Source organism: Neovison vison, chromosome 6, assembly GCF_020171115.1.
Source record: "Neovison vison isolate M4711 chromosome 6, ASM_NN_V1, whole genome shotgun sequence".
In the NCBI taxonomy this organism is placed as follows: domain Eukaryota; kingdom Metazoa; phylum Chordata; class Mammalia; order Carnivora; family Mustelidae; genus Neogale; species Neogale vison.
The window spans coordinates 211,845,108-212,127,779 of NC_058096.1; the positions used below are offsets into that span (position 1 = coordinate 211,845,108).

The following is a 282,672-nucleotide window of genomic DNA, read 5'->3' on the forward strand; positions in this document are numbered from 1 at the left end:
AATTTTATAGTATGTTATTTTGAAAACTAAGAAAAAAAAATGTTTAAATGGGAAAAAGATCTGAACACATACTTCACCAAAGATGATGAGTCTCAAATAAGCACATGAAGCGATGCACTCGTTTCCAAATTAGACACAAATAAAAAGCACAGTGAAGTACCACTATATCACCGGAAGAGCTGACATTAGGAAAACTGACAATAGCAAGGGTTAACAAAGATGTAGAGTCACTGGCACGCTCATGCATCGCCAGTGGGAAAACAAAATGATACAGCCGCTTGAGAAAACAGCTGGACGGTTTCTTGAAGGTGGACAAGCACCATAAAACCTAGCCGTCTCACGCCTCAGGAAACATACCTAAGAGAAATGCAAACGTGTCCACATGACGAATGTTTATAGCAAATTCATTCATAACACCCAGAATTGAAAAGTACCAAAATGTCCCTCAAGTGACAAATGGATAAGCCAATCTCTGCGTATCTGTAACACACATCATGCATACTGTTGTCAGCAATAAAAAAAAAAAAGCACAAAGCACATGACACTCATAAGGACTGATGTATCTTATAACATGCATGAGTCGCAAAAGCATTAATGGCGAGTTTTGAAAGCCAGATTCAAAACGCAACACACTGCATAATTCCATTTGTATGAAATTCTAGAAAAGGCAAAACTATAGGGAGGACAGCAAACCCATGACTGTTATAGCCAGAGGTGTGGGAGAATATTGACTACACAAGAGTGTGAGGAAACATGATGTGGTAGTAGTTTTGTGACTATGCATTAGTCCAAACTCATCATGTTTTACACTTAAAACTGATTAACTTTATGTTAGTGGGGCACCTGGGTGACTCAGTTGGTTAAGGATCTGCCTTCAGCTTCGGTCATGATCCCAGGGTCCTGGCATCGAGCCCCTCACTGAGCACCCTGCTCAGCAAAGAGTCTGCTTCTCCCTCTGCCCCTCAACCTGCTCGTGAATTCTCTCTCTCTCTCTCTCTCAAATGTAAATAAATAAAAATCTTTTTTAAAAAAAACTTTATTATATGTTAGTTATACCTCATAAAGCTGAACAAAAATAAATGAATAGGTAAATGATGGAAGGAAAGAAGGAAGGAAGGAAGGAAGGAAGGAAGGAAGGAAGGAAGGAAGGGAGAGAGAGAGAAAGAAAGAGGAAAGGAAAGGAGGAAGGAAGGAAGAAAGAAAGAAAGAAATGGAGAAAACATCCTCCCTTCCTTCTTCTGGGAGAAAGGAAAGAACGAAAGAAAGGAAGAAAGGGCAGGATATAGGCAAGTTCTGGGACTGGACTTTGGAACTTGCAATGATAGAGAGACTTTACCACTCCTAGACCAGAAGGGCTAAGGAGAGGGAGAGAGAATAAATACTCAGACTCACAGAGGGCAGCTAGGAGAGCACCACAGCTACCCTGCAGGAGAAGAACCAGGAAAATAAGTGCATTCTATTTTCTCTTCTTCCATCTCATTGGCCAAACCCAAATGGAAGCCAGAGGACAGAGGAGCCCAATGACACCATCTGCTTGCGTCATCCTCCCAAGCACAGAACAGAGTGGAGAAGGGTGAGGGTAGGTCTGGAAGGGCGAACAGTGGACACACAGCTGTTTTAGAATTATCTTTTCAGTCAAGAAGTCTCTGCCCCTCGCCCACACACAGACATGCTCTCTCTCTCTCCCTAGAATAAATAAATAAATCTTTTTAAAAAATCAACTAGGATAATGAACCTAAATGTCTCTGAAACTTGTGTCTGCTAGTAAAGTCACATGCGCGTGAATCTTTGAATCTCACTAGCTCATTGAGGAAGTGAACAGACTTCCTATTCTCCCACGAGACACCCCTCTCCCAACCATTCCAGGGAGCCCCCAGAACAGAGAAGTCTCACATGTACTTACAAAAAGCTGGCTCCACCAGACATGAAAATAGGTTCCACCTTGTGGAACAAGCATCTCCAATTTATTTTTTTATTATTTTATTTATTTATTTGACAGAGGGAGAGAGAGAGAGCACAAGCAGGGGGAGCAGCAGAGGGAGAGGGAGAAGCAGACTCCCCACTGAGCAGGGTGCCCGACGTGGGACTCAATTCCAGGACCCTGGGATCATGACCTGAGCCAAAGGCAGAGACGCTTAATGGCTGAGCCACCCAGGCGCCCCTCCAATGCCCTGTTTATATAAAGTCAGGGTTGCAGGATAAAGTAAGCAAAGTGGGTAGAAAGAATGACTTTCTCTTCCTTTGAGTAGCACTCAGGAAGAAGATCCCCAAATGTTTTGGTTTCTCCCCTGAGTCACTTCACACACACAGCTAAGGTGGCTCTCTCTGGAGCCAAGGATTCAAATGCAAAGACTTTATCTGAAAAATTATTCCAGAAATCCAGTATGAACACTCCAAAAAGGAATATCCCACAAAGTCCTAGGGAAGGGACTCCCAGGAAAGTTAGTTGCTGCCATGGGCAATGGACTCGATCCCAGTGGACATCCTCTGAGTCTGTGGGACGCATCTCTGAATTTCCCCCACAGAGGAGCAAGGAGACTGGGGTATTTACCCATCAACTCCTATCTACCTCTCAATATTGAGGGCAATTCCTGCCCCACACAAGAGAAAGTCCCCAGGTAGAGAGTTTTTGGGGTTCTGAGACTCTGCCAACATCTGGAATGGTAAGATCCAAAGGGACACAATGGCAGGCCCACTATCCATCCCCTAACTTGCCTGAAATACCATAAGAGCAGAGAATAGGCCATATAATTCCTCATTCTACTCCCAACTAGTCCAGAATTTGGCATGCAGTAAGTGCCCAACAAGCAACCAGAGGCTAGATGAACATGCATAAAATAAACTTAAGACAATGATAAAAGAGATTGTTCCATCTCCAAAGATTTATCCAGAGGTGGGGAGAGAGAGGGGACATGTATTAGTTGTTTCCACAGAAAGCCTACTTCTGCAAACCTGATTGTCCCTAAGTTTAACAAACACACAAATACACACACATACACACACCCCTCCAGTTTCAGAGCAGAGACCTCTTGCTTTAAGAAATCAGCACATCCCACATCCCATTGCCACAGTAACTGGTTGAGCAGTGGTGTTGAAGAGAAACTCCCCACACTCCCGGGTACCAACTGGCCATGTCTGGAGACATTTTCCATTGTTGCAATGGAAGGGGGGGTGTTGCTGCAAGCATCTAGTGGGTGGAGGCCAGGGATGCTGTTAAACATTTTACAATGCACAGGATCAGCCCTCAGAGCGAAGAATGATCTGGCCCCAAATGTTGATACGGTCAATGTTGAGAAAACCTAAGTCAGAGGACAGATACATGATCCAGTTGGGGCCAATACAAAATCAACCTCAAAACTAGAAGCTTCTGAAGGCATCTGGTGGCTCAGTCGGTTGAGCATCTGCCTTTGGTTCAGATCATGATCTTGGGGTCCTGGGATAGAGCCCCATGTCATGTTCCCTGCTCAGAGGGGAGCCTGCTTCTCCCTCTCCCTCTGCCGCTCCCGCCCCTCAGTTGTGCTCTCTCGCTCTCTCTCTCTCTCAAATAAATAAAAATCTAAAAATAAAAAAAAAAAACTAGAAGCTTCTCAATTCTCTGGAAAGTGCAATATGGCCTATGCCCTTTGCCCTGATTTTGCTAACAGAGAAGGAGGGTTAGAGCTGTGTGGGGTGGGAAGAGAGATTAGCTTGGGTCCTAGTGCAGCCTGAGGGGGACACTGATGCCCGGAGAAAAATCTATAGAGATAAAGAGAAATTCAGCCCTTGCTCACCTCATCTGAGCCACTAGATCAAATCTCCCCTGAAGCTGGTCCTCTTTAGTTAAATGAGCTGTTAAATTCCTTTCCTGTTTAAGCCAGTTGAGTCGGCTTTTTTGTCACTTGCAACCAAGGGCACTCCAAATGGATAGGGTAGGCAGTCAGCGAGATGTGAGTGGGGGACAAATGCTTTCCAACTGACCAAAAGGACGACACCGAGTTCCACGCAGCAGAGACAGACCCATGGGGGCGCGGAGAGGACGGGAGTGTGTTCTCCCCTCCAACCACTGCCCTCCAGTCACCTCTAGCTTCATAATAATACATTTACCTTGCGGTTCTGACACCCCCTTCGGGGAGGGCTGCCAGGACAGTTCCACGAGGACCTTGGGGTGGGTGGGGGAGGGGGGCCAACCCCCCACCAAGCCAACCAGTAGGAGGAGTCCCTCAGATGATGGGAGGCAGCCCCAGGCAGACACCACCCAAGCTGTGTGCCGTGTTTTGGCCTTACAAAATTGAGGAAAGCAAAAGGGAAAGAAACCTCTCAGAAAGCAGGTAAGCAGAGACGCTTCTTTTTTTTTTTTTTAAAGATTTTATTTATTTATTTGACAGAGAGAGATCACAAGTAGGCAGAGAGGCAGGCAGAGAGAGAGAGAGGGAAGCAGGCTCCCCGCTGAGCAGGGAGCCCGATGCGGGACTCGATCCCAGGACCCTGAGATCATGACCTGAGCCGAAGGCAGCGGCTTAACCCACTGAGCCACCCAGACGCCCCCAGAGACGCTTCTTTTGAATCCCAGGCTTGTCTTCCTCAACCAACCCAGCTGCGACGCAGTTTCGATTTGCAGAGCCCCTGCTTCCGGGATGACGGTCTCCAAATGGCTCCAAATGATTTTGTACTGCAAAATAAAACCAAACTCCTGAAACCAGAGAGAGAGAGGTAGAGAGAGATGGCCCTCGCTATGACCTGGGACCCATGCAAGTGTAAAAGCAAGACAACCCTGACCGCTCGTAGAGTTGCCACTTCCGGACCTGCTTACTCTCCCTTCCTGGGAGTACACTTTATCTTTTACTGTATCAAACTCTTGCTGGAGAATTTAGCTCTCAATTCTTTCTCAGCCAAACTCAAGAACCAAGAACCGAGATCAGCGGAGAGGCAGAGAAGGGACCCGGCCAATGACAAAATGACAGGATGGACGATTATCCCATCCTCCTTTCCAGGAGGGTCCCCGGTATAAACACCACGTCGTTTGGGGGCAGAGCTGGTTGCAAGACACAGAAACCCATTCAAGGTGGTATGTGGAAGGGAGGATCCATTCCACAGTGCAACACTGTCTCCAGAACCCAAGGGAGGATGAGGGAGAGGGGAGATTCCTGCAGAACCGGCGTTGGGCACTTACGGAAGCAATGAATAAGGACCTGTTGAAGTCACTGGGTTGCATGCTCAAGTCACGGGAACGGACGCTCCATCTGGAACTAAGAGACGCCTCCAATGCTCCGGAGACATCTGCGCTCTCAGCTCTGCTTCCGTCAGCCCCATTCTTCTGCTCTGTGTGCTCAGCTGCCCTCACCACCCCAGAGTGGCCACCCATATTTCTCCATCTGCCTTTGGCCTTAGAAGTTCCGGCAACTGACCGCTTTCTTAGCATCTCAGTAAAAACCTTCCGGGGCAGGGGACTCTGATGGGCTCACCTCGAGTCAGGTGACCACCTCTGAGCCACAGTGGAGTCAGCTGTCAAAAGCGGAAGCAAGGGCCGGAGGACAAGCTAAAGGGCTTCACTCCAAGATGGCAGCTCACACACTGGCCCCGGAGATACGGAAGACCCACCGGTACCACCAACCGCGCCCCCCCAGACACAGACCAGTGACACGGAGTGTTAACTATTCCTTTATTAGGTGGTGAGGGGAGTGGGAGCTGTACAACACAAGGCCTGGGAACTTAGCTACACATGGATTGTGGCCAGAAGCCACATTACAAAAATAGCCTAAAAATATTTCTATTCTGCCCCCGGGGCTGGGCCAGGGGAGTACCAGGAGGAGGGGGTGCCACGCCGGTGGTTCCTTCCCTTCCTAGAGTCCCATATTTACAGGGAGACAAAGTGAAACGCACACATCTCCCCCGGTCGTCCTGTTCTCACCAGCCACCCTCACCCGGTTCTCCAAGGGAGTAGCCCAGGCTCTAGGGTAGGGGGGACCTGGGGCGGGCTCTGTGGGCCAGAAGGGTCCTTCCCCGGCAAAGCTATAGAACAAGTTCCATATGGAATGCAGTGAAGTGAGGGAGGCGGGATAGGAAAGAGGCTCCCAAGTCTCACCCAAGCCCTGCCCCGGAGGGTACGTCCAAGGGTGCCTACGTGGTACACACCAGGGTTGTGTACTCGGTACACAGGATCCCGGTCATGCCTGTGTACTCGGTACACAGAATCCAGCTTGGCCGAATGGGCCCACAGACTCAGCCCCACGGGGGCACTGGGGGGTTCGCAGGGGCAGGGAGTGTCTCCATATATATATTTTGTAAAAAATAATAATAATAATAAGTTTGTTTAAATGAATTTGTTTCTATACAAAATGTAAAAAAAAAAAAGAAAAAAAAAACCATAATAATAATCCACTCGTGTCAGAGTGTGTAAGGACAGAGACCAGAGAGGGCGGGAAGGGACGGCGGGGAGGAAGAATGTGGGAATGGGGGATACAGGAGGAGGTCCCAGGCTCTTCACAAGGCCCAGAGGGCGGGGGTCAGCACGCACCCCCTATAAATAAAGGAGGACTGAAAAAGCCTAGGCTGGTGACCCATCTCAGTCAGCTTCAGGGGGGTGGAGAGGTTTCAGGAGGGGAGGGGGAGAGAGAAGAGAATGGAAAGGTCTAAAAAGAAAGAAAGAGAGAGTCAGGATGGGACATCTGTTCGGCCCCCCAAAATCCAGGAACTGAAGAGCCTCAGGCCAACACCTGCCTCTTGGGGGTGACTTCTGGCTGGGGCCCCAGCTGGGTCTGGGCCTGAGCTAGGGGGCCTGGGACAGAAAGGGGGAGCGGCTGGGCAGGCAGTGCCCCAGCAGCTGTGGCCGTAGGCCCCGTGGCAGTGGCTGGGCTGGGCGTGGAGTCCGACCAGTCCGAGAGCGAGGGAGGCGAGGGGCTGGCCCAGTGCTCAGGGGACTCGGGGGATGGGGTCAGGTAAGGGTGCTCGCTCGGGACCCTCAGGAAGCGGGCCTTGGGGGGGCTGCCATGGGTGCCAGCTGCCGGGTACTCTTCGCCATGTCCCGCAGCCGCCAGATATGGCGGGGGCCGTTCCTGGGGGGACACGGGGGTCCCAGGATTCAGCAGCTGGGGCCCCGGGGCCAGCGGCAGCAGGAACGAGGGGCCTGGCGGGGCAGGTGGAGGCAGCCGGGCCCAGTCGAGGGGAACGGCCACGGGGTTCAGTAGACCCAAGCTGAGCACGCATCCCCCAGGAGGCTGGCGCCCTAGACCTGCCCGGCCCGCACCACCAAGCTGAGCCAGGGACACGGCCGTGGCAGTGGCTGCTGCATAGGGCCCCTCAAGGGAGAAGCCACCAGGGGATGCAGGGGGCCCACCGAAGGGCCGCGGGGAGTCCAGCGAGTCCACGGGCGACAGTGTGACCGAGCTCTCGGCCAGGGGACCCGGGCAGGCCAGCGTCAGCTTCTTGCCCCGTCCCCGGGTGCCCTGTGGCCCCAGCCCCGCCTTCCCCGGTGGCCTCCGGCTCTTCTTGCCCCCTGACTGTGCCACCTTGAGGCCAGGAAGGAAGGCCCCTGGGGGACAGAGGAGGGGCCCCAGGCCATGTGGGCCATGAGGGCTACGGGGCCCACTGGGCTGGTCCAGCAGGCGCACGATGTCCTGGTGCAGCCGCTCCTGGGCCACATCCCGCGGCAGCCTGTCCAGGTGGTCCGTGATCTCACGGTTGGCAAAGTGGTCCAGCAGCAGCTTGGCAGCCTCGTAGCTGCCCTCCCGGGCGGCCAGAAACAATGGAGTTTCCTCCTGAGGGGGAGTGGGGCACAGAACCCACCAGAGGTCAGCGTCACGAGAGCCAGGACTAACTCCTGGCCAAGGTCTCATAGGCCCCTGGTGGACATTGAGAGCCAAGAATTCACACTCTCCAGCCCAACAGACTTGGCTAGAATCCCAGCTCTGCTAACAGAAACTGGGCAAGTGATCTTAAAACACTTTCATCCAGGACCTACTAAGCACCACGCCTCAAAGCCAGGACTAGAGTAAGGAGAGTAAGGTACTCTCTTTAGGCACAACATTTAAGGGGTGTCAAAAAACAATCATCAAAATAAATGATATTTTAATGTATTACTTTTTAAATTAAGAGTATTGCAAAAGATACATAATGAATAAAATATCAAAACGTCAGATAAGGACAGAATCCACCCTGTGCCCCTCTAGGCCTGACTCTTCCCATTTATAAAGTGAGGAGAGTAATTCCCCCTTGCTAGGGTTTTAAAACAAAGATCATAACACTTACGTTTTACTGAGGATCTGCTAAGCATTTTACAAATGTTTGATTTCACTGAATCCTCAGGAGACAAAAGTGTGGTGGGTACTAGTGCTTCCCCACTTCAAGATGAGGACAGTAAAGCTCAGAGATGTTAAGCAATTTACCCAAGTTCACACAGCTTTTTCCTCTGACCCTGGTGGAGCCTGTTAGGTCCAAATCCTACACTGAAACCTGGCTGCAGGCAAGATAAATGCCCCCACTAACTTACCCCACCCTGCTCTTTGCCACATTTAGGGAATTGTACCAGGGCTGACTGCCTGGTGGGTCAAGGGCTGGGGCTCACCTTGCTATCCTGCATGTCCTTGTTGGCTCCATTTTTGAGCAGGGCCAAGGTGGCCTCCACATTGTTGACCGCTGCTGCCCAGTGTAAGGCTGATTTCCCTGGGGGGTGCAGGAAGAGAGGTCAGGTTAGGACTGGGTTCATTTGCTAGGATCCCATGGCAGAGGGAGGGGAGTATCCAGAATATGGCCTTTTAGGGGGGTGGGCTGGCGGGGGGGATCTGCCATGAGTATCTGACCATGTGTTTGGATCCATGTATGTGCAGACCTGTGGAGTGACTCTCTCTGTCCAGGGAACCTACAGTGTGTGACTGTCCATAAGCAGGGGTACTATGTGGGGCGCTGGTTGTAGCTAGAGCTGGGCTTGTCCAGTGCAGTAACCACCAGGCACATACTGCTCTTCAGATTTAAACTAATTACAACTAAACAACATAGGTGCTCGACGGGGAAAGGACAGTCTTCTCAACGAACACTGTTGGAACAATTGGCTCTCCACATGCGAAAGAATAAAGTTGGGTCCCGACCTCACACCAAATACAAAAATTCACTCAAAATGAACCAGAGACCTAAACATAAGAGCTCAAACTATAAAATATTTACAGGAAAACATAGGACTAAAACTTCATGACCTTGAATTAGGCAAAGGATTCTTAGATATGATACCAAAAAACAAGCAACAATAACAAGAGAAATAGATATATTGTACTTCACCAAAATTAAAATGTTTGTGCTTCTGCGTGAAAAGAAACCCTATAAACGGGAGAAATAGTTATAAACCATATGTCTACTAAGAGACCTAAACCTGGAACATATAAAAAACTCAAAACTCAATAATAAAAAGACAAAAACCCACTATGTTAACTATCCTGGAATTAAAAGAATTTTTTTAAGTGATCTTCCCTTTTTTTTTTTTTTAAAGATTTTATCCATTTATTTGACAGAGAGAGCACAACCAGGGAGAGCAGCAGGCAGAGGGAGAGGGAAAAGCAGGCTCCCTGCAGAGCAGGGAACCCCATGCGGGACTCGATCCCAGAACCCCGGGATCATGACCCAAGCTTGAGGCAGTTGCTTAACCCAGGCACCCGGCACCTGGAATTAAATTTTTTCTTAAAGATTTTATCTGTTTATTTGATAGAGAGAAAGAGTTCACAAGTAGGCAGAGATGCAGGCAGAGAGAGAGGAGGAAGCAGGCTCCCCGCCGAGCAGAGAGCCCGAAGCAGGGCTCGATCCCAGGACTCTGAGATCGTGACCTGAGCCGAAGGCAGAGGTTTAACCCACTGAGCCACAAAAGCACCCCTAAAATCTTTTAAAAAACAAAAAAGACCCCTAAGATGACAAAAAAAAATTTAAAAATGGGCCAAGGATCAGAATAGACATTTCTCCAAAGAAGATCTACAAATGGGCAATAAGCACAGGGAAACACGCTCAATATATTATCCAGCAGGGAAATAAAAATCAAAACCACAGTGAGATGCCCATGCACACCCACTAGGAAGGCACAAACGACAGACAGTAACAACTGTTTGGGAGGATATGGAGAAACTGGAACTGGAACCCTCGTGCTCCACTGGCAGGGGCATCAAACCGGGGCGGGGACTGTGGTAAACAGTCTGGCCACTCCCCACGAGGTCCAACACAGAGTGATCACATGACCACACGACCCACCCAGCAATGCCACTCCTGGATTTGTACCCAAGAGAAATGAAAACATACATCCACACCAAAACATGAACACGAACGTTCACAGTAGTGGTAGCCAAAAAGCAGAAACAACCCTAATATCCATCAACGGATAAACCGATTAACAAAATGTATATCCATACAACCGAATATTATTTGATCATTAAAAAATTAAAAACAGGGGCGCCTGGGTGGCTCAGTGGGTTAAAGCTTCTGCCTTTGGCTCGGGTCATGGTCCCAGAGTCCTGGGATGGAGCCCCACATAGGGCTCTCTGCCCAGCAGGGAGCCTGCTTCCCCCTCTCTCTCTGCCTGTCTCTCTGCCTATTTGTGATCTCTGTCTGTCAAATAAATAAATAAAATCTTTTTTAAAATTTTAAAAACAAGTTAAAAGTACTGATCCATGCTATCACACTTCATAAACCTTAAAAACATTACCCTGAGTGAAAGAAGCCAATCAAAAAAGACCACATATTATTTGATACCCCTTATAGGAAATATTCAGAGTAGGCAAATCCATAGATAGAGAAAGTACATTAATTAGTGGTTGCCCAGGGCTAGGAAGACAAGATTGGAGGGGGTCAGTAACAGTGAGAGCTTGTGTTCCAGGTGATGAAAATGTTCTAAATTGTATTGTGATGACAGTGGCACAACCATGTGATTATATGAAAAGCCACTGGATGTTATACTTCCAATGGCTAAATTGTATGGTATGTGAATTATATCTAAATAAAGCTTTGAAGGGCGCCTGGGTGGCTCAGTGGGTTAAGCCGCTGCCTTCGGCTCAGGTCATGATCTCAGGGTCCTGGGATCGAGGCCCGCATCGGGCTCTCTGCTCGGCAAGGAACCTGCTTCCTCCTCTCTCTCTCTGCCTGCCTCTCTGCCTGCTTGTGATCTCTCTCTGTCAAATAAATAAATAAAACCTTTAAAAAAATAAAAAAATAAAGCTTTGAAAAAAAAAAAAAAGGCAAGGACAACAAAGGTTAAAAAATTAAATAAGGGTGCCTGGGTGGCTCCGTCAGTTAAGCATCTGCCTTCAGCTCAGGTCATGATCCTGGGATCCTGCGATCAAGCCTGGTGTTGGGTTCTCTGCTCAGTGGGGAGTCTGCTTCTCCCTCTCCCTCTGCCTCTCCCCCCACCAACTCATGCTTACTCTCTCGCTCTCTCTCTCTGTGAAATAAATAAATAAAACCTTTAAAAATTTTTAAATGAAATAAGACATTTAGCCCTTCATTCACCCTAGCCACATTTCAAGAGCTCCAAAGCCACCAAGTGTGGCCGGCGGCCACCACAATGGATGGCACAGACCAGGAATATCTCCATCATCATGGCAAGTTCTATTGGACAGCGGACTTCCAGAGCCACAGTTCTCAACTGGGGTGATGTCCCCACCCAGGGACATTTGCCAATGTCTGAAGACATTCTGGGCTGTCACAGCTAGGGAGTGGAGTGCTGCTGGCATCTAGTGGGTCAAGGCCAGGGATGCCACTTAATATTCTACATTGCAAGGACAGCCCTCCTCAAAAAGAATCATTCAATCCCAAGTGTAAATGGTGCAGAGGTTGAGAACAGCAGCTCCCAGGGATGTTTATGAGCATCTGAGTGTGTCTGCAGCTGTGTGAGATCCTCCGGCTATGAGGGCAGGTTGCTGTGAATCCACTCCGGCCAGGACCTGGGCCATCAAGCCATCTCCACAGAGGTAGGTAACAAACACCACGTGTGGATTTGGCTAATTCACATAGTATGCCAACTGTCCAGCAGAGGGCAGCAGAGTAGGTTCTTCTAACAAAACAGAGGGAAATGACGTGCCTTGGGGAAAGCAGCCTTTTTCTAAGTCACTGAGGTGTCCTATGGGCTAGGGGACGCCGTGAAAAAAGAAAAAAAAAGCATGTGAGTTGAAGTCCATGTCAAAGCCCTCATATGTGAGTTTCAGTGATTGGGTCTCAAAGTAATTCACCTAATTCACATAACATACATGACAGTCAGGGCCCAAGGGACACCCTCTAAATCCTCCACCCATTGCTACTCCCCACAGCTTACCAAGCTCATCCACGGCATTGACATCAGCATGGCTGGCAATGAGCTCTTCCACCATGCCCTCCACCGCCAGGCGGGCTGCCAGGATCAGTGCCGTGGAGCCATCTGCCATGCGGGCATCCAGGTCTGTGGAGCGGTTCCGGATGAGAATCTAGAAGAGAAGGCATGCAGAAGGGAGGGTCATGGCATTAACAGAGGGACCAGGAGCATCCCTAAGTCCCCTGAATTCCCCAATCCCCACAGCCCCTAGACTCCACAAAGTTCAGGAAGCAGCTACCTGCCAGCCTCGGTATATTGCCACTTCCCAAATGAGAAAAACAGAGCTGTATTTTGTAGGACGAGGGCTCAAACCCAGGTCTGATGCGTGTGCCAGCTCCAGAGTCCAAAGGGGTTGGTGCATCTCACCTGGAACACACCCTGGGCATCCGCGGTGACAGCAGTGTGCAAAGGAGTGCGCCCTGAGTGGTCCTGGGCATTGGTGTCTGCCCCTGCATCCAGCAGCCGCTTGGCTGCATCAGCCCGGGCATAGCGGGCAGCCAGGTGCAGGGCCGTCTCGCCTGTGCGGTCAGTCCGTGCCCCAAGCTGGGCTCCCTGACAGATCAAGTCTGAGATGATGCTGGCTGATGTGTCTTCTGCCTCATCCTCCTCGGTGGGCATTGGCTCCAGGGCCCCCCCACAGAAGGAAGCCAGCATCAGTGGGGTGAAGCCATCTGTGGGGACCAGGAGTCTGTCACAAGGGAGGTGGGCACAGGGACCTTTCCAGGGAATACCACTGAGGACACTGCATTAGCAGGAAATGGGACACATGGGAGCACAAAAGGGAATGGCGTGTGCACACACACACCTGTGTCAGGTACCCCAGAAGCCAGCCCAGATGAGGATTCACAGGCAGCCCTTCCGTGATTTGTCACAAGAGGGGATCCAGGAAGCAGGAGGGGATCCAAGAGGGAGGGAGGAGCAAGCCTTCAGCCTCAGGCAAATTCCCAGGAGGTTAGGTCAGCCTGATCCTGAAGGGGGACTCTGGGGGCTGAGCTGTACCTCAAACTGCTCGAGGCGAAAGAGCTGTGCCTTTCCCACGCCCCCACCCACTGGGTAAGAGCCACTCCAGGGACATAAGATCCCAGGCAGCTCAGACCCTGGTAGCTTGAGGAATTTCAAAAGAGAGCCACAGGAGCAGGCCGTTTGGAAAAGCAAAATGAGCTGGGGGAGAACTACCCTGAAATGTGGCAAAGACGGATCCAAGAGGATCCAAATACTGTGATCTACTACATTCCGCGTGAGCATTTACCCTCGCTAGGGGAGCCACGCGCACCCCATTCCCCACCCTCCAGCCTTGGATAGCGCTAAACCCAGTCCCTGGCTCAAAGAGAGCCTTTAGCTCCGCCCCCTGAATTCATCTGCATATTCCAACTCCCGAGCACACTGATTAGCTGAGGGCTGAGCACGTGACTCTAGCCCATCCAATCAGAGGTCATTCTGGAAGTTCTGCCTTTGCCGCGGGTAATACAGGTTTTATAAGGCTGGTGAGGCTTGCGTCTACCGCGCAGCCAGGGGAACGCCTCCGCAGGCTGGAGCCGGGCGGCCGTGCGTCCTGGACCCAAAAATCCATGACGCTTCTGGTTACAAGAGCCAGTAAATCCCTTGTTTTACTTCACCTAGTTTGAGCTGGGCTATTATCACTCACAACCAAGAGTCCTGATTAAACACAACCCCACAGATGCACGCTGGACACAGCCAACTCTCCCCCAGAACGCAGACCTAGATGCAACTTTTCACAGCAGGACGGGGAAGGGGCATCCTTGGCGGGGAGGCCCCGTCACTGACCTGGGCCTCGCACATTGACATCCATGCCATCGGCATCCACATCGCCCTGCGGGGGTGTCAACGCCATGGCCGGCGCCACACGGATGTCTGCAGCAACCAGGTGGTGTTGGGTCCACTGGCGGCAATCCACAGTATCCTCGGCCCCCACACCGGGCTCCTCTACCTGGAGGCACAAGGACCAAGGCTCTCACAAGGGTTTGAGAGAGATACAGTTAGAGGGACAGTCTGAGCACCCTCACAGGTTCCTCTCATGGAAATGCACTCACAGTCCCAAGATACCATGAATATCCTCCTTCTCTTATACCTACGGAAACAGGAAATTGACATGCCGGAGCTCAGAACTCCTCAAAGGAAGAACGGGGATTTTTTTTTTTTTTTTAAGATTTTATTTATTTACTTGAGAGAGAGAGAGAGCACGAGAGGGAAGAGAGTCAGAGGGAGAAGCAGACTCCAAGCTGAGCAGGGAGCCCAGTGCAGAACTGGATCCCAGAACTCCAGGATCATGACGCCAGCCCAAGGCAGTTGCTTAACCAACTGGGCCACCTAGATACCCCAGAAGAAGAGGGATTTTACTCTGGGTTGGAAGTGGGGAGGGCCAGAAACCCAAGATGGGTGATCAAGGAAGAGACAGAGAGCATAGCACCTGTCAGAACACACCTCTCTATACACGAGACATAACATACCAAAAATGAAATTAGGGAAACAATATCATGACAACAGCATCAAGAAGAATATAATATTTAAAAGTAAATTTAACAGAAGAAATGCAAAACTTGCATTCTGGAAGCTATAAATCACTGGTAAAAGAAATGCAGGGGTGGGGCTGGGTGGTCCCTCACGGATCAATTTTAATCTGAGAAAAGGGTGATTGGGTGGGAGAGAAAGAGAAAATCAAGAGAGATGCTCTGGGTACCAAGTGGGACTCCTACTCAGTACCATTAACATGAACATAAGGTATCAGGACCGAACAGTCATACACAAATGTACTGATTTCCCTTCACAAGCATAGCACCTGGGCCCCTGGCAGGAGCTTGATAAACTTCAGACTCAGGGTCCAAAAGGCATAGTGATGTTATGGAAACAGGACGGAGTATTCTTAACTAGCCTGCCAAGACATTTAAGAGCCTTCAGGAACCAAACACAGCCTGATCAAGTCAGACCCGCGCTTAAGGACTGAGGTAGAGAGTTGAATTTCATGGAGGGGAAAGCCAGATGATGGACAGTTGTCTCATCCTCCGTGACCCTTTCTGGTTCGCTGTCCCTCAGCTGGCAAATCACACTAGAGCTCTGAGCATCTCATTAGCAAAGTCAGGATAATGCTGTCATTCTGCAATGCAAAAATGCCATCAAAAACATATTGTAGGGGCACCTGGGTGGCTCAGTGGGTTAAAGCCTCTGCCTTTGACTCTGGTCATGATCTCAGGATCCTGGGATGGAGCCCCACATCAGGCTCTTTGCTCGGTGGGGAGCCTGCTTCCCTCTTCTCTCTGCCTGCCTCTCTGCCTACTTGTGATCTCTCTGTCAAATAAATAAATAAAATCTTTAAAAAATATATATATTGTGGGGGTGCCTGGGTGGCTCAGTGGGTTAAAGCCTCTGCCTTCGGCTCCGGTCATGACCCCAGGGTCCTGGGATGAAGCCCCGCTTCAGGCTCTCTGCTCAACAGGGAGCCTGCTTCCCCCCCACCACCTGCTTCTTTGCCTACTGGTGATCTCTGTCCATCCAATAAATAAATAAAATCTTTGGGACGCCTGGGTGGCTCAGTTGGTTAAGCAGCTGCCTTTGGCTCAGGTCATGATCCCAGCGTCCTGGGATCGAGTCCCACATCGGGCTCCTTGCTCGGCAGGGAGCCTGCTTCTCCCTCTGCCTCTGCCTGCCTCTCTGTCTGCCTGTGCTCGCTCTCTCTCCCTCTCTCTCTGACAAATAGATAAGTGGAATCTTTAAAAAAATATATTTAAAAAAATAAATAAATAAATAAATAAAATCTTTAAAAAATCTTTTAAAAATCTGGGGCGCCTGGGTGGCTCAGTGGGTTAAGGCCGCTGCCTTCAGCTCGGGTCGTGATCCCGGGGTCCTGGGATCGAGCCCCGCGTCGGGCTCTCTGCTCGGCAGGGAGCCTGCTTCCTCCTCTCTCTCTGCCTGCCTCTCTGCCCCCCTTGTGATTTCTGTCTGTCAAATAAATAAATAAATCTTTTTAAAAAAATCTTTTAAAAATCTTTAAAAAAAACATATTTTGGGGCGCCTGGGTGGCTCAGTGGGTTAAGGCCTCTGCCTTCGGCTCAGGTCATGATCCCAGGGTCCTGGGATCGAGCCCCGCGTTGGGCTCTCTGCTCGGTAGGGAGCCTGCTTCCTCCTCTCTCTCTCTGCCTGTCTCTCTGCCTCCTTGTGATCTCTGTCTGTGAAGTAAATAAATAAAATCTTTAAAAAAAATAAAATAAATTAAATTAAAAAAACATATTTTGCTTAAAAAAATATATTGCACTATCTACTTAATATCCACTTTGGGATAAGAACGAAAAAGAAAAGCCTGAGGTGAACAGATTTCTTCAGGTGTCAATTGTAATATATGTCTCCATTTCATGAACATTAAAATCTAGGCTGAGAGTGCCCGTGTGGCTCAGTCACTTAAGCAATAGACTCTTGGTTTTGGCTCAGGTCACAGTCTCAGGGTGGAGAGACTGAACCCCAGGACGGGCTCCACGCTCAGCCCGGTCTGCCTGAGATTCTCTCCTCCTTGTCCTCTGCCCCTCCCCCACTTGTGTGTGCGCTCTCGCTCTCTCGCCCGCTCTCTCTCATAAATAAAGGGAAGAGGCAGGCTGAGAACTGCCTCTAGGCAGGGAGAGGCAGCTGAGAACTGAGGTGTATATTAATAGCTGCTTTATAGGATCCTCATAAAGATGAAATAAGATGCTTGTGTGTGTTCAAGACATGCAGCAAGTAGAAGGAAATGCTAGCAGGAACCTGTTACAGACAGAACTGTGCTCCCCCAAAAGTCCTATGTGGAAGCCCTAACCTCCAACATGACTATATTTGGATGTGGGACCTTTAAGGAGATAATTAAGGTGACACAAGAGCATAAGAGTGGAGCCCTAATGCAATAGGATTGATATCTTTGTGAGAAAAGGAAGAAGCACCAGGGCTCTCCCCTTCTAGGCCCACAGAAGAATGCGTGCGTTCATGCGGACACATGAGAAGGCAACTGTCAAAGAGCCCAGAAGAGAGCTCGCCAAGAACCAACCCTGCCGGCACCTTGACCTTGGGACTTCCAGCCCGCAGAACTGTGAGAAAATAAGGATCTGCTGATAAGACCCCCAGTCTGTGGTATTTCATAACGGCAGCCCAAACTAACAAAGACCCCACGGGTGTGGCCCCAGCAGAGGACATGGTGTTTAAAACCCTCTAGGAGCACTTTCGGCCTGCACACGCTGGACAGAGTTGGACCCAGCAGAGAGAAAGCAGAGTTTCTCTCTGGGCCAGGGGCTCCCCTCCAGGAAGATCCCACCTTGGCCTGGGAGCAGAGGCCTGGTTAGAGAGGGGCAGGATGGGACAGGTGCCGTGACTGCTCCCCGGAGCTGGGGAGAGCAGAGATTCCCCCTGACTCTCCCCCTGGCCATCGGGACCTCCACCCAGGACCCTGAGGGCAGGAATCAGAGAAAGGGGCACCACCTTCAGTCGCTTAGCCTCTGGGCACTCCGTATCCATCCAGTCTGTGGCCACCTCCCCCATCAGACTCTCGCTCTTGGCCATGTTCCTGTGGGGACAGTTGAAAGGCGGTAGGAGAGAGGAGACAATGGGGACATGTACCCTGATAGGAGGATCGGGGGCGGGGTCAGAGAAGAGCTCCCAGAGGCCAGGTCTGGGTCTGGGTCTGGGGTCCTGGGTCAGTAGGCACAGGAGACAGGGTCAAGATACAGGGTCCAAAGAGGGGATGTAGGATGAAATCAAGGTCACAGTGGGGGACAGTCAGAAGTTACAATGGGTGGCAGCCAGGATCTTAAGGTAGAATTGGGCAAGAAGTGGGGTCAGGGTCAGGACAGTGGGCTATGGGATAGACGAAGGTCACAGGCATGCAGCAGGGATTACAGAAGATGACATCAGGAGTCATGAGGATGGAGTTATCCTCACCACAGGTGAGAGATGAAGCCAGGATCAAGGAGGTTGTAGTGAGGAGTCAGGAGGTCATGAAGTCACAGGAGAGGGGTCAATTCAGGGGTTAGGTCAGGGTGGGGTTGGAGGTCTTGAGGGACACATCAGGGAGTTGGAGGCGAGACCCAGTGCCAAGGTCAGAATGAAGTCAAAGGTCAGGGTGAGTTAGAGCCAGAGGTGGTACTTGGGGGCCATAGAGGATAGGGCCACAGGTCAGTAAGAGACTGAGGTACAGACAGGGATCATGAGGCCCACAAATTTGAGTATCACGGTGAAGTTCGGGAGGCCAGGATCAGGGCAGGGTCATGGTGGGGTCAGAGTAGGGTTGGGGTCAAGGAAACTGAGATACAGGAAAAGAAGTCAGAGGGTCATGAGTCCAGGGTGGCCCCCAGGGATCACCGGGTCAGTCAGTTGTTAAGGGGATGAGCCCTGAGGTCCTGGCTGGAATCTGAAGTTAGGGTCTGCTCGGGATGAGAGGTTAGAGTCCGGCCACAGGGGGCTCAAGGGCTCCCAAGCGGCCCCACGGTCAGGCACGGGGAGCAGCCAGGGTCCTTACTTCATGCCCAGTGCGTCTTGGCCCACAGGCTCCCGCCGGCCCTTGTGGCCAGCAGCCACATCCTTGTGGAGCGCGAAGCCCTCGGGGAACCAGAGGGTGCTGTGCTCACGCTTGCGGCGGGCCACCATGACCCCCAGGACGAGGATGACCAGCAGGAAGACCGCGCTCGCAGCCAGCAGGGGAAGCAACGGCACGCTTGGCTCCGGCAGCTCCAGCGGCTCCCCTGGGGGCGGGAAGCAGGGGGGCTCGAGCACAGGCCCGGCCCCCTCCAGCCCCGCAGAGCCCCAACGCCACCCTCCTCACCCCCCAGGCCGGGCCTCACCCCGCACGGCCCGCAGCGGGTACGGGAAGTCCAGGCGCTCCACGGCCGACAGCGCTCCCAGGTAGTCGGCCGCGCTCTGGGCATCGGGGAAGCAGTGGTCATTCTCGGGCGACTGCAGGCACAGCCGGTTGTCGATCTCCAGCATCACCACGGAGCTGCAGGGATGCGAGGGAAGGACAGGCAGGTTCCATGGCGCACCTGCCGTCAGCCAGGCCCGGAGCCCCGACCCCGGGGGCTCAGAAGAGCCCCCTCCTCTCACCATGTTGTCAGGGCCCACATGCCCCCAGTCTGGCACCGAACCCCACTAACGCCCCAAAACCAGTCTTGTTGTGGCCACCAGGGTCCCCTGACCATAAATCCAGTGGGCACTGTTTTCACGTCAACATCTCTAGTGGATGCCATCGGCGCACACCCAAGTCTCCAGCTTCTAACAGCGGACAGCCGCCTCTACTCCAGGAAATGGACCTCAGCAAAGTGGCGACCTCTTCACCTGGGAGGTGACAGTCCTCAGGGCAGTCCTCAGCCCAGGACTGGCTGATACAGGGTGTACACAGTGGCCCTCCGGTCTCAAGGGGGCGACTGACTCGGGGTGTTATTTGTGCTCTAGAGCTCCCTGAGGAATTGCACTGAGGCCAGACGGAGACCCCTTCCTGCCTCATCCCGCTTCCCTCCTTCCCTCTCTCCTGAGAGCACCCTTCCTTGCGGCACAGACGTCGGAATCCCCATCTCAGACTCTCCAAACTCCCTCTCACCTTGAGATGCCATCCTAGCTCTCCGGCTGCTCCCTCTCCTCTTTTGTGAGCTGATTTCCCTCAACCAATCCCTGGGTCTCTGTGTCCCCAAGTCATTCTTTTGTCTCCACTTCTGTGAGTCCCTCCCATGGCTTCAACACCCTTTTGTCTTTCTCATCTGTGCCTTCAGCCTTGCCTGTCTCCTGGAGGGGGGACCTCTACAATACCCTAGACTCCTCAGACTCTGCAAGCCTATGATCCCTGTTTATCACCCTGTGTCCTTTTCTGGGTGAGACACACACCCCTGCCCCCGCTGCCCAGAGAGCCTATCACCACACCCAGGGAGCATCCAGGGACCGGTAAGTCAGCCAGACTCCATCCACTCCCCCACGCCAACTGTCCCTATCAGAGCCCCTACCCTCCATCTCTAGAATCCAGCCCTCTTTGGCCAAGGGCCCCTTGCCTGCTCAGAGGCCACACCTCCCTTCTGGCCTCCCTCCCAGGCCACCCACAGGAAAATTCTGTTTTCCATTTCTAAAAAAAAAAAAAAAGCAAAAACTACACATGCCCTTAACCACTCTGCTCTCCAGAGGACCCCTTCTGGTACCCAGAGGCACTTTTGTCACATCTTGGGGGGGGGGGCACCTGCACATAGTGGGTGGAGGCCAAGCCCGCTCCCAAGACAACCCCCTCCCCAAGCAAACAATGACCCGGCCCCAGATGACAGAGGTGCAGAAGGTGGGACATGCAGGTCACATCACCAAGAAAGCTCCCCAAGATGTTAAGGGAAGTGAAACCCATAAGCCCTGAGGAGCGGGGACCCTCCCCTCCCAGACCAGCACCCTCAAGGACCCCCGAGGCTCCTCCAGTGCAGCACGCACCCGATCACCTCCGGGGCCAGCTCGCGCCGGTTCCGGGACTCGGAGCCAGGACCCGGCCTATGGTAAGGGAAGACCATGGCCTGGCCGTTCTCGTCCAGGCGGAAGCGCAGCGAGGTGCGCAGGATGGCGCTGAGCCGCTGCAGGAAGTCGGCGCTGGAGCGCAGCAGCTCCTCCGGCGGCAGCAGCACGGTGAGCACCAGCACGCCGCGGGCCAGCAGGGCGGGCACCTCACCCGCACAGTCCAGCCCGTCCCAGCCACACTCCTCCGTGTTGCAGCCCTGGTCACAGCGGCCATCAGCAAAGTGGTCAGCACAGTACTTCTCGTACACGGGGCTGGGGGAGGAGAGGAGTGCGGTCAGAATCGTCCAACACCCCCGCACACGCCCAGAGAGGACCCAGACTCCAGAGACACAAGGGGTACAGACGGTGAGAGCAGAGAGGGCTCGAATGTATCCGACAGGTGTCAGGCCTTCTGCAAACCCAGCCGTTCCTTCAGTAACTAGTAGCAAATAACTATGGACAGATGCCTGCTGTAGGCATCCAGAAATATGCCCGCCCAGGGACAGCAGGCATTCCAGTGGGCAGAGACAGACATTGAAAGAGATGAATGAGCAGCAGAATACAGAGCATTTCAATTACACATCAGAAAAAGCTGAATATAAACACACACATATGCAGGATACTATGGGAATTAAAGGCTAAGGAGGAAAATAAAGCAGGGGAAGTATTGGAGGTGGCCAGGGAGGAACTCACTGAGAAGGGACTGCTGTTGGAGTGAAGGCTTGAAGGAGGTGAGGAAGGAGCCATGTGGCTTCCTGAGGGCAGAGGATTCCCAGCAGAGGGAACAGCCAGTGCAGTGCAAAGACCCTGAGGTGCAACCAAGCCTAAGGTATCTGAGAAATGGCAGAGGCCAGGGTGTCTGGGGCACAGTGAGTGAGGAGGAAAGTTGGGGTAATAAAGACAGGGAGATAAAAGTGAGGGAAGTGTTCTAGGCAGACAGAGGGACAAAAGAGGCAGAGCAGAGGGAAGGACAGATGAGGTCCAAGAATGGACCAGAAGAGGTGTAGACAGGGACACCTGGGTGGCTCAGTCAGTCAAGCATCTGCCTTCAGCTCAGGTCATGATCTCAGGGGCCTGGGATCAAGTCCCCCATCAGGCTCCCGGCTCATCAGGGAGTCTGCTTCTCCCTCTGTCCCTCCCCTCACCCAGCTTCTGGGCATGCTCTCCCTTCTCTCAAATGAATGGATAAAATCTAAAAAAAATCTTAAAAAAAAAAAAAAAAAGAAGTAGACAGACATTTGGGTGTGCTGAGGGACGAAAGGAATTCACGGATGGACGGAACAAAGTCCAAAGATGGACAAACAGGACATGGGGAGAGGCGGATGGAGTGCACAGGTAGAAAGAAAGACACAACATGGACAGGTCATGTCGTGTGTGGTGGGAGGGACAGAGGGCAGTGGTACATGGGTGGGCAGATGAGCCGCACAGACAGACCAAGAGCACTCAGACGGGCAGACAGGGTCCACGAGGAAACTGAGGGCGAAGGAGTGGACATCCTACGGACAGTCTAAAGATGGACTGACATTAAGCCAGCGAAGCAGCAGAGAGAGAGGCGGGGCCCACAGATGCGCAGGTGGGGCCCACGGACGGAGAAGACACAAACGGCGAGCGGTCGAACCGACCGGTCCGAGGGACGACGGACAGACAGACAGACAGACGGAGGGGCTCACTTGCAGGTGCGCTCGCGGCCGCCAGCGCGGCAATCGAAGTTGTCGTAGAGGCAGGCGGGCGAGCTGCAGGCGGGGTCGCAGCGGCTGTTGTTGAAGAGGCGCCAGCACTGCAGCGCCGCGCACTGCCGCCAGGGGTCGCCCACGCTCAGCGAGCAGTCTCCGCCGTCCCAGCCGCAGCCCGGGCTGTTGCACTCGCGGTCGCAGCGCTTGTCCCCGCTCTTGGCCTCGCAGGCGGCGCTGGGGCACAGGGGCTCCTCCGGGGCCTCGGGCGCCGCCGCGGGCGCCTCGCACCTTGGTCCGGCCCAGCCCGGCGCGCAAGCGCAGCGGAAGAAGGGTGCGAGCGGCGCGGGGCGGCAGGAGCCCCCGTGGAGGCACGGGGAGGCCACGCAGCTGGCGTTCGCGGCCCCCGGAGGCGACCCCCGCGCGCCCCGGCAGGCGGGTCCCGATAGTCCTGGGGGACAGGCGCAGCGCGGCCCACGGACCGTCTGCTGGCACGGGACGCCCGCCGGGCACTGCAGCTCCCGACAGGTGCGCGCCACCCGCTCGCAACGCGGGCCCCAAAACGGCTGGGGACAGAGAGGGGAGCGAGGGATTTGGTAAGGTGGAGAAGAGAGAAAGGACGATAGGGGGTCAAGGCTTCGGAAGGTTGAGCCTCCGATCTCCCCAGGTCCCGCCCAACCTCACCCCTAGCAGAGAAGCCCCTCCTTCCCCCGGAGGCCATGCCTCCAAACCTGTGCCTCCCCGCAACACACACACACACACACACACACACACACACACACATTCTCTCTCTTCTCTCTCCAGGTATTTTCAGTATTTCTCAGGAACCCCCTTCCCTTCCACTTCTCCTCCCCTAAAGCCACGCCCTCCAAAAAGGCTATGCTCCCACTCCTCTCCCAGAGACACTGATGTGACCTACCGGAATGCAGTGACAGGTAAATGTCAGCACACCCCCCGGGCCTGGGCTGGGACGGCACTGGCCTCCATGCTGGCAGGGCTGGGACTCACAGGGAGACAGGGCAGTCTGACATCGGGGACCTAGACAAGCAGGAGCTGGCAGGTCAGCCACAGGGTAGGAACACAGGCAGAGTCCCAGGGCAGCCGCCTGGGATGCTTACCTGTGAAGCCTGGACGGCAAATGCAGCGGAAGCCCCCACCTGGGTCCTGCAGACAATCCCGAGTGTGTGCATCGTGGCAGGCACCCGGGTGACACTCATTGATGTCCGCCTCACAGCGCAAACCAGTGTACCCGGGGGGGCAGGTGCAGCGGAAGCCCCCCACCAGGTCCACGCAGGTACCATTGTGCAGGCACCGGGGGCCCTGGTCCAGGGGTGGGCCTGGGCCACAGTCGTCCTCATTAATCTCACAGAGCACACCTTGGGGAGGGGAGGATAGGGGGGGAGTCAGGAGGGGACAAAGACCTAGCCTCCCATCCTGTCCCCCAACCCTGGCCCTGGCATACCCAGTGTTCCTGGGGGGCAGGAGCAAAGATAACGGGCCACAAGGTCGATGCAGAAGCCCCCGTGCTGGCAGGGCTGGGAGGCACACTCATCCACATCATCCTCACAGCTGTCCCCTGTGTAGCCAGCTGGACACTGCAACGATGTGAGACAGGGACCTCTAAGCCCAGAGGGAACAGATACTCCCCAGGAGGATCTCCCACAGAGATCACAGAACAAGAAGACCTACAGTCTCATCCAACACAGAGAGGCATGCCCCGTGTACAGAAACACACACACACACACACACACAGTACAAGGAAACACACCCAGTCACAGAGGGTTAGAGACACAGCCAGTGCAGAAGGACACACACACACAAATGCACAGGATAGACACACAGGAGAAACATCCAGATGTAACCAAGACACATACAACCAGAGATGCACTGGGACACCAGCACGTGCATTCACACCCAAAGGGCAGGGTACATGGAGGAATACAGAGATACATCTAGAAAACAACTGAATACATCTAGAAAACACACCCAGACAGACAGAAAGTCTCTCAGATCAACCAAGAAATACACCCACAAGATTATACCCAAAGACACAAAAGCAAAAACCAGACATGCAACACACCCACACCAGGTCACAGACACATAGCATGACTAGCTCCCCTCTCCCCAAGTCTGGGTGCCCCTTACCTCACACACATAACCCCCCATGTAGCCTCGGCAGGTGCCCCCATGCTGGCAGGGCTGGCCCGAGCAGGGGTCCACCTCCTGCTCACAGTGGCTGCCCGTGCGGCCTTTTGGGCACACGCAGTAGTGGGAATTGTCCTTGTCCACGCACTGCCCACCTGTCTGACACAGCTCTTCCAGCCGCACCCCTGCGCAGAGGAGAGCAGGGTCAATCATATATTTGCTCCGTCCTGCCTGCATCGCTCACAGCATCACCAAACACCCCGGCTGGCATCAGTCACCAGGGTCTCACACACACCCCACTGGGTTGTCAGCCCTCCAAACTGGCACGGTCTCAGACACCGTCACACAAACACATATCCACACCTTTGCTGTCCACCCTAGCTCAGTCACACACAGCTACCTCATCCCTGCTACGATGTCATCCCAGCTGCCTCATGGTGACAGAGGCATCCACCATCCTGGCACTGGCCAGCTGCCCCACATTACACATCCACAAAAACTCAGCCACACACCCCATCCCGCCCATACGCTCTGCCATAGCTTTGCTGGGCTCTCGTTAGTAAGAAGTATGCACACACACCCTCTGGAGCCCCACACCCCGCCTCTGTGCTCCCCCTCACCCATCTGGGCTGCGGCCTCCCTGCAGGGCAGACTCCGGATGTCACAGAGGCGGCCGCTCCACCCCGGGGGGCAAAGGCAGTAGAAGGTGGCCCCGGTCCGGGCACAGCGACCCCCGTTCTGACAGGGCGCGCGGCTGCACCAGTCTACCAGCGTCTGGAGGGGAAGCTGTCAGCGTCAGCGCTCAAGGACCCCCGAGGAGCCGCACCCCAGCTTCTCCAGGGTCCCCGGCAGGCCCCTACCCTAGACCAGCCCTCCAAATTCGTCCCGCAGGCCCCCGGTGACGCCGCCCACCTGGCACTGCGCGCCAGTGAAGCCCTCTGGGCAGGTGCAGCGGAAGCCAGGGTGGGCAGCACTGCAGACGCCCCCATGCAGACAGGGCCGAGAGAGGCAGGGGTCAGCCTCGTGCTGGCAGTGTGCGCCCGTGTAGCCCGGACGGCACTGGCAGCTGAACGAGTTCACGCCGTCCACGCAGGTCCCACCGTGGAAGCAGGAGCTGGAGGGCAGGTGAGGAATGGGTCAGGCTCCGCCCCCATGCAGGCCCCGCCTTCCTGGCCTCTCCCTGCGCCAAAAGGGCACTCTTCTGTGACCCCCCTACCCACAAGAAGCTGCAGCCCTAGCAGAAGTCCTGCCCCTTCCTGTCCCTTAGCCCCAACTTACCAAGTACTTCAGAGCCACGGTGGGAGCCATGTGGAGGCCCCGCCCTGACCTGGCCTCGCTCCTTTCCTGACCAGAGTCCCTAAGGTGACCTCCAAACAGACGCCCTATACCTAACCCTTCCCGGACACTGCTCATCACAGATCAGAGCTGTGAGGTGCGTGCCAAGCCAAGAACCCTCTTCTTGTCCCCACCCCTTCTCATGTTCCAAACCCCATCCCATGCTAGGGTCCCCAAGCTCCTAGTAGGGACCCCACGCACCTGGGGCTGCAGTCTGGTAGATCCTGCTCGCAGTGGAAACCTCCATAACCAGGTGGACAGGTGCAGGTAAAGGAGGCCACGTGGTCAGTGCATGTGCCTGGACCACAGGGGCTGCTCAGACACTCGTCCACATCTCGGGCACAGCGGGGACCAGCGAAACCAGGAAGGCAGGAGCACGAAAAGGAGCCCAGGCCATCCTGACAGGAGCCACCATTCAGGCAGGGGTCTACGGTCCAAAGAGAGAAGCCCTGGTCATACACTTCACCCTCCATCAGCTCAACCTGACCCAGCCATGCCTTTCATAGAGGGAACTCAAGAGGAAACCAGGCTTAACTGGGAGGGGCACATTTGGTCAGAGGGATCAAATTCTGTCCCCTCTGTGGCCTCATCCCCTCCCTTACCTGGAAGCCTCACCTATGTGCAAGGAAGAGAGAGATGGGGGAGCCAAAAGGTCGCTTTGAGCTGCCAAGCTCATGCTGCTAGATGGGTCTATTCAATTCCTGGGCACAGCACAGAAGCCTCCAGACCTGTGCTAGCCAGTAGAGTGGTCATTGGCCTTGTGTATCTAGTAAGCCCTTGATATGTGGCTGGCCCAAATTGGGATGCGCTATAAGAGTCAAATAAACACTAGATTTCTGATTTTGAAGACTTCATATGAAAACAAAAATGAATGTAAAAGAGCTCAATAATTTGATATTATGTGTTGAAATAACATTTTAAATATAAGTTTAAATAAAATATATTATTAAATTTAACATCTTTTTTTTTTTTTTACTTTTTCAATGTGGCGACTAGAAAAATTTTATGTGTATATGTGGCTTACGTCACTGGCCTCTCAGACGGTGCTCCTGGAGCACTCACTCGGGGTCTATCCTATCATAATTTCCACATAACGTTAATTTGCTTGTTGCCAGAGGCAGCCTACGGGCTTCAGACAGACCTGTGCTCAGATCCCACCTCATCCCTCTCCCTTCGTGACCTTGGGCAAGCCACCTAACCTCTTTGGGACCTCGGTTTTCAAGAATAAAATGGGGAAAGTGAGAGAAGAGTGAACAAGGAAGCTCAGTGCTGAGCACATAGTATGGGCTTGAGGAATGTGCTCTCTAGAGCAGCTCCTCCCCCACCTCCCCAGGGTCTTCCCTGAACTCACTGGGGTTACAGTCATCGATGTCCTGGTCACAGGAAGGCCCACTATACCCCCTGTGGCAGGTACAGCTGAAACTCCCCTCCAAGTTGGTGCAGGTACCATGGGAGCCACAGGGGGAGGGCCCAGCACACTCATCCACATCCTGCTGGCATCGTGGGCCTAGGGATGAGGAGCAAGGTAACATCCAGGGTTAGAGGGTGCAGGGCAGGGCCTGAGAGTACCTGGCCCTCAGGAAGAACGGGAAGGCTGAGGGGGTGAATACAAGAACAAGCTGTGTGGTCATTTGCCTCTGGGTGTTTTGCACATGCTGTTCCTAAACTGCCTTTGCCTTATTTCAGTGGGTAGTGAAGGCTTTCTGATTGAGGTCTGCCCCTCCAGGGAGCTGTCTCCAAACCCTCCGCCTGAATCCTAGCTTCCCCACTCCCGTATCCCTTCATCTTTTCCAGGACCAACCACACAGTTGCAAGTGTCTGTGTTCAGCTTGGTCCCTTCCTAAAAAGAAGACCCCTCAAAAAACAGGGCCAGGGACATGTTTCCCTCTGGGTCCCCAGCACCACCCACTATGCAGCAGGGTGCAGAGGAGGTGAAGGAAAAGAGGAGGAGAAAAAAGCAGGTGGTGTACCTTGCCAGCCAGGGGGGCAGGAGCAGACAGGCAGCTGGCCAGGGACAGACTCGCAGTGGCCCCCGTGCTCACAAGGGTTCGGGGCACAGGGGGACAGCAGCTCACACTGATGACCTGTGGTGGGCAGGCAGAGTGAGATAGTCTTGACAGATTCCTTTTCCCCAATCTCCTTCCAGGGTCCCCACCTTGTTACCCACCTCCAAATCTCCCGGGGAGGATAGGGGAGGAAAAGGGGAAAAAAGCCAAATGTAGACGAGGGGGAGTGGAGCAGAAAGGAAATGAGCAGGAAGAAGTGGGGAGGGCGAGCCTGGGGTGGGAATGTGGGGACACACACCCTGTACACCAGGGGGACAGGTACAGTGGAAACCCATTCCATCACTGGTGCAGGTGCCACCAGACCGGCAGGGCTGGGATTCACAGGCATCTCGAGCCAGGCTCTGGCTGCATCGGGGACCACTCCAGCCAGGCTCACACACACAGCGGAACCTGGAGGGGAAGGCAGTCAGGGCATACCCATGGGCAGGGACACAGCAAGGGTTCAGGAGTTGGGGAGAGTCCTCACCCTCCGGGCGCATCATGGCAGACACCATGACTGCAAGGATCCTGGGCACAGGGATGGCTGGCAGGAAGGCAGAGCGGGGGCAGGGAGCCAGGAGGGCAGAGGCAGCGGAAGCCATTTTCCCCATCCACACAGGAGCCTCCGTCACCGCACGGACTGGACGCACACTCGTTGATCTCCACGTTGCAAAGGGGCCCTGGAGAGCACGAAGGCAACCTCATCCCAGGACAAGGACGATGGTGCCAACAGGGAAAGGCAACCTTGCCTCATTCAGCATGGCCACACCCTTGAGCAAGAACAATCTCACCTTCATAACACATCAGCTCTTGTACAGATTAAGACAGCCAGCTCAACCCAGAGCTGCCCCCAGATCATACTTGTCCCCAGACTTGCATGAAATCATCTTCATTTTCACCAAGGATTACTTTGGCCCTATGCAGAAACACGAAACCTGAGACTGGACCCTCATCTGTGTTCCAGGATAACCTTGAGCTGATATGGGGACAACCTCAGTCCAGTGGGAGAGAGCACAACCTCAGGGCTAAGTGTGGACAATCTCATTGGACAAGCAAATGCAAAGAGAGGGGCAAACTCAACTAAGAATAAAGTACTTTCATCCTCACCCTCTCAGCCTATAAAGACCCTGTTCCCATGGCAGCCACCTGCCCACCTGTAAAGCCAGGCTGGCAGACACAGTCATAGCGGTTGATGCCATCGCGGCAGACTCCAAAGGTGCAGGGGTTGCTGGCACAATCATCAATGTTCACCTCGCAGTTCACTCCTGGGGAGGGGGAACACGGCAGGGGTAGCCACCACTGAGTCCCGCCAGGGGAACCATTCCCAAAGCCTCTGTGCCCTTCCTGCCCCAACCCGGCCTCCAGCCCCACCTGTGGTGCCAGGAGGGCAGCGGCAGAGATATTTGTCCACCAAGTCTAGACATTTGCCTCCGTGGCGGCAGGGCTGGCTGCGGCACTCGTCCACCTGGCTCTCACAGCGTGTGCCTGTGTATCCCGGGGCACAGGCGCACGAGAAGCTGGCAATGCCGTCCACACAACGCCCATGGTGGCACGGGTCCGGGGAGCAGTCATCCACGTTGCGCTCACACAGCGTGCCCTCAAAGCCTGGAGGACCAGAGGGTCAGGCTCCACCCATCTGCCAAGGTTCTGCCCGCAGCCGTGGCCTCGGACCAATCCTCGCCCAGCTCTACCTCAGGCCCTGCCCATCTAGCCAACAGGAGGTGGGCTCTATTCAGGCCCCGCCCCTTAACTCCCTCTAGCCACAAGCTCCAGGACTCGCCCGCCCCTGGCCAAGACACTTGCACAGATAAATCCCATCCCCAACCGCAACCTCTCCTCCAGTCTTTTTACCCTATCAGCCCTGTTCCGCCTCACTTCCCACTCTGGACTGGAAATAGGGACACATGGGAAGTGCCTGGGTGTAGAGGGATTTGGACACTCCCCCTCTACCAAAGTGCACCCCTTCTCTGCCAGACCCATTGGCCCCACTCCTAGCCTTACCACTGCTTACACCCATCATTGGCTCTCTCGAGTCCTGCCTTGCTGTAGCCCTGCCCCCAAATTGTCCCCAAGGCTGTTATTTGCCTTCCCCCCCCCTCCTTGTCCCGCCCCCAGACTCTTGCTGGCCTGTCATTGGCCTCTCTCACCCTCTGCGCAGCGGCATTCATAGCCATCAGGCTGGTCCACACACTTGGCTCCATTCCGGCAAGGTGTGCTCGCGCACTCATCCACATCCAGCTGACACATGGCCCCACTGAAGCCTTAGGGTGGGAAGTGGGATGGGCAGAGGGTCAGAGAAGTAACCCTTGCCAGCCCTGCCTTGTTTGGGTGGGATGAGTGGGGTGATCATTTACTTAGTTTTAATGTGTGTGTGTTTTGTCTGTTTTTTAAATAGGCTCCATACCGAGCGTGCAGCCCAACGGAGGGCTTGAACTCAACCCTGAGACCAAGACCTGAGCTGAGATCAAGAATCAGATTTATACCGAGGGAGTCACCCAGACACCCCAACTTGGTTTTAAATTAATTTCAAGGTTTTTCATAGCACGTGGTTTCTGTTATGATAGTTATCCACTAACATGGTCTTACAGGGCTCCCCTAGAGCCTTTGCCTCTGCAGGGACCTGTCTTCTTCAGGCTCCCTGGCCCAGGGTCCTCACCCGAGGGGCAGGTGCAGCTGAAGCCGTTGACTCTGTCCTTGCAGACCCCACCATTGACACACGGGCTGCTCTGACACTCATCCATGTCCACTTCACAATAGGTGCCTGTAAAGCCTGGGGAGTGAGGAGGGGGATTAGGGCAGTGTGGGTTATCCTCTGGTCTAAAGGGAGAGCACGTGGGAAGGTACTCCCTTTCCTACCCAAAGACGGTTCCTCTGAGCTTGCTTGGCCTTGCCCATCCCCACCCGCCAAGGCCAATCCCAGATTCAGCTTTTGACCTCTTGATGGACCTCACCCAACTGTGGATCCAAACGGCCAAAGCTTATGAGCCTCCCTATGGGCCTTCCCTTCAGACCACCCTCTTCCCTCTGCAGTCCTCACACTCTACCGGGTGCTCGGGTACCAGGCCCAGCACCCGTGTAACCTTGGGCCCAGCCTCCATCCCATCCCAGGGTTAGTGCAAGACTGTCTGCAGGCTCCACCTTGACCCACTCCAGCTCCGGGTCCAGCCCTCGTATCATGTCCCGCCCCCCAGTGGGTCCTAAGGCACAGACTCCAGTCCCAGCCCATCTGAGGTTCTACAGACTCCCTTTGACCGTGGCCCCAGCCATGCACAAAGCTGCTACTCAGGCCCAGCCTCCACCCCATCTCAGGGTTCCGTTCCAGACAGTTTCACCAGGAAAGGGGGAGGGAGGTGTCGTGACCTGCAGGCTTCCCTTGCCACGCCCTCCAGCCTCAGGCTCCGCCCTGGCCACACCCACCACGCACCTGCCATGCAGATGCAGGTGAACTGGCCTATGCGATCGAGGCATGTGGCCTGGTTGCGGCAGGGCCCGGATAGGCACTCGTTGACATCAGTCTCACAGCGCGGGCCAGTGTAGCCGCGGCCACACTGGCACAGGAAGGAGCCCTGTGTGTTCACGCACCGGCCGAGGTGTTCACATGGGTTGGCGCCTGCAGGAGGAAGCAAGGCCAGTGTGAGTGTGGGTGGCTAAGGACCCGCCTCTCCCCTCCCTCCCAACCCTCAGACAACACACCCCCCCTCACCAATAGAGCACTCATCCACATCCTGGTCACACGCCCCGCCGGTGAAGCCTGGTGGACAGGTGCAGATGGCCCGGCCATTCACGGGGTTCGTGTCGCAGATAGCATCCTCGTGACAGGGGTTGCTGACGCAGGCGTCATCCAGGTGACATAGAAGCCCTGGAAGACGTTAGGCAGAGTTCGGGGGGGACCCTCCAGCTCTGCCCAAAGGTCTCACATCCGCCACATACTGTTTTGTGTTTTGTTTCTATCAACGTGCAGTGTATTTAGGAGCTATTTTCCCCAATTGTTTATTATAAAAATTTTCAAATGTACAGCAAAGTTGATTCACACGCCCACCACCTAGATTCAACTCTCATAAGCTTTATGTTGTTGTTGTTGTATTTCGGAACCACTCGAAAATGAGTTGAAAACATCCACACACTGTTTTAAAATATGTTGACTCCTTTTCTAATTACATACTCTCAAGTCTTTGCCTCTGCGGTATCTTCTGCCTGACTCGCCCTGTCCTCCATATCCAAGTCCCCCTCCCAAACACCTTCCCTGACCCTGGCCGCTTGCAAAGGTCCCACCTCTTTCTCAGTCACAGGTAGCTCTCTATTCCCATGGCTCCTTCCCTGGACTGTGGGCCAGCGTCTCCTTAGACCCCTCCCAGGTTCACCCTGCACCCCAAATCATTCTAACACTCAAGTCAGACTCCATCCCTGCTCCCACTATAGAACCATCAATGGCTCCCTGCTCCCTGTAAGGAAAACAGCCACTCACCAGTCTTGCCCATGGGACAGGCACAGTAGAACGAGGCCACACGGTCATGGCAGGTGGCCCCATGGAAGCACACAGCCGTGGCACAGTCATCGATATTCTGACTGCAGCTCTCGCCGGTCCAGCCATTGACACACACACAGCTGTGGCCACCCAGAGTGTTGAAGCAGGTGCCCCCATTGTGGCAAGCGTTGGGCTGCAGCTGACATTCATCCACATCCTCCGTGCAGAATTGGCCTGTGGCACACAGACACAGCAGTCCACACCCGCTGCATACCCACCCAAGGTCTGCCACCTGGCTCTCTTCAGCCCTGCTGCTCACCTGTCCATTCAGGAGGGCACTGGCAGTTGTAGGTGTTCACGCCATCCACACATGTCCCCCCATTTAGACATCGGTGCCCTGGACAGTCGTCCACATTGACTTCACAGTTCTGGCCCTCGAACCCTAGCAGGGGAGGAAAGCAAAGACTGTCACTGCCAGGCGGCCCGCTGTCCCTGCACTCCTGCCGCCTCCCCAAGGCACAGCTTCCTCACCAGGAAGGCAGGCACAGTCATAGGTGAGATCGCCACTCTGTCTGCATGTGCCCCCGTTACGGCACGGCGAGGGGGCACAGGGCACGGCAGCGTTCTCACACAGTGGCCCCGTGTAGCCAGCTGGGCACTGGCAGCGGAAAGAACCAGGCGTGTTGAGGCAGGTGCCACCATGGCGGCAGGGCCCTCCCACCCGGCACTCATCCACATCGCTTCGGCAGCTGCGGCCCTGGTAGCCAGGCGGGCAGGAGCAGATGTACCGGCCATCGGGCCCCACTGAGCAACGGGCACCATGGGTACAGGGGCTGCTGAGGCAGGGGTCCGGTAGGGAACAGTCAGGACCTAGAGGGACCAGAAGAGGGTGAGCTTGGGCTGTTCACATGCTTGACTGGCTTGGGCTTCCCTCCAGACCATCCCTTACCTCGGAAGCCACGGGGGCAGCGGCAGGAGAACCGAGCGGTGCCTGCCACCACGGAGCTCTGGCAGACGCCCCGACCAGCACAGGGACCCGAATGGCAGGGGTCTTCCAGCTGGCATCGCTCACCCACCCAACCTGGCGGGCACCTGTAGGCAGAGATAGCTTAGTATAGGGAAGTACTAGGGTGATACCAGGCAGAAGCATCCCAGACACAGAGATACACACACGTGACAGCAAGAAATACACATGCAAGTAGCCCAACAATCAGGCACGCCCGTTTGTTCATGCAACCAACATTCACTGACTAACTACTGTGTTCTTAACAATAGGAATACAGTCGCAAACACATTAAAAGTCATCCCCACCTTCTTTATGCTCACAACCAAGCTGGGCAAAGAGAAGATACACAAATAATGAATGAGATAACATGCCAGCATGGGGTGGTAAGGGCCATGAAGAGTTCAGCGGGTTGTTGTTTTGTTTTTTAATTATTTATTTTTTATTTGACAGACAGAGATCAAAAGTAGGCAGAGAGGCAGGCAGATAGAGAGAGGTTTGGGAAGCAGACTCCCCGCTGAGCAAAGAGCCCAACGTGGGGCTCGATCCCAGGATCCTGAGATCAAGACCTGAGACGAAGGTAGAGGCTTAACCCACTGAGCCACCCAGGCACCCCAGTTCAGTGGGTTTTGAGTCATGGCCCCAGGAAAGAAATGCCCATGACCCAGAACCTGTGATTCTGACCTTATTGCGGAGGTAACTAAGTGACAGATAACAAGATGAGATCAGCCTGGATTTTCCAAATGGGCCCCCAAATCCATTGGCCGAGGGAGATATGGGAGAAAGAAGAGAAGGCCAAGTGGAAGACAGAAGTAGACACAGGGTGTTGCACCCATAAGCCAAGGAGCTCCTGGAGCTGCCAGGAGGTGGAAGAGGACAGGAAGGACTCTCTTGGAAAGGCACTGCAAACGGCACTGCCAGCACCTGGAATTCAGACTTCTGACCCCCAGAACTGTGAGAATAAATTTCTCTTTTTTAAACCACCCAGTGTTTCGTGGTTTGTTATGGTAGCCAGGAAACTAGGACACAGGAGAGGGAGATGAGTAAGGAAGGAAGGCAAACATGGTATTTTTGGACTGAAGAAAGTAAGGGAGAGGGGCATGGGGTTGTGTAAGGAAGAGCCTTCCAGGCAGAGGGAATAGCAAATGCAAAGTCTCAGACTCCAGAAGACAACCACTCTGGCACAGAGAGACTCAGAAACATACACAGATAACACAGCAGGACAGCCAATTCCACATACTGGCCTGGCAAACATTCAGACCCAAATCCACAGCTCAGTTCACAGATGGGTAGCTCGCATGTGGAGAGGGAGTGTAACTCAGACATCCCTTCCTGCCACTGGGAGGAGGAGGTGGACACCAGTGCTGGTGCCCTCTGACTGGGAGAGAGTCCTCCAGCCTGCAGCCCCTTCCCCAAACTCCCCAAGAAAACCTTGAGTAGGAAGGAAATAAGGCGGTTGGCCTTAAGACTGGAAACCTCCGGAGGCAGAGGAGGGACGGAGGGACACTGGCGGGGTGGGAGGGAAGGGTTTAGACTGGCAAGAGGGTCCAAGGTCCCGCCCCGACGCTGCCCACCCCTGGCGCGTTCCCTCCCTCTGGCTCATCCCAGCCGCTTGGGGCTAACCTCAGGCAGCTGACTCAGTTCCTAGCGTCACCCACAAGATCCCCCACCCCGGCCCCCAGCGAAACAGGCCGGGGCACGGCAGGACAGGGGTGCCAATGGTGTTGAGAAGGGAGGGCCAGGCTCCCAGCCCCCTTCCCAAAGCCCCGCAGGGTGAGGATGTCCGTCACTACTGCGCGCCGAGAGAGGGCGCGCTGCGCCGGGCGCGGGGGACTGCCGGTCCCACCGCCAGGCTGGGCGCGGCCGCGCGGCCCCCTCCCGACGCCCCGGGCGGGTTCCCACGCTCTGCGCCCCGCTCTCCCGCCGACCGGTCGGGCCGGTTCCAGCCTCCGCCCGCGCCCCGCCTCGCAGCCAGGGCTTTGGGGGAGCCAAGAGGGGGAAGAACACACTTGGTTGGGGGTCGGTGGGAGGGGAGGAGAGGGGAGGGCAGGGAAGGGGAGGGGAGGGGTGCGGCGAGGACTGGGAGACAGAGACGTTGGCTTGGAAGGCTACTTTGAGGAAGAGGCTAAGGGGGGATTCGTGGAGAAGTGACATATTGGGGCGTTCCTGAAAAGACACGAGTATTTGGAACCTTGAAGGAGATTGGGGGCCCGTGGGGAGTGGTTCTCACGGCCCAGCTCGGGGAACAGCCCGCTCCACTCCGGGGAATCCGGGCTCCGGGCCGCCGCGCGCGCTGGTGATTCACCTGTTGAGGGGCGGAGCAGCCGCGGCAGCATTCACCTGTCGGCTGTATTCCAGGTGCTGAGCTCCACTGCGCAGGCGCCAGGCCCCGCGGCTCCGCCTCCCAGGTGAGTGGTTCCAGATAAGGTCACACTTTCCCCCACCCCCACCAACGCAGACTCCCAACCCGAGGAACCCGCTTGGCAAGGCTAAATCCCCACCCGGGTGAGCCCCAGTGGGCTCCAGTCAAAGCGCGTGTGTAACTTCAAAGGGGGCTCTCCGGGATCAAAAGTCACCCCAGACCCGCCCAGCTTGGCACACACATTCAACTTGTTGTTGAATAAACGAATACATTAATGAATCAATCAATGGCTACTATTACTAACGACAGATATTATAAAAGGACCTACCCATTTCCCCAAAACCTTGAGACATTCACCTTTATGGCACGTATTTCCTGTGCCCCTACTAATCTTCATCATCATCATCTTCTTCCGTATTTATAGAGCACTTACTGCTCGCTGAGCATTACACTGAGTTCATCCCATGAAGGGTCTCTTAATCTTTACAGTCAACCCCATTAAAGAGGGACTATGATTGCCCCATTTTCCAGATGCAAAAACTGAGGTTCAGAGAGCTCAAAGCACTTGCTCAAGGTATCCCAGAGCCCAGAATTCAAATTGAGTTCTGTCTCCCTCTGCTCAGTTCTTTCCCAGCCTCTGCTCAGCAACTTCAACCCTCTGCCTTTCCCTATATTATCTAACAACTGAATTCTTAGCCCCTTCATGGTCACAAGCCAGGGGAAAGTGCCCCTATTTCTGAGAGCCAGAGAGAAGTGACTAACCCAAGGTCACACAACAAGAAAGTGACATTGCACAGCTGTATTACAGCCCCCCATACGCCCACCACTAAAGGTCTAGACATGGGAAGATGCAATTGGTGTGCCCACTACTGCCAAGCCATTGGTCCCTGAAGATCTGTTGATTGAATAATAACTACCTCCATCAGAGGCTTTACACATTACCTCAGGCAGCCAAGAACTCTGTGAAGTGGGGTTTAATGTGCCTGTTTTCCAGACCAGGACACCAAAGCTTAAAGGGTTTAGGTCCCAGGCAGTCAGCAACACGATGTGGGATCTGAACCCCAGCCAGGCAAATTGCAGAGCCCCTGCTCTTAACCTTCCTCACTTCTTAACCCTGCTCAATTCCAATGGGGAACAAGAGGTTACCCAAGCCATACACATGTAGGAAGTGGTAGAGGCGTTGGTGGTGGACACAGAGGCAAGGGAAGAAGACAGACTACCTCCCCACACAGGACCCACTGATGGCACAGAGCCAGGCACTCACAGGCAGGCAGCCTCCCGGGAGGGCAGCTGGGTGCAGCGACCTCCATTCATACACGGGCTTCCGTCCAGGCAAGGAGGTGCTGTGTGAGGGCAAAGGAAAGTTGGGGGGGGTCAGTCAGGCACCCAGGAACCCCAGCTCAGAGTGACAAAGCCCATCCTTCCCTCCCCCAGGCAACAGCTGCAACGGGCTGGGGGTGTCTCTGTGGGTGCATGGAGCTCCCGCATCCCCAGTTCCCACGGCCCCCCGCCCCGGCCCCAGCTGTTGGGGCTGCAGCTGTCCCTGCCAGCTCAAGCCCTGGGAACCACAAGGCAGGGGCGGGCAGGAGGAGGTGCTGACTTGTGCCAGATGTGGGGACTCAGGAAGCTGCCAGAATGGGGGGTGCAGAGGCAGGAAGTGAGGGTGCTGAGCATTGAAGGGAGGTCCGGGGCTATGTGCCCAGATCCCAGGGTAATGGAGAGGGCAGGGGCGAGGAGGCCTGGGCCCCTGGGTCTTTGTTGGCCTGATGTTGGGCATCTGCTCCAGCTGGGCAGAGCTGTGTGGTGCTCTGGTGAGAAGGGCTAAGGCCTGTACCCCACGCCCAGCCAGCACTGGATGCTGCAGGGATAGAGTGTGGGTTGAAGGGAGGGGCAGCTGGCAGTAGGCATGTGCTGCCCGGTCCAGCGTCCCCATCCCTGAGGGCTGTGTCCCTCTGGGGCGTGGCAGTCTAACTGTCCTGCCAGACTGGTCTTTGCCAGATGCGGCTGGGTGTGAGCTAGTGGAGAACTGTGTATGTCGGCAGGTGTGGGACCTGTGTGTGTGTGTGTGTGTGTGTGTGTGTGTCACAGATGGAGAGATGGAAAGAGATGGAGGGAGATAGAGAAAAACAGAGACAGACACAAGGAAACTAGAAGCAGGCCGACACAGAGAGAAGGCAGAGAAGTACAGAGAGAGAGAGGGAGAGACACATAAGTTGAGCTGGACAAGCTAAGAGGACAACATGGCATGTGTCCCCTTCCTCAGGGGACAGGGAGAGACAGGACACTACCGCCCAGACAAGGGCCTGTGGGTGTTTGGGAACTCACAGTAGGAGCCATGTGACACAGATTGCTGGCCTCAACGAACAGCAGGCCATGTGAGCCATGTTGCGTGTGCTCGAAGTACATGCGTGTACAAATGCCTGCGCTATCTATGTGTGCACTGGGTCTGTCACGGGTGCCCATGCACGGGAACCCCGTTCATATGGTACACAGCTGTGTGTCTCTGCGTCCAGTGTATTCTCAGGTGTGTCTGTGTATGGGTTGGGTGTGCCTCTCTGCATGTGTTACACTGGGTGCAGGCATGCCTTGATCTGTGTGTGTCTGAATGTACGCAGGCAGCGAGTACAAGGCTCTGGGCTGCTGATCCTTGGTGTGTATGAACATGTGTAATTGTATGTGCAAGTATGTTGGTGTGCGGGCTGCATATCCACTGGGCGGGTGTAGTGCGTGTGCGTGTGTGTGTGCACGTCTCTAGCTGCCTGTGTGACCCCGGGCTGTGTGTCCCACAGATTGTGTGACAGGCCATGTGTGTGTGCGCTGGCCCCGCGGGGGCGGTAGCTCCTGCCCCATCCTGCCCCGTCGGGCACCGGGCTGGGCGGTGCAGGCCCTTCCTTCCCAGCGCCGTGCCCCACAGCGGCTCCCCGGGACCCAGGGCCAGGGGCTTTCGGCCAGTGTCCCTCTTCCGCCGGCCAGGCCTCCCTTGGGGGTGTGCGCCCCCGCAGCCCCCGCCCAGGCCCCGCCGCCCGGTCCCGCTTTGTCTGGCAAAGAAAGCGCGAGGCCGGCCCGGGGGGGAGGGGGTGTCTAGACGGCGCGGCCATTGTCCCAAGCGGGGGAAGGGAGAGCGGGGAGGGGGAGGGGCGGGGGGCCCCGGCCGGCTGGGGAGGGGCTCGGGCTGCGGAGACGGGGCGCTGGAGCTGGAGAGGAGCACGTGGGCTCGCGCCCCCCGCCCTCCCTTTCCTCCCCTCGCGGGGGCGGGGTCCCTTGGCCTCCCGGTCGCTGCGGCCAGGGGAGGGAGCGGGGCCGCGGGCGGGGAAAGGGGCGCGGGCGCCGATGTGCCTCCAGCTCTGACTCCGGCTCCGGGTCTTGCCGCGCTCCGGCCTGAGAAGTTTTTCCCCGAGTTCGGAGCTCCGAGAACTTCGCGCCCCCTCCCCGTCCCCCGCCCGACCAGGCCAGCCCTGGGTGTGTATGGGGGGCTTTTGTGCGAGGGGTCCCCTACCTGGGGGTATTGGGCTTCAATCGTGACTTTCCCAAGACTGCAGACCGACGTGCATTGGGAGCAAGCCCCAGACTCTTCGTCCCCCTATCTTGCGTCCCTGATCCCCGCACCTCAAGCTCCCAGTCCCTCATTCCTGGGTCCCTTCATCCGCAACTCTGATCGTTCCGGGACCCCTATTCTTCGGACCTCTGGGGACCTGCCCCCTCCCCCTACTGAGCCCCTGTCCCCCCGGGACTGGCACGTAGCTCCGACCTCCTGCTCCCTGCCTCCGCTCTAGTCCTTGTCTTCTAGACCAGCTCCCCAGTCCCAGACTCGGGGGTCCTTAAACTCCGCTCTTACCCTCCCCCAACCCACCCACCCAGTCCCGCCCGCTAGGTCCCAGCCCCTCACCTGCAGCCCCGGGCCCCGCTAGCAGTAGCAACAGGGGCAGTGCCCACACGGGCGGCAGTGGTGGCGGCGACGACATCGGGCGACGGCGGCGGCGGCGGCCCCGGGTCCCCGGCCCCATGGCGGCAGGCCGCGACCCTCCCTCCTCCCTCCTCCCTCCTTCCCTGGGCTCCGGGCGCGTCCCGGGCCAGCCTCCGCGCCGCCAACTTCGCCAAAGTGAGGCTGCCGGGCCGCCCCGCCCCCAGCCTTGGGCGGCTCGCCCCGCCCCGGGGCCGGCCCTGAGCTCCCCCGCACCCCCCACCCCTACCCCCTACCCGGCCTCCCGGGGGTCCCTGCCCACCCTCCTCCACCCACACAGCCTGGGACCCGCAGACCCTAGGAAATTCAGTCCGGCCATGCGGTGAAGCGTGGGTTGAATCCGCAGTGACAGACACACCGGCTTCGTGAACACCCTGGCTCCCAGCGCACACTCAGAGCCCGGGACACACACAGAGCCAGGGCGCAAACACAGACCTCCAGATACCCCAAAACGGAGGCCAAGCACGTCCTGAGAAGCTCATGCACACACAGCTACCACGCACAAATGCACATGCATGCCCAGAGCTTCATGCTGACTTAGAAGCACAGGCCCAGCCAGGCCTTGAGCCCCGGGGGGGGGGGGGGGGGGGGGGCAGCGTCTGCAGCCTCAGACCTCAGACACACATTAGGAAGGAGCCTCCCGCATGTGGGCAGACACACACACACACACACACACACCTTCTTACTCTCAGCTCTCCTAGAAAGCTCCTTACTACCCTGTGTGAACTCGAAAGGTCCATCCAGCCCCCAGCCCCACCCAAACCCTACACAGCTTTGCTGCTCAGCCTGGCAGTTCCATCAACCGCCTTTTCCAAAAACCAGTCCTGCTGATTTTGGATCAACTGCCTTTTCCAAAATCAGTCCTGCTGCAAAGCCACGGAGCAGCCCATTCTGTCCCTGTGGCGATAATGGGGACTCCAAAAGACCCCAAGCCCAGCCCTGGAGGAGCCCTCAGTCTGCGAAAGAAAAAGTTGGACAGAGAACGCCACCCCCACCCCCCAGCACTGGGGGTTCAGAGCTGGGCCAGAGGGACAGCTTCTGGGAGGGCAGAGTCTGGGAAGGATACATAGAGGGGCTGGTGAGGGCTCTGCCCGAGAGTAGTTACTTACTTGTTTATTCATTGATTCAATGAGTAGGTATAAAACTCCAGTCCTACACCTGACTTTGTTCCAGGGGCTGGAGGTACACTTTGCTCCTCCAGAGAGGGCTTCCCAGAGGGGGGCCCAATGGAGCTCAGCCAGGACAGATGAATTAGAGGGAAACCATCCCAGCAGAGACACAGGAGTGGACAGGCCAGGGTCACACTGGCCTGGAGGAAGAGGAGAAGGAGACCAGACTGCCTCCCTGGTATTTGGCTTGCTGGTAAGGCTGCAGGGGGAGGAATGGTCTGGGGGGTGAGGTGCTGAATCCGTGGACCCTGGAGGTCACCTATGTGCAGCTGAACACTGGGCTGAGCACAGGGAAGCCAATGGTGGGAGATAGTCACAAAGGCACCCCGAGACCTTCAGGCAACTTTTAACCTTTTTATTTTAAAATAATTTCAAATGTTGGGGCACCTGGGTGGCTCAGTGGGTTAAGCCTCTGCCTTCAGCTCAGGTCATGATCTCAGGGTCCTGGGATCGAGCCCCGCATCGGGCTCTCTGCTTGGCGGTGAGCCTGCTTCCTCCTCTCTCTGCCTGCCTCTCTGCCTGCTTGTGATCTCTCTCTCTCTGTCAAATAAATAAATAAAATCTTAAAAAAAAATAATTTCAAATGTTGAATAACACAATTTCCATATTCCCTTTGTCTAGATTCACCAACTCTTTCCACACTTGGCCACATTTGCTTTTTAGATCTATATGGACACACACACATATCTATCTATGCCTTTTTTATTTTTTTGAATTTTTATTTGTTTTGAGAAAGTGAAAGAGCCTGCACAAGCAGGGGGAGGGGCAGAGGGAGAGGGAGAAAATCCCAAGGAGACTCCCCTCTGAGCACCTCTCCACCCAGAGATCAGACCAGAGAGCAGAAACCAAGAGTCCAGATGCTGGATGCTCAACCAGCTGAGATCCAGATGCCCAGTTGTGTTTTCAGTTTTGAGAGCAGATCGCAGATGTGATATTCCTTGACCCCCTAATACACCACTGTGTGTTTTCAGAGCATGAGCGCATTCTCTTACCCACACAGCTGTCACCCTTAGTCTGTGTTCCAAGTTTTCTGTTGCCCCAGTAAGCATCTTTGATAGCATGTTTCTTTGCTGGCCCAGGATCCAATCCCTGACCATGTGTTTCATGAACTGGTCACGTCTCTTCGTACCTGTAATCTGAATCACTTCCTCAGCTTTCCCCCATCTTCTGTGATATTAATATTTTCAGAGTGGAGATCACCTATTTCACAGAAAGTCCCCAGTGAGCCAGCCTGCTGTTTCCTCCTGACCCGGTTCAGGTGTGTGTCTTTGTCTGTCTCTGTCTTCATCACAGAGGTGATGCTGGCCACCCCCCACCCCCAATGCCTCATACCGGGAGGTACCTGACATCAGTTCCCAACATCGGTGACATTAGAATTTTATCACTTGAGTGAAGTTGGCCAGGTTTCCCAGGTTTTCCTACTCTTGAGGTACCATTTTTTCCCATTCTTCCTCCCATAAAAAATTGATATCAATATCATGTGGGGAGATACTTTGAGACGATGTGAATATCCTGGTGCCCATCAAAATTTCCCCCTGCTGGTTCTGGCATGGACTGATTTCCTCCGAGGAGGTTTTTTTTTACACTGAGATAAAATTCACATACTATATAATTAACCACTTACCATTTTATTTTTTTAATATTTTATTTATTTATTTGACAGACAGAGATCACAACAAGTATGCAGAGAGACAGGCAGAGAGAGTGGAGGAAGCAGGCTCCCCACTGACCAGAGAGCCTGATGCGGGGCTCGATCCCAGGACCCCCTGAGATCATGACCTGAGCTGAAGACAGAGGCTTACCCCATGAGCCACCCAGGCGCCCCGACCACTTACCATTTTGGAGTGTAAAGTTCAGAGACCTTTAGTTCAAGCATCACCTCTGTCTACTTCCAGGACACTTTCATCACCCCTAAAGGAAGCCCCTTCCCCAAAGGCAGGCACTCCCAAGCCTCCTCTCCCAGCCCCTGGCAGCCACCGGTCTGCCTTCTGCCTCTAAGGATTTGCCTGTTCTAAATATTTTGTGTACATGGAATCAGTGTGGGGCCTTCTGTGTCTGGCTTTTGTTTCACTCAGCCTCATGTTTTAGGGGTTCTCCATGTAGCATCATTCTTTCTCGTGGCCCACTAATACCACATTGAATGGCTATACCATATTTTGCTTATCCATTCACCCATTAATACGTGTGATGATTTTTTTAAATATTTTATTTATTTGTTTGACAGAGAGATAGAGAGTACAAGTAGGCAGAGTGGCAGGCAGAGGGAGAAGCAGGGCCCCCGCCGAGCAGAGAGCCCAATGCAGGGCTCCATCCCAGGACCCCGGGAACATGACTCCATGACCTGAGCTGAAGGCAGCTGCTCAACAGACTGAGCCACCCAGGAGACCCGAGGTGGGGTTTTTTTTTTTACGATTTTTAAAAAATTTATTTATTTGAGAGAGAGAATGGGACAGAGAGAGAGCACAACAAAGGAAGGGTCAGAGGGAGAAGCAGACGCCCTGCTAAGCAGATAGCCTTGGTGTGAGACTCAACCCCAGAACCCCAGGATCACTACGTGAGCAGAAGGCAGTCACTTAACCAACTGAGCCACCCAGGCATCCCCCCCACCAGGTGAATTTTTTTTTAAGGTTTTATTTATTTGACAGAGAGAGAAGGAGCACAAGCAGGGGGAGTGGAGAGGGAGAAGCAGGCCTCCTGCCGAGCAGGGAGCCCGATGCAGGCCTGATCCCAGGACCCCAGAATCATGACGTGAGCCAGAGGCAGACACCCAGTGACTCAGCCACCCAGGCGCCCCATGAAATGATTTTTAAATGCCCGACGAGGAAGAGGGGAAGGAGGCAGAGAAGTGCTGTTGGAGAGAACGAAGAAGCATGAAGGGCCAAGGGTGCAATTGGAATGATTGGCTGGAGCCGGCCTGGCCTAACGGGTATAGACAGGCCAGCCCCTGGGGACAGGAACTGAAGATGCTCTGCCCCTCCCCCAGGGCCTGGCTGCCACTCCCACGGAGAGGAAGTATCTGCCCATCTTCTGGTGACTTGCTGGAGGCTTTCTAGAGGAAGAACTGACATTCAAACCCAGGGCTGAGTGACTCCAGGCCACACGGAGTGTGAGGGGTGGGGTGGGGTGAGGCTGGGGATTGGGCTGCGAAACGGACAAAAGTTGCACAAGAAGGAGTGCAACCTGGTTCACAGGGAGTATGCTGCGTCCACAGGTCCTAGGGCAGGTGTGGCTTCGGGTCCTTCCCCCGTGCCCATCATCCCAGGAGGAAGTCCAAGCTCCCCTCCCCCTTCCCTGGTTTTGCCTTCAGAGCCCTTAGCCCATCCGAGCCCTGTGCCCTCTCCAGCCCTCCCCCCCATCACACTGAGTCAAACTGCCTCCTCACCCAGCAGGCCTTGCGCCCTCATGGCCTTTGCCCAGGTTCTCCCCTCGACTGAGACACCCAAGGAGCTAAAAGGACCCTTTGCTTCCTTCCCCAGCAGGAACTCACAACAAATGTGTTCTCTTCAAAAATGCCTTTTCTGGGGCGCCTGGGTGGCTCAGTGGGTTAAAGCCTCTGCCTTCGGCTCAGGTCATGATCCCGGGGTCCTGGGATCGAGTCCCGCATCGGGCTGTCTGCTCCGCGGAGAGCCTGCTTCCTCCTCTCTCTCTCTCTGCCTGCCTCTCTGCCTACTTGTAATCTCTGTCAAATAAATAAATAAAATCTTAAAAAAAAAATGCCTTTTCTTCTAGTTATAGGGAATACTCTGTTATTTCCCACACATGACACCGCTTTACCCCTGCAGGTCCCTCTTTCTGGCTTGCCTTCCAACTCCCCATTCCTATATCTGGGGAGCTCCCGTGTATTCCTCAAGAGTCCGACTCCAGGGGTGCCTGGGTGGCTCAGTCAGTTAAGCGTCTGCCTGTGGCTCAGGTCATGATCCCAGGGTCCTAGGATCCAGCCACACAGGATCCCTGCTCAGCAGGAAGTCTGCTTCTCCCTCTGACACCACCCCCCCCCATGCTCTATCTCTCTGAAATAAATAAATAAAATCTTTAAAAAGGAAAGAAAGAAGGAAGTAGGTTCCTGTTCCAGGAAGGCCTCTCTTCCCCTGCAGGCAGAGCCCCCCTGGGCTTTCTCAGCATCCTCCTGTCTCTCTCTGCCTTATCCATAAATAGCTGGGATATCTGTATCCTTCTCTGTATCCCCACCTAAATTAGGAGCTTCCCAGGAACCAGGCATCAGACAGTATGCTGTGGACACAGAAGGGATGACATGGGAAGGTTTGGTGACTCAGGAATTGGCTGAAGGAGTTGGGATGCCCACCCCAGAAGGGCTGCCACAGGGGGACCACTCTCTTCAGTACCCTTCTAGAGGTTGGGGCTCCAGGGGCAAAGGTAGGGGCTTCAGGAGGGAGGCTAGCTCCAACCCTGACCCATCTGAGAAAGGACTTTTTGCTGGAATGGATGGCCTATGAGATGCTGAGCTCCCCATCAGAAGGAGCAACCAAGGAACCTGGACCCACATTTTGCTAGACAGGAAGTCTAGAGTCTATGACTCTGCTGATCTGGTGGACTCTGATCTGTGACAAACACAGACAGAGAGGGAGCAATAATAGTGAAAACATAGGTGAGGCCAGCATGGTGGGGCGGGGTGGCGGGGGGTGGAGAGTGGGCACAGAAGAAAGAAAGTCTACGGAGCGCCTATTGTGTGTCAACCCCTTTCTGAAGTCTCCATGACTCAGCCAGCAGAACGTGGATTCCTGGCTCCAGATTCCTGCCACCCTTGAACCACAGTGGCAGAACCACTTCAAGGTGTCAGGATCCTTAGGGGACAGGATAGTCTGGAGCAACCATTCCCATAGCCTTGCAGTGGGCTGCCACACAACTCCCAATGTGGTGGGGGTAGGGGTGAGCTCGAGCCCTCTCCCCTGTCCCTGCCGGCAGCCTTGGCCCAGGACTGCATTTCTCCTCAATGAGCTCAGTCCCCAGGGACACAAGACCTGGGGCCAGGCCAAGACGCAGCTGCTGGGCCCAGGGCCGATGACCGGGAACCTGAGAACGTGCCCTCAGCTTCTCCTCCCGGGACCACAGTCCTGCCCTCGTCACCAAAGCTGGGGCCAGGCCCTCGTGCCCAGTGGGCCATGGGAGTCCAAGAAGGACCAGCAGGGGTGAGGGCTGCTGGCTGTGGGCCCTGGGCGAGAGTGGGAAGGCTGGACTCCAGGGGCCATTGGCTATAGACCCAACCAGTTCTTTCGGACACTGCCTCCCTAGGGCCCTCTCCTGCTCCAACCCTCTATGGCTCCCACTGCCCAGAGTGACACCGCCCTCACCTTACCAGCTTCTCTTGTCTCCCAGCCTTCCCAGTCGTGGCACGCACTTGAAGTGAGTACTCCTGTACCCACCACAGGAGCAAACTTCTCATACCCCGAAGGCTCCTTTCACCTGGCAAATCACTAGGACCCTCCAGCTCTTCTCACTTTCATTCATTCAACAAACCTTGCTGACTACCTACTTGGTGCTAGGCCCTATTAAGGCAGAGGTGACAAAGCCAGAGAGCTGTTTCCTGTTCTGATGGAGGAGACAGGCCAGAAACAAGAGGGCGCACAAATAACCATTGAGTGTGACTCAGGGGAAGGAGAGATTTCCGTGTTGGGAGGCAGGACAGTCCTCGCTGAATTAGAGGACGTAACAACTCCGACCTGAAAGAGGAGAAGAAGCCAAGCAGGAGCAAACAGCCAGAAGAAGGGGGTGCCAGGTAGAGGGATTGGCATGTGCAAAGGCCCGGCCAGAGGAAGAAGGGGCAAGTGGATAAGAGAGGAACAGGGACGAAGCCAGGGTGCTAGGCACAGAGGGAGTGAGGGGTGGGAGATTGAGGGAGATGATTCAGGCCAGGTCTCAAGGGGCTACAGGGTCTGGGATTTTATCACAAGCATAGAGGGTTTTGCAGGGAGAAGCTGATTTGACGGAAGTTGTAGAAGACCACCCTGGAAGATCTGCCTTCTCCTCTCCCAGGGAGTTGTCCCCGAGGCTCCCCAGTCTCCTCTGGCCTCCCGTGGCCTCTTCACTCCTCGTGATCCTTCCTGGCTCCCCATCGCATTCTGAGCTCTGTGGGCATCTGTCTGGCTTGCTGCTGAATCCGCAGTGTCTAGCAGTGAGTCTGTTTCACAGTAGGTTGAATGAATGGATACACCAAGCACCTCTCAGTGCAGAGCAATACCCAGGAGCTGCGACCTGAATGTGCCCAGTGCCAGCCCTTGAGATGTCCCCATTGAATCAGGGCTCGGTCACAGGTACGGATGGGGGCTGGTAGGGCTTGTCAGAGGAGGAGAGGGGGTGAAAATTGAATATGGAAGAGAGTGAAGAGAAGGGAACTCACTTCAAGTGAGAAGCTACAGGCCCTGCAGTTCTGGACAAGCGAAAGAGGAGGGCACCTCCCATGCCTTACAGAGATAGACGGTGGTTTCCTTGTCTTAGGACCCTCTATTGGGTGGGACACTACTGGATGTCTTGGCCTCATGGACCCTGGGCTCAGACCACTCTCATCTTCCAGACCCCATCTCCTCTTGCTTAGGTCTGAACCATGATGCTCTGATGTCCCCTGCCTGTCCTTGGCCCCCTAGCCCTTGAAGCCTATCCTTCCTGTAAGTGTGGCACTTGTCCTCCTGTTTCAGAAAAGGGGAATGCCTCCCCCAGGGCTTTTCGTTACCTCTTCCCTTGGCCATAGGTTGAGGTCTCTTCCATGATAAAGTGAAGTTTGCAGGAATCCATAGCAAATGCTTGTCTCACCGTCTCACATTCCCCACCCCCTCACTCTCTGCCCTGCTTCTCTGCACATGCCTGGCTTCATTCTTCCCCTTCTCCCCTCCACTCCGTGCCCCCAGAGGCTGACCTCTACAGACTGCATCAATGGACAGCCTTGTCCTCTGGCTGCCAGGTGGGTTTGGCCAACAGAAGGCACTGGCAGAAGATGAAGCCGAAGGAGAGAATGGGATATTAATCCTCTTGCATCCCTTCCCATAGGGTCACCTCAGGGGTTGTATCCCTTGACCGAGGCCCTGTGCACATAAATCTACCCCTTGGTTCTAACCTTCTTTCTCCTTGTCTGGTCAGGGAGAACCGGGAGATGGTAAAGGCTCTCCATGGGTGCTCACCCCTTTGGCTTCCCCAAACCCTGCCCACTGTATATAGCCCCTATAGCAAACCTGCCTCAAATTACCCCACTGGAATGTGCCACTTATCTTCCCTAGGCTCCCAGCTGGGGTCCCCATGCTTCCCTCCTCACTCCTGCTTAAGGGTGCTCAGAACATACAAGTCCTGTATCCTCAGCCTCCACTCTCAGAACCCCCCCCCCAAGATGTGCAGGGCTCAGTCCTCTCAATCTGTCAGCAGCTTGTGACACCATGGGCTGTGCGCTCCTCCTTGACGCCCCCCCCCCCAACCGCTGCGGGGGCACCATGCTTGCCTGCTTTGCCTCCTAACTCTGTGGTTTCTCTGCTCTGCCTGTCCCTTAGATGTCGGGGCCCCAAGGGCTCTGTCTCCAGTTTTGTTGTCTGCTCGGCTCTGGGGAGACTTAATTTTTACCCAGCTTCGGCATCTCTCTGCCCCACCACACAGACAGGGTCGCTTGGCCGTCTTTTGTCTTTAACCCACAGATGTGTCTAGGTCCTTGGCCCAGGGATTCAGGCTCCTTAGACTGAGCACGACCTAAGCCTGCTTCTGGTCTTCCCTTTGGATCTGCTCCTCACCCAGAACCTAGATTTGCACCTCACCCTTTATTGTCTGAACCATGCCCATCCTCTTTCCAAGCCTCCTGACCCTCAGTCTTCCCCCTCTGGTCCTTCTCCCTCACCATCCCCCAAGTAAGATTCCAAACACGCAAATCTGTCCGGAACCCTCCCCTGTTGGCGCCCAGCCTACTGGGGATCAAGCTCCCCGCCCGCCCGATGTTTGAAGTCCTTTGCAACCTACATCTTCCCATCCCAAACTCCCCCCGCCCCCGACCCCAGTCTCGCGGAGGTTGGATTGGAGGGTGGGTTGGCGCACACCCTTTTAGAGTTTAGCTCCAAGGCTGCCTCCTCCAGGGAGCCTTCCCTCCCACTCCTCACGTAAGCGCCCCGTGCCTTATTCTGCTCAGTCCGGCTCCGGCTCCCCCGCCCCTCTGGTGCGCGGCCAGAGGCTTAGAGCTGTTAGTACGGACAGATGAACGGGTGACTGACTGGTGAAAGGTGATTCGGAGGCGGGAGCAAGGAGAGGGAGCTGCCGGGCCTGGGAGCGGTCTCAGCCGGAGCCGCTCCCCCCGCCCCCTCTCGCAGACCCCTCCGGATCCCTTCTCCCGCTCGAAGGGGTTGCGCGCGCCGAGCCCCTCGGCCTGGAGAAAAGCGCGCCAGGATTGGCTCAGGATGGGAGAGGAGGGCTTTGGCCGAGCCACGAGCCTCCATTGGCTCACTCGCCAGGACTCTATCCAATCAGCGCGATTAATCTTCGCCCTCCCCCCGACTCTGACTCCCTCCCGCCTGCTGCAGGGGCGGTGGAAGACGGCGCCTTCTAGTTGCCCTGGCAACCGTCAGCGGACCCGTCGCCCCGGCAACTGTCCGAGGCCTCCCGTCAGCCTTCGCCTGGGCCCCTTCAATCACCCAGACAACCGCTACCCGTTCCGGTCAACCATCAGCCCTTTCCCCGTCCCCCTGGCAACCGTCGCCAGACCCACCGCCCCCTGGACACACCGTCCTCATCCTGCCCGCAGGCCTCCTCGCCCCAGGCTCCGAGATCGCGGGGTCCCCTTCCCCTCCCGCCCATCTCCTCGCTCCTAGGGGGCGCTGCTCCCACCCAGGCAGGGGGTGGGGGGCCCCCGGCTCCCGTCGGGCCAAACGGGCTGCCTCGTGCTGTGGCTGTGCATAGCCCCCTGCCTGTTTCCCCGCTCGCTCTCTTGCGTGGGACGGCCCAGCCACAACAGGGAGCTTTTCAAAATGCAAGCCATGTCCCTCCCCTGCTGAAAACCCTCCCCTGACTCCCCTTGAGAATCAATCCAAACTCCTCGCAGCCCCTGGCGGTGTGGCTGTGTGGCCTCTTCTCTTCCCTGGCCCTGCCCTAGCAGCCGCTAATCCCCACGTTGTTCCTCCAGTAGCCAGCCTAAGCTTGTTTCTGTCTCCGACCTTCCAATTTACCGCTTAGAAGTGCGTTCCCCAGCTAGGGAAGCCCTTCCAGAGACGTCCTACTCTCACATAACTCTCTATGCCTGTTCTCTGCTAACTCCACCACCGAGGCCTAGATCAGTGCCTGGCACACATGACGGATGAGAGGCAGGATGTTATGGTGGAGACAAGAGAGGACAGAGGGGGGTGACCAGCAGGCAGGCGTTAGCCAGGCTGGGCCATCCCATGGATAAAAGAATGTATTTCTGAGGGTGCTGGTCTCCAGAGAGGTTCATCACACGGCAGGTCAGGACACTGTCCCTACAGGCCAGGCAAAAGCTGGGGAGACCGAAGTGCTGTCATCAGCCTGGTGCTGGATGGTTCACCCTCTACTTGTACCTCCCTCACCCAGAGGCTGGAGCAGGAGGACCCCAGAGAAAATCAGGAGAAACTGTGGTTCATTTGGAGAAGATTCCCGGAGCTGGAGAGGCAGTTCTCAGACCTCAGATGATCATTTAAAGAGCTGGTCCCTTCCTGGGCCAGTCCAGAATCTCACACATCCAACCTAATGGAGCCTAGAGCCATTTTTCCATGGATCTGAGACAGGGGTCCCAGGGATCTTTCCCAGGCTGCAGCAAGAGAACTTGAGCTTACAAGGCCTGGAGTCACGGCTGGGCGGAAGGTCGTGGGAACTGCTCAGGGTCCAGCTAGACCACAGTCTAGACACCCAGCTGCTGGCACATGAGGGTTCTCCCTCAGGGAAGCTGGTCAGGAGCGCGGTGTGGATACCCCTGTTCTAGGAGCACGCCCCTCGGCACTGTCCGGCAGAATCCCTTATACCGCTGTGGCAACTGAGCCCTTGAAGTATGGCCGGCGTGACTGGGGAACTGAATTTTTAATTGATTTTCTTTTAGTTACTTTGCATGTGAACCGAAGCAGCCAGATGTGGCTGCCAGCATCCTATCGCACACAGCAGCATTTAGCTGAAGACTCAGACTGCAGGGGAAAGCCAGGGACAGGAAGGTCAGAGTCTGTGTCTGGTGCTGCTCCGATGGCCGACGCTGGGGAGAACAGTGAGGCCCTGGGGTTGGGGAGAGATAGGACGCTCCACATCTAGCTCCACGAGGAGAGCTGCCCCTGGTTCTCCAGGATCGAGGCGCTTGTTCACCTGTGCACACACGCACACCTGTGTGCGAGCCCATGGGCTGGTGTGCCTGAGGGCCTCCGCAGACACCCTTGGGTGCAACCTCAAGTTCCACGCCCGTGCACAATCCAGGAGTCCACCCATGTACACGCACTGTGGGGTCTCCTAGGTGCACACAGGCCAGTGAGCGAGAGCCACTAGTCCAGCAGGTCTTGCAAGAAGGCCCACATGTACTCATGCATCTCCCCAGGGTTGCTCTGTGGGATCCAGTGCCCCACGCCTGGCAGGATATGGGCCTCCAGCCGGCCGGGCACAAAGCGACTGCTGATGGCTCCCACCAGCCCCTGCTCGAAGTAGGTGTCCTTCTCTCCCCACAGCAGCAGAGTGGGGGTGGCAAGCTCCTGGGGCTCCAGGGGGAAGTTCCTGTGGCCAAGACAGGGAGAGACAGAAGAATGACCACCCCAACTCCCTGCCCCCACAACTCTCCTGAGCTTCCTGCCTTGGGTCTGTTCTCACCTGAAGAGGTTTCGGTAATAGTTGAGGGGCCCAGTGAGACCACCGGGCTGTGAGAAGTCATAAAGGAAGGCCTCAAGCTCGTTGGGGGTTAAGTGTGGGATGCCTCTCTTGCGGTGTGTGAGGGTGGCCTTCAGGATCTGGGTACACAACAGGACTGTGGTTTCAGTGCCCCACCTGCCCAGGCCCAACCCCCTACCCTCCACCTACCACCGGCCTTTGCCCCACTGCACCTGGAAGTCAGACATGGACAGTAATTTCTCAGGCAGCCAGGGAAGCTGGAACAGGAAAATGTAGTTGGAACGGAAGAACTGGCCGATGTGGTGTATAGAGTAGTCTGGGGGCAGGGGAAAGGCAGATGTGAGGCCTAGGCCTGGGCCCAGGGTGGCCCCACACCCCTGCGCTCCTACAGGCACCCAGGTCAGGCACACAGATGTGCCAACACTCAGGAATGTCATCACTGCTTGCCTGAGGCCCTGAGGATGCTCGACACTCCTCCTGGCCTGGGTACCAGCTTCCCTCCCTGCCCAGTTGTCACTGTGCCCACAAAACGGGGGCCCCTCCCTCCACAGCTCCCAGGAGCCCCCAGAGCCACTGGTGTGCTTCGCCTGCCGAGGCCTGGATGCATTTCAATATTTACTGAGCACCCAGGACCTGTTTAAAACCCTGGAGACACAGCAGTAAAAGGAACAGACAAAACTCCCCGGCCCCTGGGAGCTGACAGTCTAAAGACAGAGAGAGATGAGAAAAGTCAACAAAAAGGGATGGGAAGAGAGAGAGAAAGGGAGAAAGAGAGAGAGAGAAAAAAGATGAGAGGCCATGTCACTACGTCACTTCGACTGCAATACTGGTGAAAAGAATTAGGTGAGGTGACAGGCATCTCATGCTATGGTAGTTGCTTCATTATCTACACCTTCCTCGTCAGAAGAAAGGCATTTAACCTTTCTTGCCTTAGTTTCCCTCAACTGGACCACGAAGATGATACCACTTTCATCTGCTCAGAAGGCTTGTGCAGGTTACTGTATGCGAGCTCCCTGTCAGAGCAATGGTTACCTGCAGGCGCTCCAGACAGGGAGTCACTCCTATGTGTGCTGTCACTGACTGCAGGTGGGGAGTGGTATGTGTGTCCCCAGCCCCTGGGGAAGCATAGACACAGACACAGGCACATCCCAGCACCCTGGACTCCCCAACACACCTTGGTACACGGACATGGGGGCAGCACTGACAATTACCATCCGCTCGACCAGGGATGGGTAGTAGATGGAGAAATTCCAGGCGATGAGTGCACCCCAGTCATGGGCCACCAGGATACACCTAGAATAACCTGGGGGGCCAGAGGAACTGGTGTCAGCGAGATGCCAAGGAGAGGTGAGGCAGGGGGAGGGAGGCCAGGCCTCGGAGGGGGTATCCCCACCCAGGCCCAGGATGATATCCTGGATGTCTGTCATCAGCAGGTCCATGGTGTAGCAGTCTACATCCCGAGGGGCATCTGAGGGGCCGTATCCCCGTAGGTCCACAGCCACCACGTGGAAGCGGCTCTGGAATTCCCAAAGCTGGTAGCGCCAGGAGAACCTGTCAGGCAGGTGGGGAGGGAGGCTGTCAGGGTCCCCAGGCTGCATCTCCACCTCCACCCTATGCCCAGCAGGGGCCTTCACCTCCCCCGCCTTCCTGCCCTGGGCTTCCCAGAAACGAAGATGGGGGAACCCCATGCAGAGGGCAAGGTCAGCTGCACACTGGATCCAAGACCTCTTTGTCCCATCTCTTCAGGGCGTCTTCCTGTAGACAGATCTCTGTCCTCGAGCACCCCATCTGGATGTTCTGTGCCCCCAGTCTACCCAGCCTGCGAGCCCACCTTCTGGATGCCCTGGTGCTGCGAGCTCCATCTCCAGCCCCACCTCCGGGCTTGTGTGCCCCACGAGCCTGGGCTTCAGACCTACCAGTTCTCTGGGAAGCCGTGCAGAAACAGCATGAGGGGCCCATTGCCACGTCCGGCGGAGACATAGTGCAGGCGCAGGCCCGAGCTCTGGGGGACAGCACAGTCTGAGACCGGGGAAACCCTTCCTCGCTAGGCTTGAACACCCCAGCCCCAGATTTGGATTCAACCATTTGCTGTCTGCTCACCCCGCCCCCCTAGCCCCACAGGGCCCGACTTCCGGGGCGCTTGACCTCCCCCCACCCCAGCCCCTAAGGCCTCGCACACAATCCCAGCCCCGCCCGCCCCGGGGAGCGCGAGCGCTCACCTTGAGGGTCAGGAAGCAGTGTTCGCCCAGCGTGGGGTCGCTCACACAGGCGGGTGGGGCGCTCCGGGGGCGCCCGCAGCAGCCGCGTCGGGGCCGGCACAGCACGTGTGTGAACGCGATGCAGCCATAGACCGCGGCGGCCACCAGCGCCGCGGAGAACACGAGGCTCCACATGAAGGCGCGCAGCAGCTTCAGACTGAGGCGCGACGGCGCCAGTAGCGCTGTCACCACCAGCTCGGGCATGTCGCCGCGACCCGGGACCACTTCGGCGCTGCCTTCGGGGGTGTGGGCGGGGGGCGCGAGCAGCCTCACCGAGGCGGGACCCGGGCTGGGGAGCCCACCGCCTTTGGTCTGGGGCCCCTCCGTGTCTTCCGGGCTTGAGGAACCCTCCCGGAGAAGAGGCGGGAGGCTTAGACCGAAACCGCCAGGGCACACGACTCACCTAGGGCCAGGTAAACACCTGGGTGCGACGGCGACAGGGAACTGGATGGGGTGCAGGGATGTGAGGACCGGGCTTCGGTGGCTGGGGAGGGGCCTTGGCAAGATGGGATGCGAATTGCGGGCGGGGCCTAGGCAGGCTTGGGCGGGGCTTAAGAAGGGGGCGGGTCTAGTAGGACTCCCCGCGCCGGTGGGTGGGGATCTGAAGTGTAGGGGGAGATTGACATGGGGACTAACGAGCGGGGTACGGCGGAGTACCTGGGTGAAATGGGCGGAGCCTAGAGCGAAGGGGCGGAGCAATGCGGCCTACGAGCCCGAAACTTGGACCCAATTTGGCCTAGAAGCGTTGCACGACCGGGGCGTGGCTTAAAGGGTGGGCGGGGAGAGGGTGGAGCCCAGACGAGGAGGGACCTGAAGCTAGCCGGGAGAAGGCCCTAGGCTGGGTGGGTTGGGTTTGGGTGCGAGGGCTGGACCAATAAGCTGGAGGTGGGCCTGAGTCCGGGCCAATGAGACGGGGGGCGGGGCCGGAACCTAATATGGCGGGGCCGGTGGTCCCGGAAGCGGAAGGAGGAGGCAGGTAGTGTCTTGGCTGGGGTTGGGCGCGGGCGGTCTCCGCAAACCGAGGAGGCCTGGGGGGCCCCTTCCGCCGCCCTCCGAGAGCTCCCCCTCCTGGAGCGTGCGACCCTGTCCTTGGCCTGGCTGGGAGAGAACTAGCAGCACCCTCACCCAGGCCTGATTCCAACGGCGGGTCCAGTGGCCTCGACCCTGCGCCGGCCTCCAGTTAGTCCGGCGGGTCCGTCGTCGGCCCGCCCCTCCGCGGCTGTGATTGGAGGGCGGTGGTTATTGACGTGCAGGCCACAGGTCTCGCCCCGTAGCCAATTGGCAGGTGTTGAGGCCGGGGGCTCTGCGGGGGCGGACCAATGAAGACTGGGAGACTCTGACTTCTAGAAGGCAGGCCCGGCCCGGGAGCGGGAGGACCGGGCCGGTTGAGCCAGTAGGACTGTCTGAAAGAGGAAGTGGGGCAAGGTCGGGCAAGAGGCCCGATAGGGCCAGCTTCCTCCTCCTGTTTTGCAATCTTCCCCCAAGATCCTGAACATTTCAAGGGTCACTCATGGCTTAACCCGTATAACACCCCTATTAAGTTTAGGTACTATTATCACATCTCTGTATTACAGACCACGAACCTGAAATTCCGGGCTTAAGTCATTTGCCTAAAGCCACACAGCTTGCTGAACAGGACTTACAGAAAAAGCAACAGTGTCAGGCTCCACCTCTACTTCAGCCAAGAGGGAGCCATCGGAATGCTTATAGCTTTCTTCTGGTGATTATCCAGGTACCTCGCAATCCGCTTGTGTGGCTATTTCTTGATGACCAATTTGGGGCATTAAGCATTGCATCGACTCGGTCATCACCACCGGACAGGCCTTACCCGTTTTTAGTCTTCCTATTGGTTTCCTTTAATTTTCAGCACTCTACTCCGTTTCTGTCACCTCCCACTTCTAACCTTACCTTTGTATTGTTCTGGCTGCTAAACATTACACTGTCCTGGGACCATAATTAAGTCTGTGGGTTCCTACATAAAGGGGAATGGTGGTTTATGTGGTTCCACCTCAGTAAACAATGTATCTCAGCCTCAGGTAGACGGCTATGATTACACAGCCAGTATTGTACAAAGATTTATTCTCCCTGTACTTAGTACCTTTCTTGCACGATTAGGCTGTATCATAGCTTTGGTTTCTTTTACACTTTCCATCAAATCAATTTTCCAACCACTGGATGATCCCGGAATCCCTCCCAAGTCCTCTAATCTGGCTGGACGGCTAGTGAGTGTCTGGGGATCGTCCTTCTTGCTCTGCTACACAAAACTGACACCACCCCCCTACCCCCAGTTCTACCCTCAAACAAAAAGACAGCGGTAGTCACAGGATGGTAATTTTATATTCAGTACAAATGTTTATTTTTGCAATGAGAACTGCACAAAAAAAAAAAAACCTTTAGTATATAAGTGAAAAGTCTACGAATTCCCTTCTACAAATGTCTAAAGTGTTTAATACAAGTCTCAGATTCACTGACATAATTATTGGCCAAGCGATCCGTGCATACAGTACAGTGGGGGCTTGTACACACCTCTTACTCTTGTATAGGACTAAGATTTCTTGTACTGTGGGAGGGAGTGGGAAATGGCCAGAGAAATTAAATAGTAGACCCAAGTTCTAAAATATAACCCAGTTAGAGAAACACCCATCATCAGGAAGGTGTGGAGAGGGCCATGGCAGAGTTAGATCTTTAGGAGGAAGGTGCAGACAAAACCATTTCTCCAGCTAAACAGTCGGACCTGGCTGGGGAAGTTAACCAACAAAACACAGAACAGAAATGAGGGGGCGGGAAGAGACGAAGAAACCCCAAAGAACCAAAATCTAAGTCCCACTTGAACCAGCACAGGGGCACACAAGGAAGTGCCTGCTGGGGGGTGGGGGCAGGGAGGCAACTGGGGGCCTCTGGCTGGATGTCTGAACCACACCCTTGCCAGGTTTTGTAGATCCCAAACACAAGATACAAGGGCTTTTCTGGTTGATAAACAAAGGGGGATAGGGGTTAATAAACAGTGCTAGAAATGTTTCAGTTTGTGTTTCTGCACACATAAATGACAGACTTTCATCTTACATCCTAGGGGCCACTCTTAAGGGCTGCCCTTGCCTTGTGGCATGCTGGTGGGCACAGCAGCAGCCACACGGCGGGCTCTCTTGGGTGGGAATGTGTGCGTGCGTGTCTACATGCGTGGGAGGAAAGGATCCTGGTTGGGGGGGCGGGCAGTGTACACTTATCTAAGAACACCTGGTTAACCCTGAGCTTAAATGAAAGGAGTAGTTAAGGTAGAGGCAGGTGAGATGGGAGAAGCGGCCCAAGTCCTCTGGTGACTGGGGGACCAGGATGCAGGAGGGCAAGGGGGAAGAATACTGTCTGGAGTTTGGCCAGGTTCTGCTGCAGCATGTTACCCACCTAGAAGGCCAGGGTCCACAGGAAGAATGGGTACCTGGGCTCCCTGTCACAGCTTCAGCTTGGTCATAGGAGATGGGCTAGTTGGCCCTATGGTAGTTCTTGTACAAAGGTGGCTGGAGATTTCGGGGGCCCCTGGGCCTAGCCTAGGCAACAGGTGGTTCACAAAGAAATGTCAGGAAGACGCCAGCATTAAAAAAGAGAGATGTGTTTATTCCATGATCAGTACAGACCAAATGCATATTCACCGTATGAAAGTCAAACCAGTCAGTGACTCCAGAGTTTGGCCAACACTGAGGCACCAGCGTCGTGGTGTAGAGTGGGTTCTCATGGCACACGTAACCTCACCAAGGGCTCCAATTATAAAATTAAAAAAAAAAAAAAAAAAAAAAGTGGGGGAAGGGGCAGCTGGCTAGTCAGGCTGGGTGGGGAGCCTCTACCTCGGGGGTCTGTGGCCCCCCAGCCCCCGGTGCCTGCCTTGTCCCCTGGCCCTTACTTTCCTGGTAAAAAAAAAACCAACTCAAACAGATCTGACATTAAAAACAAATGGGGGGGGGAGGAGAGGGAAAAGAAAACATGGCTTTATAATTAAAAATAGACTAATAAAGTTTGAAACTGAGTAAAATATAGGCAGTTTTTTTTTGTGTTTTGTGTGTTTTGTTTTGTTTTTTGTGGGGTTTTTTTTTTTTTTTTTCGAGTTTTTTACACCAGTTTGGTGGAGTCACCAACAAACTTCAAACAAAGATATGCCAACTATGTTCACTACACAGTACAGCCACGGTCACACACTACCCACAGCGCGGTGGCAGCCGCCGCTCAATGAGGAGACGATCACACCATTTCAGAGATAAGCAGTGCCATTGTGTCTGGAGGAGAAGAGAGAATTAAAAATAAAATAGAATCCAACAAAAAATATATATATAGAAAACAAAAAACAAAAAACAAAAACAAAAACAAAAAAAAAAAACAAAACCCAGAAACACAGGTGGGAAGGAACTGACTTTGGTTGGTGGCCTCACTCACTGGACGAGGCCGGCCCACACACGCGCGTGTGACAGTCACCTCGCTCCAAATTGCCATGGACACACACACACCTCCACGGCACTATTCCCTTTTGCACAAGCGAACACTTACAGAGAGCGGCTCTCGATTAAAGGCTTGTGGGGGGAGGGGAGGGATGGGGTCTGTTCAAGGCAAAGTCAGTGCCAGCAAAGGGGTGGGCCGGCGCCCTCGCCCGCCTCCAGCTCACTCGGGCCTGCCCTGGCCTCCTGGGAGCGGGCGGTGGTGGCTGGGGTGTGGGGGAAGGACTCCTGGTGGGCAGGACGTCACGAAGTCACGTTCTTGGGGACAGAAAACCAGTCACGGCGGCGGCAGCAACAATGTCCTGTGTATACTGTGTAGACATTTGGCGGAGAGCAGGACCTCTGCCCCGCACGCGGGGACCCGCGGCTGGGGTCTGGCCAGCACTTGCTCGTGGAGAGGCGTGCTCCGAGCTGACGTCCTGTGCGGGGTGGTGGGTGGCGGGACGTCCGGCTGGCTGTAAGGCAGACAGGCTCTGCGATCCTCAGCTGCCCGTCAGGCCCTGCCCCGGGCATAGCATGCAGGAGGGCCAGGCCCGGAGACACCCCCTTGCCACTGCTACCGCCTCCACTGCCGCCCCTAACACTATGGAGAGTCAACGTTTTGCCAGAAAATCAAAGTCAGAAGTCACCTAGGTGCTCTCAGAAAAGATTTTCTTCAAATATTGACAATAGATCACTCTGGAAATTCATGTCAATGGTAGCTGCCATCTGGAGGGGAGAGGAGGGAGGGAGTGAGACGAGGTGCCCTACCCTTACTTCACCTTCCAACCCCACCCGCCCCCCGACCTCCAGTAGTGACCAGGCCCTCAGGGCCCACACCCAGAAACCTCCCGACCCTGGGCCTGACCTGAGCCTGAGCCACCCGTGAGACCCCGAGGCCAGCAGCACTGAGTGACCGAGCAGGAGCTCTGTCCTGAGCACCCACCCCGTGAGCTCCCTGCTCACCCCACATGTCAGAGAGTAACTGCCTTCACCCCAACGTTCCTGGTCCCCTTCCCAAGCCCCTCCAAGGGTGGACAACTACCCAGAGGTCCCCTACTCACAGCTTCCCGGCGCCTTCGCTCCTGCTCCCGCTTTCGGGCCAACTCCCTTTGTTGGTCCAGCATGGACTGGGGCTGGGAGCTCTGGGCCTGGGGGGCTGCGGCGGCGGCCACGGCGGCGGCCTGCTGCTGCTGCTGCTGCTGCTGCTCCTGCCGTTGCTGCTGCTGCTGCTCCTGGCGCCGGCGGGCCTCCTCATGGGCTCGCCGGGCCTGCTCCAGCGCATCCTCATCCTCTCGGCTCCTGAGCAGAGCAGAGCAGAGCTGCCGGTCAGCACAGGGGCAGCGCCAGCCCCGGAGGCCCTAGGCTGCCTGCGACCCCAGCCCACCTCATGCGCTCCTGCCGAAGCCGCTCCTTCTCCTTCTCTGCGTGCTCAGCTTGCGCCTTCAAGGCCTTCTCGCGCTCCTCCTTCTCCCTGGCAGCACGGCGGAACTGCTCGAAGCTGTCACTCGAGGACTTGGCAGTAGAGGACGGGGTGGTGGGATGCTTCTGCACCAAGCTAGCCCAAGAACCCATGTTCTTGATTTTCAAGTCCTGCCAGACAGAGAAACCACAGGGTGGGTGAGGGGTCCTGCCGCACCTGGACTCCTCCCAAGAGGCCCAAAGCCTGGAGGCACAACGCCCGCCCTCAAGGTGCCTCCCTGGTAATGGGAACACTTGTGGACTCACTGTTCCTACCTTTTTGGGTGCAACTGGCGTCTTCGGCTCCTGTTTCTGTTTGTCCTTGTCAGAGGTCCCTGGTGGGGGCGCATTCTGCTCAGGGGGCCGGATCACAGGCCTCCCGACATCCACAGGCTTCATCTCAGGCCCTGGAACACAAAGAACTTGTAGGCCAAGGCCAGGGCCCAGAAGGGCAGAGTCAACCAGACCACAGAAAGCTTCCATCCATCCAGTGAGGGTCGGGGGCAGAGGGCACTCACGTTGGGGCAGGTGAACGGGCGCCTTGATGCTCTCTGGGTGTTTAGGGGGCTCTGGCCGCAGTGAGGGACTGAAAGGCTCGCTGCGAATGATGGGTGAGTGGATCTTCTCCTCCTTTACCACGACCAGGGGCTGGGGCTGGACCACAGAGGCTGCACGCAGCTCCTGGGAAGGCACAGGCACAGTGGCCATTGAGGCAGGTGGGTGCCTCTGGCACTGGCCCGCACCTGGCCCCTGGGGCTGTGGCCCAGTCCTGCCCTTTACCTGCTTCTTAGGCTGAACGTTTTGCTGGGGTGGGGACTGGTGGGTTAGGCTCTGGAACGGTGGCATCTGGGGGGAATGTATCATAAGCGGGGAGGGGGCTTCGCGGAGGTGACCTAGGAGAGGGGATAAGAAGCATGTCAGCAGAACTCATGTCGATGCCACTGGCCTGGCCCCAGCCAGGTGCCTCCCTAACCTGGGGGAGACCCACACTGCCTGAGCCCCAAGCACATCAGGCCCCTGGCTCAGTGTACAGCAGGGCTCTGTGGAGCCATGAGCTCAGACCTGGTGTCTGATGCCCCTGTGTGTCAGAATCATCAGGAATCTCAGAAGTGCAGATCCTGATGTAGTTGGTCACAGGTAAGGTGACAGGTCTGGGCCTGAGTACTTTTTAAAAGTTCTCCAGATGGCTCCATGCATAGCCTGGGTTAAATACAAAAGACATCAACAGGACACCTGGGTGGCTCAGTCAGTTAAGTGTCTGTCTTTGACTCTGGTCATGATCCCACAGTTCTGGGATGGAGCCCCAAATCGGGCTCCCTGCTCAGCAGGAAGCCTGCTTCTCCCTCTCCCTGCCGCTCCCCTTCGTGCACACATGTTCTCTCTGACAAATAAATAAAATCTTTAAAAAAAAAAAAAAAAAAAAGGACAGCAGTAACCTTACAAAGACAGCCTGGGCTCCCAACTGTCTGTGTGCATGGCTTAACCTGCCTGCATGGACAAATGCTTTGGACCTTGGACTGGATCCCCAGGAGACCTTCCCCACACAACTCAGCCTGTAAGCTGTTCATAAGAGGGATGCCTGGAACTGGCCCGCACCACAGGAGAGCTGGTAGATCAGGTCCTCCGCCTGTGGTTCTTACAAGAATTGGGCCAGCCCACCCACCTTCCTCAAACCACAGGTGGGGTGGGTGGGAGAGTGGAGATCCAGGCAGCCACAAGGTCCAAGTTAACCTGGCACAAAGCAGAAGCCTGGAAAGCGCCATCGAAGCAATTAGGTCTGACACCTCAGCTTCACTGGTGAGAAAACAGCCCTAGGTCACAGTCGCTAAGTCCTTCCTTTGACTCTTCTACCTACTCTAGCATGGAAACACTCTCTTGCTTCAATACCTGACATGTCTTGGCCAGCTCCAGCATGGGACAAGCCACACTCGTCCACAAAACAAACCCACCTCGCTCCTAGTCCTGCCATGTGCCTCACACTGAACAAACTAACCCAAGCTCTGCATGCAGGCCCTCCCACTGACTTTCTGCAGGCAGATGTCAGCTGCTATCTGCCAGCAGAGACAGCAACACTCTTGGCCCTCCCCCAGACCCCCCGGGCCTGGCACAGACCCCAATGCCTCAGGTATGGTGGGCCCTCCCTGCCCATCTCTCTAAAGCCAGAACTTGCTTCTAACCCCAAAAAGGCAGAACAGCTGCTCAAGGACAACATGGCAGTGAAGACCAGCACACACCTGCAGCCTGGTCCCCAGCCCCATGTGGCTGGTTTCTCCAGCCTTGGTGTCTGGGGCCCCAGTCCAGGCCTCAGGATCTGCAGGCATATGGTGGTGACACTCTCTGGTCTGGTCTGGCTCCCTCAGCAGTACCTGCTGAGGCCTGACTGGGTGACGGTAGGCAGATGCTTGCATCTATGATTGGTAGGTTATCACCCGCCTACCAGTGGCTTCATCCAACAGCAGCTAGAGGGGAGCCCAGTGGCTCAGGGGTGGTGCCTGCGAGCTGGCCAGGTGCCCAGGGATGTACCTCCCTGGGACTCCCAACGTGGCCTTTGGCCCAAAGTCCCCAGCTGCGCTCCAAGCCACAATGGCTCCCTGTGACCCACCCCAAGCTACCGCAGGCCACAGGAGCTCAGGGTAGGTGGGCCTGGAGACTCACAGCATAGGTCCTCAGAGGGAACTTGCCCCATCGAGAGAACTAGCTCTACTGAAGGCATCTCATCTGCTCATCACTGCCCCCACCAGGGAAGCCTGGCCTTCCTTAAGGGTGGAAACAGGCACAGCTGCACAGGTGCTGGGACCAGGACCAGCACCAGCCTTTCCCAGGGAGGACAGCCAGCTGTTCTTGGCTCGGGGCGTCCAATAATCCACTTGGCACCTGGCAGCTTTTGCTAGGTTTCAGAGCAGTCACAGCCTAAGATCAACAGCCTTGTTGTTCAATTTGCAGGTGGCACCTGCACTCCCTAGCCAGGCTACATGGTCTGAACTGCCAAGTCCAGGAGCCTCAACCCTGACCCTCACGTGTCACCACACCATGAGGCACTGACTGGAACAATTCCCTTGCTGAGGCTGGGACAGTTTGGTCACAGCCACTTAGAAAATAAGAGCCAGGAAAGGCAAGCAGGTGTGGCCTGATTAAGACAGAAAAAGGACAGCCTGGATCAGTGTGGAGGCAGGGAATGGGAAATGGCTGCCGATTACAACCCAAGCTACCTTTCAGCTTTAGCCCAATTCTCTCCCATGAGGTCCTGACTCCCACCAGGTAAGCCTCGGTAAGAGCAGAGCACCTGCTCCTACAAGATCCCCAACAACCCCCTGCTGCCCAGGCCTGCCCCAGCTCTGCCTGGACGTCACTCCCCACCCTGTTTGTTAAATTAGCTCTGGCTCACCCTCTGTTCACCTCCTCCAGGAAGTGTGCCCTGACTTCCCCACCTAGGATCACGATGTACTGTAATGCTCCTGTGAGTTCCAAGAGAAGGACGAGTGGGGACCTTGTTCCCAGTCATGAAGCTACAAGTCAAGACAAACCCCAGTAACAATGCTATGTGAAGCACCGACACCCCCTTCAGCAACCTCTGCAACTAACCCAGAGCCTTTAAGGGGCGGCTCTGAATCCACCTCAGCCTAAAGTATGAGCTGACCAGTCTGACTTCTTAAAGACAAAATTCTGGGCCCGCATTAGCCTCCCCAGAGCCCAGGGGCAAAAGCCAACTTACCAGTTGAATAGGGGTCCGACTTGTGGTGCCGGGGAGAAGGGTGATGCTGGATGACCTGCTGAGGCTTGGCGGGCTGTGGCGGTGGCGGCTGCTGGCCCGGGGGCGGATGTGGGGGCTGCTGGCCCGGGGGCGGGGGGGGCTGCTGGATGTGGGTAGGGAACTGCATGGGCTGCATGTGCACGGGCCGTGGGGGGGGCTGGTGCTGCTGCTGGGGCGGAGGCTGTGGCTGGGGGGGTGGTGGCGGTGGCTGCTGCTGTAGCTGCTGCTGCACTGAGGGGTGAGGTGGGGGGGGCAAAGGGGGTGGGGGCTGGGACTGCACCTTCACGGAAGGAAGTAGTGGTGTGGGCGGCTGCACCTTCTGCAGCTGCTGCAGGTAGAGCTGCATCTGCATGGAGGTGAGGGGTGGGGCGGGTGGCTCTTCGTCCTCCTGCAATAGCACTTGGGGGGGCTGAGCCATGGGGGGCTGTGGGAGAAGGGGTGGCTGGGCCAGGGCAGGCGACACGGCCGGGGGCCGGGCAGGCTTGGGGGGTAGGGCGGCGGCTCGGTTGCTGGGCCGCGATGGCTGCTGGGGCAGCGCGTTGTGCAAAGCTGGAAGGACAGGATGGCGTGGCGGTGAGGCTCACAGCTTCTGCACCCCGTGACCCCAGCCCAGCATTCCTGCTCCATCATGACCTCCTGCCGGTTTCCCTCCAACTAGTCATCTCACTCGGCCCTCTTCTGCTTCTCACAAATTGCAGAATAAGAACAGTTCCAGAGAAGTCTACAGGATTGGGCTCCTGATCGCTGCCATTCTGCCCTGCGCTCTGCACCCAACCTTCCTCCCTTCCCTTCAGCTGCTCCCTATTTTCACACTTGCCCTTCAGGTCTCAGGTGTAGGCCTTCCCTGAATCCCCCCGGGGTAGGTGGGTGGGTGTGTGCGTGTGTGTCTGTCTGTGTGTGTGTGTGTGTCTGTGTATGTCTTTGTGTGTCTGTTTCCCAGCATCTCCATCCTCAACGTGGAGCTGGGGTGCTGGCGGGAAGGGGGCGCACCCATCTTTTTTTCCATATCACACAATGCTTGGCCCAGAAAAAACGAGTCAATACCTTCAGTATCGAGACACTAAATAGCAGAGCCTGTGCCTCGGTGGCTCACAGTGTCCTTAACAGCTCAGGGAAGCCACTGAACCTCCCCTTGGGAGGCAAGACAACTACAGCCGAGGTGGGGGCTCCACAGGTTGCCCAGAGAGCCTAATCACAGGGAAAGAGCAGGATGGAAGGGGCGTCCCCACCCCTCAGCAGGTGTGGCTGCAGCTCACCTGGAGGAGAGACCACCGAGTGCTGGTTGAGATGAGGTGGAGTGCTGTGCTCGGGCGGCTGGGGCAGGTGGGGGGGCAGCTCGGGCTGCGGCAGGTGCAGGATGGGCTGGGTGAAGTGGCCGATGGGGTCGAAGACGCTGCCTGGGAGCTGGGGCTCCAGGACTGGCACCTGGGCGGCGATGAAGGGCGGAGGCGAGGACTTCATCGTGGGGGCTGCCTGCGGCGGCATGGAAGGTGGGGGCGGCGGGGGCGGGGGCTGCTGCTGCTGCTGCTGTGGAGGTGGAGGCGGCGGGGGCTGCTGGGGCGGCGGCGGGGGCTGCTGGGGCACAGGGGCCGGGGCCTGCTGCATCTGCTGATGGTGGTGGTGATGGTGCTGCAGACAGACAGGCTGGTGTCAGGCAGGCGACACACACCTGGGTACCCTCAGGGCCCATGAGGGCAGGTGGCCACTGCTCACCTGCTGGAGGACACCCCTGAGACCACGTACCTTCTTCTGCTCCCTCCCGGGGTGCCCCTTCTTTTTTGACTTCGGAGCCATCTCTGCAGAGGGAAAGAGAAGGTGGTGAGGCTATGGGGGAGAGGACTGTAAGCTGGCCTCGGAGGCAGAGCAAGGAGAAAACATAGGGTAAGTTCAGGAGAAGGGTCGGTGATGGTGACTGGGCGGGTAGCTGGGTTCTGTCTGGGATGGGAGCCAGCCTCAGGAAAAGGGAAAACGTGTGGTGTGTCACCTACACATTTGCCTGCCGCTTTTCCCAGTGGGGGACATAATGGAAAGATCCCTGCCAATTTCCAGACCACCAGCTGGTTCCATGCAAGGACGACACCCGGGTACACTGGGAGCTGAGCTACAGACCCCTCCTTGCCCAGCGTCTCCCCCTACTTGCTGGTCAGACGCCACTATGGTGACCCAAGTGTCTGCACCCCGGCCCACTTTGCTGTGCAGCAATCTTGACATTAGAAATCATCACATCCATTTGATGGATTAGCCAAGTGAGACTCAAAGAGAAATGAAGGCACTTGCCCCCATCACACAGCTACAGAGTAACAGCATGGTAGCCTCCAACTGCACTGCCCTCTATGCGGGCTCCTTCCCATCCTCCCAGGGAAAGCCAAGATGCACAACTGGGGGTGAGAGCGTGCAGCGGGACTGACCCACGCCAAGAGGCCTGGCTGCAGAGCGAGCACTGTGGGGAGAGCGGGACGGAAGGAAACAGGCTGGTCTCCCAGGAATGACCAACAGGAAATAGGGAAGGTGCTCACTACCACACCACTGGCAGCAAAAGGCGGCCACCAACCAGTATGCCCGTCCTTGTGGGAGACCAGCCTCCGGTAAGTCCCCGTGTTGGGACACAGCCGCTGCAGGGACCCTCCCTGCCGTGTGTGCCCTGGTCCCTCAGGGGCTGACGGTTGGTTGCTGCCATCGCGTGGACGCATCCAGGGTGGGCCTGCCCTGCAGAGAATGTGCAGGAGCCAGCACAAGCCCACCTCGGCACCCGCTCCACAGATCTGTGCTAACCATCTCTCGCCAGGTGTTTGCCCCTCACCAATACCAGCTGGTGTGCAAACCCCAGAGAGGGAAAGGAGAACCAGCCAGTAGTACTTGTGGGCTAGGAAATGATGAAGTCACCAACCAGGTGGGAGGTGCGACCCATGGTGCCTTCCGAATTCCTGTCACCAAGAGACACCTCGTGGCTTTGCCTGGTATTCCCTAAGCTCCTTGCCAAGGCGCCGGCTCTTGCTGGTGTTGGGAGGACATGTTTTGCTACCTCCACTTGCAGCTGCTTCACTGAGGGCCGGGCTAAGCTTCTGTGAGGTGCAGAGCCACAGCGTACAGTGCACTACCAAAAGGGATGAGAAGGGACCTCGTGCCCTGCGAGAACTCACCACTCCATGCAAGAGACAAGACAGTGTGACACAGACCTCAGAAGCTACAGACACACGTCCTCATACAAATGGCAGCAAGTGAGGACGTCTGGGACACGCGAACCATATGCCCAGCCTCAAACCTGGGCACTGAAGATGCCAGGATACAGGGTTCAGGGCACTTTCGGTCACAGCAGGAAACCAGGTAAGAGGAACACTCTTGTGGGTGGGACATATAAAAGGGGACAGTTTGCAGTGACTTGCAGGATTAGGGCCATGGGGCTGGCAGCTGGGGGGTAAAGGAGGCATACTGAACTAGAGAGGTGGGAAGCCCAGGACCAAAAGGACCCTGTATGCGCTGGGGGAAAGCATGGTATACAGAGGCCACTGAGCTGACGGGAGCAAGAGGAAGGGGCCAAGGGTCCCTCCAGGATGGGTACCTCTCCCGGCAGATTCCAGGATGGGTACCTCTCCCGGCAGATTCCAGTAACATACACTGAAGCTCGAGGCAGGCTGAACAGCTGCTCACACACTGGACAGGCCTTTGGGAGACTGGGTGATTGGAAACTGGATTAAGAAAGGGGCCAATGGGTAAAGTCTGACCAGGAGAAGACACTGTGTTGTGGGGAGACAGCTGGGGTGGCCTGTCCTCTCATGGCCCCAGGGAAAGCACTGTTTTATCCACCATAAAGGAGGGATGGTGGCTCTGAGCCTTCCCTATCTCCCCGCAGTGGGGAACAGAGAGGCCCACATGAACACTCATCGGGACAAAATGCAGCAGGGTCCCAGCAGCTCCAGAGAGCGGCTGCCTTGGAAAGTGTCCCAGATCCAGGTCTCCATGAGGAAGTGCTGGTTAGGGGGCAGGCACAGGCTGGGAGAACCAGTGGGAGGTGTGTAACAGACTTCTAGGACCAGAGGACACTACAGCGGCCGGCAGTGGGGACCAACGGGTGCTGGAGCCTGTCTGGGACAGCTGCATCTGGCTCACACGGCCCGAGCCTCCTGTCGGAGTTACTGGGAGGAAGACAAGACAGGAAGTGCACAGCTTCACAACACACCAGCCCCAAGACACCCCACACAAAACTCTCTGGAAAGGGTTACATGAAGATGGCCTCAAGTACTGTGTGATCTTTATTCCATGAAAATCTTGAACTCAACACAAATTTAATCTTTACATAGGATGATAATTGTACAAAGAATTAAAACGTTTTTTTTTGTAAAATCTGATTAAAACACTGATTCCTCCCGCCCCTCCCCCACCCCCACTCAAGGGAAGGAGACAGGATTGAGAGAGTAAGGGCAGGGTAGAGCAGAGGCACAGGCCACCCACCCCTCCTAGACAGCAACTCCCCAGGCCCCTGCAGGCTGGCTGGTGTGTCAAGGCCCAGTGGGCATGTCCCCCTGCCCGCCCACAGGAGGCTGCCAATAAGGAATGGGTACTGCTCTCTCTGCTCTATTACTGGGGCACTGGGCACAGGTGCCGGCTCAAGTCTACAGATCAAGTTCTCTGACAGATGGAAACCCCATGGGCAAGGAGGCCAGGATCCACAGACAGAAAGGGCGCAAAGACCCTGCAGAAGAGCTGGCCTGTGGCTATATAGCTGGTATGCACGAGTGTGGGAAGGGCTGGGGCAGCACACAGCCCGACACTGTGGGAATCCAGGCTGCCATTTGTTCCAAGACAGCAGAATCTTCCCAGAAAGACAATGCCAACAGCTTCCCAACTGTCCTGTGGGAATCTCCGGGCATGAAGCCCCCTGGCTCCAGCCAGGCCGAGCTGCACTGGGAACACATCAGGCACAGGCCAAAGGGCAGCTCAAAATAGTCTGTTTGGCAAATGGAGCTTGACTGGAAATCAACTGGCCAGAGGAACTTGCAAACATCACTGCAGGGCCCTGGAGGTTCTGGATCTAGAACACAGAGCCCAGAAGAAGGGTCCCAGGGTTTTTGCACTGGAGGTGGCCAGTGCCCGAGGGCCTGCTGATGGTGAACTACACGTCCTCAAACTTGCTTCCAGCTCCGGAAGGCAGGCTCCAAGATGCCAGGAAATTGCTACAGGCCTTGAAGAAATACACACAAACTATACTTTAAAAAGGGGGGGGGCGGAGCACTCCCTGAAACACAGATGCTGTTCCTTAGGGGACTTTTCGTCAGACAGTTTTCTGCTGAAATGCTGGATTCATGACCAAAAAAGGGCCGTTATTTATTTTTAGAGCAAAAAATCCTATTCAGCGCCTCTCAGAGGGCTTGGATGATGTGGCCACCCCGGCCTGCCCTAGCCCCTCAGGCTGTCATTATTCTAGGGCACTGAAGTACGGGAGGGAGCAACTGGCAACACCCCTCAGAGATGTGCACGGAGCAGGCCCGAGGGCTTGGATGGCCTCACTACAGACTGGTCCAGTGCTCTGGGTTTGAGAGCCCTTTCTTGACCACTAGCCCAGCACCCCACCCCGTTGGGGACAGGACTCATGGACTCAAGGGCTAGGTCAGCTGGCTGTATAGTTGTTTCTCAAGTGCCCCTCAGCAGGGACCCTCCTGAAAGCGGCTCTTGACCACTGCAGCCTGCTTCCGATTACTTGGGAGGGACAGGGAGGCAGCCCAAGAGGTACTTTCCCCTCTGTGACTTTAGGTAAAGAGGCCAAAAAAGCTGGGAAAATGCCCAACAGGCAACAATGGGAACAATGAAAACAGAAGGAAGACTCCAGGGGCCTGGGAGTCAGCTGTAGCTGGTGACAGCCTCCAGGTGATGGAGCCTCATAAGCCACCAGAGAGAGGGCATGCTGAGGGACAGCCCTGTGAGCTTCCAGGCCCAACCACGCTTGCCCCGAAGGCCCCTGTTCCTCACTGGGGAAAACTCTAGATGTTAAGAGTATTATTCTTCCTTAGGCTGAATGAGACCTTCCCTGGCCTAACGCCATTTTAAGGTCCAGGAGAAAAGTGGCCAGGATTCAGACAAAGAGGGAGGGATGAAGAGAGAAAACATACTTGTGATGGGGCCTTGCACACGGAGCAGCACCACATGTATGTGTGTACAGGGAGGATTGTCATCATCCGCTGGGAGATGCCACCCACCCAGAAGACCCCAGACGACCAGGGAGGCTGGGCAGGACAGCCAGGCAGTCTTTACACAGGAGGCCCGGGTGGCCAGCCAAGCAGGCAGCCTTCCCGGAGGCGGGACTAGGCGTGTACTGCTGGACATGACTAATCCACCCCGGGGGACAGGCCCAGGGCTCTGAGGAATTCCATAACTTGATGGAGTCCTGTCCCTTTCACAGAAGAAAATGGACTTAAGCTATAGCTTGCTGGGAAGGAATCTGGAACTGAAGACCGTTTTATTAAGAGTCCGTGTCCAATGATTAGGCAGGACCTACATAGAGGGAGAGAGAAACCAGTGTGAGAGAAATGGTGTGGAATGTACCGTTCAAGTCACAAGAACAGAAGAACCACAGACCGAGCCAGCCTCCTGTGCCCTGCCTGCTGACAGGGCACGAGAGAACAGCGCTGGAGCCTAGGAGCCCTACCCCCTGCCTGGCTAGCCACAGGTGGCAACAGACCCACCTTCCTTTTACAATGGGCACAGTTCCAGCATAGGTCTCCAAAACCACCCAGGGCCCTGATTATGCTTCTATACAGAACAGCGGCTTCCAGTAACAAGTTCCATGAGCTCCCTGAGCGCAGGCTGGCATTTCCTTTCCTAAAGGTCTTTCAGTGTGAAAGGTGCCCTTGCCTGCCCTAATTGCCATCACGCCTGAAGACTAGCCAGGTGAGCCACCCATCAGGCACCCCTGACTCTAAACCTATCCCCACTAGATCTGCTTTTCTGCACACTGTCCACCTCATACAGGTGATGCCAGCCCTTCCTCAGGGCCTAGACAGAGGTACGAAAATCCCCCAGAAAGGGGCTTTGGAGTACAGGACCTCCAGCAAACAGTCTCATTTCTGCATTCCTACAAACCCCAAGAAACCACCACCACCACACACAAAAAAACAAAAAACCACCGAAACAACCCCTCCAAAACAAAAACAATACACTCAAATTATAAAAAAAGAGTAAGAAATTATACACACTGTGTATAACTGGGGAATTACCACCGGGGGAAAAAATAAAATGAAGACAGGCGGAGGAGCAAAGCTGTCCGCCTTTTCCCAGGGCATCGAGTGTGTCTCCTCTTGGCCGGGGAGGGGCATGGGGCCCATTCCCACCCACACAGCAGAGCGGATGCCTCTATTAGAGCCACGGATGCAACCAACACTGCACTCCCATGGTCTTCAAGTGTGTGCGTGGGAAAAACCCACCCACCAGCGGCCTACTGTTCCACATTCCACAAGGCTCACCCTTGCCCACGAAGATCCCAGAGTCCCTCCAGCTGCGACCCCTGCTGCATGTGAGCGTATGAGGGGTCACTTGACCGTGCAGACAGACCAGCTCTAGTCCCACCCTCCAGGTCTCCTCCTATCTCCACTCCACCCCCACTCCTACCGGGACCTCTCCCTTTTCCCAAGAGTTAAGTGTCACGCCCTTGGAGCAGACAGTAGCAGGCCCCAAGATGGCACTGGAACCCAGTCCCTCAAAGACCCCAGGGGCCGGAAGCTGAGGCTGGTTGTCTGGGAAGAACGCCCCATGGCCTCTGCCTGCACTTTCCGGCTCAAATCTTTCCAAAACATCAAGCATTCCTTTTTCCCCTAGAGCTATTAAGAAACACCCACGCGCTCCAATCCTGGGAAAAGGAAACAAGGAGACTAAAATAGCAGGAGTGTGCTCCCACTGCAACTAGAAGACCAGGCCCAAATCCAAGAGCAATGCCCATACCTCCCCGAACCTGTCCGAGCCCAGGTAGCTGGGGTAGGAGGGTGTCCTCCTAAGAGGGACATGAGCTGTGTCCACCCTGCCCAGAAGACCTGTGGACGGCACATGGAAAGAGTCCATCATCAGCAATGTGATGGAGTGGAAGGCTGGACAAAGAGGCCAAGGACATCCTTCTTGGCCCCACGAGCCAGCCAGACACGATCCGAGCATGGGTGATGCAGGGGAGGCCACAACTCTGCCCACAGCCCACCTGGGATGGCCATGAAAAAGTGGCATTTGTATCCCCCATCCTATCTGAGTACTAAACTGTGAAGAAGCAGACTCAGTCATCAGCCAGAACTGAAGCTCAACAAAAGACCACAACCCAAGCAATAGCTGGGCTCGGATGACATGCCAGGACCGGCCAACAGCGTGCTTCTGGGCATGCGGGCGGGCAGGACAGGATACGTGGTGGCCTGGGAACACAGCTAGAAGTCCAACCCACCTCCCCATCCCCCAATCCCCAACTGTGGGAGCATCGCCTCCCTGAACTACAGCTTGGCCCCACAGACCAGGCCTGTGCCCTGAGGAGCCCAGAGGCATCCTTATCTATGAAGAGAAGCCAGGAAGGGTCTATGCAACCCCCATCCCCATCAAGCCCCAATTTCATGCCTCTGTTTGGTTTCTTTGGGTGATTCATGTCTCTGGGCCCTGTCAGGAGAAATGACCCTTACTACAAGTGACAAAAATAGGCTCTTTCAGGAATTTCGGCTCCGGTCCAAATGGAAACACAAGAACGAGGAGGGCAAAACAATTAAGTCTCAAAAGACCAAAGGAAATACCTTCAGTGCCCCCCACCCTGCTCTATGCCCACTAACTGGTCACAGAAATCAGGGCTGCCTAGCTCCAGGGACCTAGCGCAAGCAGCTGCTGGAGGAGCTGCCCTAGAAGTGAGTGCGGTTTCCTGTGTGGGATAGGGTGGGGGATGGTTGCATTCAGTGGTGCAGAGGTACAGGGCAGAAGCACTCAGGTGACCTACACCAAAGCTCTCCAGGGCACATAGATGGAAAAGGAAAAGCCAGGACCTTGAAAACAAATGGGGGGGGGTGTCCCAAGACACAAGGTGGGGAGGGTGCCTGGAAAGAGGGATGAGCCGGAAGCAACGGAGCAAGCCACTGGGGCCGAATCACTGGAGCCTGGGAGCCTAAAGGCTGGCGGCTCGGAGACTGTAAATCTCACCCTCCTTCCCGCCCAGACAGCTGTTCCCAGGACTCTCAGATTACTTGTTGCACAATCTTTCCATTTCTTTCAAAGGGGGGACAAAAAGGGAAAAATAATCTCAGCAGTCCAGAGCTGCCGAAGAGGCCGTCACAGCCATCCCACAGCACAAGGCAGGAGGTGGGTGCAGGGCACTTAGGAGCCCGGGAGAATTCCCTCCTCAAGCCAACATGACCCCAAAGAAGAGCTTGGGGATCAGGAACAAAGGCCAAAGTCACAGACTTGCCATCAGGACCTGATGGTCGGGTGCCACCATGGGGCAAAAAGTCTGCCCTGGGCCAAACCGCACTGTTTTTAACATTCAGGTCCCCTGCCAATTCCAACCTTTGGGGTTTTCTTTTGGCCACACAGATCCTTAGGAGCCACACAGATCCTTAGGAGAAAACGCTATGAAACCCCTAGTAGGAGCAGCCAGCTAGGGACCACAGGAGGTGCAAAAGCCCACGGCAATGGCATACCCGAGGCGTGGCTGGTACCGAAAGTGAGAAGTCAGTGGCCACCCAGCATGCTAATTGGGCCCAAGAATATGGCCATTCATCCTACTGAGGGCAATGGGCCCTGGCTTGGGGCCAACCCTCCCTGGCAGGCATGGGCTGTGGCGCCCCCTGCTGGTCGACAGATTAAAAAGCCATAGTATGGGGGGGGGGGTTGGTTAGGAAAAAAAGGACGAAGGATGGAGATAGGAGGCCGCAAACTGCCCACAGCTGTCTGCATACAACAGAGCTCAATAAATACAGAATACAGCTTAATGAGTCTCAGTTGAACCCCCTGGAAATGAGGTGGTATACAGAATTTGGAGTCCTGGAGAAGCCCTTAGCCTACCCCAAGGCAGCCCTCCAACCCACTAGGGAAGTTTGGTACTCTACCATAAAAGTGACAAGGAAGAATGAGAAGACCCAGAAGCCCTCCCATCCTCTGCTTCCCCGAAACAGACGCAGGGTGAGCAATCCTCACACTTCCTTGGCATGATCAGATCACGTTATTTACATGAACTGATGAAGTGGGGCTTACTGTTTATCTCCAGTAAGAATACAATGCCAGAGAGGGGGTAGATCTATGAAAGAAAACACCAGGGGTCTTTGTTGCCGAAACAGGTTTCCCACTGTGGATACTCATACTACAACCTGCCTGGAGGGGCGTGCCTAAGGCCCCAGAGCTGGCTCTCCAGTGGTCTGCAGACTGTCTGCTCAGCTGATGGAGTAGACGGCCCAGGGGCAACCACGCTCACCAGGCACACGTGGCCAGCTCCACCTCACAACACAAGCTGGGCGCCAGGTTTCTTCTCTAGCCTCTCCTCCGGGCCCGTGTGAGCACCTGCCTGCTCCCGAGAATAATCAGGGAAGTACACATCTAGAGGAAAAGCTCCTCTCCCTACCACCGTGCAGCTCTCAGCATCTCTGCCTGCCCTTACTCGCTCCCACCCCCCACACCGAAGCTGCTGCTCAGGCTTGGGGGCGGGGGATATGTGGCGCTCTCCTAGGGCACCAGGGGGCACACGTGCAGGCCCATGAAACATGGAGAGAGGAACCGTTAGAGGCTGCAAGACACGGTGGTCCCAGTGCATGCACAGTCAGGAGCAGCCAGTGCAGCTGTGAGCACCCTCTGGGGAGGAAGGGAATGCCCCGAGCGCGGCTGACAGCAGAGGCCATAGCGGACTGGGCCACACCTGCAAAAGCACATCACCTGAAACAGCCATGCTGCATGCGACTGAGACATCAGGAAGACAGTAAGACTGAGCAAGGTCACACAAAGGTCAATGCCACCACCTGGGCCCCAATACCCAAAGTCCTCAAAAGCAAGCCCCCAAGCTCCCCAGGACTATGCAGTCAATACTTTCAGCAACTCCTCCTCAGGGTGCAGGGTCACCCACTGCCCCAGGGAGAGGGTCACCATGGCGGCCCAGAAAGTTCTTAGGACCACCATCTCTGGTCTCTAGCAGCCCGAACACAAGACTAAGCCTGACACAGGTAGGAATGCGACGAGTCACGAAGGAAGTACACCTAACCTGTTTCGGAGTCTTCGCTGTCAGAGGAGCTGGACTCGCTGGTGCTCTCTGACTCCGAGGATGAGAAACCCTTCATCTTGGAGGAGCCAGCAATCACGTCAACTTTCTCAGCTGTAATAAAGCAACAGGGACTGAGTCAGGCAGGGCCCGGATCAAGGAGGCTGCCGCTGGCCACAGACACACCCCAACAGCCTGCAAGAAGGGCCAGCAGCGTAGTCGGTGGCTTGTGAGCCAGAGGGGGCTGCTACCAGTCCCGTATCTCCCCGTGCTAAACTGCTAGCCTACTGCACATCAGCCAGAAAAATCTGAGTACCAGAATTTTAAAGCGACCCCACAGAATACCTTGTGCTGGGTTCCTCAGAGTCCAAAAAAGGCAGGAGGGGATTCCCTAACATGAGCAACTGCTGGGGCTCCCTCGGCTACTTCTCAGGCAGTAGGTGAAGGCGACCCAAAGGAGACATGACAGCAAAGACAAAGTAAGACATGAAAGAGTCCCAGGAGTCCCCAGCACCTCGGGAGGTAGACCGAGGGCAGAACGTCATTGGGAGGCACCCCATGGAGGGGCCCGAGAACCCCAGGAAGCAGTCCAGGCTGAGAGAGGCTGTGCATCACATTCTGATGTGGATCCTAAGTCCTACTGGTCTCAAGACAAAAGCTGTGAGCTAAGACAAGGCATTTCTAACAGGAAAGAGCGGCCTGGCAGAATGCTGTGGAGGAGACAGCAGGCAGGACAATGCTGACCTACACCATCCTTTCTCCTGACCTCCCCCACCCCCGTGCCTACTGCAAAGAGGCGGCAGCGGGGGCGAGTGGCTGGCGCTGAGGGAGGCTCAGTGGCAAGAGTAAGAGCAGGGCTGCTCCGGGAAGGGGCTGCTCAGGTGCAGGGGGAGGTGGAGACCCAGGTCGGTACCAGTCAGGAGGCCAAGAACAGCACCCACAGTCCAGGGTCCAGGGCAATGTCACCACCCCCCAGAGATTTCTTTGCTAAGGATGCAGCTTTTATAATTGGAAAAACAGCCTGCAAAGAGAGAGGGCCACGTGTGGAAGGCAAAGTGAACTGTGGCGAGCCTCCTCCCTCTTGGCTGGGATGGCTAGAACACACCCTGCTCCCCCACCCTGGGGAGCCCAAGAGCACCTTGAGGTTTCCTTTTCTTGCGCAAACAAGAGGTCACATAGCGCTCCAGTTCTCGCAGGGTGGACGGCTTCAGAGTCTCGAAGTCAATCTCGATCTCATCAGGGTTGGAGTTCTTGAGAGAGGGCTCCCGCGACTGGATGATATGCACCACTCGGCCCAGCTTCTCACCAGGGAGCTTGTTGATGTCCAGGCTGAGCTGCCGCTTCTCCTCATAGGACATGGGCTTGCACTTGTCCTCCTCCTCCGACTCGTACGCCGGCGGGGGCTTGCTTTTCATGGGCACTGGCTCCTTCTTGCTACGAACGGACAATGCAGGAATGTGAGGTACGGGTGTCCTGGGAAAGCCAGGCACCCATTCCTCCACCTGGGGCTTGGTGGACAGCTTCCACACCCCCACCCAGAAGCCTTCAAGGAAAACAGGGGAGGCTGTTATCAGGAGCACCTGTTGGTGACAGACCGTAAACCATGCCCTGGTTCTCGCCTTCCACTCCATGCTACTTACTATCCTCCTCCCTCCTTTCCCAAACACAGTGGGTGCCAAAGATCCATCCCAGAGGAAAGGGCAGAGAGGCGGCCTCCCTACCCATCATGGCAGGCAGGGGTCCCCACCCAAGGTAAACTGGGGAGGCACAGACCTCGCATTGCTGTTGCTGCTGTTATTTTTCTTGGTCTTTTTAGGAGGAAGTTCCTTGGCTTTACTCTTCTTATTCTCCTCTACTTCCTCTTTCTTTTTGTGCTTTTCCTTTTTCTTTTCTTTTTTGTCTTTCTCCTTTTTCTTTGGTTTGTTCTGCTGGGGCTGGGAGAGGGCTGCAAGCTGCTCGTGCACGGCTTTGAGCTGTGGAACAGACAAGCAAGACACACACACCCATCATCCTGGTCTCTGTGTGTAGCCCCAGGTGTAAGGGAGCGGGGGGGGAGCACAGGGAGAGTGCTTGGCCCTCAGCCTTGTGACCTGCTGCCTCACCAAATTTTCAAACTGCCCATGCCCACCCAGGCCACAGATTCCAAGGGTGGCCACTGTCCTTCTCTGCCAGGGGAGCTGGCATCTATGCCCATCTATGACCATCTGGAAGGAGGGTGCCTAGAAGGGTGGCCCTGATCTCTGGCCTGTAGGCCCCAGGAGAGATGGATATCCTGGCTCTGGCTCCTCCTTCCAGATACTAGAAGGGTCTAGAAGCCTCACCTCTACCCAGAGAACAGCCACATCTCCCCAACAAACACCTATGTATGTACAACTGACTCCTGAAAAACCTAGGTTTGAACTATGCAAGTCAACTTATATGTAGTTTGTTTGTTTTTTACAATCAATACAATACTGTAAGCGTATCCTCTACTGCTTACATTTTTTTCACTTTATTAACAGCTTACTTTATTGTTAAGAATACAGTACGTAATGAGTGTAACCTATAAAGCATAAGCTCATCGACTACATTACAGGTAAGGCTTCTGGTCAAGAGCAGACTACTGCTTAAGTTTTCTGGGGGAGTTAAAAATTATACACTGATTTCTGAAGCACAGATGCTTTCACACTGCTCAAAGGTTAACTGTGTGTTTAGAATGCATGTGCACCCGGCACAGGGGGACCAGTGGGAATCCTGCTCCTGTTGGAACTCCCCATGTCATGGAGACCTGTGGGGAGAGACTGACTGCCCAGGCCATGGATTCTGGGGGACTGTGAATGGGACCGCCTGCATCCTCACCTGCTCCTGGAGCTCTGCCAGCCGCTGGGCTCGCTCCTCTTCAGAGTCATCAGTGGAGCTGTCACTATCTGAGGAGCTATCACTGCTGCTGTCGCTGGATGAGGGTGGGGCCACCACTTTGGTAGGGGGTGGCACTGCCGGGGAGGACACAGCCACCACAGGCTCCTCTGGCTCATCTGGCATCTTGGCAAAGCGCATCTCGAACACATCCTGGTGGGGGAGAAGCCATGCCCATGAGGGCTCCCAGGTGCCCAGGCATGTGTGGCAGGGGGCTGCCTGGGATGTGGCTCAGCATCACCACAGCGTCCTTGGCTGCTAGGGTTGACTCAAGAAGAAGCAAGCAGGAGGGTCAAAGAGGGCTGGGCTGATGATGACCACCCCCTACCCTGCCCACTAAGGCAAGGGGTGAGGCAAGGGGTGGGCCAAGGCCCCTTGCCAGCTCTTCCAACGCTCCTCACAAACTTCACTTTTAAATGAAATATGCTCCTGCCATGGCCTGGCCCCCATTCCCCAGGAGAGACAGCCCAGGTATGTACATGTGACCCAGGTCACAGGAGGCAGCTGGCCCACTGAGGGTGGCTGCTTGGGAACTGGAGATAGATGACGGGTCAAAGGAGGGACCCACAAAGAGTGCCCTAAGGCTCTCATCAGGTCGGTGCTTACTCAGCACTTCCTGAGGGAGCCTTCTGGATGCCAGGGCCAGGCACCAAGCAACAGCAGTGAACAGAAAAGGAGCTTCTACACACCTCGGAGTCATCCTCCTGCAGGAAGTGGGTGTGTTCTATAGTTCTGGACACCATTCCAGGCGAAAGAAACAGAACATGCAATGGCCCAGCCCTGCAGTAAACGTGCCTGGTACGGAGCCAATGTCCAGTGAGGCGACTGAACCTCTGCTACAGTGGGCACATCTGCGTCCGCCTCCCTATTCCTCAAATTACCTGTAGGGCATGTAACTGAGCACAGCCATGCCACTGGCTGAGGTGTCTCCAGGGCATGCCCGGCCAAGGTGGGAAAGTATAGGAGAATGGCTATGGGGGTTCTGGAGGATGGGCTGCAGGAGGGAGTTAAGTCTTGTGAGATGCCAGTGACCCAAGCAAAGGTCCCAGGGCTATTAAGACAGGATCCCTTGATGGGAGACTGAGACCTTCAAATTCTAAGACCCAAGAATCTGATGGTACTCCACGTGGGGTCACAAAGCCTGGGGGCAACAGCTCCGCCTGGGCACATGGGTCCTTCTGTGCTGCCTCATCAGCCAGCTGGTGGGTCCCTTCCTACCCTGAGGGCTCTGGGACCATAAATCCAATAATGACTCAGGACAGAGGACAGCAGTGAAGGGAACACAGCTACCTTCCCAGCAGGATGTTAGGACCTGCCTTAAGCCTGGAAAACGTTTGTCAACATGTCATCTCCTGTAAGAAGGAGGCCTTCCTCAAGTGTGAGTCGATACTTCGGAGCAGCACGGCCCAAGAGGGCCGCGGGAGCAAGCTCCAGAGCTGCTGTATCAAACAAACTAGGGTCCACTTGACAAAGCTGGCCCTAGAAACCTCTCCCTTATATCTCTGGAAACACAACTTCAGGTTTCCCCGCCCCAAGGCAGCTGGGAATGGTGACCCCAGCAACAGAGTAGGTTTGTCCCCAACTGCAGTGCTGTCCCCTCCACCCACCTCAGCCTCCTTCAAGGGAGCTCCTCCTCCTAGTAAGGTGAGAACCTAGACTGCTGTCTAAATGGTTCTGCTACCAGACTAAGTGATGAAAGGGTAATGCCTTTATAATTCACACAGAAATAAATTCTGAAGCAGGTCTGAGGGCAATGGAGAATTACACACCCAGGGGATGCGCAGAGACTGTCACTGCCCAGGCTGCTGAAGAGACGTGCCTCACAGTGCCCTGGATATGGGCAAAGCGCAGGATAAAGGAGTGTGCCTGAAGTGTCAGGACCCCACCAGGAAGGAGAGTGGGAAGCACGGCCAAGTACTCGGTGCTGCTGGGAGATGAGCCTTGACTAGGTGGGAGCTGCCTCATGCCACTTATCCACGTACACCCAGCCTCTCCTGCCAGCTGCCAGACAACACGACCCTTGCCACAAGGACATCCTGCTGCTCCCCAACACGTTGTGGCTGTTGTGGAAAGGGGGGGGAGGAAGAGAACTCATCCCGAGGCCTCCTTCCACTTCAAGGATACTCTAGGGCCCTGCCATTCCAAGACCATAAACAGAGAAGAGCACAAGACAGGAGGCCAGGTGGGCTGGCTGGGAAAGCACTGCAGGGCCTGCAAGCTGGGGCTTCTGGCTTCCTGGACACGCCCAGCTACAAGACCTGTCCTCCTCCCATCTGCTCTGGCTCCAGTGGGGGACATCCTGGGACATGTACTTTGGCCTGACTGCCAGTGAGCTGAAGGCTACTGCAGAAGAACCTTCCCAAGTCTCTGAGATAGGCTAGCACTTGCCGGGGACTGCTGAATGGTAAACACAAACGATGTGCTCCTTGCCCTCAAGGAGTGAACGTAAAAATTGTAAAGTGCTCTAAGGTGCTTAAGGTGGAAACAGAAAGGGGGTGGCGGAAAGCCTGTGAGAAACCTGAAAGCTCAGGAGGAGTGGGAGACAAGATGCCAACAGCTACAAAGATCTAGCAAGGATGGCTCTAAGGAGAGAAAGGTGTGACTCATGAATCCGGGTGCTCATCCCAGTGGCCAGCTGGAGAATGGGTGGAAAGGGTGTGCAGCCAGGCAAGAGGATGCCAAAACCAAATGAAACGCACCTCGGCCGAAGGTCTTGTGAGGGAGGACAGTGCTGATGCGGGGCAGTGAATACCAACAAGCAGCATTCTCTAGGGAATAGGGGCTCAGCCTCCCACACTAGGACTGGGAAGGTCTCCAGGTGGAGCCAGCTCTCCCACCTATGCCATCGCCTCCACCCACACCAAGACTCTAAGCATCAATCAGCAAAGCATGCTGGTTTCAGAGCATGCCTCTCCTCTTGGCAGAAGGTTCACTGGGTCACCTACTCTGGGCTGCATCAGATTCATGGGGAAGCACACCCCACGACCCCCTCTAATTAAGACAGCTGCTGGAGTGCCCAAAGGTCAAGGGAGGCCAAGTCTGGATGTGGCTGTGGGGCGTGGCCACACCTGGGCATACCAAGGCCCAGAGGATGGGGATGGGGGTGGTGGTGGGGAGAATGCAGGCAGTGGCAGGCCACTAGGTGCCAGATGCTGGAGATGCAGCCATGAGTGGACATCCAGACACATACATTTATGCACACCTCAAAAGCTTCCTGCCTCTGAGATCTAATGCAGGATATCCCAATGCAATTTTCATTTTTCCTTGCTGTAAAAATAATTGTATACCACCTTGAATTTTCACTTTTTCTTGAAATGTAAGTCTGGTGATCTACATGAGTACCAAAATATCCTAAGTGACTCCTCACTTCATGACAAGCAGTGGAGAGTACCACCAGCAGCTCTGGGCCTACCAGGTAGGCTGGCAGGCCTTAGCCCAAGCCACCCTTGGGCCGAAGCAACCCTGAGTCCAGACACTACTGGCTATCTCTGTGACCGTGGCTGCCAGGTGGTGGGATGTGAATTTTTTCTAAAGGCCTGGACTTTAGAAACCAGAAGAAGAAAACACAGTGGACTGTTTTCCATATAACTTCTCAGGTAAATCTCAGTCCCTGGACACAGCCTACTTAAGAGAAGGCAGGTCTAACACCTCTTAAAGAGGCAAACAAGGACAGGGACTTTGTTGCTCCTCCTCCCTTCTGGACAATCTAGCCATCTAAAGCATGCTGATCCAGGAAAGCTTTAAAAAGCAGAGGAAAAAGCCTAAAATGACACAGGCACAGCAACTCCCTTCCAGACAAGAAGCCCTTCACAGCAACTCTGCACTTGAAGCAGATACCTCCACCTGCCTTGTGGCAATGGAGAAGTGACATTACTTCCGGTAACACTGCAACCCACCCTGAGGTGGGCAAAGCAGGCTAGGGGCAGAGGCAGCCCCATACCGAATGGCTCCCAGGCACTGCCCCTGCTTGAAATGCACCCTCTTCCAGGGAAAGGACCTCATCTAGTCCAGCCTGGTGTCTGGAACAAAAAGTGTCCAGAAAAAGGGTACTGTATGGAAAACAGCTCAGCGCTCTTGCTATGGGTAAACCGCATGTTTAGGCCATGTTCATGCCACTCCCAGGAGAAAAATGAAGAAAAACCAAAACCAAAACACTTGAAACAGGCACAGAAATTGGAGAGCACACTAGAATATACTAGAGGATTCGCTTTTCTGTTATTTTTAAAGTAAAGTAGCTCAGAATAGCAATCTTGGTGCTTAGAGAGAACTTGTTTTGGTTTAGCTGTTTGTAAGAGGGCAAATAAAGGGTATGGGTTTCCCCAGTCCTCACAAGAGGAAGTTGAAGACAGATCTGAGGGCACCACTGCCACCTGGTGGCCACACAGGAGAATTGACATAAAATTATAAAGTCTGAGCTCCTTTAAGGATGAGAAATGCAGAAGTAAACAAAGGGCAGCTTTGTGAAGAAACCAGAGAGCACCAAATTAAAAGCCACCCCCCATCTGAAAAAAAAAAAAAAAAAAAAAAAAACACAAAAAAACAAACAAAAAACCTCAGCAAAAATAAGACCGAAACGGGACGCCTGGGTGGCTCAGTTGGTTAAGCAGCTGCCTTCGGCTCAGGTCATGATCCCGGCGTCCTGGGATCAAGTCCCACATCGGGCTCCTTGCTCAGCAGGGAGCCTGCTTCTCCCTCTGCCTCTGCCTGCCATTCTGTCTGCCTGTGCTCGCTCTCTCATAAATGAATAAAATCTTTAAAAAAAAAAAAAAAAAAGACCGAAAAACAAACAGTAGAAACTGTAAGAACATTTGAGGCTGGGTGTGCCATTAAAATAACAACAGCCAGGTTCATACTAGTAATAAGTTTTTTTAATCTACCATAAGAACTTCGGGACACACCCTTCGAACCAAAGGTGGCCCAAGACCCAGACCACGGGCCAAGTGAAGGAACAGGAAAGACCACGCCTTGGATACAGTGTGTGGAGGTAGGAGACACTATGATGGTGAGTCTGCGACAACATGTGGAGCTAACGGCATTAGGAGACAGGTGAGCAAAAGGGCTCAGGCAGCCTCTGAGCAGAACAGATCCACAAACTGCCAAAGGCTAGTACTCACTTCTGCCCTGGAAGCACTCCACAGATGGCCAGGAAACCCAGGTGTGAGGAACCACCGTTCACCCAGCCTTTAGGTAGGAGTAGGACAGGAGATGTGCAAACTGGCACTGGGCTCCGACCAAACTGCCTGCCCCCTCGTGATGGCAGGTAACGCAGCCCAGGGCCGGTCCTGACTGAGAGCAGGAGTAACCCAGGGTCTTGGGGAGAAAAGGCCGGAAATGTTTGTTTACATGTGTAATTTTAAAGAATTTTTTAAAAAGTTATATAAAAGTACTAAATATAGATTTATTCTCATATGCTATTTAAAAGACTTTATTTATTTATTTGACACAGAGAGAGAGCACAAGTAGGCAGAGAAACAGGGAAGCAGACTCCCTGCTGAGCAGAGAGCCCAATGGGGGGCTCGATCCCAGGACCCTGAGATCACGACCTGAGCCAAAGGCAGAGGCTTAACCCACTGAGTCACCCAGGCACCCCTATTCTCCGTATTTTTAAGAGATTTTTTTTTCCCTTTGGTAATCTCCACACCCAGTATAGGGTTTAAACTCATGACCCTAAGATCAACAGTGGCAGACTCCACTGAGTGAGCCAGCCGGGTGCTCACTTGAGCCGGGTGCTCAATTCTCCGTAATTCTTAACCCCTGATCTCTCTACCCTAAGATAAGCACTGTTGAAATCTGGGTATGCTTTTCCTTTTTTATTTTTTATTTTTATTTTTATTTATTTTTTTTTTTTTAAGATTTCATCTATTTATTTGACAGAGAAAGACCACAAGTAGGCAGAGAGGCAGGCAGAGAGGGAGAGGAGGAAGCAGGCTCCCCGCTGAGCAGAGAGCCCGATGCGGGGCTCGATCCCAGGACCCTGAGATCATGACCCGAGCCGAAGGCAGCGGCTTAACCCACTGAGCCACCCAGGCGCCCCACACTTTTCCTTTTTTAAATGGAGCAAAATGAAGTTAGTTCATACATTATGTGGTCATCTGTCCCCCTCCGTTCCACCTATACTTGCTTGACCGTGTGCACCGCCTGGCTCAACCTAAAGGTGCCACAATCCCCACTGACAACCCTAAGGGAAATGTGGCCTCCCAGAATGCCAACAAGCAGCTATAGGGCAAAAAACTTCAAGGCTTCAGTGAAGAAGCGCCCATAGGAAAACAGTTACTTCAGCTCACAACTCTGTCAACATGACTACTTTTTAAGAGTGTCATCCACCAATGTGAGACAGGTCTGTTTTGTGGAGACACACTGGGCCATTCACAGCATGTGCCTTCTTCTTGGCCAAGGGCAGCAAAATGCAGTTACTGGGCAGGGGACTTTCAGTGGGACACCCCAGAACAAAACCCCAAGTACCCAAGACCCAAACTAACCACCCTGCTTTAATTACAATGAAATAATCTCAATGTAAAATGACATGTCATCCTGACTTGAGCTCATCTTCAAAACAACACAGCGTCATACCAAAGCAAAAGAAAGATGTAAAACATACAAAGGCCCATGGAGATCTGGCCTACCCAGGACTCCAGCCTGCCTACCACAGGATGTTGTGCTCAGAGCTTCCCCAGAACCTTACCTGGAGCTTGCGAGCCATGGCCACCACCTCATGGTCAGGAGGGTTGTACTTGTAGCAGTTGGAGAACATCAATCGGACATCAGCACCAAATTCCTGAGCATCACGGTACTCACGGGCCTCCAGTTTAGACTGAAAAGACAAGACAGGTCTTGTTATGTCTGCCCCTGCTCCAATGGGGATGTGATGCCAGAAGAGCTGTCCGTAGGAGCAAGTTGACTTCTCAGTGGAGCAGAGGAGAGGTCATCAACACCTTGGTTCTTCTCTATGTCAAGTGGACAAGGAGACACTCAAGAGCAAATCTCGGGACTGGGAAAGGCCCTGCTACCACGTCAACCCCACCCACCCTGGTCACTGTGATGGGCTATGGGGAAAGAGGACACAGAATAAATGGAGGCAGAGCTTAAGCCAGACTGTAAGGGGAGGACTAGGACAAGTTCTGACCTGACATACACTTATCTTTTTTTTTTTTTTTTTTGGACATACACTTATCTTGATGACACAGGACAGGACACTGAGAAGGAACACAACCAGAGGCCCCTGGGTGGAGTAGATGGTTAAGTGTCCGACTCTTGGATTCACCTCGGGTCATGAAATCAAGCCCCAAGTCGGGCTCCACGCTCGGCTAGAAGACTACTGAAGTTTCTCGCTCCCTCTCCTCGTTCTCCTTCAACCCCTCCCCACACGCTTACGTGCTCTAAGATGAATAAATCTTTAAAAAAAAAAGTGGGAGGGGACCACAAGTACTGTGCCCCACCCCCGCCTGTCCCATGTTTGGCAGGCTTATTCCACTCCCAAATAAAAACGCAAAACAGGGGCGCCTGGGTGGCTCAGTGGGTTAAGCCGCTGCCTTCGGCTCAGGTCATGATCTCGGGGTCCTGGGATCGAGTCCCACATCGGGCTCTCTGCTCGGCAGGGAGCCTGCTTCCTCCTCTCTCTCTCTGCCTGCCTCTCTGTCTACTTGTGATCTCTCTCTGTCAAATAAATAAATAAAATCTTTAAAAAAAAAAAAAAACAAAAACAAACGCAAAACAGGGGGCGCCTGGGTGGCTCAGTGGGTTAAGCCGCTGCCTTCGGCTCAGGTCGTGATCTCAGGGTCCTGGGATCGAGGCCCGCATCGGGCTCTCTGCTCGGCAGGAAGCCTGCTTCCTTCTCTCTCTGCCTGCCTCTCTGTCTACTTGTGATTTCTCTCTGTCAAATAAATAAATAAAATCTTAAAAAAAAAAAAAAAACGCAAAACAGTTTAAAATAAACAAACATGGGGCGCCTGGGTGGCTCAGTCGGTTGGGTGTATACCTTCGGCTCAGGTCATGATATCAGGGTCGTGGGCTTGAGCCCCACGTCCGGCTCTCTACTTATCAAGGAGCTTGCTTTCTTCTCTCTCTCTGCCTGCTGCTCTGCCTACCTGTGATCTCTCTCTTGGTCAAATAAATAAAATCTTAAAAAAATTACAAATAAAAAATAAACAAACATAATCAAAACGGTCTCAAGATAATACTACAATGAAAATGCCAGCACTGTGTGCCTCTTACAGAGAGGTGACAACAAGGCCCCCTGCATAACACAGCCTGGCAAAGTCACCAACCCTCAACGAGTCCTGGAGCATCTCCTGTGCAAGCTGCCTATGGACAGTGGGCTTGTCCCTAGACAAGGGGGCAGCAGTGCTGTCTGAGAAGAAAATGCCCAAGCACGCGGTCTTGGAGGTTGACTCCACAATTCCCAGCAGGGGGCGCAGGGCTTCTTTGAGCTGAGGAGGAGAGACGCTACTAGGGCACAGTTCAGCAGAGCCCAAGGCCAGGGCCCTCCTCTTGGACTAGCCTGGGAGGTTCTGCCCTTCTCTGTCCCAGGAAGCCCCGCCCCCAGCTCTGGGAGGGGCATCTGCTTACCTTGATCGTGCTCATATCCATGGGGTGCTTGATGATGTCGCAGTAGTCGTGCAGACCCAGAGCCTCTACATCCACAGGCTTGTAGAACGGCCAGGCATAGGCTGCGTGCTTCTTGGCAAACATCTCCTTGAGGATGCCACTGCAGCACTTCAGCTGCTCCGAGACCTTGCTACTCTTCTCTGGCACTGGGTGCTGCTGTGAGTCGGGTACATCCTTTTTGGGGGGCTTCACTGGCCGGCTACTCTCCCGCCGGGGGCCCAGCTTGGTGGTCTTAGGCTCTGGCGGTAGTGATGGTGGTTCATGAATGGGGTCGATGGTGGTGGGGGTGGTGGTATCCGCTTTCCTCTTAACTCCCTTCTTTGTCTGCCAAGAGCACACGTGCAACAAGCGTCGTCACAGGTGGCAGCTGGCACAGGTGGCCCTCAGGTCACTTCTGAAGCCAGGTCCTTTCTAGGGTTCCAACATTCTTGGGGGATAGGGCTCAAAAGTAACTCCATGGGTGAAGGACCAAGGCAAGAACAGACCCTGTCCCACCATTCTGCTCTGCAGCTGGGACAGGACCCCGGCCAGGGGCACGAGGAAGCACACACCCAAGTGCAGAATCTGCTCACTGGAGCCCAAAGAAAGCTACAGAAGCAGCTTCCTACTTAACGCCAGGGAAGTCACTCAGAGCCAAGCCTCGTCACACTAACCCCTACCCCCACAGGAGGCATGTTGTAGAGACTATTTAGGCAACATCTGCAAATATGCACAGTCTACATGAGAAATACGGGAGAGGAGGTCGGCAAGGCCCTGGGAGGTGGTTCTCAACTCTGGAATCTGTGGGCCAGCAGGGCAGCAGCTTCGAGGTTGTGACTTAATAAAGACTATACAATCCCCCCAGAAAATACCCGCAAGTGCCTGGAGAACCAGGCCAGGTTCCGCAAGAAGCACTGGCAGGGACAAGCGATTGTCTCCTGCCAGCCTCACTGTTACGGAGAAGGCGCGCTAGCTGAGGTGGTAGGAGCCTGCCAACGACCGGGCTGGGCCACACACACGCACAGGATGCTCACCTTCACAGGCTGTGGGGTGGCCGCGATGATGGGCGGGTGGCTCTGCACAGGCTGGGGGTTTGGCGCGGGTGGGGGTGGTGGCTGAGGGGGTACCGGTGGGGGTGTCTGCAGTGGCTGGGGAGGCACCACTGTCATGACGGGGGTCTGGACGATGAGGTCTGGGGTGACCGCAGGGAAGGGGTGAGGTGTAGCCTGCACGGGCGGAGGGTTCTGCTGGGGGGTCTGGGTCTGCGGAGGAGTCGATGCCTGCGTTGTGTTTGGTACCGTAGACACGCCAGGTTTTGCTGTCCCTATCAACCATAAAAGGGACAGGTGGTTAGAAGCCGAGCCCGACACACGCTGGCTGACCTTATGGGAACACTGTCACATGTGGAGAACACACATCTGCATGCGCATGGCACACACTGTCACGGTGACTATTAGTCTTAGAGACAGAACAACTCGAACACTCCAGACCTCAGCCAAACTGGTCCACCTGCCCTTAGGTTCTCTGAGAGCAGTGGCACACTGCATTCCACAGTTCCTAAGGCATCCTGGCTTCAAGCCCCGAATCAGGCACAAAGACGCCTTCATAAGCACGGAGGCCTGGGCCAAAGGAGCAGGAAACACATGCTGAGAGTTAGCACCAGGACGGTAGATGGAGAGCGGAAAAATGTTCCTTGGCGCTTTTGGACAGAGCTGTCCTCATTCCCAGAAGCGCTGCCTTCTGAGTAAGCAATTCTGGCAAGGGGCCAACACAGGGAGCCCTGGCCAAGGTTTCTGGAAACTGGCAAGCTTCCACCTCCCTGAGCCGCAGGAGGAGGCTGGACGGCTGCTGCCCTTTGTGACCGGCTCAGACTGCCTCCTTGCAGCTGTGCGCGTGAGCCCAAACACACAATGCCCCGCGTCTGTCCCATGTGCAGACCAAACTCCTGGTCCCAGGCCACAAGGGCAGGACTCCTGGATGTTAAGGATACAGGACACCTCTTAGCCGGATCCACAGCTAGGGGTGACCCTCAGGACCACCTCTCCTTGGCTACGCCTCAGCACTGCCTGGGATCCAGCCAAGCCCTTTTGCTCCCATGAAGCCACCACTTCTGAGCAGGGTGGGAAGCCAGGTGAAAGCCCTCTGTGGAGAGAAGCAAATGACTCACAGCATGGGCCACCTCAGCACAGAGTGGAGGATGGCAAGATGCAAAAGGCAGCTGGTAGAGCTTTTCCTAGACAGAAACATTTCATTGTCTCCCCGCCAGCTGGCCTTTAGAATCCCGTGTCAGGCTAAGAGACAGGGGCAAAGAGTGGAGGGCTTCACGTCGACTTCAGCAGCATCATAAGGCAGGCCTGGCTCTGACAGAAGCATCTTAAAAATAATTCAAATAACCAACCTTGAGGTTCCAAGATAGGGATTAGGAATTAAAATTGCCCTTGGCCAAATTTTCTCTTCTCTAAAATGGAGTGAAGAATTAAAAAAACTTAAAAATGCTTTGCAAAATTTACACTTTCTTTTTAACCAAAGTCAATCAAAAGGCAGGGCCCAATTACTTCTACTTTGTGGGGGGTCACCCAGTCAAGTGACCCTCTGGGGCGTGTCCAACACTAAGAGTACCCTCCCCTCCTGCCCCCTCCGAACCTGAAGAAGGACCAAAGACTGGGGCACAGGAAAGCCAATGTCCCTGCTGTTTCAGTGTGAGGCCAACAGTGCTCGGTGCACCGGAGGTACCCTACCTGCTTCTTTCCTCCCACGTCCTCTTCCTTTTGCCTGGACTATCATGATCTCAGTTTCTTCAGTGGGCAGTTCATTGATTTTCTGCAAGAAGAGCTTCTCCAGAGCTTCTGCCATTAAGACTATGTCATCTCCAGGCTGGAAAAGGAGACACAGGGGTGAGCATCAGAAAGCCCTCACCACCTCTCCAGACGGAGCAAGAGCTCCCCACCCTGTGCCACCCACTCCCTGCTCCAAAGCATCAAGTATCATAGTCGGGCTCCTTCCCGATCTGAACCCTCAAGGGCCACAACAGTTACACCACCAGATATCACGAAGGCTCATGTGCCTGTACCAGCACCCATCCACCTGCACCTCCCTCTCCTCTTTTAAGCTCTGGCCTGAGAAGCCATCTTAATGCCTTAAGTATCTAACAAGCCCTGCCAATCACTGACAGAAGCCCTCCTCTGACACAATTCAACTTCACTATAAATACTTGCATTACACAGGATTTCTTGCCACAGATACATTAGCAGGGCTCTGATAACGCTCCCCAGTGTACCCTCAAGGCAGCTCATCGGGGCTCAGGGCCATGCCTATCTTGAACTGCATTATGGGTCCCCACTTGTTGCCTCATCTACGACATGCTATTCCCACTCAGCTCTAACCCGAGAACCTTTTCTGTGCACATGTCACTTAAACTTAGTGGTGGGAGCTAAGACTTTAAAAAAACACAGTAAACTTCAAGAAACTCACCTACCCATCTCTTCTGGGCAATTTTACCCACTACACCAGCAGAGGCCAAAAGCTGAGTTCTGTATAGGGTCTCCCTCCAGAGCCGTTCTATATGAAAGGGTTGGTTTTAATCACATCTGTGGTCTGAACTGTAAACAAATGATCTGGCTTCATGGCACAGCCGAGCCAAAAGGTTTGGCTAACGGGGTTAAGGAGTGACTTTCAGGTCTACATGTGAGATCAGGGGACATTCAATTCTATGGCCACCAGTTGTCAGTGGTCATGTCCACAGTTTCAGATGCAGTGGGCCCCAGCACACCCTCTCTCACATTGAAATTTGAGCACACCTTTGCACAACTACATTTTAGTAGGCTCCTTCCTGACCATTTACATCACCCAAATGGACTTTTTAATGAGTCATCACTGTCCTCCTCACACCTTCTCTAGACATGCTCAAGAACTGAAATCCCAAGGGCACCGGAAGCACATGCTTCAAGCTAACAAGGACGGCTTGGAAGTCAAACAAGGCCAGCACCCTCCTCCCCGAAAAAGAAACACCCAGTCACCCAGTCACAGGCAAAACCACGGGTCCCATTATTTCTCTCCAAATGATATCCCATTAGACTAATCCCACCTGCTCCCAAGCACCCCTGCCCACAGACTCCAGATATGCCAGCCTTCTTCTTCACCCCTCCCCTCCCCTCAGGGTAGCTGGACATCTTCCACCACATCTCACCTTGTTGTAGATGTAACAATTTGTAAACATAGTGTTGAAGTCCTGGATACATTCCTGAGCATTCCAGTAATAGTTGTTTTCCAAGCGCTTCTTTATTGTTCCCATATCCATAGGTGTTTTAATGATTTTATAGTAATCCTGAAGAGCAAAGAGAGCAAAAGGCCAGTGTCACCTCCCCGGCCATGCAGCACTCATAGTGGGCCTGTGGATCTCACTCAAGGAGCACAGATGAGAGCCACAGCACAGACCGAAGCTCTTCCATGGTCTCAGCAAGCAATCTCAAGGGGAACCCCAAGATAAAGTGAATCAGGAAAGAATTCTTAAATGTTGGGTGGCAATCTGGAGGGGAAATGTGCAAGTCTATCAACTGCCTGGTCTGGGAACAGGTTCTATTTACAGAGGATCTATGCTTTTTTTCTATTTTTGTTGTTGCTGTTGGTGGTGGTGATGGTAAATCCTTTAGTTTTTAATAAATAATGGGGAAAGCATACAGCCTTCCTAAAAGCACTTCTTACCTAAAGAAACAACCCATGGCAAGTTCTACTTTTCCTCTACCATTTGAAATGTTATTGGTCCATAAAACACAAAATCCTATGGAACCAGCGGTAAAGTCCACCTGGCACAAGGACTCCCTGCTTCTGGGTATACTGAAGAACCACGGAGCAGAAGCCTCCACCTTCACTCAAGTCCATCGCACTTCCATTTCTTTTACTAGCACACAGTCTTTCTAAGGATCTATTAGTGGTACCTGGATATATCTGAACAACTACCCAGGTTAATGAGGAATCTGGACAATCTGTACAATCCTCAGTTTAAAAAAATCCACAGACCCCACCCCTCAAAGCTTCAGATCTTACTCTACAAGTGCCCAACAGAAGGAGCTGAATGGCAGGTATAGATGTCCTAAAGCCCTTCAAATCAGACTCTACTACTGTCAGCTTTTCTCTAAATCTAAACCTATACTAAATGTTTATTTTTAAAAACCGCCACAGGAGGTATCTTCGGGGCAGAAGAGGCAACACACCAGTTTTCCAGATAGAAGGATCAAACAGAGCCAAGGCAGGGGGACCTGTGTCATCTGGCCCACTCCACAGCCCGCTATCTCAGAGGCTCCGGTAACTGGGTATGACTGGGATATCAGAACAAGTCCAAGTGGGAACCGATGGCAGAAAAGACAGGTCTATCCTTTAGCAAGTACCAAGCTCTTGCCTAGAAATGGTGGACAGTACTGAAAAGGTGAACACAGCATGTGAGGTTTTAGGTTGCTCTGACACCCATGAGAAAGGAACAAAAACAACTAGCTTACATATGACGAGTGGCAGAGATCATGTCCCTGACCTGACGAGGGCTGCACAAGCATGCCTGGGTACCCTGGCCAGGAGACCAGGAAGACAGACTGCACCAGACTTTCTATGCTATACTATGGCTCTGACCACCTTTCCCAAGAGACCTACCAAAGCCAAACATATGTGCCCCAGTGCATACTTTATTCTATGGCCCACAGTGGCGTCAAGTGCTTGAACTGCCCATAGTCTGTCAAGTGGCTCAAGGCCAGACAGGACAGTGCTTGAGGGCAGAGTGCACTGACAAGGGGGCGGTGGGTTTAGGGGCTTAACAATCCAACTATACACATTTACTGAACAAGAGAGGCAGGCATTCTAGCGAGAAGTCCAGCAAAGATCAGAGGCCAAAACTCAGGTCAAGATTCCTGGAAGGTGTCAGAAAAGAGAAAAAGAAGGAACCCTTCTTTTGGTGGCTATATTAACATTTCCTCAAGGAGGGGGAGAGGTCCCCGGAAAACCAGGCTTTAAGCATGACGTGGCTCTCAGCTGACCAGCCCTGCCCTGCTTCTCTGGGCCAGCTTCTTGCTCTCCCACCTTCCTGAAGACACCAGACCAGTGGCACCTTCCAAAGGCCTCTTCTTCCTAGTCAGAGCTGCTGAGGGTGATGGTGATGTCCAACAGTCACAGAGACAGAGATTCACCCTGTGACCTCTGGGGAGCCTGACCTCCATGTTGGAATGACCTCTAACTCCCCAACCACTGGGCCTTACAGACCACCCACACCCATGTCTGTACCGCTGGCTGGGACACTGCCTCCTCGGGATCTCAGGTCCCCCAGTACCGCCCCCTTCTCCTCTGTCTTCACCCTCTAAGCCCTCTGTATCTTCCTGTAACAAACCAACCCCTCCTCCACTCTCGCCTTGCCGCGCTTTCCCTTCAAAGCCAAATTTCTTGAAATGATGGCTTCGCATCCTCACCTTCTCATTCACACCGTCGGGAATCTGGTTTTTACTTCTGCGTCACATCTTCCTAAGGTCACCAATGCCCTCCTAAAGGCCAACAGGAGGGTCAGGTCGGAATCCTCATCTCTTTGACCTCCCTGTAGCCTCTGATGTGGGAACGGGGCGGGGGTGGGGGGACTGCTCTCTGCTGGTGTTTCCCCTGGCTCTTCTGTAGGCCTCCCACCACCCTCTGGTGCTGTCAAAGCTTCACGCCCCCTGCATTCCACCCCCCCCCCACTCCTTCTGTCCCCATCCTTTGCATTTACTCTGAGATCACCCTCACCTGTGGACACTGCGTGGCTTGGCCTTGGCCCAGTCTAGCCCACTAGCCCAGACCGAGGTTATGCCATCGTAGCAAGCTCTCCCAAGAACCTCCCCCAGTGACAGGTTGTCTGCCTCTACTCCTTCTCATGGTCAACAGAAAAGAGTGGCCTCTGAAGCCCAGATCTTGAAAGGACCCTCTTTTGTCTCCATCCCCTCTCTTGAGCCGATTCATGATCCAGACCTGAAGTGCATCCTCCTGACTTGGCTCTTCCCAAATGCATGACGCCTATTCAGCAGACAGAAATAACTGGACAGTTGCCACAGACACTTTCTGTCTGTGAGGAGGGTCACACTACTGTATTCATCTTTCTTGAAACTGGATGCCGGTCAGACACTAAGGCTCCTACACTGGTGCAGCTCTAACACTCACAGACCGCTGCTGCCTGGGGCTAAGGCAGTAATCACATAATTCCTCATCTGGGAGTGTGTCGGATGTAGCAAACAGCAGGGGTTAACGTTTTTCTCTTTTCCGATTGATTTATTTGACAGAGAGAGCACGCGCACATATGTGTGCGCACAAGTGGGGGAACATCAGGCAGTGGAGAAGCAGGCTCTCCACTGAGCAGGGAGCCAGATGCAGGGCTCAATCCTAGGAACCTGGGATCATGACCTGAGCCAAAGGCAGGTCACTCGTAACCGAATGAACCACCCAGGTGCCCCAGCAGGGGTTAACTTAAAGACAATCAATCCCTGATGCTCTGAAGAAAAGAAAAGGAAAAAAAGCATCTATCCTGTTTCTTCCCTGAGATACGAACTGATTTCCAGAACCATTTGCTAGGAAAACTCTCCAAGGAAGAGAAGAGGAGGGGTACAAAAGAACAGGAAGAAGTGTGCTGTGGCTATGGCACAGCAGGTGGAGGGCGGGCACAGAGGCCTCTGAGGGCACAGCTGCATCCGTACCTCCGCTCTCCAACCAGCCCTTGCATGCGCTTACTCCCTGGGAACTATTCCACTACCTTTTCCTGCCCTGTGCTCTGGGTGATGACAATGATGATGATGCCGGTACCAACCAAAGAAGACACTGCAGCAAACCAGTCCCACTTCCACAGTGTGACCAACCACCTCCACTTACACTGGGCCAGCCAACCATGTCTGAGAAGTAGGGGACCTGGACTATGCTTGCTCCCACTTCAGCTCCCCTATGGAATCGGAAGGAAAGCTGCAAGCACACCTTCACCCCTATTTCAATATCTCTACATAGTATCGCCTGGATCCTAACATCTAAGAGCCAGTTATTATGTGAGTCAGCATGTTCTCTTCCCCTTTCCTATTTCCAACCATCAGGACAACTGAAGCCACTCACTCAAGGGCCTTGTGAGTATTGGGGTTTCAGAGCTGGGCCCCAAAGGTATCTCTGCCCACAACACCCTCTGCCCTGACCTTGAGCCCACCCTCACCAGGAGCAACATGGGAAGAGACCTGGAAGACAGCAGCCCTGGGCCCTGCCCAGGTTACTCACAGGGAGGTTTAGCTTGACGGCGTCCACAGGCTGCTGGAAAGGCCACGCAAACTGGTGTTTCCATAGTGTCTTGAGCACCACTTTGAGCAGATATTGCAGTTGGTTCGTCTGCCTCTTGGGCTTGTTGGGGTTGGAGGTCTCTGGGGGCGGGGGATTGGTGCTGGCTGCGTTGGCTTGCTGGGGTTGGGCCTGGGCCTGCGTTGTAGACATTTGGGTAGTTTCTAGTCCATCCCCCATTACTGGCAGATTTCTCAATCTCGTCCCAGGGCCGCTCTCCGCAGACATGCTACTGATCCCATCACATTCTTCACTGGGCACTCTACAAGGGAAGAGAAAAGCCTTCATCAGAAACCAGGCATTCAGATGGGCACCACTCAGAGTAACACATGGCTGTGGGCTCCAAGGGCTGAGCTCCTCTGGTGGAAAGCTGTCAGGCTGACCAGAGAGCCACTCCATGCACCGACCAAAAGGGCCCCGTATCTGCTTCCCTCAAAGATGTATCCGACAGCAGGGAAGAGGGATCAAGCACCAACGGGGAGGGGCATGAGGGACACAGGGTTCAGAGAAAGGAACTGACCAGGTGCAGGCAAGGGCCGTGGACACATACTGAATCCACGTAAAAAGGGGCAGAATAAGCAACAAACCAGGTTTTCATGACAAATGAGAATTTTTAAGGGACCCCGCCAATGTGGGAGAGAGGATGATTTGCAAGCCCCCAAATATATCCTTTACATTAGAATTCTTTGCACCTGTAGCTCATGAAATATCAAGAAAAGTCAGTAATTCTGTTTGGTGATTGGGGACAGGAAGGGAGAGTAGCCCACCTAGTCCACTGCTAAGTCCACAGGGTGAAGCCTCACACTCACTGAGAACACCTCCTTGGTAACTGAAAATAATGCATATTTGCTGATTCAAGAAATCCTACAGGGTAACTGCTGATAACCTAAAAATGAATCCACACTCAACCTACCACTTTATTAACTGTTTTCAAAGCTTATTTAGAGAGCTATAAAAAAGGGCACCTCTGTGACCGGCACAACGGGTGCAAGACCCTCAGCTCAATGCCTGTGTCAGCACCCCATCCTGTGCCCTCCCCTCACACAAACGACCCCTGCTTCAGGACATGCCAACAACACAAATCTTGTCACGAGCATCCTCGCAACGGCAACTCTGTGCACCTGGTCCAGTTACTCTAACAAAACCACACATCCCGAGTCCATGTTGTTACTGCCAAACTGCCCTCCAGAAACACACTAACCCACCCCTTACTTGCAGTGCTGAGAGTTCCCACACTCTATTAATGAGAAGAAACATCTGTTCAAACATGTACTATTTGGCATTCTTTCTGTCCACTGTTTTTCTGACACTTTTCTACTGGCAAGAAAAAGGAAGTTTCACCTTTAAACCCGGTCCCTGACATAAGAACTCTGTAATCTAGGAACTGCCTGTATGTAATGAGCATCTCTAGTAATAAACCCAGGAGTTCAGTGGGGTAAGAAAACCTCTCTGGCTGGGAAGTCAGACAGATTTTACAACCACACTCTGGTAGGCAAAGGGGACAAAAAAAGATAGGATAAGTTCACTGGCTCTGTCATGGTTTTCTTTCTGGAACATACGACACACCAGGCACTCTGGCTGCTCATGAATTCTTTTATAATTCAAACCAAGTGTAATTTTTTTAAAAAAGATTTTATTTAGGGGCACCTGGGTAGCTCAGTGGGTTAAGCCTCTGCCTTTGGCTCAGGTCATGATCTCAGGGCCCTGGGATTGAGTCCCACGTCAGGCTCTCTCCTTGGCAGGGAGCCTGCTTCCTTCTCTCTCTCTCTCTGCCTAATTATGATCTCTGTCAAATAAATAAATAAATAAAATCTTTATTTTTTTTTTTTTAAGATTTTATTTATTTATTTGACAGAGATCACAAGGAGGCGGAGGGAGCCCAATGTGGGGCTCAATCCCAGGACCCTGAGATCGAGGCTTAACCCACTGAGCCACCCAGGTGCCCCCAAACCAAGTGTATTTTATTTTTAATTTTTATTTATTTATTTGACAGAAAGAGAGATCACAAGTAGGCAGAGAAGCAGGCAGAGAGAGAGGAGGAAGCAGGCTCCCTGCCGAGCAGAGAGCCCGATCGGAGCTTGATCCCAGGACCCTGAGATGGTTACCTGAGCCAAAGGCAGAGGCTTTAACCCACTGAGCCACCCAGGCGCCCCAAACCAAGTGTAATTTATACGAAAGTCCCCACAAAGGTTTTTGTAAGTTCAGTTCTGGCAAGTTACCAAATTTGAAAAGCACGAGGGGAAAGCTTACTGTGTAAATACAACTCAGTGCTGAGTATGTCCTAGGAGGCTGTGGCAAGCTGGAACTCCTGGCCTGAGGCTGACCACCCCCCACACCCACGTCCCAGTTGCAGTGTGAGCCCAAGAACTGACAAAACTGACCTGGTCAAGGAGACAGCATTCCTTCCGGGGTGCTCTGGCTGACTGCAGGTCTAGCTATCAACTGGCTAGTAACCACGTGGAGAGGACACTGCTACAAGGAGAAGGCTGCTGCAGAGAGGGGACCCAGGCAGAAACAGGCAAAGGCCATCACATGCAAGACCCTGAATCTTACAGACTCAGTCTGAGAACTGAATCCATGTTTGCTTTAAGAGGAAAGACTGTTCTTTATTCTTTTTCACCGAACAAGTAAAAGATCGATGAATGCCTTTTGGTTTTTCACAGATGGGATGACAAACACTCAAAACCCAAAACTAGATAATTCACTAATCCTTTATATCCCACAGGAGGGAAGACACTGTGGAGAAACACTAGGGCTATTACCCAAGGCCCTGGAGGAGGGTATGTTTTAGCAGGGCAATGTAAAGGAGTCTAGGTGTGGCCTTTAGTATCCGAAGCTAAACTTAAGTATTAATGAGGCCCAACTGTGTCCAAGACACCAGGTGAATATTTTAGTCTGTGCCCTCTCAGGGTCCTCCAGAGATTTGAGAAGGGGAGGGAGGCTCCTATGGCAACCTCTATGATGGGTATACTCTACAGGGAGAATACTAGCCCAGGAAGAACACTTACAGAAGAGTAGGGGGGCTTTGCAGATATGAAGCCATTTCCTGGTACCTCTCGCATGGTGCTAAAGATGGGGAAGGAGCACCCAGAGCTGAAACCAGTCATCTGGCATCAAAGCCTGAGGGGGCACTGGAGGTGGGGAACTGGGCAGCAGCCTGCAGAGCACCTCATAAGAGTGGTGCTCCAGGAACTCGTAGTACAAGAGAGGGGCATTTCCCCAAATGAACTTCATTTGAAAATGGAGAATACTGTTAAAAAAAAAAAAAGAAGAAGAAGAAAATGGGGAATACTGTGCACTATAATAGTTTCCAAAGGCAGATGTAACTGGATAGGCCTGCTTCAGACTTTGGGGACTTTGGCCAGAACTAACGGCCATGTGGTTCTGGAAAGAAGTGCTTGGGCATGAATCAAGGCAAGACAGCTGGGACAGAGGCACATAAGGGGTGCATAAGGTGAGCCCAGCTGGCAGCTAAGAAAGGACAGGATGGGAGCCAGAGGCCAGTGAGCTGAGTAAAGGCACCCCAATGGGAGCAGGAAGAAGGCCACATACAGATCGAGGGAAGGGAAGCACCCAAAGGATGGGATAAGGTGTGGAGCCATCAGAAAGAGCCTTCTCAGAGGCAAGAACAGAGGGAGAGAAACCTAGGGGCCAGGGTGAATCTCACACATCATTGAGTAGGACATGGAAGAAGGGAGGAAGCATCCCAGAAGCTGCATTCGGCCATGCATGGAAGCCTTCAAAAAGTGTGCCTTCATTGCTGAGGTGAGCAGCAAGAAAGACAGAAGAGGGTTTTGCCAACCTCTGAGCTTTAATCAATAAAAAGGGCACCTCAATCCCAGAGAGGCAAATGTCGCTCCCAGAGAGCGACATGCAGGGGCTCCCGTGGGGCTGTGGGAGGGTTCACAGGGCAGGCTTTAGGTGGATGGCATTTAATCACCTGGTGTGTGTTCCCCGGTTTTCATTTCACTCATTCCAGGGCTGACAAGGAGAGTCCCCATCTGATGCCAGTGTAAAAGGCTGTGCACAAGGTGCACCATATGATCATCCACATAGACTTTAACAATGCTGTTTTGTTCTCACGATATTTAATTTTACTGAAACCCATGTGTGGCTTCTGATTTAGTTTCCTTTCAAAATAAAAGTACTATAAACAAAATAGTAAACAGATTAAAAACAAAACAAACAAAAAAAAACCCCAAATACTTTCTCTCTGGAGCGGAGCAGCCAAGACCGACTGCAGGCTCCAGGTGAAGCCAGTGGATCAGGAAGGTTTGCAGGAAAGTGCAGGGAGGGAGGACGGGAACCCATGCACAGGACTTTGGAGCACTCCCTCAAAAATCCTCAACAGGTAGGTGGATGGGAGTAATCATTTACTGGGCAACTACAGAAACTGGAGTGGGGCCAGTGAGGCAGGAAGGGGAAACAGAAGAATGACATGGACAATGTGCCAGCTGGCAAGGATCCTTTGTATGGTGGCCATGGACCAGGCACAGAGAGATACAGGACTTGAGTGCTTGGATAACAAGTTATCAACAGGGAGGCAGCATCACAGAGAAGAAAATATGCTGGTGGGGTTTTTAAGGAGTCCTGGAGTCAGCTAGGAGAGAGTTTCCACGCAGTAGGACCAAAATGTCCTAAAAGGGAACAAGTGTAAATGTGGCCCCATCATGAAGGGAGGCCGGATGCACTGACGTGAGCCCTGGAGGGAGGGTGGCATTAAGTGAGGATAAAGAATGATATGCAGTTTGGTTTCCGCTCTTCAATTTCTCCTAGAAAGCAATGCAGAATTACCCAGACAAGCACATGCCAGGTAAGCTGCAGCAGGCAAGGGGCAGCAGTGGCACCATCCTAGGGGAGACATTCTGGACCCAGGGCAGTGGAGGAACCCTGTCAGCCACAAGGACACATGTCAGGGAGCCAAGCATATCCCACTGGGAGGAAGCAGTCCCACACATTTTTCCATTAAGCAGTGACATTCTGGAAATCTTCGGGCAATGTCCTGGAGGCAAGATGAAATCAAGGTTAACTGATTTCTGGAACTTGTGGGCTGCGCTGTTGCCTTTTTTTCTTTCCAAACAGACTCTCAGTGAGGCCAGGGGATAGAGGGCTCTGTACATAACCACTTTACTTCACCTTCAAGCCAGGCCCAGATGGGCCCCTGAGCCAAGCGAAGCTGTGTTTTTTTGTTCACCAGATGAACAGAGCTTTTGCTACAGAAAGTCTGACGCTAAACTTTGCCTCATCTCTGTGGTTTAAACTACTACCTTCACCACAAAAGCCAAAACATCCTTCCGAGCCAGTGTTCTCACGTTTGATATACAGTAGTATTTAAATCTTCAAAACAACTCTGAGATTGCTTCTGGTCTTATCTCCATTTTAAAGATGATGAAACTGAGGTACAGAAAATAACTTATCCAGGAAGCAGAAAGATCAGGCCTAAGCAGCCACGGTGGCCCTGAAGTTTCAGTTGGACTTGGAAACAAGAAGTCCCCATTTACGAGATGAACATTCAACCCCAGAAGGGTCCAGTGCAAATGGTCGCCCATCTTAAGTAATGTGAACATTAAGCACAAGATCCACACACTTTCAACAACCCAGGTCAATTTCATAAGGAAAGAAGTTCAAATGGAAGGCATGATATAGTTTAACAGATCAGATAGACCTGGGAGACACAAGTACCTGAAAGTTTGAGGAGGCTGTGAAGACAATGACAGGTAACATCCATGGCCCCAATGTGAGGGATCACATGAAATCCCTGGGATGTCCTGTTTCGCAGTCAGAGGCCTCAAGAGCACCCACACATTGAGAGGCCATGCCCAGACAACCTGCATCTTACAGCTCAGCCCTCAGAACTGCAGGAAAGTAAAATCCTTATGAAACTTCCAGAAGCCACTCACCTGCAACAGAGCAAAGAACACGAGGGAAACCAAAAAGACACTCTGGTCTGTTGTGGGCCAAGAACTACAGGCACCAGCAAGCAGCTCTACGTGAGAGCCAGGGTGACTTCTCTGACATAAATATCCAACAAGGTTGCCACCTTAAATTCTTCCCACAGCAGTCACTTCCACCCTACACTGCCCCCAGACCACAGCATCAACACTCAGCACAGAGGCCATAGTGGGCCCCCTTCCCTGTGACCTTCAGGCCTTTCATTTGCTGCACCTGGTGCTTCCCTGATCTGTTTAAAGTGGCTTTCCCTGACGGCCCCATGAGCGCACACAGGGGAGCCTGAGGGCAGGGCCATCTTTATGTCATTCTTCTTCTCCTGATACCCACCAAGTGTTCAGTGCATGATTTGGGTACAGAAAACACCCTACACTGACCACACATGAATGTCACCCTGCGGATTCTGTTCTAGATCAATCTTGAAACTTTGGAAAAGGAAAGCAGCTCATGCTCTCACACAGAAAAATGTGGTGATTGCCAGACTCTCATTTTGCTCAGCCAAGGCATCCCGTGTCAACTACGTGCCACGCCCAGGACTCTGCGGTCAACACGACATTCTTCCAGTGATTAAGCAATACTCGGGCAACTATGGTAAGGAAAAGGGCTGGGGTGCTCTGGCCAAGGACAGGGAGGGTGTGCGCTCACGTGGTAGATGAGGCAGAGACGGGCAGAAAGGGACCAGGCTTGTAAAAGAAAGTAGGACCAATGTAGGAACACAGGCACAGGTCTGGAGGCAGGAGAGATACCAGCACATTTGAGGAGCCGACTTGGTGGTGAGGGTGGGAGGTGCAGGAGGCAAAGCACAGGGACCATGTAACCACACTGGGCTTTTATATTTCATGTTCAAGCCAGGCCCAGATGGGGTAGAGAACATAGTGGAGGACCAAAGTTGGGGTTGTGCTTGGATGGAGCATGGGGGACAGATTCCAAGGTCATTCAGAACATGTAGATAATATAGGAATCCCCTGACTGGTATTTCTTTTCTTTTCTTTTTTTTTTTTTTTAAGATTTTATTCATTTATTTGACAGACAGAGATCACAAGTAGGTAGAGAGGCAGGCAGAGAAAGAGGAAGGGAAGCAGGCTCCCTGCTGAGCAGAGAGCCCGACGCAGGGCTCGATCCCAGGACTCGGGGATCACGACCTGAGCCGAAGGCAGAGGCCCAACCCACTGAGCCACCCAGGTGCCCCTCTTTTTTTAAAAAAATTTTTTAAAAGATTTTATTTATTTGAGAGAGAGCATGAGAGCGGAGAAGATCAGTGGGAGAAGCAGACTCCCTGAGGAGCTGGGAGCCCAATGCAGGACTCGATCCTGGTACTCCAGGATCATGACCTGAGCCAAGGGCAGTTGCTTGACCAACTGAGCCACCCAGGTGCCCCTGCTATTTCATTTTTAACTACACCTACACCAATGCAGTTTACAGATGCAAAAGATAGAGAACCCAAGAGGGGATTGCATGCACAGGGACAGGGTAAATCAATAGCTCAGCACCAAGGCTAAATCAGGGGGAAACAAATTGAATGCTCAGAAACTCATAAACAGACATTTAAGTAAGTAGACATCATCTTCAAGCAAAGTTCTGAGCCTAAAAGATCTTAAAATGCTGTCTGTTTAAATACTGACCTGTGGCCAAGCAGCAGGAGCCACCATTCACTGTGTTGAGTTAGATGAAGAACAAGGGACAGGAAGAGAATTTCACCTATTGTTTCCAACCCAAAGAAGGCTGTATGATTCAACTGGGTGTCCTATTCCTGGATCTATTCCCAACTAATATCCTATAACAATTTCCCAATTTAAGGAAAAAGAAAAAGATGAAAAGAGATTAGACAGTAAGTGCCCTGGTCCCCAAACTGAGTGCCAAGGGTGTCATGGTACCTCAGAGGGGTACTATAGGAACTACAGGTAGAAGGCAATCGATAATTTCAACATTAGATTGCATTATATGCCTTCTGACAATGTCACATCGTGCAAAACTTGGCATTCAGCAAACGCTGAAATGAAAAGCAAATACCACAGGTGTGCCTGGGTGATGCAATCAGTTAAGCATCCAACTCTTGATTTAGGCTCAGGTCGTGATCTCAGAGTTGTGGGACTGAGCTCCAGATTGGGCTCTGTGCTCAGCGCAGAGTCTGCTTAAGACTCTCTCTCTCTCTTTCTTACTGCTCTCTCTAAAAGTAAATAATATCTTTTTAAAAAAGCAAATACCAGGGCGCCTGGGTGGCTCAGTGGGTTGTGCCTCTGCCTTCGGCTCAGGTCATGATCTCAGGGTCCTGGGATTGAGTCCTGCTTCGGGCTCTCTGCTCATCGGGGAGCCTACCTCCTTCCCTCTCTCTCTGCCTACCTCTCTACTTGTGATCTCTCTTGTCAAATAAATAAGTAAAATCTTAAAAAAAAGAAAGAAAGAAAATGTAATTAATAAAAAATGTTTTTTAAAAAAAGTAAATACCACATAAACCCGGTATGGAACAGGAAATGCAGGGGGCAGGTATTGGAGCTGGTTCTAAGGTGTGAGCAGTTAAGCAGTACCCAACAGGCACGCACATTCCATTAGGGAGTAACTGTGATTATGAAAGGTTGTAATATTTTCCCTTTCAATTTACCTGTTTTATTTCTTCAAACAGCTGTACAGCTGTTGGGACATTAGTACTTATTCAGTTGTCTGTATCTAAACTGCCTAATAAACAAAACTGTTCAGTATTTCCTTCGGCCTAGGAACATCACGAAAATCAGAGATGCTAAGGATGCTGTGAACCAGAAAGTTTAGGAACTTCTGAGTTAATGAAAATAAAAATGCAAATTCTTTTCCTAAGCAGACCCCTGATTAAACATTCCTGCTTTCAGAAATACTATTTGCTAACATCCCAATTCCTCTAAATGATCTCAGAAAATTTTAAGGAGAGACAGCATTTAGCAGACAACACAATTATAATGCTTTTCAAATTAACAGCAAGTTTTGTTTCCTGGAGATTAGAAGGTTAAGACAGAAAGAAATAGACATCGGTAGGCTTGGTTCTGGGACACTGAGGACATGCAAGAGAAAGGCCATATACAACTGCCCAGAAAGAGGCTAATTTGAGCGTATTTCTATCCATCACAAGAGGCTGAGTTAACCTAATGGGCTGTGGACAACAGATTTTGTACTTGTAGTTCCAAATGAAGTCCTAGACTCCCAAGGGCCCACAAAGCCGAAGGATCCCACATCCACTTTGTCATGTTCACCCCGATGTGACACAGCACCTGGGCAGCAAGACACCAGGGAAAACGAGAGCAGTGCAGGTTAACTGGAAGCCTTAAGAATTCTCTAATGAAATACTGTGACCAGCTTTGTGCAAGCCATCAACACACTCACCCACACCAGGGCCTAGGCAAGTTGTCAGTATGTACCTGCCACATCCTGGGCTGGTGCTCTCTGCTGGGCACTAGAGCTGTACCTGCTTAGCTAATCCTCACAATAGCCCAACAAGGCAAGTGCCAATATCATCTTCATCCCTGTGGTAACACAGGAGAGTGGATGGTGGCCTGGTCAGTCAGCTGGAGGTCACCTGGGGCTGCGAAGATCTCAAGTACTCTGCTCCACAGCTGCCCCTGCTCACCAACCATGGGGCAGAGGCCCAGTCAACCAGCACCGCTGGGCCTGCCCGGACTGGTTCGCCACAGGGGCACCCCACTTCCACACTCTGGCAGGTATTAATCAGCAGGCCAACACTGCCCTCTCTGCAGAAGCAGCCGAACGCCATGTGACCCTCAGGTTGGGTCTCAAGTCAGATTTCCAGAAGTGGTTTTTCCAAAGAATTTCACCCCCGAAACAAATCAGAGCCAAGATAACTCTCTCAGCACCTGGCCATCTGTTTGTCAGTTTATAGTGTCACTCAGCCCACATCCTAGGTGAACTCTGAAACATACTTTCCTGCTGATGCCATGGGGACAGAGCTGAGAGGAAGTTGTTATTTATGCTTCTGACACAGTAATGGCCACTAGGAGCTCTGCCTTGAACCTGTTTCCTGCCAAGCAAAATGCTAGCCAATGCCAGCTGACCACAGCCCCTCAAGAAATTACAAATGCACAGTTACACATATCCTTCAGAGGAAGGCACCTCCCCACCACTGCAAGGTTCTCCTATAAAGAATCACTTGGGGGGCACATGGGTGGCTCAGTGGGTTAAGGCCTCTGCCTTCGGCTCAGGTCATGAACTCCGGGTCCTGGGATGGAGCCCTGAATCGAGCTCTCTCCTCAGCAGGGAGCCTGCTTCCCACCCCCCTGTCTGCCTCTCTGACTACTTGTGATCTCTCCCTCTCTCTCTGCCAAATAAATAAATAAAATCTTAAAAAAAAAAAAATCACTTGGAGTAAATGCAAGATTCTACCCAGAGATAAAAAGAAGGAGTTGGAGAATCCCGACTTTGGTAAAAATCTGGCAATTTCTCAGTACCAGTCAATTTGCAGAAAACCTTATCCTGTCCTAGCAACCTCTTTCTTGAATGGTTATGCTAGTTATGGAACACTAATATCACAAGGTCCACTCCCTCCTGGTCCCAGAGCAGAAGCTATTTCCATTCATGGCTACGGTCCATTTCAATGCGTATGTGTGTCAGTGGGGAAGCACAAACAGGATTACTTTTCCATCTAACCGGCTCAGGCAGCTGGTGAGAACAGCACTGGTGGCATCAGCCAGACCACATCAGCCAGACTGCACTGTCTGGCGCCTGGCCAGTGGCTGTGCGCTGCGGCAGCTCTCAGAAGACTTAATCCTCCTTCGTGCAGCTTGTTAAGAGTCCTAACTCCTGCCCCTCAGACCTGCCAAGCAGGGACCCATTACCTCAGACTTGGTCCTTCAGCCTGCCTCGAGCCAGGCGACCCAAGGTGGAGATGAGCTACCTTCCTGGTAGGACACACTGAAGCTCTGTTCCACAATGGGGGGGGGGGGGGGGGCGGCACCAGGCCCATATAGACCTTGTAGCCAGGATGGGGAGCCAGGCCCAGAAGATCACAACACCGCCAATCAGAATTCCTGTCCTTTTGCTTTAGAAACCAAACAGGAGGCCCATTAAATCAGTGGCACTGAGAATTTTGCACCATCTTTTGCTACAAAAGCAGCCAGAAGCTGGAGGGATGACCAACTCAGGCACAGTATAAAGTTCCACTGTTACATACGGTTTACATCATGGTTAGAAGTGGGTGGATGGACTTGTGAATTTGGAATGTTCCTGTGGGGGTGCCCGGGCGGCTCAGTCGGTTGGCATCCCATCTCTTGATTTCAGCTTGGATCATGACCTCAGGGTCATGAGATCAAACCCCACACTGGGCTCTGCACTGATCATGGAGCCTGCTTAAGATTCTCTCTCTCCCTCTGTCCCTAATCCTTTCCCAAATAAAAAAATAAAATATTTTTTAAAAATTAAAATGTTCCTATGAGGGGTGCCTGGGTGGCTCAGTTGGTTAAGCAGCTGCCTTTGTCTTGGGTCATGATCCCAGGGTCCTGGAATCGAGTTCCGCATCTGGCTCCTTGCTTCTCCCTCTCTCTCTGCCTGCTGCTCCCCCTGCTTGAGATCCCTGTCAAATAAATGAATGAAATATTAAAAAAAAAAAAAATTCCTCTGATAGGCATGCAGTAAAAAAACAAAAACAAAAACTCTGATGTGGACAAGATCAAAACTGCTAGACTAAAACATTCCAGCAGGGGCAGGCTGATTTTTCTTATAAAGGCTGAGAGAGTAATAAATACAGTCAGCAGTACAAGACATACGGTTTATCGTAATACTCCATTCCGCTGCTGCTGTATTGTGAAAGCAGCTCACCGACAATCCTTAGACAAATGAGAGTGGCTGTGTGCCAATAAAATTCAGACTGACCCACACAGGCTGTAGTTTTGTTCCAGAGATTTCTAGGCTTTAACTCAAGGGAAGGGAAATATATGTGACAAAATGTTATGTTAGAAAACGTTATGTTCAGAGGGACACCTGGATGGCTCAGTCCATTAAGCATCTGTCTCCTTTGGGTCGGGTCATGATCTCAGGGTCCTGGGATCGAGCCCCATGTCAGGCTCCCTGCTCAGTGGAAAGCCCGCTTCTTCCTCTCTGCCTCTCTCCCTGCCCCCAACTGATGTTGTCTCTCATGCCTGCACACACTCTCAAAACCTTTACAATAAAAAAAAAAAAAAAAGGAAAAACAATACAAAATTATAGATGAAATTAGGCAAATGAGTGGCTACATGGAACTGTAAGATAAAGTGGGACACGGGTGGTGGGTCTGCAGATGACTCTTACTAGTAACTTTGAAAACCAAGCCAATACATATGTAAAAATAGCCTGGCCTCTTGTTTCGGAAGTCCCCACTGACCTCCGTTGGTGTGGTGCATCACTCTGTCTATCTGCCTTTCCACCTGGTGAGCTGGCCTCCAGGCACTGCTTCCCAAAGCTGCCTTGACCTGGGCCAACACTCCAAATTAGAGGCTGGAAGGTTATGACAGAAATATGATACCATTAATACAAACGATGCATTCCCACTGACCTGGGGATGTGACCTTAGGGCTGTGCCTTTCATAGGTAAGGGTAAGTGACATTTTCCTCAGGTTGTCTCTCTTTTTTTTTTTTTTAAGATTTTATTTATTTATTTGACAGAGAGAGATCACAAGTAGGCAGAGAGGCAGGCAGAGAGAGAGAGGGAAGCAGGCTCCCCGCTGAGCAGAGAGCCCGATGCGGGACTCGATCCCAGGACCCTGAGATCATGACCTGAGCCGAAGGCAGCGGCCTAACCCACTGAGCCACCCAGGCGCCCCAGGTTGTCTCTTTTTAAAGCTATTACCCAGGGGCTCCCAGGTGGCTCAGTTAAGTGTCAGTTAAGTGTCTGCCTAGGCCTCTTGGTCATGATCCCAGGCTCCTGGGGTTGAGCCCCCGCTTTGGGCTCCCTGCTCCTTGGGGAGCCTGTTTCTCCCTCTCCCTCTGCTTGCTGCTCCCCCTGCTTGTTTTCTCTGTTAAATAAATAAAATCTTTAAAAATAAATAAAGTCATTACTCCAACTTCTTTACCTGACTTCACTTTCACACCTTTCCCCCCCAGTTATTTACTTAACCAAAAAAGCTGACGTGGTATATGTGGCACTGAGCTTAATCTACACTGTAATATGGAAAGCAAAAGGACCGTTAATTCATGTGGAGAAGTCCTGCTTTGAAAGATGAACTTTGAGATGGCCACAAAGCCATGCGGACTGCAAAGCCAAAGTAGAAAGCAAGGCTGGGTACTTCTTCCTTCACTTAGATGAGAGTTTTCCAGTAGGAAGGACACACAGACACTGGGAAAAAAGAAGAATCTGCAAGGCACCAGGAGTGGGAGTCAAGGGGTGCCTAGATGGCTCACAGTTGTTAAGCGTTTGCCTCTGGCTCAGGTCATAATCCCAAGGTCCTGGGCTCAAGTCCCTCATCGGGATCCCTGCTCTGTGGGAAGCCTGCTTCTCCCTCTCCCACTCCCTGTGTTTGTGCTCCCTCTCTCGTGGTCTCTCTGTCAAATAAATAAAATCTTTAAAAAAAAAAAAGACTGGGAGTCGATGTTCACCTCTCACAGGACTGTGAAACTACTGAAATGAGGTAAAAGTTCAAGAGTGAGAAACTAGATGAGTCCCAACTAGGCTGATAATACAGTCTTGGGCAGCCCTGCTGTAGACTAGAAAGCTTCCGAGGATGACATCACATGGTATCCTTTGGAACCCTCTCAATTCCAACAAAAGGATAAAAATCAAGTTCAGGATCTTCATTAACAAAACTTAAAACTATTTAAAAAAAAAAAAAAAAAAAAAAGACAATTACCTATGGTGTTTCCAGCACATGAAATACCGGGAAATAGATTAATGTCAACCTCCAGTGATCAATGTCAAGTTCTTTCTAAATTTGGGAGGCCAAGAAGCAGAAGGTGAAGTGCAGGTGATAAACCACCTGCACAGCCAGTGGCTAGCTCCACACAGGGGAGAGGCAGTCCACTGCCTGTGGCTGAAATGTTCCAAAACATGCCAGCTCAGCACACAGTTAGCTCTGCTGTACGTAAGTGAAAACAACATTCAATGCATGAACAGATCCACAAGTGGGAAACACAACATTCCAATCAACCTTCCTACAATTTCATATCCTGGGAAGCAGAGGTAACAGGGTGGGGCAGGATAGATTTACCAACAGCACATCCTGCCTCTAAGCTTCTCTTCAAGTCTGGTGGCTGAGGGCAAGACTCAAGGTGTCCCAGGGACCCACCTATGCTCCTTGGGGACATAAGGGGATCAGGAACAGGGCCAGCAAAAGTGTTTCCAGAGATGCGATGACCACTGAGAGCCTTCATGGAGAGGAAAGGCCAAGTCAGGCCTTCAATGACCAAGAGGACACACAGAGACATGAAGACGTTGCAAGGAGCCAGGAACAGTGAACCCATGAAGGACAAGGGCACATGCGGACTGTCGGTTTAGAGCTGCAGGAGCTCAGTCACACTGATGAAGAGCTGATACTTAGTGGGTAGCCTTTACCTCAACAGCATTACCCTCTGACACTCACTGAGAAGCTGAATTAAAAAAAAAAAAAAAAAAAAAGAATCTGTGGAAAAGATTACATCTGTCAGTATCAGGCACTCTCAGGATATGACTCTAGGAGAGAAAACTTTTCTTCTCAGCATGCCTCAGTTTTTATCAGGTGTAGAACCCAAATAATATGGGTGGGAGTGGGAGAGACTATCACTTTTCCCAAAGGAGGTGACAAAATTAGCATCAGAACTAGAAAGACTCCCCAAGTCCCCAGCTGGAACTGGGGGACTGAAAGGAACTGAAAAGACTGACCCAAGGCCTAAAGACAATCAGTCATGAGAGCCGACAGCATCAAAACTAGAGATATTACCAAAGGCCGGTCCTGAGAGTCAAGCAACACCAGAGAAAACAGGCCAAGGGGCCCACCCACCACATGGTCTTGACTTCCTGCCAGGCACCTCTTCTATCAGGTAAAGGGTAAGCTTGCCAATCCTTTGTCTGCTGGGAGGCCTCAGCCCTCACCAAACACTCAGGGTCTACTTCTGCCCTGACAATCTGTGTCCGTTTGAGGTGGATTTAAATAAACCAACCTTCTCTAGATCTCAATAACTTTCAGAGTGCAAAGGAGCTGAGCAGGGACAAAACTCACATCATTTCAGAAGAGAACAACTAAAGAAGCAAAAGAACTTGAAGTGATCTGTTGTTTTTTAACAATTAGTGCTCTTATTGCCATTAATTCCACTTAATTTCCACTGAAGTAAATGACCCAGAGAGGTTAAATACCCCAACTCTGAACACTGACAGGAACGGGGATGCAGGTACCACGGAGAAAAAGGACACATGACACAAAGCAAATGTGATATCCTTGCAGGACCCACCCGCCGTCCCCCACAGCCCCCACCCCCACTTCACCTATCTCCAGCCCACTACTTCCCTGGGCAGCATGGGCCATGACGAAAGGCACTGATCCCTGCCCCAGGAGAGCCTCGGCTGCAGCCAAGTGAGCATCTCAGACTCAGATTGTCACATAATCCAAGTTTACTCCCTGGCAGGCACAGTCAGCTTCTCCTTAGTGTCCACTTAGGAATAAGAGCCGCTCACTTGGTGAGGAGCTTTCAACTGGTCAAAAACTGAACAGCTGCCCCCATGCACACTCATTCAATGAACTTGCAACATTCCCCACAACTCCTCACTACCTTTGTATTAAAACTGAAAAAAAATTAAGGAAGTGGAACTAACATTCGTCACGTCTGAAGTTTCTAACTAGGGTCTAGCATAATGACTAAGTAAACAAAAATGTGCACATATGCATGTTCCTCAGTGAAAATGGCCTTGCACTGGGTTTAGTAAGTGGTTTTCAGGCTGTGCGCAGGAGAAGCTGGGGAGACCCACATCATGGGCTGCTTCAGGCCCAGGCCTTTCCCAGCTCTCCATCCTGGGCCCATGTCACCTGGAGTAGAGCTGAGCTGACCAAGTACCTCCTCTGTCCACTCTGGGGTCCCAATGCCCTCCCATCAGTGATTCCCACATCTCTGCTGAGGACATGGGGCAAAGAGCTAGACCGAGGAGGAACAGAGGGGTTGTCTCCCATGTAGCCAGGAACACAGATCAGACCGCATGTTCCTCCTGCTCCCAGCAAACCCTGCACAGGTGAGAGATGTAGCAGAGCCCTTCCACTAAACCTAACGCTTAGTATAGGAGCACAGGTGTGCCTAAGGCTCATATACTCACAGGCCTGAGGCCTTGTCAAGACAGAAGGACCAAGCAAGTGGCAGAGACTCCAGTGAGAACTCACCAAAAGCCAACAGGGCCTAAAATCTTCAGTAGCCCGGAAAGGGAAGGAAGAGGACCTGGAGGAGGGTGGCACTGGGAGCTGCTGCACAGAGAAAGCAGATACTGTATACCTGCACCATATCTATGTATCTGACAGAAATAAAATATGGCCAACTCAATTCAAAATTTTCTAGTAGCCGCATTAATTTAAAAAGGTGAAGTTATCCATATATTTCATTCAATGAACAGTATTATTTTCACAGAACCCAATATACCATCCCAAGTACCATCTCAATTATAATAACTAGAAAAAGCTGGGAGGAGTGCCTGGGTGGTATGGTCAGTTAAGCACCTGCCTTCTCGGGGGTCCTGGGATCTGCCTGTGCCTCTGTTGGCTCCCTGCTCAGCAGGGAGTTGCCCTCTTCCTCTCCCTCCATCCTTCCCTCCGTCCCTCCACCCAGCTTGTGCAGTCTCTATCACACGCACTCCCTCTTCTCAAATAAATAAAATCGTTTAAAAAACACACACACACACCAAAAAACCTGGACATTTTACATTTCTTTTCGTACTAAATGTCTGAGATCCAAGTGCATGCTCCATCCTTACAGCACATCTCAATGCAGGACTAAACTTTCATAAAGTACTTTAAAAATGTTTTTATCTGCATTTAGATTCTATAAAATTTACAGGTGAACAAGCAGCTTCGGGTCACCTGGGTGGCTCAGTAGGTTAAAACCTCTGCCTTTGGCTCAGGTCATGATCCCAGGGTCCTGGGATCGAGCCCCGCATCGGGCTCTCTGCTCAGCAGGGAGCCTGCTTCCTCCTCTCTCTCTGCCTGCCTCTCTGCCTACTTGTGATGTCAAATAAATAATAAATCTTTTTAAAAAAAAAAAGAAAGAAAGAAAGGAAAAGAAAAAGTAGCTTCACATGCCCAAAGTATTCAAAACATTTTTTAAAGTTCTCCAACAATTAAGCAACAATAAAATTTTAAAGTTCAGTTCCTCAGTCACACAAGCCACATTCTGATGCTCAAGAGCTCTAAGAAGTTAGTGCTGATTTTACCATAAACATCTGGAAGATTCCCTCTTCTAGAAAGGAAGCCAGGAACTTGGCTGTAGGGCCACAGGGACCTACACCATTACACATTCAGGGTTGGCTGGACCTTAGTCCACACCTACCAACTTCATCACCCAAATATCCATGTGTGCTTCAAATCAATTTGCTTTTGGGGCACCTGCGTGGTTCAGTTAGTTGAGCATGTGGCTCTGATTTTGGCTCAAGTTGTGATCTAGGAGTGTGGTATCAGGCTCCACCTCCAGCTCTGCACTCAGTACAGAGTCGGCTTATCCCTCTCCCTCTAGTCCTCCCCCCACTCTTGTGCGCACTCTCTCTCTCTCTCTCAAATAAAGAAATAAATAAAATCTGGGGCACCTGGGTGGTTCAACTGGTTAAGTGTCTCATCAGCCTTCAGCTCAAGTCATGATCTCAAGGTCCTGGGATTCAGCCCAACACCTGCCTCTCTGCTCAGCAGGGGAGTCGGCTTCCCCATCTCCCTCTCCTTCTGTGCTCTCCCTCCCTCAAATAAATAAATAAAAACTTAAAAAAAAAATAGTAAGTAAAAAATACATAAAATCTTTTTAAAAGTCAAATTGCTTCTTACAAACTTCTATTTATTTAAAAGAAAACATTAAGGGGCACTCCTGGATGGCTCAGTGGGTTAAAGCCTCTGCCTTCAGCTCAGGTCGTGATCCCAGGGTCCTAGGATCGAGCCCCGAATCGGGCTCTCTGCTCAGCAGGGAGCCTGCTTCCCTTCCTCTCTCTCTGCCTGCCTCTCTGCCTGCTTGTGATCTCTGTCTGTCAAATAAATAAATAAAATCTTTAAAAAAAAGGAAAATATTTAAAAAATTAACGTATTCCATGTGAAGTGTGAATCTATTTGAACTAGACAGGCATTACGAGAGACAAAAGGACAATCTTAACATGGGTTGCAATTATTGATTTTCTCATATTTAACCACGTTTACTGTAGTTCTATAGGACAATGTCCTTATTTAAAAAAAAAAAGAATAAAAACTTTAATAATCTGGGACATCTGGGTGGCTCAATTGGTTAAGTGTCTGCATTCAACTAGGGTCATGATCCCAGGGTCCTGGGATATAGTCACATCAGGCTCCTTGCTTGGCAGGGAGCCTGCTTCTCCCTCTCCCACCATGTGCCCTCTCTCTCTGACAAACACATAAAATCTTAAAAAATAATAACCTTATGGGCGCCTGGGTGGCTCAGTGGGTTAAGCCGCTGCCTTCGGCTCAGGTCATGATCTCAGGGTCCTGGGATCGAGTCCCGCATCGGGCTCTCTGCTCAGCAGGGAGCCTGCTTCCCTCTCTCTCTATCTGCCTGCCTCTCCGTCTACTTGTGATTTCTCTCTGTCAAATAAATAAATAAAATCTTTAAAAAATAATAATAATAACCTTAATATCTTAAAAACCTTTTCATTATAGTAAAATAGCCTTCATAAATTTATCATTTCATTCGTTTTTAAATGTACACCTCAGTGACACTAAGTACATTCACACTAGTGTGCAACCATCACCATCTCCAGAATTTTGTCTTGCAAAACCAGTTTTATTTTTTTTAAAGATTTTATTTATTTATTTGACAGAGAGAAATCACAAGTAGGCAGAGAGGCAGGCAGAGACAGAGAGAGGGAAGCAGGCTCCCTGCTGAGCAGAGAGCCCGATGCGGGACTCGATCCCAGGACTCTGAGATACCCACTGAGCCACCCAGGCGCCCTTGTCTTGCAAAACCAAAACTGTTACATTAAACACCAAATCTCCATTCCCTCCTTCCACCTGGCACCCACCACTCTACTGTGCTTCCATGAATCAGACTAAGTACCTCATGTAAGTGGAATCATTCAGTCTATCCTTTTTTTTTTTTTTAAAGATTTTATTTATTTATTTGACAGAGAGAGATTACAAGTAGGCAGAGAGGCAGGCAGAGAGAGAGAGAGGAGGAAGCAGGCTCCCTGCAGAGCAGAGAGCCCGATGCGGGACCCGATCCCAGGACCCTGAGATCATGACCTGAGCCGAAGGCAGCGGCTTAACCCACTGAGCCACCCAGGCACCCAGTCTATCCTTTTTTTGACTGGCTTCTCTCACTTTGCAAAATGTCCTCAAAGCTCATCCATGTTGGGGCGCCTGGGTGGCTCAGTGGGTTAAGCCGCTGCCTTTGGCTCAGGTCATGATCTCAGGGTCCTGGGATCGAGTCCCACATCGGGCTCCCTGCCGAGCAGAGAGCCTGCTTCCCTCTCTCCCTTTCTCTCTGCCTGCCTCTCCGTCTACTTGTGGTCTCTCTCTCTGTCAAATAAATAAATAAAATGTTAAAAAAAAAAAAAAAAAAGCTCATCCATGTTGTAAACCATGTGAGAATTTCCTTCCTTTTTAAGGTTGAATAAAATATTCCATTATATGGCTAAGGCCACATTTGTTCATCTATCCATGGACAGTTGGGTGACTTCTACTGTTTTGGCCATTTGCTGCTATAAACATGGACATACACAGTCCCTGCTTTCCAAGAAAATGCCCTTATTCTTATAGGGATGTCTGCCAAAGTACATGTGGTAAACTCACATGTGAAATTTACTTTCAAAAGATTTACCAAAACAAAAAAACCTGTGCATTGATAAACATATGAAATTAAAAGGAAAGTCATTAACTTAAAAACCAGTACCAGAGGCGCCTGGGTGGCTCAGGGGGTTAAAGCCTCTGTCTTCAGCTCAGGTCATGTTCTCAGGGTCCTGGGATGGAGCTCGGCATGGGGCTCTCTGCTCGGCAGGGAGCCTGCTTCCTCCTCTTTCTCTGCCTGCCTCTCTGCCTGCTTGTGATCTCTGTCAAATAAATAAATAAAATCTTAAAAAAAAAACAAAACCCAGCACCAGCTGCATTGACGAGAAAGCCAGTGTAAAAATAAGTACGATGAAAACAACATCACTGGAGTGTCTGCTGGCCCAAGTCTGAGCATACTAAATTTGCATCAAGGGAGATCAGCTCCCAGTGAGACTTTCTCCTCAATATGAGCAGGACTGCAAGAAACTGAAGGGAGAAGTGTGCCCTCCTCCCATGGGGAATGCCAGTCTCTGGTCTAGCTAGAGTCACCTAACTTAGGCATCCCACAACTTGGGAACATTACGGGGGGGGGGGGGGGGGCAGAGCAAATTTAAATGGAGGCTATTTATTGTAGGAACAAAACAAGACCCAAAAAAGGGCAGAGAATGGGGCCAGACTCAAAGACAATTTAAGAGGCTAAATCCTAATTGTTGAGGTCAAGAGGAGTGTTCAGGATTAACCTCAACTGCTGAACCATCACAAGACAAATTGGTAAAAAGCTGATTACCAGGGAATAGAAGGAGAGCAGCAGCTGAGTATCAGGCCTGGGTGAGACCACGCAGGAAATTTTGTGTCCAGAGAGTAGAGTACCCAGAAGGTCAAGTGAAGTCCCTTCTTGGGGGGAGGGGGTGGTACTCTGTGTTTGTCCTCTGAAAAGTTGAATAGCAACATGAAAGAGAAGTGGAAACCATCCTAGAAAAAAACACCATATCCTAAAGCAGAGTTTTAGACCAAGGTAAACACACACAAAAAGGGACAGGCGAGATGTCAAAGTAATGGCCAAAGGTTTCAGAGCCTGGGCCCCAGGCTCCTCATAACTAGGAGGGGAATGGCATGCAGGATCCAGCCATAAACTTAGCTCCTTCCCAGAAGCTGTTCTGTGACACACAGAATCTAGCCCAGACCACTGACACTGCCTTGAGCAACACCCCCCCACCTGCCCCCGCCACAAACTCAGGTGGCTTCTCTCCCTGGAGTAGAAGCACAGAGAGGCTCTGCATTTCCCTTTTTCAGATTTGGCCACTAAGCACCTGATGCTACCCAGGAGAGTGCCCAGCATCCGGCTGTTAGGATGTCAACACAAGAGGGCAGTGTCCAAGCTGGGTGGCGGTTCGTCCCTAGCAGATGGGGGAGGGCAGAGCTCTGAGTCCACCCTCAGTGAATGGCATGAATGAGCTCTTTCACTGGTGAGGAAGAACATGCAACAGTACCATCTGCTGAGGGGAGAGAAAGGTCAGAGGAACAGGCACCAAGTCCCCAGTCCTCCACACTCTGGCAAAACAACTGCCCAGGTCCCTATCAAGGTGTCTAGAACAGACAAACTTAACACAAGAACAGAAGCTATAGTTTCTCTGTCTTCAACTGGAGGAAACCAAAGTGCAGAAGCACACCAAAATTTCTCCCTGTCTTTCTTCTACCTCTGGCTGCCCTTGTCCAGCTCCCCACATCCCTACCCAATCCTCCCACCCTGCTTCCAGGTTCAGACACAAGCACCTAGAGTCAGCAAGAACTGAGATCCTTCACCCCAAGTGTCTCCAAACCACTCCCGTGGAAAGCTTAGGCTTCTTACGGAGTTAAAAATCAGAAAATAGGTTATCATTTCCCCAACCCGAAACCAGTATCAGGAACTCAATCTGATGAAACCAAGAGCTTGGAAGCAAAGAAAGGTGTGGCTCACAAGCAATGGGAGCTAAATGTGCTCCTTGGGGTATTGGACCACCTCCTCCCAATGGGAGGCCACCCACTACTAGCTCCTTGCCCTCACAGACAGAAGGTACAGGACACTACCTCCCAGGGGCCAGGGGCACCTCAGCAAAGAGCTCAGGTCAGAGAAAGATTCCTGAGGAAGTGATCTTTCTCAGGTCCACAGGAGAGGAGTTCACTTTTTTATTTTGTCTCTCGGTGAGGTCTGGTTTGAAGGCAGGAGAGACGGGGCGGGGGGGGGGGGCTGACTTGCAGGCTCACGTGGGGGGAGGATGTCACACACTCAAACACAAGGTGCATGAACAAGGTGCTTCTGAAACCTTCAGAACAGAGCTCCGTAAAACTTTACTGAGGACCCATTTGGGATTAAAAATCAGCTCCCAACAATCCCCTCCCAACCCTCAGAGACAAAGCTGAGTGACATGCAGATTATTACAAGTGTATTCAAATGGAGTCAATGTTCAAAATTTAGTACAGGACCATTTCAATTCTCCTCAAAATGCAGCACTGACTTAGAATGGAATTTTCAATGTGCCTTCACTAATCCTGTTACCATGTTAAGAGCACAAAAATAGAATTTGTTCCCTTGGAGTTCACCAGTTGCCATAGAAATGGCATCAAAATGCATTATACTTTTGGGTAAAAAAATGCACCATGGGTGAAGAAAAATCCCCATCAAATCCAATTCAAACTCAAATCCCTTTAATAATACATGGGGGCAAGCACCTCAAGCATCCCTAGACCACCATCCAAACAGATGTGCCACAGACCTAGCAGAGAAAGGAATTTCACTCACTCACACAACACAAACATATAAACATGAGCCCTAAGGAAGATCCTGGAGGCAAACACAACTGACCTGGCCAAGCTACCCTCCCACAGAGACTCAAGCATAACTCCGCCTCCACCCTAGCACACCCCAGAAGTGATCAAGCTCAAAGCACACATGCCTCCTTCCTGCTCCAGGTCCACAGCTGTCAACATTTCTCATTTGTTCCGTTTTCATAATGACCCATATTTATGAAAATGTAAGCTCCACTCCCCCTCAACAGACACAAGGTCCCTCGTGAAATTGGTTCACTATCTCTAGTAAGTAAAGACAGATACAAAGGCCACTGCAGATATGATTTCAACCCAAGGTACGATCTGAGAGATTTTTTTTTTTTTTTTTAAGATTTTATTTATTGGGAATGCCTGGGTGGCTCAGTCAGTTAAGCATCTGCCTTTGGCTCAGGTCACGATCCCAGGGTCTTGGGATCAAGTCCTGCATCTTGCTTCTGCATCAGCTTCTGCTCTGCCTGCTGTTCTCCCTGCTTGTGCTCACTCTCCTGCTCCGTCTCTCTGGCAAATAAATAAAATCTTAAAAAAAAAAAAAATTTGTATTTATTTGACAGAGAGAGAGACAGTGAGAGAGGGAACACAAGCAGGGGGAGTGGAAGAGGGAGAAGCAGGCTTCTCGCCAAGCACGGAGCCCAATGCAGGGGCTCGATCCCAGGACCCTGGGATCATGACCTGAGCCGAAGGCAGACACATAATGACTGAGACACCCACGCACCCCTGATCTGAGAGGTTTTAAAAAGCGTTCTTTATTTAAAAAAAAAAAAAAGTCTTACTGCATCCAGAAATAATGGTCCTACAGCAGGACCCAGATGGAAAGACGTAGGTGTAATGGCACTTTGAACCCTGCAAAACCCCTAATTAAGGGGTTCTGGTAAGGACTTCTCTTACCTTTGCTCCCGTAATCTGAATATCGTTCCTCCCCTCCTAAACAGTATCAACTTGGCCGGCTCTGCTTCTGACTTTTGCTGCCCACCTTTGCTGATACATGTGAACATGTATCTGTTATGCGCTAGTATGTATTTTTTGGCATGGCTCTATAAGGAGATGGGGGTTGAGGTGAAGAACAGGCTGAGAACCAACTCCTGGCTGGCCAAGAAAGATTGGCCCTGGGAATGAGTGGATATACACCATCATTTGTGGCTCAGGTTAAAAACTCTGGATTTCTGGGCGCCTGGGTGGCTCAGTGGGTTAAGCCGCTGCCTTCGGCTCAGGTCATGATCTCAGGGTCCTGGGATTGAGTCCCACATCAGGCTCTCTGCTCAGCAAGGGGCCTACTCCCTTCCTCTCTCTCTGCCTGCCTCTCTGCCTACTTGTGATCTCTCTGTGTCAAATAAATAAATAAAATCTTAAAAAAAAAAAAAACAACCTCTGGATTTCTGATTCAGACAGTCAACAAACTATGTATCTTGCAACACTGTAGTCTCTTGGGATTGGGCACAAAGACACCTGCAAGTCATGCATGGGTCCACATTTCAGCCCACGGATGGGGGCATGGGGACAATCAAGAATGAAAAGACAACTAAAATTGTGGTATACTATAGGAAAAAAAAAGAAAGAAAGAAAGAAATTAAGAGCAGGGACACATGAGATTGGTGCTTTTTAAGTTTTTTTCATCTTTTTTAAAAGGAATCCCTTGTGACTTTCATAAACAAGGTTCTGTGGTTCCTGATCTCATTTCCTCTGTATTATGCATTAAACAGAAAGCAAACTTAAGAAAAAATAGAAAACAAACTTAAGGGGGAAAAACCTACTTATTTATTTTTACAGATTTTAATTTATTAGGGAAGGAGAGGGCACCCACGGAGGAGCACGAGCAGGTGAGGGGTAGACTTCCCGCTGAGAAGGAAGTGGGACATGGGGCTTGGTCCCAGCATCTCAGGACCATGACCTGAGCTGAAGGCAGACACCTAACCGACTGAGCCACTCAGGTGCCCAGAAAACCAACCTTCTCCACAAAAGCCTCTTTCATGTGTAAAACAGAGCAGAGTCCCCAGATACATCTATCTCCTGTATATACAGGGGCTTGTGGCTTACTTAAAATTGCAGCTTCCATTCAGTGATACCATCTTTACACTACCACCCTTGAAGACAACTAAAGGACAGAATTTATTGAGCTCTGATCATTTACATACAAGACAACACAGCTCATTAAGCCAGTTCTGTATCACAACTTTCCTTTTAGCCTAGACATTGATTTTAACCAGCAGAGACACATCCTGTTGCAGAGTCCAGGGTCAGTCAGGTGGTCCTTAGACTTTACCCCTCAGGCAGGTTGCAGTGACAGCAAACCCTAGGTTTACATTGTTACAGTCAGAAAGATGCTAATTCCTTTCAGCACACCAGTTATTTTGCTGGTAGTTACTAAATGATTCCCTAAATAAATGCCACAACATAAGCTGAATGACAGCTAGTCAGCTGACCAAATCCTGATTTTTCACTTCACAAGTATGCTCCATCTTTTTAACTTAGGAAAGTGAGCCAAAAAAGAGTCCCCCTGAGTTTTTTTTTCCTTTTCTTTTCTTTTTTTAAGATTTTATTTATTTATTTGACAGAGAGAGAGATCACAAGTAGGCGGGGGGGGGGGGCGCTCCCTGCTGAGCAGAGAGCCCGATGCAGGGCTCAATCCCAGGACCCTGAGATCATGACCTGGGCCAAAAGCGGCGGCTTAATCCACTGAGCCACCCAGGGGCGCCTTTTTTTAAAAAAAAAAAAAAAAAAAAAAGATTAAGTGCACAAGCAGGGGGAGTGGCAGGCAGAGGGAAAGAGAGCAGGCTCTCTGCTGAGCAGGGAGTTCAACGCTGGGCTCAATCCCGGGATCATGACCTGAGCCGAAGGCAGACGCCTAACCAACTGAGAGCCACCAAAGCACCCCAAAAGTTCCTTAGTTATGAAAACAAGCCACTTAACGACCTGGTCTTCTCTCTATCGCAGAAGAATCCTCAGAGGTTTCACGGTTCCTAAGTGCTGAAGGCAAAAGAGTTTCACATCACAACCATCTGGGGAGATGCCTTCATGACCCTTACCCTTCACTGCAGACTCTGGTGACTCCCCTACACCCCAAGGATCTCTCTCTGCTGCTGGAAACCCTGGCCCCAGAAGCCCTTGGCATTATTTGGATTACACAATGGACTGTGTGCAAAGCTGTTTGCCTAATAAGGCACCGTGAGCACATGAGAAAACATCTACAGATGTTTTCTGAAAAGCCCAAACACCCCAAGCTGAAAGCATCCTAAATCCTGGTTTCACAATTTCAGGCCCAAGCAGATTCCAGCAAAGGAAGAGAGGAGCTCTCTGCTAGCACTGGGCAGACAGGAGGATGAGCACCTCCTCCAGATGTTCAATGCCCTTGGAAGGCTGCCTCATGTCAGACCACTACACCAAGTGCACACCCAGGCATGCTCCCATCAGCCATCTACAACTGATGCCAACAGCTTAAGGAGGCCAATAGAAGCACCATTCAAAACAGTAACTTTGGGGGGCGGGGGGTAACAGTGACTTTGAGACAGAAAAAAACAATGAAAAACTCTTTAACTCAAAACAAGATTAGCTGAACCTTGGATACCAATGTCAAAACCGAACCTAAAAAACCTGAAACTCAGTATTTTAACTCTACAAGAGTGGTTGACGAGAGGGGTTCTTAGACATTTGAAGTCCTAGGAGGGTGGCTCTGGGTAGGGCCACCACAAAGCCTCACACCACTGGGAAGCCAGGCTTATCTCTGTCCCCAGAACACCAGATTAGAGGCAACCCACTGAAAGGGAAGTGGAGCAGCTGAAGGCACAAGAGCAGGAAGCAATGGCTGGCAATGCGATAGCAGGCGAGACAACTATGCTGTTTTACATCTTACCAAAAGAAAAACAGTGAACAATTTAACTGCCATGGCAGAGGCAACAGCCTTAGGCAACCTGCGCAGGCCCACTCATTATTCTGTGGTGAATAAGATCAAAACGCAGTGAGGGGGGCACCTGGGTGGCTCGGTGGGTTAAGCCGCTGCCTTCGGCTCAGGTCATGATCTCAGGGTCCTGGGATCGAGTCCCATATCGGGCTCTCTGCTCAGCAGGGAGCCTGCTTCCTCCTCTCTCTCTCTGCCTGCCTCTATGCCTACTTGTGATCTCTCTCTGTCAAATAAATAAATAAAATCTTTAAAAAAAAAAAAAAGAAAGAAATTTCTTAGTAATATCAAGTTTAAAAAAAAAAAAAAAACGCAGTGAGAGGGCCCCCAGCCATCTACCTGGAAGAGGCAAGACACACTCATTTTTTAAAAATTGTGTGTGTGTTGGGGCGCCTGGGTGGCTCAGTGTGTTAAGCCGCTGCCTTCGGCTCAGGTCGTGATCTCGGGGTCCTGGGATCGAGTCCCGCATCAGGCTCTCTGCTCAGCGGGGAGCCTGCTTCCCTTCCTCTCTCTCTGCCTGCCTCTCTGCCTACTTGTGATCTCTGTCATGTAAATAAATAAATAAATCTTTTTAAAAAAAAAATGTGTGTGTGTTTATGGTTAAATATATACAACATGAAGCTTACCATTTTAACTATTTTTAAGTGTACAGCTTAGTAGCTTTAAGTACATTCATACTGTTGTGCAACCACCAACGCTACCCTCCACAATTTTTCATCATCCCAAACCAAAACTCTGCCTTAAATAACTCCCACTCCACCTCCTGCTGCACCCCTGCCACCACCATTCCATTTTCTTTTTCTTTCTTCCTTCCTCCCTTTCTTTCAACCATTCATTCATTCACTCATTCATTTGACAGAAAGAAATTATGTGCAGGCACAGGCAGGAGGAATGGCAGGCAGGGGAGAAGCAGGTTCCCCCATCAGCAAGAAGCCTGATGTGGGACTCAATTTGAAGGCAGCCGCCCAACCAACTGAGCCACCCAGGCAATCTCCCCCCCATTTTCTTTCTCTAGGAATTTGACTATGTTGTAAGGAATCCCATATAAGTGGGATCATACAGTATTTGTCCTTTTGTACCAGGTTTATTTCACTTGCCATGATGTCTTCAAGGTTCATCCATTTTGTGGCATGTGCCAGAATCTTCTTCCTTTTTCAGGTGAGTAATATACCATTACACAGCTATGCCATACTTTGTTTATCCATTTGTCTGTCAGTAGACATTTGGGTTGCTTCTACCTTTTGGCTTTTGTGAAAAGTGCTGTTAGGAACATTGCTGATGGCACACTTCTTTTTATCCCAGTCAAAGATTCATTTCAGAAAGTTTTCCATCTCAAATGAACAGCAGAAATAGCTTCGGCACTTAAGTCAAGGCCTCATTTCCCAGATTTCAGCAGGGCCCAAATGTACGTAGCCAAGACAGTCAACCGGGTCTTAACCAGACGACCATTCCCTCAAGTCCCCAAACTAAGAAGATAGTACTCAGCAGTGAAGTTAGCAAAGGAAAAATCCAGGGGTGGAAATTAAAAAAAACAAAACAAACACTTCAGCCAAGCATTTCCCAGCAGTACCTGCAACTTGCCCAGTATTATGTCTCTCCTCATGACACTGTGCCCCTTCTGCATGCTCTACGTCCAGCACCTGACCAGGGTAAAATCGGGTACAAAGAGCAGTTTAAAGAAGTCTACAGCTGGCAGCTTTCAGGAAACCTTAAAATATACTGACTCCTGGGCTCCTTCCCACAGAGCTGTGCCAATGAAAACGATCCTGGGTGGGGGCCAAGTATTAGGATTTTCATAAACTCCCCAGGTGATTCTAATATCCAAGCCAAGACTTTGAACCACTGTACAATCAAGATCAAGAAATGGGGTACCATGCTAGAACATACCAGGAGTCCGTAAGTTTTCACAAATGTAATTTGTGACAATTTGCTCATAATCTGAAGCTAAACATTCTTGTTTTGAGTAAAACACAAATGAAAACACCAAAATGGAATGTTTTCCTTCGCAGCTGTAACTGGTATTGGTCTGGACGTGCATTTCACAGGGGCGGGGACACCCTGACCTCTATATACACCCGACAGAGAAGGCACCAGGCACTCCACTGTGATCTCCACCAGCTTAGATGGAAACACCCTCATGTTGGGATTTCCTGGGTCCATTCACTTCCTCTTCAGTCCAGAAGCCAAGAGGATGGAAAGAGGGATGGTGGAACAGGATTCTGCCACTAGCACTGAATATGACTAAAAGCTGGCTATAATTCCAGGGCTAATTTTTGGGTGTGGAAATTTCACTTTTCTTACTGTTCTTGCAGAAAAGTCTTCTTAACGTACCATGGGCAACCAGCAACCTAAAGCAGGCTCATGTTCCAAAGGTACATCAAGCCAGTTCCTGGGACTTTTCTCTGCTGCATTCCCAAGGAAGAATGTTGTAAATGATGGCTGGGTGCCAGGGCTAATCCAAGATGAACGGAATCGCTGATCTCCTCAGAGCCTGGAGCTCTAGGGCCTGGCTGACATCCAAGATTCCTAGGATGCAGAGAGCCAGTGTAGGGCAAGGCCTGGAGTTTGGGGCTCTGTGTGGTAAAGTGGCAAAGCAGTCAAGGAGAGTGAACAGTGTGGGGCAGGCTATCCTAGACCCCAGAGGCCATTAGAGAACAAAGAATTAAGATGTCTACCTTCAAAAAGAGAAGAGATAAAACTATTCTTCAGCTATGATTGTTTCCACAACTGCCTCAACATTCAACACCGTAACACTACCTAGGCTGTGTAGACTTTCCGAGTCAGCCACCAGTCACAGGGGCCATGAAGGGGGGCACTGGCCTAAGGAACACGCAATACAGCTGAAGCTCAACCCTGGTAGACCCTGGCACCCCAAAGAGCCAGCCTGCTAAAGGAAGCTGTGCCACGTCTGAACTCGAACTGCAGCCTCGGAGTGGTCTGGTACCTACTGTCCCTGCCACCTCAGGGTACCTGGCACATGACAGAAGCTCAAGAATTCTAGACAGGTATGTTCATTCTCTCTCACAGATATGTTCATTGTTGCTTGCATATGTACCATTCTAACACTTTTTAAAAAAAGATTTTATTGGGGCACCAGGGTGGCTCAGTGGGTTGGAGCCTCTACCTTCAGCTCAAGTCATGATCTTGGGGTCCTGGGATCAAGCCCCGCATCGGGGCTCTCTGCTCAGCCAGGAGCCTGCTTCCGCACACCCCCCCACCCTCTCTGTGATCTCTGTCAAATAAATAAATAAAATCTTTTAAAAAAAAAAACAAAACAGATTTTATTTATTGAGAGAGAGCAAGCCTGCAAACACAGAAGAAGGGGTGGGAGCCGGGAGAGTAGCAGAGGGAGAGGGACAAATGGACCCCAGGCTGAGTTCAGAGCCCAATGCAGGGCTCAAATCTTGCAACCCTGGTATCATGACCTGAGCCAAAATCAAGAGTCAGACACTTTACTAACTGAAGCTCCCAGGCACCCCCGACACTCTTGATTTCTTTGAATATACTATACCTTCCCTGTCTGGAATATCAATCAACCCTGTTCCCCACAGTACTTCATCCTGTCAAACCCCTCTCCTTCAAAAAGCCTTCCCTGAATCCCTACCCCAACACACATACACCAAGTCTGCCTTTCATGGTCTTCTCAAGGATTCCTGTGGCCAGATTTTGTCTCATCACAATCACAGGATCCACTCAATGCTGAGAAACTCAATGTTTTCCCCCAAAGATCTGGACTGAGGCAAGAGTATCCCTTCTTACCACCCCTTTTCACCTTTGTCCTGGAAGTCCTAATGAATTAAGAAAAAGAAATTAAAGAGATACAGACTAGAAAGGAAGGAATAAAACTTTTTATGTGCAGATGACAGGACTGTCTATGTAGAGAATCCCAAAGAATCAAAAATCGCCTGGAACTAAGAAGCAATTATAGCAAGGCAGCAAGATACAAGATACAAGGCCCTATCCACCAGCAATGAAAAATTGGAATTTGAAACTGGGAGCAACCACAGCATCCACCAAACTATGATGGTGTGTGCTCCTTTTCTTCCAAGTTCATACTGTTATGACTATCATCAAGTCAGCACCTGGCAGGTTGAAAGGTCCCAATAAATGTTTAAAGAAAGCCAGAAACCAACCACAAATGCCAGTCACACAAAGCTGTAAGTCTACAACAGAGACCCACTAACCCCAGAAAGAGGGCAGGACATCTGCAGATGAGCCAATGTGTCTTTAGACAGCAGTAATGTAGAGTATGTCATGGCTGCTAAAGTCAACAGGGAGCCCAGGGAATCGGCACAGGAGGGAAGTGGCACCCCAGTGGTCTCCTGACCTTTCAACTGCACAAGCTCTGGCTCCTGGAGCAGCAGCACTCTGCTCAACCTCAGGCTTTTAAATTTAAGATTTAAAATTCCAAGGGACTAAAGGAAGACTAACTTATTCTCAAATCCTCTGAAAATCTACTTAACAAAGGAGGTATACTGACAGAGGCTTCTCTAATCTGGAGAACAACTCCTTTCTCTCTGGTTCTCTAAACACATGACCCCTTTTGCCTCCCTTTCACGGGGAGAAGCCTTTGATGGTGGTGACACTTCCCCTCTGTAAATCGTGTACTTCAGATCCAGCAAGACCGTGGTTCAGATCATGTCCAGATGACCCTGGGCAAGCACCTCAGCCCAAGGCCCTTCTTCTTGTAAGGTATCTACCTTGTGTTTTTGTAAGGACTGAAAAAAAAAGAAAAAAGAAAAAGGCAGTTGGCAAAGCTTCTAGCAGATGACTTCTTAAAAAAGTAAAGAAAAATCAGCTCCTTCCCTTCCCACACACAAATAGGTAATGACAAGACTTAAAACAGTAACAGCCCCTGGTTACATTCTCACAATCTTGACAAAGGACACAGGGTGGCAACCAGTATGGCACTTTGACAGGTCAGAAAGACCAAGGAAACCTGTCACTCTCCTGTAATGAGGCCGCAAAGGCTGTGAGGCCTTCCCAAGTTGTTGATTAAGCAGTTCTAAGCACTGAGAGCATTATTACCCTTTTCTGTTGTTAAACATAGATCAGGTAGAATATATTACTCCCTCATCTTCATGCACACACAACACAGAGAAGAATGTACAGCCCCTCAACTATGCCTTCACAAAATCTGTAAACAGCTTTGTGGGGGGCTTCCTTTGCTTAAGTTTTTTACTCATCAAAACCTAACACACTCCCACACCTTCCTTTGCTTTGTCTGCCCAACAAGTACAGGAAACTTTCTATTTGGATACTCAGTAGGCCTCTTTTAGAGCATATTGACTTTTCATCTACTTTTTGATCTCTGCCTTTGCACGTGGCTCAGGTCTAGTGGGAAATGCCCCACCTGCTCACAAGGGGAATACAGATGTGGGCTCCCACTAGGAGTGTCTTTATTTCCTGTCTGAGGCTTGCCCTTATCATAGGGGATGATGTAAGAGGCAGAAAGCAGCATTTCAACTGGAAATCAAAGATGGAATGTTAACAGGAGAACAGAAGGGCCCAGCTCAACCCAAACACCTTGGACTCCCCCAAGGACCAACAGCAGAGAGAAAGGGGGGCTGTTTGCGTGTCTCCATCCCCAATCCCATTCACGCCTTTCTGCAATCTCATCTTTAAGATGAAGGTGAAGCACAACAGGGACTTTGTTACAACCAGTGTTATTAGTTGGGAGAGAATCACTATGAGCTGCAACAGGACAGGAGGCACCTGGTTACTCGACAGCCAACAACTATAGTAAAGGTTTCTTTATGCTTGCCCTATGCAGGCAGCAGAGCACAGGTACCCCCAGGCAGGCCAACATACTCGCAACCCAGTCAATCTGAACTTCATTATTAAGCCCTGGTTATTGATGGGCTCTGCAAAACACACAAACATGGGATACAGGTACAAGTCCACAACAGAAATACATACTGTAAGGACTGCTGAAGTATTTGGTTCATTTCTGCCTGAATCCTGGCTAAGTTTATAAGAAGACTGTGGATAATTCAAAGGGCTATCCAAAACAAACAAACAAAAACAAACCTGCAAAATGTTTTCCTGGCATTCTTAGCGTAAAAGCCTGTGGTCATTATTCCTCTCCCTACTTCCACCTCTCACCAACGCCTCCCCCCCAGAAAAAGGAATGAAAGTACACTTCTATACAGCTTCCCTAACAGCTGTGAACTAAACCAAAATTACAACAATCTAATTCCTACAAGAGAATCAGCTTAAAAGAACAAAGGCCACATCAGTCACCCCTAGTTAAATATACAATCCACACGAGGTCTTACCAAAGAAAACGGGTCCCACCCTGCTAAGAGATCCCAAGCAGTCCAGGCTAATGTCCTAGAATGCCAGCACCTGGGTGACTGCTGGCACATCATCACTACGTCGCCTTTATGGGTGGTGCCCTATGCAGTGTAGCAACAGCCGCCTTCTGCCGGCACGGAGCTGTTCCTTGTCTCAGGGAACAACAAACACTTGCAGACAGACATCTGGGGAGCAAATGTGCTCAGCTACCACAGCTACCTGCATGAATACCTGAGGCTCTAGCCTGACACTGCTCACTAGTGATCCACATGCCTGTTTTACAGCATCTTAGTAGAAGGTGATTATGCAGGCCCCTGAGTGGCTCGGTCATTAAGCATCTGCCTTCAGGTCCTCAGATGAAGCCCCATATCAGGCTCCCTGCTCAGCAGGAAGCCTGCTTCTCCCTCTCCCACTCCCCTGCTTGTGTTCTCTCTCTCATTCTCTCGCTGTGTCTCTGTCAAATAAATAAAATCTTTTAAAAAAATTACGCATGAATGAGCAGTGTCCCCCCGTATTTTTAAAAGAATCTTCCCCTCAGAGAGTTCTGCAACTTTCACTAAGCCACACAACTCTTTTGCAGTGATATATGTGTTCAGTTAGCAATCAACTCAGAGTCCCTTAGCAGAAGTGGGGGATGGGAGGGTGAGAGACACCTGGGGTATCCAGGTTTGGCCAATCCCAGGTAAAAAAAGCAATTTGGGGATTACCTGTAAAAGATGCGCTAACCTCAGAATTCCCAATATGGACAGATGTAAAGAAGCAAATGGGACAGGGACACATTTCCAGGACTCCTTTGGTGGCCCAACATGAGTGCACTCCATGGCACACCATCAATGTTTTCTCCTTCCTGCAGCAACTCAGAAACAGGACCCAACATTCTGGTGCTATCTGTGCTTATGGCAAGTGGCCACCCACTTCTGCATCTCATCCACCAAGGATCATAAGCAAAAAAACGACCTGACTGCTGCTCTGCAAAGAGCTTGTAAAGTGGAGGCTCTCATTTCTGGCTGCAAAGAGAATTTTGGGGGGAGCTTGTTTTAAAAACGCATGTGTGGAGCTGGGAGTGGGAAGAGGAGCTGACTACCAAGAGGCACAAGGAGAATTTGGGGGGATGCTAGAAATGCTGTTTCTTACTGTGGTAGTGCATTTGTCAGATTGAGTTTTACAGCGAAGTTAAGAGAATGAATAAACAAACATACCACAGCTGGGCCCCACCCACTCAGACCTGCGGCCCTCAGAGGAGGGCAGACACAGACCTGCAAGTGCTGAACAAGAAAAGGAAGAGCCTGGTCTGAACACCAAGCACCAGAGCTGAGCTGGGAGACACAGGCCACCCTTAGGCTCTGACTCCTCATCTGTGAACCAGTGCTTCACAGGGGATACCCTCAGGGCTGCCCCATGGATTAGCAGGCTTAAAAAGGGTGCCTGACATAAGTGAAGTGCTCGGTGTTGTTCAATCAGTTATCAAAGGACAAGGGGGAAAGAACCCAAATAGTCTATTTTCTGAAACAGAAACTCACCTGTATAGACTGAGCCTCCTACAAAATCAGAGCTCCTCGAACACTGCTGAACAGCTAAGTGTTTAAAAGTACTTTTCTGAAAGGAAAACTCTAGTTGAAGGTAAAGAATGGGTTCTGTGACTTGTGGTTTATACTTAAGACAGAAAAGCAGCAAGATTAACAATCTTAAGAGTAACCAAAATCCTTGTGGGCTGTACAACCACAGCATTTCCTGCACTCGCATCAACGGAGGAAAAAGACTACTCCTAACTCAGAGCAGGGGGAAAATTGGTAACTCAGCTCTTCCAGAGAGTTTAAAGTACAGTTCATTAATCTTTTGAGACAACTAACTTATGGTGATACACAAAGCTACAGGGTAGAATAATTTTTCAAACTAAATGCTTCCTAGAAGGCCTTGGCTCAATTTTAAAGTTTTGGTTGAATCTCAAAACTAAAAAGGGAGGGGCAGGAGCAGGTGAGGCAGCCCCTAGACAATGAAGTGTCAGAGAAGCAAGCAATTCTCTCCTGGCCAAGAGCAGAACATCTTCAGGTTCAGAGGGGAAAAGCAGCAGGACATTTTTACCTGCAGAATGAGGTCTTCTGATTAAAACATTTCACTGTTCTTACAATAAAATGCAACAAAGTCACAAGTAGGGAAAAGGTCACCCCATATCGTAACACCTACTTCTGGCCACCTGAGTGGCTCAGTCAATTAAGTGCCTGCCTTCAGCTCAGGTTATGATCTCAGAGTCCTGGGATCAAGTTCCACATCAGGCCCCCTGCACAGTGGGGAGTCTGCTTCTTCCTCTATCCTTCCCCCATGCTCATGAACTCTAATAAATAAATAAAATCTTGGGGGGAAAAAAAAAGTAGTAACACGTATTTTCGTGTGTAGAAGCACACAGGATTACCCACAATTAATATTCTCCTCACATCCTGTGTTCTTGTGTTGATGGGATCTGTATACAGACCCGTCATCACCTTTAACAGTGAAGCGACAGCCACTGCTACGCATCACAAGGCCAAAGCTCATGAACCACACCCAGCTGTTTTAAATTGAGATTATTTCCAGTTTTCCAATGTGGATAGTACAGAGTTGAAAGGGATCAAGAAACATTTGATGGTTTATTATTACATGCCGTCAGTGGCCCCCTCCGTAGGTGTATGATAAAGCCCCTGGTCAAAATGCCAGTGAGAACACCAGCAGAGCCTAACTGGAAAAGGCTCACAGACAGAACAGTAACTACTGCACAAATTCCATAAGCAGGCGTTAGAATCAATGCTTTTCGGTCTCCCAAAGCCCTCATTTTGACATCTGACCTCCCAGAACATACGAAGGCATGCCCACGTCTGAACACTCCTGCACACTCAATGTCAGTCACTAAACAAGCTCCACTCAAGGCCCAAATCTCCTGGTTAGGAAAGTATCTTGGACCCAGGCTTGTGACTGCAATAGGGACCTAGGAAACAGTCATTTCTAGAATGCATCAGATATCACACCAATTAGCTCTGATACTGACGAGCACCTGCCTGAATCAGCCAAGCTTTGCATACAGCTGAACATTCTCCAAGCTAGCCAGTGCCCTGCCAGAGATTTGCTGAGCAGCCAAACCCAGGCTGGCCACAATGCTTGTAGCGGCTGGCAGGCGATGTATAAGAAACAACTTTCCCAGTTAAGTGCCAACTTTCCCTGAGTGTCCACATGCTTAGGGAATGCAGCTGGACTGAGACCAATGAGCAATTACTGAATGCTCACTGTGGCTCAGGCCCAGTGTGCTAGTATGCTGTATCCCACACACCATGAGAACCTTGCACAGGTAAGGACCAAGATCTCACAGAAGAGGATGCTAAGGCTAGAAATGTCATTCATTCATCTGTGGTCACAAAGCCTGCACAACTTCTCACCCTGTACCCAGAAATCATTTCCTGATGAATTAAGGGCATACATTTGAAAATAAAAACCTTACAACTTTTATAAAAACAATACAGAGTATTTTTCAGGTAGTGTTCTTTCCACTAATTGTAAAAACAAAGATTTATATATTCACCCATGTTAATATTAACATCTCCTGTTTGTCCAAAGACTACGAGGCGGGGGGGGAGGGTCTAAACTAGGGAAAAATATTTGCAAAAAAATCTATCCACAGAGATCCAGTACTCATACTCTATAAACAACTTCTGCAAATCAATTTAAAAAAATAAATATGCTAGGGGCATCTGGTGGCTCAGTTGGTTAAGCATGGGACTCTTGATCTCGGCTCCAGTGAGAATCTCACCGTGCTGAGATCCAGCCCCATGTCCAGCTCTGCACTGGGCACAGAGCCTGCTTAGGATTCACACTCACCCTCCCTCTGCCCCTCCCCCACCCACTTGGCTAGTGCAGGCACATACTTGCTCAAATAAATAAATAAATAAAGAAGCTAACAGAAAATGAGCAAAAATCAGAAACAGACATTTTCAACAACATTGAATACACACAAGAAAATGCTCAGTCTTAAAATTAACAAGACATGGGCGCCTGGGTGGCTCAGTTGGTTAAGCAACTGCCTTCGGCTCAGGTCACGGTCCCGGAGTCCCAGGATCGAGTCCCACATCTGGCTCCCAGCTCCATGGGGAGTCTGCTTCTCCCTCTGACCTTCTCGCCTCTCATGCTCTCTCTGTCTCTCAAATAAATAAATAAAATCTTTAAAAAATAAATAAATAAAATAAAATTAACAAGTCAGGAAACAATAAATGTTGACGAGGATGTGGAGAAAGGTGAACCCTTTTACACTGCTGGTGGGAATGCAAGCTGGTCCACCCACTCTGGGAAACAGTAGAGAGACTCCTCAAAAAGTTAAAAATAGGGATGCCTGGATGGCTCAGTCGGTTAAGCCACTGCCTTCAGCTCACATCATGATCCCAGGGTCCTGGGATTGAATTTCGCATTGGGCTCCTTGCTGGGCAGGGAGCCTGCTTCTCTCTCAGCCTCTACCTGCCACTCTGCCTACTTGAGTGCACACATGTGCACTCTCTCTCTCTTCCCCCCTGACAGATAACTTTAAAAAATTAAAAAAAAAATTTTTTTTAAAGTTAAAAATAGAGCTATTCCAGGACCCAGCAATTACATTACCAAGTATTTACCCAAAGGATACAAACATAGTAATCCCAAGGGCCACCTGCCCCCCCCCCAATGTTTACAGCAGAAATGACCACAATAGCCAAACTATGGAGAGGCCAGATGTCATTGGACAGATATTCGAACAGATAAAGATGTGGTGTACATACACACACAAAGGAATACTATTTATCATAAAGAATGAAACCTTGCCATTGGCAATGATGTGGAACTAGAGGATATTATGCTAAGCAAAATAAGTCAATCAGATAAAGAATTATCATGTGATTTCACTCATATATGGAAAGTAAGAAAACAGGATCATAGGAGAAGAGAGGGAAAATAACATGAAATCAGAGACAGAGACAATCCTTGAGACTCTTAACTACAGGAAACAAACAGCGTTGCTGGAGGGGAGGTGGGGGGAATAGGTGAACGAGGTGCTGGGCATTAAGGAAGGCATGTGATGTGATAAGCACTGGGTGTCATATGCAACTGATAATCACTGAACTCTACCTCTGAAACTAGTAATACACTACATGTTAATTAATTTAAATAAAGTTAAATTTTTAAAAAAGATGCCCAGCCTCATTAATCTTCATTTCCCTGATAACTGAAGCCACAATGACATTTTTGTACCCATCAAGACTGGTAAACTATAGAAGTCCATTAATGCCAATGTTTGTGAAAATGTAGTTCAACATTTTAGGATGTAGCCAGGTAAACTGATGGAACCGTTTCCAAAAATCATTTGGTATTAAGGTATCCCTGATGATCCAGTAATTCCACTCCTGGCACTTACTGAAACACTTGTACACAGGTCTCAGGTGCATGTCTGTATGCAGAACACTCAGAGCAACAATGCTTTCTAATGACACCAATTCCACCCTCCCTTCCCCCTTCAATACAAATAAATCTAAAGGGAGCACCTGCCTGGCTCAGTTGGTTGAGCTCTTGATCATGGGGCTGGGAATCTTAAACCCTTGTCGGGGGTAGAACTTGCTTAAAAACAAAATCTTAAAATCAATCAATCAATCTGAGCACCCAAATGTCCACCAATATGAGAACCAATCATGATACATTCACACTCTGGTGAAAATGAATGAGATATAGCTACCACAAATGCACGAACTTAAATGAGGAAGTGACAGAACCCTGCAAATAATGTGTTGGCATGGGTAATAAAAGCTGATAAACAGTAAGACAAAGCCATGTACTCTTTAGAGGTAATATGCAACTGAGACCACAGTGAAAAAGGATGGTGACTTCAAAATTCAGGATGGGAAGGAAATGAGGTAGGGAGGGAAAGCATACACAAAGCAAACTCAACTGAACTGGTCAAGCTGGAAGACAGCAATTAGAATTACTCCGGTTTCAAGTACAAATCACTGCACCTTTAATCATGTATGACTGAATCCACAGCACCTTCTCCATCAGAGCATGTTCCCTCTGCTGTGCCTCACAGCAGGAGCTTTTTACTAACACTAGAGCTACCTGATCCCAGAGAGATCTTCACAAACTTGAGGGAGGTGGGATTTTTGTCCCCCTTTTACTGACTGTAGGGAAACAGAGGCTCAAAGGTTAAGCAGACTGTCCAAGATCGCTACCCATTTCTCCAAATGCCAGTGAGTGTACATTTTCAGTTTTAACACCACTAGTTACCGCTCATCTATTTACCTCCTTACGTGGTTCATTCCATTTTCAGCATGCTCTACTGGCTAACATAAAACACAACAGAGATAAACAGAACATCTGTTAAGCACGAAATAAAACGCTGAGTGACTAGCTCATTCTGGTACCAGGACAAGAGAATGCCAATTGCTGTTAAATAGTAAAAAGAGTGACTTCAAGGCTATGGCTGGTTTCAAAACCTGGGAGGCCCAGTCTGCTTAAGATTCCTGATGAATCAAGCCTTCATCCTCTGCCCTGGACCAGAAGCTCATCTTACAGAGAGTGAGATGGGTTCTGAGATAAATCTTTAGCCTCAGGTACACATGCACACCTGTGAGTAAAAAACTGGAAGGGAGAATGTGGACCAGAACCCTTACCTGAAGACATCAACACTCTATTACCTAAAAGATCAATTAAGGTTATCACTAGAAAAAAAGTTCACAGAAATAAGTTCCACAACATAACTTAAAATTCAACCTCTTAACAATACCATGCATTCAGATCTGCATACAGCGTCTTGTTACTGGCATGTCACATGGTAAGACTCATCTGGGCAGAAATATCCTGCAAGAACACCAGAAAACAATTCCTTATCCTGCAACTGCTGCTTATCCAGAAGATCAAAACGAAGAGAGTCAGAGGTAAAAGCTGAAACTTCTTCAATTCTGCTGGGTTGAAAGGAATTTGTTACAATCGGAAAGACAGATAACAACAAGTGTTGACAAAGATGTAGGGAAACTGGAACCTTCATACACTGATGACAGGAATGTTAAAATAGGGCAGTGACTTTGGAAAGCAGTCCGCAGTTCCTGGGAAGATTAAACAGTTACCATAGAAGGAGGAAGTTTCACCCTTAGCTATATAATCAAAGGGAAGGAAAACAGGTCTACACAAAATCTTGCATGTGAAACTTCATAGCAGCGTTTTTCATAAGAATCAAAAAGCAGAAATGGACATATACATGAACTGATGAATGGATGGTCCCATTTGTAAAAATGGGACCAGATTTTCCGAGAAAGGAAAAATCAAAATCTCAGCTGCTTCCTTTTGGGGAAGCAGGCTGTCTAGTTCATCTATCCTGAGGCTCTGTGCTCGCATTCCAAGGACAGGTGGCATGTGGTGCTTCTTGCACTGGGCAGGAGGGAGGATGAAGCAATCCAAGTTGTCCAGGAATAAGTCACAGGACACTGAATGCACGGAAAAGCAGAGCCTGCCAAGACTGGACACTGGAAACACTTCTCACCTCTGCTACATCTATGTGATCATGAGTTGGTAAGGGCCACCCCATTTAAAGGATTTCAAAAGTTAGGCTGCTCTAGTCACATTCTGAGGCAATGTGTAGAGAAATGTTAAGCTACAGTGAGTCTGTGAGCCTTTTCAGGATTAGACTGGCTGAAATGAGAATATGAGGCAAACTACTTGCCATGGAAAATGTCATTAGTGGGTTGGGCTGAGAAGCCATGGCCGTGGGATAACTGACAGGATAAGACCCTAAAAAGGGGTAGAGTCCACTGCATTTGCAACCAGTCACATGTTTTCTTTTAGGGTGCCCTGAAAGATAACTTGCTGGACAGGTGACCCCAGCTGCATGCACCATCTCCCTTCTTGTACCTTTGTGTCTACTTTTCACAGCGCCAAATAAAAACCCTCCAATCCAAGATCAGTTTCAGCATGCAAACAGGACATGGCAATTTTGTAGCGGGTTTCTGTATCCAACTTCTAAATTGAAACCCGCGTTCAGGGACACCTCAGTGGCTCAGTCAGTTAAGCCTCCCCCTTCGGATCACGTCAAGATCCCAGGGTCCTGGGTCCTTGGGCTCCTTGCCCAGCAGGGAGCCTGCCTCTACCCCTGCTTGTGTGCTTGCTCTCTCTCTGACAAAAAAATGAAATCTTAAAAAAAAGAAAGAAATCTGTGTTTAAAAGTATCCAAGTGGCTATTTGTAAACCCAGGTGCATTCAGGTTCATTTCATTGCAGCACTATCCCTAATAGCCAAGAAGGGGAAGCAATCCTAATGTCCATTAACATATGACTAGATTAAGAAAATGTGTAAGTATGTACAATAGGATATTTTCTGCCTTAAAAAAGGAAATCCTCTCATATGTGACAACATGGGAGACATTTGCTAAGTGAAGCAAGCTTGTGACAGAAAGACAAATAGCATGATTCCACTTCTGTGAGGTATCTAAAATAGTCGAACTCTTAGAAACAGAAAAGTAGCATATGTGGTTGCCAAGGGGCTGGAGGGAAGTTGGAAAGAGAGTTTTTAAATGGATATAGTTTCAGTTTTGCAAGATGAAAAAAGTTCTAGAGATCTACTGCACAATAACATGTATATACTTAAAAACATTAAGATGATACTTTTTTCAAAAAACTATTTATTTGACAGACAGAGATCACAAGTAGGCAGAGAAGCAGGCAGAGGGAGAGGAGGAAGCAGGCTCCCTGCTGAGCAGAAAGCCTGATGCGATGCGGGGCTCGATCCCAGGACCCTGCCATCATGACCTGAGCCGAAGGCAGAGGCTTTAACCCACTGAGCCACCAAGCGCCCCAAAATGACACTTTTATATGTTTTTGACTAATGGGGGCCGATGGCTTCACCAGATTCCTGAACTCAGAAATGGAGATCAGACTGTCTCTCACAGGACTGGTGAAGTGTCAAATGGTATGCAACAGAAAATATGTGCTCAATAAACTCTATTAATCATACTATTAATAAAAGTGAATGTTATGATTTGGTATTAACTTTGCACATCTCACAGAATAAACCCAATAGGCCTTGAGGTCTAGTCTGCAGGATACTAGCACAAACTCTGTGGGCAGGCTTGATCCACCTGGTTCAGTTGATTCAATCCAGGCAGACCACCACTGACACTTTCTATAACCACAGCTCAGACTTCAGTCACTGCTTCAGCCTTTGTTCACATTCTCCACATCCAAAGATAATGGGTCAAATGCACCAGCCCTCCCCAAAATCTCTGCTCACAAAATGGGGAAGGAGGGAATGAAATGAAAGATGTCAGATAAAGCAAATTCCAAGGAGGAGTAAGAAATTTTCTAAGGCCATAAAAACAGAAGGCCAGAGACTGAAGAATACCATACTTAACCTAAGTAATTGGCATTCACTCCACAATGGATAGTTAAAAAAAACAAAACAAAAGAACTTTTCCTAAGCCGATGAAGCTTAATTCTCCATATGAGTTCTAAGGCTATACAGGCTTGGCTTTCTCTAGCCTGGGACCTTGCTGGGACTCCATTTCCAACCTCCTGTGGGAATGGGAGCAAGGTATTTGCCATTTCCCACAAATCAGGATCCAGTTCCTGACTGTCCTCTCCCTCTAAATGTAGCCCCAGGCCCCTCCTCTTCTCTCTCCACACAGCCCCAAGAAGACCTCGCCCACCCTCCCAGCAATATCCAAAGTCACTTCTGGCCTAGGCCTGCCCCGGCATTCCAGAACCACAATTCACCTGCCTACAAGGCAGTTTCAACCACAAGCACCAGTGAACTAAAATAAGCCTATCTTCTCTAAAACCTGTCAAATCAGGCACACTTGCCATGGGGTGAGAGTGGCTACCATGCTGGATGGTAACTCAGAAAGCAGATTTTCCATTACTGCAGGAAGTTCCAAGGATACCACTGCTTTACAAACTAGGTAGGTCAGAGCACCTGGCTGGCTCAGTCGGAAGAGCATGAGACTTTTGATCTTAGGGTTGTGAGTTCAAGCCCCCACGCTGGATGTGGAGCAAGCTTTTTAAAAAACAAACAAACAAACAAAAACCAACTAGGTAGGTCACTGTAAAATAAAATCCAAACTGGACCCTGAAAGATGGAGAGTAAGGGGGGAGTCTAGAAAAAGCAAAGAACCAAAGACATGGGACAAGAATCCGTCACTGAAGCTAGGGCCTGGAGTACCACAGGATGGGAGTCTGGGTTTTAGAGCAACAGGAGAATTTTGCTGCAATAAATCTATTACATTCTGATCATATTCCAACCAGCTTACTAGTCTAGTTTTTTAGTTTTGCATGAAGCCTGTTTAACCACTTCTATCACTTTCTCTTGACTGGATTTTTCTCACAGCTACTCAGAGCCAAACTCTTACTCAATGAGATCATTTGTGATCTTACAAAGTAAAAGACAGGTCTTAAAAGTAAAATGATCGATTTCTTCAAGACACTCTTATTAAATAAATTACACCTTTCTAGCACTGAGCCACTGCCCACCACTGGACATATTAGGACCCCTTAAACACTGGCCTCACTCTGCCCCTCAGACATGCTTTAATTGTACATGGCATACAGACATAGAATATACCTTTATTAACCAATGAATCTTCACTACACACACAGAATACAGCAGAGCGACTGATTACCTTGTAAGTCCTACACACACCCTGGCAGAATTTGGCCTGTTTGCTTCAGGCAGGAAATTCCCTTTAAACAAGAGTCCCTAAGTGGGAAATAAGCACCCATGAGCAGGAACTCAACTGCACGCCTATAATAAGCAGCACTTTGAGACAGACTCACCAGAATCCTAAGAGATCATCCAGATCACACCCCTGCTTTAACAAGCCTGGTGCACATAGGCTAAAAATGAAGTTTATTCCAGCCCAAACTCCCTTTTTTTGTATTCAGACTTTCTCTAGAGTAACAAGGAAAAAATGGAGGTGAAGGGGCGCCTGGGTGGCTCAGTAGGCTAAGGCCTCTGCCTTCGGCTCAGGTCGTGATCTCAAGGTCCTGGAATGGAGCCCCACATCGGGCTCTCTGCTGGGCAGGGAGCCTGCTTCCTCCTCTCTCTCTGCCTGCCTCTCTGCCTACTTGTGATCTGTCAAATAAATAAATAAAATCTAAAAAAAAAAAAAAATACACACACGCACACACATACTGGAAAAAAAAAAAGGGAGGTGAAACCAAATCAAGACAGGTGAAGTTTAATTCCACTCATGTGAATTTCTTCCAGACTCCTCAGTAGAGTGACATAGCATTTAGTGACCAGATGCCCAGATGAAAAGGAGATCTGCCCAGAGTAAAAAAAACCCCCCTCTGACTATTCCCCACCCTGATGAGTGCCTCCAAGATACAGATGCTTGCTTGCAAAACAGTCCAGATCTCCATCCAAGCCTCAGCTGTCCTCAGATGGACCAGCCAAAATGCCAGCTTCTTTCCTATGCTCACAGCTGGAAGATCTCTCTTCCTTCAGAGTGGCTGGGCCATACTTCTCAGAAAGCACTCCCGCAGTCTACCTTGTGCCCACTGTGTACCATCCCAACCATCTACACATGACAGATTGCCTCCTTCCACAGCTTGTAAAATAGAAATCAAGAGCATGTAGGAGATGCCTGGCTGGCTCAGTCAGTGGAACATGCAACTCTTGATCTCCAAGTTAGAAGTTCAAGCCTCATGCTGGGTGTAGAGATTATTTAAAAATAAAATCTTGGGGGGGGGGGAGGCAGGGAGCGAGCAAGCACGTGCATGGGCTCTGGAGCCAGGCGCTGCCACTTGCCAGCTCCATGCCCTTGCATCTCTGCTCAAGGGATGAGCTCTCTGGGCGTCATCTTCCTTTTACAAAACAGAGAGAATACTAGCACCCAGTTAGTAAGGTTGTTTTGTGAAGACTTAAGGAAAACATAGGAGGCTTTCTTAGAAATCTAGCACCTGGGCCACAGTAACCATTCAACTACTCACTAAAACAGAGTGCTCATAAACATATGCTCAAGCTTCCCAACTGGGCAAACAGTGAGAAAGAAGAGACCCACACTGCAGCTCCATATATTAAGGCTGACAGCCAGCCAGGTGACTCATGTTTGACTTCACCATTTCAAAAAAGGCAAGCAGTACTAGAGGGAGGGAAAAGAAACAAAACAAAACAAAACAAAAACAACAAAACAAAACAAAACACACCAAAAAAAACTTAGTTCAGAAAATATAGTTCTACCCTTAAGAAAAAACCTTTTCACAAACAGGTATGGATCAAAGACAAGCACTGCCTCAAGGTGAACAGAGGGAATGTGGGAGTCTGGAAATCAAGCAGAAAGAGCCACAGACCAGGAAGGACATTCAGCCCTCACAAGTACAAGAGAAGGATGCTCACACAGGGTTCCCAACGCAAAGAGGCCTGCAGATGTCCTGAGAGAGGACCCTGAGGATAGGCCAACTGAATTACAGGCTGCATGTGCTTCAACTCCAAAGGGCTCCAACACTGGTAACTCAAAACTGCATTGCTGGGATTACAAAGATGCGTGTTACGATTCTGAAATAGATGAACACAAAGGTGGTGGTATTTCCAGACAGCTAATCGGTCAGCTCCATTGTTTCCAAGTGTCAAAAGGAAAACAAATGAAGACACATACCATGACTTTCTTACTTAGCAGCTTTTTAGAACTGAAAGCACTTGAGCACCAAGTAATTTTCAACCAAGATTATAAATGAAAACAACCTAGGGGCGCCTGGGTGGCTCAGTGGGTTAAGCCGCTGCCTTCGGCTCAGGTCATGATCTCGGGGTCCTGGGATCGAGTCCCGCATCGGGCTCTCTGCTCAGCAGGGAGCCTGCTTCCTCCTCTCTCTCTCTCTCTCTGCCTGCCTCTCTGCCTACTTGTGATCTCTCTCTGTCAAATAAATAAATAAAATCTTAAAAAAAAAAAAGAAAACAACCTACACACGGATGGCTCCACCTTTTACAAAACTCTTCCAGGGTAGGCGCCTGGGTGGCTCAATGGGTTGAGCCTCTGCCTTCGGCTCAGGTCACGATCTTAGGGTCCTGGGATCGAGTCCCGCATCGGGCTCTCTGCTAGGCAGGGAGCCTGCTCCGCCCCCCCCCACCGCCTGCCTCTCTATGCCTATTTGTAATCTCGGTCAAATAAATAAAATCTTAAAAACAAAACAAAAAAACCCTTAAAACTCTTCCAGGTGCCCTATCTTGCTTCTCTTAATTAGAGAACAGAATGCGGAAACTGCTCAAGCGACAAAAATCATGCCCATACAATAAGACTGTAATTCAACTGAGCAGAGCAATGGGATTAATTAGAGCCAACACCAACAGTAAATGAAAAGGTAAACTATCCATCAGCACCTAATAAGTTTAATCTTTGAATTTTAGAGATTAAGGAGTAACAGAGTTTTTAATATGCACTATTCTTAGAAGTAAGAGGAGTTCTTTTCCATCCTCCAACAACTCTGCCCCAATTACAGAAGTATGAATTATTCAAGTTTATGGTATTGTGTTTCCTACTCCTTCCACCACACAGGGATGTGGCGAGAGACAGCGGCGTGCACCGTGCTCCACACCTGGAGGAACATGTTCATATTCCTGAACTAAACATTATGCTGAAGAATACTTTGCCGTCCCACAAGTTTTATCTCCCTCCGCGTGTAGTTCTAGAGCATGCATGAAGAGGAGACACTAAGTCACAAGAGGGACTCACAGCCGTTATTCTAAGTCTACCCACATCCAACACCACCAAATGACAGGCTAACTAATGGCCTGCTGGGTTACCTTCTGGAGCAAAAGCTCCAGGCCAACACCCAACCCTGGAGACAGTTTTACCAACAGTGGCAACTGCACTGAACAAAAACCCCTCTTCTTCTGCAGTCGTGGACAGGCCCATTCTGACATTCCTCAACCCCGGAAAAGAAAAACAAGCTGGGAAAGAGAGGTACAGAGGGGTCCTGGGTAGGTTTGTACCACTGCTAACTCTCATGCTAACAGCTCTAGAACACCCTCTGGAGCATTTTACAAGGACAGACCAAAATGGGCGCTTCACACCATTTCCATATCATATTATTTGTAAATGTCTCCAAAAGCAGGCTGCATGTAAAAAGCAAAGTCTTCAAAACCACCAAGAGCCTTTTAATTAACATAATAATAAATTCATTCTCAAATTAAAGCTCAGGAAATTCATTTTAGTACATGCTTCTTGGATTGGCTCTGGTTCATGAGAACCATCTCCACAACTGTACAATGTTCACGCATAAGCATTTTTTCCAAGAGAAAGGACCCACAGCCTTCGTCACTTTTTTAAAAGATTTTATTTATTTATTTGATAGAGAGAAACAGCGAGAGAGGGAGCACAAGCAGGGGAGTGGGAGAGGGAGAAGCAGGCTTCCTGCCAAGCAGGGAGCCCCATGAGGGGCTCAAACCCAGGACCCTGGGATCATGACCTGAGCCGAAGGCAGATGGTTAACAACTGAGCCACCCAGGCACCCCAGCATTCGTTACATTCTTAAGATGACCTCTGACCTCCCCTCAAGTTAAGAACTGAAGCTTTGGTGCACCTGGGTGGCTGAGTCAGTTGGGTAGCTGCCTTTGGTTTGGTGATGCCAGGGTCTTGGGATCAAGCCCCACGCTGGGCTCCTAGCTCAGTGGAAAGCCTGGTTCTCCCTCTCCCTCTGCCTGCCAGCGGCTCCCCTGCTGTACTCTGTCAGCTAAATATATAAAATCTTTAAAAATATATTTTAAAAAAAGAAAGAACTGAGGATCTAGGGAGAAGCAGGGCTGGTCTCATCCTTGGCCACTGGATCCTCAATTATTCCAAGGCTCTTAAAGGACTGAATAAATCCAACAGCAAGAACTGTAGGAAAATGATTACTCTAGCAATGCTTAACACTTGTTTTTGATTATGGAAATCTGAGCAGGCATTCTGTAATACTAGAGGAATGCCAAGAAGCAGACTTTACAAAAACTCAAGTACAGAAACAGCTTAGCAAATGGCAAAATTACAACTGTACTCTTCACAGGCATGGATGAAAGATGAACCCAGTCTACTGAAATGCTCTCCATTACAATTTCATTCATATAAGTGTTTACTGAAACTTATGTACCTGGTCTCTTTTCCAACTCTTGCCCTGTGCTCCCTCCGTGTACAACCCCATCTCACTCCTGTGCTTCCTGAGGGCTTTTTCTCTGGCCAAACTGGACCCTATCATCACTGGTGACCTGAGTCATCTCACTCTTCTCAAAGAGACCTTGAGACTTGGCTTAACGCCTCTCACAGCTCCCCAGAGTGGCTCCCTCTGTACCCAGCACCTAGCAAAATAAACCATTTCATCCTCTACAAAAGGATTTGAAATACATGATCCTTAACCACTTTCTCTTTACCCTTTTCTTGAGTTACGAGACTCACTCTAAGCGGATCTGAGTTCTGATTTATGACTTAGTATGGAAAATTAGCTTCCCTCTCAGCCATTCAAAATTTCCTGCTTCCAGTTAAGGGGCACACCACTTCTAGTGAAAAGACAGACTGCTCAACCTAAGTATTTCACCTAGCATGCCTCATAATGATGAGCAAGGTGCTGCTGGGGTGAGCAAGCAGAGGGAAGAGATGGGTACAGGTCCCATGTCTGAGGCACGGTCGTTTGGCATTCCCATTCTGCATACAGTCAGTGATGGGCAATGATCCAAGTCAGAGTCTTCTGCCATCACACAGCACTACTGGGGAAGACTCAATCTTGACCCTGAGATCAGAATATCAGAGATAGGTAACAAGCTCTGATGTCCCTGTTTGAGACCCACTCGACTTCTTGTCACATCAGCCAACAAATTTCCCTTTTAGTAGTTTTACATTAGTTACTTATACCAAAAATACCTAACCAATAAAACTATATCCAAAGACTGGGGCGCCTGGGTGGCTCAGTGGTTTAGGCCTCTGCCTTCGGCTCGGGTCATATCTCAGGGTCCTGGGATCGAGCCCCGCATCAGGCTCTCTGCTTAGCGGGGAGCCTGCTTCCCCCTCTCTCTCTGCCTGCCTCTCTGCCTACTTGTGATCTCTCTCTATCAAATAAATAAATAAAAATCTTAAAAAAAAAAAACAAACCCTATATCCAAAGACAGAGAGAGAGAGAGAGAGATAATTAGAAAGTTGGAAGGAGAGTTTCTGAGAATAAAGGACAGGTAGTCTGCCTCACACACCTGAAGTGATAAAAGGCCCCAAATGGAATCACTTGCGCTAAGCTCCACAGTCACCAAACTGAGACTTAATAACTAATTATGGTTTCAACTTCTCCCAGGAGTGGAATTTTAAACCAGTCAATCTGGAATTACTTGGTCAGCACTAGTGAGGTAATCTGCCCAACTGACCCCAGCCCCTAAAGGAAGGTGACCTTGCCTAAAACAATCTGCTCTTCACTGTCTGTAACTTCCTCATCCTGCCCCCTTCTGCCTATAAAAACCTTTCACTAACACAGCTCTTTAGAGCTCTTGTATTTACTAGGTGAGATGATGCTCAATTCATGAATCATCAAATAAAGTTAACTAAGATCTTTAAAATTAACTCTGTTGATTTTTTTTTAACATACACGCACTCTCTTTATATACCTGTTTTGCCTGTTGCAGACTACTGACAACCTTAACCAGTACATGCTTCCTCAACTCCCCCACCCACTCCAGCCCCTACAGAGAGGGCTCAGGAAACAGTGGGTACAAGGAAGAAAGACACTGAAGAGCAATGCAATTCACCTGCTACTAGAAGGCATACGCAGGGTTCAACCTCAGACAAGTGGGGAAGAAACAGACTGCAATACGGTTAAGAGGAAAAACTACCATCGAGGTACCTACAGTTACAAGTGAATGGTATCTAAAACAATGTTATTTAACACTGTTCTGACAGGACCCACAATAAGATACTCGTTTTATCATGTACACAACATTACATATAGTCCAAGTAAAGATTTTATGAAATACTCTTCAATGTGTGACACCCTTTGACATTTCATTTTTCCCCCTAAATAATGTCTGCAACCCTTAAGTTCGGGGGGGTGGATAAAAAACAAGAATGACTTTCTTTTAAAATCTAAATTCTGGGGGCACCTGGGTGGCTCAGTGGGTTAAGCCGCTGCCTTCGGCTCAGGTCATGATCTCAGGGTCCTGGGATCGAGTCCCGCATCGGGCTCTCTGCTCAGCAGGGAGCTTGCTTCCCTCTCTCTCTCTCTGCCTGCCTCTCTGCCTACTTGTGATTTCTCTCTGTCAAATAAATAAATAAAATCTTTTAAAAAAATAAAAAATAAAAAATAAATAAATAAAATAAAATCTAAATTCTGGCCGAAGTTGTCTGGAGCCCAAATCTATTACCCTGTTTTACATGAGAAACCAGACTTAAGAGTGTAGGGGACTGGTCCAATGCAAGTAGAGTGTGCCCCTGTACCTGGTTCTCATGCATGCACATACACACACGGACAGACAGACACACACACTGTGCTGGCAGGTTCCATACTCCATGCAATTCTGTTTACACCCTCACATTAACAATCTGCTCCCGCCAAATATAGGTTTCCTCAAAAACAGTAGAAAACGTTTCAGCTGTAAAATCCCTAAACTGATCTCACTCTCTTCCTTTCTCTTTATTCTTAAAACACAAAACAATCTCAAAGGCCAATTTGCCCACAGATGTATATGTGTTATGGCCTGGGGTAGGACAAATGCGTACATCAGCCACTTACAAAGACACAGGAATTACTAATTCCTGTTCCTGGAAACTGCACAATACCAAGCCCAACACCTCTCCCCTGGCACTGCTTTCACAGTGCGTCAGTGCCTCCTAACTTGACAGCAACAAGGAACAAATAAGGACTTTGAGCCTTAGAGAGAACCAAGACAAGGAAGGTGACCACTTTCAAAGTAGAGTATGGACAGACAGCTTTTCTCAAAGTCCTTAAGGCAGAGCAAAGCAAGCACTCCCTTCAGACCCCACTCAAACCGAATACAATACAGACCCCTCCCCTCCTCTGTACCTTCTGGCCAACTGCCAATGCTCAGGTATACAGATTCCATCTTACAAATAAGGAAACTGAGGTTTAGAGAGATTATGTAAATCACCTGAGGACAAGACCAAAAGGGTACAGGGCTGGGACCGAACCTTGACAGTGGTCTCCACAGTTCTCCCTCTCCAGTGATACAGCTCCAACAAGCCTGCTCTCCACAGCCCAAAGACCTAGAAGTTCCTACACTGGGCAGAACAGGCCAATACTTGTCAAGAAAAAGATCACAGAATAGCCTATACTTAGGATGAACTAAAAAAAGTCTTTGTAAGTATGTCACAGATCAAAACAAACAGCATATTCATTCAAGCATTCTTAATCTGCAGTTAAATGCTCAGATTTGCCTGATCTCTGAAAGTTATTTTCCAAATGGGTTTAACACAAAAAACACCCCCATATGTCACTGGTCCTCACGGTCCCTAGTAATGGTGACTGACGTCAACTGGTTCATTGGGTCAACAAGGCCCAAAATCCCTTAGTAGGACTTCAGCCTCGCAACCAGAAACTCCACTTTCCTGGCCCATCCAGCTGCCTGTTTCTCTTCCAGGGAGAGACTGATTTGTGACACAAACCTTCTTGGAGATCGGAATCCTTCTATCACCCAAGATATCAACACAATTCAGATTACAGCCAAAGATGGTAGGGAAAGATGCTGTGCTTGTGCTCTGGAAAAACTTTAGTCCACCAACGACTTCTAGCACCATGGCCATTGCCTTTATTCATATAACCAAGTTTTAATGAAATAGGAAAGTACATTTCAGGCCTGAAAATACACCAGGCTACATTTCCCTGCTACATCACTTCCCTAAACTCTGCAGCCAACATCCCAGAATGGATGCCCCCAAACCACTAAATTTCCCTTAATCCCATTAGCATCTCTTTTAATCTCAATATGAGATAAAAACAAATCCTCACGTTAAAAACAAAACAAAACAACAACAACAACAAAACCCAAATCCCCACTTTAAATCACCTCCTCCGCTGTTCTCCATGCACCGTTTACTTGGGAGAAATGCACAACACCAAGGGGATTCTTCTTAAAAGGCACCTGGCAGACCTTGGTGTCACCTGGTGACATGATTTCTAGGATTACCAGCTGGTGTACTTTCCTAGCCTTGAATAGCTCTACTCTCATACCTGGCTATCTCTTCCCACTTTCATTTTTCACCCTGGGCAATAATAGGAAGTAAGCAGCTAACCTTGAAAGGGAATCACCTCATTTTACCCTCAGATGAAAAAAGTGAAATTTGTGGGAGGTAGAGAGACAAGCTGAAGGCCACGCAGGTGGCAGCAGGGCCAGGACTCAAACCAGGGTCTGTCTCATACTGGTGGTATCAGTCTTTGGAGCAGGCTAGCAAATATGAGACAGATCAGATGTCAAGAGGCTACACAAACCCTCCCCAGTACCCTTCCCCAGAGCATTCAGATAACACTGGGTTCCTATCACAGTATCATGAATTCTGAGACTTGATTTCAAGAAACAAAGTCCAACTCTGGCAGGATGGAGTAGAAAGGTCAATCAGCAAGATGTGGAGACATAACTGCCTCTCAGAAGCCTTCAGAACACACTCAAGAGGACATTTTGTTTTGATCCAATTGCTTTTTATGGGAAAAAAAATGTTAAAAACCTCACCGTTATAAACAAGACACTATCAAGCTGTAATTGTGTAGAAATGGACATTCATGGAACTTTTCAGGAAAACTAATTTGTATCAAGGTTTAAAAAATGCACAGCCTTTGATCTAGTGATTTCCTCCCTAGACATGAAAAAAGACAACTTGAAAATCATCTCCAAAGATAGCAGAATTAAGTTATGGTACATTCATATGGTAGAATATTAGACAACTATTTAAAAAGGGCATCTTGGAAGTGTTCACAATTCAATATTTAAAAAATATTTGAAATCTAATTTAATTTTAATATTTGAAAATTTAAGAGTATAATCTAATTTTGCTACTCATAAATAGAAAAAAATTGGAATACAAATGAGATCAAGGGATAGTTTGACACTTCACACTGTTAATATTGCTATTTTTCAAATTATTTCAAATGACCACAAACGACTTTTAAGAAAGGAAGGAAAAAAAACCAACCTTACAATCTCATTTTCAAATGATGGTGGATCAATCTGTGCTATTCCCCTTCAGGGTTCAGTCAAGAATGGGACAAATGGGGCGCCTGGGTGGCTCAGTGGGTTAAGCCGCTGCCTTCGGCTCAGGTCATGATCTCAGGGTCCTGGGATCGAGTCCCGCATCGGGCTCTCTGCTCAGCAGGGAGCCTGCTTCCTCCTCTCTCTCTCTGCCTGCCTCTCTGCCTACTTGTAATCTCTCTGTGTCAAATAAATAAATAAAATATTTAAAAAAAATTAAAAAAAAAAAGAATGGGACAAATGGCTGTTTGCCCTAAATTTGACACTGGACTCCATCTATTTCTTTTGAGTGGAATATATCCCATGATTTAACGTGGGATTTACAGATGCAGCTTAATGAGTTGTAGCCTGTTAAGACTGAAAAAGGAAATTAAGGGTTTTAACAATTACTCTTTACAACACTAGAAGTCTGGAGTGCGTCTTCCAGAAGGGTTTCTGTGCCTTACCAGCATTTCAAACTGTTCTCTAGGAATGTACAATTTTTAAAAACTAAGTTGGGATCAAACCACTCAGACTGTACTACATGCAACATGCTGACATCCTTGCACTTCCATTTCCTCATTTTTTTTAATGGGTACACCCACAACTCAGCAAGCTTTTCTTTTAACCCCTTGTGAATACATTACAAAATCAAGGCAGTTAAAGTCATTGCACATCGTCAAATAGATACCATGATCCAGCAATTCCACTCTTAAATATCTAAGAAAATGTCTGCACAAAAACTTGTACATAAATGTTCACAGAGGCCAAAGTGGAAACAACCCAAATATCCACCAACTAATGAATGGATAAATAAAATGTGGCATGGATTCACATAATGGAATATCATTCAGTTATAAAAAGAATGAAGTACTGGGGTGCCTAGGTGGCTCAGTCATGAGGCATTTGCCCCAGATGCAGGTCATGATGCCAGGGTCCTGGGATAGAGCCCGGCAGAGGGCATCCTGCTCAGCATGAAGCCTGGTTCTCCCTCTCCCACTCCCCCTGCTTGTGTTCTCTCTCTTGCTGTCTCTCTGTCAAATAAATAAATCATATCTTTTAAAAATAACCAAAAAATTAAAAAATAAATTAAAAAAAGAATGAAGTACTGATTCATACTATAGTACAAACCTTGAAAACATTATGCTGAATGAAAGAAATCAGACACAAATAGCTATATTGTCTGATTCCTGAAATAACCATAAGAGACAAATTTATAGAGACAGAGAATAGATTAGTGGTTGCCAGGCACTGGTGGGCAGGGTGGGTATGGAGAGCCACAACTAACGTATAGGGATTTCTTTTTGGAGATGTAAATGTCTTCACATTTGTTATGGCGATGGCTGCACAATTTTGAATATACTGAAAACCACTGAATTGTCCACTTTAAATTGGTGAACTGCACTGTATGTGTGAACTGTATCTCGATAAAGCTATTATTTCTTTAAAGATTATTTATTTATTTATTTATTTGACAGAGAGATCACAAGTAGGCAGAGAGGCAGGCAGAGAGAGAGAGAGGAGGAAGCAGGCTCCCTGCTGAGCAGAGAGCCCGATGCGGGACTCGATCCCAGGACCCTGAGATCATGACCCGAGCCGAAGGCAGCGGCTTAACCCACTGAGCCACCCAGGCACCCAAGCTATTATTTCTTTAAAGAAGGATATTTGGTGGGATTTTATCACAGTAAGTGTAATGCTCAAGTTATACACAATTTACATTCAGTAAATGTTTGGCAATAAATACCCTAATAAAGCAACCCGCCAAAGAAAACTCATGTGCAAATATCTTTTTGTTTTCTTTGCACATAGTAAGAGCTCAGGAACTAATCGCTGAAATTAACTGGGCAATCACATCCACATGAAATCCGAATATTAAAAAGAAAGTGCTCAATGTTAAAAAAAAAAAAATCAAACTTTAACTGACAACATGAGAGTCACATTAAGAAATGCTACCCATACATGTTTATTACCCACTTCATCTCCCTCTTAAAATACTTTTCCCAGGCCACTGTTGAACCACAGCCCAAACCCACTTACCACATTTCAAACTAAGTGGGAAATGTACAGTAGACAGTGCACAAAAGCAACTGCATGCCACATTGCTCAGACTATAAATAAGTTCACTGCAATTTCTGGACCTTACCATCCTAGTTGAAAGTCACATTACTTATAAATCACTACTAACCAATTATGTCCCCTCCTAATATTAATTTAAGAGGAATTACTTGCATTTGATATGCCAAATTCTTGCTTAATTATCTCTCCAGTTTGTTCACTCAAAAAATATTTTAAGTGCTCTTCTAGGTGCTGGGGATACAACAGAGAATTAAAATAGGCAAAACCAAGCAAACATAAACCTGCCTGCATGGAACTTACATTCCAGTAAAACAAAAAGAAAAATGTAAAATTTTATTTTTTACAAACTCATGTCTTATTAATTAAAAATGAACTGTCAGCATTCACAAAGAATCCCATTTCTCACCTTGCAAACATGCAGTCCTTGCTAAACACAAAAAATCACAAAGACTTACAAAATATCAGTAGCAGTTTCCAACAACAAGCTTTTCTTTCCTTTTTATATATTTGCCGGGCACATAAAAGACAAACACGATCTACTCTACAAGTTTATTCAAAATCAGAAATCGAAATACTTTACAATACAATTGTGACAGAGGACAGTGGGTTGTCAAAAGACTTAACAGCCCCTAGTCTTCAAATCATAGAAGTACCAAGTAATTTTGCTTTCAATTAAGAACAAGGATTCCAATCTCCTTCTAGATCTATAAATCTCAGGTCATTCAATAACCTGAATTGTGTAACAGAAAAATATCACACACCCCCAACCTCCAAAAACAAAAGTGCAATTTAGTACAAAGATCACAACTTGCTCAAAAGGGTAACTTTTGGAAACAAAGTCTAAATTCCTTTAAACAATTCAATAATTTAGTGGAAGTTTTACAAAGTGGCCAGACTTTTTTTTTTCTCATCACCATCCTAAACTAGGAAGCTTGTCAGATGGGCACCCTGGAACAGTCAAACTATCTTGAAAATGTAGCCACTTTCAAGTTCCAACTTTAATCTGCAGGCAGAGCTCTTTATCTTCAGCAAATTGGCTGAGGCCAAACTCTAGCTAGATATACACAGGTGGGCTCATCTCCTTCCAATTACAACCAACTAAAATGATCTTATTAGATTTACTCCACAGCTTGAGCCCTTAGATATTATGCTCTCTACTAAGGAAAGGGGTATGGTGGATAACTAGGAAACAATGCCTTTTTTTTTTTTTTAAAGATTTTATTTATTTATTTGACAGAGATCACAAGTAGGCAGAGAGGCAGGCGGGGGTGGGGTGGGGGGAGCAGGCTCCGCGCCGAGCAGAGAGCTGGATGAGGGGGCTCGATCCCAGGACTCTGGGATCACGACCCCAGCCTAAGGCAGAGGCTCCAACCCACTGAGCCACCCAGGCGTCCCTTTTGTTTTGTTTTTTAAACAAATCATGCTTTTCCTTCTAGAGTTAGTCACTGGAAACCATCTGAGAGGTTTATCCTCCCCAGAATGAAGTTCTGGGGGAGAAGGGCTTGGTTACCTATACACCTTGAAGAAAAGATAATGCCCAACTAAACTAAACCAAAAGGAAGGTTTTATTAAATTACGGGCAAGGTCATAAAAACAGATTTTACCATCCAAAACCTAGTTGGAATTGAAAACACATTCATAAATCCTGTTGAGTATAGCTTTCTTTACCGCTTCCAGACTACAAATTCTAAGGACTAACAAGTTAAGGAACTTGACGGCCCCATTCATAAAAATCTCCCCTTATTAGAGCGCCAAAGAGCCACTGGCTTAGAGCTACACTGGGACTTCGTTTTTGTAAACAGGGACAGATAGAGCCCTCTCAAAGGGCAGCAAAGGCACTTCAAGTCTCACGAAACAGGCTCGAAGAGGTCACTTCTTGCATCCAACACATTAAAAATGAACCCAAAGACCAATACCATAAACCGCACCAGGTTGCTGAAAACATTAAATGAGTAAACAAATAAAAATAACATTTCAAAAAACAATGCGTGGTCTTAAGTAAATGGGAGGTCAGCCACTGAGCAAAAAGCACATGACTCATCCACAGACCTGAATATAAAAGTATTTACACTGTCCACCACACCAAAGTGGGATTTCCCATTTTCATCCAAGGCCACCGCAGGCCTTGGGGGCAGCTCAGTCGGGTAAAGTTGTGCTGCTTCCGTAGGGGCGGGGGGAGTGTCATTTTATTTCGCTGAATCACAACTCCCCCACATCCCCACCCCAAACCACCACCCCGCACAACACCGCAAACAGACGAGGCCATAGCAAGGACGCCAGCGAGCACCGACCGAGCAAAACAAAGCGTCCAGCGCAGGGCTGCCGGACTGGGAGTGGGTGGGTAAAGGGGGTCAGGTTCGCCCGACACAGCACCGCTCCCACCCACGAGGGTGTCTTCCGGCAGGCGTGCAGCAGCAGCCTCCTCCCTCCACCTGGGGACCAGCTCCATTCTCCGCAGAGATACGGAGACAGCCGGGAAGCCAAGGAAATGGGGGCGGGGGCGCGCTGCCCCAGTCCGGGTAGGAGGACCCAGGCGCCGAGAGAGCGCGCGCTGAGGCCGGCCCACGTGAGCGCCGGGGCCAAGGCCGCCTCGGGGACCGCGGTCGGGGACAGCGGCGCCCGTGGCCACCACGCCGGGCCCGGACTTACCGGGGCCGGGCGCGCCGCGGCCCCGCGGCGGCGCTTCCTCCTCCTCCTCCTCCTCACTTGACAAAATGGCGGCGGCAGGAAGTGCCGGGCGCCTCGGCCCGCCCCCCGCCCGCCCCCGGCCACCCGCCCCGCCGCGGCGCCCGCGCCCCCCGCCCGCGCCCCTGCCCCGCCGGCCGGCCCAAGCCGGAGGCCGGCGGCGCCAACGGCCGGGGAGCCGCGAGCTGCCCAGCCACTCCGACGCCAACGGCGCAGGCCACCCGGCCCGGCGCAAGCGGCACCGCGCGCGGACGCGGGAGGCCCGCAGGCCCGAGCCCGCGTCGCCCCGGCCTCCCCGCCCCCGCGCCGCGCCGATGGCGTAGGTGCTGGCGCACCGGCCCCATTACGCAATGCAGGTTACGCGGGCCGCGCCGCGGGTCCCCGCCGGCCGCCCCGCGCCGCCCGCCACCCCGAAGGGCACCGGTCCTCACCTGAGACGCTAGGCCGCACGCCGCCCCCGCCGGCCGCCCGCCGCCGCCCCCTCCTCTTCGGGCTGCCTGCGCGGCGCCGGGGCCCGCCCGCCACGCCCGCCGCTCCGCCGCGCTCACAGGCCCCGCTCGCCTGCGGGCACTGCCGGCAGCCGCCGCCGCCGCAGCCACCGCTTCGGCTCCTCGGCTGCGGGAGAGCAGAACAAACAGCCCTGCCGCTGCCGCCGCCGCCGCCGCCGCCGCCAGCGCACTGACGTCACCACGTACGCTGCGCGCGCGGCCCCGCGCCGCCACCCGGCGTGCGCGTCCCGCGACCGCGCCCGGCGCCGGCAAGCTCGGAAGAGCTAGCAGGCGCTAGGTGAGTGGGGGAGGAGGGCGCGCGGGTTTGGGGGAACCCCTCGGCTGGAGGGCGCAGGGATCTGGCGGATCCAGGGAAGACACCCCCGCAGACGGCGGGGCGTGATCCTGCGGACCAAGGGAGAGAACGGGGCGCGGGGGGGGGAGATCTAACAGACTGAAGGCTGGGATTGAGAAGGGAGATGTCCAAAATTGTAAGAAGATGAGACCCTCAGCGACAGGGAGGAAGGTGAGGAGAGACCCCAGAGGCTGCCGGCAGAGGCCGAGGAGGGGCCCCTGGGCGCCAGGGCGGAAGGGTGTTGGAGGGAGGCTGGGTCGCTTCGGCCCGCGAGTGGCGACTGGGCGCCGGGCGCAGTGGGAGGGCGAAGGCAACTGTGCGCTGGGCAGCGGCGGCGTCGGTCCCGGCCGGCTGCTGCGGGGTGCGCGGGCTGGAAGTGCTGGGCCGGGCCGCGTCGCCGTCCCTCCAGCTGTGCCCCGGCCGTTCCTCAGCCTCGAGCCTCCCAGACAAGTCAGCTCCACAGAACGAATGGGTTAAGGCTTAGGTCGCTTGGATTTTGAAATGAAGATTCTGGGGGCTCCTGGCTGGCTCAGTGGGAAGATCCGACTAGTCTTGATCGCGAGGTCGTGAGTTCGAGCTCCACGTTGAACGGAGAGCTTACTTAAAAACATTAAAATAAAAAATAATGATGATTCTGTTAAATTACTCAAATGGGAAAGCAAAAACTTCCTTCCCGTTTGCTCTTCACTCTTTTAGCACTTTTATTTTTAGAAGATTTTATTTTTTTTGAGACAGAGCATTAGCAGGGGAGGGGGCAGAGGGAGAGACAGAGAGAGAATCCCAAGCAGACGCCCCACCGAGCCCAGAGCCCCATTTAGGGCTCCATCTCACAACCCTGAGATCATGACCTGAGCAGAAATCAGAAGTCCCACGCTTAACCAACTGAACCACCCAGGTGCCCCACCTTTAGTACTTTTAGTTCCATCTTTTAGAAATCGCAGATGCGGGGCGCCTGGGTGGCTCAGTGGGTTAAGACGCTGCCTTCGGCTCAGGTCATGATCTCAGAGTCCTGGGATGGAGTCCCGAGTCCCGCATCGGGCTCTCTGCTCAGCAGGGAGCCTGCTTCCCTCTTTCTCTCTGCCTGCCTCTCCATCTACTTGTGATTTCTCTCTGTCAAATAAATAAATAAAATCTTTAAGAAAAAAAAAAAAAAGAAATCGCCGTTCCTGTAAAAAGTCTAGGTAATTGGGGCGCCTGGGTGGCTCAGTGGGTTAAAGCCTCTGCCTTTGGCTCAGGTCATGATGCCAGGGTTCTGGGATCGAGCCCCGCAAGGGGCTCTCTGCTCAGTGCAGAACCTGCTTCTCTCTCTCTCTCTGCCTGCCTCTCTGCCTACTTGTGTTCTATGACTGTCAAATAAATGAATAAAATCTTTAAAAAAGGGGCGCCTGGGTGGCTCAGTGGCTTGAGCCGCTGCCTTCGGCTCAGGTCATGATCTCAGGGTCCTGGGATCGAGTCCCACATCAGGCTCTCTGCTCGGCGGGGAGCCTGCTTCCCTCCCTCTCTCTGCCTGCCTCTCTATCTACTTGTGATTTCTCTCTGTCAAATAAATACACAAAATCTTTAAAAAAAAAAAAAAATCTTTAAAAAAAAAAGTGTAGGTAATTAAAAAATTCTCTGATGGCCCCTTCTTCCAAAATATACCAGTACACTAGCATAACAGTCAAACAGTGATGTCTATGTCATGCTGTTTGCTCAGGCTTCAAGGGTGATCGGTCTTAAGGAAAGCAAAGACTTAAATTTATCAGTATTTTAGCAAACCATGAGATAACAAATAAGTGCAAGAAATAAAGGAAGTGATTGTAACCAGATTATTAGTCAACTTCCTTTAATCATATATTAAAGAATATTGAAATTTTGTGAATATCTTCTGGCTCCTTGTTTTGCATGCTCAGCAGTTTGTGGAAGATGATCAGAAGTGGAAAAAGAATAGGAAAGTACCCAGGGCTATGCGAATGTGGAGTAACAACTTTTTTTTCTTTTTAAGGAAACCAGAATGTATCCATTTGAAGCTGTCCTTTCCATGGTTGTCTTCTTGTATTATCTACTTAATTTATTGTTGTTGCTGATCATGTTTTTGGAAGTAATTTGAAGCTGCCAGTTTGCAAGTCAGGTAATAGAATCTTACACTTAATACTTGAGTCACACTTCATTTAAACAAAACTGTAACATTTAGCTTGTTCTACTGAACCAAACTGGAGGACTTTGGGCTGTTGCTAGAAGTCATTTCCAGCCTGAAGAGAATATGCAAACTGTAGAGGCAGTTCCAAAAGCTGTTTCCAACGTCCCATTCTTCTTGTCTTCCATAGTGCAGACCCTAACTCCTTACAGCTTAAACTCAGAAAATGTTTATCCGGTTGAATCAGTTTCATAAAAAGTTTTGCTTTTTAATGGTTCTCATAATAAGCGCCTTTTCTCTTGTTATTACTGTGTTTGCAATACTGAAAACCAGAAGAGATTAATAAAAATATTAAGGAATGAGACATGAAGTACATACTATAATTCTGATTGGTTTTAAATATGCATTATTCATTTTAAATAAAATAATACATGAAACCATTTTAACTGAACAATGAAAAAGAATCTAGAGAAAAAAATAAAGTACCCTCTTATCTCTTCCCCTCCCTCACCAGAGTAACCACTGTTATCTCTTCTATGTGTTTTAGACCTGTGCTTTCTGATAGGACCACACATGGCTATTGAGTACTTGAAATGTAGATGACCCAAATTGAGATGTGCTGTAAGTGTAAAAAACACATTACAGTTCAAAGATTTGGTAGAAAAAAAACACGTAAAATATCTTATTTTTTGTATTGATTATATGTTGGAATAATGTTTTGTATATTGGATTAAATAAAATAGTTATTAAATTTAATTTTCCCTGTTTCTTTTTACTCTTTTATTTATTTATTTAAGATTTTATCTATTTATTTGTCAGAGAAAGAAAGAGAGAGCACCAGCAGGGGGAGTGGCAGGCAGAGGGAGAAGCAGCCTCCCTGCTTGAGCAAGAAACCCAATGCAGGACTGCATCCCAGGTCCCTAGGATCATGACCTGACCTGAAGGCAGATGAGCCACCAACCAGCCCAGCCACCCAGGCGTTCCTGTTTTTACTCTTTTAATGTGGGCCAGTAGATAAGATAAAATTACATATACAGCTCGCAGCGTATTTCTATTGAGCAATACTGGTCTAGACTTTTTTAAAAATTTGTGACAGCGTGTTATTTATTCTTTTAAGTAAGCTATAGCCCAACATAGGGCTGGAACTCACAACCACAAGATCAAGAATTGTATGCTCTACCACTGAGCCAGCCAGGAGTTCCCTGGTCTTTTTTTGTTGTTCTTAAAGTATAGTTGACACACAACGTTACATTAGTTTCAGGTGTACAATATAGTAATTCCACAAATCTATACACTGTCTAGACTTTTCTATGCATCAATATGTATCCATAGAAATAGTTGTATTGTTCTAAAACAAAAGGGAGCCTTCTGTACTTGTTAATTTGTAACATGCTTTTTTCATTTACTGTATCTTAAAAGCCATTCCACATGAGTTCTGACTAATTGGGAGATAACTCCAAAATGACATATGGTATGTTATCTGGAAGGGATAGATCATAACTTATTTAATTGTTCCACCATTTTGAACATTTAATTCAGTTCTAGTTTTTCCATCATACTAGCATTACAATAAACATCCTATACATTTACTGTTTTCCTTTCATACTTGCCAGCATTTTCCCAGATTAAAAAAATCTGGGATTACTCTGATGGCTCAGTTGGTGGAACATGCAACTCTTGATTTCAGGGTTGTGGGTTCAAGCCTACATTGGGTGTAGAAATCACTTAAAATTTTTTTTAAATCTTAAAAAATATATTAGTGTTTTCTTAAAAGCAAGGATAAGGGGTGCTTGGGTGGCTCAGTGGGTTAAAGCCTCTGCCTTCAGCTCAGGTCATGATCCCAGGGTACTGGGATGGAGCCCTGCCTAGAGAGCCTGCTTCCTTCTTTCTCTGCCTGCTTCTCTGCCTACTTGTGATCTCTTTCTGTCAAATAAATAAATAAAATCTTTAAAAATAAAAAAATAATTTAAAAAAACAAGGATAAATTTATAAACCAGTTTTGGAAGAGTTGGAGGTGATTGATTTGTTTGTTGTTGTTTTAAGATTTTATTTATCTATTTGTCAGAGAAAAAGAAAGCACAAGCAGGGGAAGCAAAAGGCAGAGGGAAAAGCAGACTCCCTGCTGAGCAGGGAACCCAATGTGAGACTCCGTCCCAGGACCCTGGGATCACAACCGGAGCCAAAGGCAGACACTTACCTGACTGAGCCACCCAAGCATCCTGGAGATGTTTGATTTGTTATGGCCTGAATCCATATCCACTTTCGAATAAGAACTTGACCATGGAGTTACATACTGGAATTAGGGCCTAGAGATAGTGAGTGATTCACCCAAGATCACACATTTACACATTTACACATTATACATTTACAAATCTCCAGACTCCATGAAGCCTGTCTGGTTCTTTTCACTAGCTCCAGAGTTGACAGTTTTTTTCAATATTTGAAAAAAAAAGTATCAATATTTTGTTGTGTGCCATATGATCTATAACATTTCCAGTCTTTGTAGCTCTGCCATTGTGGTACAAAAAAGCAGCCGTAATTAATATGTAAGTGAATGGGTGTGGCTATGTCCCAATAAAATGTTGTGTACTAAAATTAGAATTTCATACCAACTTCAGGAATCACAAAATATTCTTTTGATTTTTTTCTTTTTTAAAGATTTTATTTGTATATATTTATATAAGTTATTATGTATATATTATATATAACTGTATAATCCTATAGGCCATATATATCATTCTTTGCTGGAAGACTGTACATATACAGACAGCAGTCCAGATTTATCCCAAAGATGGTAGTTTGCTGCTCCCTAGAAGCAGCTCCCTGAAGCCTAGAAAATGGAAATTTCTTTACCATTCTACAGAATGGTACATGCAACTCTTGAATGATGAATGGTACATGCAAGCTATTCTGCTTGCATTTTTTTGCTAATTCATTTGTTTTTAGCTGTTTTAGATTTATGTTAAAATTGAGTGGAAAGTACAGAGTTCCCATATACCCCCTTACTTCCCCTCTCCACTTCCCCCATTATTATTATGCACAGTGTGGTACATTTGTTAGAGTTGATGACCCAATATGGATAGTGATTATTATCTGAAGTACATAGTTTACAGTAGGAGTCACTCTTTGTATTTTATGTTCTATGAGTTGTTGCTGGGGTTTTTTGTTTTGTTTTTTAAAGATTTTATTTATTTATTTGACAGAGATCACAAGTAGGCAGAGAGGCAGGTAGAAAGTGGGGGAGGGGGAAGCAGGCTCCCTGCTGAGCAGAGAGCCCAATGTGGGGCTAGATCCCAGGACCCTGGGATCAAGACCTGAGCTGAAGGCTGACTTTAACCCACTAAGCCACCCAGGTGCCCCCTGTTGCTGTTTTTAAAAAGATTTTATTTATTTGAGAGAGAAAGAGCAAGCACAAGTGGGTGGGCTGAGAGAGAGGGAGAGAAACAGAAACAGACTCCTCAGAGCAGGGAGCCAATGGTGGGGCTCAATCCCAGGACTCTGAGATCATGACCTGAGCCAAAGGCAGACACTTAACCATATCCAGGCACCCCTATTCTATGTATTACGACAAATGTGTAATGACATGTATGCACCTTTAATGCTTGCCAGTTTTTAACTCATAAATTAGCTAGGAACAAAAGTAAGCTTCAGAGTAGAACACTGCATTCTGTCAGCCACAAACAGGTGCATGATAGCCCGAAGGGTAATTTTTAGTCTCCGCTACTTAGTTATTTTATTTTGTATTTTGTCATGGTTTTGCTTAGTTTTGAAGTGTTTGACAAACATCATTCACTGCCACACTCAAAATAATGAGATACTGGAAGACCTAGTATGGAGAGTCATATAATTGCAATTAAAAAAAAAAAAGTGGGGGCGCCTGGGTGGCTCAGTGGGTTAAAGCCTTTGCCTTCAGCGCAGGTCATGATCCCAGGGTCCTGGGATCGAGCCCCACATCAGGCTCTCTCCTCCATGGGGAGCCTGCTTCCTCCTCTCTCTCTTTCTGCCTGCCTCTCTGCCTACTTGTGATCTCTGTCTGTCAAATAAATAAATAAAATCTTTTTTAAAAATATAAAAAAAATAAAATTTAAAAAAAAGGAAGTGATTAAAAAAAAAGTTTGAACGTGGAAAGAAAATGCAGATGTTGCACAAGGAATGAAACTGAAGGAGGAATCTGGAGGTCAATGAATGGTAGTAGGAGCACTCATATATTGTTCATCATTTGGTCTAGAAGCAAGGCCCATGTGCCTATGTGATGATTCCATTCCTATGTTGATTTTTATTTTTTATTTTTTAAGGTTTTTTATTCATTTATTTGACAGAGAGACTCAGCAAGAAAGAGAACACAAGCAGGCTTTCCACTGAGCAGGGAGCCTGATGCAGGGCTGGATCCCAGGACCCAGGGATCATGACCTCAGCCAAAGGCAGAGGCTTAACCAATCAAGCCACCCAGGTGTCCCACTATGTTGATTTTTAAAACAGGAAAATAGACTGAAGTTTTTAGGGAAATAAAGCTGTAAAGAAAAGCAGTCACCAGTGGTTGTCTGAGAGGGTGGCCAGGAAGGGATGAGGGGATGGGTGGGCATAGCCAATATTTTAATGCGCTTAAAAAAAAGTGTGAGATCTATACCTTCTTAGTTTTTTTAATCTATGGTATAGAGAACTATAAGTACAATGTTGTAGAGCAGGTCTCTAGAGCTTTTTCATCTTACGTGAATGAACAATGTTCCACTTCTTGACTGCATTAGCTTTGTAATTCCACTATACCTATGCTTTATGCATATTTTGTGTTTCAATTTTTATTTTATTTTATTTTGGAGAAAGAAAGCGTGCATGTGCACTAGTAAGGGAAAGGGCAGAGGGAGAGAGAGAATCTTTTTTTTTTTTTTAAGATTTTATTTATTTATTTGACTGACAGAGATCACAAGTAGGCAGAGAGGCAGGCAGAGAGAGAGGGGGAAGCAGGCTTGGTGCCGAGCAGAGGGCCTGATGTGGGGCTCGATCCCAGGACCCTGAGAGCATGACCTGAGCCAAAGGCAGAAGCTTAACCCACTGAGCCACCCAGACACCCCCAAGAGAGAGAATCTTAAGCAGACTGCATTGAGCACGGACCCCACACAGCGCTCCTTCCCACAACCCTGAGATCATGACCTGAGCTGAAACCAAGTGTCAGACACTCAACCGACTGAGCCACCCAGGTGCCCCTGTGTTTCCATTTTTAAAGAAAGAATGCCATATGTAAAGAAAACTGCCTGAGCAAGAAAAGTAAATAGAAAACGCAAATGATGCAGTCACAATGTACAAATTTCTTTTTTTTTTTTCTTAAAGATTCTATTTATTTATTTGACAGAGAGAGAGACAATGAGAGAGGGAACACAAGCAGGGGAAGTGGGAGAAGGAGAAGCAGTCTCTCCGCTGAGCAGGGAGCCCAATGTAGGGCTTGATCCCAGAGCCCGAGACCATGACCCGAGCTGAAGGCAGATGCTTAACGACTGAACCACCCAAGTGCCCTGCAATGTACAACTTCTGAATGTCTGGCCAGGAAGTGAGCCGCATTGTAAGATACCTTCTCGTTTAAGACTCACACAGGAGGCTGGTGATTCCGATAAAATTCTGGTCATGAGCCCCTGACATCCCATGAGTTCAAGGCCCTGTGGAGTCATGGCATCAGAACGAGTGGCAGTGAGCCAAGTGAACCTGCTCCAGCTGCTAAAAACATTCTCTTTGGCATTTGCTGAGTAAGGAATGCTTCTTGTCTTGACTGATTCGCACCATTGTTGAAAACAGGCTATTGTGGGGAGGGATGCCAAGATAAAACTTATTTTAGCAGGGATTCCATGAGTAGGTCTGTTTTTAAAGCTTTGTACGAATAGCCTGCTCTCATCAGTGTAAGTACATGTCAAGACTGAAAGCCTGCATCTTTTTTGTTCCTTTAATCTTAAAAAAAAAAAAAAAAAAAAAAAGGGTTGACGAAGCAGGCACTTGGAATCTAATAGAAGAAGAACGTCTAGGGGCACCTGGGTGGCTCAGTGGGTTAAAGCCTCTGCCTTCGGCTCAGGTCATGATCCCAGGATCCTGGGATTGAGCCCCACATCGGGCTCTCTGCTCGGCGGGGAGCCTGCTCCTCCTCTCTCTCTGCCTGCCTCTCTGCCTACTTGTGGTCTCTGTCTGTCAAATAAATAAATAAAATCTTTAAAAAAAAAAAAGAAGAAGAACATCTATAGGGGCATTTGGGTGACTCAGTTGGTTAAGCATCTCCCTTCAGCTCAGGTCATGATCTCAGGGTCCTGGGATTTAGTCCACATCGGGCTCCTTGCTCAGCGGGGAGCCTGCTTCTCCCTCTCCCTCTGCCTGCCTGCCACTTCCCCTGCTTGTGCTCTGTCTCTCACGATCTTTCTCTGTGTGTCAAATAAATAAAATCTTTTTAAAAAGGATTTTTCAAAACTTTTTTTTAAGTTAATTAGTTGAAATTAATGAAAAACAATCCCAGGGTCCTCAGATCGCGTCCCACGTTGGGCTTCCTGCTCAGTGGGGAGTCTGCTTCTCCCTTTCCCTCTGTAGGTCTCCCTCTCTGTCAAATAAATAAAATCTTCTTTAAAAAGGTAGAAGTTATACACTGAGAAGAACTTAGCACTACTTACAGAAATTAAAGTAGACCTAAATAAGTGGAAAGACATCAGTGTTCATGAATTAGAAAACTTAATAGTGTAAAGATGGCAGTATTCCCCAAAGTGACCTATAGATTCAATGTAATCCCCATCAGAATACAGCTGGCTTCTTTGTAGAAATTGATAAGCTGATTCTTACAAAAAATATGAAAACTCAAGGGACCCAGAATAACCAAAACAATCTTAAAAAGAGGAAGAAAGTTGGAAGATTCACAGTTCCTGATTCCACAGAGCTCCACTGTGATATTGGCATAAGGATAGCTGTATAGAATAAAAGAATCAAATTGAGTGGCCAGAAGTAAACCCTAGTGGCTATAGTCAACTGCCCTTCGACAAGGGTGCCTAGACCATTCAGCAGAAAGAACAATGTCTTTGGGGTGCCTGGGTGGCTCAGTTGTTGAGCGTGTGCTTTTGGCTCAGGTCATGATCTTGGGGTCCTGGGATCGAGTCCTGCATCTGGCTCCCTGCTCAGTGGGGAACCTGTTTCTCCCCTTGCTTTTGCCTCTCCCCTGCTTGTTATTTTTCTCTCTCTCTCTCAAATAAATAAATAAAATTAAAAAAAAAAGAAAGAAGGAACAGCATCTTTAACAAATGGTGCTGGGACAACCAGATATTCACATGGAATGCAGTGAAGTTGGACTCTTATATCACACCATACACAAAAACTAACACAAAATGGATCACAGGCCTAAATGCAACAGCTAAAATCATAAAACTCTTAAAAGAAAGATTTTATTGGGGCGCTTGGGTGGCTCAGTGGGTTGAAGCCTCTGCCTTCGGCTCAGGTCATGATCTCAGGGTCCTGGGATCGAGCCCCGCATCGGGCTCTGTGCTCAGCGGGGAGCCTGCTTCCCCCCTCCCTCTGTCTGCCTCTGCCTACTCTCTGTCAAATAAATAAATAAAATCTTTAAAAAAATATATTTTATTTATTTATATGGCAGAGAGAGCTCAAGCAGGGGGAGCAGCAGGCAGAGGGAGAGGGAGAAACAGACTCCCTGCCTAAAGCAGGGCTCAATCCCAGGACCCTGAGATCATGACCTGGGCCAAAGGCAGATACTTAAATGATTGAGCCACTCGGGTGCCCCTAAAACCATGAACTCTTAGAAGAAAATGTAGGGGTACGTCCTAGTGGCCTTAGATTTGACAGTGCTTTTTACATACATAAGATGCTCTTAAGTGTCTGCCTTCAGCTCAAGTCATGATTCCAGGGTCCTGGGATCAACCCCCACATCGGGCTCCCTACCCAACTGGGATTCTGCTTTTCCCTCTCCCTCTGACCCTCTCCACTGTTGTGCTCTCGCCCTCTGTCATATAAATACATAAAATTTAAAAAAAAAATGCCAAAAGTACAAGCAACAAGAGAAAAAAATATATATAAATTGGACTTGATGGGAAAGAAAATTTTTGCACCAAAGGGCACTACTAAGAGAATGAAGAGTCCAGAATGGGAAAAAAAAAATTTGCAATCATATCTGATTTAGTATCCAGAATATATATAGTATATATAGTATCCAAAATATATAAATAGCATCCAGAATATATAAAGAACTCCTACGATTAATAAAAAGACAACTCAATTAAAAAAATAAACAGAGTGCCTCATGGCTGGCTCTACCCATTCTAAGCATCCCACTTTTTTTTTTTTTTAAGATTCTATTTGTTTATTTGAGAGAGCAAGTGAGAGAGAGAGTAGAGAGACACAGAGAGAAGGAGCAGAGGGAGGGACAGAGGGAGAGGGAGAAGCAGACTCCCTGCTGAGCAAGGAGCCTGGGACTCCAGGATCATGACTTGAGCCAAAGTTAGATGCTTAACTGACCAGAGAAACCCAGGCGTCCCAGACATCCACTCTTTTTTTTTTTTTTAAAGATTTTATTAATTTATTTGACAGAGAGTGCACACAAGCAGGGGGAGTGAGAGAGGGAAAAGCAGGCTCCCCACTGAGCAGGGAGCCCCACACAGGGCTGGATCCCAGAACTCTGGGATCATGACCTGAGCTGAAGGCAGACGCTTAACCGATGAGCCACCCAGGTGCCCCCCCTGCAAGTGTCCCACTCTTAATTTCAGCTCAGGTCATGATCTCAGGGTTTTTTTTTTTTTTAAGATTCTATTTATTTATTTGACAGAGAGAAATCACAAGCAGACAGAGAGGCAGGCAGAGAGAGAGAGAGAGAGGGAAGCAGGCTCCCCGCTGAGCAGAGAGCCCGATGCGGGACTCGATCCCAGGACTTTGAGATCATGACCTGAGCCGAAGGCAGCGGCTTAACCCACTGAGCCACCCAGGCGCCCCATGATCTCAGGGTTTTGAGATCAAGCCCTGCATCAGAATCCACATGGAGAATTCTTTCTCCCTCTCCCTCTGCCCCTCCCCGCAAGCCTGCCCCTCTCTCTCTCTCTCTCTCTCTCTCTCTCTCTCACACACACACACACACACACACACACACACACACACCAGGCAAAGAATTTGAATAGGCATTTCTCCAAATGTAAACAAATGATCAACACGCCCATGAAGGAATGTCCACCATCTGTAGTCATCAGGAAATGCAAATCAGGGTCGCCCCGGTGGCTCAGTGGATTAAGCCTCTCTGCCTTCCCTGAGTCCTGGGATCGATCCCCATGTCAGGCTCCCTGCTCAGCGGGGAGCCTGCTTCCACCTCTCTCTCTGCTTGCCTCTCTGCCTCTGTCAAATAAATAAATAAAATCCTTTTTTTTTTTTAGAATTTTTAAAAAAAATTTTTTCAGTGTGACGGAATTCATTGTTTATGCACCACACCCAGTGCTCCCGACCTCCCACCCCCTGCCCCTTCAAAACCCTCAGATTGTTTTTCATAGTACATAGTCTCTCAGGGTTCATCTCCCCTTCCAATTTCCCTCAACTCCCTTCTCTCCACCTCCCCATGTTCCTCCATGCTATTTTTTTTTTAAGATTTTATGTATTTATTTGACAGAGAGAAATCACAAGTAGATGGAGAGGCAGGCAGAGAGAGAGAGGGAAGCAGGCTCCCTGCTGAGCAGAGAGCCCGATGCGGGACTCGATCCCAGGACCCCGAGATCATGACCTGAGCCGAAGGCAGCGGCTTAACCCACTGAGCCACCCAGGTGCCCCTCCTCCATGCTATTGGTTATGCTCCACAAATAAGTGAAACCATATGATAATTGACTCTCTCTGCTTGACTTATTTCACTCAGCATAATCTCCTCCAGTCCAGTCCATGTTGCTACAAAAGTTGGGTATTCATCCTTTCTGATGGAGGCATAATACTCCATAGTGTGTATTGACCACATCTTCTTTATCCATTCGTCCTTTGAAGGGTATCTTGGTTCTTTCCACAGATTGGCGACCGTGGCCATTGCTGCTATAAACATTGGGGTACAGATGGCCCTTCTTTTCACTCCATCTGTATCTTTGGGGTAAATACCCAGTAGTGCAATTGCAGGGTCATAGGGAAGCTCTATTTTTAATTTCTGAAGGATCTCCACACTGTTCTCCAAAGTGGCTGTACCAACTTGCATTCCCACCAGAGGGTTCCCCTTTCTCCACATCCTCTCCAACACACGTTGTTTCCTGTCTTGCTAATTTTGGCCATTCTAACTGGTGTAAGGTGGTATATCAATGTGGTTTTAATTTGAATCTCCCTGATGGCTAGTGATGAACATTTTTTCATGTGTCTGATAGCCAAATAAATAAAATCTTAAAAAAAAAAGTGCAAATCAAAACTGTAATGCCTGGGTGGCTAAGTTGGTTGGACGACTGCCTTCGGCTCAGGTCATGATCCCGGAGTCCAGAGATCGAGTCCCGCGTTGGGCTCCCAGCTCCACAGGGAGTCTGCTTCTTTCTCTGCCCTTTTTCTCACTCATGCTCTCTCTCCCTGACTCTCTCTCAAATAAATAAATAAATAAATAAATAAATCTTTAAAAAACAAAACAAAACAAAACTGTAATGAGATACCACTTCACACCTACTAGGATGGCCGGAAGTGGGGGGAAAATGGAAGTATCAGTAAGGATGTGAAGAAATTGCAACTCTTGTACACTTCTGATGGAAATGTAAAATGGTACAGCTATTGTGGCGGAAAAATGTGGTGGTTCCTTGGAAAATTATAGAATTACCCTATGATATAATTCCACTCCTAGGTATATATCCCAAAGAATTAAAAACGAGTATACAGATACCTGTTCAAGGATGTTCCTAGCAGCACTATTCAAAATAGTCATAAATGTGGGAACTCAAATCTCTATTGGATGAGTGGATAAGCAGATGGGGTATATACATGCAGTAGAGTACTATTCAGCCATGCAACAGAATGATGTACTGATCCAGGCTCCAGCACAGGGGAACCTCCAAAACAGGCTTCGTGAAAGAAGCCATGGTCATGTAGTGTACGGCCTCTGCATGAAACGTCCAGACCAAATAAATCCAAGACACAAAGCAGATTACTGGTTGTCAGGGGATGGGGGAGGGAGGAATGGGATTAGTGCCAATGGGAGCGTGCAGTTTCCTTTTAGGGTGAGGAAAATATCGGAGAACCAGTTGCAGGTGGTGAGTGTACCAGATGCTACTGCATTGTCTGTTTTAAAATGGTTAATGGAGGGACGCCTGGGTGGCTCAGTGGGTTAAGCCTCTGCCTTCGGCTCAGGTTATGGTCTCAGGGTCCTGGGATCAATTCCCCCGTCCGGCTCCCTGCTTGGGGGGGAGGCTGCTTCCGTCTCCCCCGCACCCCCCCCCAGCCTCTGCCTGCCTGTCTGCCTGCTTGTGATCTCTGTCAAATAAATAAATAAAATCTTAAAAAAAAAAAAAAGGAAGTGGCTGAATTCTTTTTTTTAAAGATTTTATTTATTTATTTGACAGAGAGAGATCACAAGTAGGCAGAGAGGCAGGCAGAGAGAGAGGAAGGAAAGCAGTCTCCCTGCTGAGCAGAGAGCCTGATGCGGGACTTGATCCCAGGACCCTGGGACCATGACCTGAGCCGAAGGCAGAGACTTGAACCCACTGAGCCACCCAGGTGCCCCTGAATTCTTTTTTTTAAAAACATTTTATTTGACACAGTGTGTACACGTACCCACTCATGCTCGCTCCCTGCTCCTGCTGAGCAGGGAGCCCGATGTAGGGCTCAGTCCCAGGACCCTGAGATCATGACCTGAGCTGAAGGCAGATGCTTAAACTGAGCCACCCAGGTGCCCCCCTCCCCATATTTTCACCATGACCCAAGAGCCATCAGTATTAAATCAGTATAAAGCCACACCGTGTTTTCTATACCCATCTATGAAATGCTTCAAGGATGCTACTTCCAAAAAATGCTGAATGGCTCTTCTACTGTTGGTTCTGAGGTTCTACTTGAACGTCACTGTGCCTGTCTAATCACTACTGGGCACACTTGGAGTGAGCAAGATGCCTGGGTGGCTCAGTGGGTTAAGCCGCTGCCTTCGGCTCAGGTCATGATCTCAGGGTCCTGGGATTGAGTCCCGCATCCGGCTCTCTGCTCAGCAGGGAGCCTGCTTCCCTCTCTCTCTCTCTGCCTGCCTCTCCATCTACTTGTGATTTCTGTCAAATAAATAAATAAAATCTTAAAAAAAAAGACTCTCTTTCAGCCAAGTTGTTGGACAGTGGAAATGTTTTTTTTTTTTTTTTTAAAGATTATTTATTTATTTATTTGGCAGAGAGAGATCACAAGTAGGCAGAGAGGCAGGCAGAGAGAGAGGAGGGAGCAGGCTCCCGCTGTGCAGAGAGCCCGATGCGGGGCTCGATCCCAGGACTCTGAGATCATGACCTGAGCCAAAGGCAGAGGCTTTAACCCACTGAGCCACCCAGGCGCCCCCGGAAATGTTTTTTATGGTCCAAAATTTAACTGGAGAGGATTTATTAATATTGATAATGCATTTTTTTTTTTTTTTTTTAAAGAGGAGTAGGAACAGAGTGGATGAGAGAGAGAATCCCAAGCAGGCTCCAGTGAGGAGCCCAAGGTCGGGCTCAATCTCACAGCCTAGGATCATGACCTGAGCCGAAATCAAGAGTAGGACACTTGGGTGCCTGGATGGCTCAGTTGGTTAAGCCACTGTCTTCAGCTCAGGTCATGATCCTTGAGAGTCCAGGGGTTGAGTCCTGTATTGGGCTTCCCCTGCTCTGTAGGGAGCCTGCTTCTCCCTCTCTCTCTGGCTACCACTCCCCTTGTTTGTGTTCTAATAAGTAAATAAAATCTTAAAAAAAAAAAAAAAAGAGTAGGACACTTAATTGGGGTACTCAGGTACCCCCGACTATGCACTTTTACTTTTTTTTTTAGTGATCTCTCCATGTAATGACTGTACCTCTCTAACTTGTGACTCTGAGATCAACAGTCGCATGTTCTTCCATCTGAACAAGCCAGGTGCCCCTGATGTCTTCTGGAACGAGTACTTTGCTTATTACACTGTGGTATTTCCCCTTTAGTAACTGAATTAATTTCATAAAAACCCCAGTGAAATCACACAGGTCCACAATAGGATTACATGAAGCTGACATCAGGCTGCCATTTCTGAGATATTTTGGCTTGGGAATAGCAGGGATTGTCAAATCCTATAAACCGTTTTTTTTTTTTTTTTTTTTGAAGACTTTTTACTTGAGAGAGTGTGTGGGAGCAGGAAGTAGGAAAGGGAAAAAGCAGACTGCCCCCTGAACAGGGAGCCCGACCCAGGACCTGGAGATCATGACCTGAGCTGAAGGCAGCTGCTTAACAGTCACCCAGATGCCTCACCCCCTAAATCTTAAAAAAAAAAAAGGTCTCGGGGCACCTGGGTGGCTCAGTGGGTTAAAGCCTCTGCTTTCGGCTCAGGTCATGATCTCAGGGTCCTGAGATCGAGCCCCGCGTCGGGCTCGCTGCTCAGCGGGGAGCCTGCTTCCTCCTCTCTCTCTGCCGGCCTCTTGGCATACTGGTGATCTCTGTCAAATGAAGAAATAAAATCTTTAAAAAAAAAAAGGTCTCTATAAAGTTCAGGGCCATTGGTGTCTCACATTATCTGTGCATTAATTTGGGTTACCTGCATATCTTCAGATGACGACCCTAAAAGTTACTTACACTTCCCCTCAGGTTTCTCGTCAACCAGTGGGAAACAACTAAAGTGAGGGGCCTGCAGGTTATTCCTGTCCCCTCAGGAGACAGAAGGGCATCTCTTAGTGCAATCCAAGTACTTACTCCCATCTTGGGGAATGAGGGCCTGGTTTAAGCCAAGTTTAGAAGTAAAATGATTTGTGTCCTTTCACACTGGCAGGAGGGGAAGAAATACGCTGAAATTTAGATTGGTTTAAGGCTAGGCCTCGGATTATTTACAAGAGACAAGAGAGCAGTTTCAGAGTTCTGTTATCCTTTCTGAGACTACTGACGTTCAATGCCACCAACCTTTTTGCCTCAAGAGAAGAAACTTCAAAGGGCACCCGCAACCTGTGGGTAAGGCACACCAATGTAACAATAGTGACATTAACAATAGTGGCGACGGGCACAGAAAATTCAAAGACACCATTTTCTTACTTACTGAGCAATTTATTTGTTTCTAATTCTTATACTGACTTTTCATAAATACTCATCTCACATTTCCAGTAAAGGTCCTTGAGAGCAGGGCCTTTCTCTTACTTTTATCATGAATGAGCACGTGGTACGCAGTAGATGCTCATGGAGTCTCCTACCATCTTGCCAGTTCCCTCTGGCCAATGCTTCCCCCAGGGAGACCGTTAAGGGTTTGCAGGGAAAACAGACCCAGAAGCAGCATTTCCAGAGGGAAGTATCTTCCACTTCTTTTGATTATATGAAAGTGTGACTGTTGCTTGCAACCCTTTAACACGTGCCAGCTTTCCTTTCCCACAGATTCAGAAACCTCTAAAGGAATAGTATTTATCTGAAATGTGTTTATTTCACTATATTCATTTCTTACAGATAGCATCTATCTATGGCAATTTATATATTTCCTATTCATGGGAGTGATACTAAGTTTTTTTTGCTTTTTAATATACTTAGGGAGTAGTAACTCAATTGAAAGGAAAAAGAGGAACAAAACCCCTGAAATAACAGAGAAACACAAATGAGGTTAAAAAAAAAAAAAAGAGGGAAAAAAAAAAAAAAGACAAACACAAAACCCTTCCAAACTACAGAGTGATTCACCAGAGACTACAGAGATTGGGGGAGTAACACCTTAGGCAAAACGTCCTCATTCTGGAGGGGCTGGTGGGTGGGCGTCCGAGGGCGCAGGTCCACCAAATTCATGAGGCCTTCGAGCACAGCTCATGGATGTGCCAGAACCAACATCGCGTTCACAAGATCCTGCTATATCTTGTGAGGATCACACACCACACGCAGTGTGCTACCGAAGCAGGTCAAAAACGGAAGCCAAAGCCAAGTCTTAAAACTTAAAAAAAAAAAAAAAAAAAAAAAAATCCTGTATAAAGCAAGATACATCCCAGTATTAAGCTGCTCTCAGAAAAAAAATAAAAAGGGCATTCAGCCAGCTGCTGTATTTAACAAGCAAAATATCATCAAAATCTAATTACCCATCTTTTATTATTCCAACTGCAGTGTAGAGAGACTTCACAGCCACGGGGAATGTACAACTTCTGCAGCCTTCGAACCAAGGCAGAAAGCCATACAACTCTAGAACACAAGCCCGTGAGGTACACTTTTTTGAAGCAAATGGCTGGGTCTCTTCACCAAAGTTTCCAGCATGTTCCAGAAACACACACCCTAGTTCTGCTTACAAACAAAAGGAGAAAAGAGCAACGCGTGATGAAACATGTCCCTGGTGACAGGGAGGAGGGTCACTCTGTGGGAGGGACGTCTTTGGGGTCCGCATCAGTCTGTTCCGCTTCGGCTTCTGCGACAGCCGGGGCCGGAGTTACGACCCTCACGGGGTCTTCCACCTCTGCTGCGGCCGCCTGCATGTCCCCTCCGGCCTCGGCGGCTTCACCTCCTGCCTCCGCGGCTTCACCTCCTGCCTCCGCTTCGGCGCTGCCCTTCTCAGAGGCCACGCCACACGGTGCCTCCACTCCCACCCGCTGTTCGGAGTGGGGACCGCAAGCGGCTTGGGCTGCGTCCGTGGGGCCTTCCCCTTGGGCCGCGTCCGTGGGGCCTTCCCCTTGGGCCAGCGTGTCGCCGCCTCCTGGAGCTGGCGCTCCTTCCCCATCTACCGCTCTCACTGCTGCCGTAATGACCTCAGCCAACACCTCCGCGGCCACCTCCTCGGGTGTCTCCTCCTTCTGCTCACCTCCTAAATTGTCATCTCCTTCGATTTCTGCGTCGACAGCTTCGCTGGTGAAAGGGTCTTCACCCTGGCCAGGAAGAGCAGAGGGAGACTGAAGGGGGCCCAGGGTGCCGCGTTTTTATGCTGAACGGCCAACAAGAGAAACACTTCCCGCTACAGCCAGGGAGTGCGCCCAACAGGTGCTCAGCACCACCAGATTCAGAAAAGGCTTCTCAGAAAAGCCTCACTGCAACCGTTTTGCACCTTTTGTCTTTTAACTTTTATTTTTTATTTTAAAGATTTTATTTATTTATTTGAGAGAGAGCATGAGAGGCGAGAAGGTCAGAGGAGAAGCAGACTCCCCATGGAGCTGGGAGCCTGATGCGGGACTCGATCCCAGGACTCCGGGACCGTGACCTGAGCCAAAGGCAGTTGCTTAACCAACTGAGCCACCCAGACGCCTGAACTTTTATTTTCTTATTTGGTTAGCTAGGACTAAAGCAGAATGGGGAAGGCAGAATCAGGGGCTATTCTTGTTTTGCATACTAGTAATTTTAATATTCACAATGGGTTTTTGAAAGATGTACTTCTCCCTCATTCAAAAGCTTTTAATATATCTTAGAATGATTTACAAATACTTGTTAATTTATTTTAAAGACTTTTAATTGTTTAAGAAAGAGGGAGAGGGACACCTGGGTGGTCAGTTGGTTACGTATCTGCCTTCGGCTCAGGTTATGATCCCAGGGTCCTGGGATCAAGCTCCGAGTCAGGCTCCCTGCTCAGTGGAGAACCTGCTTCTCCCTCAACTGATGCTCTTCCTGCTTTTTTTCCCTCTCTTGCTGTGTCTCTCTCTGACAAATAAATGAATAAAATAAAATGAAATAAAATAAAATAAAAAAAGAAAGAGAGCGCATGCATGTGAGAGAGGGGCAGAAAAAGCAGCAGACTCTCTGCTGAGCAGGGAGCCTGACACATGGCTCGATCCCAGAACCCTGGGATCATGACCTGAGCTAAAGGCAGACATTTAACTGACTAGTGAGCCACCCAGGTGCCCCTATTTATAAATATTTAATACAACTGCCTCCGTTTTACACTTTTTATTCAAGCATATAATAGTGAAGAAAGGTTCAAAAAGACTTAGGATTTCTTAACCCAACTGAAACAAAAAAGACTATTTTAAATTTTCGTGTCATTTAAGTACACAGCCCTGGTTATACAGGTGCCCCATTTTGTAGGTAAGGAGACTCAGCAAGCTGCCCAAGGCCAGGATGGAATCCAAATCTGACTCTCAAAAGCCAAAATTCAGCTAAAACTGTCTCTAGTTTAGGAAATGTAAACATCATCAGCAGATCAAGAAGTGGATTTTAAAAATACAGTATTTAGGGGGCGCCTGGCTGGCTCAGTCAGGGGAGCACATGACTCTTGACCTCAGGGTCAGGAGTTCAAGGCCCACACTGAGTGCAGAGGTTACTTAAGAAAAAAAAAATCGGGGTGCCTGGGCGGCTTGGTTGGTTAAACATCTGCCTTTGGCTTGGGTCGTGATTCCAGGGTCCTGGGATCAAGTCCCGCACTGGGCTCCCTGCTCAGAGGGGGAGACTGCTTCTCCCTCTCCCATTCCCCCTGCTTGTGATCCCTCTCTTGTCGTCTCTCTCTGTCAAATAAATAAATAAAATCTCAAAAAAAGAAAAAAAAATCTTTAAAATAAAACACAAACAAAAGGGCGCCTGGGTGGCTCAGTGGGTTAAGCCGCTGCCTTTGGCTCAGGTCATGATCTCAGGGTCCTGGGATCGAGTCCCGCATCAGGCTCTCTGCTCAGCAGGGAGCCTGCTTCCTCCTCTCTCTCTCTCTGCCTGCCTCTCTGCCTACTTGTGATCTCTCTCTCTGTCACATAAATAAATAAAATCTTTAAAAAAAAAAAAAAAATACAAACAAAAGCACTGACCAGCCACAGTTCTTAAATTGTTATTTAGATTCTATGCCTTTAACGGCTGGCACGAAAAGAAGAATTTGAAGGACCGAAAGGCTAGCAAACAGGTCCTCGTAGTTGGGCTGTGATGGTGCTTTACTCTGCACCCCCCGACACTGAAGTCGGGGGTGAAGTGTTTAGCAAATGGGCTTCCCAAGGAGGAAGCAGGGGCTGTCCCAGCTGAGCTTCGCTCCAGGGCACCCTGTCTGCTCCCGTCACTAAGGCTCAGTATTGTGGCAGCACTGGCCCTTCCTCCCCCCGAGCTCTTGGCTCACGGATAGCTGCCTCTGCTGCAAAACCTCTTTCTGGCTTCTTTCCTGGACAAGCATCACCTAACCTGGATTTCCCTGTGAGTACCTCAGCATCACTTGCTCAGTATTTCGCAGATATTCGGGGTTTCTTACGGTGAGCCCGCACCGCCACACGGACCAATCAAGCAGGATCATATCCCAGACCCTGGGCAAGCACGGAGGTGCAGGAAACCGAGCCCGAAACATTCCTGCACCTGGCCGTTCCTCCCAAGACTCAGAAATGCTAAATACTGCGCTCTGGATGCAGCTCCACACTTGCAGAGTCATCCTGCACTCCAGAAGCTTCTCCTGTCCACTGCACTCCTAAGCACGAACCTTGAGATATTTTTCCAGCATCTTCACTATGTGTCTGTTGTTCAAAACACTCTTAGCCACATGGAGACTGGTCTTCTTGAACTGTTCAGCAGCCAACTGCAAATGGAACCAAAGGAGAACTTTTACACATGGTGTACACAGAGGGGGGCAAGAAACACTAGCCAGGCTCCCCTGAGTTGCCCTGGGGTCAGCCCGAGACAGGACGAGGACTACCATATCTCTTCACTATGGCAAGTCCTCTGATGCCAGACTCCAGTAACGAGAGAAAGGTGGCCCTGGAGGGATTGTGGAACTGAGAACATGAGGCAATGCAGAAAAGTCTGAGGAAAGATAGGAGCACAAGGACACCACAGACAACCAGGCCCCCTGTGCATGGGCAAGGACAGAATGAGGACACCTGCGGACAGACAGCTGCTGTGTGGGCTCGGGGTAGCAGAAGGGCAAATTTGTCTTTTCAGTTTTCCGAGTTTCAGTGACAAATTCAGCCACGGAAGCAGGAATGCTGCAACTATTTGGCTGTTTTAGAGCTTGACCCATTCAAATGATAACCCCTTGTTGGTACGATGCTCTCTGGATGATCTTTCATAAACTAACAGATTCTAAGGCAGGAGTAAGGACAGGCCTTAAACCAGGGCTCAGCAAGCCAGAGGCTATGGGCCAAATGTGGCCACACCCATGCTTTACATCTGGACTCTGCTGCTTCTGCCCACCAGCAGCAGCTGTGAGGTGGTAGAGACCCTGGGGCCTGCAAAGCCAAAGTCTGTGATTTGACTCTTTATGAAAACAACAATAACAACAACAAAACTAAAACCGGATTCCTGGATGGCTAAGTTGGTTAAGTGACTGCCTTCGGCTCAGGTCATGATCCCAGGGTCCTGGATCGAGTCCCGCATCCGGCTCTCTGCTCAGCAGGAAGCCTGCTTCCTCCTCTCTCTCTGCCTGCCTCTCTGCCTACTTGTGATCTCTGTCTGTCAAATAAATAAATAAAATCTTTAAAAAAAACAACACACACACAAAAAACCCCTGGTAATACCAAGCTACACATTTAGTCTTGGGCCCCATCAGCTAAGTAGGACCAAGTCAGTTCTTAACTATGGGTCCCCTAGGCCACTGTGCTCTGGACAGCCCTCGGCCTCTGCTCCCAGGAAACCCAGTTTGTCAGCAACTGGGAAACGCACTTGTGTGGTTTAAAAGGAACATTCTTTATTTTTTTAAAGATTTTATTTATTTGAAAGGCAGAGATCACAAGGAGGCAGAGAGGCAGGCAGAGAGAGGGTGAGAGAGGGAAGCAGGCTCCCCGCTGAGCAGAGAACCCGACGCGGGACTCGATCCCAGGACCCTGAGATCATGACCTGAGCCGAAGGCAGCGGCTTAACCCACTGAGCCACCCAGGCGCCCCTAAAAGGAACATTCTTAACCAGGAGAATTTCAGCTACTCTAAGTCAACCCTAAGCAACATGTTTTTTTTCACAATTTAGTAGAAACTGGAATGCCTCTTATGAGCACTGATGAAATCACAGACTCAGCGGACTCCATCAAGACCGCCTGAAGATGCCAGCATTCCCTGCAAGACACAGAAGGCTCTGCGCCCCACCGCTGGCGGCCTGCAGGTCCCAACCTGGCCCGGCCCGGGGAAGGGACTCACCCTGCGGTTGTGATTGTGGTCCACCGAGTGCAGGTGCCGCTGGAGGAGCTGATGCTGCGCGGGGATCAGCATGTCACAAGCCAGGCAGTGAGCGGCCTCTATCTTCTTGAAAAAGTGCTCCTGGCCAATCCCTGTTGATAGAACCCAAGTCTGGTGCCATCTGGGACAGCTGGCAAGTGATGCTCTTCTCCTGCCCCCAGAAAGGCCCCCATATACTCCCAGCAGTCCCGAAGGACCAGGTTACGACAGCATCTGTGGGGCCATCACCGCCCTCCAGCATGGGTGTGTGGACAGAAGCCCTTCTATACCTGGGGATTTTCAACATTTTTCATCCTTCTCGTCATTTTTTTTTTTCCACAAGAAGAAGGAAAAAACACCAGAGGGCTTCCTATCAGTCCAATAAGCTGCCAGCAGCCGTGTGACATTCATCAGGCCACGCTCACAAGGCTCTTTCCATCGCCGAGTGTCCCACCCGAGGGTCCTCCCGTCACACTCTCAGCAGCCCAGCGCTGGCCGGCTCTGCGCTATGCCTCATGTCTTAGCAGCACATGGAATGGCGCGCCCCAGCATCACAACTCACCTTTGAAAGGATCTGGTTTGGGTTTTGTGCTTTCCTTGTCCATCAGCTCCTGACGCCGCTTCTCAATCTTCTTGTTCCTGTTTACGATGTACTCCTAGAGGAGAGGTCACCGAATGAAACAAGGACAGCATGGTGTGTGCCTCTCCCAGCTACACCAGAGGCAGTCCACCAAGGTGGCTACCAAGCCCCCGGCAGAGGACAGCTCTGTCTCAGCTACCCCACAGATGGGAACTATAATGGCTGGAGTGCTTAGCTGTCCCTCGGACTTGGAACTTGTATGCTGTTATTCTGAAATGTTCAGGCCTCTTATTTCCCTTCCCTTTCCCTTCTCTGTGAGGGATCAATTCCTGGAGGACCATCAACAGTGATTGAGGTCAATTGTGCTTTACCTGGAGGAACTCCACCGTCTTGTCAGGGAGTTTGGTACTGATAAACCTCAGTGTCTCTTTGTGAAATTTGCTTTGTAGATGCTTCTGGATTTCTTCATCTTCAAAGCTACGAAACTTGCACACAGAGCAGGCAAACTGAATCCTGGAGAAAAGATGAAAAGAATGATGACCTAACAATAATCAGCTCATCTTTGGTCAGAATGGAAATGGAAACGGGGAAGCAATTTACTAAGACTTTTGACGTTGTGTGGGGCATCAGAGTAGCAGACGCCCCAGGTCTCCCTATGCTGAGAATGGGGGTGCAATCTTGCAAGTGTTTTAGGAAAATGATTCATGCACCACACCAGTCTTTTTGGCCCAAGGGCCCATAAGAGAAGACACTAAGGTGGAGACTTTCCAAACTGTGGACTCCCTGAAGGCCCCAGACCACTGCTTGGGGAGGAGCGGATGCGGGTGTAGTACCTAACTCTGTAACTTCTTCCTGCGCCACCAGGATAGCGCATGGGAACCTCATTTTAGTGTGAGGGAGAAATTCCTGAAGACCCTTCACGATTTAAAACTCACAAAACCAAGAACAATTTTCCCCTGGGACTTAACATTAAGACCTATCATTATCGAATTCTACAGCTAAAAACCGTATCTTTGTTGTATACTTTAAAAACCTCACAAATGTAGTCATATTATAAAGCAAGAGAATAGCCAAGGAAGCCCTATGTCCTCACAGTAGGGGCGCTGCTTCCCTCTGCTATGCCCAGGCGGCTTTGGTGTATCTGGGTTAACAGCATAGGCCCTGTGGCACTCAGGATTCCACATCTACCAACTCAGACTTCTGTCAGCTCCCAATGCCTGGCTTCTGACCTCCGAACAAGGCACAAGACACCTGGTTTTGTATATACTCTCGACAGAGGAGTGATTTTTTTTTTTCTTTCCCTAAAGGTTTTATTTATTTATTTGAGAGACAGAAAGTGAGCAACAGAGACAACACAAGCTGGGGGAGAGACAGAAGGAGAGGGAGAAGCAGGCTCCCCACCAAGCGGGGAGCCCGATTCGGGGCTTGATCCCAGGACTCTGGGATCACAACTTGAGCTGAAGGCAAGGGAGATGCTCAAGTGACTGAGCCACTCAGGCACACCCCTCGATAAGAGGAATGAAGGAAAAAGCTCTAGGGCCCTATGAGTACGAACGGGTATCAAGAAGCTATCATAGAAGTGTGGGGTTCCTGCTTCAGCTTTACCACCCCTGTAACAATTTCTCCAAGTCTCTTTGAGGACCTTCTGTCCCTAGGGTGGAGTCTAAAGATTCCTTCTGAAAAAGTCATCTCAGTTCTCTTGAGGCATGAAAATAATACGACCTAGTCATCATGGATTCATCTATCTGAAAACAAAAATTTTGATGAATTTCTGTTTAACACTCAGAAGATCCTACCTTCTAGTTCCTGGCTTTCTTGCTCTACTGTTGGCTCTTTTTTAAAAACTTAAAAAAAAAAAAAGTATTTACTTGACAGAGAGAGAGAGACATCACAAGTAGGCAGAGAGGCAGCAGAGAGGGGGGGCAGTTCCCTGCTGAGCAGAGCGCCCAGATGTGGGGCTCAATCCCAGGACCCTGAGATCATGACCTGAGCTGAAGGCAGAAGGTTAACCAACTGAGCCACCCAGGTGCCCCAACTGTTGGCTCTTTTGCTAAAGTTTCTTTTGCATTTACTTGCACAGAAAAAGCACAACCCTATTTGAGCCTTAAGGGCAAGGATCCCCCCTTACGACAGAAGGAGAGCCTGCGTGTAGAGAAAAACCATATGTGGTCAAGGCCTGAGCAACCAAGGGCTCCCGTGGCCACCAGTAGTTTACATCTCTAGTCAGTAGTCACCTGATCACTGGAGAGACAGAGAGACACATGTGTGGTCACCCCAACACCCTTCGCACTTTTGTAATTCTTTTTTTTTTTTTTTATTTATTTGACAGAGAGAAATCACAAGTAGGAAGAGAGGCAGGCAGAGAGAGAGGGGAGAAAGCAGGTTCCCTGCGGAGCAGAGAGCCCGATGCAGGGCTCGATCCCAGAACCCTGGGATCATGACCCGAGCCGAAGGCAGAGGCTTTAACCCACTGAGCCACCCAAGCGCCCCTGTAATTCTTTTTCTGTTTAGAGACAAAATCTGTAAGATACTATCCTTGCATACGTAACTGCCATGTTGAACTCTGGAGGTGGTCTGGAGTTGGATAAGACACCCAAAGCACCTTCTTAGCAGTTCTGCTGAATGACGTTCACCTCTCCGGAGTGACACACACAAACCAGGGGCAAGGAAACTCGCGGGAGGGGAGCAGAGAGCAAGAGAGCCCCCTGCTGGATACATGCGGGCCACAGAGACCCACTGGCAAGAACAGAATGCCATCTGTTTCCCCAGTTTTGTCTCCTCTCCACCTGACTCGGATTTCCTGACAGGCTCCAGAGGCAGATCAAACCGAGCTGCTCCTGCATTGTGGAGTGAAGACAGATGCGCTTCGGAGAACCCTGCCAGCGCTCAGCTTCCGGCCAACCTCCCACTTTGCCTGCCTCCTCACCTGTCGGCCGCTCGGTCTCGCATCCGGTCTCTCCTCCTTTGCTTTTCTCTTCTCTTCTTTACTTCATCATCCTCATCGTCCTTCTCTCCTGCAACAGATAACTTCCTTCGAGATGCCCTGAGGAGCCCACAGAGGAGCTGAGCACCAGGGCCTTGATGGGGGTGGGGGGCCACAGTATGGCCACTACGCCCCCGTACCCGCCGCTGCCTCCACACAGGGCAGGGTCAGGACACCCTGAGGCACCAATAGTCTGTCAAAGGCTCCCAACAGGGATGTGCCTTTGATGAGAACCCTTGGGAGTTCCCAGGGGGTCACCTTACTTCCCCCCATGGCTGGGATGGGCCAAAGACCCAGTCCGCCCATCCCGCTCACACCATGGCCCACCTGCTCTCTTGTCCTTTCCTATCCTGCTTTTCCAATCCAGTGCCCTACCATTGGGTCTTCTCCCCAAGTCACTTAAGGAGAGAGAGAAGCAGTTCTTCCCAGATAAAGAGGCAGCAGCTGGAAGGCCTCAGAAAATAAAGCAAGCCACTCTACCGCCCTCCGTCCCACCTCTAGGTGGACCATGACGACTGTCCCGTCAGCCTCTTCTGAACTAGGGCCTCAGCAGGTCTGACAGTCCTTGCTGGCCCAAACTCTATCTTCCACTCACAAAAACAGTCCATCTAGGGCCTTCCCAGGGCTACGAGGGAAGCAGTCCTAGAAACAAAAGTGGGAAGAGACCAACTGGTCCTCCGTCGTCCCCTGGGGCCAGTGCAGGAGCTCCTCCGAGAGCTGTGCAGCCCAGCGTCCCAGCGTCAGGCCAGGCCAGGCCACTGTGGCTCAGGGCCAGGGCCAGACACTAAGGAAAGGTTGGATAAGCATCTGAACTGTAACCCCTACCCCTGATGCCAGTCACGAGACTGTCCCACGAAGATGGCGACCGGCGTGCGCTGCTCAGAAGCCTCTCAAAAGGGCGTGTGGGGTTTTTGGCAAGAGGTCACTGCCTGAAACTATTACTGCTGTTTAATAGCAAAGTCATCCCGGGTAGGCAGCAGGACCTGCGCGCAATAAACATGTCACCTTTGCTTTAGCATCTGCCCTGCTGCACAAGCTGCTAAATGCTGTGTGGTCCCAAGCTACAGGCATAACTGCTTCAGGACTGAGGCGGGAGGACCTCAGCAGGGTGGCTCGGCCTGAACACACAGGAGGAGGATCTAAGCCAGGGGCCTGCAGACTGACAGGAGCAGAGCCACAAAGGAGGCAGCCTGTCATTCTTGGGGAAAACCAGCTACAGACAGACCCTTGGGAACAGGTAAAGAAACAAGTGGTTTCTGGGTAAGCTCAAGGCCATATAGTCTCAGGCTGCTTCTCCATGGCCCGTCAAAAAGGTTTAACTTTGCTCTGCTCTTGCCACTTATTTTGGACTTGCAGGTGCCCCGCAAGGGCACCGGTGAGCCCTGCTGAGCAAGGACAATCTCTGGAGGATCCCGGGCTTGGTGTACCTGACAGGTCTCCCCTCCCACCTCCCCCAGCTCCCAACCGGGGCAGGTGTCTAAACTCCGTCCTGCACAGCAGGACGACTGCTGCTGGCATCCCCACCACAGAAGCTGAGGGCACAAGCCTGGGCTGGCAGCCAAGGAACTATGAGGAAAGAAAGAAGCCCAGGAAAAGACAGTAGAGGGATCTGCACTGGCCAATAAGTAACACAGAAAATAGGCTGGAGAGCGCCTTTCTTTCATTTCTGAGACTCTCCCTTCCCTACCACCGCAAGCTGTTGTAGACACTCAGAAATGAGGTGTTCCCCCAGCCCCCCGCCACAGCCTCCCATGAAGTGAGGCAAACAGATTTGTTTCCACCAAGTGCTCTTCTAAGCACTGGAGTAAGGCCTCACGGTGAGCGCCATGGCCAAGGCCCACCCAGTGGCCACGGCCTCTCTTCTGCCCTGAGCCACCAGTCCCTGCATCCAGGCCCCAGGCTTGCTCAGAAGGCCAGCCCGGCCTGAGCTGAGCAGACACAGGAAAGCTCAGAGGGACACCAAGCAATGCCTACCTCTCTGCCTCCCGGGGTCGAAGAATTCATCCTCCTGAAAAAGGGAACACACAAAGTCGGACTATGAGGTGGAGTTTCCGGAACTTTCTACAACCGACCTAGCACCCTGCCACCGCCTGGTCACAGTGTGTCAGGACAAGTCCCAGGGCAGTGGGAGAGGCTGAGCTCACAGACAGTGAGTGTTCTGTCACTGCTCCTGGTTGCCTTCTGAGATTCTGCAATGACCAGCTGCTTTTCTAGTAAAGTCACTGGCTCTTTTCTGGTTCTTTCTACGGCTAAAGAACTGCCCTTGGTAATTGTGTGCCTGCGCAGTTCTGCACATGGGAGTGCCAAGAGCCCATCCATCAGCTCTATGTCAAGAAACCCTGACTGACAGGATGCCAGCTCCAGCATGTTCTACCGAAAAAGGGCTTTACCATGTTCCCCAGCCTTCTGTTCACATTTACCAAAGGCTGTAACAAGCCAGGTGTGGATTAAAAATGATGCATCTATAACTGAAAATCGAAACATTGCCCATTTCTTAGACATTCAGCTCAAGATTAAATAAAAGTCACCAGCAGAGCACAGAGATTCCCAGACTCAAGATCTAAGCAAACCAATTAGGGAGTGAGTGAGACACCCCACCCCCTGCCCCCAGCCCCAATCTGACCATCAAAAGCACTTGGTCGAAGCCTTCACACATCCAGGTCTCCAGGCTACCCTCAGACATGGATTAGTTTGCAGGGGCAGCAAAGGCTCACCACCTAGGTGCTCGTGTGTGGTCATGGCTCAGGGGTGGCCTTTAATGCCTATCTCCTGTGACTGGCTTTAAGGGCTGATGACAAGGAGGCAGCTGAGCACCAGCACAGGGGTGGCAGGACACGAGTTTGAAAGTCTCGGCCCACGTGTGGCTATGCAAATCACTGACAGTACAGGAATGGCCGGGGTTTTTTTCAAGAAGGGAAGGATTGTCATGAATGCAAAACTCTTAGAAACCTAGCTGCAAGTCAGGCCTATTAGATCCACTCGCAAAGCAATCAAGTCTACCACAGAAGCTGTTCCTGCCTCTTTGGGAGAAAAAGGCTAAGTAAAGAAAAAATCCCACACTAGAGAAACAAAAAAGGGTGACCAGTGAAGATGGACTTACACCCCTGAATTCTTCATCTCCTGACCGGAAGTCAGCAGCTCCATCATCTACCAGACACAAAGGAGAGAGAAAGTCAGCCCCTTGGGAGTTGGTCCACTCCTTGTTTCACCCTCCCAGGCTCACTGTTCAGAGTGACCGGGTTTGTGCTAACTGCACTGGGGGCCGCGGGAGAGTGGGTGACATGCGCCACCCTTGAGTTCAACACCTGTCCACTGTATGTACGGGCGGGCAGGTAGAGCACTGAGCAGGAAACAGATTCATCCCACACCCCCCGGGGCCTACCGTTTTCAGAAAAATCTCCTTCGCTATCAGCCCGGGCCAGTTTGGCATCTGGCTCATCGTAGATCTGGAACTGCTTCCGTTTTCTGCCCATGCTGTCTGGGCCACAGCGGTCAAACCCTCTCCGCCTGGGCTACAGACACAAGCACATCTGATGTACCGCTTACCCGGACCATTAAGATACCCCAGAGAAATGAAGAACGGAGAGGTTGTAACATCAGAAAAGAGGCAGAAAAGATATTTTCCAAAAACAAAGGGAGAAGACATAGTTGAGCCATGCCCCCATCCCCAATTTCATGCCAAGCAGAAGTCAGACACAGAAGGCCACGTGTTATGACTGCATTCACATGAAAGCTTGGGAGAGATGACTCTACAAAGATAGAAAGCAGATTAGTGCTTGCCAAGGCTGGAGGCGAGGATGGGGAGTGACTGCTAATGGTAGAGGTTTGCATCCTTCCCAGCGGATGGAAATGTTGTAAAATTAGATGCTGGTGAAGGCTGCACAATTCTGTACATTTTACTAAAACCTGATCGCGCACTTAAAAATGAGTGAATCTTATAGGACACAAATTTGCCTCTACCCAGCTGTTTGAAAAGGCAGATTAGAACTTCCTGAGGGCTTACCCGATCCCTCATCCGGGTCTGTGACCGGCCACATCCATAGGACACTGAGTTGTCATAACCGCCGGCCCCCTGCATGCCCATCACACCGAAGTCAGGGGCCACAGACTGGGAGAACAGGGAAGGTGGTGGCCGGCTGGGGGAGGGGCCTCCCAGGCCCCGCCCACCCACATAGTTCAGTTCTGTCCAGGGAGCAGACAAGGGCTCCGAGGGGGCTGCGGGCGGCATGAAAGGGTCGCTGCGCATGAAGGTGCTGGGGTTGCTCCGGTCCTGGAAGCGGCCCTGGCCCTGGCCCCGGCCCCGCATGAAGCCATCAAGGGAGCCCCGCTCACGGGCTGGGTCTCGGCAGTCATTGTACTGACTGCTAAAGCCACCGTTTCGGTCAGGCCCCAGGTCAAAGTCATAATCGTAGCTATAGCTGGGGCGATAAGGATGGTGCTCGGGGAGGCAAGACCTGGAATCATAGGACTCGAACGACTGGAAGCGGAAGGAGCTGGAAAGGAAGCATAACCGTCACTATAATCCACGTACAAGCCTAGGTCTCCTTCACAGCTGGCTTCCCTATATTCAGAACAGCACACCACACCACCACAGAGGTCTCCTCAATGCTGAGAAGGCACAACATACAAACCCCCTTGGACATTGCTGAATGAGGTACATGAAACCCTTGGACACAAGAACAAGATCTACAGGTACCTGACGCAGAAATAAGAAGTCTAGCCCTGGTGTAGTTTAGCTAAGCCCCACCACCCCAGACACGAATAGTCCCACTGTGATGCCTCTGCCCAACTCATCTACTCCAGACTCAGGAGGGAGCTGGGGGAAAGCCCTCCCCGGAAGAGGGGGTGCCCACTGTCATCTGCACAAAGCTGGGGCTGGGTGGGGGGTCCTCAGGGAAGGGACCAGGTTCATAATCACCTCTCCCGGTCCTGCATGCCCTCCCCACCGCCGCTGCTCCCGCCCCTGCCTCCTTCCTTGGACATCATGTCCAAACGCTGGTTGATCTTGGCAATGAGGGAGTCGGAATTGTCGGTGCACGGCTCTGGGCCGTAAGAAGCCATGTGCACGGCAGGGCCCCCAGCTCCCAGGCCATCACTGGCCTTGGTGGCCTCCCATGAGGCTGGGCCATAGCTGTAGGTCGCTCCCGTGTTGACACTGGTGTTCTGTGCGCCATAATAATTGTAGTTTTCATAACCTGCCACAGGGAGGAAGAGCCAAGCCACACAGTCAGTCTATGGCAGACACATCCGGGGAGAAGCACCCACTACCCACACAGAAAGAAGAGTGTCAAGGAACCAAGTGTCACTGGCATCACCCCACACTGTGCACATCGCCTGCCAAAAGGCAGCAGGAGAAGGGCAGCGATGCAGCCTCAGCAATGAGCGGTAGGTTTTCCATGCCAGATCCGAAGTCTAGTTCCCCATCCAAAGCCAGAGATGGCTGAGAACGCACAAGCGGCAGGGGGGGCTGCTGCTCCCAGAACACAACCACAACCCTGGCCTCCAATAAGTTCTCCTTCAGATTGCCTGGACCTGCCAAGTCTTCAGGAGAGCTACGAGCCCAGCTAGAATGGGAGATGGGGATGGGAGGTCCATGTGTCCAGCCCTCTGGGTGGCTGACCAGAGGAACATCTTGCCCACTCACAGACACCCAAAGGGCCTACCTTGCCAGCTGGCCACACCAGTTCCGTAGGCACCTTAGAGGAAACAAAAACAGACAAGAGCTTTGTATACAGAGTGAAGGTACCTGAAATAGCCCCGCTAACTATCCCCTCACTCCACTACCCACAGGTCCAGGGCCGCAGGCGGCAGTCTGTGGGAGGCACCCCTGGCTGTCCAATAAGGCCAGGAATAGCTGGGGCCCACCAGCTGTAAAACTCATTTCCTGTGTGGAGCACTCAGCTAAGCATAACCAAGACTTCTCTCGTAGGCAAGCCCCGTCTCCCCGAGTAGGACAAGCGGAAAGGACGCTGCAGCATTCCCAGGAAGTGTCCAGTGTGGGCCACCAGCCAAGAGGCCAGATCCCCTGGCAGAGCCCTTCAAAAGTGCCAGTTCTCACCAGCAGCCGGAGCTCAGGCACCATCAACCCAGACAATGTATCAGTGGAAAATCATGTCCCCGACTCAACTGAGGAAGGGGACATTATGGACCCTAGTGACATGAAGGGCCTCTTCCTTTAAAACTTGGTGATGGGTGAAAAGGTAATTCCACCACCCCCAATGGTGCTAAGGGCAAGTTCCGGGCTCAGAAAACAAGGAGGGCCCTCAGCCTATCTCCTGGAACAAATGCTGGCAAAAAGCAGAAAACTTCACCACCAGGAAGGACATTTGGGTCCTTCAAGCACAGAGAGCCTCGTGATCTGGATTCCAGAGTAGGGGCGGAAGTCAAGCCCCCACGTCACATCTAGTCCGCTGCCCGTTTCTGTACAGCCAACAAGCTAAGAATGGGTTTTACTTTTTTAAATGGTTGCAGATTAAAAAAAAAAAAAGAGTATTTCATGACGTGAAATGCGTTCTTTGTGTCCTTCATATACTTGTCAAAACTCACAGAACCACGCAACCAGTGAGTAGAACTGTGGATCATAACTAACAACAGTGTATTGACACTGACTTGTTGCTGACAATAAATGCTTCCCACTAATGTTAAATATTAATAATAAGGGAAACTCCTGGGGTGAAAAGTAGAGAGATCATATGGAATCCTGTACTATCTGCTTAATCCCATAAATCTAAAACCGTTGAAAAATAAAGTCTATTAGTCAAAAAAATCTTTCATTAACCCCCTGGCTATTTACTTAGAATAACCCCAATGCCTAAAATAAAGACTATCACACATGAAAATTACATGGTATGCAAATTTCAGCGCTCTTAAGTAAATAACACCAGCACACAGCCACATCTATTTCTCTATAAACATCTCTGTGACTCCTGCATCGCAGAGACTGTGTAGCTCCCGGAGCCAAAACAAATTTCACTGCGTAGCCCTTTACAGAAAAGGTCGCTGGATCCGCAGGCTAGCGCCAGTACCCTGTCAGCCTCTCCAGGTTAGTTCACGGTGTCTAGGTTTGTCATGATGGTACCTCAGATCAGACCTGCGGGGGTGGAATCTGTGCCTCCCCGTAAGGTCTTACCTTGGGTGTTGGCAGGTCCAGCACTCCATGCCCCATAGCCTGCGGAGAGAAGAACTGTGAGTTACGATCCTATTTGTCACGCTAGACAAGAGGTGCTCCTGAGGTGCTCTGAGGAGCCAAAAGTGATCGCCTTTAAGGAGAGTTCCATGTCAGCCTCACGAGGCACCAGAATGCACACTGTCCCTCTAAAAATTCTCCACAGCTGGTTGATTTGCATTACCACACTCCACCTGCCTGAGGTCAAAGCAGAAAAAGAGTTGGGGAGAATAGGCTTTGGGGCCAGCTCTTGCCGGCAGCCTGCTGAGGGACCGTGGCCTAAGTCTCAATCCACAACTTAGGAGAACACAGGACAAAAGGCCAAACTGGCCTGGTAGGAGGACACAGTTGTGTCCGTACCCTGGGGGCGGTTTGGCTCACCAAGCAGCCCTAAGTCGCCCATAACTGAAAAACAAAGTTCAGAATTTGGAGACGACAACAGTGCCACTATAGGCCTCACTTCTTTGTGACTTTGGACCCTCCAATGCTCCCCTGGGCCTTCAAGTCCCAGGGCTTCAGCCTGGCCCAAGGTATCCAGGTAGCACTCCTCTCTCCGGTGGCTTCCCTTGCCCCTGTGGATTCCCATGACAGCATCTGTCTGGGCCTGTCATTTCTCTGTCCCTGGAACCTCAGAGCTGGGAAAGGGCAGTTATCCACACCCGTCAACAATCCCCAACATTACAGAACAGGAATACACCCTGTCTCTCTCCCCAGAGCAACCCAAGCCACTAGCTAAGTGTCCAACGTGTGCTGACACATGACAGGCACTGAGCATACGTTAGTGTTCCTGAATGCCATTTAGAGATTAGAAAGCTAACGCTTGAAGGTTAGGGTACTTGATCCAAAGACATGCCGCTGAGGGGGGCGCCTGGGTGGCTCAGCGGGTTAAAGCCTCTGCCTTCGGCTCAGGTCATGATCCCAGGGTCCTGGGATCAAGGCCCCGAGTTGGGCTTCCTGCTCGGTGGAAAACCTGCTTCCTCCTCTCTCTCTGCCTGCCTCCCGGCCTACTTGTGATCTCTGTCAAATAAATAAAATCTTAAAAAAAAAAAAAAAAAAGTAATTTCCAGGGGCACCTGGTTGGCTCAGTCATTAAGCCTCTGCCTTTGGCTCAGGTCAAGATCCCAGGGTCCTGGGATCAAGCCCAGCATCAGGCTCCCTGTTCCACAGGAAACCTGCTTCTCCCTGCCCCTCCCCTCTGCTTGTGTTCCTGCTCTCACTATGTCTCTCTCTGTTCAAATAAAGAAACAAAGACATGCCGCTGATGTTTGCCCTCTCCAGACTACAGTCTCCCCATGCCACACAGCCTTCTACACGTGTGAGGTAGAAAGACCAAGCAGCGAGTCTATCAGCAAATGGCCAACTACGGGGTGCTGGTCTAAGTAGCATACGCTAATTACATAACCTCACAATGCCCCTTTAGGTGGGTAATAATTACCCTGTTGTACCCAGAGGCTCAAGTGGCTGTCACTTGCCCATGATCTTGGAGCTGGAGCATGGAAGAACTGGGACCTGAACTCAGATCTAGATACCTCCTACAGCCAGAGAACAACTGTCAAGACTCAGGAAGTCTGAGAAATAACTCTAGGTGCCAAAGCTAGGAAGAATTCGGGGAGGCCCTACCATCTAAACTGAATCTGAAGGGTTTTGGCAAACAGGAAGTGAGGAAAACAAAACCTCTTCATGCTCAGGGTGTGTACACGGGGCAGGATTACTGTCTGAGAGATCTGGTGGGAAGCAGGCAAAAAATTGCGAGACCCCATCAGATTGCAGAAAAGACAGGAGAAGCCAGGGTGAGGCACCCTTGGACCCTGGAGGCAAAGCACACCGTGCACCTCAGGACCTCCCTTGCAATTACTGCTGCTGGATCCTCGCACTGCCACCTTTCAAGATCTGTGCCTTCCCTAGCGGTTGCGGCCGAGATCAGACTGCTTGCTTCTCCAAGCTCACATACTTGGATAAGGACTGCACCTGGTCAAGTCCTATCCCACGTATTCCAAAGTTCGACTGCTCCCTCCGGGCAAACCTGACTTCCAGCACGGAGTAAACGCCTCCGAGGAACCTCTGATTCTGGACCCAGAGACCCGGCCGCTAGAGAAGATCCGTCCTGCCGAAAGCTGCGAGGCCCAAGGGGCGCACACTCCCTCTTTCACAGCTCTCAGCCACTTCCAGGCCCCTCTCCTCCCCGCCCCCAACGCACAAAAAGACACCCAACACCTGACCGCAAAGTCTTGTCCCTAGGTCAGCACGAGTCCCGCACAGGGCAGGAGTCCGCCGAGACTGACCCCTGCAGAGACCGTGCTCAAAACCACTGCGCTGCACCGAGGGACTGGAGGTGAAAGGTCTGACGCCGCGCCGCCCGGACGGCTTCTGGGACCCGCGCGACCGACCACGTGCACCGCGCGCAGGCCCCCGCGAAGCCCCACAGGCCGGAGACAGGCACCCCAACTCCCTCGGGCTCCAACCGCGGACCCCGCGCCCCACGAGCTCTCGCTGTGGCTCCGCCCCCGGGCGCCGCCATTTTGTGGTCTTCGGAAGGGGAAGGCGAGCCTCCGAGCGGCGGGGTACACCGGCCCAGCTTCGCTGGGGCTGAAGGGTAGAAACGGCCAGGACAGCCCAAGGCGCCCCCCGAAGCCCGCCGCAGCGTCTGCCCGCCAAACCCCGCCCGCCTCCTCAAGCCTGGCCGACCAATCCGCACGCAGCGCCCCGGGAGCGACGGCTCCTAGGTCCAATGAGCAGCGCGCGCGCGCGCCCCGGCCTCCTCTCCGCGAGTCGGGCTGGAGTAACCGCGCTACGGAGTAGGCCCGAGTCCGCGGCCCTCTACGCAGCCCTAGCTGCGTTGCTGAGGGAGCACCCGTCTGCCTCCACCCCGCATTGAGCCACCCCGACGAACCTCCGTAGCCCTGCTCCATGTCTTCAGCTCGGCCCGCCAGCAGCCCCTTTTTCTAGGCTGCCACAGGACGCATGCGCTCAACACACCTTCCGCCGCCGGGTACTGGAAGACCAGGCGCATACGTCACTCTTTCCGCACACCACCATTGGCTAGCTTTCACTGCGCACCCGCCCCTGTTGCCCATGCGGGCCTTCCGGTTGCTTGGGCTCGGCTTTCACAGCATCTTGGGAGTTTTGGTCCGGCCACGGAGTCTTACTGCGCGCAGGCGCTTCCCTCTTCCTTCCTGCCGCCAGTGCGCCGGCGCACCCCACCCCTTCCCGGGTCCCGTGCGCAGGCGCACACCGCTACCAACGACGGCAACCCTGCTGCACACCAACAAACGAACTAGAAGTGGGATGGGAAGAGCTTTATTAGGCCCGGCTTCCAGCTTTGGCCACGCGGGTCCTGCCCGCCTGGGGCCCGGGTTACGGTGCGCCCCCGCCACCCTCCTCGTCGTCGTCGGCCTCCACGTCGAGGCCCGGGATACCGCGGATCTGGCGCTGAAGCGCCCCGCCCAGCAGGGGTACGGCCTCCTCCTCCTCCTCTTCTGGGGGCGGCGGTGGCGGTGGTGGGGACGCGGCCTCGGGGGCTGGCTCCGGGGGCACAGGGGGCTGCGCCGGCGTGCCATCTGCACCCTCGGCGCCCCCTGCCGCTTCGACCAGCGCTCCCTCGTCCAGGGCGCCGCCCTCTGCCTCCTCCTGTTCCTTCTCCTCCTCGGGACTATCAGTGAACGGGTTTTCACCCTGTGGGGAAGGAGGCCAACACTGAAGCGAGGGAAGGACCCGTGGGGGCCGGAGGCCGGGGCCGGCGCGCCTCACCTTCAGGTAGCGTTCCAGCTTCTTGCTGATGATTTTGTTGTTGAGGATGCTGCGGGCCACCATGAGCGAGGACTTCTTGGACTGCTCCATCATGAGCTGCAGGCAAGGCAGGTAGGGCTGGAGAGGCTGCTCTGGGCGCCAGAAAGCCCCCCTCCCCCACCCCACCAGATCTGTAGAGTCCTCCCAAACCCCCTTGCTCCCAGCTCAGCACAGCCAAGCACTCTAACCACATGGTGAAATCAGTGTACAAGTGTACCTTGGGTACAAGCGTAGGGCCACTCTACAAGCACGGAGCCAAGACCTGATCTGATCTTTGCTCGAATGCTCCATTCTTCCACACCATACGTACTGTATGTAATTGGTTAAAGACATATGTCTTTACGGCTGTACAGCAGAAATCTGATGTGCTTACATAAAAACTACAAACAGTGAACAAATTAGGAAACCTACGAAAAGCCAGAGATGCAACCCATAACAACAAGTCAACTGCCCATATGTAAGGAACTTTTTAAGATTAACAGGGAGGATACAAGAACAGGAATACAAATGTCAAACAGTACATTTAAATGATATACATCCTTTTAGCCCACTGAAGAGAGACCCTTCTACCCTGAGGGTGACAGGGTCAAATGTTTACTTACTTTCTGGAAAGCAGTTTGATAAAATGTATCAAAAGCAAAAGCTTGTCTTAAAAATTTGTCTCAGTAATTCTTTACAAGACTCTATCCTAAGTTTAAGACTTGGAAACACTCATGCACATAGTTGCAGTAGTGAAAAACTGGAAGCACCTAAAAGTTCTGTGAAGTAGTTAAAACATTCTGAAGAACCCCATGCAGTCCTTAAGACAGGCTCATCTCTGGGGCCTCTGAATAGCTAAACTGGTTAAACAATTGACTACAGCTCAAGTCATGAGCCCATGGTCCTAGGATCAAGCCCCACATGGGGTTTTGCACTCAGCAGGGAGTCTCCCTCTGCCCCTCCCCACTGCTTCTGTACCCTCTCTTCCTCAAATAAATAAATAAATAATAAAAAAGGGGCTCATCTCCTGTGTGGTGAGAAAGGTCTGTGAAGTGCCACTGTGCATAGCATGCCAGGGCGTTTTTGTCTGGAAGGATTTATACCAAAATGCTAAGTGGTTTCCTCAGTAGCGTAAGTACAGGCAAATCTCACTTTCATCATCATGAAGATAATGTATGTGTAAAGCCATAAGCAGAAAGAAGATAAAAGCTATTTCTGTTGGCATGGGGAGCCCACCCCCAGGAATCCTACTGCTGCACCCCAGCCAACTCTTCACATCATCCTCTCACTTGCTGTTTCTATTTATTTCCTTTTCCCACCTTCACCTTTTTTTCTTTATTCATTTTCTCTACTATTTGGGGAAAATATGGATAGTCCTCATGCATGCTCAAAATGAAACAAGTTAAAGATGCAAAATTAGGATGCGAGGTCAGACCATTTCCTCTGCAACTCCTTACTTGCCAACACATGATCATCCTCCCTGTAGGCACAGAGATGTACACACAGCTCCCAAGGGAAGCCCATTTACATGGTGTCCAGATTTTGCTACAAGAACCAAACACCACCAGAATAAACTTAAATACTTCCATATTAGTGCTACCCAACAGGTTCCCCAAAGTGTGCTGCCTCAGTCCTCTGCAAAAAGTTGTATTAAGCTATAGTAAGTCGGGCTTCCTCCGCCTGTACTAAAACAATATACTTATCCCTTTGATTCCTAAGCAGCATCAGATGTTAGCACTGTTGGATACTTATGTGGCTGAAGGAAAGAAAAAAGGATGAGGCCTTGCTGGCATTTCCCTGTCCACCAGTGAATGTGAGTGATCTGACAGACACACGGGGCCCCTTGCCCAGCATTCTAGAAGGTCATCTTCTGGGTTTCCTGGCTTGCTCAGGAAGGCTTTGTTTAACCTACAGGTCAGGTTCTAAATTTTGCTCTTTAATTTTTCACATTATTTCTAGAATTTAATATATGGTAGTAGGTTAGGGGTCCAGCTTTTTTCCCCAGAAACTAATGAGATAAACAATTGTTTGTCCATTAAGTTGACATACAGGTCTGTAATAATCCCTTCTCCACAAATCTTAAATCCAGAGGACGAGTTTTCTCCTAAGCTCCATTGTGTGTGTGTGTGTGTGTTTTATGATTTTATTTACTTATTGGCACAAGCAGGGGGAGCGGTAGGCAGAGGAAGAAGCATCCTCCCCGCTGAGCAAGGAGCCTGATGTAGGACTCTATCCCAAGATCTTGGGATTATGACCTGAACCGAAGGCAGACGCTTAACCAACTGAGCCACCCAGGCATCCCTCCACTGTGTTTTTATACCATCTTTATTTATCCCACTTCTATAAGTCATTTGAGGCATTACTGATGGTTCAACTACAAGTCACTCTCTCAGGTCCCACTAGGGATGTGATCATTACCACGTAGCTGTTTGGAAATCCAAAAACTAATTTGAAAATATCTGGTCCTTGAGTTTCAGAGAAGGAACATGTACTGACTTTTACAATTACTAAGTTCCAAAACATACCGGCATCTTTCATTAGACTCTATTCTGGTTCCACCGCTTTATTACTATGCCAGTATCACATTTTAATTGTAGTGGCTTTAAAAAAGTTGTATTTGCTGGGGCGTCTGAGTGGCTCAGTGGGTTAAGCCTCTGCCTTCAGCTCGGGTCATGATCTCAGGGTCCTGGGATCCAGCCCTGCATCAGGCTCTCTGCTCAGCAGGGAGCCTGCTTCCCCCCTCTCTCTGCCTGCCTCTCTGTCTACTTGTGATCTCTCTCTCTCTCTGTCAAATAAATAAAAAAATAAAATCTTAAAAAAAAAAAGTTTTGGGTGCCTGGGTGGCTCAGTGGGTTAAGCCGCTGCCTTCGGCTCAGGTCATGATCTCAGGGTCCTGGGATCGAGTCCCGCATCGGGCTCTCTGCTCAGCAGGGAGCTTGCTTCCTCCTCTCTCTCTCTCTGCCTGTCTCTCTGCCTACTTGTGATCTCTCTCTGTCAAATAAATAAATAAAATCTTTAAAAAAAAAAAAAAGTTTTATTTGCTAAACCAGCTCCCTGAACTCAATTACCACCCTTGCTATAATTTTCTTGACTATTGTTAGACTTAATTCTACAACATAAACTTTAAAACAATTTCATCGAGTCCCCCTCCCCAGAGTATGACTGGAATCCCATGAACTGTACACATTAATGCGGGGAGATGTATGTGTTTGTTCTGTTCTGTTGTTAAGTCTCTTATGAAGAACTCCATATATTCCTCTATTCAGCTGAATTCTTATTTCCTATCCTTGGCATTTAAGATCCCATATCTATCTTCTTAAATTTATATTCCTAGTTGTGTTATATACTTTGGGGTTACTGTGAATAGATTTTTCACCCCCCCCTTTTTTTAAAGATTTTTCTTTATCTGACAGAGATCACAAGTAGGCAGAGAGGCAGGCAGAGAGAGAGAGGGGGAAACAGGCTCCCCGCTGTGCAGAAAGTCCGATGCGGGACTGGATCCCAGGACCCTGAGATCATGACCCGAGCCAAAGGCGGAGGCTCAACCCACTGAGCCACCCAGGCACCCCAGATTTTTCCCCATTTTCATTTCTAACTGGGTATTACCAGAATGGAGAAAGGCTATTTCTTTCTGGATATTATCTTGAATTCCATCTCTTTATCACATTCTGTTAATTCTAAGACCATTCTGTTGGAATCATTCAGCTTTTCTAAGAATATAATCACATTATTTGCATATAAAGTTTTCATTTCCAGTATTTCACACTGATACTGTTGCTAATTTGTTACTGAACCATCCTTGTATTCCAGAAACATACTAAATTACAGTGTAGTACATGGGGCGCCTGGGTGGCTCAGTCGTTAGGCCTCTGCCTTTGGCTCAGGTCATCATCCCAGGGGTCCCAGGATTGAGCCCCGCATCGGGCTCCCCACTTGGCGGGAAGGAAGCCTGCTTCTTCCTCCCCTACTTCCCCTGCTTGTGTTCCTTCTCTCACTGTCTCTCTCTCTGTCAAATAAATAAAACCTTAAAAATATGTAGTATACACTTGAATCTCTACTATATTGGTAATTACTAATATTATACTCAACACTTTATTCTTTACCCTACAGTTTCATCTTGGCATTATCCTTATCAGATTTTTGGAATTAAGGTTTAAAAATCTTCCTAAAAATACATCAGAGGATACACTTCCAGCATGACAACTTGATAAGCTATGTGAACCTTCTCCATAGTAAAACTGATGAAGACTATAGAACAACACAACCCTTTAAAGTCAAGGGAAAAGTTCCTAAGGACATACAGCAAATGAAGAAATATTGAGTAAGGAAAAGTTACCAAGCTCAGGTTTTACCTAGAGACAGGCCTTAAAACAGTGAGCTCCCAATTCTTTTTCCAAAGGAACTTTTTTTTTTTTTAAAGGATTTTATTTATTTGACAGACACAGCAAGAGAGGGAACACAAGCAGGGGGAGTGGGAGAGGGAAAAGCAGGCATCCGGCTGAGCAGGGAGCCCGACTCCGGGCTTGATCCCAGGACTCTGGGATCATGAGTCGAGCAGAAGGCAGAAGCTTAACGACTGAGCCACCCAGGCGCGCCCCCCACCCCAAGGAACTTACTTTATTCATAAGTGTGTTAGGAAGTTTAAGACAGAGGGCTCTCTCAAAGCTGTGGAGGGTTTGGGGAAAAGCAATTCAAAGGAGACCAGTAGATTGGATACTAATATAAGCTAAATCATCAGCTGCCCCCATTACCAGAGAGAACCAACAAAACAGCTAAGAAGAGCCTACAGGGGGACGCCTGGGTGGCTCAGTGGGTTAAGTCTCTGCCTTCAGCTCAGATCATGATCTCAGGGTCCTGGGATGGAGCCCCGCATCAGGCTCTCTGCTCAGAAAGGGAGCCTGCTTCCACCTTCCCCTCTGCCTGCCTCTCTGCCTACTTGTGATCTCTCCCTCTCTGTCAAATAAATAAATATTTTTTAAAAAAAAGAAAGAAAGAAAAAAAAAAAAAGAGCCTACAGGGCTCAGAACTCTCAAACAATGACCTCAAAAATAATCAGTATAAAAGAGCCTGGATTTATTTAATTGACTCAGATTGGAGAACAATTTAATGTCTCGAAGCACTGCTGAAAACAACACAGCAATCCGCCAGCAGTTTTTGTAGTTTGTAATAGTTAAGTTTAGTCTGAGAAAGAAAAAAGAGAACCTTGTCAGTCAAAACCACTGTTATTCCAGGATGGCTGTTATTCCAGGAAGCTGTGTCCCATGGCTTCCTCCTCCAAGGCACCCTACCAAAGGCTTCACGTTGTGGAGATGAGAGAGACTTCAACAAATAATTTGACCAGACAAATAAGTAAGGAACAAGACTAGGATAGGGATGGGAAGAAGGAAAAGGCATGATGACAAGGTCTCATCAAATACAGAGCATCAGTAAAGAGACAAATTATAGAAAAGAAACATAAGTCTTGGAGCTGAAAAGTGCAGTAACTGAAATGATTAATTCACTAGATGGGCTTAATGGTAGATTTGAACTGGCAGAAGAATTAGAAAATCTATAGATTGGTGGAGAAAGGATCTGAAAAACAGAGAAAAAAGAAAGAAAAATATTGTCAGACAACCTTGGGACACCAGTAGATGACCTGACATACACATAATGGAAATACCAGCAGAAGAGGATCAAGAAGCCGAAAAAAATTTATGAAGAAAAAATGCAGGGGTGCCTGGGTGGCTCGGTCATTAAGTGTCTGCCTTCAGCTCAGGTCATGATCCCAGGGTCCTGGGATCGAGCCCCACATTGAGCTCCCTGCTCAGTGGAAAGCCTGCTTTTCTCTCTTCCACTCTCTCTGCTTGTGTTCTCTCTCTCGCTGTATCTCTCTGTCAAATAAATAAAATCTTTAAAAAAAAAAAAAAAGAAAGAAAAGGAAAAAATGCATGCAAACTTGGTAAATCTGGTGAAAAACTAGACATCCAAGAAGCTCAACAAACTCCAAGTAGAATAAATACAAAGAGATCCACAAAAAGACTCATAATAAAAGTGCTAAAAGCTGAATACAAGGAAAAAGTGTTGAAAGCAAAAGGAAAATGAATTATCACTTAAGGGAATCCCAATAAGGTTAAAGGTTGGCTTCTGAGAAACAAGGCTAGAAAGCAGCAAAAAGAACATATTTAAAATGTTCCAAGAAAAAAGTGTCAAACGAGACTCTTATGCCTAGCCAAGCTATCTTTCAAAAAATGAAGGTGAATGGGGCGTCTGGGTGGCTCAGTGGGTTGAAGCCTCTGCTTTCGGCTCAGGTCATGATCCCAGGGTTCTGGGATCGAGCCCCACATCGGGCCCTCTGCTCAGCAGGGAGCCTGCTTCCCCTTTTCTCTCTGCCTGCCTCTCTGCCTACCTGTGATCTCTGTCTTGTCAAATAAATAAACAAAATCTTTAAAAAAAAAAAAAAGGTGAAATAGACATTCCACAATCAAGAATACCTGCGTCTGCTGCCATTAGACCTTGTAAGAAATACTAAAGGAAGTTCTCCATGCTGAAAGCAAGTGACCCCAGACAGTAATGCGAACCCATGTGAAAGACCAACAAAAACAGACACTATAAATGTATGATTCTTTGCCTATCTTCTCAACTGACTAAAAACTAGTTGTATAAAGCAATACACACACACACACACACATATTTGTATTGTTTCATCTATTAGCACATAGAAACATGTTTGCTAATAACGGCACATGTTTTGCTAATAATGGGACTAAAGCTGTACTGGACACATAAAGAAGTGACTACAGATGGTAACTTAAATCCACAGGAAAAACTCAGATGGAGAGAACCAAAAGTAAGAAATAAGAAGGCTGATATAACAAAAACTAGAAATATATAGAATATGTATAAAAATATATATAAAATATATAAAAATATAAATATATAAAAAACATACAAAAAACTAGAAATATATATAATATAAACATATAATTGCTTCCCTTTCATCTGTCAGCTTCCTTAAAAGACATAAAATTACATAAAGTAGTCATGATACTGTATTACACTATTGCCTTTGTGTTATTAGGATTATAATACATGCAGATAAAATACTATGTTCAACAATAACACAACAACCGCCTATATAGAGAGAGCTATACATGAGTAATTCAGTTCCACTGAAATTAAGGTATTCTATCTGAAAAAGATTCTGAGAAGTTAGTATGTATAAGGTAAACCCTAGAGAAACCACTCAGAAAAGATGTCCCCCCAAAAATGTAGCACACACACACAAAAAAAAAACATTAAGGAAATCAAAATGTTACACTAAAAAATTAAAACAAAAAAACCAAAAACCAGTAAAGGGGGAATAGAACAAGAGATGTAAATCTGATCATCTCAGTAATAACATTAAATCTGAATGCATTAAGCAAACTAATCAAAAGATAGTCAAACTCGATTAAAAAAAAAGATGGCATCAAAAGATCCAAATTAAAAGGGCTGAAGCTTATGAGAAACACAAGGATAAATCTTTGTGACCCTGGATTTAACAATGGACTCTTGGCCATGACACCCCAAGCACAAGCCAACAAAATAAACTGGTCTTTATCAAAATGGAACTTTTGTGCTGCAGACACATCAAGAAGGTGACAAATCAACCTACAAACTGGGAGAAAATCTTTGTCAACTGTAGGTCTGATAAAGGATTTGCATCTAGAATATATAAAGAACTCTTTTTCTAAAGATCTCATTTATTTATTTGTTTTAGAAATAGCAGGAATGTGAGTGGAGGGAAGGGGGAGAGGGAGAAAATCTCAAGCCAACTTGAACTGAGGGCAGAGCGCAACATGGGGCTTGACCTCATAGCTCTGAGATCATGACCTGCTCTGAAACCAGACCAGGAGTCAGACACTTAACCAATTGAGCTATCCAGGCACCCCTAGAATATATTAAAAACTCTGTAACTCAAGACCATACAACTAAGAAACAAACACAAGAGGGGCACCTGTGTGGCTCAGCGGGTTAGAGCCTCTGCCTTGGGCTCGGGTCATGATCCCGGGGTCCTGGGATCAAGCCCCACAATGGGCTCTCTGCTCGGCGGGGAGCCTGCTTCCCTTCCTCTCTGCCTACCTGTTATCTCTGTCTGTCAAATGAATAAATAAAATCTTTAAAAAAAACCCAAAAAACACAAGATCTGAATAGACATTCTCCCAACTCCAAGGACACAGATAAATGGCTAACAAACCCATTAAAAGATGCTCAACATCACTGTCATTAGGGAAATCCAAATAAAAAATAGGGGTTCCTGGGCTGCTCAGTTGATTGAGCATCTGTCTTCAGCTTGGGTCGTGATGCCAGCATCCTGGGATCAAGACCCACATCGGGCTTCCTGCTCTACAGGTGCTTCTCTGTCTCTCCCTCTGCTCCTCCCTACCACTCATTCTCTATCTCTCTAAGATCTTTAAATAAGTAAATAAGTAAATAAACAGTAGAAAGCACTTCACACCCACTAGGAAGGCTAGAATCAGAAAGTCATATATCAGCACTAGAGAAGTATAGAGAAACGAGAACCCACACACTATTGCTGATGGGAATATAAAACATGATGGGATATAAAATGGTGCAGCCACTATGGAAAATATTCTGCTGTTCCTGAAGAAGTTAAACATAGTTACTACTGGATTCATACATTCCAATCCTAGATACATACCCAAGAGAAAACCATATGCTCACACAAAAACTTGTACACACATGTTCAAATGCTTGTAATAGCGTTAGAGCCAAAAGGTGAAAACAGCCCAAATGCCCAAATTAATGAACTGATAGACCAAATATGGTATACCCGTGCAAGAGAATAGGATTAGGCCATAAGGAATGTCATTTGGACACATGCTACCTGGATATACCCTGAAAGCACGTTGAATGGAAGAAGCTGATCACAGAAGACCACATATTTTCCATTTACGTGAAATGCCCAGAATTAGCAAATATACAGAGACACAGTAGTTCAGTGGTTGTCTAAGGCTGAGGAAACATGGTGGGGGCATTAGGGAGTGAGAGTGAGGACAGGAGTTTCTTTCTGAAGTGATAAAAATGTTCTATAACTGACTGTGCTGATGGCTGCACAACTGTAACATACTAAAAACTACTGCACTGTATAGCTTAAATGGGTGAACTGTATGCTAGATGAATAATATCTCAATAAAGCTGTGACCCAAAATAATTATAAGTTTTTCATTCATTTCTACAGTCTGGAATCTTAAAATACAGTATTTAAATTGTACTCAAATCTCTATAACTCAACCACCTCTGGTGCTTTCTAATTTCTAAGTTATCTTCTGTACCCCTCTATTAGCAGCTGTGGCTTTTTTGTTTTTTCCCCCAAACTTCTAGGATCAATGTGAGTTTATGTTTTACTGGCTATCCCTCATTTCACCTAGATTTTACACATTTTAATATCATGCACTGCGGTCTGCTCTCTTCTTACCGCCTTATCAGATCCTAGTTCCAGAACCTGGTGTTGGCAAGATCCACACAAGATCTCCACCACCACCTCCCCCATCCCACTGTTGAGAATCAGTGCACCAAGAAAGACCACAGATGAATCTGATGGCTGTGGAAAAGGGCTGAGCAGTGCTACTTCCTATGCTCCCCCTGGCTGCCATCATCTGCACATAAATCCCCTCCGCCTCCTCCAGGGTGGTGGCAGTCAAGCCTCTGGGGGCCCTGATCTGGTCCTGGTCTTGGTCCTGAATTCTCTACCTACTGCATAGATCCCTCCGCCCCGCTGCCCCGCCCCCCACCCCAGGCGGACCTCTGACAGCCACCTTCAGCCCAGCAGGTCACCCCCTCAATCAAAAAACACCTCCTCTGGCTTGTGTGCTAAGCATTGAGGATACATTGGCAAAAAGACTGAATTTGTTTACCTTCTTGCCAGACTTACTCCTTTCCCTGTACCATATCCCTACCCCCTTATCTTAGCAGCAGCTCTGTCCACCTAGTTACCCAAGCCAGAAGCCCAAGACATCCCACATGGTCACTTCCTTAAATAGCCCTTCTGTCCAGCCTTTCTCATCACTCCCAAAGTGGAGGCACTCCTGTAGCTCGGTAGTGCCGCAGTTCTTCGTGTGCCCCCCCAGATCTCCCTCTACACCAAGTGCTGCAGCAACTCTAATCCTGTTAGTACCCAACTTAAAAACTGCCTAAAGGAGAGAGCCAAAGGCCCTCAGCCCAGCCCTCATGAACCCCTCCGCTAGCAAGATGCACACTGTACACTTCCTCTTGGGTTTCTGAACCTATTCTGGCTGGTGGCCCCTATGCACACGAAGGTCCCCATATCCCACAGCCTTAAGGGTCCAGCTCTAATGCCACCTGGCAGTGTCCCCATTTCCCTCCCTTCTCCCTAAAGCTGCACTGAAATGTCTCCATCTTCCTGCCCCACCACATCTCCTGCAGTGCCTCATGGGCAAACAGAGGTTATAACCCCAGCACCGCCTCCTAAGTCAACGCACAGGATGGCAGAAGGGCACTGGTGGCCACTCACCCTGCGGTTGCGGTTGTGATCCATGGTCTTGAGGTGCTTCTGAATGATCCCAAACTGCATGGGAATGAAGAGGTCACAGGCTGCACAGTGCGCTGCCTCTACTTTCTTCACAAAATGCTCCATGGCAATTTCTGCAGGAAGGAGAAGGAGGGTCACCACTGGTTCCAGGGACCTCAGACATACCTAGCAGTTTAGGGAAAACACCAGACCAGCTCCTCACTTTGCCCTGCCATTTCCACGTGGGCCTGAGGCTGTTCTCACTGACCCTCCCTGGGGGAATAGAGGGGTATCTTGACCCCACTCTGAGAATCAGAGAAGGGCAGGCTGAGTCTCTGCCTTGTTGGAGTGGGATGGAACCTCCTCACCTTGGGTAAGATCCTGGTCTCTGTAGATCTGCTGAATCAGACCATCAAGGTCCTCCACGGTTTTCCGGAGTTCCTCTGTCTTCTTGGTTTTATTGGCAACGTACTCCTGCCAAAGATACCGAGGAGATACCAAGGTTTGTGCAGGCTGCTCTGTGTTCCAAGGGGTCTGAGAAGCTGCTGCTCCAAGGCTCACCTGCAGAAAGTCAGCTGTCTGCTTGGGGAGCTTGGTGCCTACGTATTTAAAGTGCTCCTTGTGGAACTTGCTATCGAGGTGGCTGGCCATCTCCTCCTCGTAGAAGGTCCGGTATTTGCAGAGAGAGCACACAAACTGGATCCTGCCACAGGAAAGAAACAAGGGGCTGAGGCCTCAAGGGTCCCAGGGAGCAGTGCTGCCGCCTCACCCAACCCAGCTGCGAGCCCTGAAACAGGCCTTGCTCACGGGCCTCTGAAGGGCGGTCCCAGCAGGGGGACAAGCTGGGACCAGTAGGGTCGGGAGTAGAAAGGGACAGAAAGTCTGCAGACTGCAGTTACTGCAACGTGGGGGGCAGGGGTGGAGCTCTTCCTTCCCAGACAGGAGGCTGAAACCCGAGGCAGCAGCTGCTGCAACAGGCCAGGAGTCGCTGGAAGGCTGCCGGTGGGCCTCTCTAGCAAGGCTGGGCACGAGCGTGTGCACTTGGCCCAGCTGGGGACCGGAAGGAAGGATGCCCTGGCGTGAGCCAGGTGGCCCTGAGGTGCAGAGTGGAGTACACAGTCCCGAGGCAGGGCCCGAAAAGGTGCTGCATCTTCCTTCTGGGTCTGGGGTACTGAAAGGCCCAGCCCATCCTCTGCTCAGAATGCTTGGGGGTGGTGTCGGGAGGGATGGGAGGCAAGCAGGCCTGGGCTCCTGCTGCCTCATCTTCCTCTTCCAAGAAGAGACCAGTCTGAGCTGGAAGGAGGATGCCCGCCTGGCCTGCCAGAGGGCAGCCTGGAGTCACCTGAGCGAGGTGCTCTGTCTGGGCCTGGTGTCCACAGCAGAAGCCCGGGGTCTGGGGCCTGGGCTGGAGCAGGCCGCCGTGGCAAGGGGCGGAGGAGGCCAGCCGCCACCGAGGCCTCGGGGCGGGTCCCTACCTCTGCCGGACGTCCTTATCTGGGCCACGGGGTCAGCTTTGTCTGGAGAGCCCAGGGGCCGGGCGCCGGCGAGGCTGAGGAAGGTCCAGCAAGAGCAAGAGTCTGAGGCGGAGGAGGAGGAGGCAAGCGCCAGTGCGGGAGCCCTGAGGGCAGACAGACCCGACCAAGGGGCGTGAAGGCCTCAGCTGCAAACAGGCCCGGCCTGACAGGGCCGGCGGGCAGGGCAGAGGGCAGGCCCTCGGCTGCCACAGCCCACAGGTGCTGCCATCTCTCCTGGGCGCGGCGGCGGCCTCTTGGCAGCTAGCTGGGGTGGCACAGGCGCCTTGGACCTCGAGTCTCTGATGAGCTGGCCCCCTCCCGCAGGGGCATCGGGCCCCCAGTGCACCTCGGGGCTCGTGCGCCGAGTGACCTAGCGCTGGAGCTTCTGGGCAACGGTGCCGAGCAGTGTCGGGTCTCAGGTCAAAGACGCCAGCGGTCGCCAGGCGGCCGCAGTGGGGCAGGGAACGAGTCAGGCCTTGGGAGCTGGGCCTGGCGGGAAGCAGGGTCCATGCACGGCCGAGCAGGTGGCAGCTCCCAAGGGAGGCCTGAGGGCGGCGAGGCGGCAGAGCTATGGCCCTGCTCTCCAGGCGGCAGCCCCGGAGCGAGGCAGAGGCAAAGGACTGGAGGGAAGCCGGTTACCTTTCCACCATGCGGTCTCGCTGCCGCTTTTTCTGCTTGTCCTGGCTCTTCTTGCCTGCCTGCAACTTGCGCTTGATCTGCCCACTATCATCCTGGGTGCTCAGGGCCCCTGTGGAAAGAGGAGCACAGTCACCAGCTTGGTTCCACTGGGTCAGGGCAGGCCCTGGGGCCTCCGGCTGGATCACCCGCCTTCTACTCCAGATAGTCCGTTCTGAAAGCAGCCGTTCCAACAAGGACTCCGGCCACGACCAGGGCTGGGCACCCTGGGCTGGGCAGGGAACCGTTTTGGGCCTAGGTCCTGAAGAGAGGAGGGCACAGGCTGACCCCACAGCTCTCCAGAACACCCATACTCTGCAGAGGGCCACAGGGAGGCTGGAAGGCAAACAGAAGCCGTCTGGGTGGGGACACTGGCACAAGTTCAGAGGGGCCAGGTAGCGGGATGCAGGGAGGCCTTGGCTGAGGCCTAAGTGCAGCCCCCAGAGGTAAAGACCCGAAAGCTCATAGGACTCAGCCCACCCACCCCCCGCACGGCGCACCGCGGCAACAGTGGGCTGAGGCTGGATTTACTGTTAGGTACCTGCTGGCGCTCATCACTCAGGTAGGGGGACACGGACTCCCAACAGGGGCTGGAGAGGCGCTAAGGGAGAGGACACGCAAACCAGAGCCGTAAAAACTGCACCGAGGGTCCCAGCTCAGACACCAGCCACTGAGGACTTGGAACTGTCACTACTGAAGGACGGAGGGCAGGAAGTATGCCTGTGGTTCCCCCCAACTCTTCTGCTTGCTGCCCCCACAGGAAGGTAAAACCGAGGCTGACCACATTTCCGTCACAACCCTGCCCTCAGCTGGATCCCTCCAACTCTGAGTGCCTGGAACAGTCTCCCCGGCATCCAGGCCACTCACAAGACTCACCCTTTTCTGCATCCTCTTTGCCTTCTTCTTTGCCTTCTTCTTTTCCCTCTTCATCTTCTCCTTCCTAGGACACAGTTTCAAAAACCCCACGTTAAAGCACATACAGTTGTTTATAATGGCTCTGAGTGCCAAGGCCTGAAATGTCAGGCACTAGGCCAAAAGTCTCACAATCCCGCAGCAGCCCTTGCACAAGGGAGCTCATTTTACCATTTTCTGATAAAGAAGCCCGGCCTCCAGCTGGATGGCCTGCCTGCAGCCTATTCTCTCTCCACCGGACCTCCACCTCCCTTGTGCTGTTCACATGTGCACCACCAGGATGGCCTGCGGCCCCCGTGGAGAGCCCTGCCCTGTGGCACAGGCTCAGCCAGCCCGCTCCGCACAGGCCCCGCCTGCTGACAGTGCACAGAGCGCAGCCACTTACTGCTCTGGAGCCCTTCTCCACAGCCTCGGCGCCTTCAGTGCCCTCTGCGGCCTCCCCCTCAGTGCCCTCATCTGAAAAGCACGAAGAGACAAGCTCAGCCCGGGAGCCCCACAGGATAGAGGGCAGGGAGTGGCAAGCCAGTGCCCAGCTCACCATTGTCTGAATCACTGTTGTCTGAGCAGTCCGTCCGGGTGGCTTTGCTGTCTGGCTCATCGGGACTGCCGCACTGCTTTCTCTTCTTCTTCTTGGTCTGGGTTGGAAAGTGGGAGCTGGGTCAGGGCGGGCGGCTCCACGCTCCTTGCTCCACCCAGGCAGGGGCCAGGAGGGATGGCTTCCTCCACTCACCCGGAAGTCAGCCGTGGTCCAGGTCTTCCAGGTCCGCCTCATCTGCTTCATGCCATTGCCAAAACCGAAGCCAAAGCGGGAGCCACCTGGGAAGGTGCCCCCGCCACGCATGCCCTGGAACATGCTGTACTCGGGGATGATGTTCTGAGAGAAGAGGGAGGGCAGCCGGGAGGCACCAGGCATGCACTGGCCCCGGGCCCCCATGGGGTCTTCCCACATGCGCCCATAGCCCGAGGCCATCGGCCGGCCACTCCTGGAGTCCCGGGCCCAGCCCTGAGCCCGTGGGCCAAAGGTGTCGCCGCCACGCATGCGAAACTGGTCACGGTAGGCATCGTATTGGCCCTCGTAGGCCATTTCCATCTCGGGGTCAAGTTCGCCATAGTCGTAGCCTGACCGGTATAGGTCGCGCTCGCTCAGAATGGCCCTCGAGTCACAGGCCTCATAGGAATCATATCTGCAGAAGCAGGTGGCAAGCATCAGGGAGGCCCTCAGGTCCCATTACCCTTGGGTGGAGCCTACTGTTCCTGTCTTTCCCCAGAGCTCCCTGTCCTCGGGACAGGAAGTCCTACTCCAGCACCTATGGTACCTTGTCAGAGCGGCTCAATATTCAGGACTGCCTCTGCACCAGCCAGGGGACCCAAAGACAAACCGACAATGGGATGGAGTATATCTCAGACAGGGGCAGAAACACCCTGCAGCCCTTAGCCCTTTGAAGCATAAACTTATCTGTGGTAGCCACAGTGCCCAAGGCTCTACTTGGGGGTGGAACCAAGCACCCCAGTGTCCTGTGGTATGTGGGTAGTTAAGCACACAAATGCTTGTCCAACAGGACTGATGATGCCCATGAGAAACCCTGTGCTGGTCTCATCCTGTTGGCTAAGCAAACTTCCAATCCTCCAAAGGCTCTCACCACCCAAAAGGAGAAGGGAGACAAGTGGAGAGTGTTTCCCAGGAAAGTCACTGTGATTTTGCCCAGGGACTTGAGAAGGAGCTCTATCACATCAACCTTGTGGGATCGAACCCTCCACAGCAACTGGAAAGGCAGGCCAAGCCTCCCAGGAGAAAGAGAGCGCCACAGAAAGCTCTTTTTTTTTTTTTTTTTAAATTATTTTTATTAACATATAATGTATTATTTGTCCCAGGGGTACAGGTCTGAGAGTCATTAGGCTTACACATTTCGCAGCACTCACCATAGCACATACCCTCCCCAATGTACAGAAAACTCTTCTAACCGTGGGTGCAGCCCACATACCCCATCCCTAACCCCACACGTCTCACAGGCACAGAGGCCCCTCCCTGCAAAACTGGGCAAGCCATGAAGTGCTAGCAACTGTGGGAGAAGTAGCCAGCACTACCCAGTTGTCACCCTTCCCTCACCCCTACTCCCCTGTTCTAGGCTGTAGCAAGAAGGTACACAGAGAGCAGGCACCAGCAGCAACAGGGTCCACACAGCCACTAGCCAAAAGCCAAGCCCCTTCTAGTGCCAAGCGCAGCGGCTGCCCAGCCTGAGGGTATGGGGTCTGTCTGGGGATCCCTCACCCTTTTTGCCTGCTACAGAGCCAATGCGTGCAAGTCCCTTTGGTGGCCTCTGCCCCCAGTGGCCCTGGGGCCTCACCTGAACCCACCAGTGCCTGGCCCGACCCCTCCTTACTCTCTGCTCTCCTCCCGTCTGTCAGCTGGAGCCATTAGGATCCTCCACGCCATTGTGTGCCCTCCTCACTGAAGCCTCTCACTAAGGCACAAGGCCTTCTGAGCCAGCACCAGTTCAGATAATGGCAGCGCAGCATGACGCTGCAGGATAGGGCACAGCTAGGAGGCAGGCCCAGTTCCACCACCTCATCCTGGCTGCCTTCAGGCAAGGAGTGTGACCTCTTACACTTCAAGAATGAGGACGACAACAGTTCCTCACAAAGGCACTTTTGAGGCCCAACAGGCACACCTTTGTCAGGCTCAGAAGAGTGGCCCGGAAGTGTCCATATTGGCTCTCTTACGTGGGGACGTCCAGCTTGCTGTGGTCAGCCCCAAAGACTCATTGCCCTGCTTCAAGCCCAACCCAATGTGTCCTGCGCTGACCCTGTGTGGGATACAAAGTCTCATGAGATCTCCAAACGCCTGTCTCCACAGGGAGGGGCCCCTTTACACTCTGGTCCTGAGAAGAGCCGAAAATTCAGAGGATACAGTGAAGTTGGCCCAACTGAGGCTTGTTCCTCCCCTTACGAGCTGTGGGGAGACTGGCCACCAGGCAAGAGCAAAGGGCAGGGAAGGGCCCCAGGCCAGAGAAGGGAAGCACAGCAGATGCTGAGCAGTCTCCGGCAGCCCCAGCAGTGAAGCAAGGGGAGAGAAAGCTGACAGAGAAGGCGGTCACAGAGGGAGGTGCCCGCAGACAGCAGGCACCCGGCTGAGCCTCAGCCCCTGGGCGGACACCCACTCACCTTTCTCCACCTGAGCCGTACACGCCTCCTTGCATCATGTCTGTCTCCAAGTGTGGCACCATATCTAGGCGCTGGTTAATTCTGGACAAAACGGAATCGGCACTGGCGCTACCCGCAGCACTAGGGTTTGCATTTGTGTCAGAGCTAGGCATTTCCCAAGAGTTTGAAGTGGCCATACCATACCCATAGTTGGTGGTGTTATCCTGGCCATAGCCGTAGCCATAGCCATAGTTCTCGTAGCCTGCAAGGAGGAAGACAGAGACGGACGGACAGAGATGGCAGGGATAGGGAGAGGACAGGCAGACAGAGAGACAGAGAGACAAGGACATCTTCTGTCACAGAGACAAGCTGGGGACCCTAGCCACCTGAGGCTGGGTGGGCCTAGCCATTCCGCTGGGTGGGTCCCAGCCCAGGACCTCCTGTGAAAGAGCAGCCGGACCAGGGGCACCCAAAAGCACCTCCCAATACACTCTGGGCAAGCTGGGCAGTGGCGGAAACACACAACCAGTTCAATCCCAAGGGAGAGGAGAGCACTCATGGGAATACTTGCCTCTGTTTGTCCCAGAGTTCCAAGTTCCATACCCTACAAAAAGGAAAAGTGCAATTACATCTACAGTTGGTAATAACACAACAAGAGCTTAAACAAAGACGATGATTCCCAGTGCCAGCCTGGTGACAGAAGACTGAACCTCCCCCGAGAAGCCCTGAGCTTAAGAGCACTCCATAAATGAACCAGGTCACCCCATGCTCTGGTGCCGGAAGTTTTGTGGCTCTGGCCGTCTGCTGCTTAAGGGGCCTCCCCTTGCCAACACTGCCAGCTGAGGAATTTGGCTCTCATACTCCTCCCTTGAGGAGCCAGAATTAGACTCCTCCCACTCCGTGCTAAGCACCAATCAGAGGAAGAGGAGAAGGTTTCTGGTGCCTCACAAAGACTATGCTGTACAAGAAGTTCAGCACAGAGCCCACATCCACTGTGAAAATCATGTCACTCAAATCACCCCAAAAAAGCCATCTGGAACAGAGAAACTGACTATCCTGGTCCCCCAAGTAGATGCCTCCACACAGAGGACAACCAAGCACTTGAATCTTGTGTGTGCTGTGCAGAAACCTACTGGCAGAGGTAAGGACAACACAATTCCCAGCTTGAGAAACGCTACTGAAAGAACAATCTAGATTATAAACTAAATATACTCTGGATTTTACCCAGCACACGAGAAAAATTCACCCCTTCAGAATATAAAGCCAGTGAGAATTGACTAAGTGCAAAGTCAAGTGGAAATTCCAAGCCAAGCAAACATGGTTCCTGCCCAGGGGAGTCCACCAGAACTTTCCCAGTGTCTCTCGTGAGACTCCAGAGTTGTCTCCTACTCCCTATTATCTCTACCCTACAGACAGACAAGACATGCTTTTATCCCAGGACAGGGACCAAAGCTCAGTGAGACAGCAGTGTGATGAATGACAGAGTCCAGTCACAGGACAGCAAGAGTGTATAAACTTGAAAAGATGGATGGGGCAGGCCAAGGTAGGTCCTACAGTCAGTTTCCTCCTCAATCCAGTGCATAAACAGAATGGGGAGGTATCAGAAACCAGCAAAGAACCCTAGATGACTGTTACGCTTAATGCACCTTGGGCTCCAGAGAGCTCACAAAGCAAAAATCCTCTTGGTTGGGGAAATCAAAGCAGAGGCTTCTCATTCATTCCTTTATTCAACAATCATCCTAAGCGCACAATAGCAGAGGTTGGCAGTGCTGGTCACTGCTCAGGCCCAGAGCACTGTCTGTTAAAGGAGACACTTCTAATTAGAAAGCAGCAAGGGACAGCCGGCAGCAGGAAATCACGTTAAGAGAGGAATAGCAAAGGAGTTGTTCTGACAGGCAAGAAGAGAGGCTGCCAGAGGCAACCAAGGAATAATAATTACTTAGCCCCAGCAACTAACAAGAGCCTGGTTCCGTGGGTGTTTGCACCAGGAACAGTGGACATTAGCTATTCAAAAGGAGACAGGACTGGGAAGCCAAGGCAGACCCATTGGGGCTCCCTTTATGAGGCTTGCGTAAGGTTCTCCAGGGCTTTAGCTGCTGAAAATCTGCCAGAACAGAGCAAGGAAGCACAAGGAAACGAAGCAGGAATGGATGTTAAACTCTGTAAACACAAGGACAAGTGGATAGGTAGGTGATAGCCCTTTGACAGACAGGACTTGGAAAGCACTCTGCATGTGCTTGTTGCTATGCCCAGAGCAACTCAGACTCCCTGAAGGGGGCTTCCCAGCCAGGTCCCTTCAAGGGGAAACCTTTATCTACACTTTGAGCCTGGGGAGTCCCTAAGACCTGCCCCTTCCAAAAGCTCACTTCTACCTCCAGAGGCGGATGAGACTAGTGTTGACACAGGAAAGTTTAGGGATATAATTTTTAAAAAAAAAGATTTTATTTATTTATTTGACACAGAAAGAGAACCAAGCAGAGGGAGCAGGAGAGGGAGAAGCAGGGAGCCTGATGCAGGGCTGGATCCCGCTACCCTGGGATCATGACCTGAGCTGAAGGCAGACAACCAAGTCACCCAGGCGCCCTGGGATGAAAATCTTTTTAATAAGAGAAAAACAAACAGAAGAAGAGAAAAGTAGATGGTCATAATAAGCAAAACTTATAGAACAAAAATACAGAACAACGTAAATGGTCAACTTCAAGGAAGTTACAGCCTACCTTCTCAGTGACACACCTCATAGAGGCATCAAAAAAGAATCCATTCAGCCTTACCAGTACAAGGAAACGCTTCTAACGGTAAGCAAATAAAACAGGATACACAAAACTCTATCCTCCTATATTCAACTACTTAGAACAGGAAAGCTGACAGAAGTATTAATATGGCGGGATTGCAGATGACTGTCTTCCAAAATGTTATTTAAAATATCGTTAAACTGCTTTTACAGTTTAAGCCAGAATATAAAACTGTCTTTATTCTTTCACGATTGACTATGTAAAAAAAATCTGTATGAGTTACAAAAATAAGTGAGCTTGGCAAGGTTTATTACAAGGTCTATATATGAAAATCAACCCAATTTCTACAAATCAGCAATAAACAACTAAAAACTGAAGTCTTTAAAAAATATCATTTACCTTGGAACTAAAAATATGAAATACGTAGATGCAACTATAGCAAACTATGTGCAAGATCTGTGTTTTGAAAACTACAAAACACTAATGAAAGAAATCAAAGATCTAATTAAATCAAATGACACTTTACTCATGGATCGGAAGACATATCATTAGCAGGTTAATTCTCCCAAACGAATCTATAGATTTGAGGCCATCGACTCAAAATCTCAGCAGGAATTCTTACAGAAATCGACAAACTGATTCTGAGATTTATAGGCAAAAAGAAAAGAACTGAAATATACAAGTCAATTCTGGAAAAAGAATAAATCTGGAGGACTTGAATTAACTGATTTAATGACTCATTATATAGTAATCAAGACGGACTGGTACTGGAGGAAATTCAGATACACAGATGACCAGAACAGAATTAGAGTCCAGAAACAGACCAACACATAGAGGTTTGATAGATTTTCAACAAAGTTAAAAAAGAATCTTGACCTATAATGTATGCCTTGTAGAAATACTAACTAAAAATAGATCACAGAACAGATGGAAAATATAAAACTAGAAAGTACCTAAAAGAAAACTCAGAAGACAATCTTGGGCATCTGAGTTAGGCAAAAATTCCTTCCTTCCTTCCTCCCTCCCTCCCTCCTTCCCTTCCTTTCTAAGATTTTATTTATCTGAGAGACAGACACAGAGAGCGAGCGTCCACGCACGCACACAAGCAGGGGTAGCCGCAAAGGGAGAGGGAGAAGCAGGCTCCCCGCTGAGCAGGGAGCCCAACATGGGAGGTTGATCCCAGTACCTTGGGATCTTGCCTGGAGCCAAAGGCAGGCACTTAACCTAGTGAGCCACCCAGGCACCCCTAGGCAAAAATTTCTTAGGCGCAACACCCAAATCACCATATATTAAAGAGAAGAATGATAAACAGGACTTCATCAAAATGAAGAACTTGTGTTCTTTGAAAGACACTACTGACAAAAGAATAGACAGGTCCCAGACCGGAAGAAAAGATATGCAAATGGTGTATCTGCCAAAATGCCCGTACTGAGACTATGTAAACCAGAGGGAAAAGAATTCAAATAAGCTGTGCAATCTGGGACTACTGCTTGATTAAATGGGGTGAGGCGGACAGGGTAAGATAGGGAAGCCATATATACCAAGTTTCTCCTCTGTTTGGAAATATCTGATACCTCCTTACTCAATTTCTTAACACTTTTTAAGTTTCCTCCTCCCTCTGGACTAGCTGCTAATACTCGAGGGAGTTTATGTCCATTTATTCAGTGACTCTTTTTTTTTTTTTTTTAAAGATGTTATTTATTTGACAGACAGAGATCACAAGTAGGCAGAGAGGCAGGCAGAGAGAGAGGGGGAAGCAGGCTCCCTGCTGAGCAGAGAGCCCAATGTGGGGCTCGATTCCAGGACCCTGAGATCGTGACCTGAGCTGAAGGCAGAGGCTTTAACCCACTGAGCCACCCAGGTGCCCCTATTTAGTGACTCTTGAGGTAGTGTCACAGTGTAGGCTCAGTCCCTCCCCAGACCCTAATAGTGCAACAATCTACCCATCTCAGCATGCAAAGCATTACCCTTATTCATTCCAAAGAGGGCTCCTTCTCACAGACATCTGTGGTCACAGACCACAGGTGGACCAGCATTTATTGGCAGTTAGCAACTGCTAACTGGAGGGGCAGAGGGAGAGGGAGAAGCAGACTCCCCACCAAGCAGGGAGTCCGACTCGGGACTTGATCCCAGGACTCCAAGATTATGACCCGAGCCGAAGGCAGTCGCTTCACCAAGTGAGCCACCCAGGTGCCCGAGTGGCTACTTCTGAATTAGAGATTTAGTGTGCCTGATCATGACTAAGAAACTGATCGACACTTTCCTTCAATCCCATGTGAGGAGCCCGCTGGCTTGAGATGGTCTGACTGTCTCTAAAATCCCTGCTAGATTCCAGACAGGCAGCTTCTCTAACAAACACATCCCACATGCTACCCTGAAGCTAAACTGATGGCTAGGTTTCTGCTCAGACCAATCCTTTGGACTTTGATTGGCGGCTCTCCTTCCTAGGCTCTCAAGGGGATTTTGTGAAGCCAGACCTTTGTCACAGACCATATGCACTTCAACAACATGTTACAGGGTCAAAGGGACCAATCATTTACAGCTCCAAGAACTCCAGCCTGCTCAGTAAGCACACATCTTTCCCATTACTGCTTCCAACAGAAGCACTAGCTATTCTAAGAGCCCACCACACCGTTTTACACGAGACTGCACTGGGACAAGCAAGACAGTGAGAGCAGAGTCAAAGGCAACCCAGGAGACATGAGGTTGCTCTGCCACTAGAAGGCAAAGCTCTCACCCTTTGGTTCCCAGGGGCCCACACTTACCATAATCACAGGTGGGCTGAGCGCTCGTGTCTGAGTACGTCGACTGCAAAGTGGTTTCAGATCCCTGGACAAAGCCTAAATATAAGCATGGTGTGGTTAATTTCCCAAAACAAGCCACATGGAGGTGACCTAAGACTACCCTTCAGTATAGACTGGCTGACAGGCCCTCCTCTTAATGGAAAGCCTCCAAAATATCTAGCTTCTCAACACTTTAATTATACCTCCAGGATATATTAGCCAATGAAAAGACAGGCTATATTTAACTTGCTACACTAGAAGCACTGGAGAAAAATGTTCTAACAATTTAAACCAGTATTCGGTTTCGATAAATGAGTGCCCAAATTATTCAGTTAAAAGAGGAAAATACTTATATCAAGTGACTGAAAGGTGAGCCGCCTCCAATTCAAACAAGGATGGGTGTTGGTTCTGAACAATGTTAAGGCAAATATTAGCCCTTCCCTTCCCCCAGATGTGAAACAGAAATTGCTTTGTATTTTCTAGTTTTCCCATAAAAAATGTGTATATGCAATTAAATTACTTGAGGTAAGCACGTTTTTACCGAACAAATGTCATATAGTATGCATATTATTTCTTACTTTCTCAAAAAAAAATTTTTTTTTTAAGATTTTATTTTTTGAGAAAGAGAGAATGTGTGTGTGTACAAGCAGGGGGAGAAGCAGACTCCCTGCTGAGCAAGGAGCCTGACCTGGGGCTCTATCCCTGGACCTGGGGATCATGACCTGAGCCAAAGGCAGACACTCATCCAACTGAGCCAGGTTTCCCTCAAACTATTTCTCAACTTAAGATGAATTAGTACTAAATAAGGAAAACTTGAACCTCTATCAGAAACTATTGTTCTTAAATGATGAATCCTGGTACTATCTTTTTTTTTTTTTTTTTAAGATTTTATTTATTTATTTGACAGACAGAGACCACAAGTAGGCAGAGAGGCAGGCAGAGAGAGAGAGGAGGAAGCAGAGAGCCCGATGCGGGACTCGATCCCAGGACCCCGAGATCATGACCCAAGCTGAAGGCAGTGGCTTAACCCACTGAGCTACCCAGGCGCCCAAATCCTGGTACTATCTTTAAAACTACATTTACAAACATTATTTTAAAATGATTTACCCTTAGCACTGAAACTGTGATGGATACCCAAGAGGCAATATTTGCCTATTCTCATCAGAGCCAATTCATGATCTAAAAATTAAAGCCAGTACCTTTAATCCTTAATAGCTCTTTTTTTTTTTGAAAATCAACAAAAGCATACCCCAAGCGCCTTCCCTGGAGTAGGCATTCACATGTTGACAGTCTCTCTAGCTCTTCTTTTAGGACCATAGCAACAAAGAAGATCACAACAGAAGCCAACATTGAACAAGTGTTTCCCCCGCAGGGTGCTAAGAGCCTTATCTGCATTATTTTATTTCATCCTCATCACTGCCAAAAGAGGACAGGGCCAAGATCCCTTACCCTGCAGTTCCCAAGTCCAAAAAGATCTGAAAACCAAGTGTTCTCAAATGTGGTGCCAACACTCACTGTGGGACAAAACTGACTTATGAGGACAATTACAATTTTTCTTTACCCAACCTAGTACAGAAATAATGCATTTAATTATAGGATGCTCCTCACACCCCAGTGGGGGTGTTGTGGAATGTCCTCCTCTCACGCTAGAATTCCAAAATATACCCAGGTCCCAGCTTTCAAGTAAAGGTAAGGTTTTCGGTCCCAGAGGTGGTCCTGCAGGGTGCGAGGTGCTGGAGGTGAGAGCGGGGCGGTAGGCGAGGATTGGAGCTCTGGCAGAAGACGAGCATCCCTAGTAACCAATCCCCGAGGGGCAAGGGCAGGGCTCCGAAGTGGCTGGCGCGGTTGGCGCGAGAAGAACGGAGGGCGTAGCCTAGAGGGCGATGAGGATTGGCTGCGACGCCGAAGACAGGCAGGCCCTGTGGCCGATCGCAGGGGCCGTGGGCGGTGTGCCTAGCGACTGGGCAGGAGAGCGCAAGGTGCAGAGTTTGGCCGGGAGCGCGGCGACGGTAGATGGCCTCAGGTGCCCCGGGCCGGGTACCCTGAGACTGTGTCGAAGAGGCTGGCCCTCGGACCTCGCAGCGCGGAGGCAGGACCTCCAACTCTGTCTGTGAACATGGGCCATCGCAGCTGAAAAGACTCCTGGATGATTTTACATTCCTTCACTCCCCGCTATTTCCCTGCCAACTACAAGGAGAAGGCAGACTCCCTGAGGTCACTCAGGCTTGTCCTCTGCAGCTCCGGGGTGTTGTGAAGACGCGGAAACAGGTGGAATCCCTACCCATGAGCTTTATGGCTTTCCGCAAGTATTGTACTTGTCTGATTTCAAGCTTTCTCGTTTACGGGATCCAATGACAGCCCCATCCGGCCTCCTCCCGGATAAGCCTTTGTGAATCAACTGAAAACTAACCACTATCTCATGAGGTCAAAGCGACCACTGGCCATTTTACGGTAACAGAGTGCAGAGAGGTCCAGCTCCTTGCCCACAGTGCTTCAAGTGGCTGAATCTAAGGGTGAATTTAGAGCAGCCTGCTCTTTGGAAGTGGGGTAAGGCAGTGTCAGAGAAGAGCCACCAGGGCCCTGAGCCATCTGGGCCGATTCCATGTCCAGCCACTGGCCCAAATCCATGTCCAGCTATAGGCCCAAGACATAACCTTGGGCAAGGTGGTTGTGGATCAGTTTCCTCAGAGGACAGGGATTCCTACACCTTGATCTTTACTCTTTTAGGCTGCTCCTCTGGGAGAATTTATATCCCAGCCCTTGCCTTGACCTTCTGGTGGAAGCATTGGACCCTCAGCAGGACCATCTGGCCCATGAGCCTCAGCTTCTCTGTGAGGTGAAGTTCATGGGATTCTTTGAAGACAGATGCCAGCAGTTTAGAGAAGGCACCTGCCATCCAGTGCTTCGCTGTGTCCCTGGCACTCCCCCCAAGTCCACCCAGTTCTCTGACTCACCAAATGCACTCTCCTAATCTCGAGGGCAGAAAGGGTTACAAATGTTCCCAGATACTGGCTCTTATTTCCTCTAGGTGCTGGCTAGGGTTGGTGGAGATCAAGTTCAGAACCAGGGAATGCTGGGAGGGAGCAATCTGAAGCTAGGCCTTAATAAGGGTTCACATTTCAGGGTTGGGCAAGTCCCCTGCCTAGTGCTTAATCCATAACATCTCAAAAGGCTGCCGGTAAGGAGGACGGGGAAGGGGAAAACACTGAGGCTCACACTGTCAATGTCACTAGCCTGAGGCCACCATCTGACTCAGGATATTCCCATGATATTCCCACCTGGGCCTCTCTCCCATACCTCCCTACCGTGGTTTGCTTCCCAGCCAACTTCCAGGCCCTGATCTCCATTCTGCTCTCTGGACAAGCAGAGGACATTGAGGTCCGCTGAACACCTAATGGGTATCAGATCCTTACTGGGTGATTCCCAGATGGTGGGGGGAGGGGACAGCACCTACTTTGCCCATGAGAAAACTGAGCCTCACACTACAAGTGTTCCTTGCTGAAATGGCCAGAGGCTGGGTTTGAATCCCTGCTGTTTTTTACTCGCTGGCCACCAGACCTTCAGCAAGTGACTCAAATTATCTGCTTCAGTTTCTCCAACTACCCCCCAGGGTTGAAGGCAGCACTAACGAGATGAATGGAAGTAAAAAACTCACTTCACTGGTCTACAGCCAGCACTTTTTGAGTGTTGGTGATAGATAAACTGTTCTCAGGGCCTGTTTCCCTTTCTGTAAATAGCACTTCATGGAATGTGGACATAGACCAACTATGGGTGGGGTTTGCCGCCCAAAGAGGGAGAGATATTCATGCTACAGGAGTCCCTACCCACAGCACCCACCTGCCAGGTCCTGGGAGGGAGGCAGCAAGCTCCTGGAAGGTCTCACGGTACTCCCAGGGACAGTGCCAACTGAGGCAAGGGTCAGGCAGCAGCCCAGCACCAGGCTGCCTCTCCTGAGAGTGCCAAAGGCACTGCCTGGGCTCTGGCTTCTTTTGCTTGTCAGCATGCTGGCGCCGGTCAACCTCCCTGCCACCTTCCAACAATGGCCAGTAATGCCCCTTGGCACCAGCGACTGACACCCCCACTGTGGGCACTGCAGCTGTGCCTGGTCAGGGTGCCTGGGATCCCAGCTCTTCCATGTCAGCCTGGCTGGCTCTAGGCAGGACACTGTCTCTCTGTCCCCCAGTCTCCTCTAGGTCTTGGGGATCCCTGGAATCATCTGACACAATGGCTCTGAGCCAGGCCTGGGCAGAGTGACAGGGCTTAATCAATGGAGGCCAGAGAGCCATTGGCCCAAGGTCAGGTTAGCAATGCTGGCAAGAAAGGAGGGGCATGGAGGCAGGCCAAGCTCGGTTCTCATCCCACTGTGGCCCCTCAAAGGCCAGCGACTCTATTTCTCATCTGAGAAATGGTGTGCATAGGCCCTGCTTCTCAAAGATGTATGCATAAGCCAGGACGCTGGGTCCTTCCCTGGGTGGAGGGGTACCTGCTGAATGCAACAGTGATGTCACCCAGGCCCAGCCGGTGTCAAGGCAGTTACAGTCAACCTCCCAGAGATTCAGAGAGTCTGCGCCACTCACCCAAGAGCGCACAGCAGTAGAAACATAGCCTGAACGTGCCGGCCCCTCCCTTGCAGGGGTTTCCTCTTCAGCTCTGGTTTCCAGGTCATCAACGGAGATGGCAAACACTCATTAGAGAGGGGCTGTGTACCTTACTGGGGCTGTGGTCCTGTATAGCAACACACTTACCCTGTTTTCAGGGGAGGGGAGGAGGCTGAGGTTCACCTGAGGCGACAGAGCAGGGACTGGAAGCCAGGTTTGGCCAGCCTCAATTCTGTGCCTACCCACTCTGGGGACCTCCAAACAGACCCTGAGCCATGCTCACTGACGAAGTCCGTTCCTTCAGACTAAGGTGGGAAGGACGGAGAAGCTAGAGCTCTGCCTCCCCAAAGAGGCCTGCAACTGTAGGAAGGCTGGCCAGGAGCTCGTCGCGGGAGAGGACTAGAGCTGTGGGGGCAGAGGCCTTCCCTCCAAACCACCCCCTTATTATTTAGGTGTATATTCAAAAACATTCAGAGGAAGCTGGAGCAGAGCAGGGAGAGGAGCCTGCTTACATGCAATTCCTGGTCAGTAGGGGACAGATAAACATGAAAGCACACAAGCAAGGCGACCTCAGGTAGGCTCAGAGATCAGAGACACAACACAAGAGGTGTTGGGACCAGGGCACCAGTGAAGGACAACAGCAGGGGATCTCTCCTGGAGGCAACATGTGAGCTAGAACTTGGTGCCAGGGAAGAGGCAGCTATGGGGAGGGCTGGGGAAAAGGTGCTCCATGTAAGGACAGCATGTGCAAAGGCCCGAAAAGGGGGAAGCTGATGTGGCTAGAAAGACAACTAAAAGAGAACGTGGTGGGGGGCACCTGGGTGGCTCAGTGGGTTGAGCCTCTGCCTTCGGCTCGGGTCATGATCTCAGGGTCCTGGGATCGAGCCCCACATCGGGCTCTCTGCTCAGCAGGGAGCCTGCTTCCCCCTCTCTCTCTGCCTGCCTCTCTGCCTACTTGTGATCTGTCTGTCAAATAAATAAATAAAATCTTTTTTTAAAAAAATAAAATAAAAGAGAACGTAGGGAAGATGAAATTGGGAGGTGGACGGGGCCTGGAGGACAGTTGATTTTGTGGAGAGGGCAATGGGGAGCCTTGGGCAGATTGAGAGCAGAGCCTGGGCAGGAACGGCACCTCAGGCTTCCCCAGAAATGGGCTGGCATCACCCACCTCCCATGAGACAAATGATGATACATGAGGCTCACAGGGCCTGCAGAATGCCCCAAGGTCACATGGGTGGCAGAAGTCAAGGCAGGGCAGCCTGGAGCAAGTGCAAGAAACTTCTACAGGCTGGGTGTGTTCCCAGTGGGGGAAGTCAGGGTGAGGTGACCGGGTTAGAGGTTCATGTCAACCCCTCAGAGCTGGCAGGGCCCTCCCAGCCAGGAGTGGGGAACAGTTTGCCACCAAGGGGAGCTAGGACCCAGGTGACGCCACACCCCACCCCAGCCACTTGCCCAGCCACAGAAACCAGAAGTCTTCTAGGAAGGGGCTTGAGCTGATATTAAGGACCAAATTCAGGTCCTGCTTGAGCTAGGGGAGATGTATGTCAAGCAGTGGACTGCGTTTCAAGAGAGGTCAGGTACCGCGCCCGGAGCCCACCAGAGCTCTTGAAGCTAACCACCCGACTGGGCCACATGAGATGCACAAGCTGGCGGGTGACCATGGCATGACCCCCAGGTGTAAATGCAGAGGAGCGCTGGGATTTGCTAAGCACAGCTGCTTGGGGACCCCCAGAACACTTTGGAGGTACAGTGGGTATTTGAGGCAGTAACACTGATGTCCATACTACAGATGGGGAAACTGAGGCTCAAAGAAGGAGGCAGACTTCCCAAGCCGCCCAGCAAGCAATGACCTCAAGCAGCTGGGCAGACGAGTACAGGACAGTCCTTTGAGGGTGACTGAGGTGGTGAAGCTAAGATGGTCGGGTGCCTCCCACGTGCCCAGCTCTGCCTGCACACCCCACGGAAGAGGGCTCTATTTCCCCCCATCCCCATTTCACAGAAGATCAGATCAAGGCTTAGACAGAATACGTCACTAGCTGAAGGCCACAGAGCTCAGTGAGACATAATCAGAAACAGTGGCCGTGGGGCCGAGACCCCAGGTATGAACCATGGCCCCAGCAGACCATATATCCCAGGCGGTTCTCAAAACCCCTTTACTTTCCTCAGCGACTCCATGGCCTCCCCAGACATCTGCCCCTCTCCCATTCTCTGAAGCCATGGAGGCAACACCCATACTCCATCGCGCTATGGAAGAGATCCCTCCATTGTTAACTAACAGAGTCTTTTATTACTGGGCAGTACTGGCTGACCTAGGACCCCTGGAGGCAGAAGAGCTTGGTCCCTGCTCTCTGTCCAGCAGAGCAAGATACCTACAAACCATATTATAAGAGACGAGCAGGGGAGAGAACAGACTTGTAGGAACCGAAGCAGGGTCCCACCCTCCTGTGAGACTGGCCAGCATGGATCCCACATTTCAATTAGCACTTTGCCCCCAAGTAATACTAAGGGCCCTCCTTCTGGTAGGAAAGGGCACGGGGTGGGGTTGGGAGGGCAGGACGGGTAACAGCAATGTGGTCAGCTGGCCTGGAGAACAAGGCGAAAGGAGGCCAGGACCCAGGGGCTGCTCTCTGCTGTGTAGACGCTTCACCATGGCTCCCTTCCCACCCCAGCCTGTACCTGGTGGCCATTAGAAAACACCTGTCACTGAATGGGAGAGGAATCCGGGGAGTAGAGTGACGGGACATGGACCTCTTCCCTGTTCCTGAGTCACATAACTCACCCAGAGCCATGGCCCAGACTGAGCCTGAGGTCACGGCGCCAGGTTGCCCTTCTGGCCAGTCCACAGCTCTCGCAGCTCAACACGGCAGCCAAGGTCCCGAAGGGCAGCCTTGGCCACATCCTCGCAGTCACGGTGGGCAGCACGGGCCTGCAAGATGAGTGCTTCGGCCCCCAGGTCCAGGATGGGCTGTGAGAAGGCCTGGCTGCGGGCCACCAGGTTACGGATCAGCATGCAGGCCTGTTTCTGGGAGGAAGAACTGAAGGTGAGTGGTGGTGAGCCGGTGGGTGGGGTCCACTCTGACCTCAGGGCCCCCTCATCATAACATAACAAGACAAAGGTGACCATGGTCAAGGTCCCGTAGGTGCCTACACTGTGTGAATTATCAGGCTAGATTCATTTCTCCACTTTATCCTCTCAATAGCCATGGGAAGCAGGGCTAATTCCCCAATCTCCCAGGTGAGGAAACATGCTCAGGGCAGTCAAGTGCTTGGCAGGTGTGGCTGATCCCTCAGGTATGGAACCCTCAGCCTCAGGGCAAGATTTCCCTGTGGCTGGCAAGAGCCTGGGTAGGAACCCCAGGAAAGGAGAGCAGGGAGACAGTGGGAAGAGGGGGTTGTGCACAGGGCCCACCTGTCAATTACATCGTCACACGTTCATCAACATCTGTGCCCTGCTTATCTGCTGTGGGTGCCACAAAGCACCCCACCATTAGGAAATTAGAAGAGAAGTAGGTGGGATGTGAGAGGCTGCCCAGCCAGGGTGGTGAGGGGTAGGCAGGGTGATTGGTGAGCCAAGGGCAGTGTTCCTGAAGAGACACCATCCTGAAGAGGGAGGCAAAGACCCATAGTGGGACAGAGTCTGGTATGTCTGAAGACCAACAAGGAGGCCCCTGGGCTGGGAGGGCGCTCAAGGTGGGAGGCAGGGAGAGCCCTGGAAACTACAAGGAAGTGTGTGGGTTTCAGGCAGGGGTGCACGCAGCCCTGTCTACTGCTCAGCTTCACTGACTCCCCAGTAAGGTATGGACTGTGGGTCCCACGTGCTAAACATGAAGGAGCAGCCCACGGACAGCAAGGAACCTTCCCGAAGTCCCAGAAGATCCCCACCTGCTCTCCTCCCATCTCCTCCTCTTCCTATCCCTCTGAAGGAATTGTTAGGAGAGGAAAAGATCAATGCTGGAAGAGCAAAGGAGCAGGAAGACAGCCGAGGGCAGAACTGGGTGCATTCTCAGGGATGGGAAGTAGATACCTTCGGGAGCTGGGAAGGAAGAAGAATTGGAGAGAAGTGGGCTAGGCTGGGGATGAGGACAGGGACAGGGAGGGCCGGGGTCTGCCCCGCCCTCCTGCCCCCAGGCCCACCTGCACTCCAGCCTCTGCAGGGTGCGCCTTCATGGCCCGCAGTGCTACCAGGGCGCCGCCGCCCTCCATGATGACCCGGCTGTTCTCTGGCTTCCGCAGGGCCAGGACGCACAGGGCCGCACAGCTCTGCTCGCATACCTGTGGGGGTCACGGGGACAGCGGAGACAATCAGATGCCCATTACCCCGACGGCCCTCCGTGGCCACCACTGTTAATTCCCCAAGTGAATGCCCTGCAGTTTCCCCTGGAGAGTCCGCGGCCAGCCCGCATATATATCTGATCAGTAATAACAGGGATGATAGAAACCTCAACCACGCGCTTAGGGGGCATGGTCTCAACGCAGGCCTCTCACAGGCCCCACCCTAGCCCTGCTTGAGGAAATGGGGCAGAGCACCAGGTGAACCCAGACACTGAGCTGGGACTCCAGCCACTGTGCCCCACCGGGTGTGCCCCCTGCCCGGGGTAGGTACCTGGGGACTGGCCAAGTGCTGGGTCATGGCAGCCACGATGGACTCTGTCCCACCAGCTCGGACAATGGCGTCCTTCACATCATCATTGCCTGCGATGGCCCGCAGGGCACTCAACACTTGCTTTACAACGTCCTATGGAGATGGGGGGAGGTGGGGGTCAACTCTGGCCAGCTCGTCCTCCTGTGCTGGGCCAGACACTAACTGCTTGGTTGCTGGTTTGTGGGGGGTGAGGGGAGGGGTGGTCTTGAGGACAGTCTGTTGTTCCACGGTCCGAAAAACAGGTGGGGCCACCCTGGGGCACACACGGAGCCAGTAAGGGCAGGGGAGGCTCAGAGAGGTGGAGCCTGTGAATTAGCCCACCTGTGCCTAGCCCAGGTGTCTGAACAACCTGGACACCCACCCCTCATGCACAGAGGCAGGCATGTGGCTCAGGCCAGGAATCAAAGCACAGGGTCCCCTGGCCATAGCTCAGTCCCCAGGTCCTGAGATGAGGACAGCTACCAGACGCTGCTGGGACTGAGCCATAAAAGAGAAAGCAGTGGGAGGGAAACCAAGCCTCCACCCACTGCCTGGCTGTCCAGGAGTACAAACAATATGCACTCCCTCATGTGCTTAAGCTGGTTCAAATTCAGCTTTCTGCCATGTGTCCAGAAGGAGACTGGCAGATATCACCAGCTGAAGCTGGGGCCAGCAGGACCATTGCTGCCACAGGACAGGGAGGTACTCCGCCCTAGGTCAGGCATGTAGAGAGGGGGGTTAAGTGGCTGCTAAATGAAAGAATAATGAATAGGAGGCCCCACCCCATTTTATGGATGGGGAAACCAAGGCACTAAGGATTTGCTTCACCCAAGCATCACACTCCTGAACTGGGAGCTGGGCCAGCCCCTGCCAACACCCACTGGCATTCCTCCCACTGCTGGTAGAAAATACGAAGGTGTTAAAGGTCAGTAAGAGAGGGTGGGTGGATTTGTTTTCCCCCAAAACTTAACTTCCTGCCCAGGGGTCAATGAGAAGTGAAAATTGCACTTTGCTTCCAGGCTCAGCAGACAGGGCCAGTGTGTTCTGATTCAGGCTGGTCTGGGTGGCTGGGGCTCAAGGGGGCAGAGTTCACTGGGAGGTCTGGAACCTTCCTGCAGCATCAAGAGAAATGACAAATCGAAATCCAAGTGAAGGGCGCTTCACACCCTAAGACGGCCTGGACACCCACCTGGTGGTCGCTGCAGTTGGCCAGTAGGGCCACCAGGACACCGAGGCCCCCAAGGTCGACAATCTCCTGGCAGAATTCGTTGCGGACGGCCAGGCGGGATAGGGTGCTGCAGAGCTCACTCAGGACGCTGGGGTTGTCCGAGAATGCTGTGGAGAGGGAGGGAGAGGAACCACTGGGGCGAGGACATGGAAAGAACCAGTCCCAGCTTGGAATCAGGAGCCAGCAGTCCTGGTACAAATCCTGTTCCACCTGGGAAGTGGGGCCCTTCTGCCCAGCAGGCGGGCCACACACACCAGGAGGGCCCCACTGAACACTAGGGCTGCCAGGCCTGGAGTGCCCCCTGCTGGCCGCAGGAGAAGACAGCCGAACACGCCCTCCCCCACACCGTGTCCCAGATAAATTCCAGACCAACTGATGATCCCAACTAAAAAAAGAAAACCATAATAGTGCTATAATAAAACATCCAAGACTATTTTTATGTTCTTGGGGTGGGAATGACCTTTCTAAGTGCAACGGGAAACCCAGAAACTGTAGAGCGACATATGGATAGAGCGGACCTGGGTAAAATTGAACACAGATGCCGAAGACAAAGCTCAGAGGCCCTAGGGAGGAGAGGCCTGTGCTGAAGCTCAGATGAAGGTGGGGTGGTGGGGAGTGGAAGGGTGGCGGGTGGACAGCCCTAATTTATACAAAGCTCTGTGACAGTCAGCTGGTATGTCTCCATGGTCAGGGTGCAGCCCCAGCAATGCCGGGAGCACTAATCTGGGTGGAGGAATTCTCTAGGTGTGGTGACGTCTGTGATCAGCTGACTTCAAGATGAACCCTGATGGTCTGACTGGGCCTCATCCAGTCAGCTCATGGCCTTAAGAGGGAAACTGAGGTCTTCCTGAAGAGGAAGAAGCTCTCTGGAGGAGAGAGCTCTCTGGTGGTGTTGGCTCCTGCCCAAGCTACTCCGTGGATTTCAGACTCACCAGCCCCTCGGCCACATGAGCCAATTCCTTAAAATACACCCCCCCCCAGTGGCTCTGCTTCTCTGGCAGAACCCAGACTAATAGGAGCTCCTGTCAACAAACGAGAGAGATGTAAATTCCCCTTCAGAAAAGGAGCTCGACTTCACAGACGGTGGGACTGTTTTCACCTTCTCCAGAGGTATGAGACTGAGGTAGTAGGCTCCCCTCTCCAGAAGACAGCCAGAGGCACACAAACAAGACTGGCTATAGGGCCAGAGCTACAGGCAGGCTGGGAAGAACTCATTCTTCTGTCACCTTCTGTGCACCAGACCACAGTCAGGCCTTTTCTAGTGGGTACAATGGATGGGGGCAGGGAATTTCGGGTCTGAACATCAGTGTTGTGGTCTCCTATGGCTGGCTTGTCTTGGTCATCCCAGTTGGGAACATGTAAGTGCATAACAATTTGAGGCTAAGTATGAACCAAACTGTAAACCTTCACTGGGAACCAGACTCACTCCCCCACTTTTGGGAAACACCCTTATTTGTCCCTTTGGGGAGCTCTCCTTTCCATGTACTCTCAGTCTGTGTGGTTGAACAGAGCCAAGCCCCTTCCTCAAATGGCTCCAGAGATGGGCACAAGATTTGGTCTTGGCCAATGAGACCTGGCTGGGAACTCACCTAGAGCAACCAGGAGTAAGGAACTATTCCACTAGTGCTGGCATGTGGGTGTTGGTAAGCCAGAAGAGGCAAGTGGAGCCTGGAGCCAGCCAAGCTTGAAGCCATCCTAAAACCCAACTCTCATTCTCACACCGCTCCTACCTTTGGCGGCCTCAATGAGTACCTTCAAGCCTCCATTCTCCTGTACAATCATCTTGGCATGGTCGTGGGCATGGCCAAAGGGCACACGGATGTCATCGTCGAAGGTCATGACTCGGAGGGCCCAGCAGGCCTCCCTGACCACATCAGCACAGTGGCCATGCCGGGTAATGGCACCTGTCAGCAGTGGAAGCACACCGGCCTTCACCAGGCTCTGCCGATTCTGTTCATGCTTCAGGCTGGCATGGCACACACAGCGGATGCCAGAACATGTCAGATCAGCCACGTCGGCATTCTGGGCCAGTGTGACCACCAGCAGCTGCAGGCCCTGGGTGTCTAGGAGATCGGGCTGGCCATCGGTCAGGGCTGACAGGGCGTTGAGGGCCTGGAGCAGGAGGCCCTGGTCGCTTGTTCCAGCAAGCTTCCAGGCGGCGAGAAGGATGGGGTAGGCCCCCTTCTGGGCTGCCAGGAAGCGGCTCGCCTTATGCTGCCTGCACTGCTCTAAAAAGCGGGTGAGCTGTGCGGATACTTCCTGGGGGTGAGAGCGCGCCACGGACTCCTGCAGGTCATCCAGAGCCTAGAGGACACGGGAGAGACTTCAGTGTCAGCTCAGCCCAAAGAGGTTATATAGCAACAATGGCCCCGCGTCCCCCCCCCGTCAGATCCCCTTTCCCGGGACCTAGGCCTATGGTGGAAATGCAGTCCAGCCGTGGTAGCTTCCACATATGGGCTTCTAGGAGCTTCGAGCTCCAGAGGTCACACAGAGACGGAGAGACCCAGCTATCTCAGAGTCCCTCCATGGAGCCACACACGTGAGCGCAGGCACAGTCAATGCCCAAACCCTAGCTGCCATTGCAAGAGGCTCTCTAAGCAAGACCCGTGGAACCATCTGGCTGAGCTCAGTCACACCATAAGGAACAAGAAAAGGCCGTTGTTCTGGGTTGTTTACTATGCAGCTACAACTAACTGACATACCCTCCAGTGGCCACCTCTCCAAGGAAGGTGAAAGTTACCTTTGCCAGACCAGCCCCTACCAGATGTCTCCTGTTTGTTTCTCCCATCCATTCCACAAACGTTTATCTGCCAAATGAAACCACACCATACACACTGTTGATTTACCCAAATTCAACTCAAAGCCCTTGGGGGAAAAACAGTAATAATGAGAGGAAACAATTTGAAAAGAGCATCCAACTCTAGCTGCCATTCAATTCCATGACCTCCAGATCTGCCTCAGCAATGAGCCCAAGATGAACCTGAGCCTCCTGGGACTTACGAAATCACTGGTCCCTGGCCCTAGGGAGGGCAGCTCTATAGATGCCATCAACCCAACGCAGAGGGCTGGGATTTGGCCACCACTGCTCTGAATGGCAAGGATGCCAGTTGGCTCTCTGTCCCTGAGCTGGACTTAACTGAGAATATGTTACAATGACACAGAATATTAATAGGCCTAAAGCAGAGAACGTGCCTCGAATGGACATTCACCAAAGAAAATATACTGGTGGCCACTATGGCGACAAAAAGATGGTCCATGTCGCTAGTGGTTAGGGAAATACTCAAGAAAGTAAATATACAATTACCACGTGATCCAGCAATCCCACTTCCAAGGATATACCCTGAAGAACTGAAAGGAGTCTTAAAGAAATGTCTGTATATCCGTGGGACGCCTGGGTGGCTCAGTTGGTTAAGCAGCTGCCTTCGGCTCAGGTCATGATCCCAGGGTTCTGGGATCGAGTCCCGCATCGGGCTCCTTGCTCAGCAGGGAGCCTGCTTCTCCCTCTGCCTCTGTCTGCCTGTGCTCACTCGCTCTCTCTCCCTCTGTCTCTGACAAATAAATAAATAAAATCTTAAAAAAAAAAAAAAAGTCTGTATATCCGTGTTCACAGCAGCATTAACTCTGGGAGACGAAAGCTAGAAGCAACCCAACTTTCCATCCACGGATGAATGGATAAACAGACTGTGGTCCATCCACACAATAGAATATTATTCAGCCACAGCAAGGAACAAAATTCTGACCCAGGCTCCAACATGGATTAACCCTGATGACATTACGCTGAACAAAAGAAGCCAGCCACGAAAGGACAAACTCTGTGATTGCACTTAGAGGAGTCCCGAGAGAAGTCCCATTCAGAGGGGCGGGAAGGAGAATGCTGAGTGACAGGGGCTAGGGGAGGGGAACAGGAAGTTAGGGTTTCATGGGGACAGAGTTTCAGTTTGGGAAGATGAGAAAGTCCTGGAAATGGCTGGTGGGTGATGGTTCCACAACAGTGTGAAAGTACTTCGTGTCACTGAACTGTACACTTAGAAATGGTTAAGATGGTGAATCTGTGTAATATTTTACCACAAACCCAAAGCAGAGGATGGAGCATTTGGGCAGGAACTTGGCAAGAAACCTGAAAAGCGGTGGCCCAAGTGCCATTAAGATGCACAGTGCTGGAGTTACAACACTCTGGATTTAGTCAGGTGAGAGAGGAAAAGATAAAGGACACACGCTGCACACTAGTCTCTATCCAGTTTGTCGGAATCTCCTCTTGCCCAGGATGGCATCAGGAAGGTGAGTCTCTGCGCTGGCTGGCTGAGACAGGGGTCTTCATCGCCCCTAGGTGCTGCCTGAGACCCCAGACCCTGTGGGTGGCTGAGGAGAGGACAGTCACTGAAGTGAAGGTAGCAGAGTCAGCTGTGCCCCACCTGTGACACCGCGGCCTGATGATGGGGGCTTTGTCCACTAACCTGGGAGGTCATTCTCTCTATGGCTGATGGCTTGGATTCTGACACTCCTCGCATATAAAACTGGTCCGGCTTGTTTTCTCCTTAGTGTTCCAAGACTTTCTGGTTTTGTTTCTGCAAGTTTGTGTGCAACAAACTTCCTGACTCTGGTAGACTCATTTCAAAAGACATCAGAAGAGTTGAAATTTTCCCCCACAGATAAGCATTTTTCACACGTTGGAGCTGCAGCAGCAGCAGAGGTCAATGCTGCCGTGGCAAGAGAAGGGGCTGGTTCAATTGCAAGGTGAGAATAAGGAAGGATATGAAACCCAAAGCGTGTGGCGCCTCCCACAAAGGAAGGGAGAGAAGGGGTTTGGTGGGAGAGAAGGGGACAGGGCCTATCAGATTTTGCTATAAATGCTTGAGTACTGCTTGAATCTTTTATGCCAAGAACATATTCACATTCTTCTTCAGTAATGAAAAATAAAATTAAAAGTCAAATTAAGAAGAATAAAAAAGTGAAGGTTATAAACAAAAGGAGTTTTCTGTACTGCTGGTAGAAAACAACAGAGCTGTTCCCAGCTTGATTTCCCTGGGAGATGGACCTGGGTCTGGGTCCTAGCTCTGCCCTTCACTGGCTGTGACCACAAGTGAGTCATTTATCTTTTGGAAGCCGCAGATTCCTAATCAGCAAAATAGGCTAACAACAGATTGAGATAATATCTTTTAAGGATTTAGCACAATGCTGAGAGCTTAAGAAGTGCTCAGTGATTCTTAGGAACTATTGTTACTGAGACCCTTCATATGAAAAGGGCACCTACAAATCAATGAGAACGAGATGAACAATCCAATAAAAAAACTGCCAAGACAACAAACACGTTTCTTACTAGCAAATAAGTCAAAACAATGAGGTAATTTTCTCAAAATCTCTGTGAGGCTGGAGATGGTGAGGACCCTGAGAGCAGACAGAAGTAAACACCTTGCCTTAGGCAAAGCTGGGTTCATACCCAGGGCTGTGTTCTCCAACTCCCTCTTTTGTCACTATATTCACTTGCTGTCAGGTAAATCATTGTTTTTGTCTTTGGATTACCCATCTATAAAATGGGGATAGTAATCCCCGCCTTGCAGGGGTCTTGAGAGAACAACTGAGACAGCACAAAGAAAGCGCCTTGCACAGAACGGACTCCACAGTCAGTTCTCAATAAACACTACAGCCTTTTGCCTTTTTACCAACAGCTTATCATTGTTTAATAGGTGACCTTAAGGATGGCATATAATCTCTGTGATCTTTAACTTCCTTGTCTGTGTGCTAGAGAGTGAGGGTAGGCTCTGGGCCTCTGTTTGCCCATCAGTAAGTCAGGAAGGATGACAACACCCACTTCACAGGCCAGTTTTCACGCTAAAGGGGCAGGCTATATAGTGTCCTGCTGAATAGTCAGTGCTCCACAGGTGGTGGCCTTACTGTGATCCCACGCTTTCTGTAATTCCTATTCATCTTTGAGCAGATTAGCGGTTGGGAGGGTCCTCCTGAAAGGCTCCTCCATGGTGCTCTCTCCCCCAAGGCTGCCAACACTGGGGACAACCTGAGTGTTGTCCATCCCAAAAAGGACACTCAAATGTGGACTCAGGGAGCCCTGGCTGCAAGCTCGGGCTCCCATGTACACATTGGGTGCCTGCCCTTCAGAACTGGCATCTGTCATTTAGGAACCAGTGGAAAGGTGCCCCAACAGACTGTTCAATGGTGACGTGTGTGGAACCACATGTGTAAGGTCAGCCATGCCCACATGGGCCACGCCCACCTACCTGCAGGATGTCGTGTGTAGGTTCCTGGGGTCCATCTGCAGAGACTTTGGGTGCCATCTTTATAATGTTGCTCAGATCAACCCCTGCGGGGGGGTGGGGGGTGTTAGGAAACAAGTGACAGCCAACATCCCCATAGGCCTTCCAGAACATACTCATGTCCCTTCTTCTGGAACCACCCCACTCTGGAGGCCTTTGGGGGTCTGCTCAGCTCCCCACCCTAACCCCCTCCCTACCAGGGCCACATTCATACAAGGGATATAGGATATGGGGAGGGTGGTCTTTGCCCCTGGGCCCTGTCCAGCCAATGGGAGCAGAGCAGTCGTGAGGCTACAGGTCATCACTGCAGTGAGGGACATGTTCTACTTGGTGGGCTAAGAGGGGAGGGGACCCCACAGCCTTTTCCCTTGGGACTCCCATTGTTCTTCAACCTGGCTGCACCCCCCACCCTCCCTGACACCGCCAGGAGAAGCTTGCACTGCACAACACACATGCGGGTACTCCTCCAGTCCCTGGCCAGTATCTATATCCCACTCTGTGCTGGGGACACCAGCCTCTGATATCTGAGGCTGGACGCCCTGAGCCTTTGCCCTCTTGAGTCTGACTGGGCTTGGCCAATGGGAAATAGGACTTCAGATCAAAAGGAGTGGGAGGGTGGGGTATGTATTCCCAGCTCCCTGCCTCTGCCTCTGCCAGGTGACTCGCCAACCCCAGCCATGGCCTGTTGTGGGGCTGGGGAGGTCCCTGCTATGGCCAACCGGATCTCCTAACCCTGGCAACACCACTATAAATAGTCCCCTCCTAACCACTGTCCCCCATAGCCTATTTTGAAAATGCCACAGGCTGATGACCAACACTCCATGAACTCAGGCTGGAGTGTCAGTGAGGCGGGGAGGCAGGTAGCCCTGTTTCTTGGGAGGCAGTCAGGAAAAGCCTCTTCAAGGAAGTGGCAATTAAAAAAGAGACCCATCTGGAAGGATTCAGCCCTGCAGATGTCTGGGTGGGGTCAAGGCAAGTAGAGGGAGGATAAGAACAAAGTGGGAGGAAGCTGCCAGCCTGCTCAGGGCGGGGACAAGGGCTGCCACCAGAGGCAAGACAGAGCCATGGTGGGAAATCATTCTCGCACGTTAAGAGCTGGGGAATGGAACTGACTTTCGGCCAAATAGCCAGACCAGCGCTGGGCCTGGCCACAGTGCCTTACCTTGTGATTCGAATTGTTCCACAGCCTCTTTTACTGCCTCCTCTGGACCCATCTCGAACTCTTCAATGTTTTCACGAACAGCTGCATCGAAGGTCTCCTGGGTGATGCGCTTGGCGGACATCTTCATCTCCTGCTCATGGGGCGGCAGGTACCCGCCTGACAGACACTCTCAAACTGAGAAATCAAGCCAGGAAGAAAGCTTCATGGAGGGTGAGATGATAACCGTGAGCCTGGCTATCACTTAGGGAAGAGTAACCAAGGGCATTGACCTCCCAGGAAAAAGTCTTACAAGCTGGGTCACAGGGAAGGCTGATACCCTAGCACCTGCACAGCCTCTAGAAGTGCAGAAGAGGGCAGATAGTTGACATTTTATCTAAGAAAGAATGTTAATACAAGTCCTTTTAGTTAACAAAGAATAAAATAATAGTTTAATAATATTACAGGTTACAAGTTGTTACATGATCATAATAAAATAACACAGTTATAATGCCACATTTTACATAATGTGTTATTTACGATATGCCATACTTGTCGTAATATGTAACATGAGAACTATATGGCATTTTATTATATACTTCAGGTATTTCATATGTAACTATGTAATAAAACTACTTACAATGGTATGCTGTTGTACCAACAAAAGTTTCAAAATAAAAATTAATTATAATAAAAAGGAATGCTAAATCAAAAACTAATAGAAATAATTACCATAAGGGGAAGTAGGAAAAAGAGGGATGAGGCCAGGACTAGAAGTTGGATTATTTTCTTCAAATGTACCTTGTTTTCTTTTTTTTTTTTTTTAAAGATTTTATTTATTTATTTGAGAGAGACAGTGAGAGAGAGCATGAGCGAGGAGAAGGTCAGAGAGCGAAGCAGACTCCCCATGGAGCTGGGAGCCTGATGTGGGACTCGATCCCGGGACTCCAGGATCACGCCCTGAGCCGAAGGCAGTCGTCCAACCAACTGCGCCACCCAGGCGTCCCCAAATGTACCTTGTTTAATGGTTGTTGTTGTTGTTGTTGTTATTGTTGTTGAAGATTTTATTTATTTATTTGTCAGCGAGAGAAAGAACAAGGGGGGGAATGGCAGGCAGAGGGAGAAGCAGGCTACCAACTGAGCAAGGAGCCGGATTCAGGACTCAATCCCAGGACCCCCGGGATCATGACCTGAGCTGAAGGCAGACGCTAAACTGACTGAGCCACTCAGGCATCTCATTTTGCTGAAAACTGGCTAATAAAGAATATAGCATTCATCCTACTTCCTAATTACCGGATTATAAAGACAGGAAGAGGAAAAGTTCTGTTTTGCAGATGAATTCCAACAAATTATCCACAACAGGCCAGATTTAGATGACAGTCCCCATAGGCCGTAAAACCGTGAGGAGTGAACCTGATGGGGAACGTGACAATGAGGGGACTGTACCCTCATCCACTGTGTGATTTCACATCGCCAGAAGAGAAACCCAATACTACCTGTCTCCAGACAGGAATGAAATGCACCTGGGAAGTCCTTTTGCCAAAAACTCAAACCCAATTTGACAATGGATCCAATAGAACTTTCTGCGAAGATGGGATATTCTCTATCTGTGCCGTCCACGTGGGTTCTAGCACTTGAAATATAGCTAGGGTGACGGAGGCACTGAATGTGTACTTTTTATTTTTTGTACATTGTATTTACTTATTTTTTGTTTTAAGTAGATTCCACGCCCAGAGTGGAGCCCAACATGGGGCTTGAACCCACAACCCTGAGATCTAGACCTGAGCTGAGATCAAGAGCGGGCTGCTTAACCGGCTGAGCTCCCCAGGCGCTCTTACCACTCTCTCTTTTCAACAAAGTGGGAAACGGGCCTCAGGCCTAGAGCCTAACAGGGGTTAAAAACTCCTTTCATTTTGCTTGTTTTGCTATTTCTACTTTGTTTATTGGAGTAATATTAAGTTTCTATTAAAATACATCATTTTTTAAATTTGTAACAGAGTTTCAAGAATAGTACAAAGAACACCTATTTCCTTCTAACTTTACCAGTTGTTAACATTTTGCCAAGTTAATCTCTGAGAGCGTGTGTTCCTGCACACACATGTGCCATGTGAGAATACGCTCCAGGAATCAGGAATCCCTCTGAAAGACGTCAGCATGAATCTCCCAAGAAAAGGGCACTCTCACACATTCAATGTGCATCGAAAATTTAACACAGGAGATTTAACAGCGATACGTTACTGTTTTCTAGTATACACTCCATGACTAACTCTCTCAATTGTCCTAAGGCTGTCTTTCAAAACAATTATTTTTCCCATCCCAGGTCTGTTAAAGAATCGTGCATCACAGAAAATGTAAGGGGAACAAAGGCACAGGGAGTACTAGGACATCAGGAAGGGAATGTGGCAAAAGTCCAAGAGCAGGTTTGGGCTGTATGGGACACAGGCCACTCAAGCCTGTGCTTCTCTTTCTGGAGGTGGCACAGGAAGTGAAGACTCCATTTGTGTTTGTGCAGATGTTTCGGGGGAGGAAAAGGACAGGCTCTGGGGCCAGCAGTGGCAACTTTAATCCTAGGCCCTCCACCTAACCTCACTGTTGGTCAACTCTCTCTTGTGTGACATGGGGATAAACAAAGAGAATCTACCTCATAGGACTGTTGTGACATTTCAAGCATACAATCCCTATAAAGTGCTTAAATAGGATTTGGCACAGAGTAGGAGCTCAACAAACATTAGCTGTTTTTCCTTTCCTTTGCTGTCTAGAAGTAATTCAACCAGTTTAATTGGGGGGAGAGGCAGAAGGGCATCACACACCTCACCTTGCTTCCTTGCAGATAGCCCCCCTACTTCTTTCTGCCCCAGAAGAACAAGGATCCCTTTAGGGGTTGCTAAGGATTTCCATGGTCAAAGGTGAAGGAAAAAAATAAGGATTTTGTTTCAATAAAGAGCTTCTCAGTGAGGCACCCAGGCTGGTATATATGTGGGGTGTTCCTGACCAGTTTCAAGGGCCAGAAACTTCCCAGCTGAGGCTGTTGGAAGGATTCTGTTCCCGACTCTGCCACCAAATGATGCTTCCACCACCCCAGCCATGCTTCAGACCTGAGTGGGCCAATAGTGAGTGGCCACACTACCACAGCGACACAGTCCAAAGGGCGAATGTCAATTATGCCTACTTTATGGATGAGAAATCTGAAGCTCAGAGATGGGAAGAACCTGCCAGAGATCACACAGCAGTAAGAGGCCTGGCCATCATGCCGCCTTGCTTCATTAACGCCTTCCCTCCACCTGGGTTCTCTGCAGAGTGTCTGCTAGCTCTTCCAGGATTCCTCCTCCTGGGTGCCTTCCCTGACCACTTAGAACCTATAAGTGCTTTCTGGCCTTGGCTCCCCTATCCCATGAACCTTCCTCTGCCCAGTCCTGTGCTTGGGAGATCAGTGTCTGGCTCTGGGATCCCCCTCTATGGCAAGTCCTACAGGGGTCCCCTAGGTTAGGCACGAGGCTAGGTGGCAGAATGAAAGTACGTATCTGGAGTTCATGAGAAAGATGATGCCTAGGAATGGTCGTCTGGGAGCCACCTGGGAACAGTCCAGGTTAGGAAAGGGGGAAAAACAGCATTACCAGTCCCCATGATAGAAGCAAGGTGTCCTGGAGGAAAGAAAGGGAGTTAGCAAGACCTCAAATGACAGCCGGTTTTCCTTTCTAAGCCAGGGTTCCACTCACTGAGAAAACGGTGCCCTGACATAGCAGGGACTCTATCATCTTCCTCCACCCGACAAAACCACCCTGGTTCAGGCACAGTCCTAAGGGTAGTCTCACCAGGTTCCTCCCTCCCACACTCTGTACCTCTATTCTCCATTCAGCAGGCAGGGAGAAACTTGCAATCACAGAGACCTCACTGCTCAAAATCCTGCACTGGCGTCCCAACCCTCTCAACAAAATCCAATCTACTTACCAGAACTTTCTCTACATGGACCTTACCTAGGTCTCTTACCTAGACCTTCTCACCTGCGCATCCCAGCCAGCCAAGGGACGGCTCTTAATAACCACTGTGGTTAAAGCTGCCCCACCCTCCTATCGCATCATCCTTTTTGAGTACTGTATCTACCTGGAACGACATGTCCATTTATCTTATTTCCTTTTACTGTCTAGCCTCCCCCCCAATTAAAATTTAACCTCCAGGACAACTGGGGCTCAGTTAACTTTGTTCACCTTCCCCCTCTGCCCAGGATGGAGTCATACACGCAGCAGTCACTCAGTACATAGGTTATGAATGAATGAATAATGAAAAGAAATGAATAAACAAATGAATGAAAAGAAAGAGGAGGCCAGGGAAACGGATTTTGTTCCGTGGCGGCTTCTGTAAGTCATTCCCCAAAATCAAGTCCCCGAGGGCGGCGCCACAGTCACCTGTCCGACCCCGCGGTGCCCACTCCCCTCCCCGCGCGAGGGAACTCCGCAGCCCCGGCTTCTCACCCGGTTTTCACAGCCACGTGGGGAAAGGGTGGGGCTCCCGACTGTCACCGGCAGAACCACCTCTGGTCCCTTCCGGCCACCGTACGGGCGCAGCCGCGCTGGCGCCAACTCGCCTCGGCCTCCCGCAGCTCCACGGACCGCTCCCGGAGAGCTCAAGAGTGACCGCGAGCGCAGGTAAAAGCCGAAAGAGCCAACAGGTGTGCAGCGGCGGCGTCTTTGGCACGTTTTCCCGGCCGCTTTCCGTTGCCGCCGCTCTCAACAAATTAATCTTTCGCCTCGGGAGCGTCTGCCCTGAGAAGCGAGCAACGCGCCTGCGCAAGAGAACTTGGCGGCGGCCGCCTGCGCCTGCGCATCAGGGCTCGGCGGCAGCTTGCGCCTGCGCGGCGCGGCGCTGCGGAGACCGTTGGCTCATTTGCATGTCCCCGCCTCGCGCGGCGGCGGCGGCGGCGGCGGCGGCGGGTGAGGAACCTGAGGCGGCGGCGGGGGCGGCTCCGCGCGCGGTGGGTTCGGGGTGAGGCCTGGGCCCGGGCGTCGTCGGTGGGCGGGCCCCCGGGTGGGAGGCCCGGGTTCCGCTCCGGGGCCCCGGGGCCCCGCGATGACGCCGCGAGCTCGGCCCTCGGGCTGCGCGCCGGTCGCGTCCCCGCCTGCTCGGCCTGGGGGGCGGTCTTCGGCCTCCCGGGCCCGACGCCCCCTTGTCTTCGTTCTCGGAGGCCGGTAGGAGGCGGGCCACGCCCGAAAGGGTTCATTCGTTCATTCATTCCACCCGAGCCCAGAGCAGTTCGGTTCGTACGGGGATTACTGCAGCCGACCGCTGTATCGGGCTCTTGACCATTTTTCACCCGGTTCAATCCCCACAACAGCCCCCACCATTAGCTGCCCATTACATGGATGGGGAAACGGAGGCGCAAAAAGGTTCGGTCACTTGATTTGATCCGGAGCCGCCTGACTGGGAGACCCTATCCTTCGACAGCAGAGAACAAGGGGCGCCCCAGGAAAAGGGTTTAGGGATGAGAAAAGGGGATGATGGTTATAAGAAATGGCTCGAAGGAAGGGCAGGTTTGGGTCTTGAGGTTGGAGGTTTCAAGATGGAAGGGGTGTTTTGGTTAAGGATGCAGCCACCGGGTTCCTGAGCGTTGCTTCTCAAGTCTTTTTCCAGTCAGTCTTCAGGGCTTTGTCCCCAGTACCAGTGCCCTGTTTTCCAGGTTCCGGTCTGGGCTCTCTGACCTTGGGTGGGTCACTTAGCCTGAGTCTTTCTCTTTTTCTGTATACTGTCATTCATAACAGGATCCGCTTTTCACTGGGTTGTTGGAAAAACTAAAGGAGATCGTGAGAGTCCCTTTCCTCCGAGAGGACCTGGTACAGAGCAAGCTCTGTCACTAGCCAGGGATTCCTCCACTCACTTGTTGAGAGGCAGTTCTCAGAGGGCCGGGCAGTTCTCAGAGCCTCTTCGCATGTCTGTGATACAAGAGAATAGAAATGGGAAAGATCCCATCTTTCCTAACCACCATTTGCAAGGGTTATGCTCCACCCCCCACTTACATTCATTTGTGTGTGTTGCTTTACTGCAGTTCTCCACTTAGCCCCAACAGGTAGGGATTCTGAGGAAATGGGCTCGGAGAAGCAAGGTAGATTGTCTAAGATCACAGTGCTTGTTTTGTTCCTTCTAACCAACACACCTGTGAGCTCCGTAAGGGCAGAAGCCCCCTTCAAATAATCCAGCCTCCCTCTGAAGCACCATCTGAATTATAAATTACTGTCTCATTACTTTGAGGATTAGGTGAAATTAAGCAGGTTGTGTGTGAGCGTTAGTTGTCATTCTTAGTGTCTTTTTTTCCCCTCTCGCTACAGGTCAGAGAAACATGGCAGCTAGGCGAATTGCACAGGAGACTTTTGATGCTGTTTTGCAAGAAAAAGCTAACCGATATCACATGGACCCCAGTGGTGAGGCCGTAGGTGAAGCTCTTCAGTTTAAAGCTCAAGGTGAATTAAAGTGCTTGGTTTCTTTGGGGGGAGGGTAGTTTTTGGGCCTTCTTTTAGGTCAGGGCAGGAGGATATCAGTGCCTTGGGCAAACTATTCAACTCCTTGAATGGGGGAGATAAAGTTATCTCTTGGTCTACGTGTCAAATCATTATGCAGAAGTGGGCATTATGGTCTGAAGCTTCTCTGCTTCTGTCCTCCCCCACCTGAAGAAGGGTTCTTGAATCAGTCTGTCTCCATCGTCCCCACCACCGCTGCCCACATTTGAGCTCTTACTAGTTCTCGCCTGGATTATTGCAGTAATCTTCTGAACCGTCTCTCAGCTTCTGGCTCCATTCTCCTCAAATAGGCCCTCCCCAACAGGTCTATTAATGCCAGCCTTGCTGGGCCAAGGTCCTGCTTGGATTCTTCGGGGTTCCCCATTTCGGGGTTACATCCTCAGGACAAGTGCAGGAGCAGCCAAGTAATGGTAATAGTGGTGTGTACAAGATGAGGGCATGGGAGGTTGCCAAGTGTAGGCCTTGCCTAAAAACATTGTCCTTGGAAAGTTTTGAAATGTGACACCCACAGAATCAAAAATGGTGCACACACCGTTTGCAAGATGACGGGGGTCCCTCACCATGGCACCTAACGCTCCCAGCCCTCGTCTCCTGCCTTTGGGGCTCATGTTTCAGTGTCACTGTGCTGCCTGTTTGTGCTTTGAATCCCTCCCCAGCCCAGGCCAGCCTGGTTAAGTCTCTCCGGCACTAAGACCCGGCTTGCACGTGCCTTCCCCCAGGAAGCTTCGGCAGGTTTTGAGGTTGATTTGATTGCTCTCCTGGGCCCACTGAGCACTCCCTTTTTTGAGGTGGGCCAGCCTCCTCCAGGCTTTCTTTGGGCCTGTGCTGTCCCTTGCACCAGCCTCTGAGCCAGTGTCCACTGAGGAAGCTGCCTCAGTGTTGATCGAGTGAGTCTGAGTGCAGGGGCAGGTATAACTTGTGTACTTTGGATGGGCAGAAACCAAAGCCTAGAAGCTATCTTCAACTACTGTATTTTTTTAAATGCTTGAGTATTTCTACACAAGAACATTCCCATTATAAGGGATTGGAAGAATTAAGAAGTAGTTAGGAGTATGGGGCGCTTGAGTGGCTCAGTTAAGCATCTGCCTTAGGCTCGGGTCACGATCCCAGGGTGGTGGGATCCCATATTGGCTCTGCTCAGTGGGGAGCCTGCTTCTCCCTCTGCCGCTCCCCCTCCTTGTGTGCACGTGAGTGTGCTCTGTCTAATAAATAAAATTTTTTAAAAAAACAGTAGTTAGGAGTATAATGTAAAAGTTTCTAGCTGCTTCCTTACCCCTCAGAGATAACCATATCTGTGGTGTTTTGTGAATACTTCAGTTCTTCCATGATATGTTTATGTAATCCTAAATACTTATGTATAGACATATGCATACAGACACATTTATATGTATATATTTGTGTGTGTATGTATACACATGTATATATCTAGTGATTTAAATCTTGGTTTATTTTTATCTAGAGACTCAGACATTAACTGACATGTATCTTAGTCTCCTCAAGAAAAATGGGGGATGGGAGCTGTACCAGGAAACCAGCAGGATGCTAGATGGTTCTGGAACCACCACTTTGTCACAGGGCTAGCTGCATGGTCCATCCACTGGCCTTTCACTGTGTCTGTTCTAGTCTGTATTGCTTTATAAGGCGTCTGAAAACCCCGTCGTGCAGACCCCATCCCCCACCACTCCTAATGCTGTTGCCCTAACCGTGCTGTCAGTAGCCATCAATACCTGCGTTATCCCAGTGGACTTTTTGCTGGAACATCCATATTCACTCTTGTACCTGAGTGGTCAGTCCCGTGCACTAGCCAGGGAGGTTTCTCCTTTGCTCCAGACCCCTTCATGGCTTTCTATCTTGTTCAGAATAAACTGTGGAGTCCCATTGAGGGCCTGACTTGATTTGTTACCCCCATTCTGTTCACATCTTCTAGCATAGCGGGTCCTTAACTTTGCTGCTTGTTAGAATCATCTGGGGACCCTTTGAGATTTTACTTACTTATTTATTTTAGTGAGAGAGCACGTGTGCAAGCTAGAGAACATGCACACGTGCATGGGGACTGGCAGAGGAGGAAGGAGAGGGACAAGCAGACTCCATAATGAGTGTGGAGCCCAATCTCATGAACCTAAGATCATGAGTGGACTCAACCAACTGAGCTACCTAGATACCCCTTGGGGACCCTTTAAAAATCCTAATGCCTGGGGCACCTGGGTCGTTCAGTGGTTGAGCCTCTGCCTTCTGCTCAGGTCATGATCTCAGGGTCCTGGGATCGAGTCCCGCATCGGGCTCTCTGCTCAGCAGGGAGCCTGCTTCCCCCTCTCTCTCTTCTGCCTGCCTCTCTGACTACTTGTGATCTCTGTAAAATAAATAAATAAAATATTTAAAAAAAAAAAAAGTCCTAATGCCCAGGCCACATCCCCATCCCAATTACTTAAATAAGGATGCCTGGGGATCCTGAAGGACTCCAGTAAGCAGTAGAGTTTAGGGGCCACTTTTTATCACTTTGCCCCTGGTTCCTCTGTTCCGTTCTGGCTCTACTCCTTCCTTGCTAGTCTTAGCTCGGGGCTCTGTCCTGATGTCCCACTGCCTGGAAGGCTTCCCCCATAACTGCACAGTCTGACCTCTTACACCAGGCCTCTGCCGCACAGATACGTTGCTGTCAGAGCAGTCCTCCTTGACCAGCCTGTCCGAAAATGGCTCTCTTCTTCCTGCTCCTGTCTGCTTGATTCTTACATATGGTGGATTTCTGTTTATTGCTGGCTCCCTCAACTGATAAATCTAGAGGAGTAGGGACTTCGCTGTCTCCTTTCCCTGCTCTATAACTCCATTGCCTGAGCAGTGCCCACACACAATAGTTGTTCATTTGCTTACTTGTTGAACAAATCAACTTGGGTTTATACACAGCTTTAGCTTCTTGTAGTATCTTGGCCCATTACTCCTTCCTGGCATCTCTCCTACTTTTTATTTGACTTCTTGACTAGGTAATATTCTGCCATAAGCTAGAAAGTTAGAAAACAACTCTGCAAAGTCTCCCTGAGGCATGCTTTTCCCGTGTTCCTGGCTTCTTACAGAGTTTCTTTATGTGTGAATAAGCAAGTGCAAATTTAGGCTCCTGTTTTTCTCATTTCTACACATTCTGTTCTGTTTTCATTGGGACCTCTCTCGCTGTGGCTTGTTTAGCTTCTGCGTTCTCTCTTATCTGTTTTGGTCTCTCTTTTTTCAGAGGATTGGTTGGCCCAGTGGACATTTGTAAGGGAGCCTGTCTGCCACCTTTGGGTCAGATACTCAGCTATGGTTGGCTCTGGTGGGTGTAGTGTCAGACATGGCTCCAGCCACAGTGGCACTGTGGTCTAACATTTTCTCCTCAGAGGCAGGGAGGGCAGGCAGCCGCCAGAGGAGCTGTCTACTGTGTGGTAAGGTAGAAATACACAAGTGGTATAAAGTTGTAGTAGTTGTAGTAAAGTTGTAGTAAAGAAGCCCAGGTTATTTGGGGGCCAGACACCCTTCTGTGAGTCTAAAAGAGGGCTAATAAAAGATGCCTGCAGAGCCTAGCCAGCAAGGCCAAATGAGTGACGGGCACTATTGCCCAGCCTCTGTGGCCTGTCACCCAGGCACATGCAGGGCCAGTGCTTGGAGGTCTCCTATTTTTATAAGTTGACAGTCCAGATTTTTAAGTAAAGCCACCCACATTTTAAATGTTAGAAACAAATACAAATTTCTAAAATGTATTCTGTCAAAAAAAGGACCCCTCCTGGCTGCTGGTATGTGGACTGTCTTTTTGCAACCTCTGGTCTAAATTACCTTTGTGCTTCTCTTTGAATCATTTATTTCAGATCTTTTAAGGACAGTCCCAAGAGCCAGAGCAGATATGTACGATGACATTCCTAGTGACAGCAGATATACTCTGGCTGGATCTGTAGCTCATGCTCGAGACACTGGAAGAGAAAGCCTGCGAGGTGATGTATTTCCAGGACCTTCCTTCAGATCAAGCAATCCTTCTGTAAGTGAAGACAACTACTTTCGCAAAGAGTGTGGCCGGGATCTGGAATTTTCCCACCCTGAATCCCGAGACCAGGTTTTTGGCCACCGGAAATTGGGACATTTCCGTTCTCAGGACTGGAAATTTGCACTCCGTGGCTCTTGGGAACAAGACTTTGCCCACCCCGTTTCTCAAGAATCCCCTTGGTCACAGGAGTATAATTTTGGTCCTTCTGCACTCCTGGGGGACTTTGGTTCTTCCAGGCTGATTGAGAAAGAGTGTTTGGAGAAAGAGAGTCGGGATTATGATGTGGACCGTCCAGCGGAGGCAGACTCTGTGCTCAGGGGCAGTGCCCAAGTCCAGGGCAGAGGCCGAGGTCTAAACATCGTTGACCAGGAAGGGGCCCTTTTAGGAAAGGGAGAGACTCAGGGCCTGCTCCCAACTAAAGGGGGAGTTGGGAAACTTGTCACACTGAGAAGTGTGAGCACAAAGAAAGTACCCACTGTAAATCGTATTACTCCCAAAACTCAGGGCACCAACCAAATCCAGAAAACCACCTCAAGTCCTGATGTGACCCTGGGGACAAACCCAGGGACAGAAGATCTCCAGTTTCCCACTCAGATCCCTTTGGGGCTTAATCTGAAGGATATTCGGCTCCCCAGAAGAAAGATGAGCTTTGACCTCATAGATAAGTCTGATGTCTTTTCAAGATTTGGGATAGAAATAATCAAATGGGCAGGATTTCACACCATAAAAGATGATGTTAAATTTTCCCAGCTTTTCCAGACTCTCTTTGAACTCGAAACCGAAACCTGTGCTAAAATGCTTGCTTCGTTCAAATGCTCCTTAAAACCAGAGCACCGAGATTTTTGCTTTTTTACTATCAAATTTTTAAAGCACTCTGCTTTGAAAACACCCAGAGTTGATAACGAGTTTTTAAACATGCTTTTAGACAAAGGTGCTGTGAAGACCAAAAATTGCTTTTTTGAAATCATAAAGCCCTTTGACAAGTACATCATGCGGCTTCAAGACCGGCTCCTGAAGAGTGTCACACCCCTGCTCATGGCATGCAATGCCTATGAGCTGAGTGTCAAGATGAAGACCCTTAGTAACCCACTGGACTTGGCTCTTGCCCTGGAGACCACCAATTCTCTCTGCCGGAAATCTTTAGCCCTCTTGGGACAGACTTTCTCCTTGGCCTCCTCTTTCCGGCAAGAGAAAATCTTAGAAGCCGTGGGCCTCCAAGATATAGCTCCCTCTCCTGCGGCATTTCCAAATTTCGAGGACTCTACTCTGTTTGGGAGAGAGTACATCGATCACCTGAAGGCCTGGCTGGTCAGCAGTGGGTGTCCCCTCCAGGTCAAGAAAGCCGAACCTGAGCCAGCCCAAGAGGAGGAGAAAATGGCTCCCCCTACCAAACCCGAAGTTCAGGCCAAGGCTCCGAGTGGTCTGAGTGATGGTAAGGAAAGCACCGAAAGTTCCTGTTTACTGTGATTAGTTTGTTTTTCACGTGTTCTTGCAATGTCTCTTATTTTTGAGATTTTTTTGCCCCGAAGTTTTTTTTAGCCAACTGGAAACATTCAGAGTTTTAGTAGAAAACTCATATTGGCCAGTGTGCGTGGGCGCTGTTCGTTCTGTAAGCGTATATTAGGAATCTTCTGTCTACCACAGAAGTTTTTAGGCGTTTCTGGGTCACAGACTCCTTTGGGAATCTGATGAAAAGGTGTGGCGCTTGCCAGGAAAAAGGCACACATATTTGTACACAATTCTGTCTGTGCTTTCTGGGGGGCTTATACCATCCTGCAGCCATCCCTCCCCCCACTCTAAGATATTCATTCATAGAGGGGAAAGGAAGCACTGGGCACTGTCTCTGGGGAATCCCTAGGCTCCTAAGGGACAAGTCAAAAAACCCTCCTGTGCCAGGATGAAGGGGATGGAAGAGCCCCCAGCCCGGGGGAGGCCGGGAGGCCATGTTTGAGCTGTGTTGAGGGATCAGTGGAGATTAGCCACATCAGCCCAGGTAGTAGAAGCACCTTTCTACCCACTTGCTTTTCTAGAATGACTAAAAGTCAGTACATCAGTTAGGTACATCTAGTAACCTGTAGTTAATGAGTCAGCTTCATGGAGGTTCCAGAAAGGCCAAGAAAGAGGTAATAGTTTTTTAAAAAAAAAGGAAGAAGTAGTAGTAATAGAAATATTTGGCTGTTTGGTGTCCCTTCTCTCTCCCTCTTAGCACCAAGGATGGATGCTTTCCTAGCCCAGACATCCCAGAAGTCATGAGCATATGTGGTGCCCATGTGACCAGCAAAAAAGCACTTTCCCCCTCTTTATCTCAAGAGGAAGTCCTTTTCCCCACAAGGCAGTGTTCAGCTTCCATTGCCCTAACCAAGTGGGAAGGCCTTGTTTATCCCTGAGTCTCTTTACTCCTCTACACCTTTATGGAGCCCTGACTACATCAGGCACTGGGTAGGTCCCACCATGGATGGGCAGCCACCCCTCATCCTGGAGAGGGAGCCTTCCAGAAGTGGGCTCAGGGCTGAAGCAGGACCCTTCCTCCCCACACCCCTCATAGTGGGGGAGTGGAAAGTTAGTGTAATGATGATAATGAAGAATTTTGTTTGAAGGAGGAAGAAAACACCCATAACTGAAAGTCGCCCACCACTGTTTTCTGGTTTTGTTGCTCTGCAGGTGCCCCCACAGCAGTGGTCTTGCTGTACTAAAAACACTACAGTCTGTTCTTTTACAGGATCATCAAAGGCCTTTTTCTGTGTTTCTGCAGCATTTGCTGCCTCATGATACTGACCTAACGTAAATGACCTCACCCTTCCCTTGATGGTGGGACTCAGGCTGCCTTTTACTAGAGGCCTCTGAGTCTGAGCAGAGTCGGGTTCCCTTGTAACTGATGTCTGCAAACATGGGCTGTCTGGACAGCAGATAGCTGGCACCAGCGCCCGTCTCATGGGGGACTGCCCCGCCACTGCTTCCATTACTGTCAGAAACACGGGGATGACATCTTCCGTTGAATGTTTGGATTACTGCTATTGTTATTTTTTTAAGTTCCCCTCTACAGAATATGGTCAGGGGAGGAGGATTGCGGGATCAAAGCTGGGATGCTTGCTTGTGGTTACCTTCTCCAGAGATGGTTGCAGTAATCCACAAATTGCATTGTTTTTCAAAGCTTCCAACTTTGAACCTTTTATTCTTTGCTAAGATCGTGTAAAACTAGCAATTCTGTAAGATGAGAGCTGATATAAAAAAAAAAAAGGAAAGGAAGCAGTTTCAACGGGGAAATAGTTGCAGTAGCCTGACAATTGAAGAATCCATTTAGCAGGTATGAAGAGTTCAGAGTGAGGTTTAAAATAAGCTCAAAGCTGCAACTCAGGCATGAGCAAGGGCAGGACAAACTGGGAAATCTCTCCAGTTCAGAAGTGGTTTTTATCGAATGACTAAACAAACAGACCGTTCTGTGCAGTTAAAACCAGCAAATATATGAAAATGAAACAGTCTTAGTAATTGAGTGCCAGATGCTTTTCTGTGTTGCCAGGGGCCTTTTTAAAATTGAAATTCATGTTAAGGTGGCTCAGTCAGGGGGCACCTGGGTGGCTCAGTGGGTTGGATCCTCTGCTTTCGGCTCAGGTCATGATCCCAGGGTCCTGGGATCGAGCTCCGCATCGGGCTCTCTACTTGGCACAGAGCCTGCTTCCCTCCCTCTCTCTCTGCCTGCCTCTGCCTACTTGTGATCTCTGTCTGTCAAATTTAAAAAAAAAAAGAAAAAAGAAATTAAAAAAAAAAAAAAAGGTGGCTCAGTCAGTTAAAGCTCAGGGTCCTGAGTTCAAGCTCCCTGTTGGGCTCCACACTGGGTCTGGTGCTTATTTAAAATAACAAAATAACAAAAACAAGAAATACACCTCATATTGAAGGAAATTTACTCTTTGAGAAATGTTTTTCTTTTCATACATAAAGCAAATATTTTCTGTAAACACCTATCTTATGGCCACTGACTTATTTGATTAGGGAATTTTTCTTTGCAAATTTACATATATGTTTTCTGATTATAAAGCACATGCATATTTATTTTTTATAGATAAAGCACAAAGAAAATGAAGTCGCTCATTAATCTACCCATAGATAATATCTATTAATATTCTGGCATGTTTCCTTTTTTTCCCTGGGTGTCTTTATTTATGTATCTTTTCTTCCTGCCTTCATACTGTGAATCATAATCTAGATTTTTTTTATGTATTTTGTACAGAGTCACATTTTATATCTTTATGTTTTTCACTTAATGTGAACATTCCAGTTAAGCGATAACCTGGCAAGCAGAATAGAATTGCTTCATATCATTTTCTTTTGTAGAATACGTGCATGTGTTGCTCTGTACAGTCATTGTAAGCTTGTGACTTTCTCTTCTAGTGGTTATGCTCTTCTGTCTTTTGGGAGGATGTTTTGGTTTTTAGAATACTGTGCTGCTTTCCTCTTTTCAATGCTGATTTCTCTTGAATGAGGATTTTGGTCACTGGTGCCTGCTTAGATTCCGTCCTAAGCTTCTGACTCCGTCCTGGTCATCCCAGGCCCGATCTGGTCCAGTGTGTTTCTCAGAAAAGCCCTTTTTTTGTGTTCCAGCGGTCCCCCAGCGAGCGGATCACAAGGTGGTGGACACCATCGACCAACTGGTCACTCGTGTTGTTGAAGGCAGCTTGTCTCCCAAAGAGAGAGCTCTTCTCAAGGAGGACCCTGCTTACTGGTAGGTCTTTAAATGTTGCCCCTCTGAATCCCTCCCATAGAACACACAGCAAAATTCGTGTCTCGATGGTGTCCGCTGCGGAGGGTGAGATAGCAATTTTGAGGCATGGTATTAGCCAGTGGGAAGAGCATGAGAGAGGGTCGGGTTCACCTACGTTCAAGCCCCAGCTCCGCTGCCGCCCTGCCACCCTGCCATGGTCTCCCTGCCACCTTGGCCTTCTCTCATCCGGGCAGGGAGCCCCTCATGCCTCTATGCTGGCTTAAGGATGAGGGGAGAGGCGCATGCAAAGAGCACATGAAGTTCGGGGTGGGTCAACTCAGTTGCTCATGACTTCCTGCTGCTGTCTGCTAAACTCTCTTCTCCTTTTGCCTCATTGCCTCTTCACGCGAATGGAACAAGTTTTTAAAATTAAAGTTTTCAGCATAAATACAGTACTTGCTGGGGCGCCTAGGTGACTCATTCGTTAAGCATCGGGCTCCGTACTCGGCAAGAATTCTGCTTCTCCCTCTCCCACTCCCCCTGCTTGTATTCCCTCTCTCGCTGTGTCTCTCTCTGTCTATAAATAAATAAAAATTTTTAATAAATAAATAAAATCTCTTAATATATACATACATACAGTACTTGCTTATTAGAGGAAGTCGAGAATAAGACAGTGGAGGGAAGCCCCCCATGTGCCCGCCGGTATCTACTGCCAGTTTTCCTTATTTGCTTCCAGTCTCTCTGCCCGTTGTGGACTGTTTGGGTTTTTGTGTCATGTAGCTATGATTTCACTGTGCTATAATGTATCTTGCTCTTTTGGGGTTTATGTATGTATTTTTCTTGCTCATTTTAGATAGCACAGGAAAATGCTCGTATTCCTTACTTTTCATAAACATTTTCAGACGGCTGCGTTTGTTGTCCATAGTGGAGGTGGCCGGAGTTCAGTCAGCCATCCCTCTCTGCTTACACTTTCAGAATGATTTTGATTGCCTACTGTTTTAAACTGGTTAAGTGAATGGCTTAATGCATCCCATTTTCTGGTGTGTTTAGGATTACCTCTAGACTGCTACAAGTGGAAAATATTCACACTTTAACTTTTTTTTAAGATTCTATTTTTTAAAATTTTATTATTTATTTGAGAGAGAGAACATGTAAACAGGGGAGGAACAGAAGGAGAGGGAGCAGGAGACAGTTTCCAGCAAACAACACACTGAGCACAGAGCAGAGCCCAACTCGGGGCTCGATCCCAGGACCCTGAGGTCATGACCTGAGCCAAGACCAAGAGTCAGGAGCTTAACCAGCTGAGCCACCCAGGTGCCCCTAACTTTTTAAATCCTAAAAGTGGCATATGTCCTTTAGAAAAATGTAATAGAAAAAAGTAATAAAGAAGGGAAAGATGCTGTCACTCAGCACTCCACCACTTCTCCCTCTCAGCGTGTCTTGTGTTTCAGACCTAACATCGCTGTCCCTGTTAGCGGTTGCGTGCTCTTCCGTTGTACACAGGTACCCGAGCACAGTCAACCATTGCCAGTTGATGCGTTCTTAGATTCTTTCCAGTTTTTCCTCACTGTAAACACCATTACGATAAACAATGTTTTCTATTTATTTCTGTCTACGTTTCTGGCAGTTGATTAGGGTAATATCTGGGAGTGAAATTTCTGGGTTAAAGAGAAAGTTAACTTGAGAAGCCTTTGATCTCTGTTGTTTTTTCTCAGCTGCAACACAATTGACCTTTGAGACTGGATAATCCTCTGGTGGGGGCTGTCCTGAGCTTTGCAGGACACTTAGCAGCATCCTTGCCCTTCCCCCTTACACTAGATGCCAGTAGAGTTCTCCATCCCACTGGGGGCAGGAGTTGCCCTTGACGGAAGCTATCAGTCTTTATCATCAGGTTACTTTCTGTGGCTTATCTGTCCCAGTTGAGACCTGTTACCACTCTCTAAGCATGCCATGCCCTCACCTGTGTTTTAACTTAAAGATAATTTCATAGTGTGATGTTTTACCTCCTAGTCCTTTGTTAATTAACAAAGATTATACATTTCCTCATAGTATATCTAGTTGTAGTTCCTCTTTTTAAGTGTCTATTTAGATCTTGTGTGATCAATATTGTACCCATTCTGGACTCAGTATTCTTGCTGTTGTAATCGCTAAAAGTGCTTCAAAAGCATAAATTTCCTTGTAACGTTTCAAAAACGTTTTGTTTTTGAAAAGAACGTTTTTGTTTTGAAAAGAACCTGTGTTAAAGATCTTGGAAATGAAAAGTCTCACTGTTGAAATAAAAATGTCAGTGCTTGGCTAGAATAGACCCAGATGAAGAACAGATTAGGGAGCTGAACTCAGACTTGACTGAAAACTCCTTCAGAAGGAATTACTGGAGACTATCAGAGGAGAAGATGTGGGGCCAAGAAAGAATGATAAGAAACTAGTAAACTTAGGACTAAGAGTACATGTATGTAGTTCATCAAAAATATCAGTTGAATTGGGGCGCCTGGGTGGCTCAGTGGGTTAAGCCTCTGCCTTTGGCTCAGGTCATGATCCCAGGATCCTGGGATCAAGCCCCGAGTCGGGCTCTGTGCTCAGCAGGGAGCCTGCCTCCCCCACACCCTGCCTGCCTCTCTGCCTACTTGTGATTTCTGTCAAATAAATAAAATCTTAAAAAAAAACAAAAAACTGTCTGAGGGAATGGGGCTTGTATCCTGGGCTTTGGAGTCCCCTGGGTGCTGACTCTGCTCTCTGCTCTGGGTGAGGGGGACCTTACTGGGGCTGTGTTTAATTAACAGGAGAACCAGACCGTTTCTGTTAGTCAGTGCTCCTGTATGTGGGAACCCTTGCTTGTTATGGGGCCATCCGACAGGATGGTGGTGTTGGCCCAGCAGAGTGTCCGGGGCAGCGATAGAGCGGGCATGCTCCATCCGATCCAGCCGGACCTTAACAGTGCGGATAGCAGCAGCGAGAGCTGCCCGGGGAGCTGCCCCCCGGCGGCTCTCCGCGTTAGGCCGTGCTCCCAGCACCCTGCTTCACGCAGCCCTGCTTCCACTCAGCCTCTGTCATTGCTAATTGGGAACCTCACCAGTTCAGCCGCCTTTTAATGTCAGGCAGTCTGAAGGCCACCTGAAATGTTCCCCTGCCCACCAAACAGTGTTCATTCCTCTTGAACACAAACTGAAACTGAACATTCTCGAACTCCTGAAATGTTCGAGGTCTCGGAGAAACTCTCAGCACATCCCAGGAAAGGAAAATCACATAGGCCACATTACACAATGCATATAAGTCAAAACTAGCAACAACCAAAATAAAACTTGCTTCTAAATAACTTTTGAGTGGAGGAGGAGGAGAAAGGACATTAGAAACTTCACAAGGAAGCAGCAGGGGGCGCTCTGCACCCTGAATCCAGCTGCAACCGTTCAATATGGGACACCTTTGTCAGAAATAGAGTGAATGTGAGCATTCACCCATGAGGCCAGAAGGAAATGGCGAGAAAAGCCCAGACCCTAGAAAGGAAGGATTAATGGAGATGAAAGAAGGTGCTCACGAAGTGGAAAACAGTAAAGAGTTTAAGTTCCCCTCCGTGCCTCTTACTGTCCTTTCCCCAGGGCTAATTAAGTTTGCTTTATATTCTTTCTACCCATGGGAAGAAAGCAGATACACACAGATCGGTGTACACAGAGCAGATTCATGCGGTCCATGTCGATGCTGTTCTTCTGTAGCGTGCTGCCTTCTCCGCCTATATCGTGGGTGTCTTTCTGTGTCAGTGCTTGGGACTCACCCTCCTTCTCTTTCCTATACTGTTCTTCTTTTTCTTCTTTTTTTTAAAGATTTTATTTATTTATTTGACAGAGCGTGCACAGGCAGGGGAGCAGCAGGCAGAGGGAGAGGGAGAAGCAGGCTCACTGCTGAGCAGAGAGCCTGATAGGCTCGATCCCAGGACCCTGGGATTATGACCCAAGCCAAAGGCAGACGCTTAACCACACCAGCACCTCTGTCTCGTTATGACACCGGCATATGATTTCACAGCCACGGCACCCTGGCCTTGGTGGTGCAGTTGAAGCCAGGATCTCTGAGTACCCAGCCTCCCTGGGCCCTCTGAAGTATGTCATCTCCCAAAAACGGCACCCACAGGCGACAGGGTGGCAGTATCTCTGTGGCTACAGAGTGAATGTGTTACGAGGCCACCAGGAGTCGTGAGCACCTTCATCACTGGGGATGAAACCCAAGGAGGAACGACCAGTGCTGGCTTAGAGCTCCTATTGCCCTGCAGTTACTCTGGGCAGGAGGGGACCCGGGTCATCTGTGGGGCAGAGCTTCTCAGACGGCAGGCAAGGGTGTACAGAAATGGGATCATAGCACTGATTCGGTACATGGTGGTGGTTTTGTTTGTTTGTTTGTTTGTTTTTAAGATTTTATTTATTTATCTGACAGACAGAGATCACAAGTAGGCAGAGAGGCAGGCAGAGAGAGGAGGAAGCAGGCTCCACACTGAGCAGAGAACCCGATGCCGGGCTCGATCCCGGGATCATGGCCTGAGCCGAAGGCAGAGGCTTTAACCCACTGAGCCACCAGGCACCCTTACGTGGTGGTGTTTTAACCAATGTCCTTCTGTGCCTGTTTTGTTATGTAGGTTTCTGTCCGATGACAGTAGTCTGGAGTACAAGTATTACAAACTGAAGCTGGCAGAAGTGCAGCGGGTCAGCCACACCTTGCCGGGAGCAGATCAAAAGCCGACAGCGGCCGAGTGTGCCGTCCGGGCCATGCTGTATGCCCGGGCCATCCGGAGCCTCAAGAAGAGGCTCCTCCCAGGCCGGCGGCGGGGGCTGCTCCGCACCCAAGGGCTCCGGGGCTGGAAGGTGAGGAGAGCAACCACTGGGACCCAGACCCTCCTCTCCTCGGGCACCAGACTGAAACACCATGGCCGGCAGGCTCCAGGTTCATTGCAGGGAAAGCTGTCCCAGCCAGATGGAAATGATACTGCCAAGGACTGCCCACCTGACCCGGCCGGACCCTCTCCTGGGGACCCCAGCCCAGAAGCCTCGGGCCCATCCCCCAAGCCAGCAGGAGTGGAAGTCTCTGGAGTCCCTCAGACCTCCTCTCCCTGCCCATCTGCTGACGGTGGGTGCTCCCTCCCATCCCCCTCTTAACGGGCCCCAGCCTCAACTCTCCAACCTCCAGGGGTCTCTCAGGAGTGGGGGTGGGAGACCTGGGTGGCCTGAGCGGTGGTGCAGCAGGCAGAAGCAACGGGGACCTGGTCAGGACAGGTGCACGTGGAGGCACACTCCCCTTATTTCCTAGAGGGGCTGGCCCTCCAGTCCTGTAGCCATGTTCCTCCTGTCCGGGGATGGAACTGACTCACCGTGCTCCCCTGCAAGGTCGTCTTACTGCCCCCTGCCCCCAAGTTGTGCTGTGGGCCCATGCTTGGGGCTTCGAGCTCCTCGATCCATTTCTCTGTTCTTGCCCCTCTTTACGTTCCATAGGGCTGCCCTCGTCTCTTATTCTGCTCCTTCTTCCCTAAGGTCTCTGTTTGCTTCCTCAGACTTAGCTGACCTGCAGTTTCTTCTGTTTCTCCTGGCCATTACTTTTCTCTGTGTGGCAAGCCTGCCCCTGACCCACTTAGCACTGGGTGCGAACGGAGAGGGGAACCAGAATCTACACCACTGCTGCATTCTCTAGCTGTCGCCATATAACGAGCCATTCTGAACTGTGGCTTCAGACGGGGGGCGCAGTGCCCCGAGTCTGCTGAACTGGGCTGGGCCCACACATGTGTTTGCAGGCAGTAGGTTTTATGGGGCCATCGGCGGAAGTAACGCGTGCCTGGGTCACATGCCTGTCGCCCCCTAGCAGCCAGCCTGGATTTGTTCACCTGACAGGAGGGCAGTGGAGGTGCTCAAGGCCTCAAGCCCAGGTTCCACACTGACGCCTCCTCCTGTCAGTCAGCAGGCAGCTCCAGGCCAGCCCTGATTGGGGGGGACAGAAGAGGATCTGCCTCTGCTGTACAGAGCTGCAGAGTCCCATGCAAAGGGCAGGGATGCAGTGAGGGGACACCAGGGGCTGTCTTTATAATTAGTCTCCATACCCAACCCCCAAAGCAGAAATTGGAAGCAGCAGCTCAGAATTGACATGTGACAGTTGCTTTGTTTTATAGTTGACACGAAGACCATGGAGACTGCGGAGAAACTGGCCAGATTTGTTGCTCAGGTGGGACCAGAGATTGAACAGTTCAGCATAGAAAACAGCACCGACAACCCCGACTTGTGGTATGTAGCCATCGTGCCCTTTGAATTTGAGTGTCCTGAGAGCCCCTGGGGTGGCCTGGCAGACGCTTCTGCCCCGGGAGGCACCTGAGGAGAAGTCATGGCATCACTTCTGCTGAGCTCAGGGCTGTGAGGAGGAAGCATCTCCTTTGGGGTGTTGGACCGTACTGTCCTCATCTGTGGCATCAGGAAAAAACCTCCCCTGGAGGGAAGTTTAAGCTGTGTTTGAAGGTCAAGTGGACTTTGATCAGGGCAAGGGGGAGAGAGCACCCAGGCATAGAGGCCAGTGGGTTCCCCAGAACCTTTACAGAGGCCGAGTGTTGTGGGGGAGGGGGAGGCAGGGCACTGTCCCTGGTCACACCAGTGCTCCGGGTGGTGATGGATGGCGCCCGGTCCAGCCGTGGGCAGCTGGCACTTCCACTTAGCAGTGGCCTGGCATCCTTATGCCAGGAGGGGGTGCTGCTACCACTGTCATTCCTCAGATGCGGTTCCCACTCAACAGCACACAGCCTGCAGGTGACAGAACCAGGAGCCTGCCCTGCCTTGTGGGGCGGGTTCCCCTCCTTCAGGGGGAGGCTGCCCAGGAGCTCCATGTTCCTGGTGCTGAGCCGTAACCCAGGTGGGGATCCCATGTTGTGCGTATTGTATCCTCCCATCGGCTGGGAACTCTGGACCCTTGCCTTGCTCCTACCATGCTGGAGAGCCATGCCTTAGTCTAATTAATGAAGACTAGGGTTGAAAACTACACGTGTCCTAGAGCATTGCTGAGACCCAGTAGTGACCCAGCACATTCTTCTAGCTTGTTGGGGACCTTGAGTAGGTTCTGCACTGGGCCTGCCTCCTGCTTCCTGTGAGACCCAGTCCAGCCTTGGGGAGCACCGACGGCTTCATGGGGTTCAGCCCGTCCTGCCTTTTACAGGCCTGGTGACCTTGGGGCCAGCTGGGCCTAGCACGCCTCACAGTTGGGCAGGACCCAGTGAAGGGGATGGCTCGGCTAAGGGCAGCCGGGAGCATTCCATCGGTTGTGTTGTCTGTCTGTCTGTCTGTCTGTTTTTCTCCAAGTGAGAGTTCTGCAGTATTCTGGGAACCTGCAACTGCCAGGTTTGAGTTTGTCACCATTTCTGACAGCCTTTTCTGAGCAATGTTCCTAAGGCGGCACTGTCCCTTCTGTCCCCACACAGAGTCCCCCACTGTACAGCAACATTAGGTAGAGTGATTCCCTCTGTCCCCCAGTCCGGTGCTCAGGGAGCAGTTTGAGAATGACTGCACCTGGCAGCACACATACATAATAAATGTCAAAGTGACTTTGTGTTTCTTTTCCTTTAGAAAAATTATACCTCTAACGTGCTCAATAGTCACCTGAGTTAAATCCTTTTTTTGTGTGTGGTTAGGTCATCAATTTGACATATAGTCAGGTTCATTTGTTTCTACAGAGATTCAGTTTAGAGCTATATTTTTCCTACCCTTTTTAATTTAATTTTAAAAATAAATTCAGCATTTGAATGGTTCTAAAGTAGAAATTATAGAAGGTAAGTTCAGAGAAGTCTCTGAGTGGGAATCCCCCCACCAACAACAGGAAACCATTTTCATTCAATTCTAGGGGGTGTGTGCATTTCCCCTTGTTCTTCTACCACTAACCCCTTTGTTCTTACATGTAACTTTCTATATGTAATAGACACTTGTGCATCTTGCTTTTTACCCTTCACCACCTATCCAGAAGTCCCTTGTGCCTTCCCCACCTGTCCCTTCATTCTTTTGTCCACTGTCATTCTCCACATGTAGCCACACCAGGGTCATTCCCCAGCCTTCGTCATTCACATTGTTCTTATGGCCTTATCATTGGCCTCATACACAATGACTTCCTGGAGAGGATCTTCATGTATCTTTCAGAAGGGGGACTGTAGGGCCCCAGGGTCAGTGCACTTGTAATTTTGTTAGATAATAGAAATCCCCCTCCCCGAGGGCCACGCCTAGAGCAGTATCCAGAGTACTTGTCCCCACCCCTCACCTTTTGGCATGCCTTAGGGTCAATAGGATTTATGAGAAATTTCTCATTTCCATGAAATTTTAGTTTCCATTTTTTTTAGGAGTGAAATTGAACATCTTTTCATAAACTTGTGTCCTTTATTTTCCTGTGGACTGTTCATTTGTCCCTTTAAAAAAAACAAAAGAAAGAAAGAAACGTTTGTCCTTGAAAAGAGCTTTGGTGTTGTAAATAGTTTGCATTTTTTACAATTTTTTGTAAATGCAGCTTGTTCTCACTTTTTGTCCAGCGCAGTCGTTCAGAGTCAGTCATGTTTGTTGCGTGTGCGCCCAGTTCATTCCTCTTTGCTGCTGAGTGTGTCCCACTGTGCGGCTAGACCAGTGGTTTCTGCACTGCCTGTTGATGGCACCGAGATGTTTCCAGTCTGGGATGGTTACAGATAAAGCAGCTATGAGCAGCTGTGGATAAGGTCTTTATTTTTCTCCAGGAAATACCAAGGACAGGCTGGCTCCATGATGGGTCTATGGTTAACTTCGGAAGAAACTACCAAGCTGCCTTTCCGAGGAGTGGCACCATTTTGCATTTCGAGTAGCCTGGACGAGAGTTCTGGTTCTTCCCCATCCTCGCCAGCACTTGCTCGTGTCAGCTTGGTCATGTTAGCGTCCCAGCGCAGGGAGACCGGGTTGCGCTGTGGTTCTCATTTCTCCAAGGACTAGCCGTGCTGAGTGCCCTCAGGTGTCCTTGTGTGTTTTCTATACTTAAGTGTCTGGATCTTCGGTCCATCTTTTGATTGAATTTTTTTTTTTACTTATTAATCAGTTTTGAGGGTTCACTACATACATCCTTTATCGGAGTCCTTTATCAGGTATATGATTTGCAGATATTTTCTCCTGGTCTATGACTTGTTTTCTCATTCTAGCTATCTTTTGGAGGGCTCAAGTTCTTAATCTTTGCCCTTCTTTCTATTGGTTTTTTTGGACTTTTTCTTTCTCAGTTTTTTTGTTTGTTTGTTTTGTTTTTTGTTTTTTGTTTTTTTTATTTATTTGACAGGCAGAGATCACAAGTAGGCAGAGAGGGAAGCAGAGAGAGAGAGAGGAGGAAGCAGACTCCCTGCTGAGCAGAGAGCCTAATGTGGGGCTCAATCCCAGGACCCTGAGATCATGACCCGAGCCAAAGGCAGAGGCTTAACCCACTGAGCCACCCAGGTGCCCCAGTGTAGTTTATTTTTAAGCCATCTCTGTAGCTGACTTCAGATACCATGTTTCTGACCTTTGTGTTGGTGTTTTCTGTCCGTGCATCCAAGGACTGGTACCACACTGCTGTAACTGTAGGGGCCTCTTACACTGTAATATCTGTAAGGTCAGAACCCTTCATTGATTTTATTTAGAGTTCTCCCAGATACCCTTACAGATTTTTTTTTTTTTTCTCTGTGAGGTCTAGAATCATGTTCAAATGCAGGAAAAAAATGAGGCATTTATTGAGATAGATTTATGCATTGATACTTTGATCAGGGAAGAATTGACATCATTATGAGGTTGAGTTGCTCTAGCCAAGAACAAGGGTTTCTTTACTTGGGTCCAAGTGTATTTGTGTCCTCGTGCATGTTTTCAGTTTCTCACACTAGCTGTGGCCCTGGATCAAGGTGGCCGGGGGACCCAGAGGCTCAGAGAGGCAGTATTGCCACCACGCTGACGCACCTTCACTGTAGAATGAGGGGCAGGAGTGATGTGCCTTCCTCTGTCTTACCTGGCGGTGTGAAAGGAACCGTACAGTCACAGCGAGTGCACATGAGTCCCAGGGTGTCTGGTGACAGACTAGAAGGGGATGAGGAGAGGGCCAGGTTGTATCTCTGACTGCAATGCTAGAGCAGCACATTCCTTGGTCATTCCTGCGTACCGTGTTCCTCCACCTCTCTCCCCTGAAAAGCAATGAGGCCTCTTTGCTCGGTTACCACCCGTCCTCGGATCTCTATCTCCTTGTGCGGCTGCACCATCAACCATAGTTGGTAGAAAGGGGTTAGGTTATTTGTTTCCTGGTCCCACTCCAGCTTTGCTGGATCTCTTCTGGACAGTTTAATAAATATGAATGTTCAGAGGTCACTCTGATTAACCAGTGTCCTTCATCCTTGTCCTAGGTTTCTCCATGACCAAAATAGTTCAGCCTTCAAATTCTATCGAAAGAAAGTATTTGAATTATGCCCGTCGATTTGTTTTACATCGTCTCCACTGAACCTCCACGCTGGTGAGGGCGCGGATTCTCAGGAAGGCCCCCTTGATCCCATGGAAGGGGAAGGAGAGTTCGAAGATGAGCCCCCTCAGCACGAGGCTGAGCTGGAAAGCCCAGAGGTGATGCCTGAGGAGGAGGACGACGACGAGGAGGAGGACGACGACGAGGAGGAGGGGGGTGAAGAGGTCTCCACTCCTAGAGGGTCCTCCAGGTCCGCAGGAGGAGCTGCCAAGTCCGAGGGTTCTGAGGGCAGCCCCCCCACCGATGGCCTCCCGAGTGAGGCAGCCGAAGATGGTCCAGCTGGGGCACCTGCGCTGTCACAGGCCTCCTCGGGGGCCTGCTTCCCCCGGAAGAGGGTCAGTAGCAAGTCCTTGAAGGTCGGCATGATCCCAGCTCCCAAGAGGCTGTGTCTCATCCAGGAGCCCAAAGGTGAGTGCCAGGTCATCGTCCCATCTGCCCTAACACGGCCTTCCGGTCAGCACCTCAGAGGAGCCGTGCTGCTCAGTGGTGACCAGGAAAAGTTGTGGAGACCAGACGACATCACCTGACAGTATGGAAGAGTTTACTGGCCTTTAGCCCAGGCTTTTAGCCACAAGATGACCAGCTGGTCCCTGTCCCCCTTCCCGCCTCTGATTATACCTGCCAGCCTGGACGTTATTTCCCTAAACCCCCCAGGGCCAACAGAACATGAAGTTCTTTGGTCTTGTGTTTTTAACCTAAAATAATTGTGGTTTTGCATACCACTCCGAAATGTTCCTGTGAAGCTCGCGTTGCCAGCTGGTGTAGGGCTGGCAGTCCGAGGACGTGCTGCTGTGTTGGTGCAGCGGCCGTGTGTCAGCATCAGAGGCTGCTCGATGTTTCCAGGATTGCTCACAGTCCAGGGGAGGAGCCCCAGCCATGAAGGGCACAGGCCTTGGTCATGTCAGCTGTTTCCTGCTGGCGACCTTGGGGAGTACCCAGCCTTCTGAGTCCCTGGACGGCCCAGGGCACTGATGCCTGCTTAGTGATGATGAGGAAGGAGGGCACAGGTGGGGCTGGTCTTGGGTAGGGTTAGTGGGAGCCATGTGCCCTGTGCTCTGCTGCCTGGGCCACGGGAGGTCATCTGCTCTTCTTCTGTGGGGAGGGTTAAGATTCTTGAGGTACCGTTTAACAGCAGTAACACACATCCTTCTTAGGGGCACAGTCTGAGGAGCTTGGGCGATCATGTACAGCCAGGAATTGCTCCAACACGGTGGAGCTGGAGCCTTTTTCCAGAAATGTCTGTCCCTCTCTGTGGTCCCCTCCCCATTTTCTGGCCTCATGGTTGTTCCTTTTCTAGACTGTCAGCAGACAGAATGGGATCGTGTGCGACCTTCTGATGGACCGGCCCTGGCCCTCATTATTCCTTGTGCCCCCCACCCTTCCAGGTGTCGTCACAAACGCAGGCCTGGGCTGTGCTTGCTGCTGTACCTTCCTGGGAGGTGGTTGTGGCAAACGGTGCCCCGTCTTGGGTCACTTCTGTGCTCACTGTCACACTTAATTCCCAAGAGCATCAGTTTCTCCTGCTGACAGAACAGTCCTGTGGTTTGTGTTTGGAAACTTCGGCGCTACCACGGATTGCCAGCTGTTCTACCCAATTCAGACGTCCTTTAGAACTTCCTGCTGCTGCTGGCAGCCTCTCCCAATGCCTCAAGTCTCTCATGGGGAAAAAGTGGAGCTCTTTCTGTTTTGGAAGCTCTCAGTTCCTTAGGTGGTTGATGAGAAAAAACCCAGCCCTGCTGATCTCTCCTTCATTAAAAATAAGGCTATAATGTGATTCAGTGCTCTGTATGAGAACCACGGTTGTTTTGTACTGGAAAGTTCTATGTGGACTTTTAAGTCTTTATCAGCAGAACAGTTGCAGAAACTCTAGGAGGGCTGGAGACTGTGAATAATTTATTTGTTGAAGCAAAACGTGTTGTTAGAGTCATGGAAAGTGGCCTGTGCATCGAACCCTTCATCATACATGCGGGAAGTCCTTTGTTAAAGTAGACTCTCCCATTGAGCAGCCCTCACTGGGGCCCGTGTATTCCTGCCTTTGTGCTCCTGGTGCCCGTGATTCCTGAGAGGCAGCCCGCAGGCCACAGTGCGGGCGGTGCTGAGAGATGCGGAGAAATTGACATGTGTGTGTACGGGTATGTTTCTCGTGTCTTCCAGTTCATGAACCAGTTCGCATTGCCTACGACAGACCTCGGGGGCGGCCCGTGTCCAAAAAGAAGGTGAGCATGACCAAGTTCTCACACATGCCAGTTGGGATTTGCCAGAGTTTTAAAGGACACTGTGGCTTATAACTAAGAACACTGGTACTTTAGACCGCACAACGTACAAAGCATAACAAACAGCCTTTTTCCTTGGGGATTTCTTGAAACTGATTTTTGTTGCCGGAAGCACAGGTGAGTAGTAATGTGTTTATTTAACCAATAGGCGAGGCCTGATACACGCACTGTGTTGGGAAAGATGAACAAGGTAACGTCCTGGCCCTTACAGTTTGGATTTAGCGGACTGTAAATGTAGCTAAAGAGCTCACTGATTGGCTAGAAGCCAAGACATTGTGTGGATGGGTGTGTGCACATATGTGTGCAGTAACTGGCAGATTCTGCGCATGTGCCAGGCCCCGTCTGCCACCTGGAGGCAGCAGCAAGCAGGGCCAACAGGGACAGGAATGTGTGAGACTCTTGTGGCCCGTGTGCTGGAATCAGGTCTAAGGGAAATAGGGAATAATGTGGGGTTGAGGGTGCCATTTATTCAGGGAGGCCTGGGAGAGGCCCCAGGGTGGTCTTGTGTCAACAGGTAGCCCTTTGTGGCACCCACATGGGATAAGGAGGTGAGGAAATAAAGGCAGTGAGGCCCCAGCTCATAGAAGGCCTGTAGACAGATGTCAGCAGTGAGGCTTCTTCTCTGGGGGAGGCCCTCAGGGACCCATGGTGGTAGTTTGAGGGGAAGACATGGCCGCTGCGGCTGCTGTGCTGAGAACAGCCTGTCAACGGGGGGCTGGGGAGAGCCAGGGGCCGGGAGGGTGAAGACACAGTCAGTGGGACTTGCCGATGGATTGCGTGTGGAATAGCCAAAGACCAGCATGCAGGACGCCTCCGTGGTTGTCTACCCGGGCAGCTCGGAGTTCGGAGCTGCCACTGTCTGAAATGGACAGACCCGGGGCGGGGGTGGGGGGCAGGTCTTCAGGGAGATGGGGTGCACTCCAGACAGGTGCATACATGGGGGCAGGTAAGGCTGGCCGAGGTCACCTAGGACATATGTGGCACATCTCAGGTCCTTAGAGGTCAGGGAGATGAGTCAGGAACCAGGTGAGGGCTCTGCCGGTGTGGGGTGGTCAGGAAAGCCTGTGTGGAGGACACCTGTTCGAGAGTGCTGTCGGTCTCAGCAGCCAGAGGCAGGGTCGGCAAACAGCTTGGAGGGGGGACTTTCCTGGGCCCAAAGCTCGTGGTCCTAACTGATGCGCTCAGTTCGAATTGGTGCTCACAGCCAGCTGCGCCTCCGGTGGTCGGGGTGAGGGGGCACCCGGGCTTGGGCTCAGCCTGGCCCCCTGATCTCAGCATGTGGTTCCCGAGTCTCCATTTGTACATCTGTGACTTGGTTCAGAGGGGGTTTATGGGTGAAACGAAATGCATGTTAACTGGCTGTGCAGCCGAGGCCTGCGAGCTCTAGTCTCTCGGTGGGCCAAGAGCTTCCAGCTTGCTCCTTCTGAGCCGCTTTCCCGGAGGGGTGCGGATCTGCCCTTAGCGGACCTGTGGCCGGCCTTTCCCTTGCCTTAGCCACCCCCTCGGCCTCCCGCACGTGTTCCTGCTCAGCCCCTCAGACTCCCACCATTACCCTCAGCACCAGCTGATCCGGATGCAGGAGCCCTTTCCCCGTGTGGCCTTCTCAGCCTACCCAGACTGTCCTCAGTGTTAAGTAAATGTTTTTAAAAATAGGCTCAGGTGGTAGGGACAGTGTGTGCTTATGAATATTCATGAGTAAATGGAAACTTTTTTTTTTTTAAAGATTTTACTTGTTTATCTGGCAGAGAGCGAACATGCGTGCATAAACAAGGGAAGTGACAGGTGGAGGGAGAGGGAGAAGCAGGCTCCCCGTTGAGCAGGGAGTCCGATGTGGGGCTCAATCCCAGGATCAGGACCTGAGCTGAAGGCAGACGCTTGACTAACTGAGCCATCCAGGCGCCCCATAAACGGAAATATTTTCTGCTCCCACTGGGCAGGCTCTCCAGAGGCCCCCCCAGGCCTTTTAACTTGTCTTCCCACAACCGGCTCTGGCGCCCATGTCTTATCCAGGGCATCTTGCTCCTCTACTTGTAGGGTCTTTCCCTAGCCCCATTCCTTCCAGCTTTCCCAGCTTTCAGTGAGGTCTGCTTTGTGCTAGACATGGATCCCAGAGTCCCAGTAAAACCCAGTCTCTGCCCCTGGGGAGCTCCCAGACCTGGGACAGGGCAGCTGGACAGATGAACAAGTCATTCAGTTTTGCTGAGCAATGTCTGAGGGCGAGCGGAGAGGTTTCCAGGATAGGGTCACTGCTCAAGTTCCAGAAGCCCATAGGCGTGTTCCAAACAGGGTGGGGGAGTAGGGAGGACCCTGTGAGCCACTTTTTCACATAGAGTGTCTCTATAGCAGGTTCATGGCCTGTTCGGCCCCCTCCTGCCTCAGCCCTGCCTCCCCTCTGACTCCTTACACCAGGGGCCTTGCTGCCTCAAGCCTCTGCTCTGGTTACCCCAGTGTGGGGCTGTACCCTCTGGTCATCACCACCTTGGGCTCTTCCTGCTGACCTCTTGGCCCCAAGACCCTCCAGCCCCTCAGGGTTTTCCTCATGGTCTTAGCACCACAGTGCTGGTGGTCACACTGGGGCCTGAGAGCTGGCTGGGTTCTGTGGGGGCATCTCTTACTCTCCACTTTTAGAAGCCCCAGCCCACCCAGGGAGTGTTGCTGGGAAGTGGGAAACAGCCCGTGGCTTCATCGGGGGGGTGGGGGGGGTGGGGAGGGGTGGGGGGGTGTTGGACTGTGCCAGGTGCCGCACAGCAGGCCCTTGCTCCGGGCACTTTTTGCAGATCACGTGCTATACCCTTATCTCTCTTCAGAAACCCAAGGACTTTGACTTCGCCCAGCAGAAGCTGACTGACAAGAACCTGGGGTTCCAGATGCTGCAGAAGATGGGCTGGAAGGAGGGCCATGGCCTGGGCTCCTGTGGGAAGGGCATCAGGGAGCCCGTCAGCGTGTACGCAGCAGGCGCTTGGGGCCAGGGATGGGGTGGGCAGCGTGCTTGGAGAGAAGAGGCTTTCTCTGGGATTCTGGTCCTGAGTCTTTGATCCGCAGCCCGATTTCTTGGGTCCCCTCATGTTAAACATGGCTTCAAACTGGCAGGGTTTTTTTTTCCTGACAAAGGGAGTCTTCAGATGAGATGAGAAGCAGATAATTTACATATACAGGTGTTCCTACAGGCTCCTTGCTGCACTCACACAGATGAGTTAAATGGTTTCTTGGCCCCTGGCATTTCAGCCACATTCCTTATTGTCAGAAAAGCTCAGTGGTAATCTAGGTAGTTCCATAAAAACCACTTTGCTTTTTCTGGGAACCCATAAGCCAGCTAGCAGGGTGGGAGAAGATGGCCCAGAATTTGTTAGGCCCCATTAATATCCAGCAGGGATTGCATTTAAAACTGAGCTTACCACCTGCTGGGGGAGGCTTTCTGCTGTAATCAGGCTTCTGAGCCCGCCGCTCAGAAAGTCCACACAGCCGCGCAGGTGAGTACCCTTGTTCCACGCGGTGACTCGTGTCTTCACTTTCCCCTCTCCTTTTCCCTGTTGCGTGTCCCACATGCCTCCATCCACTCTGACCCCCTGTGCCATTGCCAGTCCCCTGTGGCCAGGCTCTGTGCTTGGTGTGGCTAACTCTCCATTTTGCTCCTAGGGGAACTGCGTCGGAAGGGGAGGGGTTAGGTGCCGACGGGCAGGAGCACAAGGAAGACACATTTGACGTGTTCCGTCAGAGGATGATGCAGATGTACAGACACAAACGGGCCAACAAATAGGTATGTGTGGGAGCTGGTGCATGGGGCGTTCCGCCCAAGCTGACGTGCTGGTACGTAGAGGCGGTTCCTCCCCCAAAACCAAACAGGAAACCACACACGCACACACACACACACACACACGGACATGCACGAAAACATTCTGTGAGGTTAACAAGGAGTGTTTGGATGTGGACGTGTCCCACCTCTCCCCTTCCAGGTTTGGTGGAAGGCGCGAGCCCCGCGCTCACAGGCGTGCAGCCCGCCAGCGGGCCTTGGGAGGGGCCTGGTGTCCCGCGAGTGTGAGGGCGATCTGGAAACCGGCGCTGCACCGGGCAGCTGCTTTGCCACATCCCTTTTCTGAGCATCTTCAAATCCTTTTCCTTCTCTAGGGCCTTGGGCCCATATAAACATTCCCTTCTTTCTCTTCTCTTCTTAGTAGCCTTCCCACCTGTAATTTCCAACTCAGTTATGAACAAAATCATTCTCTCCCTGAATAGATGAAACCATTGGTGAGACAAATAAGGCTCGAAGCAGCAGTTACTCTTAAAGCACCGCCTCTGCCCGGATCTGCCCTGGAGCCAGTGGCCAAGTAGGTCTGGCGCGTCCACGAGAGACCGCGCGCCTCTGCAGCTCTGGTGTGGAGGTCCCGAGAGTGCCCCACTTCGATCTGCTTTTGCCTTTCCCCGTCTTCCAAATGCTTGCGGCAGCCAGTCCCCTGCAAGTCTTTCCAGGCTCCCACCACGGCAGGTGGTGCTGCCCTTGGAAGCACCGGTCCCTTGTTCGTGCTCTAGCACCGGCTCTGGTCGCGTTTCCCGTCGCAGGGCGCCTTGCTCTCTTTGGTGCTCTCTTTGCAAACTTAGTGCCAAAATGGTGACAGACGGAGGCTTTTCGTTGCTTCTAGGCCGTAAATAGGGGCTGTAATCCGGTATTCGTGGAGTCTGCTCTGGCACAGCCTGCGGGCTGGGGCTCAGGATCTGAGAAGCAGAGATGCTGGATTCCACGAACGTGTGACTGATGGAGGCTCGGCTCCCGAGAGACGGAATGGAAGCTGAGCGACAGGATAACAGAGCTGTGTTTGGTGGGGAGTAATCATTATGTTGATGAAACTTCCCTCAAATTCGCTGATCTCCCTAGAATCCACACACTGCAGTTTGCTTTTTTGAAAAACCACATATGGAGTCTCTTCTACGAAGGGGTGGGGGTGTAGACTCTTCAGGAAGCATCGTTTCTGGCATGCACCTCAGGGCAAAGAATTGTGTTGTCAGGGCCCTTGTACAGAACAGAAAGCGTCGTCCTCGTGGGGCGGGCCCGCAGCTGTCCGCTATTTCTAGGCGCGTGATCGCCGCTTTTCCCTCTTCTCCCGGCGCGCACTCTTTGCAGCTACGTGCGAGGTTCTCGGGCTGCAGGGCTCTCAAGCCTTTCTCGTCAAGCAGCGGTGTGGAAGCTTTTAATGCGTGCTCGGATCCGGGAGCCTTGGGATCCTGCTGACTCTGCAAGCTGGGGGGACAGGGGCACAGCTGTGAGTTACCATGTCGGCGCGTCTTCCGTTTCTTAAAGCCATAGGCCTCGCCTCTAGGCCTGGGCTCCTCAGGCTCCATCTTGAGGGGCCCACACCATCACCTCCACCACAGCCACCACCAGCACCCCCGTCGCAGGCCTGTGCTGTCTCTTCGCATCAGGTGCGGCCTCCAGGCTCTCCTTGCTTCTCACTGCTCTGTCGCGTGGGCTCCTGGCAGATCTTTGTGGCCGGGGAGATGACGAGACGACTCGGCACAGCTGAAGCAGCCTGTAGGGTGCGGGGACCACAGCTGTAGGGGTTCATCTCCTTTCTTTCCTCATCCTTCCGGTAGCTTTCCTTGTTGGCCGTGGGTGGAGCAGGTGGATGGAACTCTGAGAACAGGGCCTTGGTCCTCTCTGGCGTTTCACAGAGCGCCCGTTGGCCCCGAGCAAGACGTGGACTCCCCAGATAGGTTCTGGCTCTTTTCCTGCAGCATAGATAGCTCTGCCCATCATCTTCACTCTGTGCTAGTATCTTCGCTCTTGGTCCACTCCGCTTTTATCTGTAAGTAAAATAGGGATTCCCAGGCTATAAGCCCTGTCCCCGCAGCCTCCTGCCACTCTTCCTCCTGGGGACATCCCGCTTTGAGCTGACCCTGGGAGCCTTTGGCAAACGTCAAAGGGAATACCTTTTTGATCCTGGAATGTCCTCTGAGCACTCAGGTGATGCTTTTCCTGGGGGGTGGCGTCATGGGAGCCGGGGCGGAGCCTGGTGGTGTGTCCTCATGCCAGCCGTTGGCTAGGGACCGGGGCACACAGGCCCTCGGCACCCGCCCTTGCCCCCTCTGGCAGGGGCTGCTCGCAGGGAGCGTGTGTGCGAGCGCAATGTGCGGTTGCGTAGCCTCGTCAAAGTCACAGTGTCTTTTCTGTCATTCTAGTTCCAGGGTCTCTTCCATGAGGACGACAGGCATCCGGAAAGTGCTAACTCGCCACTTTGGGTGCTTACTGTCTCTGGCTTGTTTCCATCACTGGAAATCATATAGAGAATTTAGCGTTTTTGGTCCTTGGTAAAACCTAGAAGATATTTGTGATGTTACAAAACGGAAGTTTTTCGGTTTGTTCTTTCTTTCTTTCTTTTTTTTAATCTAAGAAGTTGTGAATGTTGTTAATCATTTAGCAGTTGCAATAAATGTAGAGGAAACCCAATTTTCCATGGTCTCTGGTGATGTGTTTTGAAAACGTGGAGGGTCGGGGACCACGTGACGGATGCTGAAGTACCTGCAGGGAAGCGGGTTGGACATGCCGCGACCCCCCAGCTGCGCCCTCTGCCTGCCAGAGCCTTTCCGCCAGGTCGCCCCCACCGGCGGGCCTTTTGAGTTGCTGGGAAAGCCCGGAGGGTGCCAGAGAGCAGATAGGGACCAGGGCTAACCAGAGGGCATAGACATGTCCTCTTCTGAGTGGGGGATTACTGCTGGGTATGAAACCCACCTTCAAGAGCATCTGGGATACCTGCCCTACTGCCCCCCTCAAGGCTTCACCCACTCCCGGGTCGGGGCTCCAGCTGTCAGGTGTTCAACCGGGGCTACTGGTTGGGCCTCCCCGTGACCAAAGAGGCCTGCCTATGGGGCATCTTCTCAGCTCCCTGCTGTTCTGCGGGCTGCGACTCTGTGTCTGACTCCCCCACCGACAGCTTCTAGCCCTGTGGAGAAGGTCTGAGGGCAGAGGCTGCATCAGGCACAAACCAGACCTGCAGGGGCCTCTCCCTGAGGGCAGACTGATTGCGGGAGCCAGGCTGCTGTTGGACCCAGGAAGGGGCCAGTTAGGGCTGGATGAAACAGGGCCCCCAAGGAACTGATGTGGAAACCCGGGTGCCCCTTACCCTACTGTGTCCTAGAAAACATCCTTTTCTTGACTTCTTTTTTTTTTTTTAGATTTTATTTATTTATTTGGCAGAGAGAGAGATCACAAGTATGCAGAGAGGCAGGGAGAGAGAGAGGGAAGCAGGCTCCCTGCTGAGCAGAGAGCCCGATACCCAGGACCCTGAGACCAGGGCCTGAGCTGAAGGCAGAGGCTTAACTCACTGAGCCACCCAGGCGCTCCTCTTGCCTTTATCTTGACAAGAGCCTGAGAGGACAGTGCCTGACTGTGGACCTCAGTGACCTCCCTCCCTGAGACAGTCACTCGGGACCCCACAGCTGCCCCCCCTCCTCTCTCACCCCTTCTCAAGAGAGGGAGGGAGGGGATGTGCAGATTGGCTCTTCAGCAGCTGCCCCTAACAGGCCAACACCTCATTTTGTTACCTCCCCGGGCTGGTGAAGGTCACTTAGATGAGGACACATGGAGGAAGAGTCTCCAGCCTGGGACACCCATGTTTAGGCTTTGATCTTCGGCTTGTTTCCACTCCGAAGCCTGGGGAGGATTTTCTTCTAGTCTTGCAGGAAGGATTTCCTCTGCTCTCTTGTTGTTCAGAGCTAACTCTGAACCTAAATATGCCTTTCTTGGCCCAGAGGGCCCCTCCCCTTTCCTTCTCCTCCCCAGCACCCTTTCCTGGAAGCCTTTGGGGTGTCCCAAGGCCCTGAGAAGAATGTGTAAAGCAGCTGTGGTTTTAAAGCAGGCTTTTGCTCGGCGTGCACAACCGTGGGTGTCCGTAACATGGGTACGTGACGCACGCAGACCTGCATGTTCAAGCAACACGTGTATGTATGCTTTGCAAACGATGGAAGCACATACTTGCAGAGTAAGAAACAAAAGCTGCCCCCCCACTCCCACATAAACATGAAATATAAATATCAAATAAAAACTTTTTTCAAAATAAGACGCCGGGGGCGCCTGGGTAGCTCAGTGGGTTAAAGTCTCTGCTTTCGATTCGGGTCGTGATCCCAGAGTCCTGGGATCAAGCCCCACATCGGGTTCTCTGCTCAGCAGGGAGCCTGTTTTCCCCCTCTCTCTCTTTGCCTGCCTCTCTGCCTACTTGTGAGTTCTCTCTGTCAAATAAATAAAATCTTTAGAAAAAAAAAAAGACGCCAGGTATGCTCCGTGGAGACTTGCGTCTCATGCGACTAGAGCTCCACAGTCAAATAAATAAATCCTTTAAAAAAAATTTTTTCCCCAGAAAATTTACATACACATGTAATGAACTGTTGTTTAAGTTCCCCACCCAGAGGCATTTGAGTTGTTCCCAAACCTTGGCTCCTACATCCCAGCACTCTCTGTGGATAAAGCCCTCAAAATGGCATTTCTGGGACCAAGGGCATGCTCCTGGCATCTCCCCTACTTCACTGCCTGCCTCTACAGCATTCCTGTGCTATGCAATTTTGGGGTGACCCCATTAGCACCCCAATTTCCCTAGCTGTACCTGCCTCTCCAGGATGTGGGGGGCTATGGTCCCTGGAAGAGGCAGGCTCTACCTTCAAGGTGGACTGAACCACAGAGCGTGGGCTCTGACCCCTCCAGATCCAGTCCCCATGCTCTGCTCCAGATAGGGACCCAGCTGCCACCCCTCTGTGCTTCCTCCAGATTCCCCCACTCTGAGCCCCCGGACCTTGAGCTTCCCACGGGTGGCCTTGTTTGGCCTGGGCAGAGGGGAGCCTGGTCCCTCCAGTTCTTGATGTCCCCTTCCATCCAATGGCTGCCTGGTGTCCACCCATGGAGGTGGGTCTCAAAGGTCAGAGATGGGCCAGCAGGGAGGAGGCCACAGCAACCCTCCCCACAGCTGGTGAGCACTAGGACTCTCCAAGCCTTGGTTGCCTTCCTGGAAAATGAGGCCTTGGGCTTGCAGAATTAAAAGCAGTAATCCAGGACCTCTCACGGAGAGATGACTTACTAAGGAGGGGCTGGTCCTGATCTGGAACCTGTTTCCCCTCCTGGGAGGCAGACCTTGTGCATGAAGATTCCCCAAGCCCAGTCACGGTACACCCAGGCCCTGCTCTGCTGCCAGCTGGAGGGTGGGATCACACCCCCAAATCAACCCACTTTGAGAGAGGAAGGGTTGAGGCCTAGGGTCAGCCAGAGAGGAGTAATGTGGAACTCCCGTGTGTTTGGGGGGTTGAGAGTTCCAGGGTGGAGGGAGGTTGACAGTGTTGGAGCTGGAGCCAGATTCTTGCCTAGCTCCCACTCTGCCAGCTGCCCCCTGCCGCATTGTACTCTTGGGGAAACTGAGGCTCAGGAAGAAGAAGAGCCTGGCCCCAGGCTGCACCGGTTCTTCAAAGTCTCCACACCTGCTCCAGCCTCGGTTTCCCCATGTGGGTGGGTCTGGCACGGCGTTGAGGCAGGCAGCAACCTTTCCAGCCAGTGGCTGGGACTCAGAGTTTAGCCCCGGAGTCGGGTATCAGTTCCTACATGTGAATGTCAAGTATTGAGGGGCTCCAAAGCCACCCAGCTGGTCAACATGGCGGGGGGACGCTTCCCCCTGCCCCCAGACCCCACTATGCCTGTGGGAACCTCCACTCAACCTCCAAGGCCCACTTGCCACCCTTCTCTCTCCAAATAGAGCCCTCCCTGACCCCCTGAGCTAAGGGTGCCCAGCTCTGTTGTACCCGGGCTGGGGCTGCCTCCACAGGGGATTGCATCGAGTAAATGTTCAATGAAAGGACAACAAACAAGTGAACTGTGTCTCAAGTCCCATCCTTACAGAAGGGACCCGCCTTGGGATACGCGGTAAACCCTAGCCACGTCTCAGCTTGGGGTTATGACAACAGGTGACCTTGAGCAAGCTCTGTGCCCTCTGGGACTCCCTTGCCTGCGTCCATAAGATTGGATAAGGAAGCATGAGCTAGAGGAGTCAAGGATGTCCCATTAATTGAAAATCCACTTTTCCGGGCACCTGGGTGGTTCAGTGGGTTAAAGTCTCTGCTTTTGGCTCAGGTCATGATCTCAGGTCCTGGGATCAAGCCCTGCATCGGGCTTTCTTTTTTTTTTTTTTTTTTTTTTTAAAGATTTTATTTATTTATTTGACAGAGAGAGATCACAAGGAGGCAGAGAGAGAGGAGGAAGCAGGCTCCCTGCTGAGCAGGGCTTTCTGCTCAGCAGGGAGCCTGCTTCTCCCTCTCTCTGACTGCCTCTCTGCCTTTTTGTGATCTCTTCTGTCAAATAAATAAATAAATAAAATCTTTAAAAAAAATAAAGATGCTGCTAAAAAAGAAAGAAAATCCACTTTTTACAGTATTTCCATCACCATTTAAATATACCATATTGGACTATATAGAAATAGAAATACAAACTCCAATCTGTAAATGCGTGGTCACGAATTCTGGAAAACTCCACACCCACCTATTAACAGATGTCCCTTTGGGAAGAGGGCTGGGTGGTGGGTAGAATATTCACTCTTTTTTTTTTATGATTTTATTTATTTATTTGACAGAGAGAAAGAGATCACAAGTAAGCAGAGAGGCCGGCAGAGAGAGAGGGGGAAGCAGGCTCCCTGCTGGGCAGAAAGCCCAGTGTGGGACTTGATCCCAGGACCCTGATACCATGACCTGAGCCAAAGGCAGAGGCTTAACCCACTGAGCCACCCAGGCACCCCAAATATTCACTTTACTGCATACATTTCTGTGTGGTTTGAAGCTTCTGCTTGTATCATTTTAAAATGGCAAGAAAATTAAGGGTCTGAAAATGTGGATGATAAACTCAGCCTTGAATTTGCTTTGAGAGTCAAAGAATATCACAGGTGTCGACTTCAGAGCCCATAGCACAGACTGTATCCTGTGCCAAATCTTCTGATAGTTCCTGGTCTTCATGGAGTCCAATCCTTGCATCCAGCAGAAGCAGGTCCATTTCTTGATGGAGAAACGGGCCCTGAACAGGCTGACTCCAGACCCCCACTCAACACCAGGATTTCCACTTGGTCTTATCTGGTCTTGAAGCTCCGCACAGACACACACACATGTGCACACACACACACACACACACACACACAGCCCCATACAAACACATGCATGCCCACACCCAGAGATACATACGTGCCTGGACAAGCTCAAGGACGGACACCTGCCGATACGGGCAGACTCACAGGTACGCGTGTACTCGCGGTTTACTTCCCACCAAGCCCACATCACTGCCGTGGGCACTTGCACATTCCCAGGAATTGAGCTTCTCTCTGATTGGGGACCAGCCACTTCCTTCAGACCCCAGGAGGGGGACCTCATGAGCTGAGCTTTGCTTCACTCTGGTTTTCTCCAGGGAATTCTCAGGTCACACTTGGGGGAGTGCCGCCTGCTCTCAGTTCCTGGAGCTCCTAGTCTGGTTGTGAGCAGTGAAGTTTCCACTTCAGAGATTTCAACATCCACGTCTCGGTGACTTGCTTTTTTTTGCCCAAGGGCAGCTCCGAGCAAAGCGGAACTTGAGGTTTGGAATACTATAATCGACTTTGGCATGTGCTCCTCCTGCTACAGATAAAGGTCGCAAGCCTCTACCTAAACCCTGCGATGTGCTGGGCAGGCCACAATGGGGGACCTCGGAAAATTCCCTTCACCCCTTAATGCCTCAGTTTCTTCATTTGTAGAATAAAGATATCCCTCCCATCCTGGAACATCAGCCAAGAAGAATTTCTGTGTAAGGGATTCAGAGGACAGCAATGCAGGCAGCAAATAAATTGCCCGAGAAGAAGTGCCCTCCTGCTGACCACATGCCAGCTAAACGTTAGAACTGCTAACACCCAGCGCTTGCCTGCTTGCCTGCTTGCCTGTGTTGGCAAGGACGATGCCCCCTCCCTGCTGGGTTCCATGGGCATTGCCCCAACTTTTTGGTTTCTAATTCATGTAAACATAACATGAAATTAACCATTTTAAAGGGAACAATTCAGTGGCAGGTAGTACATTCCCCATGTTGTGCAACCAGCAGCCCTGTCCGGTTCTAGAACATTCTGTCCCATCACCCCAAAAGGACACCCTGTGCCCATTAGCTGTCACTCTCTATTTCTCCTAACCTCTCCAGCCCCTGACAATCACTAATCCCCTTCTTAAATCTGTGGATTTGCCTGCTCTGAACATTTCCTATAGATAGAACCACACAACCTGTGGGTTTTTCGTGTCTGGCTTCTTTGACTGAGCATGGTGTTTTCAAGTTTCATCCGTATCGTGGCGTGTGTCCGAGCTTCATTCCTTTCTCTGGCTGAACAACATTCCATTGCATGGATGGACAGCATTTTGTTTATCCACTCATCCACTGATGGACATGTGGGCAGTTTCTACTTTTTGACGATCATGAGCAGCGCAGCCATGAACATGGTGTACAGAGATTTGTGTGAACACCTGTTTCCCTTTTTTGGGGTCTATAACTTGGAGTGGAATTTCTGGATCATGAGGTACTCTATGTTTTGAGGAAGTGCCAAGCTGTTTTTTCCACAGGGTTGTACCCCACTCCAGCCTTTGGACCGACCCACCAGAGACAGCGTCTTTAAAAGCCTTATTACAAAAACAAAAAACAAACAAACAAACAAAAAAACACAAAAAGCCTCGTTCCTCTCCCTCACAAGGGCAAACCCACTGAGGTCAGCCCAGGGCATGAGGTCTATCCACAGATCTAGGACCCTCAGGCGGAATCCGGGACAAAGCAAAGAGAGGGAAGGAAGGGAAAAATGAAGGGAACTTCAGATGTGAAATGGGATGGAGCGTTTAACCAAGAGCATAAATATGGAGATAAAATCCCATTACGAAGTATGATGTGATTTTCATAGAAATTTTGTGCAATGGGGACCTATCCCCTATCTACAAGGAGGCTCAGCTGTGTTTGAGCCCCAAGAAGACCAGAAAACGGGGCCAGAAACTGGGGAAATGGGTAAGGGCGGGGCAGGGGCTCTTCCTGCGCCCCTCCCCCCTCCCCCCTCTTCTCCTTCCCACCCCACCCCCGCCCCGCCCCCGCTGCATGCCTGTCACACCATGAAAGCAAGCCTGTGCAGTTTGGAAAGAAAATCCATTGAAGAATATTCAAAGGAAGCAAAAATGACGGAGCACGTGTTGGCAGCAATTGTAGGTCTTTGTTTCGGAGACAGCTGTGCTTTTCTGAGGAAAAAAAGCACCAGATTTGAATGGAGACAGTCTCTTTCCGTGTCAACTGGTTGATGAAGCACCGCTTCCTTTTAGGACCTCAGTCTGCAGGCTGCTGTGAAAGTCGCTCCAGCTTCTCCCTGGCAGAGTCCCTCCGTTGCCTTCCTCCATCTATCTGTTGGTTCACTCACTCACTCACTCTTCATTCATTCATTCATTCATTCATTCGTTTGCCACACGATTGAGGAACACCTAACCACTGCAACTTTCTGCCGAATGCCTAAAACCACAGTGAAATGGCCAACTGCAGTCAGTGATTTGAAGGAAACATCTGAGGAACAAAGAAAGGGTAGTAATGGGGTCCAGTCTGGGAGGTGACATTTCGTGAGCAATCTGAAGGATGGATAAGAGCATGCCAAGCAGAGGGAATGACGTGTGCAAAGGCCCTGAGGTACAAATGAGCCTGGCTGTGGAAAGAGGATAAAGAGGCAAGAAGGAGGGGCACCTGGGTGGCTCAGTGGGTTAAGCCGCTGCCTTCGGCTCAGGTCATGATCTCAGGGTCCTGGGATCGAGTCCCGCGTCGGGCTCTCTGCTCAGCAGGGGGCCTGCTTCCCTCTCTCTCTCTCTCTGCCTGCCTCTCCACCTACTTGTGATTTCTCTCTGTCAAATAAATAAATAAAATCTTAAAAAAAAAAAAAAAGAGGCAAGAAGGAGTCAAGGGTAGGGGGGTTTAAGGGTGAGATACAAGTATATATTTTGTTTTGAGGCAATGGGGAGCCATGGGAGGCTTCAGAGCACAGCAGGGATAGAGCCCTATTTATACATTTTTTGTTGTGGTAAAATTCATGTAATGTAAAATTAACCATTTTATTTATTTTTTTTAAATATTTTATTTATTTATTTGACAGAGAGAGAGATCACGAGGAGACAGAGAGGCAGGCAGAGAGAGAGAGAGAGAGAGGGAAGCAGGCTCCCCGCTGAGCAGAGAGCCCGATGCGGGGCTCGATCCCAGGTCCCTGAGATAACGACCTGAGCTGAAGGCAGAGGCTTAAACCCCTGAGCCACCCAGGCGCCCCAAAATTAACCATTTTAAAGCAAACAATCCCACAGCATTTGGTACATTCACAATATTGTACAATTACCACCTCTCTGTAGTTCCTCCCCAACATTTTTATCACTCCCAAAAGAACCCCTGTGCCCATGAGCCATCACTCCCCATCCTCCTTCCCCCAGGCCCTGCCAACCACTCATCTGCCTTCTGTCTCTATGGATTTGCCTCTTCTGCACATTTCTTATCACTACGATCACACACTATGTGACCTTTCGTGTGTCTGACTTCTTCAATTTATACTTTAAAAAGAACAATTTGGAAGGGCGGGAATGGAAGCAGGCACTGTGCTCTGCCATCCCCACCCCTGGATCCCTGCCCCACTTAGCAACAGCCCCAGGAACTCAGCTGAATGCAAACCCCCCCCCCCAGTTTCTTAGTCTCTACTCCCTCCACCTACCTCACAAACTCCCCGCCCCACTGTCTGCCTGGGAGCTTTCTTGCAAAATCACTCACCCGCAAATCCTCTCTCTGGCTCTGTGTGATTTGGTGGGGGGGGTTGCCCTGGGCTGGAATTGATATCCCCAGGGCAGCCCTGACCAGTTGGTGTGGGGGTATAGATACCGCTGCTGCCTTCCCCTCAAGCAGGAAGCATTTCCAGACCACCCAGTAGGACAGAGACAAGGCACCCCCTTACTTAGTCTCCCCCCTCCTGCACTGACTTCACAAGCTCCCCGCCCCTGTCTGCCTGGGAGCTTTCTTTCAAAATCACTCACCCGCAAATCCTCTCTCCAGGCTCTGCTCCTAGGGCAGGCCACAGGTGCTGGAGGCCAGGGTGGAGGGTGTCATGTCCTCCAGTCCCCATGTACAAACCACTCCTGCCCCAGAGTGGGCCAAGGGAAACAGAATGGCCGACCCTGTGCGCCAGACAGCTGCTTGGCCAAATGACCCCATGTGTTCATCAGGAAGGATTTTCCAAGCAGTTCCGTCGGTGCATGGATGCCCCCATCTCAATGAAGCCATGTCAGAACAGCCATCATGTGACCATTGCCCCAGAGCCCAGATCTGAGAGGCCCACTCGCTCCATCCTTCTGGTCTTCAGTGTTCTGGGTGGCTTATTGCAGTGGGCGAGGATGGCTGGGCCCAACCGTGTCCCTCAGAAAACTTTCCAGATCTGAGTAAACAGGAGGCTCGTGGAGCTGAGAGTGTTGTTAATGACATCAGAAGATTTATAACATCAGCCACAGCCCAGGGTGCTCACCACACATGTTCCTTTCCTCTTAGACGATCGCAACCTGTTTTACAGATGAGGAAACTGAGGCCCCGAGAGGTTGTTTAACATCTTTATCACAGGGTGCCTGGGTGGCTCAGTGGGTTAAGCCTCTGCCTTTGCCCCAGGTCATGATCTTAGGGTCCTGGGATCAAGTCCTGCATCGGGCTCTCTGCTTGGCAGGGAGCCTGCTTCCTCCTCTCTCTCTCTGCCTACTTGTGATATCTCTCTATCAAATAAATAAATAATATCTTTCCAAAAAAATCTTTATCATACCACTAATAAGGGTTCTATCCATGGGAAATTTTTGGCTGCATAAAACCGAAAGGGAACTCATTGGTTAATGGAATTAAAAATGATGGCTTCAGGGGCGCCTGGGTGGCTCAGTGGTTAAGCTGCTGCCTTCGGCTTAGGTCATGATCTCGGGGTCCTGGGATCGAGCCCCGCATCGGGCTCTCTGCTCATCAGGGAGCCTGCTTTCTCCTCTCTCTCTCTGCCTGCCTCTCTGCCTGCTTGTGATCTCTTTCTTTCAAATAAATAAATAAAATCTTTAAAAAAAAAAAGATGGCTTCAGGCTCAGCTGGATCAAGGGACTTAACCAACCTCACTGGGCAGGATCTTTCTCCATTCCTTGGCTTTGCTGCCCTTGTGTCAGCTCCGTTCCCAGATGAGATGGCAACCAACAACTCTGGATTGACCCTTACCCACTCAAGCAACATTGCAAAAGCTCTGTTATCTAATAGCTTTAGTGGAAGCAGCAGCACTGCATCTTTTGACCCAACCTGGGGCATACGACTGTCTCTGAACCAATCACAGTGACCCAAGGTCCGTAGTAGACCAACTGGCAGGGCCTGAGTCACCTAGCTGAGAAGGGAGAAGCCTATACATGCTAAGATGTCGATCCCAGAGGGAACAGCACATACCCTGCGAGTGGGTAGAGCCAGGATCCAAACCCAGGACTCCACCCCCCAGATAGACTCAGCTCAAAAGCAGTTGTCCTAGCACATTCACACTTGCACACGCCTCCAGCTTCAAAATTGCCCTCATCAGTCCTGGAGAGGACCCCGGAGCCCCCCACCACGAACCCCAATGCCTACTCTCCCCCTCCTCAATTTCATCTGTAAAATGGGTCACAGAGAGGAAGCATCTTGCACTCAGTGAATGGTCAAAGGCCACGCTGGGGTTGCAGAAAACAAAACCCACATTGAGAGGGCAGGGAAAGCGCTTCTTGGAGTGACGACGATGGGATCCACGCTGAGAGAGGCATCAGCCCCAGGGGTCCGGACTCAGCAGGAAAGGTACAGCGGGTACCAGGCGCTTGGGAGCAGAGGCGGAGCACGTGGCTGCCGGCCCAGCCCTGGGAGGCCAGCCTCTGAAGGCTGCATTCATCTTCCCGGGAAAGGCACAATTCTCTCTTTCCCCTCTGCCCCTCCCGGCCCCCTCCTCCGCCCTACTTTCTTGTTTACCCATTCAGGGCCACGATTTATTTTCGGACCAGAACGTCTGTCCTCCTCACTGTCTGTGGCCACCTGCCAGAGCCATGCACTGGCCACACCAGGAGAAAGGAGGACAGAAAGAATCTAGCTTGGCTGAGAGGACGCAGGGTCTTGGGGAAGGTTCTAGGTCAGGCCCGCCCTTGACCTTCTGTTTATCCTCATAGACAGCAACTAGGGGTGTGTGTGGCCCCGAATTTCTCATTTTGTCACACGCTTAATGAAGGAAGAGATTGACATGCTGTTTACAGCACTGTCTTTGTGGTGGACATGAACAACATCATCAGGAATTGGCCTGGGTGAGTGAGGTGTGGTTTGGGATGAGTGTGGAAATGTCTCAGTATATTACTCCTTCAGTTTGTGTAGATGAATGAGGAGGCACTCGTTTTCATTTTCATTATTTCAGTTATATTATTGTATTCTCTTTATTAGGTTTGATAAAGCTGAGTTCGTGATTAACCCCCAGTTTCAACTTGGCAAACTCCTATTCATCCTTCAAAACCCAACATGCATATGCCCCCCTCCATCCTTCACATGTCCACGCAAATGCTCCATCTTTCCCTTCTCTATGCTACCACCATCTGTTTATGACTCTCCCCATCTGAGCCCTGTTCTAGCACCCAATTCAGTGCCTGGTATACAGTGGATATTCAGTAAATGCGGGGATTTGGGGGAACATTTTTTTTTTAAGATTTTATTTATTTATTTGACAGAGAGAGATCACAAGTAGGCAGAGAGGCAGGCAGAAAGAGAGAGAGAGAGAGGGAAGCAGGCTCCCCGCTGAGCAGAGAGCCCGATGTGGGACTCCATCCCAGGACCCTGAGATCATGACCTGAGCCAAAGGCAGCGGCTCAACCCACTGAGCCACCCAGGCGCCCCTGGGGAAACATTTTTAAAAACAACTTCATTTAAATATAATTCACATGCCATTTCAATTCATCCATTAAAGTAGACAATGGTTTTTAGGCGAATCACAGCTTTGATCAACCATCACCACATTCAATTTTAGAAAACTAAATTATCCCACACACAAATCTTGCCCCCATTAGTGGTTACTCCCCATCCCTCTCCCCTGGCCCCTGGCAGTCACTCATTCACTTTCTGTCTCCATGGATTTGCCTGTTCTGGACATGTCACAGAAAAGGGATTCCCCAACAGGTGGCCTCTTGCGTCTGGCTTCTCTCACTCGGCACAAGATTTTCAAGGTTCATCCATAAGGTAACATAAGTCCAAGCTTTGTTCCTTTTTTTTTTTTTTTTAAGAGTTTATTTATTTATTTGACAGACAGAGATCACAAATAGGCAGAGAGAGAGGAGGAAGCAGGCTCTCTGCAGAGCAGGGAGCCCGATGCGGGGCTCGATCCCAGGACCCTGGGACCATGACCCGAGCTGAAGGCAGAGGCTTTAACCCACTGAGCCACCCAGGCGCCCCAAGCTTTGTTCCTTTTTACGACTAGTATTTCACAGCGTGGATGGGCCACATTGTGTTCATCTATTCATCTGTTGGTGGACGCTTGGGCTAATTTCCACCTCTGGCTATTGGGACTAGTGCTGCTATGACCAGGTATGTCCAGGTGTTTGTGTGGACGTCTAATTTCACTCATCCCAGCTGTAGACAGAGATCGGTAAGTCCTGACTCGTTATCTTGACCCCTGTTACACTTTAGTCAGTTGTCACCTGGGTTGGGTAGAGGAGCGATCCAGTCATGCAGGCTTAGAAATCAGGAATATGGGCTGCCCGTCCTGACTTATCTGTGAAGGGAGCCACAGAGGCCTGAGATTACACCAATTGCCTTGGAGGGACCCCAGGACCACCCCCAACCCAGGCAGCCGCTGTAATCACTTCCTCTTGCCTAGATCTCTTCAGAATGAAAATTTTCTTAATCAGTTGGTTCACCTCTCAGCAACCATTGGGTCTGCAACTCTCTGTGACCCCAGATCAGGCCATGGGGTTTTGGGGGTAGCTGATCTAAGCGCCTTCCCAGGGGTTTATTTTGGTCGAGGGTGGCGGGCTGGGTCAGCACCTTGGGGGCAGCCTCTGCCCGGGACTGTGAAACCTGAGGCCTCTAATGGGTGTCCTTGGCCTGCAGGTGTCTTGGGTAGCGTCCGAGGCTGAAAACCTGGTCTGCGTCCAGCCGGGGAAAGGCCAAGGTAAGTGGCTGAGATCTGCCTCTGGGCGCTCTCAGTTTGTCAGGAGAATGCTGTCTCTGAAAAGCAAGCCCTACTAACCCCCAGTGCCAGGCACCTGAGTGTCTGCATCAGTCAGGGCTCTCCGGAGAGATGGAACCAACATGATATGTGTATATTACACATACGAAGAGGTTCGTTTTAAGGAATTGGCTCATGCGATTGTGAGAGCTAATAAATCTGAAATCTATTTCCAACGTTATTTTATTTCCTCCCTGCAAACTCAGGGGGGATGTCTATGTTGCAGTTTTGAAGAGAATGCCTTTTTCCTTACCTCAGCTTTTGCCCTTATCCCCTTCAACTGATTAGATAAGGCCCACCCAGGGTGTCACAGATAATTTCCTTTCCTTAAGGTCAATTGATCAGATGTGTTAACTACATCTAGAAGATGTTTTCACAGTAACATCTCGACGAGTGTTTTTTTTTTTAAGATTTTATTTATTTATTTGACAGAGAGAGATCACAAGTAGGCAGAGAGGCAGGCAGAGAGAGAGGAAGGGAAGCAGGCTCCCTGCTGAGCAGAGAGCCCAATGCGGGACTCGATCCCAGGACCCTGAGATCATGACCTGAGCCGAAGGCAGCGGCTTAACCCACTGAGCCACCCAGGCGCCCCTCGACGAGTGTTTGACCAAACATCTTGGACCATTGGCCGACCAAGTTCACACATAAATTTTAACTGTCAGTATGCTGTTCCCCTGTTCCCCTACCCCTACACACTACTCCTAGAATGCCATCTCCTCTGAGAAGTCTTCTGTGATGCGCCCTACCACAAAGGAGAAAACACAGAGGTGTGTGACTGGCTGCATCTGGGCAGAGGGGGCCGGAAGGAGAGCGGGCAGGGCAGGCAGGAGGGGTGCCTTTGGAGGAGTGGTGGGTATTTCAGCAGAGGCAAGAGCTCCGAGACCAGCCAAGGAGCCCAGGTAATGGGGATCCCTAATAGGCACTGGAGCGAACAGGGGTCTAGTTAGATACACCAACTATTACAAGATTTATCACTGGTCATTATGGGTCTATTAGCATCCTGATTGGGGAATGGTCGAGGAGCAGGGGTCAGGGCCCAAGTCCAGGCAGGAAATGTCAAGGCCTGGGCCAAGGGCTGTGGGATTAGGGGGTGCAGATTCAAGAGGTTCTGGGGGGGAGACTGAGTCAGCCTGGGATGTAAGAATACAAGTTGCTAAACCATCATTCTGAGCCCTCAGCTGTGGCGCAGTGCCAGAAATACCTCTTTGGGCTACCCAAGGTCAAGGACCCAACCCTGAATGTCTGCAGCAGAGGCCCCTTGGACGCTACCCTGCGATGCTGCATGATCATTTTCTATAAGGCTTTCTTACATTTCTACTTGGACAAGAGGATGCAAATCTTTCATCTGCTGCTCTCAAGCACAATCCCTCCCTTTCACAGTCGGGACTAGATTCAAGGTGTTTCCAGATTCTTCTAGGAGTTGTGATTCTTCTCCTTTTTTTTTTTTTTGCAATTTGTCAGCTATCCCCTAAGGAATGGCAAAAAGCTTAGAAGTCCCATATGGGTAAATGAGGAGCATTGGGCCATGTCTTAGAGAGTTCAGTCCCTCTCGGGAATATTCTGTCTTTTTGATATTTAGTTGCTCTGTAAGACTGACAAGAACAGGAAAAAACCATATCTTGTTGCAAGATATGTACTAACTGAATGGAAGGATCTTGCCTAAGGCGCTTCCAGGCAGCCTTGCTGGACACCAGTCTTAGAGATGAGAAGTTGGAGACTCTGGGAGACCCCGAGGACCCCGAGACAGCTCAGCTGCCTTATGATGGCCCCATGGGAGGCATCCTAGCCCGGACAGCCCAGACCCACAGTAGGACACAGGACATCACGGAGCCCCACGTTGGTCATCTGAGTAAAGGGGACCATGCTCCAACTTGGTGACAAGATGCCCTGGAGATCCACGTCAGGGGGCACACAGCTTGCTATTATTGTTGTTATTACCTTTTAAATTTTAATTTTTCATTTTCTTTATTGTTCCTTTTTGCAGTTTTTTGTTTGGTGGTAAAACATACATAGAACACCAAATTCGCCACCTTAACCATGCTTAAGCAAGTGTACTTTTCAGTGGTATTAAGTATGTTTACATGGTTGTGCAAATCATTACCGCCATCCATCCATGCCCAGAACTTTTTTTATAAGATTTTATTCATTTGAGAGAGAGGGAGAGAATAAGTGAGAGGCAGAGGGAGAAACAGACGCCCCACTGAGCAAGGAGCCCAATGCGAAGCTTGATCTCAGGACCCTGGGATTGTGACCTGAGCCGAAGGCAGATGCTTAATTGACTGAGCCCAGGCTCTGGCGCCCACCATTCCACTTTCTCTCTCTATGAATCTGACCAGTCCAGGAACTCCTAACAGTGGAATCGATTAGGATTTTTCCCCTTGTGGCTGGTTTATTTCACTCAGCCTAATGTCCTCAATAATCCATATGGATTCACCCAAATCAAAAACTTTATTCCTGGGGCGCCTGGGTGGCTCAGTGGGTTAAGCCTCTGCCTTCGGCTCGTGTCATGATCTCAGGGTCCTGGGATCGAGTCCCGAGTCGTGCTCTCTGCTTGGCAGGGAGCCTGCTTCCTCCCCCTCTCTCTCTGCCAGCCTCTCTGCCTACTTGTGATCTCTCTCTGTCAAATAAATAAATAAAATCTTTTTAAAAAAAAACAACTTTATTCCTTTTCAAGGTTAGTATCCTACCGTATATACACGCCACATTTTGTTTATCCATTCATTCATAAATGGACACTTGGGTGGCCTTCACCTTTTGTCTGTTGTAAATAATGCTGCCACGAACTCAGTGTACAAACATCTCTCTAAGTCCCCGCTCTCAGTTCTCCCGGGGACACACCCAGAAATGGAGTTGCTGGATCATGCAGCAATTCTAAGTTTAATTTTTCCAGTAAAAAAACCACATAGGGGGCGCCTGGGTGTCTCAGTGGGTTAAAGCCTCTGCCTTTGGCTCAGGTCATGATCCTAGGGTCTTGGGATCAAGCCCCGCATTGGGCTCTCTGCTCAGCGGGGAGCCTGCTTCCTCCTCTCTCTCTGCCTGCCTCTCTGCTCACTTGTGATCTCTGTCTGTTAAATAAATAAATAAATAAATAAATATTAAAAAAAAAAAAAAAAGACAGTTCTCCACAGCAGCTGCAACACTGTACCCCTCACGTTCCAACCAGCAGCGCAGAGGGTTCCCATTTCTCCACATCCTCACACATGCTTGTTTTCCCTTTGGTTTCATGATCACCGCCCTAATAAGCATAAAGCGATACCTCACTGTGGGTTTGATTTGCGTCTCCCCGGTGACTAGTGATGCGGAGCGTCTTTTCGTGAGCTTATTGGCCGTTTGTGTATCTGCTTTCATAAGAGCGTCTGTTCAAATTCTTTGCCTGTTTAAAAATTGGGCTGTTCGTCTTTTTTTGCTGTTGAATTGTAAGAGTTCTTATATATTCTGGATATTAATCCCTTATCAGATATATAATTGGCAAATCTTTTTCTCTTGTTCTGTGGGTTGCCTTTTTACGCCCGATTGTTTCTTTTGATGCAAGGAAGATCTTAGTTTAGGGGCGCCTGGGTGGCTCAGTGGGTTGCATATCTGCCTTTGGCTGGGGTCGTGATCCCAGGATCCTGGGATTCAGTCCCGTATTGGACTCCTTGCTGGGCAGGAGTCTCTTTCTCCCTCTGCTGGCTGCTCCCCCTGCCCTCTCTCTGTCAAATGAATAAATACAATCTTTAAAAAACAAAACAAAAGTCTTAGTTTTGATAAATTCTAATTTTATACACACACACACAAATACATATATATATGTATTTTTTTAAGATTTTATTTGTTTTGGGCGCCTGGGTGGCTCAGTGGATTAAGCCGCTGCCTTCAGCTCGGGTCATGATCCCAGGGTCCTGGGATCGAGCCCCGCATCGGGCTCTCTGCTCTGTGGGAAGCCTGCTTCCTCCTCTCTCTCTGCCTGCCTCTCGCCAACTTCTGATCTCTGTCTGTCAAATAAATAAATAAAATAAATCTTTAAAAAAAAAAAAGATTTTATTTGTTTTTTTGACAGAGAGAGACACAGCGAGAGAGAGAGCAGAAGCAGGGGGAGTGGGAGAGGGAGAAGCAGGCTTCCCGATGATTAGGGAGCCCGATGGAGGGCTCAATCCCAGGACTCCGGAATCATGACCTGAGCCAAAGGCAGACGCGTATATTTCTTTTATTGTCTGTGCTTTTGGTGTTTATATCCAATGAACCACTGCCAAATCCAAAGTAGTGAAGTTTTTGCCCTATGTTTTCTGATTTTTAGCTCTTATGTTCAGGTCTCTGATCCATTTTGAGTTCTTTTTTTTTTTTTTTTTTTAATAGTTAACTTTTTAAAAAGATTTTATTTATTTATTTATTTGACAGAGAGAGATCACAAGTAGGCAGAGAGGCAGGCAGAGAGAGAGGGGGAAGCAGGATCCCCGCTGAGCAGAGAGCCTGATGCAGGGATCAATCCCAGGACCCTGAGATCATGACCTGAGCCGAAGGCAGAGGCTTTAACCCACTGAGCCACCCAGATGCCTCTTTTTTCTTTTTTTTGAATTAATTTTTGAACATGGTGTGAGGTAAGAGTTCAACAATTTTTTTTTTTTTTTTGCATGTGGAGATCCAGTTTTCCCAGCACCATTTTTTAAAAATCCAAAGTAGTGAAGTTTTTGCCAAATCCAAACTGTACGGTCTTGGTATCTCAATGAAAAATCATTTGAGGGGGCGCCTGGATGGCTCAGTGGATTAAAGCCTCTGCCTTCTGCTCAAGTCATGATCCCAGGGTCCTAGAATCAAGTCCCGCATTGGGGCTCTCTGCTCAGCGGGGAGCCTGTTCCCCAGCCCCCGCCTGCCTCTCTGCCTATTTGTGAACTCTGTCAAATAAATAAATAAAATCTTTTTTAAAAAATCATTTGAGTATATATTTGAGTGTTTGTTTCTGGGCTCTCTATTCTATTCTTCTGGTATACATATCTGTTCTTATGCCAGTACCTTACTGTTTTGATTTTACTAAAGCTTTGTAGTAAGTTTTTTTTTTTTTTAAGATTTTATTTATTTATTTGACAGAGAGAGAGGAAAAAAAAAGAGCATGAGTAGGGCGGGAGATAGCAGCAGACAGAGGGAGAGGGAGAAGCAGGCTCCCGGTGGAGCAGAGAGCCCAGTTCGGGGACTAAATCCCAGGACCCAGGGATCATGACCCTGAAGGCAGACGTTTTAACCTGCTAAGCCATCCAGGCGCCCCTGTAGTAAGTTTTGAAATGGGGAAGTTTGAGTCCTCCAACTTTGTTCTTCTTTTTCAGTCTTTTGGTTATGCAAGGCCCCTTGAAATATATTCTATATAAGTTTTAGAATGGGTTTTTCTATTTCTGCAAAAAAAAAATGTCACTATGATTTTGATAGGGGTGGCACTGAATCTGTAGATCCCTTTGGGTAATATTATCATCTTAATTATATTAAATT

The 282,672-nt window shown here is 50.6% G+C and overlaps 7 protein-coding genes and 1 long non-coding RNA gene across 19 annotated transcripts; 2 read left to right on the forward strand and 6 right to left on the reverse strand.

Moving 5' to 3' along the window:
* Positions 1-5,621: 5,621 nt before the first annotated feature.
* Positions 5,622-39,799, reverse strand: NOTCH3 (notch receptor 3). Its single transcript, XM_044253838.1, has 33 exons — positions 39,682-39,799; positions 37,060-37,138; positions 33,380-33,522; positions 32,962-33,300; positions 32,750-32,872; positions 32,431-32,664; positions 31,669-31,824; positions 31,390-31,575; positions 30,622-30,735; positions 30,113-30,226; positions 29,337-29,570; positions 29,120-29,230; positions 28,453-28,645; positions 28,225-28,376; positions 27,891-28,004; positions 27,272-27,427; positions 26,122-26,347; positions 25,498-25,699; positions 25,206-25,359; positions 24,586-24,770; positions 23,903-24,035; positions 23,559-23,816; positions 23,360-23,478; positions 22,441-23,006; positions 20,711-21,043; positions 19,099-19,253; positions 18,777-18,999; positions 17,741-17,825; positions 14,075-14,237; positions 12,656-12,960; positions 12,254-12,401; positions 8,540-8,637; positions 5,622-7,733 (listed from the first exon to the last, which is right to left on the reverse strand). Exons 1-33 carry the CDS (start codon positions 39,797-39,799, stop codon positions 6,681-6,683), a joined length of 6,972 nt encoding a protein of 2,323 aa, XP_044109773.1. The 3' UTR covers positions 5,622-6,680.
* An 11,114-nt stretch (positions 39,800-50,913) lies between these two features.
* On the reverse strand, positions 50,914-54,880 carry EPHX3 (epoxide hydrolase 3). The gene is made up of 7 exons (XM_044255342.1): positions 53,933-54,880; positions 53,630-53,715; positions 53,107-53,264; positions 52,888-53,016; positions 51,926-52,029; positions 51,696-51,832; positions 50,914-51,602 (listed from the first exon to the last, which is right to left on the reverse strand). Exons 1-7 carry the CDS (start codon positions 54,173-54,175, stop codon positions 51,377-51,379), a joined length of 1,083 nt encoding a protein of 360 aa, XP_044111277.1. The 5' UTR covers positions 54,176-54,880; the 3' UTR covers positions 50,914-51,376.
* Positions 54,881-57,559: 2,679 nt separating this feature from the next.
* On the reverse strand, positions 57,560-152,950 carry BRD4 (bromodomain containing 4). Of its 4 annotated transcripts, XM_044253841.1 has the most exons (20): positions 152,774-152,949; positions 94,557-94,875; positions 90,490-90,627; positions 89,042-89,177; positions 87,338-87,627; positions 86,286-86,648; positions 84,403-84,531; positions 77,664-77,873; positions 76,599-76,798; positions 75,964-76,259; positions 74,829-74,939; positions 65,384-65,436; positions 64,897-65,269; positions 63,602-64,189; positions 60,670-60,782; positions 60,408-60,570; positions 60,166-60,296; positions 59,816-60,021; positions 59,493-59,730; positions 57,560-59,157 (listed from the first exon to the last, which is right to left on the reverse strand). In XM_044253841.1, exons 2-20 carry the CDS (start codon positions 94,839-94,841, stop codon positions 59,089-59,091), a joined length of 4,092 nt encoding a protein of 1,363 aa, XP_044109776.1. In that variant the 5' UTR covers positions 94,842-94,875; positions 152,774-152,949; the 3' UTR covers positions 57,560-59,088. The 4 variants fall into 4 exon arrangements, with proteins under 4 accessions (XP_044109776.1, XP_044109774.1, XP_044109775.1 ...); XM_044253839.1 differs by having other exon boundaries at positions 60,408-60,782; positions 152,774-152,950; XM_044253840.1 differs by lacking the exon at positions 152,774-152,949 and adding an exon at positions 152,307-152,356 and having other exon boundaries at positions 60,408-60,782.
* Positions 152,951-153,090: 140 nt separating this feature from the next.
* Positions 153,091-156,057, forward strand: LOC122910724. Of its 2 annotated transcripts, none has more exons than XR_006385267.1 (2): positions 153,091-153,128; positions 155,170-156,057. It is a non-coding gene; the product is annotated as an uncharacterized LOC122910724 (long non-coding RNA). The 2 variants fall into 2 exon arrangements; XR_006385268.1 differs by lacking the exon at positions 153,091-153,128 and adding an exon at positions 153,333-153,356.
* A 14,411-nt stretch (positions 156,058-170,468) lies between these two features.
* On the reverse strand, positions 170,469-189,116 carry AKAP8 (A-kinase anchoring protein 8). The gene is made up of 14 exons (XM_044253844.1): positions 189,037-189,116; positions 186,111-186,149; positions 184,645-184,677; positions 183,900-184,176; positions 182,985-183,474; positions 182,364-182,493; positions 182,082-182,128; positions 180,956-180,989; positions 178,925-179,012; positions 176,370-176,511; positions 175,981-176,074; positions 175,401-175,531; positions 173,756-173,851; positions 170,469-171,251 (listed from the first exon to the last, which is right to left on the reverse strand). The coding sequence occupies exons 1-14, from the start codon at positions 189,053-189,055 to the stop codon at positions 170,742-170,744; spliced, it is 2,130 nt and encodes a 709-aa protein (XP_044109779.1). The 5' UTR covers positions 189,056-189,116; the 3' UTR covers positions 170,469-170,741.
* Positions 189,117-189,427: 311 nt separating this feature from the next.
* On the reverse strand, positions 189,428-215,074 carry AKAP8L (A-kinase anchoring protein 8 like). The gene is made up of 16 exons (XM_044254890.1): positions 214,943-215,074; positions 213,979-214,097; positions 212,161-212,300; positions 207,235-207,267; positions 206,868-206,925; positions 206,685-206,765; positions 204,253-204,706; positions 204,061-204,157; positions 203,908-203,978; positions 203,487-203,550; positions 202,575-202,683; positions 200,983-201,124; positions 200,790-200,895; positions 200,425-200,555; positions 189,894-189,989; positions 189,428-189,818 (listed from the first exon to the last, which is right to left on the reverse strand). The coding sequence occupies exons 1-16, from the start codon at positions 215,072-215,074 to the stop codon at positions 189,501-189,503; spliced, it is 2,151 nt and encodes a 716-aa protein (XP_044110825.1). The 3' UTR covers positions 189,428-189,500.
* Positions 215,075-219,040: 3,966 nt separating this feature from the next.
* ARMC6 (armadillo repeat containing 6) lies at positions 219,041-234,584 on the reverse strand. 2 transcript variants are annotated; one of them, XM_044253852.1, is made up of 8 exons: positions 234,502-234,584; positions 230,057-230,230; positions 228,859-228,941; positions 224,356-224,929; positions 222,587-222,732; positions 221,380-221,511; positions 220,911-221,048; positions 219,041-219,798 (listed from the first exon to the last, which is right to left on the reverse strand). In XM_044253852.1, exons 2-8 carry the CDS (start codon positions 230,181-230,183, stop codon positions 219,586-219,588), a joined length of 1,413 nt encoding a protein of 470 aa, XP_044109787.1. In that variant the 5' UTR covers positions 230,184-230,230; positions 234,502-234,584; the 3' UTR covers positions 219,041-219,585. The 2 variants fall into 2 exon arrangements, with proteins under 2 accessions (XP_044109787.1, XP_044109788.1); XM_044253853.1 differs by having other exon boundaries at positions 234,436-234,510.
* Positions 234,585-234,600: 16 nt separating this feature from the next.
* On the forward strand, positions 234,601-264,422 carry SUGP2 (SURP and G-patch domain containing 2). 7 transcript variants are annotated; one of them, XM_044253847.1, is made up of 10 exons: positions 234,601-234,675; positions 236,350-236,481; positions 240,366-241,970; positions 245,135-245,255; positions 249,853-250,340; positions 251,371-251,482; positions 255,598-256,118; positions 257,865-257,926; positions 260,791-260,927; positions 261,620-264,422. In XM_044253847.1, exons 2-10 carry the CDS (start codon positions 236,361-236,363, stop codon positions 261,738-261,740), a joined length of 3,288 nt encoding a protein of 1,095 aa, XP_044109782.1. In that variant the 5' UTR covers positions 234,601-234,675; positions 236,350-236,360; the 3' UTR covers positions 261,741-264,422. The 7 variants fall into 7 exon arrangements, 6 of the variants coding, with proteins under 6 accessions (XP_044109782.1, XP_044109784.1, XP_044109783.1 ...); XM_044253849.1 differs by lacking the exon at positions 234,601-234,675 and adding an exon at positions 234,982-235,001; XM_044253848.1 differs by lacking the exon at positions 234,601-234,675 and adding an exon at positions 235,166-235,215.
* The last annotated feature ends 18,250 nt before the right edge of the window (positions 264,423-282,672 follow it).

Bases quoted from the DNA above. Each gene is read 5' to 3' on its own strand.
- NOTCH3 (XM_044253838.1), bottom strand. From the start codon at position 39,799: ATGGGGCCGGGGACCCGGGGCCGCCGCCGCCGCCGTCGCCCGATGTCG. The intron at 33,523-37,059 runs GTGAGTGCCTGG...CTCTGCCTACAG, and splicing joins TCCCGGGAGGCTGCCTGCCT to GTGCCCGCCAGGTTGGGTGG. The intron at 29,571-30,112 runs GTGAGAGAGGCC...CTGGTCCTCCAG, and splicing joins TGAATGCCGCTGCGCAGAGG to GCTTTGAGGGCACGCTGTGT.
- AKAP8L (XM_044254890.1), bottom strand. From the start codon at position 215,074: ATGGCAGGTGCCTTCTCTAAACTGCTGGCATCTGTCTTCAAAGAATCC. The intron at 206,766-206,867 runs GTATGGTATGGC...CGTTTTGTCCAG, and splicing joins GATAACACCACCAACTATGG to AATTAACCAGCGCCTAGATA. The intron at 203,551-203,907 runs GTAAGTGGCTGC...ACTGTGTCCTAG, and splicing joins TGGAGAAGGGCTCCAGAGCA to GAAGGAGAAGATGAAGAGGG.
- EPHX3 (XM_044255342.1), bottom strand. From the start codon at position 54,175: ATGCCCGAGCTGGTGGTGACAGCGCTACTGGCGCCGTCGCGCCTCAGT. The intron at 53,716-53,932 runs GTGAGCGCTCGC...GCTGTCCCCCAG, and splicing joins ACTGCTTCCTGACCCTCAAG to AGCTCGGGCCTGCGCCTGCA. The intron at 53,017-53,106 runs GTGGGGATACCC...CTGGCCCCCCAG, and splicing joins GGATATCATCCTGGGCCTGG to GTTATTCTAGGTGTATCCTG.
- AKAP8 (XM_044253844.1), bottom strand. The intron at 184,678-186,110 runs GTAAGACCTTAC...GTTTCCTCTAAG, and splicing joins TGGACCTGCCAACACCCAAG to GTGCCTACGGAACTGGTGTG. The intron at 171,252-173,755 runs GTTCGTGCTTAG...CTTCCTGGCCAG, and splicing joins TGCTGGAAAAATATCTCAAG to GGTGAAGACCCTTTCACCAG.
- ARMC6 (XM_044253852.1), bottom strand. From the start codon at position 230,183: ATGAAGATGTCCGCCAAGCGCATCACCCAGGAGACCTTCGATGCAGCT. The intron at 222,733-224,355 runs GTAGGAGCGGTG...CCCTCTCCACAG, and splicing joins ACTCATTGAGGCCGCCAAAG to CATTCTCGGACAACCCCAGC. The intron at 221,049-221,379 runs GTACCTACCCCG...TGACCCCCACAG, and splicing joins AGCACTTGGCCAGTCCCCAG to GTATGCGAGCAGAGCTGTGC.
- SUGP2 (XM_044253847.1), top strand. From the start codon at position 236,361: ATGGCAGCTAGGCGAATTGCACAGGAGACTTTTGATGCTGTTTTGCAA. The intron at 256,119-257,864 runs GTGAGTGCCAGG...CGTGTCTTCCAG, and splicing joins TCTCATCCAGGAGCCCAAAG to TTCATGAACCAGTTCGCATT. The intron at 257,927-260,790 runs GTGAGCATGACC...ATCTCTCTTCAG, and splicing joins GGCCCGTGTCCAAAAAGAAG to AAACCCAAGGACTTTGACTT.
- BRD4 (XM_044253839.1), bottom strand. From the start codon at position 94,841: ATGTCTGCGGAGAGCGGCCCTGGGACGAGATTGAGAAATCTGCCAGTA. The intron at 90,628-94,556 runs GTGAGTAACCTG...TTTGCTCTTCAG, and splicing joins CCGTCAAGCTAAACCTCCCT to GATTACTATAAAATCATTAA. The intron at 60,022-60,165 runs GTAGGAACAGTG...TCTGTCTGGCAG, and splicing joins CGCCAGTTGCACCCAAAAAG to GACTTGAAAATCAAGAACAT.